Source organism: Sarcophilus harrisii, chromosome 2, assembly GCF_902635505.1.
Source record: "Sarcophilus harrisii chromosome 2, mSarHar1.11, whole genome shotgun sequence".
Taxonomy (NCBI): Eukaryota; Metazoa; Chordata; class Mammalia; order Dasyuromorphia; family Dasyuridae; genus Sarcophilus; species Sarcophilus harrisii.
The window spans coordinates 390316115-390581409 of record NC_045427.1 but is presented as its reverse complement, the minus strand read 5'-3'; the positions used below and the strand labels follow the sequence as shown (position 1 = coordinate 390581409).

The 265295-nt window shown below is 37.3% G+C and overlaps 3 protein-coding genes across 3 annotated transcripts; 1 reads left to right on the top strand and 2 right to left on the bottom strand.

The window, feature by feature from the left end:
• Nucleotides 1-24014: 24014 nt before the first annotated feature.
• On the bottom strand, nucleotides 24015-164844 carry CYFIP2 (cytoplasmic FMR1 interacting protein 2). The gene is made up of 31 exons (XM_031953599.1): nucleotides 164419-164844; nucleotides 137908-138047; nucleotides 135679-135768; nucleotides 130850-130927; nucleotides 129220-129321; nucleotides 123515-123696; nucleotides 123081-123177; nucleotides 121821-121949; nucleotides 118949-119053; nucleotides 117098-117189; nucleotides 114961-115078; nucleotides 112643-112762; nucleotides 112412-112537; nucleotides 108315-108481; nucleotides 107211-107358; nucleotides 103517-103670; nucleotides 100229-100385; nucleotides 99379-99475; nucleotides 95570-95646; nucleotides 94233-94341; nucleotides 90045-90164; nucleotides 85249-85448; nucleotides 82754-82841; nucleotides 63990-64133; nucleotides 61611-61701; nucleotides 59746-59876; nucleotides 35049-35121; nucleotides 34593-34687; nucleotides 29597-29835; nucleotides 28173-28320; nucleotides 24015-27398 (listed from the first exon to the last, which is right to left on the bottom strand). The coding sequence occupies exons 2-31, from the start codon at nucleotides 138022-138024 to the stop codon at nucleotides 27231-27233; spliced, it is 3762 nt and encodes a 1253-aa protein (XP_031809459.1). The 5' UTR covers nucleotides 138025-138047; nucleotides 164419-164844; the 3' UTR covers nucleotides 24015-27230.
• On the top strand, nucleotides 34061-81254 carry FNDC9 (fibronectin type III domain containing 9). The gene is made up of 4 exons (XM_012551999.3): nucleotides 34061-34130; nucleotides 70099-70135; nucleotides 76040-76359; nucleotides 80425-81254. Exon 4 carries the CDS (start codon nucleotides 80432-80434, stop codon nucleotides 81089-81091), a length of 660 nt encoding a protein of 219 aa, XP_012407453.1. The 5' UTR covers nucleotides 34061-34130; nucleotides 70099-70135; nucleotides 76040-76359; nucleotides 80425-80431; the 3' UTR covers nucleotides 81092-81254.
• A 14879-nt stretch (nucleotides 164845-179723) lies between the features above and the next one.
• On the bottom strand, nucleotides 179724-264160 carry ITK (IL2 inducible T cell kinase). Its single transcript, XM_003756773.4, has 17 exons — nucleotides 263901-264160; nucleotides 239847-239951; nucleotides 233894-233975; nucleotides 231908-232036; nucleotides 225914-225954; nucleotides 219659-219810; nucleotides 211817-211882; nucleotides 209189-209243; nucleotides 200336-200418; nucleotides 197799-197932; nucleotides 197328-197402; nucleotides 195022-195193; nucleotides 191141-191357; nucleotides 188910-188974; nucleotides 188701-188819; nucleotides 184007-184164; nucleotides 179724-182192 (listed from the first exon to the last, which is right to left on the bottom strand). The coding sequence occupies exons 1-17, from the start codon at nucleotides 264036-264038 to the stop codon at nucleotides 182121-182123; spliced, it is 1863 nt and encodes a 620-aa protein (XP_003756821.1). The 5' UTR covers nucleotides 264039-264160; the 3' UTR covers nucleotides 179724-182120.
• Nucleotides 264161-265295: the final 1135 nt, after the last annotated feature.

Genomic DNA, 265295 nt, shown 5'->3' with positions numbered 1-265295 from the left:
TTGTTAAATGGGAGATGGGATGCTGGTAGTGTTAGGGAAAGGACTAGGGTAGTAGGAGTAAAGATTTATTTGGATCAAGCCATTTTATTTATCTGAGCATATATCCTAAAGTAAAAAGAGGGCATTGTGTTACGGGTGTATTTGATCCTATCCAATTAGAAGCAGCACTAATTTCTGAGGGAGCACTTACTTAAATGGAGGAGAACCTCTGACCATCTTTTGAAAGGCAGAGTCAGGTACCTAAAATGAGTGGAATTCAATTCAATAAGTTCTTTTGCATGATTCCTAACAGTGATAAAATGCTTTAAAGTTTTATTAAAATTTTCATATATTTTATCTCATTTTATCCTTTCCACTTTCCTTCTCCATCTCTGTTTAACAAAGAAGGAAAAAGATTTAAGAGTTTCAGTGGCTGTCCCTGGACATTCAGCTAGTAAGTATAGAAGGCAGGTTTTAAACACAAGGTTTCATGATTCAATCTAGAAATCTCAGACCAAAGCACTCTATCCACTATGTCATACTATGTTATGATCTCTGACCCAGGTCTCTGATTTTAGATTTAAATGGCATTCATGCCCATAGTTAATATGGTGAAGTGAATAATCAGGAGAGTTGGTTTGTCCCTAATTTGTTCTGTGATCTTGTTGCTCATTACTCCTATACAGACCTCAGTTTCCTCTTTTGTAAACTGAGGGGGTTGGTCTAAATTATCTCTAAAGTCCTTTCCAGCTTGGGCATTCTAGGATTCTATGACTCTAGACACAATTCGTCCCATTGAAGTGTTGGCTCCTTTTCTCTATTTGACTACAATGCGCTTTTCTCCAGCAACAATGTCCCTGTTAGGACAGCAGAGTAGACCTTAGTATTGTCCTCCCCAATGGAGAACAACAGACTGTACTGTTGTTTGTCCAAGTTCAACTCAGATCAGCTTTGTGGCTGTCCCTTTAAAGAGTCAGACCAGTCAACGTTACAAGCACCATACCCGTATCTTTACATAAATTGATTCATTAAACACCAGCTCCATTAAGGATATTTTTGATTATGAGGAATGACCCAAACGTTTGAATCAGAATTGTAGAATTTTCCGATTGGGAGAAGAGATTCAATTCCATGCAAAGTGCTTTTCTGAAGTAGGTTGGTGTCAGAATAGACCCATACACTTCCTGATATTCATGTTTGCTTGCTTTGTATTAGAAGGTAAATGATATTAGATATAATAGAAAAAAAAAATAGGTTTGAAAGTGCTTTGCAAAAAGTAGGTACTAAAAATACCTATTATGTGCTAGGTACTGATAATATAAAGACAGAAATGCATAGTTTACATACTCTTCAGGACAAGTGGAAAGAAAAATAAGTATGTGTGTATATATTATACAAAATAATGGGGAGAGGAAGAGGATTATAGCACTTGGAGGATTAAGGAAAAGTCTTAAACAGGAACAGAGCTAAGGATTCAAAGACAGAGGTGAGGAAGAAGAGCATCCCATACAAGAATGAAAGAAATGAAATGCCTAGTCAATTTTCTTCATAATCTAGATGAGGCACTTTAGATGAAGAGGAGATTAAGTGATTTGTTCAAGATCCAATATTTGGTAAGTGATGGAACTAGAACCCGAACTCAGATTTTTAGACTCCCTACACAGTTTTCTTTTCATTACACCACAGTGACTCATTTTGATGCAGAGGGAAAAGTACTGAATTGGACATCAGAGGAGCACATTTATTTCCTGTGTGATTTGGGAAAATCCTCAAACTCTCTGGTACGGTCTAAAATGGAGCAGGGGGAGAGTAGGACTAGATGATCTCGAAGATCCTTCGCTCAGATTTATGAGTTGGTGATTCTAAAATGACAGAGAATTCTATAACTGGTGTTTACTCTGTTGGATGGGTTTAGTCACATTAGATGTAGTTAGGTTGCCCTTGTAGCATTCCAATTCATTGCTTCATTTTTTTTTGTACCTGTTTTTGTTGGAAATTGGAAAGGAGAGATTAGTAATGACATGCCTCCTTTTGGAAACATTGCCCTTTCTCTGTCTTGGTATCATGGGAATTTGACTGGTCTCTTATGGGTGTGAGATTCATACTATTTAAAAGCTCCCATTGTCTTGAGAAATAATATTTGGAATGGAACTTACAAATACATATTAAGCTATGTGAAGGAGCTTGACTTGTCATGTTCAACTACCAGAGCTGACATAAAGTCAAGTTTAGTGAGACTAATAACTGATTCACTGGTCCCTTAACCTCCCCCTCAGGGAAGCTGCCTTATCCCCAGATCATCCTCCCTCTTGGGTGCCTGGGGAAAGCAGAATAGCAATGGGACTATTTAGAGCAGTTTGGGATTTAGTCAATTCTTTCTACCCATTCCTCAAACTCTCTAAAATCTGCAGAAACTATAGTTTTCAGATGTCAAATTAGAAAACTTAGGTTGACAAAGGAAGCTATGTAAAGCACATTTCTTTCTTTTTTCTTTTTTTTTTTTTTTGAAATTGGGATCATCTCAGATGTATGGTTATTGCACATGAAAATCACTTAATAAATATTTGTTGAATAAATGAATGAATGAATCCATCTTTATGGAGAAGAGTGGGAGTGGACAAGACAATCCCCAGGGGAATTCTGCCTGGAACAAATCATACTATGTATATATTCATAAGAATATATATAAAATCCAATTATAGGAAACACTAAGGACAATCCAGAAGAGGATGGAAGTAAAAGAGAGGAGGAGTCTTTGCTTTGGTGAAAGTAATGGAATTATGGGTTATATATATGTATGTATACATATATATATATATATATATATATATAATATATTCACTTATATATATGTATGTATACATATATATATATAATATATATATTCACACACATATATATGTATATCACCTTAGGTCATCTCCTTCCCTATACCTTTGTTAGGAACCACCTCTTCATTCATTCATTTATTGAACAAGCATTTATTAAGCAGCTACTATGTGTAGATACTTATGTACCTATACTAGTTACTGGTGACACAGACACATGATCAGCCCAACTTTTCTTCCTGCTAGCTTATAATTTCTTGATTATCTCTTTTATTCCTGTTTTTCTTCTGAGTTCTTCATTGAAGCATTCTCACACTTACCATATGTCTTGCCATTACTCTCATTGTGATATTCCTTTTCAATTCTTCAAAGATTGTTGTATTCTGTGTCTTAACTGGCCTATTTCAATACTGGAGAATTGGTATTAAAAAGATAGGTCTTTGTTTTCATAGGAAAATTGAAAACTTCAAGACAGGAGCTTTTTAAAGACAATATATCACATTCTCTTCATTCTTTTCCATTCTGGGTTCAATTTGTTTTTCATCTGAAATATTTCAGACACATACACATATGGATATATATTTTTATATGTGCACATACACACACACACACACACACACACACATACTTGTATACAAGTTTTATTGGTTGTCTATCCAAATGCATGTTGTAACCGTATACTAAGCATTTTTCAGTTTACCTGTGTTGATGGTCAAGTCAAATGCCTTTGAATTATTAATCTTGTCCAGGATGTTCTACAGTGCACTGGGGTTTGAGGAAATTCCCACAATGTCATCTTTATGCTGGAGCATCTGGAAGATCTTATAATTCACAGGAAATTCTTTTTTTTACTTTGATTCTGCTCTGGCATTTCTCCAACCTAGTGTCAAGCACCTTTGGTGAGAATACATTTCCATTTTTTCATGATGTTAATGACCCAAAGGGTAGTTGAACAGGACTATTTCTGTCATTATATCTTTCAAGGAATCTTGAATGATTTTGATGTATGGATTTGAGACACTTGTAAAATAGCCTACAAGGTAGCTTTATGTTCTATCAAATAAGTTTCTTTTGTTGATAATTAACAAATAATGACTAAATGGGATTTATTTTTAACTTCTTTCAATTAACTGTGCAGGGGCAAAGATCTGGTCCACTGTTTAATATTGCTGATTGTTCCTTATTAATAATTTCATTAAATATATCTTAGATTCATGCATAAATTATTTATATAAAGATTTTATATAGATGGGAGAGTAGTATATAATTTTGAGAGTTGACAATTATTAATATTCTCTCATTCTCTTATAAAAATACCAATTAGGTCCAATATTTTTTTCATTGCTTTTAAAAATCTTCTTCTTCAGATATCTTGTATATTTTCTCTAGCCTTGGAACATAAAATTAAACATGCCAGTCTAGTACAAAACTTAATCTGTGATGGATTCATGAGTGAATTCTACTGAACATTTAATGAACAATTAATTCCAATACTATTTAAACTATTAGGAAAAATGGATGGAGTCCTACCAAATGCCTTTTAGAACATGAATATGATGCTGACACCTAAACCAGGAAGAGTGAAAACAGAAAAAGAAAACTATAGACCAATTTCCTTAATGAATATTGATACAAAAAATTTAAATGAAATACTAGCAAGAAAATGACAACAATCTATTTATCACAAGGCTCATACATTGTAAATGGATGGGATATGTACCAGGAATGTAGGGTAATTTAATAGTAGAAAAACTAACAGCATAATTGACCATATCTATAACAAAACTAATAGAAAGTATGTAATTATCTCAACTGATACATAAAAAGCTTTTGACAAAACAAAACACTCATTCCTATTAAAGCACTAGACAACAAAGGAATAAATAAAGTGTGCCTTAACATGATAAATAATATTTATTTAAAACCATCTGCAAGCTGTGTCTATAATGGGGATAAGATAGAAGCCTTTCCAATACCATTGGAATGAAGCAGTGATGCTTATTATCACTACTGTTATTCAGTATTGTGCTGAAAATGCTAGCTATAGAAGGGATTGACATATAGGGAAGAAGAATGAAAGGAGTTGGAATAGGTAATGATGACATAAAACTATCAACCTTTGTACATGATATGATGCTATATTTAAAGATTCCTACAGAATCAACTAAAAAGCTAGTTGAAATAGTTAACAACTTTAGCAGATTTGCAGGATATAAAACAAATCCACTTAAATCATTAACATTTTTATATATTGCCAATAAAGTCCAACAGTAAGAAAATGAGAGATGGAAGATTGTGGGAAGAACTGCAAGTATGAAGATAGAAGAATAAATGGAAGGGACGTGTTTAAAAACTGGAAAGATAGATTGTGAAGTGCTTTAAATGCTAAACAGAGGAATTTATATTTGATCTTAAAAATAATAGGGAGTCACTGGACTTTTTTGAGTTGGAAATAGGTCAGACCTTTGCCTGCAGAAAATCACTTTGGAAACAGAGTGGAGGATAGATTGAAATGGGAAGAGAATTAAGGAAATAAGCTTAATAAGAAGACTATTCCTCAGAGAAGGGGGATTAACTAGAAAAGTGATTATGTGAGGGGAGACAAAGAAATGTTAATGAGAGATACTGTGAAGTGAAATGACAGGACTTGATAAGAGACTGGATATGTTGTCATATTGGGAGGAGAGGCTAACATTGAGGCTGTGTCTTGTGACTAGGAAGATAATGTTGACCTCAATTGTAATAGGTAATATCAGAAAGGGGGTTGGGAGAAAGATAATGAGTTTTGTTTTGGATGTGTTGATTTAAGATGCCTATGAAACTTCCAGTTTGAAATGTCCAATAGGCAATTAATGATGATATTTAAATCATCTATTTAGAAATGATAATTGAACTCCTGGGAGCTGATGAGATCTGTAAATGAGAGGGTGTAGAGAAAAAGAGCAGCTAGGTGGCACAGTGGATAGAGGGCCAGGAATATGTCCTCAAGCATTTGCTGGATGTGGGATCATAATACCATTTGCTCTAGTTGCTTTACTTGGAGAAGGAAATGGCAAACCATTCCAATATGTTTGCTAAGAAAACCCCAAATGGGGTCAGAAAGAATTGGATACAACTAAAAAATAATTCAACAACAGAGAGAAAAGCAGACCTAGGACAAAGTTTTGGGATGGGGGCACTCAGAGGAGTGGTAATAACAAAGATGAAGATCCAAAATTGAAGAGAGTTCAGACAGCTAGAAGGAAGAGAATAAGGAGAGAACAGTGTTCTAAAACCCCAGAAAAGAAATTCAGTAGGAGAAAGGAGTAAATATCATGAAGTATTTCAGAGACATCAAGAAGGATAAAGTCTGAGAAAAGGACATTCAGTTAGATGATGAAGACCTCATTGGTAACTTTGGAGAGATCATGTCAGTTAAATGATATTTTCATCATTTGTAAAATGATAGGGTTGGACTTGATCTCCAAGGCTTCTCCAAATTCTAAATCTATGCTCCTAAAACCAGATAATCTTGAGATCCCAACTAGTCTTAATCTGGTGCTTCTGTGACTCTTTGGCTTCATCATGACTTTTTGCTATATGGTGCCCACAACTGCACCTTGGATTCCAAATTTCTGAATAACATTTCACTTTTCATGAGCCCTCACTAATGTTCACTTCACTCCCAACTGAATTCATTCTCTGGGCTCCTGTACCGCCTCACCAGAAAACTTTCCCTCATGCCTCCTCTTAGTTTTTTTTAATGTGTTGTCTTCCTCTATTAGAATGTAAGCATGGAGGGAAGGAATAGTCTGGTCTACTTGTATTTGCATGACTAGCACTTAGGACAATGTATGGAACATAATGCCTCTTTATTAAGTGTTTAACTCTCTCATATTAAATGATAGAACAGAAGCTTCCTGAGGGCAGGAATCATTTTATTCTTGTCTAGTATCCTCAGTGTAGCACAGTGCCTGACATAGTGAGGTGTTTAATAAATGCTAGTTGAGTGATTGAATCAAATGCTATTTGAAATATATTTGGAAATTCTTTCTGGTTAAAGTTGAATTGATTAATCTTTTTCTGAAATAAAGAACCACTTTCTAATTGAGAAATTTTCATGGTGCTTTGCTTAAATCATGGCCCATCCATGTTTATTTGTTTTAACTGATGAATATGAGATGAAAGCACTTAGTGACAAATGCACCAGAGCATCATCAGTTGTCCTTGGCTGAGAGAGACACAAGAGTTAGACTGCTAGAGCTTGGGGAAAAACAGGATCCTCATCCTTAAGAGTTATATCTTTCTGTTACATCCTTCTTTTTTTCCTGCTCAAATTTAGAGGATGACATGTCACATTTGATTCCAGCAATTGTGCTTTGTAAGTCCAGGTGGGTCTTTGGGGAGAATAATAGATAAAACTTGGATTTTTTCCACTTTCAAGATTTCCTTTTCACCTTCTGCCTTTAGACATGGTTTTGAGTACTGCTTCTAGTCACAAGATGGCTCCCAACCTGTTAACTTTTAACAAGTCAGTGTGAAATCAGAATATTTTGATTCCAAATTTCTAGCGACAGACAAGCCTGTGAGCTGTGTAATAGTGGCTTCCCTGCAAATGCAGATGCACAGGAAATACTGGTTTGCAAGCTTGAGAGCAGGTGAGGTGCCCCGAAGGAATCCAGAGCGTGGGTTAAGATTTCTTCATCCCACAAGTCAAGTTGAGCAGGGTATAAAAATACCTGATCCTGAGTCAGGTCCCTCTCCCCTATCTCTTCTAACCTAGCCCATTGAATAGCATTCCTGATTGATAGGGAGTCCAGAAGAGATCAGATGGGGCACAGACTGGCTGTGCACTAAGAAATCATATCAATTAAAGGCTTGGGATTGTTTAAGGTGATAAAACTGTCCCCCGGTAAGCACTAGCAGTTGTTCCCAAGTAAAGTATGTGAATGTTTATTTTGTGATGCTACAGCAGACAGTAAAGAATGGTTTTATATCTCAAAAAAATTAGGTTTTATACCTGAGAAAAATTGACTCCAAGGAAGATCTCTGATTTTTTTTTTTTCATATTATACCTTATAGAATGCAAGTTCTTTGAAGGCAGAAACTATCTTGCTTTTGTATTTTGTGTCTCTGATATGTCATTGTGTAATTAATGGGAAACCTAAAGCAGCTAAGAGCACAATGGATAGAGTGCTGGCCCTGGAGCAAGAAAGAACTGAGTTTAAATGTGACTTCAGGAACTTATATTATAAAGACAGGACTGTCTTTATTTTCATTTGTATTTTTATCCCCAGTGCTTAGCATAGGTGTACAATAAAGTGCTTAGTACAGAGTAGTGCTTCATAAATATTTGCTGATTGATTCATATCTGTAATCCATAATTCCAACCTTGATAAAGGGAAAAAAGAATAAGTGTTTACATAGTGCTTACTATATGTCAGATACTATTCTAAGCACTTTATAAACATCTCATTTAATCCTCAATATTATATGTAATTCTGGTCAAGACACTTAACCTTTGCCTCCTCAACTATAAACTAGGAATAATAATAGCACTTACCTCATAGGGCTGTGGTAAAGATCAAATGAAATAGTATTTGTAAAGGTGCTAGTACAGTGCTTGGTACATAATGGGTACTACATAAATGCTTATTTCTTCCTTGCTCTCATTATCCTACACAATTGAATCAATCTTGGTGCTCACATCTCATCAGATTTCCCTCAACCCTATGACTAGAGACTAGGACCATGGATTCCAAAACTTACATTTAAGGAGGAGCACCATTACAGTCTTCTTTCCATTTCTCCCTGGCTTTACTACCTTTTTTTTTTGAACATCTATGGAATTCTCTATCACTCTCTTAGTCATATGATACCTTCTTTGCCCACTAGTCCCAGTCCCTTCCTCCACTGCTTTTTCTATTCTTTTTGTTTGTTGCCTTCCTCCATTACATCATAAGCTCTAAGAAGGAAGGGACTGTCTTTATTTTCATTTCATTTGTATCCCCAGTGCTTAGGATAGTAATTGGTGTTAGTAGGTGTATAATAAATATTTATTGACTATTGACTCATGCTTGGCAGCGAGTAGGTACTTCATAAATGTTTGCTCCTTCTCTTTCTCCTTCTTCTACCTTTCTTTGTATCCCCAGTACATTCCTAGTATCCAGCAAGAGTTTAATAAATGTTTCTTTTTTATCCAATGGGCAGATTGTTGAGTTGGGTATCATTTACAAATTTCTCTGTATGTAATCAGACTATGTTCTTCTTAAAGCAAAACTCAGAATTATCTCCAAATTGGAACAAAAGATAAAGATGAGAAGATATGGTAGGCAATTAAAACAACTCCAATCTGACCCATTTAAGCAAGATATTGACTCTGAAAATGGGGCATTCTAGAGAAAGAGATACAATTAATTCCTGTAAAGCAATCACCACTATATGGAGGCCAAAAAAGCCAAGAAACCTCCTCAGTCAGTAATCTCTTAATCTTTTTGCAAGCAGAAAGATATAACAGTTTAGGCAACATTAACATAGCATATAAACTACATCTATAAAAACCTTACAGAAGAGAACAATGAAAGATTATGAACAAAAATCACCTTATTAAATAACTGAGAAATGGTAGGAGGGAAAATGAGTTTGCCAGAAGTTTCGCATGAGACTCAGTTATGCCTAATGATGTCAAGAACATTCAAGGATGAAATTGGAGAGACAAGAAAAGAATCATTCCAAACACATATATTAATTTTCTCTGTCAATGACATCATAGCCACCATATTTTGGTTCTGATATATCACAGTGGAAAAAAAGAACAGATAGACTTGATCAAATATGTACAAAGTAGATCCATGTAGGAGGCAATACAATTAAACACTAAAGATATCTGAAAGAGGAGTAGATATCTAACAATAAAAAAGAAATACTATGGGTAAGAGCTTATTACTATGAGAAAAAGTGACTGAAAAGAAATCATTACTATTTGAAGACATTAAAGGAGATGCACCCCACTTGGCTATGGGACCTGTAAGAGAACCATGGGCCTTTTCTCTCTGACTTGCAGCTAAAACTTTTTTTATATGTTGTTTTCCCCCTTTTAGAATGTGAGTATATAGAGGACAGTGATTCCTTTGGTTTCCTGTTGGTATCTTCAGCATTTAGGATAATGCTTTATACATAGTAAGTATTTAATAAAAGATTTTTCATTCATTCATCTTTACCCATACACTTTTTTGAGCTCTACACAATATTCATGAGAAGAATCTTCCACATATACATACATATGTATGTATTATAACATTCTTGACAAAAATATAAAAGGGAACAGGAAAAATTTCACAACCAATATTTTCCAACATACTCCACTTTTAGTCACATAGTTGACTAGATAGTGCAGAAAATAGAAATCCCATTTATGTATTGTTGACAATTTTTGAAAATTTCAGTTGATGGAGAAAAGTTCTCTTGTTAGGTGGCATTTCCAGTAGTGTTCAAATCTTTGGGATCTTTTTTGAGGTAGACAAAGAGGAGAGGTTTGACATTTCCTTCTCTAGCTCATTTTACAGATGAGCAAACTGTGACAAACAGACTTGCCCAGTATCACACAGCTAGTGAGTGTCTGAGGCTGAATTTAAAATCAGATTTCCTGACTATAGACTTGTAACTGTATTAACTATATCACAAAGTTGTCCATGACTAAGTGGTTTAACGTCAGAAACGGACATGATTTTATCATATGTCTATATATATGTGTGTGTGTGTGTAAGAATTGGGGAGATGTTAGAATTCTTACAAGGTACTAAATCAGTGGAATTGAGGAGACAATGGTTAAATCTAATTTAGCATTGATTTATTCCTACAACAAATAATGGTTTCCTAGTGATATAATGATTGGAGTATACTCAGTGTACAGCATATAAGCAAGAAGCTCTCAGGGCCAAAGAGCACTCTGGGAGATTGAGAAGCCAGGATTCAGTTGGGCAGAATGAAGGAAGACAGAGAAAAGGTGGCAGGCTCTCCTGTGGAGAACATTGAAATCAAGATCCAGAATGCCTCCAGAAAGCTAGTCGAGCTCCAAGTGAAGGAAAGAGAAAATAAAGGATCTGGACTTTAATAGCTGGCTGCATTTGAGGTGATTATTGAACTGAACTGAACCCAAGACTGCCTCCAGAAGTCCCCCAAGAAACCTGCTCCCAGAGAACAATATAATTTAGAGAAGAGAACACTACGTGTGTGTATATGTCCTTAGCACAGTACTTTGCACATAATAAGTACTTGGTAAATGCTTCATTCATTCATTATTGTTTAATTATGTGAGTAATAAAATTTTCTTCCTACATTACATTATTTACTTTTGAACAATTTAACAATTTTTATTGATATCTTTTGCTTTTATATCACTTCCCCCCCCCCAATATATCCCTCCCTTGTTCCCAGAAAGTCATTCCTTATTATAAAAAAATCTGTTATTAATATAAAATGAGGCAGGATTTTTTATTAAGATGGTAACATGAGAGGTCTCAGAGCAGTTGAGCTCTTCCATAAATGTTCCAAAAAAAATGAATCAGAATCTAATATTATAGAAAAAGAAATAGCAAAAAAAGTTCCTTTGTGCAATCTAAGACTGCATAAGAAATTGTCAGAATTACAGATAAGCAAAACTAATCCTCCCATTGTCCATATGTGAAAATGTATAGCTCTGAATTCTACACTATCAAATTCTGGAAAGTATGAGGCATCATTAATGTTCTGGAGTCAGAATTGGTCATTATATTGGTCAGAGTTCTGCAATATTTCAAAAATGTTTTCCTTTACAAGTTGTAGTCATTGTGTAAACTGTTTTACTTGTTCAGTCCACTCTATTTTATATCAGTTTATATATGCAAGTCCTCACACGTTTCTCTAAATACCTCCTTTTCATCATTCCTTAGTGCATCAGACTTGCAGTACAAAATATTCATTATATTTCTATGCCATAATTTGTTCAAATATTCTCTAACTTTGTTACTAATTCCTTGTAACAAGAAGGGAAAGTTACCTCTTCCAATTAATTTCTCTGATAAAGCTCCTTAAATATCCTAAATTCCCAGTTCCTCAGTGTATTAAATTTCAATTACCTACTCCACACCACCTTACCTTCTCACAGAAATGGTCATACCTTCATTCTTGCCATCACTACTAAGTGTTCCATTTCCATGTCCATGAACTTCAAACTTCCTTTATCTGATCAGTATCTTTTATCATTCCTTCTTCCTTTGTCTTACAGACCCTAACTCTGTTGTTCATTCTCAGATGGTCTCTAATCCCTCCATCCCCTTCCACTGGCTATATTATTTTTCCTTTCCTATCTCAACCTTTTAGTGGACCACTTCATGTCTCCACTATTTTCTGTTCTCAAGTCCTTTGTGCCTTGTCAAGCCCTGACCTTGCCTTACTCCCAACATTGCCTTCATTCTTATTCACATGCTGCTTAAAGGAGGTATAGAAAATCATGAATTGTGAAAATAATGAAAATGCTGGCTGAATCTACACAACATAATCTCAACAACAAGGGTTCTTAGCAACAAGGAGTCATTTTACATTTCTCTAACAGATATACTATCCCACTCACCACAACCACTCTTCTATAACTTTTTGCCCCTCCTCAAGCCTTCTGTGAAACTCTTCTCCTTAGCCTCTTAGTTAAAGACATTGCCAAATATGTCACCAAAAAAAAAAAAAATTTGAGTCCATTTGCCAAGTCCATTGCCAAGAGCTCCCTCTTTTTCCCTCTTCCTCATCCCATATCACTCAGATATCTGCTCATCTCATATCACTTAGATATCTGTTCCCTTATCTGCTCCTTCATTTCCACTTCATTCACATATAGGTGACCCATCACTTTTGCTTTCAACAAATTCCCCCCCCCCAAAAAAGAAGGGCCCCTCAATAGCATGCATATGCTCTAATTCTCAATTTCCCCCTATTTTCTGCTTCCTTGTTACCTATAAATTTGCCTAAGTTTCCTTCATCCTTAAAGAATCCTCACATGATCTGATCATTTATACTATCATCTCTAAACTCTTTGAGAAAGTCATCCACAAGTGGTGCCTCCATTTCTTCTCTTTTTTTACTGTCTTCTAAAACCTTTGGTAGAAAACTTAGATTAAAAGCTTGATTTGAAACCTAAAGGATCACAGGATCATCCATCTGCAGGGCTGAAAGGAACATTAAAGATCATCTTGTCCAATCTTCTCATTTTACAAATGAGGAAAATTCAGAATTTTAATAAGTGATTGTCCAAGGTTACACAAGTATTAAGTGGCAGACTCAGAATTTGAACTCTGGTCCTATTACTCTATGTTCAGTGCTCTTTCTGCTGTATGCACTGAATAAAATCAGTCAATCAATAAACAATTATTAAGGATCTGTGTGGTTCAGAAATGGTGAGGAGTCACCATTTAATAAAAAAAGCTGGAGAAATCTCTAGAAGCAAAGCAAAGTTTATTATACATTCTCACGAGAAGGGTGTCCCACCCTTTGAGCAGACAATCGTAGAGAGAAGTCAAGGGCAGGATCAACACTTTTAATCGCTAATGCAAATACCCTCTCCCACCACTGACCCTCATCCTTTTTTTTTTTTTTTTTTTTTTTTCTCCTGTCTCCTCATCCTTTTTTGGCTGAGGATCTTACATTCTAAAGGTGAGAACTACCCAAGAAATTGAATATGACCTATAAGTATATAATTGTCCATATTTGATTGAAATAGGAAGGATAACAAGAAGGTGGCTTAAGTATGCCCTTAGGAGGATAACAGGGAGGGGGCTTAAGTATGCCCTTGACTTAATGCTTAAAGTCCTTCAGGCCTACTCAAACTCTCAAGAAGATGAAGCCTTATGAAGCCTTACTCGATTTTCAAAACTGTCTTGAAAGATCTCACCTCATCTAATATATACCAAGCACTGTGATAACTCCGGGGATACAAAAAAAATAAAAAGACAGTCTCTGCTTTCAAAAATTTCAAAATCTGATGAGAGAGACAAAAAGCAAATATATACAAACAAGATACAATCAGGACAAGCTGAAAATAATTTTAAAAGGGAATATAATAGAATTAAGAAGGATTGGAAAAGGTTTCTTATGGAAGATGGGATTTTAGTTGGGACTTAAAGGAAGCCGTGGAATTCAGTGGACAGGGATAAAGAGGGAGAGCATTCCAGGCATGGGGGACAATCACAGAAAATATCTGGACCCAAAAGGTGGAGTATTTTGTTTGAAGAATGGTAACTAACTGGATCCAAGAGAAGGTAGCAGGAAGTTTAGTAGAAATTTGAAAAGGTTGGGTGAAAATGGTACAAAGAACTTTGAATACCCAAGAGAGGATTTTGGTTTTGATACCAGAAATGAGAAGGAGCTATTAGAATTTTATTGAATAGAAGAGTGTGTGTGATGTGGTTCAATGTGAGTTTTAGGAAAAACACTTTAATGACTGACTGGAAGATGGATAGTGTGGTAAGATTTGAGATAGGCAAACTCACCAATAAGCTATTGCTTATGTGACAAGAGCTTTACCAAAGTCCAAGTAATGTCAGAAAGAGTTGAGGAAGATTCTTAGGTTGTTAGCCTGAGGGACTGGGAAGATGGTGATGCCTTTTATGATAACAGGGAAGGTAGGAGGGGAGGAGGACTCCGGGGAAAGTTAAAAAGATAATAAGTTCATTTTGAGGCATATTGAATTTAAGATGTTTACTGGATATCTGGTTCAAGCTGTTTGAAAGGTAGTTGGAGATTCAAAATTAGAGGTCAGCAGAGAAGTTGGTTCAGGAAAGGTAGTTTGAGAGTCATACTTGTAGTATTTCACTGTGATGGAATACTAGTGCGAAATAGGGAATGAGAAAGGAGATGGTTTCAGAAAAACTTGAAAGATTTGTATGAACTTGTATGCATTTGTATAAAGTGAAATGAGAATGAGAACATTGTAGACAATAATAGCAATATTGTAAGAATGATCAATTGTAAAAAGCTTAGCTACTCTGTTCACTACAGTGATGCCTGATTTCAGAGCACATGCTGAAGCATATTTTTCTCACTTTTTTTTTTTTAGATAGCTAATATAGAAGTATATATTGCATGACTTGACATGTATAATAGATATCATACTTAATGATTGAGGGAGGAAATGGAGGAAGGGAGAGAATTTGGAACTCAAAATTTAAAAAAAACTTTTTAGAAGGACATTTATTACACCATTCTTTTCTTGGATGGACATTATATCATCTGCATTTACCTATTCAGAACCAGAAGAAACATATTCTGAGGTTCATATAACATAGAGAAAAATCAGGAGCATGAAATAACTCCATAAAATTCACATGGCAAATAAATGGGAATGGGATGGGACTAATGATTTGGGATACATTTCTCAGTCTATGGGTAAAATTTCTGAAGACTCTTCTCTCCTCTTCCCCCATTCCTGACTCTTATAAGATGGTTATTTCATGGAGTCATAGAAATTATAGCTAGCAATTATATAATCTAACAGGTTCATTTTCTATTCAAAGAAACTGTGCTCCATAAGAGGTTAAGTGACCTGTCTGACATCCCATCCAGACTTTCAAAGGGTGACTTTGTTTTATGTAACTTATGTTTAATGTAACTTGGAAATGTTACATTACTTTTCTAAACCACTGTATTTGAAGTGGATCAACTTATTAGGGTCATATTAGTTCATCTGACAGGCATGAGGTGGTACTTCAGAATTGTTTTATTTTGCATTTCTCTAATCAATAGTAATTTAGAACATTTTCATGTAACTATAGATGTCTTTAATTTCTTCATCTGAAAACTGCCTCTTTGTATCCTTTGGCCATTTATCAACTGGGGAATGACTTGTACTCTTATAAATTTGATTGGTTTCTCTGTATATTTTAGAAATGAGGCCTTTATTAGAAACACTGGTTGTAAAGATTGTTTCTAATCTAAGCATTGGCTTTGTGCAAACACTTTTAATGTAACCAAAGTTATCCATTTTACATTTCCTAATGTTTTCTGTCTCCTGTTTGATCATAAATTCTTCCCTTTTCCAAGGAGTTGACAGGTAAACTATTTCTTGCTATCATAATTTGCTTATGGCATTACCATTTATATCTAAATCACATACTCATTTTGACCTTATCTTGGTATACAGTATGAGATGGTAGTAAATGCCTACTTTCTTCCACACTATTTTTCCACTTTTTTGAGCAGTTTTTGTCAATTAGTGATTTCTTAGCCTATTTTTAGATATGCTTTGACTAGGCCCCTTTCCTTTGCATTTTTTTTTTTTTTCATTACTTCCCTTGATATTCTTGACATTTTGTTCTTCCAGATGAATTTTGTTATTATTTTTTCTAGCTCTATAAAATAATTTTTGGCAGTTTGATTGATATGGCACTGGACAAGTAAATTAACTTATATGGCATTGTTATTTTTATTCTATGTTATTATATTGGCTTACCCATGAGCAATTGATATGTTCCAGTTCTTTAGGTTTGCCTTTATTTGTGTGAAAAGTGTTTTGTAATTGTGTTCATACAGTTCCTGGATTTATTTTGGAAGGTTGACTCTCAAATATCTTATATTGTCTTCAGTTATTTTTAATAGAATTTCTCTTTTTATTCTTGCTGCTGAACTTTGCTAGTTATAAAGAAATGCTGTTGATTTGTGTGAGTTTATTTTATATCCTGCAATTTGCTACAGTTTTTAATTATTTCAAGTAATTTTTTAGTTGATTCACTAGGATTATTCTCTGGAGTCATGTGATTTTAGATAAGGCCTAGACTATATTTCATTGTCCAATGAAAGGAGTGGCCAAAGAAGTTGTATATCACCTTGTCTACTACATTCCGCTGACCAACTAAGGGAACAGTAGACTTATGTGACCAATCACAACATATAGAGGGTGGGATTTTGGAGGTTCTTTGTTTGAAATGTATAAAAGCTGTAAGCATTTTCAAGGCTCTGGCTCTATCCTGCTGTGAAATTTGGCTTGCAGACCAGGATGGGGTCTGCTTCTCGAGATTCTAATAAATAATTCTGGTTTCTATGAATGATCTCTGAAGTAGCCATTTTGGGTAGGTCTTTTTGTCCCAAACACTCTCTAAGTATGTTTAATAGGAATGGATGCTTTATTTTGTTAAAGGCTTGTTTTCTTCATTTATTGAGATAATTATATGATTTCTGTTGGTTTTATTATTGATATGGTTCATTATGCTGATAATTTTTTTAATACAGAACTATCCCTGCATTTCTGGTGTAAGTCCCACTTGGTTGTAGTGTAATATCTTGCTGATCAATTGCCATATTCTCTTGGCTAATATTTTATTTAAAAATTTGCATCAATATTCATTAGGGAAATTGGTCTGTAATTTTCTTTCTCTGTTTTGGCCCTTCATGATTTAGGCATCAATACCATATTTCTGTCATAAAAAGAATTTGGTAGAACTCCTTTGCCTATTTTTGAACATCTATTTTATTGATTTCCCCCCCATAAAAAAAGCTCTTAGTTTTATTTATTAGTTCAATAGTTTTCTTACTTTCAAATTTATTAATTTCTCTTTTAATTTTCAGAATTTTAAATTTGGTCTTTAATTGGGAATTTTTAATTTGTTCTTATTCTAACTTTTTTAGTTATGTCCAATTCATCAGTCTCCTCTTTCTCTATTTTATTCATGTAGGCCTTTAGAGATATAAAATTTCTTTTAAGAACTTCTTTACCTGTATCACATAAGTTTTGGTATGTTGTTTCATTATTGTCATTGTCTTGAATAAAACTGATTATTTCTATGATTTGTTGTTTGACTCACTCATTCTTTAGGATTATATTGTTTTATTTTCAATTAGTGTTTAGTCTTTCTTTTCATGGCCCTTTATTGCATGTATTTTTTAGTGCATCATGATCTGAAAAGAATAGATTTAATTATTTCTGCCTTTCTACACTTGATTGTGAGGTTTTTATGCCCTAATACAAATCTACTTTTTATGTAGATACACTGCTTTCCCCAATCACTTTTCTCCAGAGGTCTATTATATCTAACTTTTCTAAAAATTATATTCACCTGTTTACTTTTTTCTTGTTTATTTTGTGGTTAGATCATCTAATTCTGAGAGGGGGGGAGGGAGGGAAGAAGAGAGGGAAGGAAGGAGAGAGGTTTAGGTTACCTACTGATATAGTTTTGCTGTCTGTTTTTCCTGTAACTCGATTAACTTCTTTAAGAATTTGTCTGCACTATCACTTGGTGCATATATGTTTCAGTGTCTTTGGTACCTTTGAACAAGATGTAGTTGCCTTCATTATCTCTTTTAATTAAATCTAGTTTTGCTTTTGCTTTGTTTGAGATTAGGATTGCTACCCCTGATTTTTTTAAAGACTTCATCAGAAATATAATATATCCTTTTCTAGCCTCTTATGTTCCCTCTGTTATGTCTCTGTTTCAAATGTGTTTCTTATAAACAACATATTGTAGGACTGTTTTTTTTTTAATCCATTCTGCTGTTCAGTTTTATGGGAGAATTCATCCCATTCACATTCACAGTTATGATTACCAGCTATATATTTCCCTCTATCCTACTTTCTCCCTTGTTTATAATTTTTTCTCTTTTCACCCTATTCTTCTTCAATGTTTTGCTTCTGACTACCGCCTCCCTTAATATACCCTCTCTTCTATCACCCCCTCTCCCTTTTCTTTCCCCTTTATCCTTCTACTTCTCTATAGGGTAAGATAAATTTCTTTACCCAACTGAATGTATCTGCTATTCTTCTTTGAGTCAAATCTGATGAGATTAAGTTTCAAACAATGTTCATTCCCTCCTCTCCTCTTTTCCTCTTCAGTAACAGATCTATTGTTCCTCTTCATATGATCCAATTTATCTCATTTTATCTCCCCTGTCCTCTTCTCCCTGTACAATTCTTTTTCCATCCCTTAATGTCTTTTTAATATCATCTCATCAGAGTCAACTTAGAACCATCCTCTATGTATACCCTTCTAATTATCCTAATAAAGATACAGTCCTCAAGTTACAAGTATCCTCTTCTACAATTTAATCTTGAAATAACATGTTTTTTTTCCCCTTTCCTGTTTACCATTTTATGCTTCTCTTGAGTCTTTTATTTGAAGATCAAATTTTCTGTCCAAAAAAGGAGATGGGTGATGGGAGGCGTGGGGGGGTGGGGAGAGGGAAGGGGGAGAGATGAAGGGAAGGGGGGAAGAGGGGAGAGAAATCAATCTTCAGCTCTTCCTTCCTACTATTGCAGCCCAAGCTGTATTCCTCCTGGATGTGGTTCTTCGGGTTCCCCCACAATGGGCTCCTTGAGTTCTAGGTCCAGTTTCCCCATACTCTTAAATTTTGCCTTAGCTCAGAATCTAAGATTTTGGTTATATGTTCACCAACCAGAGATTTGAGGAGAAAGGAAAGAAGAGGAGGAGGAAAAAAGAGAAAGAGGTATTGGTTAGGATTCCTAGGAAAGCAAGAACTTTTGTTTTCTTTAATAACAACTATAGGAGTTCCTCATAGGATTTCTTCCATTAATCTCTTTTTACTGGGTTTCATCTGAGTTTCTGTTGAACCTTAGAATAATGATCTTTTCTGTAAAGGCCAGGGACCTGAGTAGAGCCCAATATTATGGGACTCTATGGCCAAGAGCCATCCCATCTTTGCCTCTATTCTTGATTGTGCTAATCATCACTGATGACCAAGAGAATTCCTGTAGCTGATTAGGGGAGTTCCTCCCCCATTAGCTTGATGAGACTGACATGAACCTTTCTTTCACTAACTGACCTATATTCTGGAGGATGGAGTCTGGTTAGGGGAGTTGTCTCTTTTTACAAAAGTGGCTTATTCTCTCTGGGGCTTTCTTTCAGATCTTTCAGAGAGGAAAGAAGCAGAACAGCTTGGAGTTCATGAGAAAGGATGAGAAGCTGCAATCACCTTCTCTTAGGAGTTACAAATGGTTACACAGACAGGCCTATGTCCCAGGCAGCCAGTCAATGGCAGCTTCCTGATGTCCTCTCAGCAAGGGGCCAGCGGTCATACATTGGGGACATGCCCTTCAGATAAGATGTCCCCAAGCAAGGCCCATTGTTATCTTGAATTGATTGGGAAAAACTGCTCAAATTGATTCAAGTACTCATTGTATAACTTTCACACATGTATGTGGCTTATTTCTACTCTTAAGTGTGCTGCTGTTATTCAGTAGTATCTGATTCTTCATGACCCCATTTGGGATTTTCTTGGCAAAGATGCTAGAATGATTTGCCATTTCCTGCTCCAGTTCATTTTACAGGAGAGGAACCTGAGGGAAACGGGAAGAGATGATTTGGCTAGGATTACACAGCTGGTATCTGAAGCTGGATTTGAACACTCTTTTTGACTCCAGGCTTGGCGCTCTGTCCACTGCATCATCTAGCTACTCTCCCTGCTCTTAGATAGGCAGCAACTTAAAGAGAGGGGGGACTCCATGTTTATTTGCATTCCTACTGCTTAGCAGAGTTTCTTTATTTATCTTCTGTATCAGCTGCCTGTCAGTTGTTTGTTCCAAATTTTCCAGTGCAGAGATAATTTTTTTTTTCGATAAAGAAAACAGGAACAAAATAAGGGTCGGGGTAAATAACAAGAAACTCTAATTCAAAGGAGGGATGTCAGTGCTGAGAATACTGGGCTTTGTGATAGGTGAATGGGATAGATATTCTGAGGAAGAGGGATCTTTACATTGAATCATGGTTTTGCACACTGAGTCAGGGTCCTTACTTGTACCCTGAAACTTTATTAGATGAACTGCCTAGTTGGAAATTAGATGACATTTAGATGCCAGGTTTTTTTTTTTTTTAGCACTTTCCATATGAAATCTCCTAAGGTGTGTTTTAAAAATAGACCAATTATTAATTTGTTTAGGCTGTTAGTTCCAAGATATAGTCTTAAGACTTTAGAATTGTCACATCAAATATCCAGGCTGGGCAGTGTGGGAATTTTGCTATAATAATTCTTCTCCTCATCCTCTTTCTTCACCTCCAATCTCCTTCATCACACTCCATGCAATTTGCTTTATAGTTTCTTATCTGTCTTGTAGAATTAGACTGTAAGTTCCGTGATGGCAGGGTATGTGTGTGTGTGTGTATTTTGTCTTGGTATTCCCTATACCTAATATAGTCATTGGAGAATTGAACTGATATTTGAACTTGATTACTGACGTGCTCCATTGAAGGCCAACCCTGTTAATGCCAATAACAAAGGATGGGAGGGTAATGACAAAAATGCCAGCCTCAATGGTAGCACGAAGAGTTAAAAAAATAGACTTTGATATTACTCTCTTCAGTATGAGCTGAGTCATAAAGTTTTGATAGGGAGAGTTAGTTTCCACTTGCAAAAAACATGTCTTTCTGAATGTGGTCTCTCTGTTGTCCTCTCAATTAACATCAGGGGGTTGGATGAGGCGAAGGGCAAAGATTAACATTGTCTTTTGTCCTGAGAGTCTTCAAGTGGGACCAGCTAGATCCACAGGAGTCACTGATTTAGCACTAACCATTTAGAGACATTATCAGACTGTCAATCAACAAGCAATAAAGCACCTATCATGGGCAAAACATGTGCTAGATGCTAAGAATACAAAAAAAAAAAAAAAAAGACAAAGCAAATAGTCTCTGTTCTTAAGTTGCTTATACAGGAGGTCCTAAAAGTCTAAGTATGACTAAGATTTTTGGTAACTCTTTATTTTTTGGGGGAAATTCAAGAGACAGTTTCTGCAAAAAGCCTTTCCTGTTCCTCTTAGTATTAGTGCCTTCCCTCTGAGATTATCTCCAAATTATTTTATATAGAGAGTGATGAGCTGGTAAAAGTTTAACTGACTCTTTGGAGGAAAAAAAAAGCATGAGTCACACACTTTGAAGTTTAATCTGCTTCATTAACATTTGCTTCATCATTTTAATAAATCTAGAAAATCAATAAAAACAAGCTTGGATTTGGAGGATTTGTTGATTTCTGAGTTGTAAAAACTCACAACTGAAAATTTAACAAGCAGCTCTCAGTCTGAGTGGATCCCAAGACATCTCTGTATATAGATCTTGTTTGTACAAATGCTTGTACAAATGTTTTGTTTTCTTCCCTATCCATCTTTGACTCCCTTGAAAGATGAAATTTTTTATTTTCCTTTTCTTTATATTTCCTATTAAAGGCTTCTTCTGTAGGAGAAAGATAAACTGTACTCTACTTGGTCTTAGAAAGCAGAATTAGAAACAATGGGTAGCAGTTATAAAAAAAACAAACAAACAAACTTAGATTTGGTGTCTGGGAAACCGTCCTTACAAATTAACTCTTAATAACTCCATATGGGGTTTTCTTGGTAAAGATACTAGAGTGGTTTGCCATTTCCTGCTCCAGTTCATTTTACAGATGAGGAAACTGAGGCAAACAAGTTAGGCGACTTGCCCAGGAAAACACAGAAATTGTCTGAGGCTATATTTGAACTCAGATCTTACTGAAGTAAGGCTTGGTGGCACTGTGCCACCTAGCTGCCCCTTCCTTACAATTAAGGGAAAGAAGCTTCCTTGGGCTGACTGGAGGGGGGGGGTAGAGGAGAAGGGAGATGTCCTCGATCAGAAGCTGGATGACAACCTCTTCTTCAGTATATTGTGTAGCAGACCGTTATTCAGCTATGAGACTGGACTCAATGGCCTTTAAGGGTCTAATGTTGATATTTTGTGATGCAATTGATTCATCAATGAATTTGAGTCTTTTAATCTAGAACCCTTGCAAGATGAAGCATGAGATGCTGGAGCCAGGGCGGAGGAGGAGGGGGGAAGAGGAGTGGGGGGGTAGGGTTCAAGTAATCAAGTACAACCTGCTCATGTCCAAGATGAGGAAGCCAAGATCCAAAGTAGGGGAAGTTACTAGATTTACCCAAGTCAAGATTAAGATAAAGGCTGTAACTAACAGTTAAGTAAGAATGTTTACCCCTTTACCCCCACCATTACTACCAAGACACTTCTATCTTCCTCTGCTTCCAAGTCCCATTCAGTTTGTGAATTAAGATACTAGGATTGGTCATAGACCTGTGAGAAATGGGATTTTACAATCTTAACTCTTTCTATTCCACAGGTGTTCTTGAGAGGGTAAATACCCGAGGAGATGTGCTAGGGTTGTAATTCAGGAGAGAGAGTAGAAAGTTGCATCTTGGACAAGAAAGATTGGGAAGGTGGAGGCATGACCAAAAGCATGAGCTCAAGAAACAAAAGGAAGAGCTGCTTTGGTCACATTTTGCTTAAAATTGGGTATATTATTACCTTGTAAGAGAATTGTAACCTGGAAGAATCTTGACCAATCAGGATCCTGATAGGAGGAGTAGGATTAATAAAAAGGCTTGATCTGGCCTCTATAAAGTGTGTTCCCATTCTACAGAATTGGGATATACCTATTCTTGCCAGAATGTAAAATAAAATCTTTCCTGCATTCATCAATGAGTCAATGGAGTTCTTAATAAGATGTTTTTGTTTCTTACATACCATTGCTAGCAACTGATTTCTGTGATTAAATTATTGGCCATGCTATTAAAATAACCCTAAAATGACTTGCCCAAAGTGGCATAATTAATAGGAGAACCAAGACTATATTCAAACCTTGTGACTCCTATGTACTCATTTCTATTTTGTCACAGTCCCTTTTCCAACTAGAGACCAGAAACTCCCAGTGATAGCAGGGGGTGGGTTCTTTTGAGCTCTGTGTGGATCTGTACTGTGTAGACACTGAGTATACACCAACCACAGAAAGAAAGCAGTATGTGCTAGGCAATCAGGCTGTACAGCTTCCCCTGGTCTCTGTTTATTGATTGTCTCCCCACTTGGTCAATAACAATTTTCTATGCTATTCCTTTCAATGAACCATTCTCGAGGACCTCCCATAGCTTGAAAATAACAAAGTTTGAAGAAGAGACTCTGGTGCTAGTTTTTACCAGTTCAGAAGCAGTTTTAATGAAGATGGAAACATCTATTAACTCAACACAAATACCCCCCAAAATACAAACCAAAATATCCTCTTCGGCTGCATAGCAAATATGATGTAAGAATTTAACACCATGATTTTATCACTAGCGTAAATATAACTCACGATAAATAAATGTAAATTCGTTGTACAAAAAAACCCCAAAGACTCTTAATACAAATATGGTACATTTGACAATTTCTGCAAACAGATTTTTTTTTTAAACTCTTAAAAACCAAGTTGTTTTTTTTTTTTTTTTTTTTTTTTCTGGTTCTTGGACACATCAATTAAACTGGGCCAATAATACTGGGTTGGGGTGGGTGGGGTGGGTGAACAGGGAAGGAGGTCACAGAGATATTGGACTTTTATCTTTAGTGTCCATAAAGAAGTGCTGCTAGAAAATAGAATGAAAAAAGAAAATACCACAAATTCACAAATTTCCAAAGGCTTCAGATCTGATTTTTTCTGCTGCAGGAGTTAAGAATGTTAACTTCAAGGGGGAATTTGAAGTGGAAGATTTTTAAGGTGGTGTCAATCCTTATTGTTTATCACTTAGAACAGGCCTGTGAACATTAGCCTTTCTCAGGTAAATCCATCCCTTATAAAGTAAATCAACCTCAAACCTGAGACAGGGTTACCTATTTCCCTGGAGGGGTATTAGATCAGTAAACTGAATAGCCTATTCTGAGACAACTACAGCTATGTTGAATGGGTTGAACTCTTATCAATCGATACTGGCTCTTCTCAGAGTCTAAAATCCAAATCCCAGAATTGTCTGATATTTGCAATGGATGGCTTTTGGTAATAGCCAGGTGTCTGATAGTGTTGTAAGAACTTCAATTCTTCTCATCTGGGATTACATGAGACCCTAAGTATCTTTTTTAAGTTTCCAGGACTACATCTTGATTGAAAACCATTGTTAAAGATGGTTGAGTGGCAAAGTGCCCTGAGCCAGATCCTGCCCTTCTAATCACCCCAGAAGCAGGGTTCCCGTGGAGAAGATGACTTTGCTAGAGGGCTACAATCGACCCTAGGGTTGGCATAAGATTGCAGGAGCAGCAACCTAACCTTGATTAGGAATTCTAGATTGAACGTGGCAAATCAAGTATTAAGGAGGAACTCATCAGCTCAGTAGCAGCTTGAGAAATCCTAATAGGTCAATAGCTGTTCTCAGGAAGAATCTGACTACACAGTACCTTTTGACCTAATAGACCTAGGATTGGGGTAACTTCATTAGCAACAAGTAGTGAGCATCTGGGCTGCTTTAGCATCTGAGTGCTAATGAATCCAACCCTTCCACCCTTTTGAGAAGCACTTCTGGCTGGAGATGGAAAAGGAAGGATGGTTCTCTCCATGAGAGAATTCTTGATGAGCAGCCTCTTAGATAACTCATTTCATCATAGATTTAGAAAGGACTTCAGAAGCCATCTAGTTCCACCCCCTTATTTTATAGATGAGAAAAGAGACCCACATAGGTTAAGTGACTTTCCCATGGTCACACAGGGCCAGGATTTGAATCTCCAAATCCAATGTTATTTCTATTGCACCATACTGCCTCTTATCCGCTTTTCCTGCCCACAGTTTAGGGATGCTGCCCCGTTTGTACATAGAAGGTTCACAGAGTCCAGGTGGAGAGCAGTGCCTCTCAGGAGTTCTCTAATAGGAGGCTCCTGCATCTACCTCCTGTTCTCCCCTTGCCTCACTTGGGACGCAAATGTATTCAATTAGCTTCAAGCCTCTCTTGCTCCTGCTTTTCCTAGTAACAAAATTGGCCCAACTGACTGGCTTGAAACTTCTTTCAGAGTTTCCCCTTTTAATTCCATCTCTTGTGGGGCACAGACTGCCCAAAGAGGCACTTTAAATGTTGTCAGCTGCCCATGGCCAAAGCACCCTGTGAAGAGAGAGGAAAAAAAGCCCCCACTATGAGACATTTGCCTCAATGCATTTTCTGACAATTCCATTAAAAAAGGGATTCCTATACTCTTTGTGAAAGTCATTTATTATCCTATAGGCAAGTGGAATTTTAAACAGTTTAAGTAGGGCACTGGGAGTGGAAGCCTTTGTGAGAGATTCCATGCCCCTAAACTTAAGTTAATAAGTGCTCATTTACCACTTCTCTCTCTACCCCACTTCTTCTCCCTAACAGACGCTATTTGACCATAAGTGCAATGATTCCTCCCGAGATTTTGTGAGATTATAGATTTAGAGCTGAAACAGACCCTACAGGCCATCTAGAATGACCTCCTCACTTTACAAATGAAGCAATTAAGGACCAGAGAGATTAAATAATTTACTGAAGGTCTCATAGGTAGTATCCGAAGTGGGACTTGAACTTGGGACATCTGACCATGGAGTCATTACTCTTTTAACTGTACCATGCTTTCTCCTTTGGTCAGAAGTGTCCTTTGTACCTGGACCCCAGGAAGATACACAAATGGATTACTGTTGAGCTTCTGCAGCTCAGTTTCCTATTGGTAACAAACCACGGAGAAGACCAGAAAGGCCCTTAAGCTAAAAGGCTTTTTTATTTAGGGATGTGAAGGTCACATATGATTTAGGAGTGCTGTGTCCTAGGGGTCCCTTGCTATTTTTCCTAACCCTGATACTATTCCAGGGGCTGTAGGCATGAATGAAATTATAAATTCCCTCCTGGAGGGCAGTAGTTGGGTGGGGTGGGGAAAATTACTGATTTTCTTTTAGAGTCAGAAAAAAGCAAGAGCAAGCACCATCTCCAGCAGGAAACCACCACCAAGAAACCTCATGTAATGCATGTGGGTGGGCACTGCCCAATAGCCCTTGGAGGACAGCTATTCAGTCCGTGAGTGCTCTCGGGGCTGAGGTCCCTGGAGTCCCACGAGGTTCGGAGGAGCAGGAGGAGATGGCTACCAGTGAGAGAATGGGCAAAGCAAGGACTGAGGGATAAGCTGACGAGCCGGGGCCTGACCACTTGCCCTTGGTTCTCAGCTCGGCCAGGTGCTGCTGCTCAGAGAACCATGGGTACCACAAGTTTCCACCCTCCTTGAAGCCTGTGGATAACAGCACAAGGTCATAGATGGCTATGTTTGCAGAGGTGGGCACAAAATGGAAGGCCTGAAGGAACAGCCATAACCGTGCGATGGGGAGAGCTGGAGACTGTGGGGGGATGCCAAAGGGTCAAACAATGAATTCTCAGTATCAACACAAGAGAAAATGAGGAACAAAAAGCACGCATTGCTGTTTGTGTGTGTGTGTGTGTGTGTGTGTGTGTGTGTGTGTTTTCTTTTTTTTAAGTTATGGAAGAAACCAACCACGGATGTCATGGAAGAGCATGCACAAGCCCAGCTCTTGGCGTGGGTCAAGGTGTGCTTGGGGTATCTGGTTTGGTCTGATGTCCAGCCCACAGGTTGCCAGTTTCCTGAGCCAGCCCTGACACAGTCCGGAGGCGCTTCCTCCCCTCCACCTCCCGATAGAACTCTACACTTAGCAAGTGGTGGCCAAGGACTGGTGGATGGGTGGCTGGAAACAGCGTACGTGCTCCACGGTGGTACTGTCCGTCTCTACTGACTTCATGTATTTGTTCAAGATTGCAAAGACTTCGTTGTTTAGGATCTGGTATTTGCGGATTCTGTCGGCCATCTTCTTCAGGGGCTGTTGGGAAATGGTGAGTGGGAATGGGAAGCACAAGGAAGGACAGAAAAAGAAGAGAAGTGAGAGAGAGCACCAGAGGCACAGAAACATCATTTGCCATGGGAAGTAGTCTGGTTCCTACCCCTATAACCTAGTTTTGGTAAAACTCAACCAGCTAGTCTCAGCTAAATGGTGAAACAAAATCCCAAAAGACTAGTGATGAAACATACTATCTGCCTCAGGAGAAAGAACTGATATTGTTTGAATACTAAAACATGCTATTTTCACTTTATTTTAATTGAGTCTTCTTGTAAAAAATGACTAAAATGGAAATGTTTTATATGATTGCACATGGATAACCAATATCTGATTGCTTAGTGTTTCATGGAGGGAGGGAGGAAAAAAAAAATAGAAAGAGATAGGATTTGGACTTCAAAATTTTTAAAAATTATTTTAGCATATAATTAGGGAAAAATTATATATATGTGTATGTATTTACATATATTTATACATATATGTACATATGCACACAAAAATACAAAAAAATAAAAGATTTTTTGAGGAGGGGTCTTGCTTGTATTCTTTTCTTGCCCTGTGAGAGAAACTCCAGGTTCATAGCTTCACACTAAAAACTCCTTATCCAATTATCTGTATAGTCCCTGCATTTGTTGGAACAATCTAATTACTTTTATTTTATTTTGTTTCATTTTCATTTAATTTTTTGCCTTTTCTGCTCTACTGTATTTTGTCTCTACATTCTCCCTTAGACTTCCCACTTGTCACTTTTCTACTTACCACATTTTTTATAATTTCATCCTTCCCATCCTGCCTCTGCACCTTCAGCAGATGGTAACAGAAGTCAAACAAATCAAATCTTCGCTGCTGTCCCAGGAGGACGATGACTGAGCAGCCAGCCCAGTTTAAGCCGTCTCCAAAGCACTGCCTGGGAGGCAAGAAAACAGGGGCTTGGAATGAGAGGGGAGCTTGGGAACTAGAGCCTCCTGAGTCCCTGTCCAGTATCATGGCTAGAGCCTAGTCCCAGAGATAGAAGGGTCTCAACCATTCTCCATCATCCTCTATCCTCATATTCCCAATGTATTATGTGGGTATGAATGAACTTATCTTATCCATGGGATATGTGGGTGAGATGCATGATATAACCAATTGGATTTGAGTCAGAAAGGTCCTAGTTGAAATCCCATCTCAGATACTTTCTAGTGGCAACTTACTTGATTTTTCTGTGCCTTAGTTTCCTCATCTGTAAAATGAGGGGGTTGGACTCAAAGACTCCTAAGATAATTTCCAGTTCTATATCAATGATTCTATGAGAAGGCATCAGGTTATTATTATTAACAATGTTAATAATAATTTTAATGATAGCTAATATCTACGTAGCTCTTACTATGTGGTAGATACTGTGCTAAGTATTTTACAATTATCTCTTTGGAGACTCACAACAATTTTGGGAGGGAAGTGCTTGTATTATCCCCATTTTACAGATGAGGAAACTGAGGCAAACATAGGTTACCCAAGGTCATACAGCTAGTAAGTGTCTGATGTAGTAACAGGATTCAAGTTCAACTGAGAAACCTAGAAATCCCAGAATAGCTACTTATTACCTCTCAGATCAAATCCATATTTTTGATCCTGGCTTTCAAATATGGTTCCATACAGCTGAACCCACCTTACCTATAAATGCTAGATGACTGACTGACTGACATATTTGTCACTATATAAACCTTTTACTCCAGTTGAGTCCGTCTCCTCTCTTTCCTCCTGCTTCTTCCGACTTCCATACCTTTGTTCTACCAGTTTCTATCTTCTGGAATGCCTTCCCTTCTCCTTTCCTCGTGTCCAAATCTTATTCAACCTTTGAGACTTAGTCCAAGTTCTTTCTTCCCTGAGTAGCCTATTCTAGTGACGGATTTTCCTTTCTTTCTTTCTTTCTTTCTTTCTTTTTTTTTTTGTATTTGCTATTTATATTGAATAATGATTACCTTTATGATACATGACCTTATTTCACCTACTTTGTACCACTTAGAGCTTGCTTCAGGTTCTGTATGTATATTTTTATCTTACCAATAGACTGTAAACTCCTTGATAACAAGGACTCTTATTTTCTCTTGTCTTTTATCCCTCCCCCCTCGCATAGTGATCTCTGAGAGTGAATCACTGAATACCGAGCAGGGAAACTTCTGCCCACTTTCCCAGTCACTTACTCTGCTGTAAATTCGTTGGTCCCCACTGGGATACAGTATACAAACTGCATGGCACTCCAGAGCCGGTGAAACTCCACACATTCATCCACATGCATGACACCATTGGTAGGGGGAGGACCTCGCCAGATGGGATCCTGCAGGTAGCTCCGGATGCGTGTCAAGATGACCTCAAACATGGAGAGTCCACAACACAGTCGCTCCTTAGTTAGAAGATCTCCCTCCCGGGCAATTGCAATTTGCTGGCAAGGAAAACATTTGTGAAAGCTTGTGAGTTGTTCTCTTTTTCTCTTCCCATTCTCCAGTGAGATTTTATCCCTTTTCCCCTCCCCCTAGTTCTCAAACCATCAGAATCTAGAGTTTATTCCCAATGACTGAGGGCTAGGCTGGGGTCAGAATGCCTATAACATTTCATGCTTTTATTGATGTGGATATTCCCTCAATTACTACAGATTGGGATCCTTTCATATCAGAATCCCATCAGAGTCTGCTTTCTAGTGATCTTAGGAGGTCTCTAGATGGCCACATAATCTGTCATTAATCCTCTACAACCTTTCCTCAATATATTTTGTATATATTATGTATCTATTTATATATATGTTGATTCCCCACAGAATCTAAGTTTCCTAAAGGTAGGGACTCCTTGACTAATGTCTGCATTCCAGGTTCTTGGCACATGGTGGGCACTATAAATGCTAGTTGATTGATGTCTTTCCAGTTTGGCAGGATATGCTCTGTTGCCATGGCTCTAAGAGGAGGACTTTGGTGCAAAATGGACAATCCACCTTACAAAAATTAGCACAATATTTGAGGGTAAATCCACCCTAACTATTTTGCCATTTATCTTGCTTCTGTCCTGCTATTTTCTTCCTGAAACAGTACCTCTGGATCCCCAATCCCTGGGGGAATTAATTCATTTAAGTTTAGAACCTCTGCCCTGGGCTTAGCTGTTTTCACTGGTGAGTGAGAGCAAGCTCAACTAAGCTGCCAGTTTTAGCTGGCCTCAGCCCATCAGACTATGCTCACATCCCATCCAATCATCCAATGTGGCCATCTTGCTATCATCCCTTTGCCCCTCCTGCTTTTTATCTTTTGTTCTGGATTTAGTAATCAAACAACACTACCACAGTTCCACTGATATGAAATGGGTGTTTCAACTGGGGCTGCTCTGTCACATTCTTTCTGACCTCAAACATTAGACAACCAAAAATTTAAGGACCAGATTATAAAATGCCACTTCTTGAGACTGGATGAAAGCTTTCTCAATAATATCTTATCATACTGTATCTTTATGATACTAGACATTTAAAAGTGGTATCCTTATAAAATTAAAGATTTCACACCACACCCAGAAATACTTCAAATGTAATCAGTGAACACTAATTTATAAAGTTGGGGCTATCAGAAAAGCCTGTTGCAATGGAGTCAAGGAATCGTAAGACAAATGCAAATAACAGAGAGGTCTGCAGGAGTCATGGGAAGGGAGTGTTAGATATGAAAATGTTCTTGGTATTTCTCCAGCTCTTTCTTGGGGAAAGGATGGCCTCATTCTAGATGACCAGTTCTGGTTCTTTAGACAGAAATATTCCCAGAGTTGAGATTAATTACCCCCAATTGGTGCTACTATCCCTTATACAAAAGGGATATCCCTTGGCTTTAATTCTGTACTCTCCAAGCAATCTCTTGATCTTTGTCTCTTAGACTTATTCACTAGCAAGAGAAACCTACTATCAATGATCAGCCTCCTCAGGCCAGGCAGATAGGAAAGCTACAGTATTGTCAGCCTACGCTGGTAGGAGGAGGTGCTGTATGTAGCAGATACAGGATTAGAGGCTGGGGATAAAAAGGGAAAGGGAAAAATAGTCCCTAATCTCAAATAATTTCCATTGTACTGTGAGATGGTTAAACAGAACAGCTGTGTTCACACAGCAAGCTAAAGATGAAGTGACTTCTATTCAAACACTTTTCTTAGTACACTACATAACAATGGAAACCTGACTTTCCTTGGTCTCTGAGATGCAGTCCAATTCTCAACAAAAAAGGGAGGACCTCTGGCCTATGTTAAAGTCTGGGACAGGGGTGGTGTTGTCCTTGACACATTCAGTGCCTCCTGCATATCCTGGTTCCAGTGTTTCTGGAAAAGAGCCACTCAAGAAGACAAGTTCTGGGATCCCTTAAGAGCTTTAGTATATAGCACAGTTCTAGCTATTAGACACTGTTCTAGCTATTGCCGAGTCCTCCGATGAACTCTTACTGGCTCCCAAACTGTTTTGTTAGCTTTCCTGTAGTTGTTTGGATGACTAAGTTTTGGATCATTTCTTGAGGGGAGAAGGTTTACAAAACTGCTAACTCCTTTCCAACTTGGATAAAATCTAAGGGAATTTAACTGGGTAAATATTGAGTGTTTGACCAGGGAATTCTAACAAGCCCAAGGACAATTTGTTAAACAGTACCATGAAGTGATTCATAATTTTCTAAATGCAAACAGATGCCAAGCATTAAGAACTGGAGACCAGATTCTTGTGGGAGAGTGCTAACACAGAAGACAATTTTGCACACTGCTGGCGTTAGGAATTACTCCCTAAAAGGAAATCTTCTTGGATTATCTGATCCTACTCATTGGAGAACTAGGTGGAAAATGTGTTCATTAATATGGTATCTGAACTGCTGTGTCAGTCCCTTCCTGCTCAAATAACAATAATAATAGGCACTCTGAGTGCTTTAGAGTTTGCAACATACTTTACATAAACAGGGTGTCCCTGAAGTCTTAATGTAATTTAAAGCCTTTAGCTTAATGCAATTTTAAGCTATTCAATTAATATGCTTAGACTTTGGGGCTCCAAACTATTTTTTCAACTTCATAATACATTGTTGTGATTCTGTCTTTTTTCAATTGTGTCTGACTCTACATCATCCCATTTGGCGTTTTCTTGGCAAAGATACTGGAGTAGTTTGCCATTTCCTTTTCCAACTTATTTTACAGATGAGAAAGCTGCAGGTAATGGCATTAGCCAGCAGTTAGCCAGGCTGTTTAGGGCAGCTGGATGGAAAGAAGAGAGCTTGTATATTAGCTGCATATGTGTGGCAGTGAGCAAAGGGAGTATACAGGGAGAAACAGAGTTCTGCAAGGTGATGGGCTGGATGGACTTCACAGATCCTAGCTTCTGGGAATGCCCCAGGGTTACCTTCTGCTTACATCTACCAGAGTCTAGAGCAGGGGTCCTCAAACTACACCTGTGGGTCAGATGCAACAGCTGAGGACGATTATCCCCCTCACCCAGGGCTATGAAGTTTCTTTATTTAAAGGCCCACAAAACAAAGTTTTTGTTTTTATTATAGTCTGGCCCTCCAACAGTCTGAGGGACAGTGAACTGGCCCCCTAATTAAAATTTTGAGGACCCCTGGAGAGAGTTAGTCCTTTGTCATATCAATCTCTGAATTTCTCCAGTGCCTTCATGTGCCCATGATATCTTGGGTACTTAATAAAGATTTTAAAAATTAAATTGAACTGCCTCTCCCCTGGGGGTTGGGGTGTTTATATGTGTGAAATACTGTCTAGTATTTCTGACTGTCCTGGAATAAGAATGGCTACATCTGAAGGATTGTAAACTATGTAAGGTATGGATGCCATATTCCTAAGAACAATCATAGGGCTGTCAGGGTAGAGTTCAAAGGGACTTTAAGAGTTCATCAAACCTAATCCTTTCATTTTACACATGAGGAAGCTGAGATATAGAGGTATAGAAGAATATGTAAGTAAATTGCCTAGAGTTACATAACTGATGTCTGAGGCTAAATTTGAACTCAGATCTTCTTGAATTCAAGTCTTGCTCTCTATCCTCTGGGTTACCTAGCTGCCTCAATCTCTCTGATCCATTTTCTCACTCAAAATGCATAGCTGTGACATGATAACAGGACCCTGGGGTCTTCTAGGCAGAGCTGTGTAGCCAATGGATCACTGGACTTGGTGCTGGGAATGCCTGGGTTTGTATCTTTCCTCATACAATTGCTAGCTATGTGCCACTTGGCAAGGCACTTAACTTTTCTAAGTCTCCCTTTCTTCATCCGTAAAATGGATATAATAATAACATCTACCTCACAGGATTGCTGTGAGGGTGAAATGAAGTATGTAGTGCTTTGCAAAACTTAAAATGCTATGTAAACATCAGTTACTGTTGTCATTATTATTGTTAAGAGGTTGGCAACTGAGACACATTCTTCTAAGTACATTTTGTAGAGAAGCAGTCTTTAAATATTTGTTTCTATTTTCCCCCTGAGCTAAAATTTCAGCTCCCTTTTCTTTTCCTCTTCTTTGTTGCTGGTGAGAGGTAACTCAATTAGGAAAAGCCCAAATTGAAGAGACAGAGAATTTAAAGTCCTGGTTAATTCACACACTTGTATTAACCCATCCTTAGTCATTTGGACTTGACTAGCTTCTGATCTCAGGGAGCTTTCTTTTAGAAGTGGAGGAATTCAGGGGATGCATGAACATAACCACAGACAGGCTTATGTCAATTCCTGGAGAAGACTCCAAATGGTGAGTATTTGTATTTGTTATTTTTCCTTCAAATCCAAGAAAGAATAAAAAGAGCCCAAATGTTCTTTGCAAAGGCTCTTGTATTTATACTATCCTACTAGGTTCACTATCACTAACATACTTTAGGAGCCTCTTTCTCCTCCTGCTATTGCCTGACCACCTCCCCTTCTAGGGACTTACACCTCATGGTTTCCTTTTCCCTGAATCCCATTTCCCTTGCATTTATTTCTTAATGCCCTGGCACCTTGAGTGTCTCGAATTAGGTCACACACATTTCCTGGTGTGAATTAAAATGTGCCATTATGAATGACTTGTGCCTTTATTGATCTTGATGATTTTGTGTGTGTGTGTGTGTGTGTGTGTGTGTGTGTGTGAAATCTCCTTAAATCCGAAAACTGCTGGAATGGCTGGGGATACCTCTACAGATATTGAGGGAAGTTTTCTCTCCACCTGAGCTCTTACCTGAGGAGTTCCCAGCCTCTCTATGAGAGGGACAAGATGAAGAGGGGCATACTTTGCTTCCAGTCGCTTCATCCGGACTTCTAAGCGTTCTCCTTCTGTTTAGGGGAAAAAAAGAGAGAGTAAGTAATGATCCTAGAGATAGTGTTCTGGTGTAATATCTGGAGAGACATTTATAAAGGACTTGGAAGTCAGACTTAACTCTAATTATTAATCAGTAAGTTCCACTTGTGTGTAAATGACATGAAAATGAGCTCATTTTAGTGGTCTGAAATGGTAAAATTCTCTCCGCTTTTCCCCTATTATACCCCCTCCATTCTTTGCTGGGAATCACTAACTCTTCAATAAATCTCTTAAGGAACACTGCCAAGAAAGACAAATCTCTTTGGAAATTATTTATTGGAATTGGCTAGACTAGTCCCTTAGCTCAACCGATTATATCCCTCAGAATTTTCTTACCTTTAATGTAGACCCGAGGCAAAATGTTCTGGAATGGAGCAGCATGGAGCAAATCACAGACTTCCTCCTGAGACTTGTTGGGAGGAGGGAAAAAGGAAGAGAGAGGGAGAGAGAAAGTCGATCATTTTACTCTAAGAAAACTAGCGTCCCTGGTGTTCCACATGGGTGAGCATATGCTGACAACCCCTTTGCCTGAAAATCTGCCTGCAAGACTGCTGTGAGGTTCAGCCATTGCCCTCGTTATATTTTTAATCAAGATTTTTTTCTGCAACACAAAGGCAGTTCTCTAAACCAAGACACTCATGGCACCATAACCACATGGACCTCTTTGACAGTCTGGTGAAGCCTATGGATAGACTTCAGAATAATGCTTTTAAATGAGTCCCAAAAATCTTCAGTAGCTTAAAAATGCACTAAGACTTTTAGAATGCATTTTACAATTCTAAAAATGCAAAAAAAAAAAAAAAAAAAAAAAAACAAAACAAAACAAAAAAAAATCACCCAACCTCAAAATCCAAATATTTCACACACCTCATGTCAAGAACTCTTGCTCTAATCAACCCATAAGCAAGATGCAAGGAATGAATCAAACAACCCCTATTCATAAGAAGCTTACATTCTAAGTAGTGAATTGAAGAATTAGGATCTGGCCAATAGCTTTTGGGACAATACATCTTGGCTTTGATCCAGTCAAGGAAAAGGAAATTGTCTGAGGAGTCAGATTTCTGGATGTGTTAACTAGTAGAGATATTTTATATTGTACATTCTCCTAGACCAACTATCTAAACAAGTCAGACAAGACAGGAGTATGTCAGAACATGCACTTTTATATAAAATTATAAATTATAAAATTATTATTATTATAAAATTTCAAAATATACAAAGGTAGTTTGTTTTTTTTTTCTTTCAAGATATCCTACTTTAAACTGTAGGAAAGAAGCTTTTGGGTCATCTATTGTAAATTGTGGCCAAGAGAAATGACCCCCCTGAGATCACATAGCAAGTTAGTAACAGAATTAGGGCTAGAATCCAGTTCTTCTCCCTCATGATAACACACTATTTTTATTAGATCACATTCCCTCCCCCTCCTTAGTGTTTCCAATCCCAGTGCCCTATAGAGGAACCATGCTTTCTTTTCCTGTGGCACTCCACCAAGATTTTGCCTCCTCAACTGGAACCCTGTGCTTGAGAATCTCCCTTCCTCCCCTTTCTCCCCATTTTCTTTATTAGAATTTACTTTTATTGTGGCTCAGCTCTCAACAGTTTAGCTAGTCTGTCAGCATTCATGCTAGGTAGCACAAGGGAAGGTCAAATACCAGTATTTTGTTCCACATTCATTCATTCTCAGCATAAGCTCTCCCAGATAATAAGTTGTAATGAGGGTGTTCTTCCAATGCCATTTACCAAAGAAGCCAATAGAGTCCAATATTTGTTATCTGCATGGTGTTAGGTACTAGGGATACAAAGACAAAATGAAATTTTTTATATTCTTCTTGGTTATTTAGTCTCTTTTCTCTCATGTCTGAATCTTCATGATCCTTTCTGTTTTGTTTTGGGCTTTTTGGGGGCAAAAATAGTGGAGTTGTTTGCCATTTTATTTTCCAGCTCATTTTACAGATAAGGAAACTGAGGCAAACAAGATGAACTGACTTATCCTAGTGTTTGAGGCCAGATTTAAATTCAAGATTTCCTAACTCTAGGCCACATGCTCTATTCAATGAACCATCTGGCTGTTCCTTTACATTCTACTAGAGACATGCAATCTGTTTGCAAATAAGAAAATAGATAATTTTAGTAGAAAGAAAAGATTAGCAACAGGGGTGGTATGAGGTGTCAGAAAAGTCTTCAGAGATAGAAGATAGAGCTTAAATTTGACTAAAATGGTGGGTATATGAAAGGGAATAAAAATATATCTAAAAAGGTGGGTGAAAGCCAGACTATAAAGGACTTTAAATGCTAGACTAAAGAGTTAGTATTTTATACTCAAAACAATAGGAATACACTAAAGATTTTGAGCAAGGGAGTGGTATAATCCTACCTGTTTTAGAAATATTAAGGTGGCAATTATGTGCAGAAGGAGAAGAGGCTAGAAGCAGAAAAAATAATTAGGAAGTTATTGAAAAAATTCCAGGTTAAAAATGATATGGAGCTGAACAAGAGCAGTGATAGTATGAGTGAAATAAGGGGTAGAATATGAGAGATGTTGTAAAGGCAGAAGTGACAAGTGGATCTAAGAGAGAGAATCTTGATGTCTAAAAGCAGGGGAGGGGCTTCCACAGAAAACAGAGGAGTTGGCTTATCAGGAAAAATAATTAGTTCTATTGGGAACATGTTAATTTAAATCTAAATCTAAAAATTAACATGTTTTAGATATTGAAGAGGCATCCAGGTAGAAGTATTCAGAAGGCAGATGATGATGCCCAGCCAGTTGATGCTAGTTTAGAAGTGATTAGGGGTATTATATAGATTTAAGAGTATCGTACAGAAATGATAACTGAATTTATGGTAATAGACTAGAAATAGAAAAAAAGACCTAGGGGTAGAGCCTTGGGCCATTAACTACTTGGACATTTCCAACAGTATGTATCATAAGTATTTAGACTTCAAAGGATCCAAAACAGAGTTCCTATCTTTGCTCTTCTCCCTCTCCTTTCCTAGACTTTCTATTACTTTTGAGGGTACTACTATCCTCCCTATCACTCAGATTTACAACTTTAACTTCATTTTTTTTTTGACCCCTCACTCTTACTCACCAATCTGTTGCCAAATCTTATTATATTTTACACAGTATTTACCTTATATAGTCTTATCATCTCTTTCCTGGAATGTTGCAATAGTCTTTTAATTGGTTGCCCTTTCTTAAGTATCTACATTTTCTATTTAGCTGCCAAAGTGATTTGCCTACCATGGATTTGACCATGTCAGATTCCATATTCACCATGACACTGACCACTCCACCCCCATTTCTCAATAAAGTTCTTTGGCATTTAAACCTACCTTTCCAGCCTCATTCCACATTCTTGCCCTTTATACACACTATAGTCTAGCCAAAATAGATTTAATTCCCTTCATTATGTGGCATTCTTTTTCCTATTACTACCATTTCACTGACTGTCTACCACACCTAGGATGCTCTCCCTCCTCAGTTTTATCTCTTTGAAAATAAATTACTGGAGATGAGGGATTGTTTTATTCTCTTCATATGTATGTATTCTCAATGAGTAGAATAGTGCCTCACACATAGTAGATGCTTTATAAATACTTGCTAATTGCTGACTGATTGCTAGTTTTTTTCCCCCCAAAACTCAGCTCAAATCTCATCTCCTTTAGGAGTTTTTTCCTTGTTCCTCCAAGTATCTTCCCCTTTAAGATTGCCTTCCATCTACTCTTTGTATATCTGGATACAGATAGATAGATATAGTCTCCTCCAATAAGATGTAAGTTACTTGAGGATATTGTATCCATATTAAACACTTAATAAATTCTTATTGATAGATGGATTGATTAGTTGAGAAGGTGAAAGAATAAGGTATTGAGCTAAATGATCTTTTCCAGGAGATTGTGAAAAGAAGATATATATAGGATAATTGATTAAAAAGATGGCAAAGCTGAATGAATGTGATTTTTTTTTTAAAGTACAGGAGAGACCTAGACAGAAATTCAGGAGAAATTAAAAATGAGAGAAACAAAGGGAATGATAGAAAAGACAAGCTCTTAGAAGAGCTGTGAGTCAATGGAATCAAAGGCACAAGGCAAAGGAGAAAAGTCTTCCTTTTCATAGAGAAGTGAGTACAATCAATCAATCATCAAGCATTTATTTTTCTTGGTACTGTGTATACAAAGAAATGCAAAAATCGTCTTTGCTTTAAGAAGCTTACATTCTAATAAGGCAGACAAGATACAAATAATTCTGCACATAAAGACCTATACAAATTGGGTGGTAATCTCATAGGGAAGGCATGAATAGTAGTGAAGACTGAGTAAGACCTCTTGGAAATAGGATTTGAGTTAAGACTTGATGGAACCTGAGAAGAGGTAGATATGAAGAGGAAGAGAATCCAGACATGAGAGACAACCAAGAAAAGGCAGGAATCAAAGGAATCAATGGCTAAGTCCATAAAAGTATAAGAAGACTGGAGGGGCTGGAACAACGGTTTTAGAATGTAAACAGAAGAGTTTATAGTTGATCCTGAAGGCAATTGTAGGGGTGGATAGGTAGGTTTTGACAGCTTATTTTGGCAGCTAAGTGGAGAATCACTGGAGTGGGGAGAAGAGGTTAGGATTTGGGGTATTATTAGGGGGAGAAGAGAGAGAGCTCAAGGTACAAGACTGACTTTTGTAATATTCTCTAAAATAAAATGTTCTCTGGAAGCAGGTTTCCTGGGGAGCTTCTAGAGGCAGCCTTAGTTTCAGTTCTGAGTAATCACTCCTAATGCAGCCAGGAGTTAAAGTCCAAATCCTTTATTGTCTCCTTCTTTGGACTTGGTTAGCTTTCTTAGAGGCCTATCTCTCTCTGTAGTTCCAAGAGCTCTTGCCTCTAATCCTTTGCCTCTGCCAGCTTCAGCCAACAGCCAGCACAAAGGTGGAAGTTGGAATGAGTCTGTCTCTGCCTCCAAGAGTGGGCTTGTCCTTTAGTGGGCTCCTCCTTATATATGCTCTCTTAAAGGTGTGAATCTTGTGGAACTCTAATAAGTACTAAGTACATTAGTGAACTAGAGAACTGTTAATACCATGCTAAATTAGATAGTTATTGTCCCTATCAATTCCACTGACTTAGCACCTTGTAAGAATTCTAACAGACTTTCCTCAGTAAAGTGGAAGGTGAAGTGACTTTTAGAGTGAAAAGTAAGCAATTTAGGAGATTTTTTCCCCCATAAATAAGTCAGTAAGTGAAAAGCAATTCTCTAAGAAGAGAATGCTTAATAGTCATTAAGACTATTATAATAAAGAGCTAATCACACAATCATCTAGAGATCTCAAAATTCTACACGACCAAATAAGAACTTATCTTTCCCCCCAGATTCCCCCCCCTTTTTTTAATTTCCCTGTTAGAATACCACTACATCCTTCTAGGCCTCTAGGTTCCTAACATCAGCATTCTCAACTCCCCACAATTTTGTCATTTACTCATTTCACTGGTGTCCAAATCTTTTGGAGAGGTAAGAGTTTTCTTGGCAAAGATACCGGAGTCGTTTGCCATTTCCTTCTCCAGCTCATTTTATAGATGAGAAAACTGATGCAAACAGGGTGAAGTGACTTGCCCAGAGTCACCCAACTAAGTAGATTTGAACTCCAAGATTTGAACTCAGAAAGATGAATCTTCTTGTCTCCAGGACTTTATCCACATTGCCCTAGCTGCCTCATCTATCTCTCCTCACACATGACTAATTAGTTGCCAAATCTTGTTGATTCTATCTCTACAACATCTCTTGAATCTGTAACTTCTTTTCTACTCAAACAGCCACCACTCTAGTTAAGACCCTTATCACTGTTTGCCTAAATTATTTCCCAATTGGACTCCCTGCTTCAAACTTCTCCCTTCTCCAATCCATCCAACACAAAGCTGCCAAAGTGGTTTTCTTTGACCTCAGTCTGATCAAGTCACTTCCCTGCCTGAACTAAATAAACTCCAGGCTTTTATTATTTTTTAAAAATATATCTATGATCAAACGTGAATATTTCTGCCTGAAATTTCAATCTGTTTATCATCTGACCTTAATTTCCTAGTCTTCTTATACATCAATCCTCTGTACTGCCCTACATGTGTTCATTCTGTCTCTCTTTATCTCTCTCTCTGTCTGTCTCTCATTGTTTCTCTCTCTCTTTCTCTCTCATTGTTTCTCTGTCTCTTTCTCTCTGTCATTGTTTCTCTCTGTCTCTCTCCCTGTTCTCTCTCTCTCTCTCTCTCACACACACACACACTCACTCTCTCTCTCTCTCTCTCTCTCACACACACACACACTTTTCATCCCTTTCTACCTTGTTTGTGCCTTCAAACTGACTGTCCTCCTTACCCTGAAGTTCTCCCTCTTCACACCTCTGCCTCTGGACATCTCATGTTTCTTTTAGAGACATGGTTCAAGTGCCAGCTTCTCCAAGAAGTGCCATCTCTTGCCAAGCTACTTTGTGTTCATTTTGTATATATTATGTTGAGACTTTTGTATTTCTGAGATTAGAATATAAGCTCCTTGGGAGCAAGGGCTATTTCATCTTTAGCTTTGCATTTCCAATATGTAGCACATTGCTTGGTATGAGATAAGCACTTAAGAAATGCTCATTTAATGACTGGTTGTACCCTGCAAAAATACCCCTATCATCTGCGATGGTATTTGCAATTTCACCATTAGGTATGCATTCCTTTAGGTATCTCCTCTACATCATGATAAGCTACAAATATGTCTGGATTTCGGAATCCTTATAGTCAACTAGGCAGACAGTGCTCTGGGCCTGGAATCAGAACATCTAGCTTGAAATCTGGCCTTACTTAGCTGAATAAGTCACAACCTCTGCTTTCCTTTGTTTGCTCATCTGTAAAGTGGGGACAATAGCATTTATCTCCCATTGTTGTGAGTCAGGAGGATCTGAGTTCAAATCTAACTTCACACACTTGATACTAGCTGTGTGACCCTGGGCAATCACTTAACCTCAATTGCCTCACCCATAATAATAATGATAATTTTTAAAAGCATTTAGCACCATGCCTAGCACCATTGGAAGTGCTATATAAGTGTTACTATTATGATTGTTATTAGATATTGATTAGATATTTATTTATCTGATACTTCTTTCACATGATAGCCATCTGGGTTATTTTAAAGTCCCTTCTAGTGCTAATATTCTATCTCTAGCCTTCTGTGTTCTAAAGTCCCTTTCAGCTCTGACAAGTCTTTTATCAACTCCTTCCCAGTGAGAGGTTAAGAATTACTGGGTGAGACTGGGTAAATTTAAAGTAAATGCAAATCTAAACCTCTTAAACAAGAAGATTCTGGACTTTTTTTATTCCTCTCACAAAAATACAGTGATTCTTATCATTTTTAGATCATCTTCCTTCAATTCAGAGTCCTATTCCATTGGAATTCTTTAATAGAACATAGTATCTGAGTTGGGTAGAATCTTGAGTTTCTTGTCCAACCACCTCCCAGTATCACAGAACATCAGAGCTGGAAGTATCTTTGGAGTTTGTCTCATCCAACAGCCAAAACAGGAATCTCTTCTATAGCAGAGAGCAATTAGAATAGTTCCTCTTTAAATGGTACTCACTGTATTTGAACATTTTCAGGGATAAAGAATTTATTCCCTTATGAAGAAACAGCAAATTTTCATTTTTTTACACGGGTCTAGTTGGGAGGAAGCTTTTAAGTTGAGCTGAAATTTCTCCTCCTAAAGAAGAGAGATAATATGGAATAGCGGATGGACAGCTGCCCTGGGAGGCAGGAAGAACATGATCCCAGTCCTTCTTTGGAGATACATTGGAATGACAAAGTCACTTATTATCCTAGTGCTGGTGCCCAGAAGTGTCAAATTCAAATTAAAAACAGATCACCAATCTGTACATAAAGACCACTGCAAATCACAAAAGGACTTAATTTTTAAATGTAATTTTACCTGTGTTTTATAGTATTTATATATGGTATATTTGTATATAGTATAGTATAGTATATATATACAAATATTGTGTATTTGTATAATATATATTCTATAGTATTTTTTATTTATTGCATTAAGTTTCCCAACTATATTTTAATCTGTTTCTGCCAAACTCAGGAATATTGTGGGCTAGTGTGGCCTCTAGGCTATGTTATCAATTTTATCTGATTCTTTGTGATCCTATTTGAGGCTTTCCTTGGCAAAGATACTACAATGGTTTGCTATTTCCTTCTCCAGCTCATTTTACAAATGAGAAATTGAGATAAATAGGATCAGGGTCCTGGTAAATGTCTGAGATTAGATTTGAAGTCTTGAAGATGAGTCTTTCTGATTCTAAGCTCACTACTCTATACAATGGGCCATCTTGATGCTTTTTGATGATTCTACTTAGACAACTCTGTAAAGCTGAAGGAAAAATATTGGACATGCACCAGTAGAAGGGGTTTCATCACGTAGGAGTTTCCTCTGCCACAGAAGTCACAGACCACTATCTCTATAATTCTACCACTTAATTTTAGTTCTGTTTTCTAGGTCAAGCAGAACTATCATAATATTGTAAGATCTGGAGGTCCTTTGATTCAAAATCTGGAGCTCTTTCTGCGACATTATATAAATAACATCATATGTTTGAAGACTGCTAACCATGGCTCTTAAATTTTTTTTGCTAGAAGTGATTGGACACTGGACTGGTTTCTTACTTCCTTCTGTCACATTCTATTGAAGGTGTGGAACAGATGAGAAATGTGAATTTCTTAAAAGACGTACTTTATCATCCTCCAGGAAGATCTGGGCATTGTTTGCCCATATATTTGTGATATACTGGATGAGTTTAGACACATTATATTACCTTGCAAAAAATATTTGTTTGGAGTTCATTAGTCTGGGACTTTTGTAAATGATTTAAAATTAGGGAGAAAGATAGAAGAATTATCCTTATTCTCCAGCTCTACACAAACCCAAAAGGGATTACAAACTTCCAGTTTAAGTGCCAAACTCTAATTGCTCTTCTCCCACTCTCATCTTTTTCTAGTCAACATCCTCTTAAAAAGCTGGACCCTAGAAGCTCCTAATAGATTTTCTTCTGTAGACTAATGTCTTAGCCTCAAAGGAACTAAAACACAGTATCATTTCCTTGTGAGTTCTGACTTTTCAGTCTTAGTGAGGCTATTTCTTGGTACAATTGCTGATTTTCAAAGACTTAGATGAAACACTTTGTAAAATAAGAACCTTTGGAAGGAATCGTCCCCTGCCCCCAGAGAAAGAACATTATTGTACAATAAAAATATTGTAGTGGAAAGAGTGGAGTTTGGGCACTATGTTTGAATTCCAGGCTGTATTCCAGCCTGTAAAATCTTGGGAAAGTTACTTCATCAAGAAACAATGTATATGAGGATTTGAGAGAAATATGGGAAGTTCTGTATAAACTAAGGAAGAGTGAAGAAATCAGAATCAAAAAAACAGTATACACAATGACAACAAAAATATACATGAAAACAATCCTAAGAGACAGAATTATTATTATCATGATATCTAGTTATTATAATGTTTAATTTTTGTTTTAATTGATTAAGCATATATGCCTTCTCTCAGTAGAAAATAGGCTTTTGGTGTGGCTTTTTTTCTTTTTTGATGTGTTGGTTCTATTGGGTGAGAGTGCTAAATTAGGAAATAGCAGTGACATTAAAAACCAGAAAAGATCAATAAAGCATTAAAAAGAAAAAGCAAAAACATCTCTGACCCTTAATTTTCTAACCTATAAATGGACTAGATAATTTCTCAGGTCTCCTAGCTCTAATATTCTTAAATTCTATACCTAACTTGTCCTTTGGGGTTCATTGCTTATTGCCAATCTTCTTCCCCAGTGAAGTAATGTTCATTTAGTAAGCTATTTATGATATGCACAACTGATTTTCTTTTCCTCATCCAAGATTCTAGAGAAAAACATTCAGAACAGAGTCTATTTATGATAATTCCTTGCCTTTTCCTCCTTTCCTTTCTCCTCTTAAAATGCCTTCTTCCTCTCAATCAAAATTCTATTCCTCTCTCAAGACCCAATTCAAACCCTACCCTCCTCTATGAAGCTTTTCTGAATACTTCAGCCTACAGAAATCTCTTCTTTCCCTAGATTCTACACTTCTTATTTTTCTCTTTAATTTTGGCACTGATGCAGGTGGCCAGAGGGCAGCACTGACTAGTGGACAGAAAGCTGGCCTTTGAAGATGTAGCTTCCTGGCTTTCACAGCCTACTTCTGTTGCATACTAACTGCATTATTTTGGGCAAATCACATCACTACAGTGCCCTAGGCAACTCTATAGTACTGTAAGTTTTTTTTTTTTTATTAATAGTTTTTTATTTTCAAAATATAAGCAGAGATACTTTTCAACATTTACCTGAGCAAAACCTTAACACTGTAAATTATACTGAAGGTGAGTGTCTTCATTGCTAGAAGTTGCCCTGGAAATTCCCTACATGGATGAAATGCAAGTTTGGTCCACAAAAATAAAATAAAAATAAATCATACATTATTTTTCAATTATACATGTCTTATCTTTATGAGGAGATTGTTTCTTCAGTGAATGGTCCCTGTTTTAAATACCTCTTACCTCTCAAAAGTGCCTAGAACTCCTAGCATAGGACTCAGGAAAGAGGGTGGGCTCAACAAATACTTGAATTAATATTCATGTTGAAGACTGGATTATACCACTGAACCTTAGAATCCATATCCATTGCTGAGTGTCATGAGCTCAATAAAGGGAACTGTTTCACTTGTTAATAATATTAGTAGGTCCCCTGATAGAGTGCCTGAAGTCAGGAAGATCTGACACTTATTAGCTGTATGATCCTGAGCAAGGGCACTTAGCCCTTTTTGCCTCAGTTTCCTCATCTGTAAAATGAGCTGGAGAAGGAAATGACAAACCACTCTAGTATCTTTGTCCAGAAAATTTGGGTCACAAAGAGTCAGACATGACAAACAGCTGAACAACAATCCCCAAATTGACTGTAGGATGAGTCATCAAATATCCATCAATCCAGTGTCCCCAGAAGAAGAATGATAAGCCTGAGACACTGAAAGCACATACTGAAACTTGGAGATGTTCCAAATATCTTGCAAATACATTATTTGGAGTGGGCATAGGGGAGTCTTTTCAGGATACTTCTGAGAAAAAAAAAGAGGATCTCTCTGAGAGTTGGCTACATCTTGTTAGTTCAGATGAAAGGAAAGAAATGCCCACATTTTCATCATTTTTGTTCTGCCTGGCATACTTTTTCAGTAGAGATGATTGTCTCTTTTTCACTGGGGTTTCTGTTGAATACTTAGTAGTAGATGCTAAATCCATGTATTTGTGCATATTTTTCCTGAGAAGAGGGCAGATTGGCTTAAAGTATTTTTAGCACTTATATGAAAGGATAGGCTAATTTGAGATCCCATTTATTGAAATGCTAAGCATTTGTATGACAAAACCTATGTACTATACCTAGCACAGCATGTTCAGATAAGCATTCAACTATTTTTTAGTAGATAATCTGTTTGATTGAATATTTACTATTTCTCTAATAGATGCCTCATGATCATAAAGTACTAGGTCCAAAGTCAGGAACACAAGTTAAATCCAACCCTGGGCACTCATTAACTGTGTGATTCTAGGCAAGTCACTTCAACTGTTTGCCTCAGTTTGCTCATATTTAAATGGAAAAGAAATTGTAATTGTCTTTGCCAAGAAAACCCCAAATAGGGTCATGAAGAATAGGATACAACCGAAATGACCGAGCAACAACAACAAAATGGGGATACCACCTACCCCCCAGGATTATTGGGAGAATCAAATGAGAATATTTCTAAATTACTTAGCATGATGCCTGACAAATAGCAGACCCTATATGTTAGCCAGTGCTAACTACTATTATTAATCTTTCTAAAATATTAGTTAAATCACATAATTTCCTTTAAAACTCATTGATTATTGTGTACTGGACTGAGCTTTTCAGGTTTTCTAAAATCTGGTATCCTGCCAGTTACTCAGATTCCTCTTCAATTCTTCCCTGATGACCCTCCTAGTCTAGCTACCCTAATCTCTTGAGGGGAATGTGAATATCATTTCATGATCACTTTAATTCTTTTGTTCATTTTTTCCTCTTCCTGGGAAGCCCTTCCTTCTCCCCTCTGACCATTTAAATTTTACTAGAATAAAAAACTCTCACCTCAGTATTTCTCCATAGCACTTACTATCTCTATTCCTTTTCTTTTTTTGCCACTCTTTATTTGTTGCCTTGAAATTACTATTTGTTTTGTATATAATGTTTTTATCTTGTCTTCAAACAAACCATATCACCCATCCCCAAATGTATCCTCCTGATGATACTGTATCCCTGACCACTCTTTCTACCCTGGCTGTACTTTCACTCACACTAGTAATAAGATCCACGTCGATCATATTTATCCAGATCCTGGCATCTATTGACCCTCTCCACCCTTCTCTAATTAGGATAATTTTTCTTTTTAAATTACTTTAGTGTATGTATGAGTGGAATATGTGGGATACTCGGAAGGACTAGCACCGCTGGTGTGAGGTCCTGCTGAGCCCTTGTCAGGCTGCTTATCCATCTTTGGTGTTACTTGTTACCAAACTCCTACCTGTGGCTCTAAGAAGCTGTAGCATGTGGCAGTGGCCACATGCCAGTAAAACTGGTTGAGCAGAAGACCTAAATCAGATTGTAGGCAACTTACAGTGATAGCTATCCCAAGCACACCCTGGTGAAATGGCAGATGGGAACAATTTGTTCCAGTGGCAGCTGAAGCAGATATTGTAGAATCTTAGAGTTTGGTCAGGCAGAGAAAATGCCATGATCATCCACTGAATACTGAGCCATCTCCAGTAGTCTTGACTTTTGTCCTGCCACTGGACTTGAAGATGCAGGAAATGAGAGAATGAACCCTCACTTAAATTCAATTCATGCACAAGTCAAAACATCACCCATAATATTCGTCCTCTTCAAAAATAAGACATAACCACAAAGAATAATAATTTAGTATATGACTCACAGCCTCTTGTCTTTTTCTCTACCCAAATTCCTGCTCTATATACATATTAATATTTTTTCAAATACCTTAACTTCCCAGCTCCATAATTTACTCAATTCCCATGACCCACTCCTCTACTCCACCTGTTACATAGAATAGTCATATATACCCTTGATTTTGCCATATAATGTTGCCTTATTACCTATAGATGTTCCACTTCTGTATTCATGAGTTATGGAATTCTTTTACCTGATTATGATCTTTTATCATATTCAGCTTTCTCTCTGCCTTATAATTCCTATAGTTCATCACCACTGACTTCTGACTCCCCCCCAATCTTTTGTTCTTTGCATATTTATCGTATGTTTTTTCACTATCTCAACCCTTTGGTAAATCAACTCTCATTATCTTCTACTCTCAAGTCCTTTGCTTCTTTATCCTGTACACTATTATGACCTGCCAGACTTCCTCTGTGGATTACTCCCATCATCCACTACTTTTACTCTCATTCACCTGCTGCTTACTGGAGCTGTAGAAAATCATTAAACCATGCTGATTGGGTCCTTTATAAATTTATATGACATAATCTCAATTGCACCCGACAGCAAGGTGGTCTTTTATACTTCCTTAATCAATTCAATTTCCTATTCACCACAGTTATTTCAAATCCTTTTTCTTCAAGTCTATCATTGTACTCTTCCTCCATCCCCTCAGCTAAAGACCTTGCTTAAAACTTTGCCAAAGAAGTGAGGCCATTTGCCTTAGCATAACAAAAGACTAATTATAAATAATTGAATTTCAAGAAATATTTGTTATATCAATAGAAAGAGAGATTGAAGGATAAACTTAATTGGCTTTTTGTTTGAGATTGAATCTTTTCATGTTGCTGAGGCTGGAAATGAAGTGGTCACTTATGGGTCTGCTTGCTCTATTTCTGATCTGGGTTATTTTGCCCTTCTTTGGATAGCTTGGCAGTCCCTTGGTTCCAAGGTACCAAATCTAGTACCAGATTTAATGCAATAAAGGGTACAGATATGATCTTTCCTATTCCCCCCAAACTAAACCTGAACTATAAGTGCTCTTCTGATCTTTAGGGAATTTATTTTTGTTAAAACCATCTAGTTACAAATTGGCCCCCAATATTAGCTCAAATCTAAGTTGCTGAGTAACAGATCTGGGTGGGATAAAAGTCTCTCTTAGTGGAGCAAGGACATGAAGACTCTTCTAAAAGGAAAAAGGTTTAGCAAGTCTCAAGCTGCAAATACTAGTTGAAAAACTTGAGGCACTCAATGCCAGCCTTCAGTATCAAAGACATTCCCAGCATCTGGTGGATTTCTTTACTGTTGTTATATAGGGCAGCCTATGTTTTGCCATCTAGAGTTAGCTGAGATGTGTTACAAGCCACGTATTGGGACTATGGTACTTTGAATTCAGCTGGAAATGTCCTGGAGCTAAGGGAGGGGGGTGGAGACCAATTCCATTTGTTACAAATCACTGGGATATGAAATCACCAAATTAACAGACTGGAAAATTGATAGACTGGAGAAAACATGAAATTAAATTCATGTCTTAATTAAAGTGAAAATCAGTTCTTCTTTTCTCATGTCTTGAAAGAGAAATTTAATGATAGCAAATTGATACTACCTATACAGAGATACTGAAAAGGACACTTTGTTTCAAAAGGCTAACTATTAGCAAGCCAGAAAGAAATGCACATGTGGATAGAAAAGTTCCTGACTAAATATAGGATGGTTGGGAACTCACAACAAGAGACACTAAATCATTTCTAGGATCTTAGGCCATGTAGATTCCTTCTTTATTTTTTCATTAAGACTTTTTAATTTTCAAAACACATGCATGGATAATTTTTCAACATTAACCCTTGCAAAACTCCATGTTCCAATTTTTCCTCCCTTTCCCCCCATGCCTTCCCCTAGATGGCAAGTAATCCAATATATGTTAAAAATGGTAAAATATATGTTAAATCCAATATATGCATACATATTTATACAATTATCTTGCTGAATAAGAAAAATCAAATCAAAAAGGAAAAAATGGGAAAGAAAATAAAATGCAAGCAAACAACAAAAAGAGTGAAAATGCTATGTTATGATCTAAATTCAGTCCTCTCTCTGGGTATAAATGGCTCTCTTCATCACAAGATCATTGAAACTGGTTTGAGATTCTGTCTTTCTTCATGGAAATATTTCATAAGTCCAGGAAGAAATAGGCACCTGGGTCAGCAAATCTTTTCTTTCTCAAAATGTCTCATCTGGCTATCTATTATATGATTAGGGGAAAAAGCCTTGGTCCCCAAATCAGTAAACACAGCTTCAAATCTCAGCTCTATCCCTACTAGTTGTCCTGAGCATCCTGAACAGTTACTTGTCAATGTAGATTTTAACAATTTGGTTAGGAGTAACCAAATTGTAGTTACTTGGTTGTAACAGACTTAGATTACACTCGTCCACAGTCACACAGATAGGATGGGACAGGGGCAGGACTTAACTCTAGGGGCTTTTTGATTCCAAGATCATCTCTTCTTCTACCCCCATCACGAATTCCATGCTGCCTCTCAATATGTATTATGGGTTGTTATTATTACTCCCCAGGACCTTGCTGGTCTATTTGACTAATCTCTATTAAATTATTTTGTCACTTGCTCTCTTAAGGGAAAAGACCTTCTAATTCAAATGAATGAATGGCCACAAATAAAAGACACTTTAACAGGTCAGCATCTATCCGTTCTGCCTATGGATGAGTCTGCTTCTGTGTCAAGTTCAACTTGTGTGGGGGTTCCACTCCTACTGTGGGGTCATTGGTGATGAGCCACAAAAGGGACTAACTGCCAAGCAAAGCCATCTGGGCTTGAAGCCATCTCTCTTGAAATAAATCCAGAAATAAAGGCACCCTTTCTTGTCTTTAAAAAGGAACACAAATCAGCCAACTAATCATCTTTATGGAAAGGATCTCAGAGACAGAGAAGCTAAGAAAAGAAAGATAATACCATGGCACACGAATCAGGGTGACACATGGAGACTTATAGCTTCATCTCTTAGAAGGATTTGGAAAGAAGCCTTTATATCTTTCTAATTAGGGCTCGAAAGCATGCAGGATTTTATTTGCTTTTTCATGCTCCAAAATTTATATTATCTCATAGTAAATCATATGGATGGCTGGAATTATAATGGTTGATGAATTGTGGATTGGCAGATGTCCTTACCAATTAAAGCAAAAAAAAAAAAAAAACAAAATCCAACAAACCCCAAACCTAAGTCAAGAGTATATAATTATATATATATATATATGGCATATAATATGGGTGACATAGCTCCCAAAGAGTAATGAATATCTGGACAAAGGAAACATAATATTCCTACTCTCCTATTCCTCCCCTACCTCTCCTTGTACATTTATTGCTGTTTCTACTTGGTCACCATTTTCCCCAAAAAATAACTTGAGGTTTTAAAACTGGACCTATGTGGTATCATTATGAAAAAACCAAACCAAACCAAACTAAAACACAATAACCCAAGGGAATCTCATTTATCAGCCACACACTTAAATACTTGCTAAATGAATGAAAATGGTAAGAAAATACTTTTGTAAATAAAAAGGATTGTATCAATGCTAGTATTTTCATTGATCACAATACTCATGATTCCATATGAAACTGGATATTTATTAGGGATTAAGAGAGACTAAGGGAAACTTCTCCCTGACAGCAGAATAAATTTTAAAAAGTTGATTGTAGGTTAATATTCTGGCATTAGAAAAAGCACAGTTTTCTACCAGAAGGGGAAAAAAAATCTGTCTTCTATCACCAAAGATGCCCTTAATAGACCTGAAACCTTTCTACTCTGTAACTCTAATTAAACAATCTATAATCAATAATAAGCAATCAATATAGGGAGTGCCAATGCCTTGGCTAGTTTGCCAACAAAATTTAAGCCTCACTATTTCCTCTGGAATATAATAAAACCAGATCTAAGCTTGACTGCATTTTGTCAAAGGCCAGAGTACAGAATAAGTACCATGTGGGCCTTCAGGGGGGGGGGGGGAATGCTTTTTCAGATAGAACAAAATTAAAATAAATTTGAGAATGATCTTCCTTAGTAGTGGTGGGATCTGCTCCCTTGTACAACTTGAACTCCTATATAAATGCAGAATCACAGAGTTTTAGAGTTGGAAAGGTTCATTCAACTCACAGCTAAAAGAAATCCTTAGTAGAATATCCTTGAAAAATGGTCATCAAGTTGTTCTCTTCTTGAAAACCTTCAGTGGTGGGGGAGGGAAGGACTCCACCATCTCATGATCAGTTGGAAGAAAGCAAATTGGGATTCACAGATTCTGAGTTTGAGGATATTGGTTCTGCCACTTACTGCCCCCAGTGATGGTGGTGGGCAAGTCTCATTTGGCTTTATGGAATCATGGACTTTGAGGGATGGAAGGAATGTCAGCAGTCACCTCATCAGCACTCGTACCTGAAAGGATTCCCTCCTATGACACAACTGACTAGTCGTTGTACAGCTTTTGCTTGAAGGCTTTCAAAGAAATCCAGAATCAAATATACCCCAGAGCTACTCCTGACTTAGGTTTGGGGTTTATTGGGTTTTGGTTTTTTTGCTTTAATTGGTAAGGACATCTGCCAATCCACAATTCATCAACCATTATAATTCCAGCCATCCATATGATTTACTATGAGATAATATAAATTTTGGAGCATGAAAAAGCAATTCTTGCCAGTCCTGACACAAAACCTTCCATCTCCTGACTGCATTTTCACTGGATGGCTCCCACATCTGGGGTATATTTCCTCTTTGTCTCTGCTTCCCAGCTTCCTTGACTTTTTGGGTGGTTTCTGCTAAAATCCTGCAAGAAGCCTTTCCTAGTTTCTCTCAATGCTAGCAGCTTTCTTTTAGGATTATATCCATTTTTTTTTTTTGTGTGTGTAAAATATCTAACTTGTCCATATATTTATGAGTTATCTCAGTTAGATTGTAAGCATCTTGAGGCCATGTAAAGTTTTAGCTTTTTTTTTTTTTTTTTTTTTTTTTGGTTCCCAGAACTTGAGTCCCTGGCACACAGTAGGTACTTAATAAATGCTTGCTGGCTTGACTTGATTTGAGTGCTACTTCTAGAAAGCTGTAATTTTTTTCAGGAGTTTCTCTTGACATTAAGCCTAAATTTCCTTTTTTGCAACTTTTACACATTCTTCCTGGTACTATCTTCAAGGATCAAACAGAACAACCTAATCTTTTTTCAACATTAACAATCTTTTGAATAGTTGAACTGAGTTATCATGTGCCTCTTAAGTCTTCCCTCTTCCATGCTAAACAGGTCCTTCAAAATAAAATGAGTTAGGGACTTCTGGATCATGGGATCAACAAGATAGGGAACATTTCTCTGCTTCCCCAAGGCTTCTTAAAATCCTCTAAAACTGAAACTATGCAACAAAGATAAAACAACTTCAGCTGTCTCTATGGTCAAGAACCCAAGAACCTAAAACCCAAAAGAACATTTAAAAAATTCAAGCTAAAATGATTTAGTCTATCTGATTTCTAAGGTTTCTTCTACTCTAGAGCTATGATCCTATAAAAACTGAAGCAACCCATTCACTTTTGGATAATATGCTAAAAATCATTCTCAGTTCAAGCTTTTTTTTTTTGGTGAGGCAATTGGAGTTAAGTGATTTATTTGCGCAGGGTCACACAGCTAGGAAGTGTTAAGTGTTTGAGATTGTCAACCCACCTTTAATAATCTGCCTACTTAAATTCAATTCACTTGCAAGGCAAGAAAGACATCAGCCTCCTGAGATCATTGGTCTTCTTTGAGAATGAAGGATCATAACTACCAATATGACACGGACTCAAGGCTATGTGCCAGTCTAATTCCTCTAGTTCCTTTCCAACTTTACCATGTCCTTTTTTTCTCTCAATAGTATTTTATTTTTTCCAAATAGGAGTAAAGATAGTTTTCAACATTAATTTTATAAGACTTTGTGTTCCAAATTTTCTCCCTTTTCCTCTCCCCTCTCCCCTCTCCAAGACAGCATTCTGATACAGATTAAATATGTGCAATCCTTGTAAACATATTTCCATATTTGTCATGTTGTGCAAGAAAAATTAGACCAATGGGAAAAAAAACCATGAGAAAGAAAAAGCAAACCAACAAACAAAAGGTTATAGTATCATAGTATATAACCTTTTGTTTGTTGGTTTGCTTTTTCTTTCTCATGGTTTTGGATCCACATTTAGATTCCTTAGTTCTTTGATCCACATTCAGATTCCTTAGTTCTCTCTCTGGACATGGATGACATTTTCCATCCCAAGTCTATTTTACCATGTCCTTTCTCACCCATGTCATACAAAACTGAACACAATACTCCAGATGCCATCTGACCACAGCTGAATATGAGAGACTCTCTATCACCTCATTATTCCTGGAATCTGTGCTTTGTTACAATGGCCCAGGATAGTTTCTGGCTGCTCTATCTTACTGCTAACTTATGTTGAGCTTATGCAGGTCATTTACACTCCCTCTCCATTCTGATCTTTTTCAGACAAACTGCTTACAAAGCATGCATCCTCCATTTGTATTGGTGAGGGCGGTCTTTTGAACCTAGGTAGTAATTACCTTGCATTCATTATCATTTAATTTCATCTTATTGGATTCAACTCAATGTTCTTGTCTTTTTGCATACTGGATTTGGCATCTAATGTGTTAACTTTCCTTCCTAGCCTTCTATTATCTGCACTCTATCTATGCCGTTGTCCAAGTCATTTGTAAAAATGTTAAACAGCTTAACCTCAAGCACATAGCCTTGGAGCACTCCTGCCAATTGACATTGTTAGTGTATCAGTCTTATCTTCTTGGGCCATCAATGCTATCCCTGTCTTCTTCTTTTGCTTCTGCCAATAAGATGCTTTAATAACTATTGATGCTTACAACATTGATACTTTTTAATGAGAGTATACAACATTTTGTAAAGGAAACCATCATACCAATATATCAGCATATCCATCTATGCATTATCTAAAGTAATTTTATTTCTGATTGTTGAGACAAAATAAAAGTTTTAAGAGATGAGTATATGTCAGTATTTGTCAGTTAAAAATTATATTTTCCGAAATTGTTATTGTAAATAGAATTATTCCAAGACATTTCTGGCATAGTTCCAATCTCATGGGGAAGAATAAACGGTAATAACATAGAAGCATGGAATATTAGAACTAAAAGAGACTTTAGAATACATTAATCTTACTCTGTAAATTCTGTTACAGAGAAGGAAACAAACAGTGGCCAATTGAGGTCATATAATTAGTGGGGTGAGCAGGGACTAAGTTTTTTGATTCCCAATCTAGTACATTTCCATAATGTCACTGGTATAGGGAACAACTGGATGAGGGAATGCTCTCTGGCAAAATCAGTACCCTATTTGCATTTTATAGTTCCACATTGTTGCCTGGAGCTCTGAGAATTTAAGCCCAGGATCATGCTGCCAATATATGTCAGTGGTGAGACTTAAAAACCTAAATCTTTTTGACTCTGAGGACAGCTCTCTAAATCCACCACTCTCATAATGTCTATAATACTTATTATGATTCTACATAATAAAATCGCCATTCATTATATTCCTATTCCCAAAGGTTTTAAACAGTCCCCCATGTCTAAAAGGACTTTAAAAGGTAGAAAAAAGCCCATGAAATATGAATTCCTTACCACTAGTCAGGTTTCCCTTTTAGCTATAGTGCCTATTTGTACAAGTCATAAAATGAGTTCTCTGAATTATGCAGAAGGACAGATTTCAAGGACTGATTCTGTCAGAGACAACAGTGAATTTTCCTGCTTTGAATCTGTTTGAATATGGGATCTCTCTTGCACATTTGTGTTTCTGTCTTGCATCTGATCTATTAATGTCTCTGAGATTTAAATAAATAAATCAAGAATTCTCTGTGTCTCAGTGCTGTCCTGTGAATAAAGAATACAGATACAGATATCTGAGCTGGAAACACAACTAGAAGAAATAATAAGTAAGAAAGCTACAACACTAGGAAAATCTTAGCAGAAGCAGAAATTTTAAACTAAGAACAAAGTGGATTTCTGAGAAGTAGCCAAGAAATCTCAGACCAAGAATAAAAATCTAGAATATGGTTGGGAAACCAGAGAAAAGTTTAAGAACTAAAGTTTAAAACAGGTTGAAGACAAACCAAGAACAGTGTGATCTGGTAGTGCAGATCAGTGGAGTAGAATGCAGATCAGTGATTAGAGGAGTGGAATCCTAGAATTTTGGTGTTAGAACTCATTCATCACACAGAATGATGGATGAACACATACTCTGACACCCTGGGCAAATGATCTTCCAGTCTCTTTGTAAGGATATATATTGAGACAGTAATAACTCCCTCCAATGCTGGTCTACTTTATATATCTAGGATCACCTAAAGTGAAAAGTATACACTTAGATTATCTTTACTGCTTTTAATAGTTATTGTTCTTGTTATAGTAGTTATTATTTGGCCTTAGTGGATGTTACTACTGACTAATCGGGCATGTTGGGGATGGTACTGGGAGTAGGTAAGAACCTAGAAATTTTCTACAAGCAGCTAGATGGCACAGTAGATAAAGTGCCTGAGCTGGAATCAGGAAAACTCATCTTCTTGAATTTAAATCTGGCCTCAGATATTAAATAGCTATTCACCTGGGCAAATTATTTCACTCTGCCTCAGTTTCCTCATCTGTAAAGTGAGCTGGAGAAGGAAATGGCAAACTACTCTAGTATCTTTGCCAAGAAAACCTAAAGGGTGCCATAAAGAGTTGGACACAACTGAACAACCAAACTACAATAAGAAGTTTTCTAGGGGTAGATGGTAGCAGAAGAATGTAGGTAACAAGAATACTGGATCCATACCAGTCAGCAGTGAACTGGGCCTGGGATTATGAGAAGATCCAAGATTCAAACCCCAGTTTTGCTACTTAATGGCTGGGTATCCTTGAGCCAATTGTTTCCCTTCTCTAAGCTACAGATTTATCCTCTGTAAAAGGAGAGAGTTAGATTAAATCATCTGGATGGTTCCTTTCAGCTCTAAACAGTGCGACCATAGAAAGTAGCTGTAAGCTGACCCCTTCTGGTGTTTGCTGGTATAACCAATAAGGCACTGACTCAAAACATCCCCCTGATTATGAGGGAACCAGCAAACTTTAAAATGTCAATAGTTTCTTGATTAATTTGCTTTCAAATGACTATTCCCTCTGGCACTTACTGGGTAGGGGACATTGTAGAGGTTGCTAACCAGTATCTTCTCAAAAAAACCTTTAGAAAGAGATGATTAATAAATACTTTTGACTGATTGGAACAATTAGATTAGAAGCATGAAGCTATTAAAGCTGGAAGATCCTCAGAGGTTATCTGGTCCATTTCTCATTTAATTTTCTTTTTCCTTTCTCCAAAAAAAGGTTTTTGTTAATGCCTTTAGTTTTTCCATCACAATCATTTGCAAAGAAATTCCCTGTTCTCCATGAGCCTTCCCTTGTAAACAGAGAAAAATAATTTAACAAAACCAGTATACATTCCCTGTTCTCCATGAGCCTTCCCTTGTAAACAGAGAAAAGTAATTTAACAAAACCAGTATACTGCGGCCAGCTCTAACTGGAAGACAGTTATCTTTTCAGGGTAAGGATTTGCATCTCAGAAATCAGCTAATGCCCTAAATCAGGACTTGATTTATTGTTTTGTCCATTGTCTATACTTAAGAAAGTGATGGAGAAAATGTTAATAATGTAGGTTAAATTTAAAAGTGGGTATGACTCATACATTTTTCCTCCCCCAGGGAGCTGATTGTTAAACACTGACTAGCACCACAGTGAAAGAAAAACCCACAGACATAGTGACTACATCTGAAGGCATAACCCAGCATTTTGCAAATGAGGGAACTTAGGTAAAATGGAGTAGTAGCATTAGATCAGTTCTGAAGTCATGATATTATGATCACGAGTTATTCAGTTTTCCTGATAATACTCCAGTAATTTCATTGAAACTTCCAACTTCATTTTTTCTTGGAGAAGTTCCTCCTTAGCTGCTTCAGCACTGATGATTTTCTGAGTGCATTTTCAGCAGAAAGAGAAGAAAATCGTCCCAGATAATCCTGGCCCTTGTTTTAAATTCTCTTCCCCAAACACTTAAAACTGCAGATCCATTTAAAAAATTAAGGAGGAAGAGATTTGAGCCTCTTGTCTGGTTCCATCATAATTAATTGAGTGACCTTGGGTAACTGTTAGTAAAATGAATGGGCAAGGCTTAGGCAATCATTGATTTCTTACCCTCTAATACCCTCTGATTTGTTGTGTGTGTCTCCATGTCCTTTGTGAGACATAAGATGATTAACCAGATTGAAGTGAGTCAGTCTGAGGGAAAAGATTTTCTCTTCCTGATCAATACTCATTCATTTCTACTTTGCTGAAAATTGTCCCTCTCCTGGGGGCAGTAAGTGCAAACTTGATGGATGATTTCTGAACCCAGGCTCCTAATTAAAGGTCAGTAAAAGGGGATAAAATGAGACACATAAATAGCAGCATCAGTGCATTTCCCTATTGGGGGCTTTTATCTTTCCAAGGCCTTGGACTAGCTTTCTAACTTTCTCCAGCTGCTTCTGAGGAGAGGTCACCATGGCAACGAATGGCCACTCCATGTTGCTAAAAACCTGGTACCACTAAAAGGGAACAATGAGCTGTCTCAAGTGTCCATTAAAAGAAGAGGAAGTCGGTACTACCTCCCTAGAGAGGGGTTAGAAGAGCAAAGCCATTCTCATTTCATAAAAGTTTTTTAAAAATAAAAATGAGATCAGGCAGAGCTTTTTGAGATACTTTTGTTCAAATCCCTCATTTGACAGATGAAGAAACTAAGGTTCAGAGAAGCCATGTGACTTCTCCATGATCATACAGGTTAATAGTAGTAAAGTTAGAATTGGCATCCAGTGGCAGCTAAGTGGTGCAGTGGATAGAGCACAGACTCTGGCATCAGGAGGACCTGAGTTCAAATCTGTCCTTAGGTACTAGCTGTGTGACCCCCAAGTGCCTTCCCTTTCCTTCAAAAAAAAAGAAAGAAAGAAAATAACTGGAATCCAGCTGTCCTGACTTAGAGCTCAGTGTATTATCCTTGACTCCTCACCCCTTTTCATCCATTCAGTTGCCAAGTCTTATTGATCCTATCTCCCTGACATCTTTTGCACATGTCCTCTTCATTCCCTTCACATAGCTATTCTTTTAGTAGGTGGACATCTGCAATGACTTTCTAATTGATCTCTCTCCCTCCATTCTCGTTTCTTTTCAATTTGTCCTCCTTGCAGATGCCACATTGATATTCTTAAAGCACAGGTCTGAACACATCACTCCCTTGCCATTGCTTCTTGGATTAAATGCAGCCTCCTCTGGCACACAAAGCCCTTCACAAACTGACTCTTTCCTATTAAATATTATTTTCTTTCACACACTCTGTAGAACAGCCAAACTGACCTTATTGTTATTCTTCACATTCAACATTTCACTTTCCTCTTCTAAACTACGTTCCCTACGTCTAGAAGACGTTCCCTTCTCATCTCTGATTCTTAGAATTGTTAGAGAGGGATGTGTGTGTACTTTTTTCCCATGAGAGAATGTAAGCACCTTAAGGGTAAGTACTTTTTCTTTAGCTTTTGGATTCCCAAGTACATTGCAGAGAGTATGGTACCCACTAAGTAGTACACTTAAATACTCACTGGTTTCTGCAAAGACTCCTCTACCTCCCTCATCAAGAGGATTCTGAAACACCTGAAGTTAATTCAAGAATATCACAAATTGCCTCCACACTTTCCCCTACTTTGTTTCTAATCACAAAATAGCTCAGACTAAAATGCGGGGATTAGGGTAATACATCAACATGGACTGAAACTTTGAGAGTGTGACCTTTTTAAGAAAAAGCATGGGAAATGAGCTAAAATAAGATGTAAATTGTGTGGCTGAGGTGATGTGAGGACTGTGGCCCCAGGCCTTACCAGAGCTTGTTCTATGAGGAGACAGAAGAGAATGGCATTGCCCACTTCCCTCAGACTCTGGAACACATCAGTCTTGAGTTCTGCATACTCAATGATGTCCTTCAGCTGGTGATGGAAAAACTCCAAGATCCCTAGGGAGACAGAGGAGGCAGATCATCAGAGAGCTCCCAGCTGGCTTCTTTTTTAAATATTCATTTTATCTTATTTTATTTTTCAATAGCATTTTATTTTTCCAAATACATGCAAAGACAATTTCAACATCCACCTTTGCAAAACCCTTGTGTTCCAATTTTTTCTCCCCTTCTCTGCCCTGCTCCCTCCTCAAGACAAACAATCCAATATAGATTCAACATGTCTAGCTGGCCTTTTTGGGCTGAAATCCTGGGTGAGATTTAGGGATGAGAAGAAATGAAATCTGGGTACCCCAAGATACATCCTTGCTAACTTGTTTTAGATTCTACTGGGAGAGAGGGGGTAAAAATTGCCTGGTGCATAATCTACAATTCACAAGAAGAAAACCCAGAGGGAAACTGGGTTTCCCAATGCAGGGAAATGTCTCATTCCAATCTCAAATATAATCTCCTGCCCACGTGCATTGGTCCAAGGCCTGGTCCCTGCCCCATTCCTCTTGGTCACCAGACATCAAGATGCAAGGAGACAATTATTTGTCTGCTTAGTCATGGAATGACAAAAGCTTCTATTTCCTATCTGACTTTCTGGGGTGCTATGAACACTTCAGAGGCCTTTTTCATAAGGGTAAATCATTTCAGGAGTTTGAAGGAAAAGGTCAGATGGATTGGTATATAATAATTATAAGAACAATAACTAACAGTTATATAATATGTGTCAGGTACCGTGCTAAGTGCTTTACAATTTTTCCTCAGTTCGAGGAGTTAGATGCTGCTATTATTTTCCTTTTATAGATGAGGAAATGGAGGCAAATAGATTAGTTACATGTCTGAGGTAGAATATGAACTCAATTCAAATGTCAAGTCAAGGGTTCTACCCAATAAACTACCTCATTGCCCCTATTTATTATTATTGTACAACCATCTGTATTTTTCAAAACAATTCTATATTCATTATCTTGTTTTATCTTCCCCAAGAGAAACAGATTGTCCTAGGGAAGGGAGGGACAGTTCATAAGTCAGAAAAATTTGGGTTCAAAAGCTGCTTCTGATGAGAACTGGCTGTGTGACTATGGATAAGTTATTCTCAGTGCTATTAGCAAGCCTTTCAGACTTCAAATGGCAGAGACTATGTCCACCTGAATTAGTAGGAGTTTTTTCATTTAGGGGTCTTTTATCAATGGAATCACAAGTCTAGCCCCTAGAGAGATCTCCCTCTCTAGCTTGGTACATAGATAGGGCACTTAGAATTCTTACCCTTTTCCCCAACTCTCTCCCCAATGACAGAGGAAGAAACTAAGGTTTAGAGATGTAACTTACTCAAGATCTTCTAGGTGGTTACTCAAGCAACAAACATTTATTAAGCACTCCCCTTGTACCAGCCATTCTGTTAGGTGCTGGGGTTAAGAAAGGCAAAAACAAGCATCAAGAAGTTGATATTCTAACGGGGGAGACAACATGTAAAATCTACGGGTAAATAAGAGTAAGATCACAAAAAAGTTAAGACCTGGAACTTGAACCCAAGTCTCCTGAATTCTACCTAGTTCATTGTTACCCTGATGCTGCTGTGCCAAAGGAAAGCTCACCAAAAGCAACTACTTGGACAGGGGAAGGTGAGCTTCTTGAGGGCAAGAACCCTTCTATTTTTGTCTTTGTGTTACTCCTTAGTGTGCCATTTGGCTTTCAGTAGCCATGAAGCAAATGCCCATTGAATTAAATGCCTTTCCCAAGACTAACCTGGGGAGCCATATTCATGCCGTGGCAGTCTGCATATCTTGGGCATCACCTCTATCAGGGTCTTCACATACTGGAGGATGGTTCCTTGTAGCTGGCAAAGGAAAAAAGAAAGCATGAGAAGAAAAGAAAATGTTAGGCTCAAGTTCCATTCATGCCAAGGTTCCTTCTCTGAAATAGGGACCCAGAAAGGAAAGACCCAAAGATGGGAGTCTGAACCTAGATACTGTCTCCTGAATGTCAGTACATGAAAACACAGATGGATTCCCAAGCCTCTCCACAATCTCTGTTATCCCTTTCTCCCTTTCTCCCAAATTTCAGCCAAATTGGACTGAATTCTTATACCTCAAGACTCACAGGGAAGCTGGATTAGTCATGTTCTCCTTAACCCTTTAAAGACAGAAGTAGCAACAATGGATATTCAAAGAGGTGGATTTAAAGCTCCATCCTTAAAATGTCCTAACAATTAAAGCCACCCAGAAATGCAATGGGATGCCTCCTTAGGAGCAGATTTTCCTCACTAAGTGTTTTCAGGCAAAGAATACTGGATAGGTTACAAAGTCGCTTAGATTTGGGTTGGACTAAAAGCTTTTGAGGTCTCTTCCAACACTGACTAATCTTCTGTGACCTTATGTCTTTGCTTCTGCCATTACCTATACTTGGGGTGGTCCACCTGTCCCTCAGCTTGTTGAATTACTATCTATCTTTTACAATTCAACTGACATGTCCATTGGCCCATGAAATCTTCCTTAATTCTCTTTTCCTGCTCCTCTCCCTGACCCCAGTTGGCAATGACCTTCTCCCTCATACTCCACCTAGCACTGTTTTGTAACTCTGATGTACTTATGGATAGTCTTGTTATCTTTGTTGGTATCTTGTACCCCTACTATATGATAAGTTACTTGAGGGCAAGGAATCTATCTGATCTAAACTTTGAATGTTTACTGGGACTTTTTGATGAGGGATGAGGGTACAGAAGAAGAGGTTAGGCAGGAATGAGTGGGGTTCCTTCTCTCCAAAGCACAAGCAGTTCTGAGTGAAGGAATTCACTAAACCCAGAGACTATGGTTAAAAAAAAAAAAAGGTTTATTGTTAAAGAAACACCCAGAGGAATTCTCTTGGCCAGCTTATCATTCTCAAGGAAGAAGTGATCTGCAAAGAGTCATTTTTTAAAACCCATTTTATGTATGAGTCTAAGGGAAGTCTCAAGTAAATGTGAAATCTTGCTAGGGGTTGTGACTTCTCCCAAGAAAGCTTATCTTGCTCTGAGAGGATGCAAGACCATTTGGGTTTGTAGATCAAAGGAGACAATTTTTTTGTGTTTGTAATTTTACAGGGCTCACTCGGTCATACAGGGTTCATTCTCATCATTAGCACAATGCTCTGTATGTTATATATACTTAGTGTTTATGGTATTTTGCTGTTTCACACATGGTATATGATAGAATATATGCAGTACAATGTACTGGTGTATAACCCATGAATTTATCTGATGTTTTCTGAAGCTATTTTTATTTCCTCATCCAGAAGGCATCTTGTTGATATCCTCTCCAATCATTACACAAATGTGTATAGTGATGTTAAAAGACTGTTTAACTGTTCTCAGGATCTTAAACCCAAGAATGTGGGGGTTTTACCCTTTCCCCTTCCTCAAAGAAGAAGATGAACCCTGCTTCTTCACCTTGACCACGTGTTTGTATCCTGTGATCATGCCCTCATGCTGGAAATTGCTGCTACACCCTCTCAGTCAGAATCTCATCCTGGCAATAAGCCAGATTTGTGCCGGAGCTAGTTAAATGAGAGTTGACTGTTAAATTTTCAGTGTGGGCATTTAAACTTTGAAATAGAATAAAAAATATAGTTTTAAACCAGAGCTTGATTTACTGTTTTGTTCATTGTCTACACTTAAGAATATGTTAAATAATACATGTTAAATTTTAAAATGGGTTGTGGGCACATATTCCCCCTAGAGAGATGGTTGTTAAACATTTACCAGTATATTCCTAGATTGAACTATTGATTTGGGAAGAGCCAATCAAATCTAACCAGCCTTCAATCTAATGCTTGACTTCTCCATTTTCTACCACTTGCAATCAAATCCACAGTACCCATTGTTTCTGGAAAGGATGTGTTAATGAATTGTACCACTGTTCCTCTGATATCCCAGACCCAAACGCTTCTATTAGAATATAAGCTTTTAATGGGCAAGTACTGGTCCACCACTGTATTTCTATTCCCAACAGTTAGCACAAAGTAAAAGCTTAATAAATGCTTTTTATTCATTTATTAAAAAAGACTCTCATTATTAATAAAACTTAGCTAAAAGTGAAAGTGGGTCAAGCCTTCTGAAGTCAAAACTAGTTTGTTCAGACTTGAACTTACCAAACTCTTGACAATCTTCAGCAGTTCTTCCATCACAACAGCAATGCCCTGATAACCCAGAAGCCTGCAGATTGTCTTGAAATGAGGTGGCCCCACAAAATTCCTATAGGAGCTGTAGATGTGACTGTAGGCAATATTGAGGGGCTGCAAAAACAGGAATGTTTGCAATATGAATGGAGCACTGAAAGATGGGCTGATTTTTATTCTTTCCCTGAAAATTGTGTTTTAAAATTCACCTGCTTTAATTAGACTAATCCTTATTTTTAAAAGAGGGATAATGAAATATATCCCCCACCTCTTAGAAAAGAAATATTAGATTAGAGGAGAAGGATAAGGTATTCATGTTCATACGTGGCAGAAGTGTTGCTTTGCCTTGTTTGATTGTACTTATTAGGTTATTTAATATAAGAAAGGATTCTGGGGGTGGAGGAGTAGGTAGTTAACAGTAAGTGATTAATGGGGAAAAAAGAGAAAATATTATTTAAGAAAATAAATAAGTATCTATTTCAAGTCGTGTAAACATTTTCTAGGTGGATTTTTATAAGTTAGTTAAAACATTCTTCTTCCCAGTTTGAGCTGACTTTTTATAATCTGGAAGATAAGAATACTTAGATGATGTAATAATGACTAAAAGTAATACTGAATAAAATATTTACAAGAACACAAACTCCACAAAAACCAGTAACACATCTTCCAGGTCTTCTTCAATAACCTGCTAGTATTATGAGAAGGAGCCTCTTCCTATTTCTTGGCCTCTTAAATCTGTAGTATACAAATGGCATGCTCACATCTAATTTTCTGGAGCTAATTGTTTTCCTATAGATTAAAGGAAAGTGTTTTTAGTATTAAATGCTTTTTGGGATCTATATTGAACAGAGATATTACTGATGACAATTATGATCCGAGTTATATTGTAGAAACTATTCTCTTGAGTGTAGAAACTATTCTCTTGAGTGTGGAAACTGAACGTGTATCACAACGTAACATTCTCACTCTTTGTTGTTCACTTGCATTTTGCTTTCTTACTCTCTTTTTGATGTTTGTTTGTATGTGTGTGTGTGTGTGTGTGTGTGTGTGTGTGTGTGTGTGTGTGCAGCAAGAGAATTGTATAAATATGTTTATACATTTTGGATTTGACATATATTTTAACATGTTTAACATATATTGGATTGCTTGCCATCTAGGGCAGGGCATGGGGGGAAGGAGGAGAAAATCTGAAACACAAGGCTACGCAAGGGTCAATGTTGTCATAAAAGGCTTTAAAAATTAAAAAAAGAAGAAAGAAACTATTATCTCTTATTACCAACATTTCTGCAACTAAAAATTGGCTGGAAATACTTGAAAACTTTTATAATGGACCAGAAACCACATTTTGTCCTTATTTGTTATTATTATAGTTAGGAGAGCTTGATATAATAGGAAGAATATTTCCCTGGGAGTTGGAAGATGTTCTAAACCTAGTTTTGTCATTTATTAGCTATGTAACCTTGACCTCATAGAGTTAGATTATCTGTAAAGTTCCTTCCATCTCTAACATTGTATATTCTAAAGCCTATTCCCATTTCTAACATTGTATCTAAGGTACTAGCTCTAATATTATGTTAAATCTTATCCCAGCCCTGACATTGTACATTCTAAGGTTCCAGCTCTAACATTCTATGTTCTAAAGCCTATCCCAACTCTAACATTGCTGTTCTAAAGCACATTTCAGCTCTGACAATGTCTCAGCTTTAACATTCTATATTCTAAAGTTCTTTGAGCTCTAAGATTATAATTTTATGAGTAAAACTTAAAATCACAAATGCAATTTCCTTTGTTATTCATTTCATATTAGATTCAAATATGTAAACACAAGCAAATAACTAGATGGCTATTTAAGGAAAAGAAATACTCCAAAGTCTGTATCCTTGATAGTCCCCCCCCCAACTCCTAATGCTTTATCCTCCAACACTCCCTTTCATTTACTCTGTATGTTGTATGTACTTAATTATGTACATGTTATCCTTCCCCCCTTATTCCCCAACTAAAAGGTAGACTCTTTGTGGCAGAGACTAATTCTCAGCACTTAGCAGGGCTCAAAGATTGACACAAACTAAAAACTAGTTTCATAATTTTCTTTTTTTTTTGAGATTAGATTGAGTTTATTTTTTTTAAATTAAAGTCTTATTTTATTTAAAAAAAAAAAGAGTTCTGAAATATGAGAACTTAAAAGAAATTCTCTCTAATTGAAAACTCTTGATTTCTATCCTAGTACTTAATAATGCAATCAAAATATTGGAATATCTTGCTCTAAATGACTCTTCTAAAATTGTGAGGCAAAATATCAAAGATATAACATCCCATATTTCATAAAATATACATATAAGTGCCTTTCCCCTCTTATTTTGCCTTTTCTTTCCCTTTCTTTGTAACAAAGAATTTTAGAAATATTCACACAGGTATATCATAGAATAAATAACAATTACAAAATCACATAGACCACTCTTCTCTTTTACAGGCATTTTGATATTTACACAAAACCACAACACCTGGTCAGATGATTTTGTTCAATCCTCAAATCATTTAATTCAATGAGAGAAATGATGAAAAAATTAAATTTGGAATGGCATAGACAACAGAGACAGATAATTGAAAGAATTTTTAGAAATCTTTTTTATTTGTATAAAAGGACCTATTCAACTTGAATTCCCCTAACCCCTAAGGTTTAGGGGTTTTCTTTTTTGTATGAACCTGATAGTTCATTGGTGTGAGGAATTTATCAAAGAGGAGGGCCCTCTATCAGAGCTGTCCAGGGCCTCCAATATTTTTGGATTGCACATCCGTTGCAGTAAACAATTTTTATTATACTGTCCATATATAGAGAATTACTTATTTATCATATATATATATATATATATATATATAAACTGTGGTGATAATTATATATATCATAAAATTTATTCCCAAAATTTATATTTTAAAAGGATGAAATGAAAGAGAAATAATATTTGATCCTGGGGTCAACAGTGAGCAATTAGGATTTAAGGAATAGGGGAATGATATGGTTAGATTTGTACTTGGGAAAATCTCTTTGACAGGACAGAGTGGAGAAGGAAGTAAAGATATAGGGAGAATATTACAGAAAGCTATTGCAATAATCCAGGTGACAGATCATGAGAACCTGAATCAGAGTGGTTGCCATTATATAGGTGGAGAAAAGGAGGTGAGTTGTTAAAAAATGTTTGGGAGGTATAATTGAAGGAGGAATTTGCCAGATGAAGAAGAAAGAGGAAGGAGAGAGAATGCTGGAGACATGGTGACTGGAGAGAGGTTGGTTATCTTATCAGTAATAGGGAGGTTTAGAAGACAAGTGGGTTAGGGACAAGGGGAAGGTAATTTCTTCTAGGTACCCACCCAAAATTGGGGCTCTTACTCACCAATGACAGCAGGGAGATTAGAGCCTTGAGAGATAGAAGCTAGGTATGCTAGGGGGAGGGTAGGAATTTTCCCAATGGCTTCCATATACTTGGCATTAATTCTTTGGATAGCAGTTAGATAATTGTTTTGAGGGACAAAAAGGGCGAGGTAGAGAGTGCCTAGACGAGAGGCTAAAGTAGGGGTACTTGTTTTAGAGAGTAAGTATAGACTGGCTATGGGAGGGAATATGGTATGTAACTTAGGTATGCTAGTAAATGCTTTAATAATTAGCTTTCCAATGTATATAGAGTATATTTTAAAGTTTAATCTATGCCACGAGTTTACAGAGTTGTAATTACATTCACAGTGAAAATTTAATAATTAGCTCTCCAGCTGGGAAGACTTGACTTTAGAATTCTATAGTATACAACTGATATTCTCAAGCCCTGACTGATCACATTGAGGTCAGTTTAAACCCTTTTCCTCCCATTTTAGAGACCTTAGACTAGGACATTGAGAGGTTAACAGGGAAGGAGGGAATGAGCAGTTATTAAGAACCAACTATGTGCCAGGCACTGTCTGTAGTAAATACTTTTTACAATTATTGTTTTATTTGTTTTTCACACTAAATTGATGAATGTATGATTATATTTCTCTATGGTTAGGAAAACTGAAGCAGTCATAAAGTTGAGTAACTTGCCCAGATAGGGAGTATCTGAAGCTGTATATGAACTCCTGATTCCAGACTAAGCACTCTATATTCACTGTGCCACCTAATTGTTGCAGCTAGGATGAAAGATTTGTCCATGTTTACACAGGTAGAATATATTCAAGGAAGGACTTAAATCCAAGTTTTCTTGGCTTCAAAACAAGTTATTGATTCACTATGCTACTCTGCCTCTATCAGAAATGAATAATACATTGTAATTTAATCAATAGAAAGTGTTACCTGATGTTCTGTTAGCCAGAACTCTGCTACCCAGCACTTCCACAATACAATGTTAATGGCATTTTTAACTATGTTTCAGAGTTCTTATAAGGATCCTCAAAGAAAGATTTCTGTTCTATTCAGTCTAGTTTTATTGCTGCAGGGATCTTAATCATCTTAATATGGAAAATTCCTGCATTGCATAAAATTCAGGATACTTGATCAATTGCAGTCCCCCATCCCTTCACCATTCTGGATAACAGAATATATTCATTATATGAAGAATTCATCCACTTTGAGGTAAGAGTTCAAAGTGTGTTATACGCAGTTGCAACATTTATGCCGTGAAAGTCCACTTTGGTGCTATGCAGGTGAATTCTTAATATTACTTGAATGTGATAAAATTCTCAACCAAATAGAAGGTGAATGGAGACATTATCATATGTAGCTACAAAATATTCTAAAGGCCACTTTGGCCCAGGATGGGAGTGGCCCTGTACCTATTACAGAGTCAAAAGTATGATAATTGGTCAAGTTAGTATCATGCACATACCAGGCATTTTTATGAAAATGATCAGTACTATAATTAAGTTTTCATGTTCAAATCAAATGTACATGTTAACAGTTGAAAGAAATGATTATTAATAATCAATGATTTGGGGAGATCCACAGTTCTCCCTCTTTTTCTAAATTCCTCATTTCAAGATGATAGCAGATAGGATTAACATTCATCTCAGTGTAGGTATTGCTACCCCACCTAACTTTACAAAGAATTTAATTTATGGTGAAACACCACCCATTATCTTCTGCTCCATCTTGGATGCTCCAGCTTGCTCAAGATTGGGCAATTCAGAATTAAATGACATAATCCAAGTCACATTCCTGGGGCCTCTCATTAGAATAGGTCCACTACTCATTGTAATATTTATTTTTCCTTATTACCTGTTAACCAGTCAGAGTTGATCACCAACATCAGAAACACCCAGGCTTCTAAGGGCATATAAACTGTGATCCCACTACCATGGTTGGTCTTTGGCATTTAAGAATATCACTGACCTTTTATTAACAAAATATTACCATTATTAATAAAATTATTAATTACTTAGAAATTATGCCTCTCAAACTTTGAAAATGTCACACAATGTAGTACATGTTGCAATTTTTGTATTATAATTGTATGGGTTATTTATTATTTTTTTTTTTGGTACCAGATCTTTGATTTTATCAGTAGGGGCAGTACTTCTTAAAGTGTGTTCTGGAGACTCCTGAGGTCCCTGGGACATTTTTAAAAGGGGACTCGTGAAGCAAAAACTACTTCCATAATAATATGAAGTCATTTTGGTTATATATATAATAAGTATCAATAGATGTGGGTCCTCAATAATTTTTATGAGCATTAAGGAGTCCTGAAACCAAAAAGTTTGAGAGCTACTGCAATAGAGAATTCTTAGTATGGAAATCCCCCCTAAAGCACTTAGTACCCTTCTTAGGAAACTACTGGTGGTTTGTGAGAAATTAAGTGACTTGCTAAAGGTTGTAGAGCTGACAGTATTAGAAATGGGCCTGGAATCCAAACTTTTTGATTCTTAGGCTAGCTCTCTAAATCTTGTGTCGTTTTATCTAGTGGATTGAGATCCAATGTGCCTGAAACACAGCAGCCAAAAAGACTGACTTAATTTTTTTTTGTTTTCTTTTAGGAAAAGGGATTTTTCTTCAAGTGAGTAGGGGCTTTTTTAGCTAACAGTCTCTGACAAGATCCACTAATGGTTTGGCTTTGTTCTCTAGGTCCACAGGAGGATGCTGAGATGCTGATCTGGTAATGGTGAGCATTTGAGAATACTGCCTTTCATAAAAATTCAAAGTTTATGGTCCATTACACTCTTTTCTCAGTGTCAGTTAGCTGTTTCTTCTAACCCACAGAGCAGCAAGAATGCACTCTGGTCTTCTTATAGGTCCTTCTTTAGGATAGGAGATTTGGGACAATATCACTTTTCTGAACTGTGCCCACTAAAGGGAAGTCAGAAGTTTATCATTTCTTTCTTAATCTTTTGGCCTTTTTCTCATGGCATGGACCTGAGGCCTACTCTAGAATCAGAGACAATCAGGGCTAACTGTGATCTTAGGGATAATTTAGTCTAATTTAATTATTTTACACATTTCAGGATTGAGACAAACATAGTAGTACCCAACAACTCAACTCATTTGTTTACATAGCATTTCAAGATTCACAAAACCAGTGAAGGAATGTTAGTTTCTTGAAGGTAGGGACTTATTTTTGTGCTCCTGGTACCTGCACAGCAGCACCGGCCACCCAGTAGACTTAGTAAATACTTACTGAATGAAAGAATGTACAATTTTCCACAGTACGATTCTGAAGTTGCCTTTAGGCTTAGCACAAATTCCCTTCATTTCACCATTATCCTGGGCAGGTGGGCCACCTCCAGAATCTCCTCTATTGGAGCAATCACTTTAGAGTGAAGAAAGTATGGAATATACTCCACTGTCTTGTCCCCCAAAAGTTTTGTTTCTGAGATGTCTGTTTTCTAAGATCTCCTATTGCCGATTGCAGCTCTTCTCAGCAAACATGAATAAATCATATAAAAGTGGATGACAATTCATCAGCTCCCTGACAAGTTTGAGAGAACATAGGTTTGGAACTAGAAGAGACTCTAAGAAAGTTTTCTTTTTTCTTCTAGGCAGGAGTAAGGAATGAATTCAATGTCAAATTGCTTTACCAACACAGGACAGGAGCCACTAACAAAACAAACAAACCAGGCACACACACCATGCAATTGGAAGACCCTCTTTTGGACATTTTGACAGGACTAAGCTCCTTGAGGGCAGGGACTGTATATTTTGTCTTTGTATCTTTAATGGATCCTTACACATAACAAATACTCAAGAAATGCTTGCCAAATTCAATGGAACTGAATTGTTGTTAAGTCCTTCAAGTCTCTCAGAAATAGGATTGCATGGAAGAGAGTTCCAAAGACAGCATGAGGCAAACAAAACTCCTTTCAAAAAATCACCAATATTCAACTATCACCCTTCTCCATTCCCATGGACATGCCAACACATGCAAGTATAGAAACACACCCATGCCAACAGAGACATGCACATACAACCCCTGAGGGCACCCAGTCTAACCTGCTGACTCAATAGGAGGCTGGACCTTACTGCCCCATAGGGGAATGGGTGGAGAGGCAGAAGGCTGGACATACTCTGACCATGTGAAGAAAAATAGGGATGCAATGGTGATTCTAGATCTTTGAAACCTACTACAAATATTCCTAGTGGGCATCCTACCAATTAACTACATCTAAACTGATCCTGCTAATTGACTTCACTAAAAAGAGCAGAGTCAAATTAGCAGGATTGGTTCATTAGCAGACTTGAACATCCTTTCTGAGCTGACAATTAACAGGGCTGAACACTCGTGTATCTTGAATTCAATATGTACCTAGTCATTTTAGGAAAGCTCACTTAAAACGGACTTCATTTAAAGTCAAACTGCATGAAATAAAAGCCACTTTCCTCTCTGGATTTCATTTCCCCCATCTGTTGGACTAGATGAGCCCCAGGGTGTCTTCCAGCACTAAAATGGTATGATTCTTCCATCTAAAATAACAAGCAACCCTAATTTAAGGCCACATATTAATTGGGTTTGATGCCAAATGCATTTTCTTCAGGCAAAGGAGTATCTTAAGAATGGGGGTGTGTGAAGGATGCTTAAAGAAGCACAAAACAAAACTCAATTAGTAATTGAATGTTGTGAATCAGCCTATCTGCATTTCATGGGACTGTCTATTGGCCATAAGATAATTCATATTCTCATTTTAAAGCAAGCACTAAGTTAATGAATGCTAGAATTGTTAACCATGCACCCATTGTTTGGCCCTATTGAGTCTCAGTTGTTCGTCACATGATGGAATCAAGTCTATTAGTTGAACAACCCACCTATTTGTCATCTTTCTGATCTGCTTGGTATTTCATCACATAATAGGATATCTGCCATTGCCACCCTAGGTGGATCTCCTTAGACAGGTTTTGTATAATGTATCTTTCTAAGCTGAGATTTCTACTTTGTTATGAGTTAATATTCTTACAAATCATGATGGATAGTACAAGGGAATTTCCTATTTTACCTTGATTTTTGTGGAAATCAGATAATATTGTCTATGTTTGCAAGACCCTTCCAATTGGGAGTGCCTAAGAGACATTCTAGAATCCCTTGCTGTTGTAACTTTCTATTAGTTCTAAATCTTTCCCTAGTTTCAGCACTCCAGATTCTTCTGAAATTCTATGTTCTAAGATTGCTTTTGGTTTTAACTTTTTGTTTCCTTCCAGTGTGTGTATGAGGTGGGAGTGGGAGGACAGTCTAAAAGTACTTAATTCCTTAATAAACTATTTTATAAACACTTTGCATCCCTGAAATCTGGAATCACAATTGCTATCTTTCTCAAAACTTCTAAGTATTAAGGACTTTTCCCCTGATGTTAAAGCTGTTTCAGATTTCCTCTCTTTTTTTAAAACAATTCTTTACTTTCCCCTTTCCAGTTTCTTTCCTCTTCCTAGATATTTGATTGTAACCAGTTGGTCACACTCTGACAAATAAACTAGCTCTTTGATTCAGGTGGAATACATAGATCTTAAAATTCTAAATCACTTTGAAAAGCCAAAGTCTTTGAAAGTGAATGACTGAATTAGCAATAGCCATGCTTGGGAAGAAGTACAGTAAAGAATCCAACATCAGAGCTGGAAGGAACCTCAGAACATAGAATATCATATAAAGAATGGCTCTTAAAGGCTTTTGTAATTCATTGTTTTCATATTAGAGAATGCAAAACAGAGCCACAGAGAGAAGCAGCCAAAGTTTTATATTTTTATTATTTGTCTGAATCCATTCTAAGACTCAATTTTCCAACCACCAGATGATCCAGTTCTTCTGGAACTGGTAGTTGCTATGCTGTCCTTTCGGGAATGAGATGTTTGTGAGCTCTCACAGAGTAAATAGAGAGAGGTAATGTGAAGATCTGAATCAAGACCTGCTTCTGACACATTTTTGGATAAGTCAATTTCTCTAAGACTGCAGATTGCAGAGAAAGGACTGACCTGTACTGACAGAGAGAATTTCATCACCCAGAAGTTACTCATACCATTGAAAACACAGGTTTAGTCCTTATTCCTGTGAGTAATAAATGACATTTTGGTTTTGGTGATCACAGAAGTTGTTTACTGTTTTTCTCTTGAGTCATTTTAGTTGTGTCCAGTTCTTCATGATTCGACTTGGAGTTTTTGTGACAAAGGTCCTAGAAAAGTTTGCCATTTCCAAGTTCTCCAACTTACTTTATGAACTGAGGAAGCTGAGGTAAATAGGATTGTGTGATCTTAGGGTCATGCAAATAAGAAAGTATCTGAGGCCAGATCTGAACTCAAAAATCAATATTCCTATTCCAAGCCTAGCATTCTATCCACCTAGCTGACCAGTGTCATGGTAGAGTAGTTGCTAAATTCAGTAAAAGATAGCTCTTATGGATACAGTATACTTTTGGGATGGAGTACACATCATAGTTCTGATATATCATAGGTTAGCATAAGAAATTAAATGGGAACTTTTGGGGAGTTTTGCAGAAGCTACAGATGATACAAGAAGACCAGAAGGCAACACAGAGTCTACAACCAAATACCTAACACAAATTTTACAATAAGATACCATAAATACTCTATAAAAGAAAAACTTCAGACTTCTTCTCTGGTACAAAAGAGGGTTAAAAAAATCTTGCAAGGACTTTCCAGATCCCAGTACTTTCCATCCCAATGGGCACTTTCCCATGCCCCCTACCCCAGAAATATGAAAGGGATAACTGCAGTATGAAAGCTAAGGCCAAATATATTGTACTGTATAGCCTTCTCTTAACCTTACAATTTTAAGAGGCAATGACAATTTTGGGGAAAAATTATAGTTACATGCTCTTAAAATTTGATCAGAGATGCTTTTAAGAGGAAATATTAATTTTTTTGGGAGCTATGTCTACTATGTACAATTTGTTGCATATATATAGTAGAAAAAGTCCTAAACTTGGCATCATGAAGACCTGGGTTCAAATTTTATCTATGATGCTTATTAACTGTGTCACCCTGGGCCATGCACTTAACTGCTCTGAGGCTCAGTTTACTCTTCTGTAAAATAAAATAAAACATCTAGAAATCTCATAGGGATTTGTGAGACCTAAATGAATTTATTTAGACACATACACACATGGCTTTGGAAATTTTAAGTGATGTGTCAATTGTTTTTTAAAAAATCTGGTTAATTGGAAATTGTTTGTGATATCTTTATTTTGGGGGTAGAGAGTTGGGACCAATGATTTTAATGGTGTAAGGAACTCCCAATATTGGAAATTCCATCTACAGATACTTATCACTCTTTTAATCTTTTAATCCCTGACTTTACTATGGCCAGATAGTGATTGTGGTACATTCAGATGCCATTCCATAGCTCCTTCCCTGTCATCTGGGATTGATTCTGACCCAAAGTTATGGTGACTTTCTCTGGCCATTGCTCATTATGAAAATGGAAACAAAACAAGAGAGCGTAATGCAGTAAAAGGACCATACTGAGGATTTTTCATCACTGAATGAAGAACAGGGCTGAAGGATGAATTATTTGTTTCCAGACAATTCCCTACTGCTCTAGGCTGAGCCTGTTTGGCTATTCTTGGTTTTGGCTATTCCACCTGGCAATGCAGAAAAAGTATTAGTCAAGGAATCGGAATTCATGAGTTTTAATTTCACCCTCACCTTTTACCAGTTGAGTAAATTTGGACAGGTCAACAGAAAGGTTGACACATTTAATAACAGCTCCTATGTCTATAACTGTTTCTGATTTCCAAAGCACTTTCCACACAATAGCCCTAGGGGATAGGTTGTGTAAGGAACACTATCCCCACTTTGAAGATTGGAAAACTGATTCAAATGGAATAAGTGACTTGCTCATAGTCACTATCAGTACACTAACAGACACTAACCAGTCAGAATTGAGGGCTTACCATAGTTGGGTCTTCTGACTTTGAGTATAGTGCTTTTAAAAAAACTTTACCATGAATTTGTTTCTCTCTGAATAATATAGCTATATCCCTATTTTGTTGGAGTAAATCTTTTTCCTGTATTCTCCAAACAGGGCTTTTGGTGGCTCATTTCGGACATAAAAAGCATAGGGAAGAGAGGAGTTGAAATCTCACAGCCAGAACATGCTGCTGTGGAGAAAGAGAACAAGGAATCATTGAAAAGATCCCAGAATCATTGAACTCAATGAGCAAGTAGACTAGCCCTCTCATTTTACAAGTGAGGAAATTGAGACCCTGTCTGAATGATTAAATGGCAAGATTGCATAATGAATGCATAATACCAGGGCAAAATAAGGAAATTAAGAGAGATTACAGAGATGAAGAGCCAGATGGGGAGAAAAGAAGGTGATAGATGAGAATCAAATGAACAGCAATAAAAAAGGAAAAGGCGTTAAGTGCAACTAGGATAAATGGGGATAAGAAGATAAGGTAATTTTTGCCACAAAAAAACTCAAATGAATTCTCTTAACTCTTCAATCATGGTTGAAGTGAGTAAAGAAAAATATGAACAAACAGAAGTATTAAAGAAGAGATAAAACTAAGGCAAGCATGAAATTTGATTTTTCCCATTTTTTTTTTTTAACTCTTTGTCCAAACAGAAAGAAGAAATGTCCTCCCTCCCAGGGCTGCAGGCTTTCAGGAGACAGACCACTGACTGGCTCCCTGAAAACGGATGTGCGTACAGGTCTTATTGGTTGCCATGGTGAGGGATGCTGACTCTGAAGAAATGTATAATACAAAGCTTGGAGGGGTGTAGAGGTGGCAATGGGCTTTCTCAGTCAGCAGCAAAAGAGACATCAGGGAGGACCCTAACTGTGAGGGAAAGAAGGAAAAGCATCATTAATTCTGCTTTCTGTCTGCTCTATCACCGAGAGCTGGGCTCTGGCTGAATAGTTCTCCAGGGAAGAGAACTTGTAAGGTAAGATACACAGCCTTTCTTTCTCACGCTCTGTCTGGAGAAACCCCTGCCATTACTTGGAACAGAGGAGGGAACAAGGGAATGAATCAACAAAGTCAGGGCTTTTAAGAACAAAAGCAGAGAGGAAGACAAAAAGGAAATAGGTAGAAATGCGATGGAATGGGGTGAAGGAGAATAGGAGAGTGAGGCTGAATTAAAAGAGGTATGCATTTATTCAGAGAAGTAAGGAATGAATACGTATGTATATGTATGTAAATTATATATCTATATATTATATTATTTATTAGGGAACTAGAAGATGCTTTATTAAGCAACTCAGTCTGTCAAGTGAGCCAATATACCATGGCTTTGGGCTAAAATGAAAAGAGGCACTTTTTTTTTTTTAACTAAGATGACGGAGTAACTGTTATAAAAATCTTCTTTCCCAATCCTCCATGAGCTATAAAGTAATGAACAGCACAGATTTGAGGCAGGGTTATATTGTAGAAAAATCATAGGACTCGCCGTCAGCAGTCCTGGGTTCACATCCCAAGTCTTCCACTACTGAGCTATATATTCATTTCAGACCACGTTAGTGCTATGAGCCTCAGTTTTCTCAACTTATAAAATTGTAGAGTAAATATAAATCATCTTTAAAGGTCCTTCCATTGGATATTCTATGTAAATGAATTGGGTCCTCCACTCCTAGTCAAATTAGGTTGAAGAGATAATATGCTTGTGTGGGAGGGAATAAGAGAAGGGAGAGAATGAACAAGATTCCCCAGATATTGTTCTATAATAGCCCTTCAGAGATAGTTACTGAAAGCACTTAATGAATCCCTTTAGAATCCATTTTTCAAGGAAGGGATGCTCAGCCAAATGTTAGGAATATTTCCAAGCCTGAGTGTTATGATCTCAGATGAAAAGCAATACCTGGAAAATCATTTCAGTGCCATATATTTTCCTGTAGTTCAGTTCCTTTAAGAAACGCAGGCAAGATAATAAGGAGATGGTAAAGGGGAAAAAGCAAAATAACGCCTCTTGGTAAACTCAAGATCACATTGGATTGCTTAATTTTTATTGTCTTAGAAAAAACAGTTGCATGTGTATTGGGGGGAGAATTGCATGTAAAACTGCATTTACAGAGTACGGCTGTTTCTTACTGTTACAGCAAGAACTTGGAGAGGGAATTCAGGAAGTATGGAGGGCATGTTACAGAGAAAAGTTACTAAATCTCTCTGGGGCTCAGTTTCCTCATTTATAAAATGAGAGGGTTTGGAGTAGAAGGATTACAAGATTCCTTCCCGCTTTAAGACTATAAAATCAGCAGAACAGAATTGATCATAGCTTCCCTTCAAATGTGACAGGCTAATGGCTTACAATATCTTTCTCCTTTTGTGGGAGCCTCTTTGGGGTTTTACTTGATTTGATGAAGTTTTCTGGTAGCCAGGAGCCAAAAGAAGTGTGTCTGTCCTCGCCAGTCCCAAGACCCTTTGCCAGGGTCTCCAGACAGAACACAGCAGTTCTGCCTTCAGATGGACCTCCCTGTAAAAGCCTGGCTGGCTTTTGCTGAGTGCACCACGCTGTGAGACAGGAGCTGTCTGGCACAAAGCCTTCTCCCATGTTATCAGGCATGACGCATTTTATAGTTTAATGACTAGACAAAGGGGAGCTATCACAGAGGAAAGAAGCTGAATAAATTGAATTTGAATAGGTATCTGGGAGCTCCAGTGACTAAGCCTGAAGCTTCTAGTTCGGCTGCTTCCTTCCTCCTTATACTTTTAAGAATATTTCTTTTTTAAGACCATTCAAAGATCAAGAATCTCAGCCATTACCCTCCTATTTAGCTTGGAAAACTTAATGAGATTGTCCCAATGTCCATGGGGACCATTGGATCTCATAGCACAGGCAAAGCAGATGGCAAAAAGGGAAGGATGCAAGAGAGGGGGAAGGGAAGAAAAGGAAGAGAAGAAGGAGAGAGAAAAATGAAAAAAAGCAAAAGATATATGAAGGGATGAAGGGGGATTTGGGCCTACTTACTGTTGTTGCAGGTACTACTTAGAGGGGGTGTCAATACCTAGAATTTTCTCTCTCCCATTTGTGTCAAAGACCCTAAGTCTCTTCCACACTAACATCTTCCTTAGGCAGGGCCTCCCAGAGCTCTGGGCTATTCTGCTCTTAGAGTTTGGACCAGAAGATCATTCTAAGCTAAGCTAAGCTAGTTGAGATTGTTTCAATCCTACCCCTACAACTATATATTTTTCCTTTCACTTTTTTCTTTCCCCTCCCTCAGCTGCCACATTTAATTAGCTGCTAAAGTCACATCAACCCTATCTGCAGTGATTCATATCCTAACCCCTCCTCTCTATTCTCACAAATACTATATCAACCCAGCTCCTCATTATCATTCATTTTTTTACTATTTCAATAGCCTTCTAACCAATATTACTGCTTCTGCTCTTACTCCCTAGACATCCCATGTACCCTTGCCATAGAAATCTTTCTTTTGGAACAGAACTCAAAATTTCATTTCCTTGCTTAAAATTCCTTCATGACTCCTTATCTAAGAAAAAGAAAAGCTCATTCTCATGAGCTGGTTTTTTTAGACCTTCCACAATATAATGCCATATAATATTTCCAACTTTATCTCCAGGTAAGATGCGTTTCCGTTAGACTGTGAACTACTCATTTTCTCCTTTATACACTCTAAATTTACCTGCCTTCATGCCTTTGCTTATATTATTCTCTATATTTTCAATGCATTTCTATTGAATTTTTTATTTCAAAATTCAAAAGACCTATTCTTTCATGGAGTAAAAGGGGAGTATTCCCTTTAAAAAAACAAACAAAAAAAATTGATTATAGCCATTCCAGGATTCAGGAGACATTGTCCAACTTAATAGTGTTATTATGGCCAAAAAAAATAATAATAATCATCTGGTGCTCAAACAGATGCATCTCTCCAAATACCAGCACTTAACACAGTGCTGGCATTTGATAAATATTGACTAAGTGGTTGATCGACTTAACAAAGCTCATCTTGAAAGATAGGCCCACAGTTCATCTCTGGGCACAGAATCAAACCCTTGGCCTTTTGATAGGACTTGTCAGGGTTTGTACTTCACTGGCATAGCCTTCAAGAGCCCAGGTTTATCCCTAAGCTGGGATGAAGAGAGATACTAGTGGGGACATTCCTGGAGGTGCCTTCCAGTTATGGGGCACCATCTGCTTAGACTGTTCCCCAGGTCTGGCTGGCAGTGCCTCTTCATGCTTGCTCCTGGAATCTCTGGCCTCCTTCCAAACTCAGGTCAAGTTTCATTCCCTAGCTGAAAAGCTTTTCTTGATCCATTAGCTTTCAGTGTCTTCTCTCTCTTCTTTAATTTAATGAGCAAATTATCATGTATATATTTATCTGTAAGACAGAGAGGCAGTGCAATATAATGGCTAAAGAGCTGGCTTTGAAGTCAGAATGATCTGGATTTCAGTCTCACCTTTGATTCTGGTTTTGTGACTTAGGCTGTATATCTGGTTGTGGAACTTAGAATGAGCCATGGGACTTCATAGCACTCTAAACATCCTTCTACTACTAGGAGTTGACCTACCCAGATGAGAATGCATTTCCTCAACTGAGATGAAATACAGATCTAGTCCCTATCCCAATATTTATGTTAAGACATTGTTCCTCGTCCTCAACTCTCCTCAGTGGAATATGAGCTTCTTGGGGCAGTGACCATTTTTAAGGTTTCCTGGTACCCCCATTGCTCAGCAGAGGGCTTTGTGAACAAGGTCTTCACAAATGTTCATTGGATCTGACCGTATTATTTATAGTCATTTCCCCTTTGTCTCACTAGACTGTAAATACCATGAAGGTACAAACTGTGACTTATCGATCTCCCCCAGCCTTGAAAACAGCATATAACAGGCTTTTACTAAATGTCTGAATTCTCCAGAAGTTTTCCTTAAAAATATGTACTGGCCAAGTATAGAGACCATGCTTGCTGCTCATTTCTAGATTCTTTTCCTTGGGATGGAGGCAGATTTGCCAGGGTAAGGAGAATTGATCTTTTTTTGTGCTTTGGATTTCAGAGACGTGATGAACATTGAAGTTAACAATGTTTCTTACACCAAAGCAACTATCTCCTGGTCCACACTGGAGCCCTGTCTGGAGAACAATTACCATGTCATGTACAGGCCCAACTGGAACAGCATCTTCTCAGGCTACCTGCGCCACCCTTTTCACCATGAAGAAAGAGTGCCCCGAACGCTCAGCTCCCTGGTCCTTCGCCAACTGGCTCCATCCACTCTCTACTTCCTGTGCATCACCTGCAAGAATTCCTACCCCTCCAGCAACCACTGCACTATGTTCCACACTCTGGATAAAGGCACCAGAGCTTCTCCCAGCTCTCAGCTGGATGCTGGAGTATCTCTCTGGGTGGTCACTGCCCTTCTCCTTGCTTGCTTCATGGCCATCTTAGCTTTTTTCTGTCTGCAGTTCTGGTGTCTGAGATGTCATGAGCCACGGTGGGCATACCACTCCAGCCAGCAGGAAGAAGTTGATGAGTTGGTGAGGTGGGGTGAGGATGCTCCGGGCCGAGGGCAGAGGGAGGAAGACCTGCAGGAGTTTCCCATGACAGTGCTACTGACCAAGGGTTCTACCGCCATCTCTGAGAGTACCCACAGTTCTCCCTCTGCCTGCCTCTCTCACAAGGGGACTAACGATCAAGCTGCTGTATTTCCTCATTGTGGATTATGAGTGATAGATGAGTGGTTAAAGAGATGGGCCAATGGAGTGTAGCCAGTTTCTTGACATGTGCTTAAGTAATATTGGTTGATTAGATTTTTTTTTCCCTTTGTCAAAAGAAAAATTTCCTTTTTCTTTTCTCTTATTCTAGGGGAGACAAAATTTAAGGTTTGGATTGGTGTTATATAAAAAACCCCCATAGCCTCTAGCACATTGTGGCTTCTGTCTATTCTCATTTCATCTCTAGTGCAAAACATATATTTCCCACCCTACCTATATTCTGGAAGGGCAGTGTAGAGTGGCAGAAGATAACAGAGATTCCCAAGTCCAACAATCCCCCATCTACCATTTTATATTGCAGGAAGTGAAGCTTTAGGGAGACTGTATGAATTTAAGCTGTGTGTGGGAAAAAGGACTGACCTTGGAATATGATTTCTAGCTCCTTTATGGCCATAGACAAGCCAATTAGCCCCAGTGATCCTGAGGACAGGGACGTTTGCACCAGAGAGGAAGTATGGCATCCTGGACTGAAAGCTGGCCTGGGCCTGAATTCAAGTCCCACCTTGAACCCACACTGGCAATGTACTCCCGGGCAAGTCACTTCAATGTTCCAGAAGATTATCCCTCCTTCCAAAATTAAGAGTTACAGAACAGTTGTTGATCCACATTGAGGGAAGAAATTCTTCATGAAGAGCACCCAATACAAATGAAATTGTAGATTCAGTCAAAAATAAAACAAAAGAGAAATCTGTGTACTCTCTATTTTGTAAGGGTGTTGAGAAGAAAGGACTTAATAAGCTAACTTTTAAGAATAAATATAGGTAATCAATGTTGCCCAAGATCACACAATCCCATTCCCCTGAGGAGTATTTTTAATTATTCTGAGTCCCAAGCCAGAGCTTGAGAAGGATCTTGATAATTAATAGTGGCAGATTTTTGTTTAATTGAGAGAAAAAACTTTTCTTGAATTTTGGTGGGATTTACTATAATCTTCTTAATAATTGAAATGTTCAGCTCTTTTGTTTCTCCTATTACAAAGCCCCCTGGCATGAAACTTCCTCCTTTGGTGAACTCACCTTGTGGATGATGGTCCAAAAAAGGCACAAGGGCCTTAGACTGGATCTGTGCATATAAATATAAATAGCAGGAAAGGAAAAAAGATTCATCTTCCTGCTCTGACTAGATCAGTGTGAAATGAGGGCTTGCTGGCCCTTAAGGCTGAAACCAGTGAGCAAAGATAGACATCTCTACAATCTCCCTAATACTACCAGCATCCATCCCTTCCCTCCACTCTACACCTATGTCATCACTTAGCAGAATCACAGGATTATATGAGCAGCCTATAATTAGTACATAAAGAAAAAAGTAACCAAGCTTAGAAAGATCATTATATACCCTCCTCCCATTCTCAAGCCCTTCATGATAGTCAGTATGTGACCAGGATAAAACAAAATACCATGTTTTTACATTGTCATGCACAAGTCAGATTTTCAGCCTCAATAAAGCTGATTTTAAAATGACTCCAGTATCCTTGTTTCTCTCTGATGTTCTTTTATCCCTAAGCCTTCTGACTCATTGAGCTCCCAGTTTGGAAGACACTTCCCTTCATGTAATCTGCTGATTTGAGGTCTTCTACTGACAATTTTACAAGGAATGTGTTGATAAATCACTGACCTTGGACCCATAGAGGTAGTATGGCTGAACATTGGCAGGTTTGTCCCTCTGGGGTTCCTGGGTAAAGGGGATGGCTGTTCGGACAAAGCTGACACAGGAGAAGAGAGGGATCAAGAGTTAGATGTATTCTGAAATTCCAATACAGGGATATGTGCTGTAATAAAGCCCCTTCTGAACTGAATCGAGATGATGGACTTCACCCATTATTAATTCAGGAGTTTTATCAAAGACCGTGGTGATCATGTCCTATCAATCAAAAAAGCATTTACTAACTACCTAATATGGGCAAAGCCCTGGAATGGATGTTATAGGTCACAGTGGTTCTCAAAGTCTGGTCCAGAGTATCCTCGGAATCACTGAAATCCTTTCAGAGAGTCTACAAATTCATAATTGGTTTTTATTTTTAATGTGATCAATATTTATAACTATAAACCACATAAACAAAAACTCTTTGGACAGATCCTCAATCATTTTTAACAGGACAAAGATGTTGAGAACAAAAGTTTGAGGACTGCTGTTATAGGAAGTTATAAGTTCCTTTTCCACTTTTCCTTTTTGAAAGTTACAATGGCCACGGAAAAATGAAATAGGTTTGCAGAGCTGGTCATTTGCTCTTAGCTGCATGTTTATCAAGGTCAAATAAGTTATAAAGATGATTGAGGTCCAAGAAGCTCCATGTTTGGATCCAAAAGGCAAAGTGCTTTGTTAGAATCAGCTGTGTGTTTGGTTTGCCTAGCCTAGAGAACAGAGACTTCTTGGCCCAGGGTCTCACAGCCAATAAACGTCAGAGGTGGCACCTGGCTCACTTCCTGGTGTCTAGCTATTACACAATCCTGCCTCTCTCCCCTCTTTTACATAAGAAAATGAAGACTCGGAGAGGGAGGTGACTTGTCTAGTGAAATGGCTAATAAGTGGCAGAGAATGGACTCTAAATCAAGTCTGACTCTGAGACCAGGGTCCATTCCCATATACCAAGCTGTCTCTCCATCTACCAGCCATCTCAATTAGTTTTCTGGGTCCCTAGGAGGATAGAATCCCAAGGGAGTTAAAAAGCCCATTCTGTCACGTTTTCTGTTGTACTGGGTATACTGGGGCTATTCTATTTGTTTCCTTAGCACTGTCCCCGGCCCTTAGTAAGCAGTCAACAGATGCTTTTTCATTCATTCATTTATTCATGTATATTATGCTTGACACTCAAGGCCCTGCACAGCCTGGAACTTTTCAGTCTGATCTCATATTACATCCTTCACATACTCTCTATACCTATCAGACTAAGGAACACTGTGCCCCCCACAGGCAATGTCTTCCTGCCTTTCCATCCTTTCTCATGCTGTCTTCTATAGCTGGAAGGCCCTTCTAGGCGGGACAGTAGATAGAATGCTGGGCCTTGAGTCAGGAAGGCACGAGTTCAAATGTGACCTCAGACACCTACCAGCTGTGAGAACTTGGGCAAGCCATTTTACCCATTTGTCTCACTCACCTCAATTAAAAAATGAGAATAACAACAGCTCCTGTCTCAAAGGATTGTTGTGGGGATCAAATGAGATACTAATTGTAAAGAGCTTAGCACAGCTCCTGGCACACAGTAGGTGCTTTAAGATGCTTATTCCTTATTATTGTTCTGTAAGAAATGACCAACAGGATGATTTCAGAAAGGCCTGGAGAGACTTACACGAACTGATGCTGAGTGAAATGAGGAGGACCAGGAGATCATTATAATCTTCAACAACAATACTATATGATGACCAGTTCTGATGGACCTGACCATCCTCAGCAACGAAATCAACCAAATCATTTCCAATGGAGCAGTAATGAACTGAACCAGCTACACGCAGAGAAAGAACTCTGGGTGATGACTAAAAACCATTACATTGAACTCCCAATCCCTATATTTATGCCCACCTGCATTTTTGATTTCCTTCACAAGCTAATTGTACAATATTTCAGAGTCTGATTCTTTTTGTACAGCAAAATAACAGTTTGGTCATGTATACTTATTGTGTATCTAATTTATGTTTTAATATATTTAACATCTACTGGTCATCCTGCCATCTGGGGGAGGGGGGAGGGGGTAAGAGGTGAAAAATTGGAACAAGAGGTTTGGCAATTGTTAATGCTGTAAAGTTACCCATGCATATAACCTGTAAATAAAAAGCTATTAAATTAAAAAAAAAAAAAGATGCTTATTCCTGCTCCCCTTTTCCTTCTTCCTTTGAAATCCAGTGGGAAGCCATATCCTCTGGCATTTTGTTTCCTGACCTCCTCCTCAATGTTTTGCACCTGTTAATGTACCAATCGTGTCATATTGCCCATCGTTACCTATGTTGTAGGCAGACTTTATTGTTGTTTTTTCCTAGTAGACTTTAGGCTGCTCCCATACTGCCTACATGATGCTCTGAACACAGGAGGTGCTTAGTATGTATTGTAAGCACATGCAGTACCCATCACCCCTCCCCAAACTCCACAGCCCCCCGTCCGTCACAAACCCCCCTCACCGATTCGTGGATCCGTTGTAGCAGTAGTTAGGGAGGAAGTCGAAGTTCAGCTCCCAGAACACATGGAGGGTGATGCGGCCGTAGGGCGCAGAAACGTTATGATTGGCTTCCCGGAACATGGCGTCAAAGCTGTCCAGAGTCATGTGCTTACACAGTAGCCGATGGGTTAGGCGGTTGATCTCTAAAAGCCATTCAAGCTCCTGCCCCAGAGAAAGAAGACAGAGCCAGTTGTCTGAGCCCTCACTTACCTCCAGGGTTTTGATGAGGGGACAATAAAATAATGGTATATGAAAATTCTTTGAAAACTAAAAACTGCTTAAGGCAATGCAAGGGATTAAGGGACTTGATTAGACCAAAGGGAAGGTGATAAAATAGGAACTTAAAAACACACACAGACTATCACCTTGTGGATCTGATCATGTCACCTCCTTCCTCAAACTCCAGAGGTTCCCTTCTGCCTCCTGGATCAAACAGAATGCCTTTTGTTTGGCATTTCAAGCTCTTCATTACCTGCACCTTCCTGATCTCTTACACTTTAGCCTCCTCCATCTGCAATCTGCATCTATAATCTGCAATCCAGACACACAGCATCTTGGCTGGAGTTCCCACAGAACCTCATCCTCCTCTGAGCCGTTGCATTCTTTCAGTTCTCTCTATTTCTCTGTTCCACTCTTCTTTGTCTCTCCTCATAGACTACCTTACAGTCTGTCTTTCTTTTTCTCTCCTCTCTCTCCATCTTTCTTTTCTTTCTCTTTCTCTCTTCCTCTCTGTACTCTGTCTCTTTCTGTCTCTCTCTCTCCTCCTTCTGTCTTTATTTCCTTCCTTCTCCTTCTCACCATCTTTTTTCCTTTCTTTCTTTCTCTCCTTTCCTTTCTCATTCTCTCTTCCTCTGTCTATGTTTCTGTCTATCTCTCTCTTTTCTCTCTCCTTTTATCCTTCTGTCCCTCCATCTTCCTACTGTTTCTCTCTTCTTTGTTCTCTGTCCCCCGTCTCTCTTCCCCACCATCTTTCTTTTCTTTCTTTCTTCCTCTCTGTTTTCTGTTTCTTTCTATCTCTCTCTCCTCCCCCTCTCTTTCTCTCCTCCTCCATCTCTCTCCCTTCTCTCTGTTTCAGTATCTCTCTCCTTTTCTCTTTCTCTATCCCTCTCTCTCCTGACTCTTTTTTCAAAGTCAGCCCAAACATTTCCTTCTACAATGTCTTTCCTAGTTCTTCTATAGCTACGAGAGTCTTCTCTAAGGTTATTGTCCTTCTACTTTATGTATTTGGCACATATTTAATTATGTTTATATTATCTTCCTCCATTTGAGTATAAATCCTTTGAAGGTAAGGACTATTTTTGCTTCTCTTTGTATCTTCATAGCTTACCACAGTATCTAGCATATAATAAGTGCTTAATAAATGTTTTTTGATTGATTAGTTAATAGTCCTTGACATATATTATCTCCTTTAATTCTGAGACTTACTTTATAACATAATTATGTAATAAAGTGATATGTTAGGTCTGGAGTCAAGAAGACCTAAGTTCAAATTTAGATTCAGATCCTCAGTACCTATAAGAATTTGGGCAAATCACTTAACCTCTTTTAGCTTCAGTTTTTTTAATCTGTAAAATGGGGACAATAATAGTACTTACCTCACAGGGTAGAGGAACAAATGAGATAATATTTGTAAAGCACATAACACATCCCTTCCTTGACATACACTTTATGAACAACTCTATGAAACAGGTGCTGTTCAGTCACTTCAATCATTTCTGACTCTTTGTGACCCCATTTGGGGTTTTCTTGGCAAATATATTAAAGTGGTTTGCCATTTCTTTCTCCAGCTTATTTTACAGATGAGGAAACTGAGGCAAACAGGATTAAATTATTTGCCCAGAGTCACCCAGTTAATAAGTGTCTGAAGTGAGATTTGAACTCAAGATGAGTATTCCTGACTTCAGATCCAGCAGTTTATCCACTGTACTTCTTAGCTGCTTCATGAGGTTTTGGTCCAAATTTGAGATTTTATCAAGTGGAGGGAAATAGCTCCATAGAAATTCTCTCAACCAATGAAGATCTTATTTGATCCTCCCAAGAACCCTGGGAGGTAAGTGCTACCTGGGTAAGTAGCCTCATTTGACAAATGAGGAAACTGAGATAAACAGAGGTCAAGTGACTTGCTCAGAATCATATAGCTAGAGAGTGGACTGAGAGTGGATTTGTACTTGGATTTTCCTAATTCCAGGTCCAGCCCTCTATTCACTGCACCGTCAACTTGCCTGAATGTCTGAAAGGCTACCAGGTGTATGGCCCCAGGAATTAAATAAGAAACACTGGGTAGAATTTGAAGAGTGGTACATGTAAGTTCAATATAATAGAAAATTTCCCCAACATTAGAGCATCCCAAAGAGAAAAGTGCTTTTCTCTCTTAAGAGTTCTTAAAGGAAAATCTGGATGAGCACTCATTGAATATGTTATAGAGGGAATTACTGATCAGGTACCACTGGCTTCAAGGGGTCTTTCTAACTTCAAGATTCTAGAAGGCAAAGCCAGATGGCTCTAAAGTCTCTCTCCTGAAAAAAATGCTGACTCCTAAACTTAAGGGCCTCTTATGTTCAAAGCACTGTTTCCTTTCTTAAAGAAGATCATTTCTGCCCTCATGAAGTTTACAATCAAGTTGGAAGATATGAACTATACCCACGTAACTATAATATAAAATGAAACTTGAAAAGTGCACGAGATGCACAAACCAAGAGCTCTTTAAGGCCTAAGGGGAGAAGACTCAGCACTGACTCTAACATTTTATTATTCCCAGAACTCATTAGGTATCAAGTTTCTAAAACAGAAAAGCAATGAGGCAATTACCTTTGTTAGATTGTGCTAAGCAGCAACCAAAAGCCTCTGTCTCCTAATGAACAGGAGCCAAGGCCACCCTGACCCAGCAAACCGATCATTACCTTGGGGTTACTGTACTGGGTTCTCAGAAAAAGATGCTCTCTGGGGGTTGTCTTTCTTTGCATGATCAAAACCAGCACCTCTCAAATTTACCAACAAAGAGCACATTTTATATTGTGAGGAAAAAAGAGAGACCATTCTGGACTCTAACTTGGTTAAAATGAACTCTATAGAACACAAGGTAACATTACACTTTTCTGATGTAATCTGGGACCACCAGAGTGAGCCAACTGACCACTTTCATTGTGAAAAACTGGAAAAAATTCACCAGAAAGAGAAAAACTTCCATTTTCCTCTCAGATACTATTGAAACAAAATGCTGTCCACAAAATATGAAGCTCCCACTTCACATTTACAACCCATGTCTATTTTAAATTCTGGGACATTCAAAAACACAGAATTTCAGAGCTAGAAAGGACTTTTAAAAATAGAGTGCTGAGACATTAAAGTAGAATACATTTTGGATGACCTGAGTTCATATTAGATAGCTCCCATTTTCTACCTGTGTAATCTTGGGTGAGTCAGTCACTTAATCTTCTTAGGCCTTAGTTTTCTCATATATAAAATAAGTGGGTTGGACCAAATGGCCTCTAAACTCTCTCTCAGTTCCAGATCTATGATTCTTCTTCAGAATTGGAATTAAAATACAGAATATAAAAACTGAAAGAAATCTTAGAATATAAAATATAATTTGTTGTTGCTTTGTGGTTTAATTGTTGTCATGTCTGACTCTTAGTGACTCCCTAACTCTGTTTATGGGGTTTTTCTGGCAAAGATATTGGAGTGGTTTGCCATTTACTTCTCCAGTGGATCATCTTTTTGGATCCTTTTTTTAATCAGGAAAAAAAAAGATTAATTGACAAAGTTAGGAGGTATTTGGAGGCTGTATCTGAAGTCAGGTCTGTCTGATTCCAAGCTCCATTCACTAAGCTACCAGTTGCTTAAAAATATAATTATATAGCTGAAAAAGAACTTATGAGATTCATTTAGTGCAATCTCCTCATTTTGGAGATGTGGAGACTGACATTCACAGAGGAGAGGACCTGAACAATACCCCTCAATATCTGTGTCAGAGATGAGAGTAAATATCAGGTCTTCTATCTGCCATCCTGATGCTCTTTCCTCTATGTCATCCTCAGGGAAACTTTGAGAAGAGAGAGGTCCGGGAGAATGTAGCTATGTTTGAGTTTCATCCTCCCACATCCCAGTAATCCTGTGCACGCATTTGGTTCTAAGTAAGCATCTTGGGGAATAAACAGTTATGCCTGTGAGTCAGGAGCAGAACTTTAAGAGATTCCTGAAGAACATCAAAACCTCTGCTTTTGTTTTCAATCAGAGATCATGGGATCACAGATTTAGAGCTGGAAGGGACTTTAAAGGCCACTGAGACTAACCCCATCTTTGAAAATGAGGAAACTGGGGGTAATTAGATGGTGCAATGGATAGAACACCAAACCCTGAAATCAGGAGGACTTGAGTTCAAGTATGGCCTCGGACACTTAATACTTCCTGGATGTGTGACCTTGGGTGAGTCACTTAACCCCAATTCCAAATAAATAAATAAAAATGAGGAAACTGAGGAACCAAAAAATTACATGACTTGCCCAACATCACATTGGCTGAGTCAGGATTTGAATCCAGATTTTCTCTTCTTGACTCCAAGGTCAATATTCTATTGACTATCCTTTCAATTTGGCTCTATTGAGGATGGGAAGAAATAGGAGATCCATTTCTCTTCATAAGAAAGTCACTCTATTAATACAACTAGTCACTTCCTTTCTGAATATTCTATCTCCACGATTCCAACTCAGGGACCAGTTCTGGGCCCAGACCCTCAGAGTTCCCAGTTAATTCTCTTACCACAATCGAGGTCAGGTCCTCACTCTCAAATCGGCTGATGGCTTGGTCTAAAGACTTATACATTGCAGCAGAAATACGTTGGGTAATGAGCCTGTTTAGGTCGATTGACCTACCAAGCAGCTGTGGAGAAGGAGAGAAGTTATTTAACATTCATGCAGGCAATGGAGAAAATGCTAACAGCAGGCTTGGGGAAGGATTCTGGGCACTGATTCAGGTGCCTTTTTTCCAACTTAAATCCTAAAATTAGCCCCCGTTTCTTCTCTACCTCTTTATCTTCCCTCCCACACTCCCACATCCTAACAAACCATCTCAGAGTCACTGCAGAGCAGCAGGTACTTCAAGCATGACCTACTTCTACACAGCTACTGCTGTCATATCACATATATTTTAATGCCCGTGGCATAAAGGAGGGGTTTATTTTAGGAATGCAAAATATAGCAGAGGAGAAAATTTCCCCAGTGCATAGACATGGATATTATTGCACATGCCCTATATAATAATAAATACTTCATTGGAAAAATCTTGTATGCATTGATGGCATTTCACTATATGTCATTACCACCATCATCATTAATACCATTACTTAAATTTTCTATCTTTCTTTCCCTATGGGGGAAACATGTTCTACTGACAATAATGGATCTTTTGTAGTGAGAGCTTCATTGCATTCTCTTAGGGCCACCTTGTGGATCATTATGGCTGTTTCCAGAACTGAATTCAATATATCTGCTTTGGGGAATGTGGAATCACATTCAACTTAACATGCTTAACAAGCATTTATTAAGCACTTCTCAGATCTCAAATGTCTAGGCCATAGTACAAAGACTGTTGGGCTTGGATACTTCTGATATTCATTTGTTGTATGACCCTGGGCGAGTGACTTAACCCCTTGTACCTCAAGCAACTTTTTTTTCTTTTTAAAAAAATGTTTTTCTTTAGTATTTCTCTCCTAGTTACATTCAAAACTTTTTAAAAAAAATTTGTTTTTTAAGTTTTTTGAGTTCTAGGTTCTCTCCCTTACCCCCACCCACAATTAAGAAAGCACATATGAAGTTATGCAAAGCATTTCCATAACAGTCAAGTTGTGAAAGAAAACATCCTAATGAAAATAAAAACCCTCAAGAAAAATTAAATTAAAAATAAAAAGAGAGACAGAGAGAGTAATAGAGAATGTCAAGCAATTTTTAAAGTCTTACATACTAAATCAGAAGGGTTGTAATATGTGATCCAAGTTGAGAGGGTTTCCATACCAGAAATTCTCATGTTAATGAATTCCTTAGAGGGCTCTAAATTATCTTCCCAGCCTTATTACACATTATTTTCCTTCATACAAAATTTGATACAATCAAACTGACTTTTTTCTTGTGCCTTACAACCAAACCTCCAACTTCTGTTTCCATATCTTAGCACTAGTTGTCTCTAATGCCTGGAATGTACTCCCTCCTCATCCACAACTGTTGAACTTCCTTCAAAGTCCAGCTCAAGCATTACCTGAAGCCTTTTCTTATCCCCTTAGCAGCTAGTGCATCTATCACCCATTATCATGTTTATATTCATTTATATGTGTATATACTCTTTTATAAGCTTAAAACTATTTAGGCTATCTCCTCCAGTAGAATGTAAGCTCCTTGAGGGCAGTTCTGTTTATATCCAGCATTTATCAAGGTCTAGTACACAGTAGACAATAAATGTTTGTGGATTGATTGACTAGTTTATGTGCAAGGAATTGTGTTAAGTATAGGGGATATAGAAAGATGAATACTGAAGAATGCCAAAGTTTTCTTTCAGGATCCAGTTAGTCAAAATGACAAAATGTTCATGATTATAAATACTTCTTTTTATAGCCTTTTAATTTCTCTGAGGGATCAATATTCATGGCATCAAAGTTGTGGAGCTGAAAAAGATCTTAGAGACCTAGTCCAAATTCTTCATTTTCACATGAGATACCTAATCAGGGAATAGCAAAACAATCTGCCCAACATTACATATTAAGTAAAACCAGTATTCAAACTGAGGTTTTCTCACTTCCAATGCAAGAAGTACTGGCTCCTTCTATTACTATGTCATGGTCATAATCAGTCATAGTTAGGATGTACTAGAGCCAGCTCTAGCTAGCTGCCTTCTGATCAGTTTTCAATGAGAGCATTTAAATTTCAGAAATCAGCAAATGCTACAAGTCAGAGCTTGATTTGTTTTTTTTTTTTTTGATTGTCTAGCTTTAAGAAAATATTAATAATGTAAACTAAACTTAAAAGTGTGTGCATATATTTTTTTTCCTTACAGAATCAGACTGTTAAACATTTCCTAGCACATTCTGTATTATTCTATAAACCTTGCTTGATGTCAATAAGAGTATAGTACAAAAATCAAGAAAAATCTGGTGACTGGAGACATCATCAGTGGAACCATCATCATTACCATCATCATCTTCATCTTCATAATAAGCCTTTATGTAGCACATTAATGTCCACAAAACGCTTTGTATCTATTATCTCATTTGAGTCCTACAACACCCCTGATTACAATTGTACCGCTTCCTTTTGATCTTTGGGACCTTTGCTAGTCAGTCCTTGTGGTGACATTACTTCTCTCCTTTCCTGGAAAAATCACTGGGCAAGGCTGGGCTGTGCACAGACCATGTAATTAGCACAGAGAGCTAAGAGCTCCAGGGTTATTTAGCTGACAGCTTGTCACACAGTGGGGTCCCCAAAAGTAGGATATGAAGTCTCCATATTTATCTGGAGCCTGACTTCCCCAGTCATCTTCAAATCTTTCACTGGGAAAGTTTTTGTGTTTGGGTCTCAGAACTATTTCCTGGACATTAAGAATCGAACATGATGATGGGGAATATCAATTTTTATTTTTGAATTACTTGACTATCCTACACCTCAAAGACTCCCCCCATCTTTCTAAACTTAAAGGTCTGATCACTTACAAATGGCTTACATGGGTAAGAAGAAAGACACTTAAAATTTATGTAGATGATGAATAAAATGTTAAACATTTGACTAATACATCAATAAGCATTAATTAATTACTATGGGCCAGTACTATGCAAAGAGCTGATGACACAAACACAAAAATTATATAGTTCTTTCTATCAAGATATTACAGTTTAACGAGGGAAGATGATGTTTACCTTTATGGGAATAACTACTTAGATAAACAGCAGTTGATTTTTGAGGGGACAATGCTGGTAGCTGGAAGATGTCACTTTATCTGAGCCTGAGGATTTTAAGAGATAAAGCTAAGGACAGAGCTGGGGACACATAGAAAGGACCATGGTGGGCAGCCACTTAGGGATATGTGGGGAAGGTAGAAGAAAAAAACTTAACAGTCTTTTATGTACTAGCACTTTTACAAATATTAATGCTTTCATAAATGCTATCCATTTGATCTGTACAACAACTCTGGGAAGTTGTTTTGTTGTTGTTTAATTGTGTTGATGTTTTGTTATTGAGTTGTTTTAAATTGTTTCTAGCTCTTTGGGACCTCATTTGGGTTTTCCTGGCAAAGATACTGGAACAGTTTGCCATTTCCTTCTCTAGCTTGTTTTACAGATGAGGAACTTTAAGGGGGAGGTACTATTATTATTCCCTTTTTTATAGTTAAGGAAATTAAGACAAGCAGAGGTTAAACTGACTTGCTCAGAGTTACATAGGGAATACATATCTGAAGCTGGATTTGAACTTGATTTACTGATTCCTTGACCCATGGCCTAATGACCAGGCCACCAACTGCCTCTGGTAAAAGAGGAGATTGAGAGCAGCAATAGTTACCAGAGATGGCCTCAGGGAGGAAGAAAAATCACTCAAGCTTAGTATTCATATATCAAACATATATATATATAAAGAGAGAGAGAGAAAGACAGAGACAGAGAGAGGAGAGAGAGAGAAAGAGAGAGACAGAGACAGAGACAGACAGAGAAATAGAGACAGAGAAACAGAGACAGGGAGAGACAGAGAGAGAAAGAGGGAGAGAGAGAGAGAGAGAGAGAGAGAGAGAGAGAGAGAGAGAGAGAGATACAACTTATCACACATGATTTACTATGGATGTTTTACATCCTTCAATGTGCTGATTTGTTTTCTTGGTCCAATCTAGAACAGATCACCGGGTTGCTTTGGCCCACCTACCCATCTCTAAAGGATGTTCCTTTATTCCTTGATTATTGGCTCTCTTCCACCTTACCTGGACGTGTCTCTGTTTCAGCAGAGTTTCATAGCGATTAGATGGTGGATATGGAATAATGACTCCATAATTCTTGCATTCTGCTCTAAAACGTTTATCCAATAGTACACTAGATGGAGAAAAAATAAGACAAATGAACATAACCATCCTCAGAAATCTGTTCAGAACAGAAAATCTATGTTATTAGAGTCTTCCTGAATGATTTTCAATGTTAATTTCTGCCTTAGGTGGCAGAAAGTGGGGTGAGGAGTCAAAGTGACTGCTTCCTAAGCATTTCCTTGCTTCTCTTTTCATCATATATAAACAAGCAATTTAATATAAGAGATATATTATATTCCTCAATAGGAATTTTGAAAACAAATAAAATTCGGGCAAATGTAAGCATATTTCCAAACCTGTCAAAGCAGGTGCATGCAATTGTGGCATGAAATTTTGGATGAAATCCTACTGCAGATGAAGGAAAATTTAGAAATAATTTTATTTAATACAAAATTTCCTTATCAAATTTTTATAGTACAAGATTTACAAAAAAAAAAAAAAAAAACTTGCCTATCTTATATAGTAATCTCAATACATATCAGATTCTCAAAAAAGCTCCTGTGCATGTCTGAGTGGCCCAAATCTCCTGTGATGTCATTAGGCCAGGGCTCCTCAGAGTAAAGAATACTGTGTCATAAGCAAAAATGTTATGACCTGAAATCATGTCACAGGGAATTATTTTAAAGTAAGAAAAATCATTTTATAATGCAATTGTTTTTCAAATTCAGATTTTCTCATATTAGTTTTTTCTGAAGTGGGCCATACCTATGCTTGAGGCCCTTTCTGGTAATCATCTTGAGTCTGATAAGGAGAGACAGATTGAAGTATGAGTCAGCTATTTTTATAATAGCATTGGAACTCATTAGAATGACCTTCTGAATCTTGATTTAGGTTTTAATGCTGGGATTATGGATAGCACATCTCTTTTGGAGAAGCAGGAGACTGAATTCTGGGCAATGGGAAATATCAATATTTTCCTTTGGATTATCTGGATATCCTTTACATCAGAGACTTAAAGGTCTGATTAAGGATGAAATTGCCCATTTGCAAATGATTGATATGGATAAGAACAGAGTTACTTTGAATTTATGTAGGGGATGAATAAAATGTTAATAGTTTCATCAATCAGCAAGTATTAATTACTGCGTGCCAGGTACTGTGTAAAGAGGTGGAGAAGCAAGAACAAAAATGATACAGTCCTTTTCATCAAGGATTTTATTGTTTAGCCGGGGAATGACTTGTCCCGGTGGATATTAGAGGTAATATCACTCACCACTCCATCCCAGGGATTTTCATACCTGCCAGCCATTGCTTTGTAGTAGGCAAAAATCTGATCCGCTAATTTATACACAAACTGATCGAAACAAAGATTGACCTGATGAAGAAAACAGAGAGTATTATTAGCATCTCTTAATCACTATTATTTGAATTTATGAAGTGGAAAAAGAAACAATTTATATGGTTTTCAATGTTATTTTGATCTACAGTAAGAGCTGAGGTGGCAGAAAGAAAGAGTACTGGACTCTGTGTGAGGAGGACTACATTCATATTTCACCTCTGATACATACTGATTGTGTGATCCTGGCCAAGTGAGCCTTAGTTTACTCATTTGTAAAAGGAGAATGGTAATATTTGCCTCATAGGATTGTTGTGAAGATAGCATTTTGTAAATGTTAAAGTACTATGAAAACTGATAAATTAGCATTATAATTATTTTATAGGTAGAAGCCTTTTCTCTATGGATCTCCAGCATAGACATGGCAAAGTTGTTTAATCACCAAAATCTTCACAGAAGCAGGAGTACAAAGGCTAATCTACTGTAATCTGCCATGGACTCAGGATGTAAAGACAAAAATGAAGGATTCTCTGTCTTTAAGAAGCTTGGACTGGAGGGCAAAACAAAAGGATCTTGGGTGAGGGGGCAACATCTCTCAGAAACTGAACTTCATGACCTGTAATGAATGATATGAGACTCTCAACACTAATATCCTCCATTTATTGCTGAACTGCTATGTTTCTATTTTGCATCTCACTTGGGACATGCTTTCCAAACTCTAGCATGGATGTTGGGGTAATTTTTTTTATTCCTCTGGCTTCTGAACTGTTTTTCCTTCCTGTTTATTTGTTTTTACCAGTTTTCCACATTCTTTCAAAGAATCATAAGATCTCAGAATTGGAAAGAACCTTTTTGTCACCTTGTCTAAATTGTACCTAAAAAAAACCCAATTCCCTCTCAACACTTCCTGACAAGTGATCATCCATCTTCCATTTGAAATATGCTATGTTATGAGGCATTCTACTTCACATTAGAATAGATCTGAAAATTAGGATTTTCCTTACATTTAGACAAAATTGATCTCTCTGAAACTTTACTTTCTGGGACAAAATAAAATATATCTAAATTCCCCCTCCCCCCATTACAACCCTTAGATATTTGAAGAAAATGATCATATACTACCTACATTTTTTCCCAGGTTAAATATTCCCAGTGCTTTCAACCAGTTCTCATATAGTATGTAAACCTCTATGACATATTTCTTAGGCCCTAAGGGGCCTCAAACTATGGCCCGCAGGCCAGATGCAGCAGCTGAGGATGATTATCCCCCTCGCCCAGGGCTATGAAGTTTCTTTATTTAAAGGCCCACAAAACAAAGTTTTTGTTTTTACTATAGTCCGGCCCTCCAATAATCTGAGGGACAGTGAACTGGCCCCCTATTTAAAAAGTTTGAGGACCCCTGGCTTAGGGTGTTGATGGCTTAGAATAAGTATAAATAGCAAATTCTTTTCTATTCTGTCTAGAAACTCTAAAGGTCTTCCCCCCTCAGAAAAATATCTTTGGGATAGTAAATTGGACCATTTTTTGCCTCAATTTTTTTTTATAGTTCTTAGTCACTGAATTTGACTAAGTAAAGTCTCAACAAACTAAGACCTGGGGAAAAAACATTAATTTAAAAAGACCAAGATCACCCACTGCATCCTGGGTCATCCCCATCTTGATCTTTATTCTGCCACTGGACTTCATGACTGGAGGAGGGTGCTAGGCTGATTTTGTATAGTTCTGCTTCACTCAAATCCAACTCAAGTCAAGACATTATGTTTGTGAGAAGAGGACAGACAATAGAAACAACATATGGTAGACCAGTGGTCCTCAAAGTGTATCCAAAGAATTGTTGGGATCTCTGAAACCCTTTCAGAGGGTCTACAAATTCAAAATTATTTTTTATTTCTAATATAGTAAATAGCAATAAATATAACCCATGTGAACAAAATTCTTTGAACAGATCCTCTATAGTTTTTTTTTTTTTTTAACAACATGAAGATACTGAGAACAAAGGTTTGAGAACCACTGGTTTATACTCTCCATCAGCCTTAATGACTCATTCCGTGCATGCTTCAACTTGTTAATATCTTTCTTGAAATGTGGTGACCATACAGCTATCTCCTATCTCCTGACACAATAGAAAACCGTCAGTGGTGAACTTGTCATGTTCCAGCACGAATAAAAGTTCACCTCAGAAACAGAAGTTCAACCATCTAACAAAGGCAGGACCTGTAAATGGGCCAGGGCTGAGGCTATAAAAGAGATGTGGATGAGCAAAGAGCAGGGTGTGAAGACAAATATAAAGGAAATAGGTTATATTTAACTATCCTATCCTGCATTATTCTTTCCTAAATCCTCAGATCTGCAAGACTCACTTCTCTGTTGAAACTTCTTTGATTTCTGACAGAACATTTGAATCACTACAACTACATATAAAACAGAATAAGCTGAAAAGTAGGGACATCCACCTCCCCATTTCACTTAAGATATTTTTTGTCCTATTGATTTGATTTTGTTCCTTTAGTGCTAGTTTGCTGAAGAATAAAGCATCTAAAATGAAAAATGGGAAAAATGAATCATCTGCTATGGACAAAGATCCCCAGACGAGGCACTGGAGAAACAGATGAAATAAGACATAGTCTCTGCTTTCAGGAAGTTTATAATGACCAAGATTTAGTAAATTCAGTTTGATATTGATGCCATATTCCTCAAAACCTTGTTATATATCCAGTATCTGTGGCACCCAACTTGGCTTGGTGTTCCTACTGGTTCTAGTATGCATGCCATTCCAGAGCATTGGGCTGAATTTGGGAAGAAGTTGGTATCCTTGTTCATTTTCCCCCTAAATATACAAGCTTTTGCTTTACAACACACTGCAGGAGTAGTCCCCAGTGCTTCCCCAATCATGATATTTAATTGGTCCTCCACTTTATATTGCAAAGTGTTTTTCTGCTCCATTATCTTATTTGAGCATCATGACAGTTCTTCAGGTAGGGTAGGGCAGGAGAGGGACAATCATCGCTTCTTTATAGTAGTAAAACTGAGCCACAAAAAGTGCTTCAAATGACTAAAAGTTGTTTGTGGATGGGGCAGGATCAAGACAGCAATAGCTGCTTTTGTTGCAATTGTTTGGACAGGTGATTTCACCTATATAATGAACTCCCACTATGGAAACTCCCTTCCATGGATGCTGATCAGCAATTCATATGTAACTGAGTCTTAAATAGTTGCCTGGGGCATTGAAAGGTGAAATAATTTACCCATGGTCACATAGCCAGGATATGTCAGAGATAGAACTCCATAACACATGGCTCCCTCTCCATTCCATCCTATTGCCTCCCTAACCCAAGATGACTTAGGCATAAATGTCCCTTTGTTAAACTAATCCTTCCCCAAAAAACTGTCAACCTGTTATAGATATTAAGGGAGATACTTTATCAAATTTAATTTTTCTTTTTTATTATTAAAAACTTGACAGATATGAGCAAACATTAACGTTCCCTCATACAAAGAACCAAAAAAAGGGGATTGTGTAGGAGGTGGATTTCTATTATGTATACCTTGAAATTTTAAAAAAGTAGATATTAAATTTAGCTCAATAGTTCCAACACCATCCTGCTTATCTCTGTCTTCTTCTGAACTTCCTTCCATTTTCCTTTATGTATATTCTAAAATGTTTCATGCTGGTACATCTTTGAAGGTGGCTGTCTCTATATTCAAGACTAGAGATTTTTGTTGTTAGTTATAAAGCAGGGGAGAGGCAGAAATGTGATGCTAGGGCCTTACCTCAGCTTCAATCTCATCATACAGGAACTGCTTTTTGAATTTCGTCAAGGCATAATATGCACTGTCATTGTAGAGATCCAAAGGATACAGCACATATCTAAGGGGAACAAAGGATGTTTGTTGTTAGTTCTGGAAAAAAAAAAACTCCACCATAATGCAGGATTTTTGGACTCCATGAAAAACAAAAAGGATGAGAAAAAAAAAAAAAAAGAATGAGCAGAATTTGGGAACTAATTAAGGTGTGATATATTATATATATTTAGACCCAAGGTTTGTTGTTCAGTTGTTTCAGATGTATATGATTCTTTGTGACCCCATTTGGAGTTTTCTTTATTGAGATAATAGAGCCATTTGCCATTTGCTTTTCCTGGTCATTTTATAGATGGAGAAACTGAGGCATATAAATGGGGCAGTTGGGTAATATAATACATAGAGGGCCAGGTCTGAAGTCAGGAATACCCGAGTTCAAATCTGGCCTCAGACTAGCTGTGTGACTCTGGGCAAGTAACTTAATCTGATTTGATGCAGTTTCCTAAGATAAAAATAGTAAGTTGGAGAAGAAAATGGTAAATAACTCCAGTATCTTTGCCAAGAAGACCCTAAATGGAGTTATGAAAAGTTGGACACAACTGGAGTAATTGAACAACCACTATAACAAGAGTGTAAACAGGTAGACTTTTTCAGTCTACTTACAAAACTGATTCAAATGACTTGTGTTGGGGTGAGTTTCTTTTGAGTTTCTGATTTTTCTCCAGTTTCCCCAGAGAGTTTATGGCCCTGGGAGGCCCAGTCCCTTAACAGCCACCTCCATTGCAAGCCTCCCCATTAATCCCACCCTGCCGCTTCTTACTCCATCATGGAAGGTTCTTTGGTTTCCAAGATATGATCTGTTAAAATCCAGGGCATGGACATCTCAATAGGGAACTGGATTCGACGGCCCATTGTTAATTCCAGGAAGAATTCTCGGAACCAAAGCTGGGAGAGATCACAGCACTGCTGCAGTGCTTCTGGAGGAACAAGAAAGAGAAAGTCAGAATTAGTCATCACAGGGAGGGATAATGTCAAATGTCTGCAGAAGGGGGACCATGTTTTTTGCGTGTTTCTTTGGGATTTGGTGCCTAAAAGGAGATCAAAAATTGATCTCACAGGGCTAATGCCAGGTTCAACGAATCCATTGCTACAACAGCATCAGTTAATCATCATCACCACTGATATTGCCATTTGGTTAATGTCTTTGCAGATCATGGTAGTCACCAGTTGTCCTAAAGAAGTAAAGGACAAAAATGTTGATAGAATAGTAGGAGCACTAATGGTGGGCCTTCGAGGCAGCCATAACAACAAGAGCAGGAGTTTTAGGAGTTGTCAATCAGAAGATGGTAAGGAGGTCAAAAAGAAATAACAGGAATTCCTCTAAATCACTATTAATTAGAGAAATCAAATTTAATTAATTTAAATTAAATTAACTTTTTAATTAATTAAATTAATTAAAACAAGTTACATCTTTCAGATTGGCTAAGATGACAAGCAAGGATAATGATAAATGTTGGATGGATCATGGGAAGGTTGGAACACTGATGCATTGATGGGGAAGTTGAGAACTGATCCAGTCACTGTGGAGAGCAGTTTGAAACTATGCCCAAAGGACTATAAAATCCTTTGTGTCACCTGCTGGATCTCTATCCCAATGAGATCATAAAGGAGGGAAAAGGACCCACATGTGCAAAAAATGTTTGTGGCAGCCCTTTTTGTGGTGGCAAGGAACTGGAAACTGAGTGGATGCCCATCAATTGGAGAATGGCTGAATAAACTGTGGTATATGAATGTTATGGAATATTATTGTTCTAGAAGAAATGATAAACTGATTTCAGAAAAGCCTGAAAAGACTTACATGACGTCGAGTGAAGTTAGCAGAGTCAGGAGAACATTGTGAACAGTAACAGCAAGATTATGTGATCAACTATGAAAGGCTTACTCTACATACAGACAGAGAATTATGGAGACTGAATGTAGATGGAAGCATACTATTTTCATGTTTTTTAATTTGCTTTTAGTTTCTCATGTTTTTTTCCCCTTTTGTTATGTTTTTTTTCTTTCAAAACATAAATAATATAGGGGAATGAGAAGGGAAGGATGAGCAGCAAAAAAATTGGAACTCAAAATCTTACAAAAATAAATGTTGGAAATTATCTTTGTAACTGGAAAAATAAAATATTTTTGAAATAAAAAAAGTTTATGGAAAATTGGAGAATAAGTATTATATGGCAGAATAATTTTACTCAACTCTACTTCTCATTAATCCCTAAAATGAACTCTGCTCACACCAGATGGATCCCTTTAATGCCTTCATTGCTTCCCATCCATGTTGATTGCTTAATGTCTTTCTCACCGGAAAAGTTTCTTCTCTGCTCTCTGATATAAATCCTATTCTTAGGACAGCTAAATGGCACAGTAGCTAGAATATTGGGCCTGGAATCAAGAGGACCTGAGTTCAAATCTAGCTTCAGATATTTCTTAGCTGTGTGACCCTAGGTAAGTCACTTAAGCCAGATGCCTCCTAAAAAATGTCTATTCCTGTTTTAAGAACCTGTTCAAATTGAGTGGATGCCCATAGGTTGGGGAATGGCTAAATAAGTTATGTTATATGAATGTAATGGAATATTATTATTTTACAAGAAATGACCAGCATGCTGATTTCAGAAAGGCCTGGAAAGACTTACATGAACTAATGCTGAGTAAAGTGAGTAGAACCAAGAGAACATTGTACATAGCAACAAGATTATATGATGATTAACTGTGATGGGCTTGGCTCTTTTCAACAATAAAGTGATTCAAGGCAATTCCAGCAGAGTTTTGATAGAAAGAGCCATCTGCATCCAGAGCGAGAACTATGGAGAATGAATGTGGATCAAAACACAGTATTTTCACCTTTTTTGTTGTTGTTTGTTTGCTTGTTCTTTTCTCATTTTTGTTCACCTTTTGATTGTATTTTTCTTGCACAGCATAATGAGTGTGGAAACATGTTTAGAAAAATTGCCATGTTTAACCTATATTGGATTGCTTGTTGTCTATGGGGGGAGATAGGGGGAATAGAGGGAGAAAAATTTGGAACACAGGGTTTTGTAAAAGCGAACGTTGAAAACTATCTTTGCATATGTTTGGAAAAATAAAAAGCTATTAAAAAAAAAAAACCTGCTCAAGTTCCACCTCTTCCATGAAGCCCAGCCTAATTACTCCAGCCAAAACTAATTTCCTTTCTCTTAAACCTGTAAAACACATTTTGATGTTTATACATTTGTTAGAATGTAAGTTCCTTTCAGATAAGACTTATTTCATTCTTTGTATTTGGTTCCTTCCTACCTAGCACAGTGTCTAGAACATAATAAGTGCTTAATAAAGGCTTGGCTAATTGATGACTTTGACCTACTTTCTAATCGTTTAATGAGCATTAATCTAGTGTTTCCAGCAGACTTCAAGTCAGCGGACATATATTATAGTTCTTTTGTATTCCAGTTAATTACTATTAGATCGACTCATCAACTTGTCTATAGAATCAGTCTACACTAATTTTTGAAAATAAATTTTGTACTAACTTCAGAGGGCAATGAAGCCCTGACTTAAGTTTAGAGCAATCCTGATTGTATAAATCATCCAAGATTCTTACACATGAGATCATTATCCATGTCCCTGTACCACTCTTCCTTCATCTCATCTTGTCTAATCTAGACAAAATCATTCTACAGGGAGGAAAAGGAAGATAACAAAACTATTAGAAATGCCTTGGGCTCCTCTCTTGTTGTAAGCTATTACTAATTAATGGATCTTAAATAGCTAACTTGACAGATGTGGTGATAGGAAAAAGAAAGTTATGTTATACTTATTCCCCAAGGACATGGAGGCTTATGTCTATTCCTCCCTCGAGGATTATGAGCCAAGCCAGCCATAAACATCTGCTGAAAGGAATTTTGCTAAATCAGGAAGAAAAGAAGCCAGACAGATCTGAGTTTCCCTAGCCGCCCAAATCACACCATAAATATGCTCCACAAAGAATTGAGCAATTATGGCAACAAAAGAGCTTCCAGATTAACATGGTCTTACCCCATTCCCAACTTCTGATTTGGAATTTGGAATCAAAGCTCACCACTGATGTTGAGGAGATGAGTAAAGAAGAAGGACTGCTTGTGAAACTCTTCAATGGCGAGAACAATTGGTCCATCAAGGCTACTTCTCAAGGTTTTCTTGGAGCCACTTTTGTCTGCAATGAGGGACTCCAGCATGGTCCTTACCATGTATAGCTTGATAGGACAAAAAGACACCAAAAAGTTAGAGGATGGGCACTTTTACCCTAATAATAATACCAAAAATAGTAATACTGCTGACTATGCTGACAATGGCTCTGACTATAAGATGACATCTGAATCATTAGCAAAAGATCTGACCACATTCAGTTTACTTTTAGTGTCAAGTATTTTTTTTTTTTTACCAATTTAAATTCTTTGAGGTAAATAGCCATCTATTATAGTTTAGAAGTATATTAAAAACATCCTTTTAAATTCCACTGAAAATACGAAGAAATACTATTTCTTTAGCCTAGAGCCATTTCTAGAATTTTCCCTTTGAGAAAGTATGGAACAAAAATATGGAGTAAGGGTGGCAAACAAATTTAGAACAAAAAATTATGCTTTTTTTCTATTTAAGATAATTGTTTAATTCTGAAGGGATGAGGGTAGTGATCACAGAGAAGTCCCCTTTGACCACTCTAGAAGAACATTTGAGGAGGGTGGTCAAAGAAGAAACTGAGTAGGTATTAATCCAAAAGTATATTTTGATAGATCATGACCTTTTCCTATAAATTTTATATCAAGTTATCTTTGGGTATAGAGAGATGTTCAAGGACATGGGAGGGATAATGTCAGTTTGGACATTTCTCTCTGAGCTAGAAATGCTTGTATTTAGAATAATGTCTAAAAAGTAGTTTCTGTCAGAATTCTACCTGATGTACATAGGGCAGTATATGTATTAATGTTTTTTTCTCCAACAATCTATATGAGGGTAGTAATCCTTGCCCTGTAGCCAGCTTGGTGGTTCAGTGGATAGAGTACTGGGCTTGAGTCACAAAGAAGTTCAAATGCAGCCTCAGATATTTACTAGCTGTAAACCTGGCCAACTCACTTAACTTTTGTTTGTCTTGGGAAAAAAGGCCAGTTTCTGCCAAGAAAATCCCAGTACTGGTGTAATATAGTCCATGGGGTTTTAAAGAGTGAGATGTGACAGTATTGGCGTGATATAATCCATGAGATTATGAAAAGTGAGATATGACTTAAGAACAGACACTACAATCCTTGCCCTATTTTAGGGGGCTGACTGTCACTGCCTATTGATTGCATGCTTTAAAACCAAGCCAATGTGTCCTTTTTCTTTTCTTTGTTCTGAGGTTTTAGAAACTGAACCAAAGAATATATTGACAAGGACAATTTCCTGATTAAAGGCTATTTTATTGATGCATTCAGGAATTAATGTCGTATCTTCCTAAAAGTCCCACCCAGGGACTCAGCAATCCCTAAGTCCAAGATGCCCTGCAACATGGATTTACTGGAACTCATACCAACAGTGAGGTTGCCTAAACAATTTTCAAGACTCAAGCATTTATGCTGCAGTTTTTGCTGTTGTAACTCTTGGATCTATCACAGCACAAGGAAATAACCCAATAAAAACAATTATTGCAATGCTGCTGAAATTGCTACTGCCTGTGGAAGTCATGCCAGAGACACGACAAATAGGACAAGTAAGAGAGTAACTCAAATGTCTCATCTCAACAGCAGTCTGTCCCATAGTACTGACTTTCCTAGGATACCCCTAAGCACCTGTGCTTAACAGCCCATTCCCTAACCATACCACCTAATGAGAATACCCCTGTAATAAAAGGCTTAAAGAGTCCTCATCTTCTTTGGCAGTCTGGTGAAACCTGGGTACTACTCAGAATATTTTTTTAAAAATTCATAAATGAAGGAAATGCTATTTTTTGTTAGAAGTTAGTGAAAATTAAAATTAAAATTTTTAATATTTCCTTTGAAATCTAGTCATGGATCCCTTGGGCTTCTGTTGACTCCAGGTTAAGAACCCATGCTACAAAATAAATGATTATAAAACAAAAGTGTGCAAATACTTATCTAAGAAATACTGAGATTCATGGATGTTGTTACTGAAAAAAGACAGAGGCCAGCATGGGATTGTTGTAGCAGGATGAATGCTTGTGAACCTCTCCTATTCCTTACTACTTACAACTTTCCTCAACAATAATAATAATACTGGCTAATTTATATAGTGCTTACTATGTCCCAAGTATTATACTAAATGCTTTCCAAACATTATTATCTTAGATGATCCTCACAATAACTCTGGGAGGTAGATGCTATTATTATCCCATTTTACAGATAAGGAAATCGAGGTAAACAGAATTAAAGTGACTATACAACTCACTTCTTTTACTTCCCCTCTCCATCTATATCTTGTTATTTCCCTCATCTTTTCTTCAGCATCTTTTCTTACTCTATTTTTCCTCTCCTTCTTCTTCTGATCATCTCTCAGGCCTGCCAGTAGTACTCAAATAAATTGGAGGAAGAGGAGAGCGGTCAGACAATGCAACTGCCTCTCAGTGGAGAGGTCAGAGAACGCAACTGCCTCTCAGTCTCCTTGTATCATCATCATCCTCTCACATGAAGGGATCCATTCTACAGGTCTGAGTTAGACCTCCAGCAGCCACTGGCAGGTGGCTCCTGTATCACAACACAGTTTAATGCCCTAAGGCAGTGGTTCTCAAAGTATGGTTTAGAGAATCCTGGGGATCTCTGAAACCCTTTTAGAGGGTCTACAAATTCAAAATTAGTTTTTATTTCCAATATGGAAAATGTTTATAAATATAATTCAGATAAACAAAAACGCTTTGAAGAGATCCTCAATAATTTTTAATAGGATAAAGATACTGAAAACAAAAGTTTGAGAACCACTGCCCTAATGCATTCAGAGTTGAGAAGATCATTGACTCTGGTATGAACCATAAGTATTTGGAGATGGTTATGGTATAGAGGATTGATTATTGGGTTTAGAGTCAGAAGACCAGCATTTGATATTTGCTTCTGCCATTTCCTGGCTATGTTTTGGGCAAATCACATCATTTCTCAGAAACTCTGTAAAATCAGAGGGATGTCTCCGATGATCTCTGGGCTCCCTTCTACTCTACAGTCCCATTATACTAACTGAAATATTCCCTTCTTACATAAGAAGACACCAGGAAAAAAATGTGTCTTGATGTTTTCTAAAAGGGTTCTAAAAGAATTCAATCTTTCTTAAATTATCACAAGTTTTTTGGGATATGTCTCTCAAAGCTACTATTATAATTAATACTATTATGTCTGAACAGAGAGAAATGATAATATACAGATATGTTACTAGTAAATATCTGCTATTTGTTGATAGTATTCACTTTATACCTGTCTGGTATTTTATACTTTTCAGAGTTTTTAATGTATATTACTTCATTTGTACCACACAAGAAACCTGTAAGGAAGGTGAGGAATCATCATTGTCTGTGTCACAGATAAGGAGACAGAAGTATGGAAAAGTGAGGTTGCTTACTCAAAAATCACACAAAGAATTGGTGTCATATCTGAAACTAAAACTCTAGTCTCCTGAAGCACAATCCAGTGCTCTTTCCACTATACCACACAAGATGGAATGATGAGAGAGTATTTATTTTTATTTTTTGTTCTCTTGTTGGTTTGGGCCTACAATCTCCAAGCCAAACTATCTGATGGGCTGTACTTGGTGCTTCTTACCTGAGTGCTAGAGGGTCCAACAGCTCGACGTGGAACCTTGATGTCAAAGCCACCCTTAGGATCCTTTTCCCCTCTCAAGCAAGGGTCATTGGGTGGTTCTCGACCTCCCTCCCAGTCACAGATTGTTTTCCGAATAGCCTGTAGGACACTGGAACAGGAAGGGACATGAAATTAGACCTGGTTTTCCAAGAGAGAAAATTAATCTAAACTCACATGATGGGAAATTAATCTAAAACTCATGTAAAGGGAAATAACTTGGGTGGAAGACCACATAGTCATAGAAATAAAGCTAGAGAACAGGAAAATATTGTACACAGCAACAGCAAGATTGTGCGATGACCAAGTATTATAGACTTGGTTCTTCTCAAGAGTTCAGCGATCCAAAGCAATCCCAATAAACTTTGGATGGAAAATGCAATCCACATCCCGAAAGAGAACTATGGAGATGAAATAAAAATCAACACATGCTATGTTCACTTTTTTTTCCTCATGGTTTTTCCTTTTTGCTCTAATTTTTTTTTTCTTCCAACATGATTCATAGAGAAATATGTAAAAAATGAATATACACATATAACAAAAAGATGTAACTGGGGGAAAATGGAAAAAAAGAAATGAAAAATCTAGAAGGGATTTTAGAAGCCATCTAGTTCAGCCCCTTCATTTTACAAATGAGGAAACTGAGGTAACAAAGGTAGATAGCATTCAGGGCAGAATCCACGCCTATGTCTTCTGATTCCAGGACTCTTTACTCTATAATATAGAGACTGGACTAATTAAGGTGCCTACAGATTAGGTATTTTTTTCATTTTGGATGGAAGAGAAATCTCCCTTTTTAGGTCTTTTTGGCTAAATTCCTTCATCTGTTACCTGGACTACCCTAATGAAGATGGCCCAGCCCCCATACATGGAAATACATCTGGTTTGTCTAAGCATTGGACAATTCCAACAACATGGAAATTTAGTAAGGAATCAAAATGGTATGCTAATGAAGACTATTCTGCCCAGAATTTTCTTTCTGGGTTGTGGTTAAACCTTGGACCAGTAGGAATCTCATGAGAAAGAGAGCACCCAGATCTTTGTTTCAGCGTTGATACCATCACTAACCTGATGAGGACATTCTTCTTTTTCCTCACAGCTTGCCTCAGAGGCTCTCTCAGGGTCACCTGAGCAAAGTCTTGCAGGGCGGCATAGATGGTATTCCTGATGGCTTGGTTGAAAACACTCTCCATCCTGCCCATGAGCACCTGTAGACCTTTGATCATAGCTATCACCTGGGTCAAGAACAAATTTTATAATCAACCATATCGGTAGCACATTCACTTGTCTTTGATTAGAATCATCAGAGCGAGAGGGACGTTCAATCCTCTCATTTTACACATTAAGAATTAAAGTTTTGGGAAGTTGAGCGAGTTGTCCTACAGATAGTAAAATGGCAGACTTAGTATTCAAACCATATTCTTTCACTCCCACTCTATGATGTCATGTTGCTTTTTAATTTATTTTATTTTTAGTCACTTATAATTTCATTTGTGTGATAAAATCCTAGTGAGGAAACTCCCTCTATCAATATAAAAATCAGAAACTGTCCTGCAACTTAGCTTTGGAGACTTGCCTAGAACTTAGGAGATAATGTGACTTGACCACAGTCACACAACTATATCTATCTATCTATCTATATCTATTTAGATATAGATAGATATATATATGTAGGTCTTGAATCCAATTTTTACTGGCTTTTAAAGGCTGGCCCTTTATCCAATCCACCACACTGCCTTACTGGGGTACTCTGAAGTGGCGAAAAAGTGAGCACTGTCCTTCCCTAATTCTGAACATAGGGTCAAAACAGCACAGCAGTCCTGGATTGATTCTCAGATTGCCCTCATTCTTTGTGTTTCCCATGGAAGTCCCCAAATCCTTCTGAAACAGGACAAAAGTCATTTTCAAAGCTAACAGTCTTTGTTCCCCCTGGGGCTGTGTCGTATTCCTTTTGACTATGACAGTTTCCTCCTCATGTTCATTTTTCCAAAGTATTTTCTAACCATGAGGTTAGTAGGACAGGGATTACAATTCCATTTTTACTTATTAATTTTTTTTAAGGAAACGGAAGGGAGTGAGAGAAAGAAGGCCAAGGGCACAGCCAAGGTCATACAATGAGTTGGTAAAGCTGGGATGAGAATGCTATAGTTCTGATTCCCAACTCTTAAGAGTTTTGTCTGCTAAATAACAAAAATAATTCCCACTTACACAGTAATTTAATGTTTACAAAGCTCCTTCCTTAAAATGATCTGTGAAGTGTCCCTTCTTGTAATAGGGAAGTAGGGATCAATGGAGGAAGAATAAGGTAAATGCAATCAGACAAGGTCTCTCTGTCCATTGATCTTCCTTAAATGTTTTTCTTTGTTCTACAAAGGATTTGGTGATAGAGCAGGGGGAAGATGTTAAAGAGAAATGGCTGTAAAGCAAGATAATATTCCCTTCCTCAGAAGAAAGGTGAGAGAGACCACCAGATCAGAATAGTGTATACATTTAGTAGACAAAAACTTGTCGATTGGTGAATTCTGATGGAATGAGAAGAAAGCAGTGATTCTACAACCATCTCCTCCATCTCTGCTCACCACTTCCCAGGGCCTCCTCTAGGAATGTAAAGGAAGGTAACATTTAGGAGCTACCTGTGGACTCAATTTGATTTGCATCAACTCAATGGTTGGTTCTCTTACTGAACTAAGAGCTACTGCTTATTTTAGGGAGGGAATATCTTTTTTCATCTCTCTCTCTCTCTCTCTCTCTGTCTCTCTCTCTGTCTCTCTCTCTCTCTATCTGTGTCTCTCTGTGTCTTTGTCTCTGTCTCTCTCTGACTCTATTTATGTGTGTGTATCTCTTTCTCAAATAACTACTGCCCTGTCTGTAAAAAAAAAAAAAAAGGCAGAGACTACTGCCCTGTCTCTGTTTCTTCCCAATCCTTTCTCTTTTCCTGAACTCTACCCACAATAAATAAAAGCTTCCCTTTTAAAACATACTAAATAATGTGGAAATATGTTTAACATGGTTGTCCGTGTATAACCCCTATCGTATTGCTTGGGAAGGGAGAAGAGAGAAAAATGCAAAATCTTACAAAAATGAAGTCTGAGAACTATCATTCCATGTAATTGGAAAAAATAAGATGCTATTAAGTGAAAAAATACAGTAAAACAAAATTAATCACCAAACACAATGGCCATGTCTGAAAGGGCATGTCTCATTCCACACCCACAGACCACTATCTCTTGGTCAATCTGACTGCTTTTCCTAACACTGAAGACTTGCAGGAGCTTATCTAGGTCTTTCACATTTTTTCTTTCCTTGTCTCTAGTGAGTGTGCACTGTCTCCTCTGCTGACATCAATAACTTCAAACAATTTGCCCCAATCTGTTTCTCTACAGTAATCCAGACTTTCTGTGTCCAGCTGTCCATCTCAGCAGAAATGCCATTGGAGAAAGAACACTGTTCAGTCATTTCTGACTCTTCAAGACACCTTTAGTATTTTCTTGGCAAGGATAGTGCAGTGATTTGCCATTCCCTTCTGCAGTTCATTTACCATTTCCTTCTCCAGTTCATTTTACAGCCAAAAAAACTGAAGTAAACAGGGTTTAGTGACTTGCCCAGGGTCATACAGCCAGCAGTATCTGAGGCTGGATTTGAAATGAGGGAAACGAGGTCTTCCTGATTCCAGTTTCAACCACCTAGCCGCCCCTTGATTTACAGATGGGGAAACTGAGTCTTACAGAGGCCAAGTGATAAGTCCAAGTAGTAGAAGTGGAGCTAGAATTTAAGACCAGGTCTTCTGCTTTGAAATTCAGCATTCTTTCCACTGTACCAACTTCTAAGGTATGAAGTTTCACCCGCACTGAAGAAAACATGGATCTTGGAGATAACCAAATAAATTGAGCCATAATGGTACTGAGATGTCAGAATATTCACCCAAACTCAATGAGAAATGAACTGATGATCAGTTTTAGGTTCTGGTGGCAAATACCACAATCCCTGGTGATTGGTGCTTCCCAGGAGCCAACGTTAGAAAAGGCAGAGAGGTGATACAGAAAATCTGAATTCTAACCCTGCCTTTCATATGATTCCAGGCAAGTCACTCAATTTGTCTGCCTCAGTTTCCTCATCTATAAAGTAGAGGTGATAATTGCATTTTTTCTCTTGAGATAGATAAATAGGAGCAATAATTGCAAAGCATTTTGTAAATGTGAAAGTGCTGTATAAATGCTAGCTAGCTAGGAGAGTGAGAAGCAGTCAGAGCTGGGCTAATGGCAAGGAGAAAGATATTTCCCTTCTCTTTATCCTATCCCAGGGATAACCTTTTCAATCAAGTGGACTTAGGAACCAGCATGAACCACAGTCTCTTGTTTTAGGTGGAACATTCCTTCAGGATTCTTTCCTTTTAAGGTTATGCCTAGAAATGCTCTTAGGCAGGCTGGCTAGAAAATGAAAGCTTCCAGAGGGCAAGGTACACTTGGGAGAATGACTATATATATCATAATTATTTTTTTAAATCTTTCCTCTGTTTGTTACTCGCAGACTGAAATGTTATCTTAAGCCTTCATGGCTTTGTTTAGGTTTTGATATCCATGAAATTAATTGCATATCTCTTTGGGAGAGTTGATTTCTCAAGTTACAAATTTGGACTTGAAATTAGGAAAGACTCCCTAAATAACAATGAGAAATTCTCCAAAAGTACAAAAGTCTGACCCAAGAGACCTTATAATGCAAGCTGAGAACTACCTGTCAAGAAAATTATAGGGGGAATACTTATGTATGGGTTGCATAATTGAGCTCTGAGGTAAACTCCAGCTCTGAGATTGGATGATGTCATAATGTAATGGTTCTCAGTCATTTATCCCTCAGGGTTTATGAGCTTCAGATCCTTGCCTAGGAACAATTTTGTTCCCAGAAAAAAACTATAAAGAGACAGAAGGAATGGTAGGATTTAAAAAGGGGGGGGGGGCGCAAAAGAGAGGAAGGAAAAGATAGCAATAAATATTTGTAGATTACCATGATGTGTAAATGGGAGACAATACTGAAAAGGCCTATTAGGGCCATTCAGTGAAGGCAATAAAGTGCCAGTAACATAGAAATTGGGCATAAGGCCTTAGCCTAAATGGACCATTCTAAATTCCTGCAACCATGAGCAGCAAGGAGTAGAAAAAAGGAAATACCTCAACAAAGGCAAACTTTTCTTCACTAGTGTAGTTGTAACGAGTGGCTCTCTCATACTCTTCTGCTGTTCCAGGACAGTCCTTGTTGCAGAATTTATCAGTAGGATGAACCAACTTCCAGGAGTACTGCGGAGGGAAGACTAGAGATGTACCCAGGAATGTTTTTAAAGGCAGGAGGGGAAGGAGATGCAGAGATTCTTTTTGTCTGGGATTGGAGTTGAGGTCACTTACCACTTCCATGACATGGGCACTCCACTTGGAGAGCAGCTGGAGACCCCGCAAAGCCAGATCGAAGAGTTCCCTGTACTCTTCATCTGATTTCTGGCTGTCTAATCCAGAACCAGTCACCACCTGGAGAATATCACCCAACAAGGCGGTCAGACCAATTTGCAAATTCATTTCTCTTCCCTCCCAGCCCCCTGGCTCTGCTCCTGCCTCTATCTCTGGTCTTCTTTCCCAAGGAAACAGACCTTTTCATTCATTTCTACTTGCCTCAGGGATAATTAGGGAGAGTAATGGGAGGCAGGATTTCTTTGGTGTAAAAACTTCCTATACCAAAGTATCTTCTCTGCAATTTATAATCTTAGAGAGCAATGAGAGGTTAAGTGACTTGTCAAGATCACATGGCTAGTGTATGTGAAAGCTAGAATTTGAACTCATGTTCCCGATTCTGAAATCAGTTCCCTAACTCTCTCGGCTTGGACAATACAGCTGTTGAATGTTACTAACCATTATAGAATCATAGAAAGCTAGAATAATAGACCCAGAATTCAAAGGGATCTTATAGGACATCTAGCTCAGACATTTCTTCCTCCATATACACAGATTTTCACTTTCTTACCTTATCTTGTCATTACTTCATCTGTACTGCCCTTCTCCCTTCTCCAGCCTATCAAAATCTTATCCGTTCTTCAAGAGTCAAATCAACCTCCATACCTCCGTCAAACCTTCTATAATCACTCAGCCCAGAGATCTTTTCTCTGACCATCATCATCATCACTACTAGTTATCTCCCCTTATCTGACATTTATCATATGCTGCCTTACGTTGTTTAGTTTTTTAATATGCCTTATCTCTCAGGCAAAATTATATATAAGTTCTTTTGGGGCAGAAATGATGTCTTTTCTTTTTTATCTGCCCCATCTCCTCAAACTATGTACAAAAAGTATCAAACACATAGTAGAAGCTCAATTACTATTTGATTAATTGTTGCCTGAAAACGAGACTAAGCCAAAATATGGCATCAAAGTGCCAAGATGATCTCAATATTCTCAGTGTTAACTGTTAATAACTGTTTCTGTAGCCTTGTCGGTGGCTGGTTAGAACACAGTACAATATAACCATTAAGTTTGAGCTTGTGTGATTTGTTGCTTCATGGACATGATGGGGTAGCATCTTATCATATTTGGGTGCTACATTTAGAGTCAATAACACCTGAGTTTAAATTCTGGTTCAGACACCTAATTGTACCTCAATTTTCTCATTTGTAAAATGTAAAAAACTCAATGACCTCTAGGATTACTTCTAGCTCTAAATCTATAATTTTATAATCCAAGACCTATATGTTCTATGTCTAAGGCAGCCACCTTGAAAATGCAAGTCTTATGTCTCATTGTTCTTTGCAGAGAGAAAGGGGAGAGGGATGACTAAGAAGACAGTTATAGGTATAGGATATTGCACCTGCTGTCAGACTTCAATTATATATGGCTTAATTTTGCTTACTGAGACTTTTTTCTTTTTCTTTTTCTTCTGTTACAAGAGATGGCTTATCTGAGCAATGAAATATTCAGAAGATGCTACAGAAACAAAAGCTATCAATAATTTTTAAATGCAAGTCATTGGCTACAATATGATGAAAATATAAATGAATGAAAAACAACTCCAAATCTGTGACCTATTGACAGCATATGTTTTTAATCTCAGCCTATGTGGCCCAAAATAGATTCTAAAAGTCTTGCTAAAACTCTCTTATCTTGGCCAACTATTAAAAACTTGGGAAAAGCTAGTAACATCTTTTTCTTCATTGCAAAGAATAGGAGGGAATCAAAGAGTGTTCTGAGATCAGCTTCAATTGGCTCCTGAGAGTTGATTGTTAAATTTTCATTGTAAGCTTTTATACCTCAGAAATATGCAGATAAGCAGGGCTTGATTTATCATTTTGTTGGCTGTTTGGACTTAAGAAGGTGATGAAGAAAACATTATAATTCAGATTAAATTTAAGAATGTATCATAGTATTTTTTTTTCTTGGAAAGTCACTTGTTAAACCTTTACTGGCATTTCTCTGAGATTAATCCTCGGGCTCTGACCTCCTCATTTAGTCATGTTTACAAACTCACAGAACTTTTTATCTCATTCTCTTTTCTCTCTCATTCTCTCCTTTTTTTCTCTTTTTATTTTTGCCACTTTTTGTCTCTTTTTCCTTTTTCTGTCTCTTTGTTTCCCTCTTTCTTTTTCCTTCTCTTTCCCTCTTAGGGGGCAAGGAACCTCTGTTTCTTGCCCCTTTTTTGCCTTCCACACTCAATCCCAGTAGACCTGGAACAAGGCTCACCTCACTGTTGCTATAGCGAGCAAGCTCGGAGATGAAGCGGATGTGGTCATCCCGGATCTGGACCATCTGCTCACAGATGTTGTACTGGGGGCTGATGCTGCTCTGTGTGCATGTCCACCTGGACAGAAAAGCATGAGGTCTGAGTAGGTACCCAGTATCACATTCATGGGTGGGGCAGAATCCTTCTGTTCAGAAGCCGCTCCTTTCGTATCCATCAGTCTGTCACTATGGCCCTCTTGGGACTTAGGAACAAGCAAGGATCCCATCTTCTCTGGGGCATGTAGACTGCTAGGGAACTAGTTTCTACATACAGTGGACCATCTTGTACTGACCACCACTTCAGGCAGTCCCTCTCCATTGTGTACTTACCTGGCAGGTAGGAGGGGTGAGAGAATGGCCAACCCTCTCCTCAGACACTCTCCAGGATTATAAATAACTCAGCTTTTGGTGGTTGTAGAAAGGCAGCGCAAGCTATGCAATGTGCCAGTGCCATTGTCCTACCATCCTGGGGATGCATTTTTATTTGGGATGGGGGCCGTAAGCCTATCACTTAATAGAATCACTGTGATGAAGGAATACCATCTGGTGCTACTGACCTTCTCACACCGAATGACTCTCTTTTTGCCCAGAAAACTCCAGAATTGGAACTAGAACTCCTATTTCTCTTTATGAATAGGAGAGAAGATGAGGAGTCATCCTGAATCATAAGCTTAGGGCTAGAAAAGAGTTTAGAGATCACTTGGCTTGGTCTCTTTGTTTGGTATAATGTGTCAGTGTGTGAGTAGGGAAAACAACCTTCAATCAGCAGGCAGAAGATCTGGATTTGAATCAAACTTCTGCTAGCATTAAGGTTAGTCATTTTAAAAAAATTGGAAAAATATTCAGTGTTCTTGGATAGATCGAGCAAATATAATAAAGATGACAAAAAAAAAGTTTAGTCATTTAACCTCTTTGGGTTTCAATTTTCTTCATCTCTGAAGTGAGGGTATTTAAGGAGATGATTTCTAACATCTCTTTCAGCCCTAAATCTGCAATCCTGTTAAACATAAGCCCAGAAAAAAGGACTTTGTTCATTCTTTGTGATATTTTTCCTAGAGTGGGGACTAGAACCCAGGTTTCCTACTGCTGGTCCACTTCTCACCAATTCAGCACCTGCCTTCACTCTTAACTTCTCAACTCTGAGAATTCATGTACATTTGGGGAAAATGAGTTTGAACTTCTCAAATTGGTGCCCATCTCAAAAAACCTCTGCACACAATGTGGGAACACAGTGGGCAGTACTGGCCAGCAAGAGACAAAGGTCATCCTCCTCATCCTCATCCTCATTACTTTCAGTTGCTTATAAAGTGATGTAAGGCTTGCTTTGCATGCATTATCTTGTTTCAGATACTTCATCTCCTGGTTTGCTTTGACTGGTATAGGCCACATTCTTTGTGTGCCCAGCATTTATCACCATGTCTGGCATGTAGTAACACGTTTGCTGATTGACTGATCCTTCTTGCAGGTAAGGTCTAAGGCAGGCTGAATTCAAGGATGTTGGACAGATTTCCTGGGATGCTTAATCTTAGAGAAGTACTGCTGATAACTGTGCCCCATGGTGCAAAATGGAGTGATTTTGTGAGATGGGCTAAGATGAGACAGTCAGACCCATTTCATGTGCTAGGGTTCTCACTCATCTATGGTGGAGGTAGCTCACTTGTGGTACCCACACAGTTTCCACAGAAACATTCCAGATGTAACATCCTACATTCCTTTCTAAGCTTGGAGTGGAGAGGGACCTTCTTTGCTTTCTGGAGCATCCAAAGATATGAGCATTGGCACAACTGAACATCACACAGAAAGAGTGCTGTGATTATGCTCTGAGCATGTTTGTACCCTGAGAACAAAGAGTGGGTAAAAAAGTGTTCAGAGCACCCCACCACACACACCTGCACACTCACTCCTTCCCACTCACAGACCATGAGCCCGGGAGGCTCCACCTCCAAGGCCAGGTGCCAGGTGCTGGGTGCTATGGCTCGCATCCAGACCCCCAAACACTCCCCAAGCCAGGGAGGGAGGAGGGGTTGAAGCTGCTCCCTCAGCCTCCCTGCCAGGTGGAACCACACAGGAGCCAAGAGACATTACGGCACGCACTCACTTGGATTTGTTCTCCTCATAGTGAGCACTGGTCTTAATGTATCTGGCCAGTTCTATCTGCATATCGCCGAATAAAGGGACCACCTGCAGCTGCTGTAAAGGAAACAAAACACAATATAATAAATAAAAGACTGAAAGGGGAAGAAATCACAGGGCTTTTCTGGGACAGCAAAGAAGAAGAAAAGTGAGCCTGAAAACAGGAATGGCTCACTCTTGTGGAGATGACTCCATGTTCCCTTCTATTGGTAAACTTCTTGAAAGCAGGAACTATTTGATTTTTGCTTTTATTTCTAGGTATACTATAGTGTCTTACATATTAAGTACACATAGTAGGAGGCACTTAATATTTGTTGAATTAAATTACTGGTTGAAAATAGACTTCTTAAACCTTTTCTACTCATGACCTCTTTGTGCCGAAGAAATTTTTAAGTGATCCCTAGTATGTAAAAATATAAAATAGGTATTTAAATCAGACATATATTGATGATAAATCATAATTTCTCAACTCCCACATTCAGTCATACAATCTCATATGAACTCACAGCCCACATTTTAAGAAGCTTTAATTTAGATATATATGGAAGGGAGCCCAGAACTGATGGTCTAAGAATGCTTCTCTTTGGTATTATAATCCCTGTTTTACATTTAAGTAACTGAAGCCCAGGCAGATTAAGTGACCTGTCCAAAGTTACAAAGCTAGTCAATAAGCAGCCTAGTTTTAGAAATCTAAGTCTACCTACTAAGTCAAAGCTATTTACTTGGTATCTCTCTCAAATCAGCAGAAAGACTTAGGAGGATTTCCATTATCCTCAAGAACAGGTTGCTACTATTTTATTTCACTAATAGAAAAACTAGAAACTGGAAAGAATGCAATTGGGATGAAATTATAAAACTATAGAATCTTTTTTCATGAAAACATTAAAGGAATTTTAACTAAAAAAAAAAAGATATCAGGATTCAACATTTATATTAATAAAGTGTTAGAAAAGATGCCTGGAGGGCATTCTCTTTCCTTAGGGATCCTTAAAAAGGAGAGTCTAGATTGGCCATGAGATAGTTCTGCCTGGAGATATGGGACTAGATAAAATCATCTAATCCAGGAAGGTCTTTTCAGCATTTTCTAATCCCATGATCCTAATTTCATGTGAAATCTCAGTTTGGTTCTTTCCTTTCCAAAAGTTCTAAACTTATAACCAAAAAGTCTGAGTTCAAGTCCCAGATCTCTCAATATAACCTTCGGCCAACCATCTCATCTCTGAGTCTACTTCCTCACTTATAAATGGGGGTAACAATTGCTGTACTACATATCTCTCAGAATTGTTGAGTCCAAGAGAAAAAAATGTGTAAAATATTTTATAAATTGTTAAGTATAATAAAAATGTAATTTGTCAGTGCCTATAATTTTTTTGTATGAAGTAGGTGTTTGATTGTAGCAGTAGCTGAATGATTGTAGGAATGGCAACCTTGTTTAAGCAGAAAATGAGACTAGGAGATACCTCCATCAATGACTTTTTCTAGATGACAGAGAGGGGACATGGTGATTCAAAAACAGAAGATTAACTATTGCTTTCCTCATCAGACAGAATCATGGACTATGACTTGAAAGCTTCTACATTTTATCTTCTAATATCCCAAAGTCCAGAGCCAAGTTCCATCTCATTTTGTCCCTGTATAGATGGTGTTCTCATTTATCTCTTGACTCTCTTGGACACTTCTTTTTGGGGATAAGTAGCACTTTAGATACTCATAAGCAAACTCCCTTGGTTCTCCAATTAAGGTACTCCCTGCAGCAGAGAGCCTACATTTCAGTTTCCCCATAATCATCTGATTTGCCCCAACAGCAGACACTGACCTTAAAAAACTTGTCTATTTTGCTGAGGTTAATTCTTTTCTTGGCATCCAATTTATAAATGTTACTAACGTTTCCATCCATCAAGTAGAGACCGAAGCCCATGACCTAGAAGAAAGTGGGGAAAGCCTGAGTAATTAAGTGCAAGGCATCCCATGATCAGATAGATCCCTGTGAAAGTTATTTTCTCAAAAGAAATCATTTTGAAAAGTATTCATTTCAGTTTCAAATAAAGAAAGGAAGCAAAAAATTGAGTTCTATTTTCACTTTTAAAAAAAGGCTTTAACGTCTCCCTAAAGAAACCCTGAAAGTATAAGATATTATTTGAGGATCAGTTGAAAGAACTGGATATTTTAGCATGGAGAAGAAACCTAGGAGAGGTTCCAATATTCTAAAAATCTTGGTGCAAAATTGGTACCCAAGATTTTTCAGACACTCTCCATTTGATGGTCTGTAGTTAGGAAGTAAAATTATTCTCATCTTAGACATAAGAACTAGAATTAATGAATGATTGGAAGTGCAATGAAGATAGATTTCTACTCAATATAATGTAAAACTTTCTAACAGGGCTAATCAACCATGGAATGGGTAGCCTCACACAATAGTAAGTCTCTTTTTATGAGTCTTCAAGTGAAAAGTGGATGACTATTTGCTGCAGAAGTTGCAGAGTGCTTAGAAAGGGGGTGAAGTAGATGAGGATGTCTTAAACTTTTCCCACTTGTCACTCCTTTTGGTCTGAGAAACTTTTATGTAACCCCAGGTATATTTAAAAGACATACAAATCAAACATTTGCTGATATCAAATCATAATTTCATTATCCCCCCTCCAAAATTCAGTTATGCAACCCTATGTTGGGCTGTAACTCACAGTGTAAGAGACTTTGAACTAGATTACCTCTTTAGTTTGTGGGATCACAGATTGAAAGATAAAAGGGGGACTTTCTCTTTGAACTCTGATATGCTTCATGATATTCCAGTGGGCCACTCTCAACACTGTTAGATTTCAAAGAATAACCTCACAGAACATCCTAGGCTAGAAATAATTTTTCTAATGATCTCTTGGATACTGGATTGGTTTTTTCCCCATACCATACCATAAGGTTTTTTATAAGACTGATTCTCTATAGGGAATAAGCTTTATGAAATAAAGGGAGGGGAAATGGATAAAAAGAAACACACAATCATACACATACACACAAAGGCAAAACTTTCCTTTCATAAGTAAGAATACACACGTTCCCACTGAAAAATCTAAGGAAAGAGTCTGTCTCAATATATCCTTAAATGGTGGGCATCTTTCTGTTTAATTTATTGGTAAGGTATCTCCATCTGGTGGTGGCAGAGTATAATACACTGACATGGAGACATTAATTGCTGTACTTTAAATAATAATAATAATAATAAAAAACAATGGTTGACATTTATGTCTTGCTATATTCTAGGCACTATGTTCACTCTGACTTTGCAGATGAGGAAACTGAGGCAAACAGATTAAGTGATTTCTCAAGGTCACAAAGCTTTTTAGCATCTGAGGCCACATTTGAAGCCAGGTTTCCTGATTCCAGACCCGGTACTCGGTCCACTGTTCAATGTCCAACTTACCATTTCATATGATTAATTTAAAGGGGGAAGATGACAAATTTGACTTTAAAAGAAGGATTAAAGGCAAGGGGAGAAATATTATTGAAAGAGAGAGATGGGTATGGAAATGAGCAATAATTTGAAAGCAAAGTGTATGATACTTGAGCATATGAGTTAAGAATTCTGTCTAGCTATGTCCTAGAAATACTCTAAAGTAGCATAATCCTGGGGCCCCAAGTATGAAATCTCACTGTCCTGGCAAACCTCTGCTAGTGCTGTTCAAATAGATTTGGGAATGTGACTCATAAAGCCAAACTCAGTTATGGAAAATTTGATAGAGAAAACTGAGATAGAAGAAATGAGCAGTTATTTCCCAAAAGAAATCACAAAGGAGATGAGAAAGTGGGACATCATGGGAGAATGTGGTGTGACTAGGATTCCTGAAGAGAGAGTCATTGGGAAGGAGGACAGAAACAACTGGCATAGGAGTTTAAAAAAACATGAAATTTCAGGTGAAATTTAATTTTAATAAAGAAAAAATGAGTCCAAATAAGATGAGAGGATTTATTTGGTTTGGGGGTAGGTAATGAGGCTTGGTCAGAACTGTTGGTTTTATTGGTAGGATACGCCTTGTGATTCTATCTACCAATTCCAGTTGGAACTTTCTTGGCAACTTTATCCTAAAGAGGCTCTCTGGGTATTGGGAGGTTAAAGGATATGCCTGAAGTCACACAACCAGGATGTATTAGAAGTAGGACATGACCCGGATCTTCCTGACCCAGGCATCTACTCATTATTCTATGCTGCCTTGAGAAAAAAGGAATAAGGGAGTCTGAAAATGAGAGTAAGATGCAAGACATACGAGGTTGTCAGAGAAACATGGGAAGATTTATAAAGCAAAAAAGAAAAAGTAGAACCAGGAGAACAATATACATAATGACTATAATTATTGAAATGAAAATAAGACTAAAAGACAAGAGAATCTGGATTGCTGTAGTTAATCTGAGTCCCAGAGAGATAATTTCAAAGACAGCACAATTTAGATTATGTGCAAGGATTAATCTTGGTTTCAAAGAATTGATAATGAAATACAATTTCCTTCTCTCAGAGGAAAGATGCACTACAAGTACTTATTCTGTTAAGTTATAGTCTCTGTATATCTGTGGGGATGGCAGGTTATTGGAAAGTGACAATGGTATAAAAAGCATTTAATAAAGCATTAAAAAAAACAAAATGAAGGAAAGACTAGGAAGGGGGAAAAGATAAAATGATAAATGAACAATAAACCTTTTACCTTAAGGAGCATATGTTTCTCACTGGGAGTTAGGTACATCTTATTCTCGTAATAATCCACACAGATGTTGACAATGTCAGCCAGTAGTTCCTCATAACCTGGGATCACCTCCAATTGCTGATGGAGACACTGAAGAAAACACCCACCATGTTAGATACACACATAAAACCTTTGGTATTTTCCATCCAAGATTTCCTGTCTCCCTGTGCAGGTTCATTTGCCTGTGGAATGAACCTTTGTAGTGTGATGTTGGAAAGAACTCAATGGGGTGAGAGAGCTAAGAATCCAGAGAGTTATGGGCAGCCCTGCTCCACTATGATGATAATATGGGTACTGACCATCAGGAAATCTATCAGCTCATTGAGGTTTCTAGCACCATCCTTTTAAATGTTCAAAATGACAAATGAAACCTATAAGGAATCTTTATAAACTGGCTTTTCTAGGAGTATCCAATGACAGAATCTGAATTAAGATAATGAAATAACTAATTCTTTGGGGAAAAAAATTATTTCTCTTCCCAACTTTAAGCAATATTGTCCAGCCAAGTGAAGGCAAGACAGAGAATGAACATCTAGTCCTGGAAAGGGATTTGAACATGACAGCTTTCCACAGAGGAATAGCTATTCTCAGACTTGTATAGGAAGTCAACTCTTCTGTCTCACAGCACATCATTAAAGTCAGCTTGGGGTTGAGTGACAGCTTAAAGTGGCTGTGTTCTAGAAGGCCTGAGTTTGAATCTTGCCTCAGGCATGAACTAGCTATATTAGCTGCTTCTGTTTTCTCATCTACAAAATGGGGATAATAATAATACCTACTTCACAGGATTGTTTTGAGAATTAAATGAGATAATGAATGTAAAGCATTTTATAGAAATGTTACATAGAGATTTTTATATAAAATATATAGAAATATTATATACAAGGCCTAAATTAGCTGTCATGTATCTCAAGCTAGACTGCTTAGAAAAGGATACTAAAAGCTGACTTTTGGTGGAAAAGGAAGGCTAAAATCATAGTGGGATGGGTTTTCCCATTGCATCTTTGGTTTCCATAGCAGCTGAAAGCTATTGTAGAAAATTAGACTTGGAAGAGATAGTCTCTGTGACAGAAGGACTGACTAGTCTGATCAATGACTGCAAAACATCCCATTCATTGCATGCCTTCCCTTGTCCACTCAGAGTTAGTATTCCTGAGAACACTAACACAGAGAGAGGGAAAAAAGGAGAAAGAAGAGAGGAGTGAGGGAGCCTGTGATTATCACCTGGGTGATCCTGTTATGGTTTGCCAAAAACATGGAGAGGTTCTGAGACTCCTGGATAGACTGGGGATCTGCCATCTTCCTCAGGAACTGGGCTGCTCTGAAATACAGAAAACCCCCTCAGAAAATTCCTTGGAAAAAGCTGGAACTGTGGATCTGAGCTAGTCCTGAAGCCTTTCATCTTTTGTGTCTGGTTGAAATGAAAGGTTTTGGGTTTCCTCAAGCAGAAGAAACACATTTCAGGTTCTATTTTTATGTTGAAATGATCCCTTCAAGGACCCAGCTGTGCCATCACCTGCCCCATCTCCCCCAAACCTCAGGTTGTGGCTAAAGTCATGTTCTGTAAGCCTCTGGGCCCTTGTCCCCAGTGCCACCCAAAGCTCAGGCCCTTGGAAGAAGCCTTGGAGAATAAGGCTTTGGGAAGGGGCTCTCCTGACCTCTTATAGGCAGAGTGGTCATTCTTGACACTGCACTTCATGTTCTTCAGCTCATCAAGGACGGCAAACATGTTGATGAACTTGCCCAGGGTGAGGAGGTATGCCTCAGAGACAAAGTCCTTCCTCCGCTCCGTGTGACACAGTCTCTTCACCTCGCTGCAGAACCGCTCAATGGCCTTACGCTGGAAAGCAATGAAGAAGGGCTAGAGTGAACTGAAGACCAAAGGTGATACTGGAAGACCCGTCGTCCTCAACTAGTTTTTTTTTAAAGGACTTCCCAAGCCCAAACCTGATTTCTAATATAGGGTGGAATCTATGAGTCCTTGTGTTATTTTAGTCAAAAGACTAATTCATTTATCAAAGACACCACTGTTTTCCATTCCTCTCCAACACTAATACACTAGTGCAATCAGATTAATCCCTTCCCTATTTCCTATATACTCCAAATCCATTCTTTTTCCACAGGTAAATATTGTTCATGGGGAGAAAAGTGTTGTAGAAGGTAGATTTTTGGATAGGCTCATAGCTGTAGAGCTGAAAGGGACCTTAGAGGCCATCTAGCCCATCCATTATTTTACAGATGAGGAAACTGAAGCACAGAAAGCTTATGGGACTTGACCAAGATCATTAAACTATTAAAGGTCTGAGGCAGGATTTGAATCTGATTCTTCTTGATTTCAAGACATTTACTGAATCCTGTCTCAGATACTTGGGTTTGGGAGTAAGGAATAAATATCTCATACAGTTTCCTAATATGTCAGATGAAAATAATAAATAACTCTACACTCTTGTTGTGAGAATCAAATGAGATTATGTACATAAAGTGCTTTGCAAGCTTAAAGTGCAAATGAATGTGAATTGTTTATCTTTATTTTCGTTTGGACATGAAATTTCATTAATAAAATTAATATAATTAAAGTCCCAATAATAAAAAAATCCAATAATAATAAGTTCCTGGTGAGAAAACTCCCTTTACCAATATAGATCATCATTTACTTTGCAACTTATTTTTATTCATTTTACTTCCCTTCCTTAGAATGTTCATTCTTTCTCTCTCTTTATGCCCCGTCTATCCTTCAAAACCCAGATTAGATCCGTCCCCTTTCTTGGCAAGTCCAGGACATGATTCTGCCCTCTCTGAGCCCCTAATGTACTGATGTCACAGAAATGGAATTGGAAGATGCTTTAGACATCAGAAACCGAGGTCCAGAGAAGTTAAGTGAATTGCCCAAAGTCAATAATTAGATATTAAGTAGCAGAGCCAGAATGCAAACTGCGATCACCTGACTCCAAACCCATCACTCTTTCCGTTGCGTGTTTGTTACACATTTGTCAGTTTCACTTCCTCTAATTTCCAAAGGGCAGAGACCACGTTCTGTGGCTTCTCTTGTATTTTACTTGTATGACTCTTCCGATTGTTAAGGCGCTCAATAGACTCAGTAACTGACTAAACCAAGATCTTTCCTTCAGTGTAATGGAAAAAGTAGAGATATAAGATACTTATGTAGTGGCTTGAAGTTTGCAGCGGGCTTTGCTTATATTTTCTCATTTGAGCCTCACAGACGTGTTGGTCAGAAATGCTGTGAGTCTTTCCTTCCCAGATGGGTTACTTTTTTTTTTTTTTTTTGACTCAGTGAAAAAGGTCATTCTTTTTTTTTTTTTAATCACTGAATGGATGGTTGCTTCAGTCAAACTGAAGTGAGAACTGTTAAAGAAAGACCTTGGCTTAAAAAGTCAAAGTCTTCCATTGCATCTGGGATCCTCTCCAGGCTGCCTGATCTATATCTGGCCATTGAATACAGATGGTTTTGAAAAAAAAAAAAAAGAGGCTGGTAACTTTGCACAGACCTTTCTCACTTCAATCCAGTTCCCTTGCATGATATGCTGTTACCTCCCTGATGTCATGGTCATCTTTGAGAATGCAGAATGAACAACAACCTCTAAACCTCAAAGCAAACCTAATGCACTAAGTATTAATATTATCAATTTGTCATTTTACAGATGAGAAAATTGAGGCTTAACACAGTTAAGTAACTTGTCCATAATCATAAAGTTAATGTGTTAGAGGAGAGATTTGAAACTGGGTTTTCCTGATGACAAGTTCAACACATTATTATGCCTTCCTGCATCTTTAAGGTATGTGAAATGATACACACCTTGGTCTGACTGCTCTGAATTGAAAAGTAGGCTTTGAAGTGTTTAGAGTAAGAAAGCAGTCTGTAAAATATCTTGTTTTATTACATATATAAAAATAAAATTATATATTATATGTGTATGTTACATATGCCACAACACAATAAAACAAAACACATGCATGTCTACAGATATATACGCACATGTCTATAATATGTCTGTGTATTATAGATATGTATATGTAAAATGATACACACGTGTGATCACATATGTATCATGTATGTGTGATATATCTCTATATGTCCATATATAATAAAATTATATATAAATGTATATATAGATACATGAATTATTGATATATATATATAATGTATTTCAATATAGCTAATATGGAAATATAATTTATAAGGAGACCATACTTTGTAAGGGTACTTTATATATGGACTTTTTGTTTTGCTTTTTTATTTAAATTCACTTTCTCCTATGAAGACTTTGTAATCTTTTCTCTTTGATGAGAGGATAATGTAATGATGAGATAATGTATCTGGAACTCAGGCGACATGAGTTCCCCTCCACAGACTAACCAAGAGATTCAGGACAGGTCACTTCCCTTTTCTGTGTGCCTCAGTTTTCCTATCAGTAAAGTCAAGTCATTAGAGTACTTTATAATCTTTATAATCTATTCTAGGTTTAATCTGTGAAGAAATGTGACCTCAGACAAGATAATCTATCTGGGATTCCATGGATTTATCTGTAAAGTGAGGATGATACTACATACTTCACAGGTATCCAGATAGCACAATGGATAGATTATAAGGCTTGGAATCAGGAAAATGAGTTCAAATAACACCTTGGTCACTCTCTAATTGTATGACCCCAGGAAAGTCACTCCCCTCTAATGCCTCAGTTTCCTCATTTGTAGAATGGGAATAATAATAGCTCCTAACAGAGTTCTTGTGAAGATCGAAAGTTAAGATAAATACCTTGTAAATAAAAGCTATTATTATTAGTTCAATCTAATGATTTTCAGTTTTGTGATGGATCATTTTTTCTATGACATTATACAATTCACTTCCTCTTTCCCAACCTGCGTTTCATCATCTCTCAAAAGGGAAATTGAACTAGGTATCCTCTACTATCTCTTTTAGATCTCAAGGTTTTTAAAATATAAAATTATATATTTTAATAGCTGTCAACAAAGAGCTATAGTCATAGCAATCAGATTAATATGACCACTGCATCTGACAAGAGTCTGCTGATTAGTTTTCCTTATTAAGTAACTTACCATACCAGTGACTCCCTGTAAGAAGCAGCCTTCCCTAAAAGGAAGTCACACTAACTATGTGACTGGCCAATTCACTTAACCCTATCTGTGTCAGTTTCCCCATTTGTAAAATGAGTTGGAGAAGGAAATGGCAAGCCAATCTTACCAATTATCGCTGCCAAGAAAACCAAATGGGATCACAAAGAGGACAGGACTGAAATGACTGATAAACAAATTCCCTGTTTAGTTCACTATTTAATAAGGTTAAGTGAATTGGCCAGAGTCACATAGTTAGTATATGTCTGAAGCTGAATTTGAACACATGATGATGACTCTTCCTGACTACAGATCTAGCATTCTATCTACTACGTCACCTATTTGCCCCCAAAACTATTTAACACACTGTCAATTTGGCACACAGTAAATATTTAATAAGTGCTGTATTCATTCAGAGACAACTGGTGGCACTGTAGGCAGTGCTGGCACAAAGTCAGGAAGCCCTGAGTTCAAATCCATTCTCAAACATTAGCTATATTATCTTAGGCAAATCACTTAACATCTTTTTGCCTCAGTTTCCTCAACTGTGAAATGGGAGATTTAGGGTAATAATAGCATCTATTTTAAAAGTTTGTTGTGAAGATCAAATTAGATAATATTTTTTAAACATTTTTTTTAAAGAATATGGCCTGGTGCATAGTAGGTACTATATAAATGCTTATTCCTTTCCCTCATTCATTCATTTAGTCAATCCATTCAGCCAAGCAAACTCAAAAAATAGAAGCAAAATATTACCATAACCACCTATGCTTTAATAAGACAGAACCAAATAAATGAACAATCCCCCACTTTTGCCCCTGTAGTACCACCCTTCCCTACCCCCAGTACTTTTGTGTTGCTTTCCAGACCAGCTTGAAGTTTTTACAGCCTCACTCTTTTCTCCCTTCTTTCCTTCCTCTTTTCCTCTTCCTTTTTCACACAGTTTCAGTCAGGGTATAAAGTCTGGTTTTGCTGCTTTCTCTCTGACAAGCTATGTATTCTTTTAGAAAGGAACTGACTTTGTAGGTCTCTGATTCTCTGGAGTCAGGTGTCAAATTCACTTTTCCTTCCTCTTTTGTAAAAGGGGAGGTTGAGACTTCCCCAAGATAGTGGTCATTGAGGAATAATAATAAAGAGATTATAAAAGCACAGTTGCCATTCTCAGTCTTTTTGCAGCCAAGGAACCCTGGTCTGTGTGGGGCTAGATGTCAGAGTATCGTTAAGTATTGTTAAGGTTTGCAACATACATGTACATATATGTAAATATATATAATATTTACATTGTAATACAATATATTTATTTAATATTATATATAACATTATACATGCATATATAGATTATATATTTATATATATCCAGATTGTCTTTATTTTTGTGTGCGTGTGTGTGTGTGTGTGTGTGTATGTATGAATGGTTGGTTGTTGTCCTTAGTTCTTGAGGAAGACCAAAATAACATCACTATGTTAGACTCTAGTTAGTATGTCTGACTATGGCTGATCTGGCCAATTCAAGCTTGGAAGGCTCTGCCACAGGTTGAACACAAATAGTCCCTATGAACATCTGAAGTGAACTCTCTAACTCTGGACATCTCACATTTTTTCTGAGGTAATTCAGTTCTGCTTTGCTTATAGAACACAGCACTTTCTCTGATAAGAGCACATCATCCTGGACAGTCCTATGCTAGCGTCTCCCATGTAATACAATCAATTTTAAAGTTCTTAAGAGAGCTCTTGAGAGTGTCCTTATATTGCATTTTTCTGACCACCTCATGAGTGTGTGTACATATACATACATACATATATATATACATACACATATACATACATAGAGAGTTTAATATATAGTCTTACAAATGAATAAAGTGAATTGCCTATGATCACACAGACAGTAAGTGGTACAGACAAGATCTGCATGCATATCTCCTGATTCCAAATTCAATTCTTTTTCCACTGCCAGAGAACTTTCCTCATAACAACCCTATGTAGTAGGTCACAAAAACATTTTACAGATGAGGAAATTGACTCTCAGAGAGTCAAGTAACTTTCTATGAAGTATTTAAGGTGAGATAAAACCCCAGCTCTCCTGACTCTAAGGCAGTCCAGCACTCTACCCATGATAGCACACTGCCTACATGCCTGAAGGATGGGCACTTCCAAGGCAGTTAGGGTATGTGAGGTAACTGGAACTTACACACACTTATCTTTGGGATAAAATGAGAGGCTCTTCAGAGATACCTTCTCACCTTGTTCCGTCTCTAGTCTGCATTTTTACCTGAAAGTACATGAACTTCATCAGTTTGGTGACCTCTGGCTCCAGTACTTCCACTGTCTTCTCATAGATCTCCACACGATTTGGCTGCTCATTACATTTTACCTGTAGGGGGATAAGAGACCATGGACTGATGGGGATTTTGATAATAACAGAGGGGTAGAGGACACTGGCTTGCCTGGAGACTGGATGGAGCCTGAAGAAGATTGATGGAGACACGCAAATAGCTACATCCAGGAATCTCACCCACCTTACTTTCCTTCTCTATCTGTCCTGACTGATCTGTGTACATTTTGTCCCACCCCCACCAGAAGGCCTTTCTCTTCTTTCACCACCATTCCCAATGCCATTCCCTTACCCCTCCCCCCCCCCCCCCCCCCCCGCCCAGAAATAGATGAGAAGGGAGCAGATTTTTCAAATGTAGAATGCTCCATCCATTCTTCTGGGGATGGAGCACTGAGGGCAACATCCAGGAGTATGCTGGTAAATATTTTAACAACCAGTTCTCAGAAGGTGGAAGGATGTATACACAGCACACTTTTTAGTTTGAGTCTCATTATTAACATTTTCTTCATCGCTTACTCAAATCTAGACAATCAATAAAACAATAAATCAATCCCTGATTTCTAGTTTCCAAGATGTAAACGTAGACAATGAGAATTTAACAATTAGGTTTTGAGAGCTGGTTCATGCTGGCTCGAGCACATCCATGGATCTCCACTGACCCACCCAAAGTTTATAGGATTTAGAACTAAAAGGAACTAGAGCAGTCAAATTTAACCCCACAATTTCCCCAGTAAGGAAACTGAGACCCTGATAGAAGTGAACTGACTTGATGATATGAGCCATAAACTGTAAAGTTTTCATAAGAACTAGAATGTTGTGATTCCAGCTAGTGCTCCTTTTTTTCTATCACACTGCTCACAAGTAACCCAGAGAAAAACCTATTTCACATGTAGAACTGGGCAGACTAGGAAGGAACTTCTTAAGGAACAAAAAAAATCCATTTAATTTTCATTCTCTTTGCGAACCATAGGCATTTACCTGATATATCAAAACAACATGGCAGCATGGCTAAAGAGTTAGGGCATGCTGGGCTCATCCTTCTGTCACACACTGGTAGTGTGGCTGTGGGCAAATCATTTAACCTTTAACGCCCCCACTCAACTTGCTAAGGGTAGAGGTTATGGAACAACAGCCAATTTTTCCTGACAGGAGTTTCCTCAAGGAGATGGCCTACACTAATGAAATCTGGAACAAAAATTTAATAAAATCAAGTCACTTAGATTACAGTCTCCTCTAGGGATACACACAGTGGAAAGAACACTGAATCTGAAATAAAAAAAATCTGTTTAAATCCTGGCATGAGTAATCTTGATCAAATCACTTCATCTCCTTGAGATGTGTTTTCTCATCTGTAAAATAAGGGGGTTGAACTAGCTAATTACTAAGACTCCTTTCCACCCCATAAATCCAGTGACCTTCTTTGTAAAGCTCTCTGAATTCCTCTCCTGTCTGAGAAAAAGAGTCTGTCCTTATATATGACTATTTCTTGGTGTAATGCATTAATCAACAGCATCCACTGAAAGGCAAGGAGAGGGAGAAGAGGATCACATTCTAAGAAGCTTCTTACCTGGGGGATGGCCCGGGAGCAACTTCTCCAGGTGTAAAGCATGACTGCATATTCATGCCCTTCCTCCAACATTTCATTCTGAAACAGAGATAAACTTCTATGATTCTGGGATTTTAGGGGAGAAATAGTTTGTGCTCCCCTAGACTCTAAAAGAAGCCACCAAACCCCTGTTCAGAACCCCAGTAGCTCCCAGAGTGAGTCTAATTTCCAGACAAATGGTCTAATTGAAATTCAGCATAAATAAGAAGACTACAATGAGCAAATCATCTCTTCTCCTGGCCACCTCTACATCATGGCTTCCTAGCCTAGCTTCCTAGCATGTATCACATTCGGCCATCCATCTAGCTATTCATCCACCCACCTACCTAGCATCTATTTCTTTCTTTTTCTCTCTCTCCCCTACTTATCCATTCTTCTATATATCTATCTACCTACTTATTATCCACCTATTTATCCTCCATCTATACTGCCAAACCACACTTGTATCAGAAAAAGTAAAATTACACAGATTATTTGTTGATCTGTAATAATTTTAAAAAGAGATGTGGAATGCTATACTGTACAAAGAACTGGCCTAAGACTCTAAGACTCTGTGTAATCTTGGCAAAGTCATTTAGCTTTTTAGTGTGTTAGACAACTGTCTAAAATTATTAAGTTGCAGAATACTTCCTGGAAGTTGGAAGTAAACTATGCTAGTGGAATCATAGATCTAGTGAATAATAATAAAATCCAAATCACAAAATGCACTTACTTCATCACACATAAGTTACCAATTCTCTTTATCCCAATTTACCTATTGCCTACTATCTCTGGTTCTGACTTTCTGGACTTCAACCCTATGTCTCAGTTGCAATCTCATGCTGGAACTCCCTTGGTACCTGGGGACTCCTTACCCTGGAGTTTCCCTCTTCCATGTGGGTCTGTTTTCTCCAGTAATGAGTTCCTCTCAGAGCTTCTATACTGGGGAGCAGTCCAGGGGACACAACTTTTATCCCCCTCCTGTCTCTGCTTCTGACTTCCAAACTTCAGTATAATGTCTCAAATATAGTCTCACCCTGGAAACTCCCTTAACATCTGAGGCCTCCTCATCCTGAACATCCATCTACTTCTATCTCTTCCCATCTCAAACATCCTTCTGCCAAACTGGCCCTCACCTTCCACTGGTGAGTTCCTCTTGTAGGGAGAGGGGAAGCTCCATTTTGAAAGGGGCCAACGCCAGCAAACCTTCATCTCTTTCCCAGCTAAAGTCAGACTTCGATGTCATGCCCCTGTATAGGAGTATCTTTATCTCCTATCTCCCCTTTATATTTTCTTTTTGCCCATTATCCCATTACAATGTATGATCCTTGAAAGCAAGAACTGTCTTCATTTTGCTTGTATTTGTATTCTCATTACTTAATATAGCACCTAGAATAATTGCCTAATAAATGCTTGTTGCTACCGACTACCAACATAGGCACATATAGCAAGCTAATTGTTGGGAATTGGTAAAAGTTAGGTTTTCTAAACTGCTCTACCTTTTAGAGAAAATGTTGTCTAGAAATAAATATTCAATTCCCAAGCTGAATGCTTAAAAAAGGAAGGAAGGAAGGAAGGAAAAAGGAAAGAGAGAAATAAAGAAAAAAGAGAAAAAGAAAGAAAGAGAGAAAGAGAGAAAGAAAGAGAGAAGAAAGAAAGAAAGAAAGAAAGAAAGAAAGAAAGAAAGAAAGAAAGAAAGAAAGAAAAGAAAGAAAGAAAAGAAAGAAAGAAAGAAAGAGGAAGGGAGGGAGGGATGAGGGAAGGAAAGGGAAAAAGAAGCGAAAAAAGGAAAAAAGAAAGAAAAAATGAAAGGAGGAAGGAAAGGGAGAAAAAAAACCACAAGACTTTGCATTAAGACCACAAAAGAGCAGCTGGTACAATGTGAACCAGAACATAGACAGTTCTGTCATCTGCCCCAGAGTTCACATCAAAAAAGGGAACCTATAATGAGATAGATGCTTTTTTCCACCCAATACCACTTAACCCTTGCCCCCATTCCTTCACTCTCCTAACAGAGTGGGTGTTGACCATGTCTAGGCTGAGGTTGTTGGGAGGAGGCTCTGGAGTGTCCATGTGTATAAAGGAAGAGGAGGAGGCGCTTTTACAGAGCTAGAGATGCCTGTGCTAATTGTTTTGCTTCATTGTACATGTACATTGTACACGAGAGGACATTCATTTTCTTCTGAGTGGCAGCATATTCTGATTTCTGACACTGAACAATTCCAAGGACTCTCCAGGTCCTTAGATTATTTAGACCATAGTCTGGGCCTTTGGCTATTATCCACAAAGCACTTTGTCATGGGCTATATTGTACCCATCTGCAGTTGCATTAGTCTTGTGTCCCTTATATATATATATGTGTGTGTGCAGACAACTCTATGGATGCAGGCTAAAGAACTAAAAGGAATTTTAGAAGTCACCTAACCCAACTCCCTCATCTTACATATCAATTAACTGAAGTAGAAAAATTAAGTGACTGCCTAAGGTCACACAGAAGCAGAGCTACTGGGATTTAAATATAGGTCTTTTGTCTTATACTTCACTGACATCCCCACAAGAGACAACATGGTGTAGCCAGCAGAGTCTTAGAATCAGAAATAATCAGGATTCAGATCCTGCCTTTGACATATACTATCTTTGTGACCATGGGCAAGTCAACTTCTTAAGTCCTCAAGTAAACAAATAGCAGACCAATTGCTCATCTGCATCAAAGAAGGAAGTATTCACACTGGGGACTTTTCTACACTCATGAAATCACAAATCTGGATCAAAAAATACTCTCCCTCCCCACCAAGGCTGGGCTTAATTTATATATTTACTGAATTTAGTCTCAAAGTCCTAGAGACTTGCACTAAAATATGTGGCATGGTAGAATGGATTTGGAGTTGGAGAATCTGGGTTGAAATACTGGCTCTGCCACTTCCTACCCAAGTGACTTTTTACAAGCTATTTTATTTCCCAAGTCTCAGTTTCTTTTTCTGTAAATTGATGGAATGGACCAAGATAATTTCTAAGGTCCCTTCCAGCTTTAAATCTACGATCTAGCAATCTTTCTGAGTGCTTTATTGTAGTTGTCTAATCTAGATAATTACAAAAATGATTTTTAAATTTTTATCAAAACGGGGTGGGGGTAGTCTGCTAGAGTGGAAAAAAACCTGGATTGTGGCTGATGAGATCCAGGTTATACTCCTTATTCCTTTAGTAAATGGCTGTATGTCAGTAGCATGACATCTTACTTTTTGGTGTTCATTTGTTTTTTAGTCATGTCTGATGCTTCATGATCCATTTGGGGTTTTCTTGGCAGAGATACTGGAGCGGTTTGCCATTTCCTTCTCCAGCTTACTTTACAGATGAGGAAACTGAGGCAGCAGAGTTAAGTGCTTTTCCCAGTGCATATGGCTAATGTTATATGAGGCCAGATTTGAACAAGGAAGATGTCTTCCTAACTCCAGACCTTAATCCATTGTGCCACTTAATTGTTCATTTTTATGTTTTTTTATCTATAAAGTGAGGGGGTTATGCCAAAGGGATCCCAAGCTCCTTTCAAGAGCTGAAATTCGAGAATTCTTTGAAATATGTTCAATATTCTTAGAGTATAGGTGACATTATTAATATTCCAGAATTAGCTATAGAAAAGATTTTTAGTTCTAGCTTTGAAGGACCACCCTCATGAAAGAATGAATGTTCAACTGATTGACATTTATACTTCATGCAATCCCTTCTTCCTTTCTCCTCTCCCTTACACTGGCTGCTATACCTATTTCCCCATCTCCAAAGGACAAGAAAAATTACATACAAAACCTAGCTTTCATCAATCTATTTTACTGACTCCAAGCAGTCATGATGAAAGTTTTGATAAAATTAAAGTCCATCTCTCTGTAAGCTATTTCATTTGCTCATGGTGCCCTTACTCTATAACAATAAGTAAATAAGAAATCGGTGATGCCGAAGCTTAATATAAATTCATGGCTCTGTAGAAAAATCAAATAATTTTCTTACTTCCTGGGTAGGGATAGGAGTAAGGAAAGGGAAAGGGAATTAATATTTACTAAGTGCCCACTATATAGTAGGCACTATGCTAAGCACTTTAATAATATTATCTCATTGATCACTACAACCCAATGAGGTGAATACTTTCATTATCCCATTTTACAATACATAAAATTGAGGAAGACAGAGGTTAAATGACTTGTTCTAGGTATAACATAGGTAGTAAGAAGAATGATTAAATAATCATTCTCATGATTAATTAATAATTTATGGTTAATTAATTGTCTCCTATTAATAACCAATTACTAATTGAGATTAAGGTCTTCCTATTCTACTTCTGCATTCAGAAATAAATCCCTGTAAGTCATAGAGACAGTGTTTGAAGGACACTGCTGATAGAAGAGATTGCTCAAATCTTCAGATTACATACGTACATACAATTTACAAAAAGAATCTAATCTAGGTTAATTTCAGCTCATTGTGTTTTACTCAAACAGGCTTAGATAGAGATATCAGCGGTTCTTAAAGTGTGGTCCAGAGAATTTTAGGAGTCTCTGAAACCCTTTCAGAAGTTCTAAAAATTCAACTTTAGTTTTTATTTCTATGGTAGATAAAACCCACATAAATAAAAAACACTCTTTGGACAGTCCTCAATAATTTCTAACAGTATAAAGGAATACTGAAAACAAAAGTTTGAAAACCATTGGTCTAAACTGCCCAAGATGAATGGTCTGGACAGAGGTGAATATGAGTGTCATAAGCAAAATCTGGATTTACAGATTACAAAATCTGCATGTATATGTGTACCCACAGAGACTCACCATGCTGGAGTGCACCGTGGCCTGTTCAATGTACCTCGCGATGCCCGTCACAAAGGCATTCCGGTCCTCGAAGTTTGTATCAAAGTTGGCCTGTGGGAACCCAAAGATTAGAAGTCATTGCCTGATCAGGGAAGAACAGTTCTAAGGCACTGGATGTCTTCTGCTGAGTGGGGTTTGGCGATCAGGTATGTCACTGCTTCTACAAATCAAAGAGTTTGCAGTATCCAGCTGAAATAGAACAGGTCATTGTGACATAATCTTTATAAATCAGGTTTAAGGGAACTGCTGGGATACTGGGCTCCAAGCAAAATCTTCCAGCACTTGGGAGTGATGTCATTCTCCCCAACCAGAAAAGTATCCTATCAAAACCAACCCAAGTGCAAAATAAATAAATAAATAAATATAAATTGTGCTTTCCAAGGAGAGAATTTTTGCCCTGACCTCATTTCTACCACCAAGGGATAGTCAATCAACCAGCTAATCATTTAATCATCTACTCTGTGCCAGGAATTGTGCTGAGTGCAAGAGGTACAAAGACAAAACTGAAAAAGTTTGCCCTCTATAAGCTTGTATTCTTTTGGGTCAGACTAGGTGTGCTATTCAAATCTATATCATAACAATCATAATAGTTAGCATTTGTGCAGCACTTTGATGCTTACAAAGAACTTCACATTTTTTCACGTTATCCTCACAACAGATAGTAGGTGCTGTTCCCATTTTACAGATGAGGAAACTGAGGTTGAGAGGGTGATGATGATTTATTTGAGTTTTTACAGTTTATAAGTATCTGAGGTAGGATTAGCACTCTTCTCTACTGAGCTACCTAATTTACAATAAGTATTATGTCAATAGGAGGTTGATTTCATACCCACTCTAACTGAATAGAACCTTAGGCAAAAATAATCCTTTAAAGTCCTCCTTCCAATAAACCTTTAATGTGTCATAGATCCCCTTAGTAATCTGATGAAGTTTATGGAGCCTTTCTAATAATAACTTTTTAAAATGCATAAATATTCATATATTAGCATTAAAAAGGAAAACTATTACATAGAAATAGTTATCAACATATTTTTTAAAAATTCATGGCATGGAGGTTATTTGAGGTGACCCTGTATTTTGAATATATTCTATGTGTACTTATGTGTGTACATGGTGTCTCCTTTTTTGAGAGTGGTAACTATTTGTTTTTGTATGTCTAGCCCATAACACAGCACCTGACACAGAGTAAGTCCTTACTAAATGCTTACTGAATGATCAATACTGAAGTATTGAAATATTAGAAGTAAGCATATTTCACTGACAATCCACAGTCAGTGAAATTATTTATCAGCCCACCATGAAGTACATAGGGAGACAAATGAATAAACCAATCTGGTGGAAAGTGTAACTTGCCCAGAGTGACTGGGCCACCGGCTATTTGCAAGGCTAACTGCATCTGCAAGACACTCCTCCAGTTGCATTTGCTTCCTTGGGTAAGCCAATCAATATTTATTATAAACATTCTCTTTGCACTTAGGTTAAAACAAACAGTCATGACCCAGGCTCCCCAAGCCATTATCTGCTTTAGGGAGCCAAGAGCTTTTCACATACATGAAGGAAATGTAATTACCCAGTTGGGCTCCAGGGGTTTTTAAATTGCAATATTTAATTCATGAGGTCAATACAGCTAAAGCTGAGATTGGATCAGCAGCTGGAGCAGTTAGTAGTTATTTGGGGTCAGAGCAGAACAGGAGAGGGGAGAAGACCCTTATATACACACTTCAGTTTATTCCTCCCAAAAGAGCCCAGTCTAAGGGTAAGAGAAATGGACAGCTGCCTAGGGCACCATAAGCAGGTATTATAGCAAGGTACACTTTCTAATACAACTTTTTATAAATGCACATATCTTTCAAGACAGGGAAGTCTACTCTCCACAGTCCACAGGGATTTATTTTGTACTAAGGCAAGTTGCATTACATTAGTGGATGTTTAGAGCCTATGATAATAATCTGCAGAGGAAGAACAATTTCTAAACTTTGACTAGATAGAATAAGATTTGCCATGACCTTACTCTCAACAGACACTTTCCTAAGGTGCACCTGGGATTGCACCTCTTAACGTCACTTTTCACTTCTCTGATGTCACCCTGGATCTCCACTTTCTCCTTCAATCTCCCATCTGCCTGTGAATCGATCTTGTCAGGAGATGTCTGAGCTTTGATGTTCTGGCACTGGTTCTGAAAGCACTTACTTGGTACATGATGGATGATGGTGGAGGTTCGATGCATGGCTGCTGGTCAGGGAGAGGCAGCTCCTCCAACAGGTCCACGTTGGACAGGGCATCTTCTAGGGTGACGTGTGTCGTCATGGTTGTGGCGTCTCAGTTCTGTTCTGGTTCCAAAGTGAGGGAAGAGGACAGAATGTTTGGAAACCTCAGATATTGCCAGAAATCCCTCCCCATCTCCACCCCAGCCAATACACTATAGCCAAGGTGAGGAAGGGGAAATTGCCTTGCAATCAATTCTTGTAATTAGTGATTCCTCATCAGGAACTCCTGGGGGGATGGTTCCTGCTAAGTGACCAAGAAAAGTGACTTTATAGCATATGTTGAATGGGAACCAGGAACCTACCCAGATACTTCCTTTCTGAATATATATCCTAGGTCAGAAGTTTTTAGCTTTTATTGTATTATGGATCCCCTTAGTAATCTGATGAAGTTTATGGAGCCTTTCTAAGAATAATATTTCAAATGTATAAATAGCTATATATTGGATTAAAAAGGAAAACATTTACATAGAAATCATTATCAAAATATTTTTTTTTAATTTGTGGATCCCAGGTTAAGAACCTCTGTCCCAGAGTGTAGAACTTGTGAGTTTGAGGATCCTCTATTAAAATCAGGGGATCCTCTGACTTAGCAGAGACCTTAGAAATGATCTCTTTCAATCTCCCTAATTTTACTATAGTAATATTCCCATTTTCCCAGTGTTTTTGTTACAACAGTTCTGAAAGGTACTTCACCCATTTTATAGATGAAGAAGTTAAGACTCAGCAATTAACTGTCACATTGAGATTTGAACTCTAGTCTTCTAGCTACAAATATACTATTTTTTTTAGGTCCATTATGTAAATAAACAGACACAGAGAGGTAAACTCATTCCTCTAAGGCAGGGGTCCTCAAACTTTTTAAATAGGGGGCCAGTTAACTGTCCCTCAGACTGTTGGAGGGCCGGACTATAGTAAAAACAAAAACTTTGTTTTGTGGGGCTTTAAATAAAGAAATTTCATAACCCTGTGTGAGGGGGATAAACGTCCTCAACTGCCGCGTCTGGCCCGCAGCTGTAGTTTGAGGACCCCTACTCTAAGGCATACACCCTCTATTTCACCTGGGAGAAAGTTGAGAACCAAAATAGTTAAGTGGGTTATTCATGGACACACAGCTAGGAAGGACTGGAGTTAGATCCTGACTCTAGACCTTCTGACATTATGTGCTGCTAGCTATCTTTCAAATATGACACACTGCCCAAGCTTCTACAGATATTAGGATTAGTCTAAAAGAAATTAAATACTGAAAAGCTGAGAAGATTTGTATGAACTGATTCAGAGTGAAGTGAGCAGAACCAGGATGATAGTTTATACAGTTACATTTAAAAGAAAACTATGTAAACTTAAGACATTGGATCAACATAAGGATCAATAATGATTCCAGATAGAGAGGTGATGAACTCAGGACATAGAATGTGACATATTTGGGGGACATTTTCAATGTAGGTGTTTTGATTGACTGTATATTTTTTATGAGTTTTGCTTTTCTTCCTTTAAAAATAAATTCTATATATATTTTAAAATAAAAGAATTAAAGTTCTGATAAATAAACTATTTTTTAAAAGAGGGGAAAAATTGTTTCTGGACGTAGGTGTTTAGAGAGGCACATCAATCAAAGGAGGCCAAACAGGAAATTTTGTGTCCTGGATAAGATCTTGTTGGCAAAGTACAGAGCTCAGATGATCTGAAATGAAGTGGAAAGGAATTTTTCAGAAAAAGAGTTTCATTCCTGAATATCAATGTATTTGATGCTGGAGAAAGGAAATGAAGTGAATGATTTTAAATACTGATTAAATCAGAAGGTACAATTAAATGACCACAATATGGAATAGGGGAACCATGATCCTCACTTTGCTTCATGAGCTGGGAGAAAACTTAAGAGACTATTTAGTTCAGGAGTTCTTAAGTTTTTTGCTGCACTAAATATCTTTGGTAGTCTGTTTTAAGATGCATAAATTGAAAAACATAGACTTATAAAGGAAACCAATTATATTGAAATATGTGTATCAAAATTTGTTTTAAAGTTCACATACCCAAGGATAAGAACCTTCTCTCTATCCCCAACCCCAGAAAATAATCTATGTAAAATTACAAAGGAAACCAATTATATTGAAAAATGCTTATTAAGTTTTTTTTTTCCAAGTTTATATATCTCAGGTTAAGAATGCCTAGTCAAGTTCACCCCTCTTATTTTACAGATGAGTAAACTGGGGACATATGAGATTGTAACTTGTACAAGAGTATGCACCTAGTAAATACCAGAACTGGGACTGAAACCTGGATTCTTTTTCTTCTTTTTTTGATTTACACACCACTGTGTCAAAGGCTGGTGAAAAACCCAATCATGCATTCAATGTTGGCCTCATTCTCTTTCCTTTTATAATCATATTTTAATCTCTCTTTTCATGCTTGGATTGGTTCTAATAAGTAGTGGAAAGAAAAAATAAAGAAAGAACAAAAGAAAGGGAGAGAAAAGGAAGAGGAAAGAAAAGGGAGAAAGAAGTAGAAAGAAGAGAGAAAGAAGTAGAAAAGAACAACGAAGGAATAAGGGAAAAAGAGAAAAAGAAAAGACAAAAATAGGAAAGAAAAGAAAAGCTCCCCCCCCCAAATCCCAATCTCCCACATAAGAGCAGAATCCAGGGGCTGAAACCAAGCCAAAGCAGATGTAGAGTACACTGACATTCTGACAGAACTGAACTCTTATTTGGGGGGGACTGGACAATAGTCTCTGCACCTGAAGATGAAAACAATTTTCCTAAACTCCTGTGAAGATGACTATTTCACCCTTAAGTGCTCTTGTGAGTACACCTTCCTGTTATGAACTGTGGTAACAGTTAAAAGCCACAGCCTCACAAGGGCATACCATGTTCAAAGGCAACTTCTCCTTCCTTGTTCTCTCGGTACCATCCACTGGGCAACATCCAGGGAGGTGGGAGGCAGGGTGATAAAGGCAAGGGGTCACTGGCCTGGCAGTCAACAGACCAGGGCAAAGCAAAGATCCTGGTTGGGCTAATTATTTCCCTTCTTCATCATCTTTAAACAAAGTTGATAAGGTCCCATCCAGTTCAGAATTTCTCTGATTTTTTTAGATATTTAGTTTTGGGTGTTGTTTTTAGATATTTAGATATTTAGTTTCTTCTCCTGAATGTCCCTAAACTTTTCATTAAAAAAAAAAAAAAAAAAAAAACCAGAATGACCCTTGAGGAGAAAGGAATAGAAAGAACAATAACTGAATTTAGAATCAAAAGGCCTGATTTTGATCCTAGGTCAACTTGACTTTAAGCCTGCTTAACTAACTGTATGAAATGATGTGGAGCCAGTCTCTTACTTCACTGGCCATGAAACTTTTAATCTGTAAAACAGGGAGCGGGGTGGGGGTGTTTGTGGTTGAACTATGTAGGATCTTGTGTGTTGAAAGTCAATAAATAAATAAATGAGTGAATGAATGAATAAATTTACAAAACAGATAAATCAAGAGTATTGTGTGCATGTGTATTGTTGTTCAGTCTTGTGCAATTCTTTGTGACCCATCTGGGGTTTTCTTGATAAAGATAATGGAGTGCTTTGCCATTTCCTCCTCTCATTTTATAAATGAAGAAACTAAAGTAAACAGAATTAAGTGACTTGCTCAGAGTCACACTACTAGCAAATATCTGGGGTCATATTTGAACTCAGGAAGATGAATCTTCCTGACTGCAGGCCCAGTGCACTATGGCCCACCTAGTTGCCCCAATATATGTAAACATACACATTTAAAGGATTCTTAGGCCCTCTGCAAAAGCTGCAATCATTTCTGAAATTATATCCATCTGTGAACCACCTGGAGGAGACCAGAGAAATTTAGCTTATATGTCAGAAATCCCTGCAATCTGTATTATCATCCAGAAAAGAAAAAAAAAACTTAAAAGTCCCATTAAATTCATAGATGTTTTATTAAGCACCTCTCTGCTCAAAGTACTGCAGAAATAAAAAGATCAAAAATAACAGTTACTGATCTCAAAGAACTTCCATTCTATCAGAGATGGACCTACACTGGATGCCCATAAGATTAGGTAGGTTGTCACACAGTAATGGAGAGACCCCAAGTTCTGTGAAAAAAATTGAGGAGGGAGAAGTTTCAGCTGTAGAGATCAAGGGAAAACTTCATTGGAAGTGATGGCAATTTAGTTGAGCCTTCAAAAAGGAAAAAGAAATTAGGTGAGCAGAAATGAGAAAGGAGTAAGTGTAGGGCTGAGGAATAACTAGCAAGAGTGAGAGTGCTCCAAAACAGAAGGCAATGGAACAAAATGGGGAATGGGTCATAGTCTCATTGCCTGTGACGGATAGTGTGTAAAGGTAAGTAGTTTTTTTTTTAAAAATGCTATGAAATTAGGCTGGCCCCTTGGATGCCAGGTCACACAGTTTGTACAGCATATATACTGTTTCAATTGCCCAAAATTGACTTTACATAGCGATCTTTGGCTATTGACCAAAGAAAAGTTTGCCTATATGGTCTTGCTTGGGTTTCCAAGCTATTATAGAAACTTCCTACTGGAGATGATTCGTGTTCTTTACCATTTGCACATGAAATAAGCCCAAATTACAATCTCTCCATGTGTGGGAGGGCACAGATTTGTCTTAATAGGCAAGTCAGACGCTGTGGACTGGTACAGCTCAGGAACCCAAGTATCCTTGGATACATAGATGACAAGGCTGGTGATACATTTTCAGCTCCAGTGCTAACGACTGCCACTGGCCATGGCAGGAGAAAGGACCATGGAGCAGTCAACAAGGGCACTGTGGGAACTTGGCCATGGGACCAAAGAAATTCTGGCCTCAGGAGTCCCAGCCTTGCTAACATGTTAGTCCATGGCTTTGTATTAGAATCACCTATTTGTGTACTGGAAGGAAAAAAGAGAAAAGTTTTGTTTATAGGATAGGAAGCTAGGGTACTCAAGGCCTCTGCTATGAATAATCTTAAAATTTTAATCTCTGAAGCTCAAAGAGAAATTACAAATAATTGTAAGAGTAAGAGGCAGCACAAATTAGTGGATAGAAGGCCAGTACCAGAATAACCCAAAATAAAATTCTGCTTTAGGAGAAAACACACACACACACACACACACACACACACACACACACACATCTTCTGTGTGACCTTGGACAGGTCATTTAACCTCTTAGTGTCCCAGGTTTTCTTAAAGAATTACAAACCATCAGGCAATCTTCATCAGTGGAATGAACTTCCATACCGGGAATGCCATACATAGACAGATACAATAGCAGATCCCTGCCTTGATACTTTCTTCCATCTCCCCCAAATAAATAATAGTGTACAGTTATGCTATATAAACCTGGTGACTTTCCAAAGAAATTACACTCTTATTAATCATATGCACAACAGCCCCATTTCCATCTGACATAAGTAAAGAGAATTGTCTAGGATTGCAGTGTTGTAAGAAACAGAATTAGAAAAAGAATTGATCTTTGTAAAGTCCAAGCTAGCTCCCTGGAGGCTTCAGGATCAGCCAGAGTCAGGATAAACAAAAGTCCTTGGTCTTTAGGGGGAAAAGGGAAGGAGATGGACAAAACTGCCAGGAGTGTTGCCAAGGATCCCTCCTTGATTCTAGAGTGCAGAATCTCCACACTTTTCTCCTCCTTGTCCTGCAGCCAAGTGAAGTTCTCTCACCTCTCTCATGCCACCCCCTTAATCCTTCCTATGATTATCTATATTCACCAAACATAGAGCCAGCACAGAACAGTGAGAAGGGCCATTTTCCCAAACATATGCTGACAGATTCATTGTCCAATAGGTAATTAGCTTTAAGTGCTCCGTTGTCTGATTCAAGCCCACCTTTTAAGAGTTTCGGCCCTTTACAGATCTTTAACATTTTTTAAAAAATTATAAACCTGAAAAACATGGAAATTTCAATAATCAAGGGACAGAAAAAGATGTTTATGTGTAAAACTGTACATATATTATGTACAGACTTTTAAATATATATTATATTTAATAGTATAGTATAAACACTGCCTTTCTTTTGTGCATCTTTTGTTTTTTTATGTTTCATTATATTCCTTCTTCTTTTAAAAATCTCTTCAACTCCTCCTATTCCCCCCAAACTCTTCTTGCCCCAAAATAAAAGCTCTCCCTTGTAACAAGTAAACATGGTCAAACAAAACAAATGCCTACTGTGGTCAGGTCTAAAAATGCATGTCTCATTCTGTACCTATGGTCCATCCCCTCTTTAACTATAGGTGGAAACATGCTTCTTTCAGAATCACTCTTCTGAAGTCTTGACCTATTACTTTATTGATCTAATTCTTGTCTTTCAAAGTTGTCTTTCTTTATATTATAGTCATTAAATAAATTGTTGTTCTATCTCAGCTCACTTCCTTTTGCAATCAATTCATACACATTTTTTCAGCTTTCTCTGAATCCATGCCTTTTCCCTTTCCTTATTGTACAATAATATTCTATTATATTCACCTTCCATAGAACCTAGATTTTCTGGTAATCACTTCTGCTTTCTTTTGCCTGGATGGTACCTGTTTTTGTATTCTTTTAAACCTGCCAAAATGATTTTATTCAATTCATTGATTTGTTAGCTAGAAACAACTTCTAGGCACAATCTTTCTGAAGTGCAGCTGTGATCATGTATTGCTTAATATGTACTAGCCACTTTGCTAAGTGCTTTTATAATTATTATCTCATTTGATCCATACAACAACTCTGGAAAATAGGTGCTATTATAAGCCACATTTTACAAGAAACTGAGGCAAACAGGGATTAAGTTATATGCCTAGTGTCAAATAATTATTAGGTGTCTGAGGCTTGAATTTAGGCCTCTAAAACTTCAGAGCATAAGTGGTGCAGTGGATAGAGTGCTGGGCCTGAAATCAGAAAGACTCATCTTTCTGAGTTCAATTCCAGCCTCAGACACTTGATAGCTGTGTAACTCAGAGCAAGTCACTTTACTCCTATTTGCCTCAATTTCTCTTATGTAAAAATGGAGATATTCTGGAGAAGGAAACATCAGCAACTTTGCAGAATGGACATTGTCATTGCTGTTATGTAGAGACAGATGTGACTGAACAACAATTTTTTGAGTCTGGGGCCAGTGATCTATTCACTATCCCACCTAGGTGCCAGTCAAGACCTAGATGGAATATACGTTCCTATGTGAAATTTATTTTGATTGTAACTAAATATGAAGTTTCTCTCTTTTGAACACCCATTTTTGTTCATATCTCTTTAATAACATTTTGTTCTCTTATTATCTTGTGCTAGCTATTTAGGTATTTGTCTTTCCTGTGATGTGATATTATTTTTGTTTCTTTTTTTTTTATAAAACTTATTATTTTCAAAACATATGCATAATAGTTTTTTTACATTCACCGTTACAAAACCTTGTGTTCCAAATTTATTTTTCTCCCTCCCTTTCCCCCTCCCAGCACGTAATCCAATATATGTTGAATGTGTGCAATTCTTCTATACATATTTCTACAAGTATCATGTTGCACAAGAAAAATCAGATCAAAAAGGAAAAAAGTGAGAAAGAAAACAAAATGAAAGCAAACAACAATAATAAAAAATATGACAAGATTATGTTGTGATCCACACTCAGTTCCCACAGTCCTCTCTTTAGGTGCAGATAACTCTCTTCATCACAAGACCACTGGAACTAGCTTGAATCACTTTGCTGTTGACAAGAGCTACATCCAACAGAATTGATCATAATATAATCTTGCTGTCGTTGTATAGCCAGTAGTTCTCGAACTTTTGTTTTCAGTATCTTTATCCTTTTAAAAATTATTGAGGATCTCTCCAAAGCATTTTTATCTGGATTACATTTATAGACATTTACCATATTGGAAATAAAAACTATTTTTGAATTTGTAGACCCTCTAAAAGGGTTTCAGAGATCCCCAGGATTCTCTAGACCATACTTTGAGAACCACTGCTGTATACAATGTTCTCTTGGTTCTACTCACTTCACTCTCGCCAGACTCTCTGAAATCATTCTGCTGATCATTTCTCATATGACAATAATATTCCATAAAATTCATAACTTATTCAGCCATTCTCCAACTGATGGATATACACTCAGTCTCCAGTTTCTTGCCTGTGATGTAGTATTAAATGAAATGCATAGAAGTACCAACATTTTGTTACTCCTTTATAAAGTGCAAAGAAATCCTTCTTTCAAACTTGATAGAATTGAAAACCAGGCTAGACATTGATGGTTAAAGAATTAGACATGCCCTAATGGCTCTTTAAAAAGCAAGAAACATTTCCTTGGATTCAGTTGTCAGGAGACAGCTGTGACAAAGATGAACTCTATCAGTTGAGAAATGAGCCACCTATAGAAGAAGAACTCAGTTCTTGAAATAGAATAACATCACCCACTGGAAGGAAGGAGATGCTTTTTCCTCGCTCTGCCCCATCAGCCCTGGCATTTTCCAATGGAACTACTTGCCCAGAAGACCTTATCTAGTAGGGAGAAAGCCTGGGGAGACCATCATAATGACATGGCAAGCAAAGATGATGTATACAGAGGAGAAGATGAGGACATCACAAAAAAGGATATCAGGATCTGTAGCATCAGAGCTGTCTTGGTCACATGTGTTCCATAAGTATATGTCTCCTTAATAATTTATTCCATAGATGTCCCCATTCATCCTAGTAATGTTGTGTATATCTGTGAGAGAGCAGGTGCCATGTTTATGGGTAGAATGGTTTGAAATAATAATGGCTAGCATATATACATATTTATATATGTGTATACACACATATTTGTATATATGTATATGCATATACATTTATATCACCTTCAAAGAACTATACACATGTACATGTATACGTGTGTTTTATATTCCCAATCACCCTTCAACATAAGAGGTATAATAATTTATATTTGACAAATGAGGAAAATGAGGCTGAAAGAGTTTAATAGCCTTGTCCACGGTCACACACCTAGGAAATGACTGAGCTTGGATTTGAACTCAGATCTTTCTGACTCTCAGGCTAGTGCTTTTACCTAGTGGTTTCTATTGTTCTTATAATGGCACCTCCATAAATATCTTTGCTTTGTGCTAATTATGTCCTCTGTCTCACTATTAAATGTAAAAATATTAGTGGCAGCTTGCAAATTACAGTTTTAGGAATGTAGATCCACAGACCTTGGGGATGATCATTTCCCAGGGAGCCAACAGTGGAGAACATGTAATAGGGAGATAGCCCCAGAGATGCTATAGATAGAAAAACTGTTAAAGGTGGAAAGGGCTGTTGGGCTTCTCTACTCTAATTATCTCTTTTTATAGGTGAAGAAAATGAGGTCCAGAGAAGGAAAATTACTCACCTCAGATATTGGCACAGGTGGGATAAGAAACCAGGAGTCCTTATTTTGTGAAATAATTACATACTATTCTTGATGGAATGTCTAATCCCACTGTGCTCATTCGTTACAAAATTATCTGAATTCCAAGTATGCAGTTACATAGCATATAGAGTATCCAATCTATATATAAATGATGTAGTGATAAGGTGCACGATGCAAAGAACATTGGCCTTGGAGTCAAAAGAACCAAGCTTAAGACCTTCTCTCTATTCAATCACCACCTGAATTCAGGTCCTCATCACCTCTTGTCCAGGCTGTTAGTTTTCCTGCATCCCATCTCATGGCTCTCTAATATATCCTCCATATAGTTGACAAATTGATATGTGAGAAGTACAGGGGTGGCCATATTACTCCCCAATTCAAAAAGCTCCAGAAACTTCTTTTTTCTCTAAAAGAGAAAGCAAACTTGTTTCTTTGACTTTTATAGGACCTTACACAGTCCTCCTTCACTTAAACCCAATTCACTTGCATGTCATGGTATCACCTCCCTGATGTGATGATCCTCTTCGAGAACAAAGAACAAACAACAACAATAACAGCAAGAATAACAATAAGACTACCATCTGGCTCTAGCCTTCCTTTATAGGCTTTTTTCTCATGACTCCTTCATTCAGTCTGGGCAAACTAGCTCCTTCGCTATTCACCTCTCCCCCCAAACAATCCATTTCCTCACCCCTTTGACTTCAAAGGCTTTCTGCCATGACTGGTATGCCCTCCTCCTCACCACTATCACATCCCATAATCTTCCAATAAACCAACTTGATCCTTACCTGATATTCTCTAAAATCTAAGTGCCATTTCCCTGGAAATTACTTTGTATCCACATTGTGCATATTTTGTATTTAACTGTCATTTTACATAATCGGCACCTTTCCCCAACAATTGAACATTAAGTTCCTTGAGGGCAGAAACTGTTTCATTTTTTTTTTAATTGCACTTGGTCTAAACACAGGAAATTGTGTCCAACTCTTTGTCACTACTTCTTGAGGTTTTCTTGGCAAAAATACTGAGGTTTGCCATTTCCTTCTTCTACTCATTTCATAGATGATGAAAATGAGATAACTGACTTGCCCAGGATCACACATCTAGGAAATGTCTAGGGTCATACTTGTGCTTAGGTCCTCCTTACTCCAAGTCCCAGTGTTGTATCACTTTACTAACTACCTGGTCTCAAAGACTCCCCAGCTTTGTAATTCTAGCCCATATACTTTGTCTTTGCCTTAGTTTCCTTACTTAAAAATAGGGATAATAATAGCTTTGTTGTGATAGTGTAGTTACTGACACATAGATGCTTGTTCCCTTCCCTTTGTATCTCCAGCATCTGGCACAAAATAGGTATTTGGTGGATGGTTTGATAGATGTCTAAATAAAATTCCAGCTCTTGATATTCACTAGCTGTGTAACTTGAGCCAAGTTGTATAAGGCCCATGACTCAGTTTCCTCATCTGTAAAATAGAGATATATTTACATATTGTTCTACCTTCCTTATAGGTTTGTAGTGAAGAAAACACCTTGTAAACCATTAAACACTTTAGAAAAGCAATTAGGAAGATGATAAATCTCTTCAATTTCTAATTCTTCCCAAAAATAAAGTACAACTCTACCAGCAAACTCTGAGTTCACTTTCCAGCTAGATACAGCCTCAGATATCCTCTGCTTCAAAGACTTAGGACAGTAAGAAACTGAGTTTTCATTGAACAAGTGCCACAATCAATGACAGCAAGGCACACCCACATTGCACCTCTGGGCAACTTCCTGCCTCATGAGGAACCAAAGGGAGGTACCAGAGGAAGGGGCCCAAATGCTTCTTCTCTATAACAGTTTTTTTTTTAAATTTTTACCACAGATGTCTATGGGGCTTCCCCAATCTAGCCAGAAAAAGTCCTGTGATGAGAAGTCTCTAGGCTAGAAGAGAGAAAAGTGCTCTGAGTTAATCAATTATAGAATATTCAGGGTGAAGGAATTCTTTAACATAAAATATAGCATGTCAGGATTGGAAGGGACTGGCCTTATATTAAAATTAGAAATGAACCTAGAACCTAACAGCTAAAAGAGCTAATACTTAAGAGTTAGAAATTACCTTAGAACAGAAGTTCTCAAAGTTTGGTTTTGGGGACCTAAAGGTCTTCAGTGGGATCAAAATTATTTTCATAATGATGCTAAGATGTTTAAATTTCTAATATAACAAATATTGATAGATATAACTCAAAAAATTTTCTTTGGAGTATCTTCAATAATTTTTAAGAACTTAGAATTTCTGAGAAGTTTGAAAGCCATTAGCTTAGAATAAGGAACATATATTGTTGGAGCTAAAGAAAACTCAGAACACAGAATTTTAGAATTCTAAAGAGTCTTAGGGCATGTCAGAGCTAGAAGTGACCTTAGAACATAGCTCATTAGAATAAACATAGGCTTTAAGTGCTAGAAAATACTTTACAATGTAGAATGTCCAAGTTGAAAAGGACTTTAGAATGCAATATGTCTGAGGTGGAAAGGATCTGAAAAGTAATCTACTCCAAACCACTCATTTTTTTAGATGTGGCCCAGGATGGCAAAATAATTTAGTCAAGTTCACATAGCTAATAGCAGAACCAAGTTTCTTCCTTAGCCAGACAGCATAGAAACGTTTGCCATGAAAATCCAATGTGAATCAATCTAGCAGGACAGAATGGACTGAGAAGCAGGCTATCTGATTTATAAATAATTCCTGGTTGTTTTTTATGAACTCTGGGGCTTGAGATAATTCATTGTTTAACTTAGGTAATCCAATTCTCACTTAGAATGAACGTGAACTTTTCTTATCAAAGGATGATGGAAGCAGTCTAGCCCAATCACTTTTATTTCAACATCAAGTTCTAAAACCACATCTCTCATTTCAATCTAAGTATTGTCTACCAAGAAGCGCTCAAGGAAGGGGTGTCACATAGTGAGGGTCAGCCTTAGAGTCAGGGAGACGTAGGCCCAGTTCCTGTCTCTGACACTCACTATCAGAAACTTAGTGCCCAGAAAACAACTCATGAAGACTAAATTACAGAAGAGTTGCTGAGTTGTCCTGGGGGAGGGTGTTTCTGCAGAGGGAATGTGGAAGAAATCACAAGATACAGATTTAAGACAAAACATTAAACATGAAGAACTCATGCTTGTGATTTCATTGGCATAGGAAACTCTCAGTAGAGATCAGTGTCTTCTCTGCAGTTTAGTCTTAGTTGCATAGACTTAGCAAGAAGTTACACAGAGAGGATAAGAACACTGACAACTAAAATGTGTCAAGCAAGATCTGAACTTACCTTCCTGCCCCAAGGCCAGATCTTTATCCTTTAAGCCATGGACTAGGACCAAACCTTAAATCCAAATCACTCTGGCTCCCATTGTTTGACCAATAATATATCCTAGCCTAGAACTATTTGGTACCTGTTAGGGCCCAGGTTGGCTCAGAGTGAATGTAAATAACAATTGTTTGTGTTTGGGCCAGAAACCCTCATGTTCTTCTCCTCCTTGATTTTTTTTCTTAAAGTCATTCTCTGCCTCATTTTTATGCTTAAAAAAGCCAGATGTAGGACTTGAATCCAGGTGTCCTGATCAGATTTGGTGCTCTTTCTGCTATGCCCTTCAACTGTAGTTAAATTCTTTTACACGAATCCAATTAATAAATCAGTCAACCCCCCCAAAAAAAAAGCCAAGATCAAGGTCCCCCACTCCAAAGGGGACAAGCAAACTGGGCACAAGCCTACATTTTTCTCTTAAATAAAAAGAATCTTTTGTACTGACCTGCCTTTAGCTTCTTTTAGCAATGTGACCTGATAGGGGAAGGGGATATGGGAGTAGATAGGCTGTTGTGCAAAGAGTCCCTCTCAAAATTTTGAAACTCCCTCTCAGCACAAACATCAAGGTTTCTGACCAAAAACAGATCTTCTCCACTGCCAAATATTACCTGATCTCCTCAATTCTCTTTTGCCTGAAAGGGGCTGAAGGTAGGGCTCTGACTGCTTAGCTGATCATTGTTGTTCTTTTTCTCCTACCCAGCAGATCAGAATACCACACCCATCCTCTCCACCCTTCTTCCCTCAGACCTCTCTTCCACCACCTGGTCAGAGAAGAGCACTGAATGTGCTGCTATCTCAGTCTCAAAGAAGACTAGCCTAGATCAGCCTTCGTAGTAGGATGGACGATTAAGAAGTGCTGCAAGTAGCTCCCAGTCTGTTAACTAACTTGCTTAGCTGCTTCCTGTGTTGCTGTCAGGATAGAGGGACCTTGTTTTTGATAACAGATTTGGGCAAGTGTGTGTGTGACCGTTATATATTCATATATGTGAAAAGAGACACAAAGAGAGAGACATAAAGACAGAGAAAGAGACAAAAAGCAAGATAGAAAGAGGAGAGAGAGAGAAAGAGAGAGAGAGAGAGAGACAGAGAGAGAGAGAGAGAGAGAGAGAGAGAGAGAGAGAGAGAGAGAGAGAGAGAGAGAGACAGAGACAGAGACAGAGAGGAGGAAGGGGAAGAGAGAGAGAGAAGGAGGAAGGGAGGGTGGGGAGTCACATAGTGAGGGTTAGCCTTAGAGTCAGGGAGATGTAGGCCCAGTTCCTGTCTCTGACACTCACTATCAGAAACTCTTAGTGCCCAGAAAACAACTCATGAAGACTAAATTACAGAGGAGTTGCTGAGTTGTCCTGGGGGGAGGGACTCAGGGGGGGAGGGGAGAGAGAGAGAGAGAGAGAGAGATAGAGAGAGAGAGAGAGAGAAAGAGAGAGAGAGAGAGAGAGAGAGAGAGAGAGAGAGAGAGAGAGAGAGAGTATCACAGTATTAGAATTACTTGCTGGTGATCCCCTCAGATCCTGCATTCACATTTGCTACTATCACCTTAGTAGTCCACCACAAAAACAAAAACAAAAGAGGTTGTTCACCTAGAACATCTCTCAGATTCTTCTCTAAATTTTCTGCTGCTGTGATTCTAAATGCTTGTTGGGTCCACCACTAACCAAAATACAGGTTTATTGGTTTTAAAAAGGGTATCTTATAAAAATTGCTGGGAAAATTGGAAACTAATATGGCAGAAACTAGGCATTGATCCATACTTAACGCCATACACCAAGATAAGGTCAAAATGGGTTTAATAAATTAGAGGAACATAGGATAGTTTACCTCTCAGACCTGTGGAAGGGGAAGGTCTTTATGACCAAAGCAGAACTAGAGATCATTACTGATCACAAAATAGAAAATTTCGATTATACCAAACTGAAAAGTTTTTGTACAAACAAAACTAATGCAGACAAGATTAGAAGGGAAGCAATAAACTGGGAAAATATTTTTACAGTCAAAGGTTCTGATAAAGGCCTCATTTCCAAAATATATAGAGAATTAACTCTAATTTATAAAAAATCAAGCCAATCTCCAATTGAAAAATGGTCAAAGGATATGAACAGACAATTCTTAGATGAAGAAATTGAAACTATTTCTAGTCATATGAAAAGATGCTCCAAGTCATTATTAATCAGAGAAATGCAAATTAAGACAACTCTAAGATACCACTACACACCTGTCAGATTGGCTAAGATGACAGGAAAAAATAATGATGATTGTTGGAGGGGATGCGGGAAAAATGGGACATTGATGCATTGTTGGTGGAGTTGTGAACGAATCCAACCATTTTGGAGAGTAGTTTGGAACCATGCTCAAAAAGTTATCAAACTGTGATCCAGTGATCCTTTGATCCAGCAGTGTTACTACTGGGATTATATCCCAAAGAGATTATAAAGAAGGGAAAGGGACCTGTATGTGCACGAACGTTTGTGGCAGCCCTTTTTGTAGTGGCTAGAAACTGGAAACTGAATGGATGTCCATCAGTTGGAAAATGGCTGAATAAATTGTGGTATATGAAAATTATGGAATATTACTGTTCTGTAAGAAATGACCAACAGGATGATTTCAGAAAGGCCTGGAGAGACTTACACGAACTGATGCTGAGTGAAATGAGCAGGACCAGGAGATCATTATATACTTCAACAACAATACTAGATGATGACCAGTTCTGATGGACCTGACCATCCTCAGCAACGAGATCAACCAAATCATTTCTAATGGAGCAGTAATGAACTGAACTAGCTATGCCCAGAAAAAGAACTCTGGGAGATGACTAAAAACCATTACATTAAATTCCCAATCCCTATATTTATGCACACATGCATTTTTGATCTCCTTCACAAGCTAATTGTACAATAATTCAGAGCCTGATTCTTTTTGTACAGCAAAATAATGTTTTGGTCATGTATACTTATTGTGTATCTAAGTTATATTTTAATATATTTAACATCTACTGGTCATCCTGCCATCTAGGGGAGGGGGGGGGGGGGGGGTAAGAGGTGAAAAATTGGAACAAGAGATTTGGCAATTGTTAATGCTGTAAAGTTACCCATGTATATATCCTGTAAATAAAAGGCTATTAAATAAAAAATAAATAAATAAATAAAAAGGGTATCTTAAGGAGCAATTAGAGTTGTCAATTTGCCTCAATCTTGATAAGAATCTGAACATCTAGCTCTTTTTTGTGGTCAGATATTAAAATTTATAACCTACTCTGATCATTCTAAGGTTTCTGCTCCTTATATTTGAAGCTCCCTATCTCAAGTATCTCCTCACTCAAGTTCATCCTCCACACAGTTGCCAAATTGATATTCCTAAAATACAGATCTAACCATATCACTCTCAATTGAAAAAAATCTTCAATGATTTCCTATTAAATATATAATAAAGTTTCTTAACACAGGAGGTCCACAGATATCCCAAAGAATCTTTGCATAGATTTCAAAAGATCTTCAAGATGAGTTTCACAATTCAGTTATGTACCTGTCTTTTTCTTCTGCAGGTCCAATGCCCTTGAAAACTTTAGTAATCTGCTTAGGACTTTAAATACCCTGTAAGATTGGTCTTAAGGACACAGTTTCTTTCGTAGCATATTAGAAAATTGTCTACTCAATACTTATTTCTTAAACTTACTATAAGTGCCAGTAATCTTTAAGAGGCAGATCAAAAGTTCCAGATTTTAAAAATCATTATTTATTTTTAGCATTCTTTATGTTAAATTTTGAGTTCTGAATTCTCTGCCTGCCCCTCCCTCACTCATTGAAAAGATAAGAAATGTGATAATAATTATACATGTGAAATCATGCAAGATTTATTTCCCTATTAGTGAAGTTGCCAAAAAATAAAGTGGAAAAATGTTTCATTCTGCACTCAGAACATAAGCTCTCTCTTTGGAGATAGCATTTTTCATTGAGAATATCTTGGATCATTGTATTGATCAGAATAGCTAAATCTTTCACATTGATCATCCTTATATTATTGCTGTTACTGTGCACAATGTTCTGCTGGTTCTGCTTCACTTCACTTTGTGTTCATTTATATAAATCTTCCCAGTTTTTTTTCTGAAATCATCCTACTCACCATTTCTTATAGTACAGTAGTACTCCATCACAGTTACATACCACAACTTGTTCAGTCATTTACCAATTGAAATGCTTCCCCTCAATTTCCAATTCTTTGTCATCACAAAAAGTTGCTATTGATATTTTTGTACATACACTTTTAAAAAATCTTTGAGATAAAGTCCTAGTAGTGTATTGCTAGGTCAAAGGATATGCACCATTTTATGGCCCTTTGGGCATAGTTCCAATTTGTTTTCCAGAATGGTTGGACAAGTTTATAACTCTACCAACAGTGCATTAGTGTCCCAATATTCCCACATCCTCACCATCATTGATCATTTTCCTTTTCTGTTATTAGACTATAAGTTCCTGAAGGTAGAGTCTATTCCTTTTTGCCTTTGTATGATATTCTCATATTTGTATGATACAAATGATATCATTTGTGTGATATTCTTGCATAATGCAAGTCCCTTGTTCAAAATAGTTACTTAAATGTTTGCTGGATAAAAGTGATTTCTAGGGAGGATGATATATGAAAGGCATCAGACAGCAATTAAGGATGTTTGCAATTCTAACCACTAATTTAAGAGGAGGAAGGGGAGCAAGAAAAGAGTCAACCCAAACTTTCATAGTTTAGAGTGGTCTTCCTAGGCTCCCCAAAAGTGGAAGTGGCAGCGCTGGGATGCTGACACATGTGCTGGTAAATGACTGGTCTGTGCACACAGCCTGGTTGTACGTGCTATGAGAGATAAAAAAAGGAATAGAAATGTGGTCTCTCTTTGAGGCACTGAAATTCTAGTGCTAAGACAATAGGATTTAAATTCAGTTTGAAAGAACATTTGTGGGATGTTTCCCTCAAAGACAGATACAGAGCTTACTTGAATGAAAAGACTGTCTTATTTATCTTTACATTCCCCACAATGCATTGCACTTGGTAAATGCTTGTTGGAAGGAATGCATGCATGCATGAATGAATGAATGATTGCAGGGGGTAATGAATTTAAACTGTGTGAAGTCCAGAGAGTAGCTATTAAATTTGTCTTTCTTTGCCTTTCTCCAAGTTCCCTATAGGTTGAAAGAATCAAATTTGTTAAGGAGACAAGAGCCTTTTCAGGAACAAGAAGATGTTACATTGCCCACAGTATGTTATTTGAACCCCAACCCTGGATTTTGTTGCAAGTCAGTTATTGTTTCACTCACACCTATCTTTAAATGCTAGACTCATGAAAGTCACCTAGTGGACAACAGTAATAATCAGAGGGTGATTGATTATAAGAACACCCCCCTCCCCCACTGGACTCCCTTTCCCTAAATCGGTTGGTTTTCTCTCAGGTGTTTCTACAAAGTCATGTTTACTTTCCATTTCCCTTGAACCCCAGCTTAATCGGTGTCAGCTTTTCCGAGCATTGCATAACAAGCCTCCAAACCACCCCCACTTGCAACCAATCCCCAGGCAAAGGTAGATGCTCAAATCACCCCTAGCAATGATCCGCATCCAATCCTTGCTCTTAGCAGTTTCTGGCACCTGGAAACCAGTAATTGGATACCATTCCACACAGGTCCATTACAGAACTCTAAGTAATGGCTGAGGATGGGGAGTCAACCTCTCAACTCTTCACATTTGGATAGGCGTCCCACAGCCACATACTGAAATGTTGAAATATCTTTCTATACCCAAGACTTTTCCAAAAGCCATTTTAGAATTTCTGAGTCACAAAGTCCCTTTCAGTCCCTCAGTCGCTCAGTGGTACAAGCCACAATCCTCCTTTTTAGATCAATGTACAGTATGCAATTAATAAATAGTCTCTTGAGGAATGGAAGGGCATCTGTCCAAATGGTTCTAACATTCAGGAATATTGTCAGCATCATTTCTATTTCGGTAGCATTTTTCTCCTAAGACTCCTTGCTTTACAGACATTATCTCATCCTCACAATTTCATAGAACAGGCAGGTAGCAAGTAAAACGAATTCCATTTTGGAAAGAACAGGTCACATAGCATGTTAATTATATAACTAGTAATGGGAAAATCCTGGGACCCCATATTACTACTCTGTTCATTAGTCCTACACAAACAAAAGCCAAGGTTACTTTTTTTGCCTAGCACTTTTGTAAGTAGCAAAATGTTCTCTGAATCTCTCTTGTTGATTGCATAACATTGAGCATACAGGGGGGAAAATTCCTTCCTGACCTTCTGTTCTATGCTTTGAAATGTGAGAATTGCCTCAGCCTTTGCTTACATGGCTTTCTACAGCTCTGGAATGTTTTCCTCCCCTCTTCTCTCTCTATTTAAATTTCAATCCCTCTTCCAAGATCTAGTTAAAGTCTTACCTCTTCCATAAAAGTCTTTCCTGACCCATGTTCCCTTTGCCATTTCTTCTCATCCAAACCTCAGAGAAAACTAACTTCCTTATTTATTGAAGTTAGCTTCTCCAGGAACCCCCACAATGCTCCTATACAGCCCAAGACAGAGATGAGCTCAGAAAAGATTCTGTGATTCAGACATTTTAGGTCACTAAAGGAAGCCTCAGCAGAGATGGAAAACTGTGGCCAATACTACAAGAACCCCTTTGCTCCACAGCTGTCACTGGAAAATGGAAAATAAAAGAAGCAGCAAAACTATCATTGGGAGGAAGAAGTCCATAGTAAATCAAACTGTAAGCATCCCTCTAGCACCTATATCTATAACCAAGTGAAGTTGGAATAAAATGAAAATGAAGAATAGTCTTGAAGGAAAAAGTAGACATGTTTATCCCAATAGATATATATTATAGATTGGGGAAGGGAAGAGGAAGTAGTGTTGGGGAACAATACTATCAAAGAAAACAACAGCGAGATTTAAAACCTGGCTCTCTAAATGACCTGAGAAAAGTCACCTCACCTTATCTCACCTCACTTCTATAGTCTTAATTTTTCCTTATTTACAAAAAGAAGAGATAGACTGGATGATCTAAATATGTTATGTCCTTATAATTGACGATATTTGAGATTCTTTCTAACCTTAAATCCCATGATCCAGCTTTGAGTATTAGTGCTAATAAATAGTGAGGGTTTGGATGAATGGGTCAGTGGATGATGGATGGGTGGATAGTTAGATGGGTGATTGGATGTACTACATGAAAGATCATAGCACCATTCCACATAGGAACTAAAAGGGATTTTATAGGTCATCTATTCCATTCCTTCCCTTTACAGTTTGGGAAACTGAGGTCCAGAGAGAAAAGCGAATGGTCAAAGTCCCACAGGAAGTCGATATAGTCAATCCTAGAACCTCTATCTCCTGATTCTTCCCACACCCCAGGTCACAGGATTTCCTATTTTACCATTTAAAACCATCTGGGAAGAAAAAAATAGTCACAATTTTTTGGTAACATCTCCCTTATTGGACTGATTAAAGGCAAAGGCTCTGCAATTCATAGTATAGTCCTCTAAAGAAAGTTCTGCTACTAACAATGAGAGGGACTCATAACAGATTACATTTATATGGAACCCTATGGTTTATGATGTTTCTTATTCATAAGAATTTTTCAACCATGGGCCTAAATCATCTCTAGCTACGTCCAGTGGGAATGATCCTTAATGTCAGGAGAAATTTGAAGTCAGACATTTAACTGGTTGTGTGACAACTGAGTGATTCAATTAAATTCTGTGCCTCAATTTCTTCATCTGAAAAATGAAGATAATAATAGCACTTCCTATAGTTATCATGAGGATCAAATGAGAATACTGAAAATGAAAAGTTGTGCTGGATGAGTTTTGCAAACCATCAAGCACCATATAAATGCTGATAGTTGTTATTCCAGTCCTAAACGTTATTTATGGTCGGATGAGTTAGGTGACATAAGTATTATTGTTCCTATTTGACAGAGAAGAAAAAATTGAGGTTTTGAGAGGCCAACTGAACCCAAATTTCTTGATTCCAAATCTAACATTTTCCCTACAACACAATTTAGATGAAACATAGAATCATAGAACCCCAATAAAGAATTCTAGAACTGAACAAGAATTCCCCTTATAATCTCCTCAAACTGTTATCTAGCCTCTATTTGAAGACCTTTGATGAGGGGAAAACCCCATCTCCCGAGATTGCCTATAACACTTCAGGACAGCTCTGATTGTTAATCAAGTTTTATCTTTAGATCAAATCTAAATCTGCCTTTTTTTCAACTTCTCCTTAAAGTTCCTAGTACCACCCTCTGGCCAAACAGAACAAGTAATAACCCTTCAAAGTATTGAATACAAAATCACAGTAGATTGAGTGTGGGATCTGGAATAAAAAAGAACTGAGTTCAAATGTAGCTTCATACACTTGCTAGCTGTATAATCCTAGCCAAGTCACTTAATTTCTGTTTGCCTCAGTCTCCTCAGATATGAAAAAGGGGGTAATAATTGGGGTTATCTCCCAGAATTTTTGTGGGAATCATATGATTAGATGATATTTATGCAGTGCTTTGTATTGCTTTGTTATGGGAATTTATTTCCTTGTATAATTTGGGATTCAGAGACATTCCTCCTGCAAATTTTGGTTAAAAGTCTTTTTAAAAAAAAATAACCTCTCTTGAACAAGAGCTATACTACAGGGGGACTCAAACATTTTAATTAGGGGGCCAGTTCACTGTCCCTCAGACTGTTGGAGGGCCAAACTATAGTAAAAACACAAATATTTTGTGGGCCTTTAAATAAAGAAACTTCATAGCCCTGGGTGAGAGGGATAAACGTCCTCAGATGCTGCATCTGGCTGTGGGTCGTAGTTTGAGGACCCCTGCATAGGATATAAAAATTTACTTACGGGCCTTAACTATTCCTTGTTGAGAAGGCAGAAGAAAAATTTCGTGTCCCTGATTTCTTGGTAACAAATTCTCTTCCCCCTCAATCAGTCTATTTGTGAATCATCTAAATGTAATTAAGTCTGTAATCTGACTTAGTTTACTTAGAGAGTTTGTCCAACAAAGTCTGTTTCCTTCAGGAATGTATGAGATTTAAGACTTTGTTCAACTTTTAAGACATTGAAGGGAGTATAAAATTACAGATCTACCTTCTATTTAACTTTTATGGCTATATGAGGAATATACAGGAATACAAAATGTAAAAGAATTATTTCTGTCATTCTGATATAATTTTGCCTATGAGAAAGAAACCTTATTAGAATCCTAATAATTGTCCCAGTTTTCTCTGAAGTCTGAACCTAGGCTTGGGCATAATAATAAAACCTAGGTTTTTACCCCCACAATTTCTGCATTATGGTAAATATATATTTGGCAGCAATTACCTACCATTTTAACTCAGAGGGGAGATATTTCTCCCATAACAGCTTAAATCATTATATAACTGCTAGTTATTATTAAAGCCTTTTTTCTCCAGGCTAAATAAACAACTTTAATTCCTAAGTGATGTTCAATCACCTCTGGTTTACCAGAGAATCTCTAATCTTCATCTCCTCTGGATAGCCTCCATTTTATCAATATCTCCCAAATGTTCTTTCTAGAATTGAATCTGATCCTACAGATATCATCTGACCCAGTAGTTTGTGTGGCCACCTCCTATCCTAGCCACCATGCCTCTCTTAATATATCAATGGGGTGGCCCGATTCCTGGTGTTATTACATAAAAATGAAAGGTTAAATCACACTAAAAACAGAGATATCTTCATGGTATCACCATTATGACTAAAATCACCAGTTTTAAGGCCACCTAGTGGAGTCCTCTGCAGCCAACAGTGGTCCCCGGAACACTCTTTGAGATTGTGCCAAATCTTCAAAGCTGGAGGTTGATAAATGTCAATTTGTGCCCTGTGCTAATTTTAGAAGAGCTGTTCCCAATGTTAATGAGCAGCCTGCTTTATTTCTTACCTAATTTTGCTTGCTGGTCAGTGTTAGGAACACAGGAAAAATGTTCTATGGGAAATGGAGCCTCCCAATGAATGAGCACAGTGGGGATATGAATTATTAAGAAGACACACTGTGTTCTGTATCTTCTCCCCCTTTTCCTTCACCTCCCCCCTTCCAATCTTTTATTTTTTCCTGTTCTTTTTCTTTCTTTGAGACAGTCTCTGGTCTTAAATGACTCCTCCACCCTAAAACCTCAGCTTTATTTGATTTGTATTCAATCCTGACAATCAAGCAAACTTAACCTATGACATAGAACAAGTTTTTGCCCTTCTGCTTTCCAGCATGTATCATTCAGGAAGGCTTGGGTGCCTGGGGAGGCAGTCAGAACTGGCCAGGAAATATAATGAAAGAGCTTAGAGAAGGGGAGAGCTAATACTGCCAGGCAGGAGTCTCAGCAATGAGCTGGCCAATGGCACCCAGCTTTATAAGTAGTAACACTGCCCTGTGTCCTTCTGCCTGAAAGCTAGGTCCTGTGCAGGACAGCAACAAGTAAAAATATCAAATTTTTGTGGGGAAGAGATCAAATACAGTTCATAACCTCACATAATTAGGTGCTGGGCACTTAGTGAAGTCTTTCCAAGGATGAAAATAAGTCTTGGCGCTCTCTCTCTCTCTCTCTCTCCCTTTCTCTTTCTCTCTCTCTCTCTCTCTCTCTCTCTCTCTCTCTCTCTCTCTCTCTCTCTCTCTCTCTCTCTCTCTCTCTCTCTCTCTCTCTCTCTCTCTCCCCCCTCCTCACCACACAGATTCCCTCATAGACTAGTCTTCTAATGTTTCACCCTCACATCCACTTCTATACCGCAAACCAATCTATTACTTATTATTATTATTACTTTACTATTGGAGCATCATTTCTTTGGTTTAAAAATCTATCACATAATCATAAAATTTAGAGCCAGATGGCGACTTAAATCACTTTAGTCTATCCCCACTCTCCCCCCCCCTAGTTTTCCTGAGACCTAGGTCATATGTTTCAGGCCATACAGCTTATAAATGACAGAGACAAATACCTGTGGAAGAAATAATGGGCAGTTTTTTGTACATATCTGTCAAGCACACACATGCATTCAAGTGAAAGACGTTAGCAAAGACTTTTCTAAATAGAATTCAGAGGTCAGAAAGGCAACTGAGCACGAGGTCAGTAAATGCTGGCAGGTGGTGGAGGTGATTAGGAGTAAAGAAAACAAACTGCCAACCACACACCATTTGGCCCAAGGATTACTCGCTCTCTGGTACTTCCTATAAGTGATATTTCTAATTCTTTCTAGCCTCCCAAACTTTGATTGTCTTTGAATAACTTCCCAAGAACAAGTTCAGATCCACAGAGCTGAAGAGGCACACAGTTAGGAGGTGGTTAAGGGAAAGTGACACCAGTGTGCCCCAGACTGGGTTCCTCACTTGGGTGGAGGCTGCTATTTGCCATAGAAAGTCACATAGCAGGGATTAAATAGTACCAGTAGATATGGTGTTAGAAAGTAGGTTAGAGGAAAAAGGCCTTTTTACTCCCTGGTTCTCAGTGCCACAATATAGGCCAAACCACTTTTGAGGGAAAGCTGATAATTTTTCAGCATTCTCCAGGTATTTGTGAGGACACTGACCCTACTTGAGGAAAATGAGTCTCCATAAAGTGAGCTGACTGGCCACAAGCATGGTCTACACTTGTGCTCTGTTCATCGTTTCATTCACTTGATTCTGGCAGCCCACTCAATCTCTAGTCACCTAGATACATACATATAAACTTCTCCCTGAAAATTCAAGATATTTCTGCATAATATCCTCCTACATAGTGACTCTGCATAATTCAACATCATACATATGTACATGCCCACACATATGTATGTATATATGTATATATATATATATGGCCATAGATATATGTGCTCATTCAGAGATCCAAAAGAAAAGAAAAAAAGTGGTTTTAAGAGCATTGATAGATAAGGGCATGATATCCTATGTCAACAGAGAAAGGAAAAGAAAGGAGGAAAAGAAAGAAGGAAGGAAGGAAGGAAGGAAGGAAGGAAGGAAGGAAGGAAGGAAGGAAGGAAGGAAGGAAGGAAGGAAGGAAGGAAGGAAGGAAGGAAGGAAGTTTTTCAAGCCCCTATTCCAGTTTGCAACCACCTTTACTCACAGAGATTGTTGTTTATTCTTCACTCTCAAAGAGGACCATGATATCTGGGAGGTGATGCCATGACATGCAAGTGAATTGGACTTAAGTGAGGGAGGGCTGTGCAAGGTCACCTGCCTCACTTTCCCCTCCAGAGCCATCTGGATCCAGTGGCCAGGTATAGATCAGGATGACTGGAAATGGCCCTGGATGCAGTGGGAGACGTTGTTTTTTTTAAGCTAAGGTTTTCAACAGGTCTCAGTTTGACTGAAACCTCATTGACAATGACTATAGTGGATATTTGGAAGGAATCAAACCTCAGCAAAAATAGCTGTTAAACACAGTATTACATGATACCTGTTTTCTAGGCGTACTAAACAATATACTTCCTGAGAATACTCAAGGGGGAAATTCTTTGACCATAGGAGCAAAACTGAAGACATCATAGGAGTGGGGAATTGAGTTGGGTTTTAAAGCATGGCTAAAAATTCAGAAAAAGAGAGACATTCCAAACAGGGGAAACAGCGTGAGAACCAAGGTGCTTCAGATTCACAGAGAGCTCATTTTGTCTCTGGAATTTGTCCTCTTTGGCTGGAGCACAGAATTCTCTCAGGGGAGAAATGTGAGATTAGAAAAGAAAGAGAGGATGGTTCGAGGTTGGGGAAGGCTTGAATGTTAGGTAGAAGATCTTGACCTTATCCCCAGGTAGTAAGAGCCTAATTTCCTAGATTTATTTTCCTACCCACCCCTTAAGGCCATTGATAGGAGGAGCCAATGAACGCCTGACACCTTATGGTGACAGCAGTCTTCCTGTCTGAAGTCCCCGAGCTGTGACATTCTGGGGTTCTTTAGCTCTCTCCTGAATCCTCCCTGTGTCCTGCTCCTCCCAGAATCCCAGCTCAAGCTCCCACGTTCTCCTCAAACCCAGCAATCCATCATAAATCTAAGGGCCACCCATGGAAAGGGCAGAGGGAGGGGGACGGGGTGAGGGGGAAGGGCGGGTGCTGCATGGGGGGCGGCCCTGGTCAGGAGCAGCAGCGGTGGCGGCGGCTGCGATGGCAGCAGAGGCGGCGGCTCCTGCTCTGCAGTAAACAAGGCGCGGGGATGCTGCCGTGCCGCCGCTGCAGGTGTCTCTAGGCATTGTGGGAGAGCCGCTTCCTCTCTCCCCTCCGTTCCTCCGGCCCCAGGGCCCGCACCTGCTACAGCCAGACCCCGTTATGCCCCTGCCCCGCTCCTCCGGGAGCCGGTGGGGACCGGCAGAGCCCCGGACGCCTCCCTCCACACCCCCCGCCCGCTCTCAGAAGAGGGGCCGCGGGCGCCCCGGCCCTCCTGGGCTCGCCTGGGGCCCAGATGTGGCCACCCGGCTGAAAGGGAGGGAGGGGCTGGACCGGCTCTGGGGACGCCGAGGAGAGGGAGGGAGAATCGCGGGGCCAGGACCCGCAGGGCCCGATAGCCAGTCACCGCGCCCCGCGACCGCCGTGCCCTGAGGATGATGGAAAAGGGATAGGGGCTGCTGGGATGATCTAGCCTCCCTCCGACTCCAGCTGCCGATCCCCATTCCCATCTCCATCCCCATCCTTATTGATCCTTGCCCTGTTTTCGTTCTGAAGCCTCGCATCCCCCCCGGGCTGCGCAGCCCCGGGCGTCGCTTACCTGGTGTCTGCGGCGGCGAGGTGGCCGCAGGGTCTGCGGCGGGTCCCGGGGAGGGGCCCGCCGGTGCTGCGGGGGCCGGGGCCGGGGCCGGGGCCGGGGCCGGGGCTCAGGATGCTCTGGCTCCAGCTCCGCTCCGCCGGCTGCTCCGGGCCCCGCCTTCGCCCCCGCCCCCCTTCGCCCCCCCCTTCTCCTCCTCCTGCCTCAGCCGCCGCTGCCTCCAAATGGGTCACACAAAGAGCAGGAAATGGCCCCAGCAACCGTGTTCTTCCCCAAGTGGCCGCGATCCCCTCACCTGGACCCGGGCGGAAGGGCGGAAGGGCTCTAAATCGTTCTCCCACCATCAGGCCAGCGCTCTGCCCGCTTCCCCAGGCCGGGGCCTGGGCCCTGACAGAGCAGGAGGCGGGGACTGGAATGGGAATTGTGCACTGAAGTCTCTCTCCGAGAGGGGACCGCGCAGCGTTGGAGCAAAGGGAGGGGAAGCGGGAGGAGAACAGCATCTGACTAGGTTCAAGTCTACATACCTCAAGGACCCTTTTCTTCTGAATCCAGGCCCAAGTGCTCCATATTTTGAGCACAACTGCACCTATTAAACATATCATATCCCTTTTAAGAGACTGGCAACTTAAGAGGTCGTTGTGTACTCCATCCTCCCTTCATGCAGGTTTATGAGCACAGGTCTCTTACTTTAATAGCTCTGATTCTGGCATTCAAGGCCTTCCACACTCTAATCCAACTCCAATCTACCTTTCGAGCCTGATACCAGAGTATGTTCACTCTGTTCCAATATTCTACATTGCCTCTTTATTGACTAATTGCCTCTTTATTATGAGTGATATCCATCCTTCCTATTTTTCCCTATCTTTTCCCATCTAACATCACCCACTTCCCAAGTCACCCCAATGTCTAAAATGAACATAGTGTGGTAGAAAGAGCACTGCCTTTGGAGTGAGAGGACCTGGGTTCAAATCCTACTTCAGATGTTCGCTATTTGACCGTCCCTTAATCTTCCTGGACCACAATTTCCTCATCTGTGGAGTTAGTAGACCACTTTTGAGTTTCCTTAGGGCTTTAGACTTATGATCCTTCTATATTTCCCTATGATGAAGTTCCTTCCTTCCAGGCTTAAATCATCTACCTTACCATAAAGCCTTCCTTGGTTATCAAACCATTTCTGGTTGAATTCATTCAACCATTTAAGCATAAACCACTTTCTAATCCATATCTTGTCACCTTGTTCTTAAGAGAAGCATGGCAGACTGTCAAATACGTTGTTAAAATGTTGTTATACTGTGTATTTCCACTGCCTAGCATAGGACCTTGCCTTGCATAGAGATGCTTAATAAAAGTTTTTTGAATTGGAGGAATTAATGGTAGTACTTTGTTTGAAGCTCATAGTTCCTTCTTCATTCTGCAAAATGGGACTGTCCCATTCAACCCTGGGACATAAACCATAGGATTATAGACTTACAGCTGAAAGGGAGCTTAGAGGTCATTTAACTACCCAACTGCTTGGTTTTACAGTTAGAAGTTGTATGACTTGCACTGACACAGACTACACAGATAGTAAAGGCAGGATGAGAATAGAGTTCAATTGAATCCTAATCCAGTCCTCTATCCATTACACCATGCTGTCATACTTTAACTGTTCTGATTCCTAAAAAGTCTCCCTTGGTAAAGAAAAGAAGAAGATGCTATAGAAAGTGTTCAGGAGACAGGAGCTCCATCCAGCCTTTATCTCACACTAACCCCCCTCCTTGGTCTCTTTGGCCTTTGGTCTTCTCTAAAAGGAAAAGTTTAGATTAGGTTATTTTTAAGGTTCCCTTCAGCTCTATTGTCCTGAGAGTATGAATCCTTCAGTAACCTCAAAGATATCATGAGACAAGGTATTTTCTTTCCTAAATATTTCATTTTAAAATACAATAAATTTTGTTTTCTTTGGTTTTCAAATCATCTACATTTTCAATGTCACTCTTATTATCTATCAGAGAACCATCCCCTTTAACAAAAAATAATTCTTCAAGAAAGGGAAATTTTTACCCAACATATTAAAAAAAAAACCTTGACAATGTATTCAGTTCTAAAAGTACATACCCTTGTCTATATAAAGACGGGGTGTGTGTGTGTGTATTTAAATATTTCTTGAAAAATCTAAGAAGGTTCCATAAATAGCCCAAAGTATAACACACTATTTTTTATATGGTACATTTGTTCTCAGTCTATAGCCAAATTTAGTTTACCTTGCCAATGGGAACTGTACATTATTAAAGAAAATTTAAGTTAAGGGACTGACTATGTGTGTCTATGACAATTCTACAGCCAATTGTAGACTTTTCACTTTGCCCATCATTCTTTCATGACCCAGGGTCGTCTAACGCCACCTACTGGCCAGGTTCTCTGTTGGCCCCCATTGAGGTCTGAAGGAGCCTTTAAGGCTTTGCAGGAAATAGGGGTGAGTGTGGGAGGATTTTTATTTATAGGGGAATGTGTGAATTTATGTGTACATTCAAAACCAAGGGTCAGTGGTTCTTAGAATTTCTCTGATTCTATTTTGGGATGTCCTTAATTTCTCATTACCAAGGTTTTATTATTGCTGATTGATTGAGGAGTAGCCTTCAAACTTTTTGATCAACCCAGCATTTTATCAAGTAAACATACTATTTGTTGACTTTTGTAACAACAGAAATGCAAATTCTCCCAGGGCTCAAGTAGTTACTATAAATAGTACAGTTTCCCAGAGGTAATAGGGTCATAGATTTTTTGCAAGAAGGAATTTTAGAAAACATTTAGACCAATCCCCTCATTTTTTTCATTAAAAGTAAATGTTTTATTGATGCTCCTTTTATTTTTGGAAACATTAACCCCATTACCCAATACAGTAAGTAATTCTAATAAAGTATACAACATTCCTCACCTCACCTCCAAGTGTTGTTCTCCTTTGCTTTGTTGTAATCATTGTGTTTATTATTCTTTGGTTCTACTTAATTCACTCTAGCTCTTCAAGTACATCCTAGTACTTTATATTTTTATGTCATAGGGAGCTTTGATGGGCGTACTCTTTGCTTCCAATTCTGCTACCACAAAGACTGTTGCCATGCTTATTTTGATATGTGTTGGACTTTTGTTCCTATCTTTGATCCTTTATTTTATGAATAAAGAACATAAAATGCAGAGAGATCTTTAGATCAGAAGTCTGAAACCAGAAAGGGATCAAGAATTATCTACTTAGAGTTGGAAGGTACCTGAGAAACCATTTAGTTCAGTCTTTCACTTTACAGAGAAAGCAACTCAGGCTCATGGAACTTGGATAACTTGCCTGGGGTCACATAGCACAATGTACATGGCAGCAGAGCTGGAATTCAAACCTAGATCATTTTGCATTGGGTGAATTTCTAGCCTTAAAAGTTACTTAAAGAGTGAGCAGCTCACACGGACACCAGCTTTTGAAATGATCCTTCTGATTAAAGGAAGGTCCTTTGTGGATCACAGATACTACAGGGACCATTGCCTTAGAGTGGCTTAACAAACAAAATGTATCTCTTTAAAAGACAAAAGGGGTTAAGAATCCCAGTGTCATAGGTCCTGTTTGAGAATGAAGGACAAACAACAAACAAAAACAACAAAAAAGTAGATTGATGAACAACTGAAGTAGTAGATAAGCAATTAATGAAAACAGGTGACAAAAGAATCCATGGGAAATGTTTTCCTCCCCCGCATCCCTCAACACTTCTCACCAGAAAGTGTTATAGAGGAAAAAATGGACGATCTGGAGAGATGGGTTCAGTATCACTTTTGCCACTTGCCAATCATGTGACCAAAGTAAGTGCTTTAATTTCCTGACCCGCATTTATAAAAAGGAAGAGTTGGATTAGATGACCTGAAAATAGGGAAAAGGATCTAAAAGTGAAAAAAATTTGTAGTAACCCTTTTTTGTGATGGCAAAATATTGGAAGTTGAGAGGATGCCCATCAGTTGGAGAATGTGGTTATTCAAGCTGTGGTATATGAATCCAATGGTATACTATCGTGCAATAAGAAATGATGAACAGACAGATTTCAGAAAATTTTGGAAGGACTTGTATGAACTGATGCAGAGTGAAATGAATGGAATCAGGAAAACAGTGTACACAAAATCAGCAACATTGTTTGATGGATCAACTATGATTGACCCACTCTACTCAGAACACAATGATCCAAAACAGGTACAAAAGACTCACAAAGGAAAAAACTATCAATAACTAGTTAAAGAACTGATGGACTAGGAATGCAGATAGAAGCATATTTTTTTTAACTTTAATCTTTCTCATGTTTTTTTTTTTCTTCTTCTTTTGACCTGTTTCTTTTTTCACAACTGTGACTAATACAGAAATATATTTTGCATGATAGCACATATATAAACTAGATGAAACTGCCTACCATCTTTGGAATAGGGAAAGGAAAAAAGAGCGGGAGGGGAGAAATAATTTGAAACTTAAAATCTTGTAAAAATGAATGCCAAAAATTTTCTTGAAACATAACTGGGGAAAATATAAAATACTAGTTTAAAAAAAAAGTTGACACAATTTAATATCTGGGACGGTGATCATTTAGTCTTATAAAATAATTTCTACCTCTATAATTCTGAATTATGGAAATTGAAGTTGGGCAATTTAGCTATTTTTCATGTTTTGTAAAAACCAATACGTGATGGTATCTATGTAAGGTCATCAATATAAGTGAAGATCACATTTTACAACTGAAAGGGACCTTAAAGACTGTCTAGTCCAAGACCCTACTTTTAAAATTTAGGAATCTCAAACACAAAAAGCTTAATAGATTTGCTTATGATCACACAAGAAGTGAACAGCAAAAGTACTGGGTCCTTTGAATTTAGAGACAGATCTTTTTCCAATGGATTATGTTGAACCACAATTCCAGATGGGGCTTTCAGAAAGATAAATCTTAATATTAGTAATCTTTTCAATGACTTTGATGTGTGCTGGATTGAATTTAGGACTAGAAGTGAAAATACCTGCTCTTTAGTCTTGAGTTGCCACCAATTAGTTATGTAATGCTGGCAAGTCCTTTAAAACTTCTGAAGCTTAATTTTCTAACTGTAAAAGGAGAATAGGATTCTTTCCCCTTTCTTCTCACAGATTCCCTGGCTTCCGTCAAAGCACTAGCTCAGATATTATCTGTTAGGGGGAAATACTTCCATACTCTCCTCAAGTGTTAGTGCTCTCTTTCTCTTCCTCCTGAAATTTCTTTGTATATATCTTATAGTTTGTTATCCATGTACATGTTCTATACCTCCTCCCCTCATAAAATGTAATCTACTTGAAGGCAGGAATTATTTTATCCCTGTTTTTTGTGTTCTCATGATCTAGTACAGCGCCTGAGATATCACAGGAGCTTTATAAATGCTTGCTGAATTGAATAATATCTACCTTTCCTGCCTTACAGGATTGGTAAGGAATAAGCATTGAAAAAATATGTGTAGTACTGTTCCAATATAAAAGATTATTAATTTTGTAGAGGAAGACATTTATGCAAGCTCTGCCCCCGAATTCAGGGCTATCCACAAGGTCATTTTTTGATACAGTAATATTTATAGTCTGGCTAGACCCAGAAAGGACTTACAGAAGTCCTGGCCCTCAAAGAATTTCTATTATCATCACACACCTAGAATGTGCAATCCTTTAGGTTGGATGATGTATTGCTGTTTCTAGGATTCCAATTTTAAACTCTATTTCAGAAAGATTTTTTAAAAATGCCATGTGAGAAAGATGTGGAGGTGGTTGTGGAGGATGGCTTTGAATAAGAAATCAAGGATTTTTATTTTTTGGCCTTTCCTTTTCCTCTCTCTTTTTCCAACCTTCAAACTTACTTTTTCCAAATAACAACATTGGGATTTTCAGAGGCTGTTTCTAAAATTATTCAAAAATGATAACCCTAAAAACCTGAATTTATTATTGTTGTTACAGTATGTGTAGTATAATGGAAACCCAGACTAAAGGCTTGCGTTTGAATCCTGTTTGTTCAGTGACCTAGCTATGTAATTATAGATAAATCTCCCTTCATTTATTTAAGCCCAAATAACCTCATCTGTAAAACAGTAATGAGACACAGCATAGGATATAGCAAAGAGAGCTGTCTTCATCATCAGGACAATCTGAACTCAAGGTCTTGCCTCAGATACATACTCTTGTTGTGTGACCCTGAATAAGTCATTTAACTTTCCAAAGTCCCAGAGAATTAAGTTGTAAAAAAAAAAAAAATTCTAATCTGTTTTTGTAGAGGTAATTTCCTAATTGGAACTCCCTAAACAGAAATTACAAATTTGGATTCTCTCCCTCCCTTTCCTCGTCCCCCAAAATGGAAATAATTATAATTATAGCGTTATTATGCTATACTCCCTGAAAGTATGCATATTGTAAACCTCAAAATACTGTGTAAATGTAACTGTTCTTTGTCTGAAGTCTGGTCCAGTTTTCCTGATCACATATCCCAAGTGGAGTGAGATTTGACTTCTGATTGGCTGAGAAGCCCCTCAGGATAATACTGCAAACGTTTCAGGGAAAGAGTTTGAGACAGGTGATTGAGAAAAGCAAGTAAGAAATTTTGAATGGTAGATCGGAGATTCTCTGATCACCCCTGCCCAGCCACAGATATGTGGAAAAGTTAGCATCTAGCATGTCCCTTGATTATCAGTATCTGCAACTGCTAAGACTTCTGAGAGGAGACTTCCCTTGGTGAGATCATTCTCTTTCCTGCAAAGCTAAGATCTTAACTTACTCCCAAAGAGCTCATCTACTCTCATGTAGACTTTTGTCTGCTCTAATTTGTGTATCTCCCCAACATCTGTTTGCTATTTATTTTGACAAAGAGGCTTTACCTGCTTTTTGTGATAGACTTTTATATAACTAATGTTTGATAGGAATGAGCTAAATTATCAGTGGTAAGCTAGATGGTACCTTCCCCTTGAGAATGATTTTTATTTTCCAGGAATCATACATTCTTCTGTTGAAATATTGATTCAGTGTCTTGATAATAGATTTAAAAAAAAACCTAGCTGCATATGCATGAGATCTTAATTACAAATGGTTCCTTGACTGTTGCAATCTATTTTTGAGGTTTTGAAGATATAATTAAGATAATCTTAGGGAATGGGTCTGTGATTTCATTTGTGTGGAGAAGTTCCAGGTGAGGAAACTCCCTCTACCTTATTAGTTTGTAGTTATTTTCTCAAGAGAAAATAAAGATTGTGTGGTCCTAGAGAGTTGCCTGGGGGCACTAAGGGTTTAGTGACTTGCCCATGGTAAGAGAGAGAGTCAGTGTATGTTAGAGATGGGACTTAATCTAGGTTTTACTACCTTCCAGGCTATCTATCTACAGTGGTATGTCTCCTAAAATGTCTTCTAAAGAACACTATGGTATCATGGAATGAGGGCTGTGGACCTTTTTTTTTTTTTTTTTTTTAGTTTTAGTTTTTTGGTTTTAGCACCAGATTTGCCACTAATCCATACTTTATTGTGCCTTTTTGTGCCTCAGTTTCTTTAATTATTAAGACTTCTTTATTATTAAGTTTCTTTAATTATTAAGATGAAGAAGTCAGATCAGGGATTCTTAAGCTAGGATCCAGGAGATCTATGAACTTGGATGGGGGGGAATTTATTTATAGCACTAATCTCTTACTGAAATTTAGTATTTGCTTCCACTCAACTGTCAAACTGATCTTTCGAAAGCTTAGGTCTGAACATGTCACTCTGCTATTAAAACAAGACAGACAAACAAAAAACAAACAATTTGTAGGGTTCCCTATTGCCTTCAGACTAAAACATCAATTTTTCTGTTTCTGTTTCTGTTTCTGTTTCTTTTTTTTTTTTTAAGCCTTGTCTGACTTGGACCCTTCCTACATTTATGTCTTTCTCACCCCTTCAAAAACTCTGTGATCATTTGGCACTGATCTCAGGTGTTACTGAAACAACTCTTCCTCTCTTCCTCCCTCCCTTCCACCTTTCTTTCTTCCCTCTCTTTCTTCCTCCCTCCCTCTTTCTTCGCCTTCCTTTCTTTTCCCCTCCTTCCCTACCTTCCTTCTTTTCTCCTTTCTTCCTCCCTCTTTTTCTACCTCCCTCCCTTCTTTCATTTCTCCCTTCTTTCTTTCCTCCTTTCTAGTCTCAGCTAAAATTCCATCTTCTGAAAGAAGTAATTGAGCTTCATATTTAACTAACACATTTTCTATGAAATCTTTTCAGTTCCTCTCCCAGTTGTTAGGGATCTCTCCCCCTTAGGTTTCCTTGTTTTATATTTATTTGTATGTACTATTTGTATATCCCCATCCCTCCTCTTCCACTCCCATAAAAAGTAAGCCTCTTGAAGACAGAGATTGTTTCATATTTGTTTTGGTATCTCCAATGCTTAGATGAACTTAACAAATATTTGTTTAATTAAATTAGGATTCCCCTTTGCCTGTAAATTCATAGACATATGATCTGCTGCCAGTGATTCTTTTCCCATTCAAATGGTATGAGAGCTATTCAGCTCTCTGCTGAATACAATTCTGCTGAATTGTAACTGGTAATTTTGGTGCCCAGGGCAAGCAGTAAAATAGCATGCTTTCATAGTTTTGTAATTCCCAAAGTGAAAATACAATAAAAATCAAGACTGATTAAATTGAGCAAGAGATGAGACTTTAGAATTCCAATTCAGGGAGAAACCCTGGGACACTGACTTCTATGGAGAGAGAAACTAGGACATTGGTTCCCCTACTTCTATGATGAAACAAAGCTCCAAGATAATGCTCCAGGGCAAAGACAAATAGGTCCTGGCAGATTGCCTGGCATTGGGAGGAAGAACCTGGGACACCATGAAGTTACTGTTGGGTAGATGGGAGAAAGGAACAGAGAATATTCTGGGTAGAAGGTCTCCTGGACTTTAGCAGTTTAGGGGAAACAACCTGGCAGTTTCCTAATTTTATTAATTGTTCTTGCTAAATAGGTGCTAATGTTAGTTACTTCAATATTGATAAACAGAGCAAGGCTGTCTAAATGTAAGAATAACTTTGAAAATTGAACAATTTTTGTAAGTTTGTGTGTCCTGTAAATTCTGGTGCATTAAAATCTCCACTGCCTTGTCCTAGTTATAGATCTACTGAATACAATTTATATTTAGTTTGATTAAAAGGCAGAGATTCTAGAATGGGATTAGAATCCAAGCTTTATTGACTCAATGTCCAATCTTCTGTTCACTACACCATACAGAATGATTAGGGGCCAGACCATAGCTGCCTTCAATGTCTAAGTAATTAGACTTAAACTAATTTTTAGTTTAATAAAATAAACTAAGTAAATAAAAACCTGGAGAAAATGAAGGCAAGAATGGAACGTATATTTTATATATGTTAATCAGCAGGAGATATTTTTCTGAGATATAGATTGGAACAGATGGTCACAGAAATTCTCCCAACTCTGAAATTCTCTGCATTCCTATATTTGAATGTGGTTATGGACTGTGTTACCTTGGCTATATAAATTAACCTCTGTGACCTGCCTTCTCACTTTCAGCCACCTCCATCGCCACTAAAAAGAAATGTTTGATTATTTTACACAGTGAAAAAGGCTTAATTAACTTTTAGCCTTTATTGGAGATATAAATTGTTCACCATTAGTGTTGAAGTTGTTCACTTGTTTTTCACTTTTTGTGACCCCATTTGGGATTTTCTTGGCAAAAATACTGGAGTGGTTTGCCATTTCCTTCTCCAGTTCATTTGACAGACGAGGAAACTGAGGCAAACAGGGGTAAGTGACTTGCCTAGAATCATGTCAGTTTGAGTTTAGGTCCTCTAGGCCTGGTACTCTATCTACTACATCACCTAACTACCCATTAGGGCTGAAATCAACATATTTTGTATCCATTAAAAACCTTAAATCTTGAAGGTTTTTTGTCAAGAATATAAGGAAGTTGTGTATGAGTGACAACCCTGGTCCCCATTGCCAGAAGCCCAGGTATGATACATTTCATTTCTCCAAGCAGTCTGAAGAGAGTTGGGGGAGGATGACTGATTTCTGCCATTGTTATCCCCACCAACTATGTTCCCTCAGTTTTAGGAGTCCCATGCAACCCAGTTCTATTTAAGTACATTACATAATAGATTTTAGAAACAAATACTTATTTCAAAGGCATAGCAAGAACAAACCAAATATTTCCTGACTCTAAACAAAGATGGGAGCAAAATCCATCTTTATACCACTTCAGTCTCCGAGGAGAGGAAAGGAATCAAATTCACAATTTCTATATAGAATTTGTCTCACCAAGTCCTAAGTCCAAAGTCCCCCTAGGCTTGGGTCCCAACATCCTAACTTTTTAGGTCTTTCCTGCTGAGTAGGCAACAACATCTATCCTAGAATTCTGGCTCTAATGTCATCATTAGATTCCGTCTCTGGATCCTACAGTAAAGCCCCAAATCTAATTCTTAGGGCCAGCAGAACTAAAAAGGAGAAGGATGGTTCAGTACATAGCCACCATTTTTGGGGGGAACAAGACTTTCAACCCCATGTACATTGAGAGAGGAAGAGAGACAGAGAGTCTGGTAGTTTTATAGACTCTACCTTTTTCAGCTACCCACAGTCAATGAAAAGAAATCTCTCTCTACCTTGTGGTAAGGTAACATGTGATGTCCTCAACCAGAAGCATCAGATCTTTGCCATCCCCGACATGGTGCCCTGTCTTGGGTTATTTTGCACAGCAAAACCTCATTACAGGTGCATTAGGGGCTCCCCATTGCTGCTTATACTAGCATTTTACAAATGATAGAATAATTAAACAATAGATCTTAGAGTATATTTAGAACAGCCTTTGATAATGTAACAGAGTAAAGTGATTTGCTCAGGGTCACACAGCTACTAAGTGTCTGAGGCACTGCAGTGCAGTCTAGCTGCCTCAGAGTATGTTCCCTGTTCACCTCCATTTTAAAGTTTAAAAGGCAGCTTGGTAAATAGAAAAAGTTCAGGATTTTGGAACTTTCAGACTCAAATTCTGTGGTTCTGACCAGACTGCTTCCTGCTCATGTTTTTTTTTTTTACTGATTTTTTTTTTCTTGATAGGATTATAGTTGTTACTCATCGCCCTGTGCTATATTAACCTAGAAAGCCCTATAAAGAAGCCCTTGGGCTTCAAAGTTCATTGAGGACATGTATAAATGGATTTATTGTGCCTTCTTCCTCTGTGGTATGTGTGTTTCAATATCAGGAGACTCAGCCAGTTTGCCTGTGGCCCTCTAGCAGAGAGCCACTGCAGGCTAACACCAAATGTCAGTCTTTGCTTTTGGTACAAAGGTATGGTGTCTTGATCTTGGGAGGTTGTCCCAAGGCCAACGTACTCTGCCTTTTGTAGTCCACAGCTGGCCTTATGGTGTTCAGCATTTGGAACCACATTTTGAGACAGCCCCTGATTTTGCTGTAACATCCAGTGAATGAGAATGAGAGAGATAATCAGCTGAAGGATGGAAAAAAGCCTTAAGCAATCCTTCCAAACTTCTTTGTGTCTCAGACCCAATCAAGCCTATGGACTCTTTCTCAGAATAATGTTTTTAATTTCATAAAATAAAACATGTAGAATTGCAAAGAAAACCAATTATATTAAAATATAGCTATCTTTCTTTTTTAAGTTTCCATCAGGTTAAGAAGGCCTGATTTAAGGGGACATGACAGCTGTGCTCCAGTCTTTGATGAACTAGCATATGGAACAGGGATTATTACCCTTGCTCTGTTTAGCTCCAAAGAATAAAACTAAGAACTTTGAGGAGAGATTGCAAAGAGGCATATTGAGGTTTGATTGCAGGAAATACTGAAATCCAAGCTGTACAAAAGCGAAATAAGCAACCTCAGGAAGCTCAGGTTCCCCCTCAATAGCTGTCTTCAAGCAGTGTTTGACCACAGCCTATTTTTGCCTGTCGTTGTAATCCTGGTGTTTAGCACTGTTCCTGGAACATAGTGAGTACTTAATGAATGTTTGTTGATTGATTGATTCACTTATTGAGAATGTTGTGGAAGGAATTCTTGTTCAGTTTTAGGTTGGACTAGATGACCTTGAAGTCCTTCTGTGGGGATTAAAATTATCCCATCTACAATAAGAGAGTTTGGGGCAGAGCTCTGAGCCAATGGCACTTTATTAAAGGGTCCATGGTCTCCCCTCTAATGAAATGGACTTCAGATCTTCTTCATGATCTGAGATGCTTCCTCCTTCCAGCGCCCTATTTTTATAAGGCTAGATATCCTCTCATTCTGGAACAGCTATATAAAATACAGAATAATAATAATAAAAAAAAAGCTCAGTGGCTCAGTGGGTAGAGTATGGAGCCTAGAGTCCAGAAGTCTGAAGTGTTACTACAACTTCAATCATTTAACTTCTGTCTACCTCAGTTTCCTTATTTGTAAAATGGGGATAATAATAGTACTTTTTTTCCAGGGTTGTTGTGAGAATAAAATGAGATCAAATTTGCAAAGAGCTTTGCAAACTTTAAAGCATTATATTAAAGCCACTTAAGATTATTATTATTATTGTTGTTGTTTTGCTCCACACCAAGATTTCTCCCATATCATTCATCAATAATCCATATGAGAAATATATGACCAGGTAAATTGTAGGTACACTATCATACTAGATTTCAGGCATTTCCACAGAATTACTTTGCTAGAAATTCTCTTCCTTCTCACTCTTCTTGGTTTCTTTGATACTCCTAGATATAATCATACTTTCTGCAGGAAGGCTTTCCTCTCATCCCACTTAATTCTTGTCCCCTCCCTCTGTTAATTATCTCCAGTTTGCTTGCTGTCCCTCCCATCATTGATCTCCTCCTAGAGAGCAGATACTTTTTTTTAATTTTGTTTTGTTTTGTTTTGACCTTTCTTTGTATCTATTGCCAGAAGTTAGCACAGTGCCTGGCACATAGTAAGTGCTTAATAAGTGTTTATTGACTGGATTACTAGAGAAGCAGTGTGGTCTAGTAGCAACTATAGGATTTGAAGAAAGTAGGGAGTAAGTTAAAATTCTGCCTCTAAATGTTTTTAGTTGTGTAATAAAATCATTTAACATCTTTGAGACTCAGTTTCTTCATCTGTAAATAATATCTGAAGTTTCTACCTCACAAGGTTGTTATGAAGATCAAATGAGATAAAGTATCTGCATGTATACCAGCTATTATTATTATTACAGCATGTGTGGAAAGCAGATGCTTTCTCACCCACAGCTAATAGTCTTCTGGTTAATTAAGTGTCTCCAATGGAGTAGTAACTTATTAGTGGCTCAAGTTGTTTCTTTCATTGTGAGTCTCTGAAGTCCTTCCCCACTCATCTTCTATGCAGCTGAATTGCAAAGCTTTATCAAAAACCTTTTCCTTTCCCTCTCTGGCACAGTCTGCAAACTATGGCCCAAAGGTCAAATCCAGGCCAATAAGCTAAGAATATTTTTTACATTTTAAAATATAATGAAACTTTTTTTTAAAAAAAGGAAAAATCATTCATAGCTTACTGCTTCACTACTTACCTTGGCTCTTTAGACTCGATATTGTTCTAGATCATTAAGTACTCAGAAGTTAATATTACAACAATAATTGGCAGTCATTTGCTAAGCACCTACTATGTGTCAGTCATTATGAATAATTCTGGGGATACAAAAACACAAGTAAAAAAGAGTCCCTGAATTTAAGGAGTTTACCTGTCTGGAGAAAATAATAGATACATATACAGATATATTTAAACCTATACAAAATTATTGTGGTTGTTGTTCATCCTTCATTTTTGAAGATCACTTACAATACAGGGCAATATCTTGACTAGTACATGAATTGGATTTAAGAGAGGCGGAGTCTCACAAAGTTGTTGAGCTTCACTATCTCTTCCAGAATCATCAAAGTCCAGAGGCAAGACAAAAAATCTTAACCAGGATGCAATGGATGACCTTGACAGGTTTAATGTCTGACTAAGCTTTAGGTTAAACCTTCAAGGTCATTGGAATAAATCTTTTTCTTTGGACATTCTGCCCCTGGTGAAGCCTTCACATGCTCCTAACTCATGCAGGGGTTTCAGGTCTATTGCTTGACCTTGACTTGGTTTAGCTCAGGTGATTTGGGGATGGCACCAATAACTTGGGAAGGAGGATAATGAGCATCAGAAAAGAGTTTAGTCTTGAATAAAACTTTTCTGACAAGGTGAATCCCAATGTTGAAATGAACTCCAGAAGTCACTTCATCCAACCTTTACTCAAATCAAGAAGCCTATGATTTCCCCATAAGAAGACACTCAGCTTTTTACTTACGATCTTCAAGTGATGGAGAACTTGCTATTGCCTGATGAAATCCATTTCACTTTTAATTGCTAAGAATTTTTTCATTATGTTGAAAATATAATGTACTTTGGAAATTAATGTCATTTAATGGGCACACATTATCTTCTAAAGTTAAGATGACCAGTTTAATCTCTTTAATATGTTCTTTGAAAACTTTTGAAGATTAATTTCCCTTAAGTTTTTCCTTCTTCAGGCTAAAATATCACCAATTACTACATGACTTTAGGTTCTCTTAGCTTTCATGAGCATCCTCCTCTGTATAGGCTCAAGGTTGTCATTTGTACCTCCCAAAATGGTGAGCCTGGTTCAAGAACCAGGGGTGATCCAATCAAGGAAGAGGACAGCAGAATTATTATAATCCTTCTTTCTGGATACTATCCTTCTATTAATATGGCCTAAAAGTTCTTTAATCTATTGAGATTTGGTTGGTTGCTATAAACATACTACTATCTGCTATTGGGCTAGTATACCCACAAAAATTACCAAATCTTCTTTACAGTTTTTCTAGATACTTCTTTTCTATTCCATGTTTTTACAATTGATTTTTTGAACCCAAGTATTGTACTTTATCCTTGGTCTTATTAAATTTTACTAACTTCAGTCCCTTCTTTCAATCTTCAAGACCCCTACTTTATCTTGTTCTGGCATCCAACATACTACCTATCCCTCTAAGTTTTATAGATTTCAGTTTGATTGGTTTGGGGATCTATGCCTTCATCTTCATCTCTATTAAAAATATTAAGTAGGACAGGGATAAGGACAAAAATCTCAGAAACTCCACTGAAGACCTCCCTCTTTATTGGTTTCAATTTTATTTACTAATCTTTGGGTCCAGTTAATTAGTCAATTTTGTCCCTATGTAGAAGTGTAGGTTTTTACTCATCTCATTAAGCTAGATCCAGGTGAGAGTTTTTTATAGGCATGAAAGTTTTGGCTAATATGTTATATTTGATATTTGAACTGAAATCTTACTATACACGATAGAGTGGGAAGAATTGCATTTATTGAACATGATTGATTTTATGCTTTGTGCAATAAGAAAAATTATAACATTTATTGTATATTACTTCATTCCCATTGCTAGATACAGCTGTCAACTCATAAATACTATAATTCATTAAAATATAAATATATACTCTCAAAGGAATATTGCAGATAAATGCAAAATAAAACTAGAACTGAAAACTGATCCAAATGTGAGTTTCTATTATTAAGACACCATTTTCAGAGAAAAAAAACAACAGAAAAAAATTGGATTTGAAGCCCTGGATAGCTGAAAAATGAAATATATCCATAGGTCCTGTCAAATTCACAATAAAATTGCTTGAAAAAGAAAACAAGCAAACAACATAACATAGAGGATATTACAGAAAACAAAAAGACCACTGGAATCAATCAGTCCAGATGCTTCTATTCTAGGCTGAAAGTTTCAGAGGTCTCAAGTATTTCCAAAGAAAAGTCTGACTTTTAGCCCCACCATTAAAACAAAACAAATGTATATATAGGATTTTGGTTGGGTAAGTGAAATCATCTGCTCCCCTTAAAGGTATTAAAACATTTGAATCTCAGATTAGCAAATTCTTACATAGTCTACAAAGAATATATTATGACATATTCAGTAATTTCTCAAATAACTACCTGAATAAGATAGAAAACTGACCTATTTTGTATTAGGCTACAAGGTGTTAAAAAAAAAAAAAAAAAAAAAAAGACTGCAGAAGCTTTTCTTCAAAGTCTGCTAAAAATAAACCAACCACTACCAATAAAAATCCAACAACATGAAAACCTGGTATTTTATATTTTCTTCTTCCATACAGAATTAGAAATAGCAATGTCACCACTTATACAGTAAATGAATTCATATAATAATGTTGTTTGACATGCAATTTTAGGGCCACTAATGTATCAAACTCTATTATTTTCCAAATGATCAGTGTTTAATCATTTCTAAAAAGCTGAACAACATAAGGATTGTTGACAGATAGTTTTTGTAGTCCTCTTATCCACTAGATGCTTAATAAATGTATGTTTAGGCAGCTACAAGACTGGACCTGGAATTAGTTCAAATATAACCTCATGTACTTACTAGCTATAAGATCCTGGATAGATCATCTAACTTCTCTTTACCTCAGTTTCCTCAGCTGAAAAATAAAAGCACCAAGGTTGTGGTGGGAACCAAATGAGATAATATTTGTAAGGCACCTAGCACAGTACTGGTCTGGCACATATCAGGTGCCTAATGAATGATTGCTTCTTGCCTTGTTCACACACTGAACTAAATTGTAATGGATCACAGTAAGAAGTAAAAGATACAGAGCAGAAGAATGGGAATTACATTCTAGTTTACAGAGACAGGGTCACTGCCGTGGTAATCAACCTGGGAATGACTTCAGGAGATCAAAAAGCCCCAGATTTGTTTTCTCTTTTTGCTCTTGCCTCCCACCTAGCTAACTGACTGGGGGATTTCTCATCCATCTGACAGTTGCCACCCAGCTATGTTAGAGAGAATGCTCTGACTCCTTGTTCCTTCTCGATGCTTGTGAATCTTGGAACTTAACCCTAACTGTAAACCTTCCATTTTGTCTTCCCCCATCCCTCCAGAAACACAAGCCTCACATAGTGACTTGGATGCCCCTGAGAGCTCCATTAAAGGTGCTGGTGACCCATTTTTAAATGCACAGTTTTTAATCCTGCTCACTAAGAGATGGGGGCTCCATCCATCTCCTCTGAGCAGACAGGTGCCAGGTCGCTAGCTGCAACTGCAGCCAGCTGCTGCTGGGCGAGTCATCTCAGCCTCCTCTGCACATGGGCAGGAAGCTGTGGTTCTCGGTGGTGGGCAATTACCTGGCACAGCTGATGCGGCTCCCTGTTACCTTGTGGGGGTGGGTAAGGGAGTGCATGCTTGTTCTGCTGCAAAGCATGTGGGCCTGAAAGGCTTTGAAAATTCTGGGGTGTGCAGTTATTGAGTCTAATGAAAGGCTCATTTAGGCCATGGGGTTAGAACACAGCTTCCCTCCTTCCCCATTTCATAGTCAAGGTGTTCAAGAAATACCCCACAAAAAGCTTCCGGACTGAGTCTTGTCCTCTGTGCATGAGGTTAGTTGAGTAGTGAGCTTCAGGACAGTTGTGACCTCTGCCACCTTTTCTGTATTCCAATCTGCCTCCCCCTATTCTCTAGGCAACTCTCAAATTACCGCTTTCGTAGCCGCTCTCCCTCCTGGCTCAGGCAGGTCTCAGGGCCTTTAGAAAGGGTTGGGATGGAGGCTGTCCTTAATGCTCTGTGAAGGGAGGAACTCCCTGTCCCCACTCAGACGGCTGCTGCCCAGGGGGCCGTAGAGACCCCTGGGTTAGAGCTTGTATTTGGCAGTTCCCAGAGACTCTGGCTTAAAGTGCAGATTCAGCGATTTCAGCCAGCTGACACAGCAGGCTAGCAAAAGATGGTCTGTCTTCTGGTTTCTAGAGAGAGCGAGGAAAGCACAGTGTGAATCTTCCCAGGAAACAAATTCAACAGCCCTAAAGCAGTGTTTCCCATCCTGTAACAGTCCAAATCATGATTTGCCAACACACTCTCATCCATTACAAATAAACAGGAGATGCGTGTGTTTGTGTGTATGTGTGTGTGTGTGTGTGTGTGTGTGTGTGTACAGACATTGAACAAAAAACCCTCAACCATAATTTAACTTTTTTGAATCTTTAATTAATTGAAGTATCTTTCTCACTGTTCCCTCTGCTTTTTCCATGTTCCAGCATCATCTGCTGCACTGCTTAGTTTCCATTACACAGAACAAGATGCTCTTCCTACAATAAGTTCATCACTTCTAATCTTGTTACCATGGTCCTACCTCAAGCCTTGGATACCCCCTCCCTCAAGTCTCCTCTCCTCTCCTCTGATAGGAGGGCAGAAGAGTAGAGTAACAATTTCCTGCAAATATCTTCCTTTATAGAGGGCAAAAATTAGACTTATACTTCACTCTACATCACTGCTCTTCCTGGTTTAAAATCCATGGAATAAGATGTTTCTGGTGACCTCATCCATTTCCCTTTTCCTTCTTGCCTCCTTATGTGTAATGTCTTTCTCCATTAGGTTATAAGCTCAGGGAGTGCAAGGACTGTCTTTTTCTTACTTGTATTGCTAGTGCTTTGTGTGATACCTAACACATAGTAGGTACTACGTAAATGTTCATTGAATTGAACTGAATTGAATTAAAGGAAAGAAACTGGTACTAGCCATTTACTTTTAAAAACAACAATTTCTTGGGATTAGTCAATAACTATTTAGCTGAATAAATTAGAAATTCTGTGTTTGCATCTTTGGTGTCTACAGTAATCCTCAGTATTCAAAGTGATAATGAACAGGTTCTGAAAGATTTTCAAATGGGAAAAATATTCAAATATGGAACATCTATTCTACATTACTATGGCAGGAAAGTTAACTCAGACCTTTTAGAAAGATTTACAAAAGCAAGAGCTAAAGCAAAAAAGGAAATTCAAATTAATCAGAAAATTCGATTAACAACATTCTATGCATTCAGAGTAATGGAATAATAAAGACAGACAGAGAGAGACACACAAGAGAGAGAAAGCTAGAGAGAGACAGAGTGACAGAGAGGGAGAGAGAAAGAGAGAGGGGGGAACAGAGATAGAGACAGAGACACAGAGACAGAGAAAGAGAGTGAGAGAGAAATCACAAGTCTCTCCCTTTCAAACTATCTTGTATTTCACTACTTTGTATTTGATTTATATATGTCCTTGTTGTCTCCTCTTTTGGAATATGAATTCTGTGAGATTAAGGATTATTTCACTCTGTGTGTGTATGGCTATCATTAGCACCTAACACAGAGTTTAGCACATAAGAAACACTTAATAAATATTTGAAGCACACATACACTTGCGGTAGATAATTCAGATTTTCAAGAACTTGTAATTTTATCATTATAGGTCCTTCTCCCTTGTGACAAATCAGAGCTACTTAATGCCCAGGGTCTCTACAAGTTTATGAGACCAAAAGAATTCATGCTCCTAAAGCCAACCTAGTAAAGGGGCCTTCTGAATTTATCTCAGTGGGTGTACCAATGACAGATGTCCAGTCAATTGATTGATCATCTACTGTTCCTTTCCTGTGCTTTTAACTACTGTCCCACAACAGTTTCCTGCTCAAATTTGCTATTACCCAATCATCTCTTTATCTCATTTCTTCAATTGATGACACTTTTTCTGGGAAAGAAATACAAAATGACAAGGACTTGATAATGGAGGACTCTCATACTAACCTCTTTCCAACAATCATTCATAATCTGGTAGATGAGAGGGGAACATAGCCTTGGTTTATACAACCGGTATCCAGTGCTGATGTCCTCCACCACCTTGGTGTTGCTACTGTTTTCATAAGGGATTTTGCCCTCACTGAAGACTTCCCACATGAGGACTCCTATAAAAAGGAATGAAAATATTGCGATTAACAATAAAAACTAAGCAGCTGCTTGTAATCCTTATTACTGGAAAGGCTGGTGAAGAGCCTGAGACTGAAGGTTGAGGGTGTCAATGAGGCTAAAACTGATCAATTGATTGCACTAATTATAACATCATCATGGTGAGATCCCAGGAGCACCAGACTGCCTAAGAAGGGGTGCACTGATTCAAGTCAGAAATGAATCAAGACAAAGTTTCCAGAGCAATCAATATTGCAATGGATTAGGTCCAGGAGTAGCCACTGCATTTACATCCTTCAAAACATGGGTAGACTCTATCCCCAGAACAAAAAAAAATTAATATCCATCCAAAAAGACATAAAAATCACATAATCTAGACGTCTGGCAGCTTGGACTAATCAATTCTGACTTTTAACAAAGACCCAAGACTTAATATTTCTCAGGACATTCTTGCTCATGTCTAACCACAGTAGCTCTTACTAGGATTTTAGCCCATTTTTTTTTCAATTTACATAAACAAACAATGTTTGGAGGTGAGAAAAACCATCTTTATCCTTTCATGGAAGAGGTGGAGGCCTATAGAGTATGAAATGTTACAGGTTATAGCTAGCTGATGTGTTGATTGGTTTGGTTAAACTACCTTGAAAATATTTGTTACTAGGAGAGACTCAATGAAGAGGGTTCAGAAAGGAGCAGTGTATTCAGAAATAAATGTACAGGTAAAAAACATCAACAAAATTTTTTGAAATGTAGCATATTTGATGATGTTTCATCGATTTGAAGAAAAATATTTTGAATCAGCCCAATTTCAGCCCCGACTCTTGTGTGCCCCCAAGCCTCTTAACCTTTCTTCCTTTAGGATAGTTAATACTGTGAGTGCTCATTTGTATAGTACTTAATAGTTCAGATCACATTAGCTTTATTAAGGAGATATTATAAAGATAATTTTTTTGTATTTCACATATTTTACAGATAATAGAAACTGAGGTTCAGAGGAGGAAAGGGACTATATGGCAAATAAGTCAGAAATGATATTCAAAGTTAGTTTTTCTGGACCTGAGTAAATCCAGTACTTTTTTTAAACTGCCTCATACTGTCTTTTAGGCCTAACCAGAATGTTATGATTGAAAGAATGCTGAATTTAGACTCACATAGACTGAGTTCAAATCCCAGCTCTGCCACTTAGTTCCTCGGTAGCATTAGAGAAGTCATTTCTCTTCTCTAGTCCTTTGTTTCTTCATTTGCAAAATGGGGGGAATTGAACTTGGTCATCTTATAAGGTCTCTTACAGCTCCAAATTGATAAAGCCATGGTCTCTGATCATTTTCTTGTTGTTCATTCTATTATTTGATCTTTTCTTCAAGTGCTTTGCAAATTGCAAATGTTTGGGCTTAGATATGGCCCTGCTCCTCTAACATGATCTGGATTGGGTGAAACTATCCTAATGCTGTCTTTCTGACATAACAGAAGAATAAATATCATGCACATGGATGGCATTATCACTGACATACTCGTTGATAACCTACTGTTGGAGATCAAAAGAAAAAAGATCTTAATCCTGCATTCCAGACTATTACATGAAGTTTGGAATGCAGAAGATTTACATATATATATATGCAGATATATATGATATGTATGTACACAATATAAATGTGTATATATATTTACATACATGCACACATATATAGTAATACAAGGTGACAAGCTAAAGACAATTAATGAGGAAAGAGTGCTAAATTTGTAATCAAATTTTGTAAAAGTCAGAGAATCTATCCTAAAATCCTAATTCTGTCACTATACATATGACAGTCTCTGGTTCTCAGCTCATCTGTAGATTGGTTGGACTAGATGAACTTTAAAGGTCATTTCCAGTTCTAAATCTATGATTTTAAATAGCACACAAATGGTATAGACCAGGGGTTGGCAAACTAGAGCTCAAGGGTGAATTCTGGCTCCTTGGTCTATTTTTAACATAAACAACATTTTTTTACAGACACTAGACGGCAAAGTGAACACTTAGCACCAAAAGTGAGATACATGGCTTGAGCCATGCTCAAGGCTAAAACTTAGATACAAAGAGAGGGGAGTGAAGGAAAGATGCACTTTGAGCAAAGGAAATATTAAGAGCAAAGACCTAGAAATGGGAAGCATTCAGTGACCTATCAATTGAAAGGTACAACTACAGTGCAAGTGCTATATAAAGTATGAAAAGGAGAAAATTATGAAGGAAGATCGGTGGACTTTGACTTCAAGGCTAAGGGGGCATTTCTCAGGCAGTGGGGGGCTGCTAAAAGTTTTTGATCTGAGTAGTGACATGCCCAGTAGTGCTTTAAGATTAAGATGGCAATGGAATATAGGATGGATTTAAGAGGGGAAGAGTCTGGAGTCAGAAACCATTCATTTGGGAGAAACCAAGAACTCTTGTGATTACCTTCTCTTCATCTGCGGCAAGGGAATTGAATAGACAAGCAGGTAGCAGAACCTATTACCACCCTGTGTCTCGATGCCATGCAAGCTGGGCTGCTGTATGATAAAACAATGACTATAACAGGTCACTGGAGCACCTGCTTCCCTAAGGGACCACCCAAAACAGTGCTAATAAAACAGAGGACCCTCCCCCAAATAGTCCCTAAAATCATCATCTGAAGCACAGCCAGCCAGCTTTTCACTCCAATATGAGAAGAGAAGGGTTTCTAATACACTGACCTTTCTCCTACAGAATACCAGTGACTCTGCCCATACCATATAAATGAGCACTTAATATTTTATCACTCTCTGTGCTATATATCATCTCCTGAAATAAAATTATACTTTCGTTCTTTTAGGAAGAGTCCTCTCCTGAATTCCAATCCGATGTGTCCCTTATGACCTGACTGTGAGGCAGAGGGTGATAATCCTTCCAAACTACAAAGGCTTTGATTGTGGACTAGGTGTCAGACTGTATATTTGTCATCTGACAATCAGTGTAGCTAAATTTAAGAAAGTTCATTAACAACAAATATAACAATTCTATAGTTTGCTCTACCCATATTAATCCATTTGATCCTTACACCAGCCCTACAAATTAATTATTCCTCACTGTGGTGTTTATCCTTCATTTTCGAAGAAGCTGAATCATATCAAAGGGGGATGACTTCCTTGTGGACTGGATTTAAGTCAGGCAGAGTTGTATCAAGTCATCAGTCTTACTAACTCTCACAGAGTCATCCACATCTAGAAGCAGGACTAAAGTCAAGATGACTGATGATGGTCTAGGATGTAGTGGATGATGTTGACATCTTCAATGTCTGATGAAGCTCTAAGCACTCCATGGTGTCTGCTTTAGCTGCTTTTGTGGCCATTGAAACAACTTGTTCTCATCTGCTCATTCCACTGGGGAAAGGCATCCCCCTAACTTACTGATAGTTTTGAGGTCTGGTGGTTAGCTCATCCTGTTTTAGCCCATCTGCTAAGATAGTTCTACTGGGTTGTGGCTGCTGTGCCATAGTTCCTGGGAGCCAAGGTGAGAGCTGGATGTTAAGTGAACATCAAAGATAGATAAGTCCACTTTACAGATGAAGAAATTGAAATCACTGTGGAAATATATGAGGCATATATGTAGTAAACACAGTCCCTCTCTTGACTTCAAGGAACTATGATTTCATCTTTATAGGTATTTCTGCCCACTGAGATCACAGACACTAGAAATAACAGAGATTTGCCCAATGTTACACACGTGGCAAATGTCTGAAGTCATATTTGAACCCAGTTCTTTCTGACCCAAAGTTTGTCCCTCTACACATTTGAATCACCTAGAACCAGGTCAGCCCCCAAAGAAGAACAGGCTGTCTTGAGAGGTGTTGGATTCCCTTTCCCTGCAGATCCTCAAAGAAAGACTGGTCAACTTCTCTTTAGGGGATTTAGGTCTGGGCTCAAAGTTATCTCAGATCATTTTATAGGTGAGAATGCTGGGGCCTGGAAATGTAAAGCAACTTGCTTAAGTTCAAACAATTAATAAGCATATGGGGTAAGATTCGAACTTTCTCAGTTCTTAAGTCTTTTGCTCTAGCCATGCTAGCCTTGCTGCTATCACAAATACAATGCAAGAGATTATTGTTCAGGCAGATATTGGGTTTTATCTAGACCACTGGGATTTCTTCAACTCTAAGGATTTAGATGAATTTTTTCAACTAGTCATCTCTAAGAGACTGTCTTCCATTTTCCTCATATCCCCCACAGTAGGTACTCAGTGTTCAGCACATAGTTAATGTTCAGTCAATAAACAGTAATATATTAGTGTGTTAAGTTGTCAAGAAAACTTCCCTGAAGAGGGCTCATCTAAAAATACCTCTTTATCTATTATTCACAAGCATTTAAAGGAAAAACAAATAACAAACCCAGACTATTAAAGTTGTAGGGGACCTTAAAGATAACTCCCATCAGCTTGCTGGGGTGTTTTGTTTTGTTTTTCACAGATGAAGAAACTGAGGTCCACAGAGGCACAACTTGCCCCTCTTGACCTGGTAGGTCAGTGGGGAAGCTGGACAGAAACTTACCGAATGACCACACATCAGATTTGCTGCTATAACGACTGAAAGAGAAAACCTCTGGAGATGCCCACTTCACAGGGAACTTGGTGCCTGTCGAGCTTGTATACTGGTCGTCGAGAACAAACCTGGAAAAGAAGGGCAGGGAATAAGAGTCTTTTAAAGGGAGGGGGACCCCGCTGAGGCAAGGCCGGTGCCCATCCAGCCTGGCTGCTCACCTTGTCATGCCAAAGTCTGACACTTTGATGACCTGGTTTTCTCCCACCAAACAGTTCCTGGCGGCCTGAAGTTGAGGCAGAAGAAAAGGGAAACAGTTGGCAAGTAATCAGTAATTAAAGTCTCTTATAATCATAGTATTTTGCCTGTGTTATTTGTTGTACAAGGACATCAAGGGAGCTTTACAAACATTAATTAAGCGTCACAACTCCCCCGCTGGAAGTTACTTAGAAGGTGTCTGGCTATCAGGGTACATGGGTTTGCTCCAGTAGCTTATGCCTGGGATCCCCATTATGAGAAATCTCATTACCAGTGATGAGCTCTGACTGATGCAGTCTGGTGTGAAAAGAAATTATAGCGTTAAGGACCAGATAAATCATCTCTCCTACCTTAGATCTTTTGGAGCAATTAATACTGCTCCTTTTTTATACTGACTGTCTTCAAATTTGTATTGTAATTAATAGTAATAATAATAGTCAACATTTATAGCACTTATTATAGGCTAAGAGCTTTACAAATATTTCTTTCATTTGTTCCTCCCAACAACCCTGGAAGGGAGGTGCTATTATTCTTCCCATTTTACAGTTGAATAAACTGAGGCCAATAACAGTTCAATAACTTGACCAGGGTCTCCCACCCAGGAAGTTTTTGAGTTAGATTTGACCCCAAGTCTCCCTAATTCTAGATCAGGTGCCTCCTCTTCTGTGTATTTTTCATCTTTCCCAACTAGTTTTAAATGATCAGAGACCAGGGTCCACAGCACATTTATCTTTACATTTTTAACTCCTGCCACAATCAGCAGAAATGAGGAGAGTACATTGTCCAGAGTAGCTGCTCAATAAATGTTTTATTTATTTGTTTGTTTGGTGGGGGTGGGGAGCAGTGTAGAAACTGCAATTTGGAGTCTTGGAGAGTAGTTGGGGAGGGTGGGATGAGGACATATTCAAGGTCACAGAGATGCTCTATACCAGAGCAGGTCTTGTACCCAGATTTTTCTGCTCTCAAAGTTGGGCTTTCTTCTTCTTTGTGAGAATTACCTCTCAACTGTCCAATAATTGTTGTTGTTTGCCTTCCTTCTTGAAGAGGACCACACGTTAGGGAGGTGATGCTATGATATGCAAGGGAGTTGGATTTGACTGACCGAGGGCTACACAAGGTCACCTGCTTCACTTTCCCCTCCAGAGCCATCTGGGGCCAGTGGCCAGACATAGATCAGGACAAATGGAGATGGCCCAAATTTCTCTCGGTCAAAGGAGACAATGAGATACAAAGTCAGAGAGCTCTGGGTTCAAGTTCTGACTGCCCTGCCACTCATCAGGTGAGTGAGCTTTGCTCTCTTATCAGTGAGCACAGACTCTTAATGCTGAAAGGGATCATTGTGCCTAAGGGCAGCTAGGTACATGGATAGATCACCATTCCAGCTATCAGGCTCCATGGGTTTGCTCCAGTAGCTTATGTCTGAGATCCCCATTATGAGGAATCTGCAGCCATCTCATTATTAGTGATGAGTCAGGAGGGCTTGAGTTCAAATCCAGTCTCAGAAACTTTACACATACTATCTGTATGACCCAGGCAAGTCACTTAATCCCAAATGGCTTTCCAAAAAAAATCATATCTTGCTAAGTGGCGCAGAGGATAGAACCTAAGTTCAAATCTGACCTCAGACACTTACTAGTTGTGTGACTCTGGGCAAGTCACTTAACCCCAATTGCCTGCCAAAAATGTTATTTAAAATTATAATATATAATTCAATCCCCTCATTTTTAGAAAAGTTAGAAAAGAGAAAGGAATTTCCTCATTATCCAGAAGAAGACGACTTGTACTCTAGACTCAGATATCCTGTTATCTCTTATTTATAATAGATAACTGGGCAGTGGAGATGGTGATTAGAGAATCAGAAAGACCCAAGTTCAAATCCTACCTCAAATATTTCTTAGCCATGTGACCCTGATAAGTCACTTGTCCTCTGTGTCTCAGTTTCCCCATCTGCAAAATGGGGATAATAAGTGTAGCTATCTCCTAAAACTGTTGTGAGGATCAAAGAAGAGGATGTTCTAAAGCATTCTTACTAGCCATCAAACACTATATAAATGCCATTTACTTGAAGAGGTACCTAACTGTGGGACCACTTGGATCCTTATTGCAGTAATATGTGGCACTTTGACCAAGGCTGAATGCCAGAGGCATTGATTTCCATCCTTGGCTTGACGGATTGGCTTCAGTAGTAACCTACCAGGTCTCTGTGAATGACACAAGCTTCCTCCAAGTAAGCCATCCCCTCACACACATCCTGGCACATGCCTAGGAGACTCTCAGCAGAAAAGAGCCCCCGCTGGTTCCGAAGATAATCAGACAGGCAGCCATGCTCCATGAACTCAAACACCAGGCAAATAGGGGCCTGCTCCAGACAGACTCCATAGAGTTGCACCAGTTTAGGATGAGAGAGTTTCCTGGGGGAAGAAGAAAAGGGTAGAAGTTGGAATCAATTAACCAAGTAAATATATAACATAACATCCTGGGGATAAGTTTGAGACAATGTAAAGCAACATGTTTTCTTGCTTGTACCACTCCGTACTTTCAATTTTGTTAATCTCTCCTTTGACTTTCAGAATTTCTGGTTTTGTATTTGAATCAGAGATTTAAATTTATTTTTCTGTTTTTTTTTTTTTTTTAGTTTGACACCCAATTTTCTGATTTGATCTTTCTCTTTTATTGGTGTGTTTATATGTATGTACATGTGTGTATACATATATGTGGGTTTGTATGTATAATTAGTTGTTGACTTTCGTTCTTGAAGAGGACCAAAATGACATCACTATATTAGAGTCAAGTTACAGTGGACTAGCTGATCAGGCCAATAGGAGCTCAGAATGTTCTGTCACAGGTCAGACACAAATAATCCTATGAATATTTTAAGTGGATTCTTTAATTTTGCACATATTGTGTTTCTTCTGAACTAATTCAATTCTTTTTTGCTCATAGAGGACAGCACCTTCTCTGATGAGACAGTCCTGTTCCAATGTCTCTCATGTTATGCAATCAGTTCTAAAGTTTTTAAAAGAAACTTTGAGAGTGTCCTTGTATCACATTTTCTAACTACCTAGTGAACACTTATGTGAGTTCTCCATAAAATAGTGTGTGTATGTATATGTATATGTATATACATATTTTTCCTCCTAAGTATTGCTTTGGCTGCATTCAACAAAAATTGACAAATTATCTTATTGTTGTCTTTATATTTAATGAAATTATTGTTTGTTTCTATGATCTATTCATATTTTAGGATTAGATTATTTAGTTTCCAATTAATTTTAATCTATATGTCCAAGAGCCTTTATTGAATGTAATTTTAATTACATTATGTAAATTTTGTTGTATTATTCTGAAAAGGATACAATAAATATTTCTGCTTTCCTGCATTTTTTGTGAGATTAATACATGGACATTTTTTATGAAGGTGCTATATACATCTTAACAAGATATATTTCTTTCTATTCCTATTTAATTTTTTCCCTGGAGGTCTATCATATTTAACTTTTCTAAAATTCTATTCATCTCTTTAACTTCTTCCTTATTTACTTTATGGTTATATTTGTCTAGTTCTGAGAGGGGAAAGTTGAGGTCCCCCATTAGTATAGTTTTACTATTTCCTCCTGTAACTCATTTAACTTTTTCTTTAAAAATATGGACGCTATGCCATTTGGTACCTCTATATTTAGTATTGATATCACTTCATTATCTATGGTACCTTTAGTGTTATCTCTTTTAATTAGGCCTATTTTTGCTTTTGCTTTGTCTGAGATTATGATTATTACCCCTGCCTTTTTACTTCAGCTGAAGCATAATAGATTTTGCTCCAAACCCTATTTTAATTCTTTCTCTATGTGTTGTCAAGTCTGTTTCTTATAAATAACACATAGTTGGATTCTGTTTTCTAATCCATTCTACTATCCATTTCTATTTTATGAGTGATTTCATCCCATTCACATTCACAGTTATTCACACTATGCATTTCCCTCCATCCTATTTTCTTCTATTTATTTTCTGCTCTGTGTGTGTTTCTCTCTCTGAATCTGTCTTGATCTGATTCATAGTATAAGTATCTCTTCATGTGTAAATTCCTTCCCCTGTGCAGATGAGTAAATAATCTGTAACTTAATATCTTGGAAAGCTTGAAGTATTGAGAGTTTAAGTGAACATACTCAGGACCACACAGTTCAAGACATAAAGTCAAATAGCTTCAGAACCAAGACTTAAATTCTGGTCTACCTGACTCCAGTATCTGAGGGTTGCAATAACTGGGCCTGGAGTTAGGTAGGAGGAAAACTCATTTTCCTGAATCCAAATCTGAGCTCAGATAATTAGAAAGTGTGTCTGATCCTGGGCAAGTCATTTAACCTTGTTTGCTTCAGTTTCCTCATCTATAAAATGAGATGGAGAAGGAAATGGTCAACCACTCTAGCATCTTTCCCAAGAAAATTCCAAATGGGATAAAAAATGTTTAAACATGACTGAAAAGGGACTGAACAACAACTTCTTGACTCCAAATATGGTCTTCTATCCCTGTACCAGGTGGTTCATCAAGATGAATTCATAAAAATCTAGGATCTAGAATAAGGGCATCTACCCCATAGGGTAAATGGAAAATAGTTGATAATTCTAACTGGACTTGCCTATTGAACACATTGGATGTCACATTTTAGGAATTGCACTGAAAATCTGCACATTGTACAGAGCAGGGTTACCAGCAGAGTACTGGAGATCATGTCATATGAACACTTGCCCAGTAGGATTAGAGTAAGAGGATAAATATCTCCAAATATTTGAAGCGCTGTCATATGGGTTTGAGTATTGCCTCTCTTCTGCTTAAACTACCCCCAATGGTGGGACTCTGATGCTGTCTGCTTATATGGCTGATCAAGTCCAAGTCCTTCTTCCTCACCCCTTTTTTTCTTCCCCCAGGAAATTCCTCATTTGACATCTCAAATTGATTCACTTTTAGGTTACATTTTTGGAATGGGTGTCATCTGCCTGGTTTTTGAGTTGCTAGCGGGGCAATGGGAAAAGATACAAGGAATCAGATTTAGTCTCAACATAAGGGAAAACTTTCCAAAAATTATTGTTTTCAAAAGTGAATAGGAGGCAGTGAGTTTCCCATCACTGCAGAATGTTCAAACAGAAGATAGCCAGTATGCTTCTGGATTTTGCAACTTAGCACTTGGGTGGCATTGGGTAAATCAAATTTTGGGGCCTCAGTTTCCTCATCTGTAAAATGAGGAGGTTGGACAAGGTGATCTCTATGGTTCCTTCTGGCTCCATACACTGTGTTCAATATTTGAAATAAAACTTCCATAAAACTTTCTGAAACTGTCTACTTGCTATGTTGTCTTAGAAAAGGGATTTATGCACTAGACATGGCTTATACTAAATTACCTCTAAGATCCCTCTTAACTTTGAGGTTTTATGAATCCTTTTAGGAGGTGACATATAACTCCCCTGACAAGAAGCTGGAAAGCTCTGCTGTACATGTGTATGTTAAGTATTGAATATCCAGTATATCTTTCCAAGGTCAATCTCACGCTCTGAAAAACTTGAGGCTTTGTTTATATGGCAGCACTGCATCTAACTGGAAAGATGCTTAAACTAATTTTCTCCCCACCCACAATGGAATTAGGACACCAGGAAGACCTGGGCCAAGGCTAGCTTTTGATACATACTACATGTATGACTCTGGGCAGACTCCTTTCTTGGTGCCTTTAATTAACCTTCCAAGGCTGTAAGTTAAAGAAGAGATTTTCACTGGAGAATGACTAGGAAGTTTTCCTTACCAACAGAATCACAGAGCTAGATTAAAAAGGCAAAAAAAAAAAATTTAACAACCAAACTGAATATCTTGAACACTGTATCTAACAGAATCTTTTTTTTCTTTAAACTTAGGCTCAAATCTTCTAACCTGGTGTCAATGATCAGACTATGTGTCCCTTTCATGCTCACCTAGAAACTATATGAGTCTTTCTAATCACTAAAGAGGCATCTGAAGAATGGCTCCACTGAAGGACAGACCCCAGAGCAGGTCACTCCAAGGTGTCGTTCATTCTTCTGTTGTTCACTTACATCATGACTTCAGCCTCCTCTATGAAATCCTCTTCTGACATGGCTCCTTCCTGAATGGTCTTGATGGCAACCTTGTGCTTCCTTAGCCAGTAGCCGAGATGCACCAGACCAAACTGCCCACTGCCAATTTCCTGCACAAAAGTGAGTTCTGAGGGATGGATCACCCACTTGCCTACAGGAGGGAGAAAGAAGGAAGGTTTCAACTCAGTTTTGAAATTTCTCTTTTTTACTTCTCATCTGTCAAGAGACAGCAGCAATACATTTTGGGGGGTAGTTGCTTTTGCTAATTCAAGATATGGGAAAAGGCTTTAATCCTTTTCTCCCCTTAATATGAAAACTTAGAGAATTATGGGTAGGTTCATAGAAGGAAGCAATGATCAAGACACCAAAAAAAAAAAAAAAGTAACTGAAAGTGTTCCAATAAAATCCCAACAATATGGTATAGTATCTATAGTTTGGGTACTGAAATAGCATTTTTTATAATAATGCAACAATTATTTTCTGTTAATTCATTGACACATTCATTTAAAAAACATTTAATGATTATCTGATATATTTTCAGCACTTTTCTAGATACCAAAAATATATAAGGCACAATACTTATCCTCAAGGATCTCACAGTACAATTGGAAAAATAACAGGCAATATGATAGAGGGAAGAGAATATTGAGTTTGGAGTTAGATGGAAGACAGGTTTTAGGGAGCAGACAGAGATTAATAAAGGAGAACCTTGAAGGCAGCTAGGATCTGTATAGACAAGATGGAAGAGAGAGAACATTGTACAAATAATCTTCAGAATCATACGTACAAATGTTCAGGGAATGGGAAACTAGAGAGTTGATATTGGCAAGTTGAGGGATCTAAGATGATTCTCAAAATAAGTTTTAATTTTTTAAAATGCCAGCATATCTTTATATTGTGTATATATATTTATAATAAATTTATTACACATTACAATATATATCATTCTGTTATAAATATATATTTATATTATTATGAAGTAAAAATGGTTTGGCACTTTTGATACAGATTATCTTTATTACAATAAGGATTCACATGGAGTTTTCTCATAGAGACTACCATTTGTACCATACTTGCAAAGCCACAGGATTGAGATTTAGAAAACCCTTGGATAGAAGTCCAACTTTCTTAGTTTTTAAATGAGGTATCCGAGGTCTAGAGAATTAAAATGACTTTCTCCAAGTTAATAATGATAGCAATTTTATAATCCTTTAAGGTTTTCAAAGCACTTTATAAATATTATTTATAAAATTTTACAAATATTATTTCAAATATTACTTCATTTTATCCTCATGACAACCCTAGGAGGTAGGTGCTATTATTCTCTCCATCTTAAAGTTAAGGAAACTGAGGCAGATGTAAATGACATGACTTGCCCAGGATCTCATTCCTCTCCAGACTGTACTTTAGTCTTTCTTTATCATGCTCCTAACCTGAGTATTTTCATTGTCTCATTTTCTTTTTCTGTGCTCTTCCTTCATTAGAAGACAACCTCCTTGAGGGCTGGAATTGTCTCTCTATGTGTATTTATATCCCCAACACTTATCACATGGTATGCACTTAATAAATATTTGTTGAATAGCTAATAAAGAAATGTTATGCATGACTACACATGTATAGACTATATCACATTGCTTGTCTTCTCAGGGAAGGGGAAAGGAAAGGAGGAAGAGAAAAAATTTGGAATTCAAATTTTTAAAAAGAATGTTAATTTAATATTTTATTTTCCCCCAATTATATGTAAAAACAAATTTTAATATTTGCTTTTTAAAATTTTGAGGTCTAAATTCTTTTCCTCCCTGACCTTCCCACTAATTGAGAAGGAAAACAATTTCATATAGGTTATATACATGTACAGACATGCACAGAATATTTAAAGAATTTTAAAAATTGTTTTTACATGTAAGTGGAAAAAATAATAAAAGTACTTATGGACTATCTGTAAGCATTGGATAAAGGTTGACTAACTTTAGGCATTGATTAGATGTGAACAGATACATTATTAATTCAAATCAATAAAGAACACAGACCTATGCTAATTATATAATATGTTCAATTACACATACATTTATAATTCACCCAGATGCCTTACACATGCCTATATGCCCGTGCAAATTCCATGCACACTCCAAATGCATTCCAATCTTCTTCTGAATCTTAAAGTTAAAATCCAATTTTAATTACAGGGAATTCTAGAATTAGCATTATCTACATCCAGGATATAAGGTTGATGTTTTAATTATTGACCTAGCAATGGAAATGGGATCTCAACACAAACTACTTACCATATCTCAAGCCAGCTGTGATAGGGGCCTTTTTTCTCCAGGAACAAACAGGGTACCTTAAACGTGTAACAAGACCTGCATACATCAAGAAAAGAGAGAGCCTGAAGGTAATCATTCTGTCACAAGGATGGGTCAGATTAAAACTATTCAGGGAGTCTTCTTTGACATGGAAACTCCTTTTTACTTTGAAAAAAGCAATTAGAAAGATAATGTAAATGTCCATATGGGTTCTGGTTGGGAGCTGCTGATGTTTAGTGACAAGTCACATCTACATCAAGGTCAAAGCTTTTAAAATCAGAACAGGTCCCAGTAATACCACATAGTAGGCTCAAGGATCTGACAGCTTTCTTGGCTTCAGATTAGCTGTCTTGTGACCAAGTAACCAAACCCAGAAGAACCTTTTTTCTTTCCCATTTTGCTGAGATTCCCCAGGCAAACCATCTCTTTCTGAGCCTCCCCTTTAAGACTCACCTCCTCCATTGTGCTGGTGATAGTTGATCAGGTTGGGGATGGAATCAAATACAAATTTTTCTGCCACGTAATATCTTTTGGGATGGTCATTGGTCTCTTTGATGTGATAGTGCTTGATACATGGATTGTTCTCACTAAGAAAACAAAACAAAACAAAATCACCCCCCCAAAAAAAACTCCATGGTGTTTCTAAGAACAATAAACACATCTGTTAAGTACTGGTTTACCCAAAGTCCTAATTCTCTTCTCACTGAACTGCTGCAAAGTACAAATTAATCCTTAGCTTCAGGTAGTAGAAAACAAGGGGTGACCCCAGCATCATGAAGGTGTTCATTCTTACCTACCTCTACTCTGAAACATAGAGGCAGTATTATATAGAGAAATAATTAGAGGACCAACCTCAAAATCAGAAATGAAATTAGCATTTATTAAGCACCTCTATGCCAGGCACTATACTAAATGCTTTACAAATATTAATTTATCCTATCTTCACAATGATCTAGGAAAGTAGGGATTATTATTATCCCCCTTTTATAGTTGAGAAAACAAGTTGAAAGAGACAGGTTAAATGACTTGCCCAGAGTCACACAGCTAAGAAGTGCCTGGGGTAGGGTCTTAAATTAGGTCTTCCTAATTCCAGGCCCAGAACTATACATTATGCCACCTGGATGCTTCTAAAAAAAAGATCTAGTTTAATGCCCTTTCTCTGACATATATTATATAACACCAGACATAATTTCTCCAGCAACTGTCTGAGACTTGTTGTTTGTTCTTTGTTTTTGAAGAAGACTAAGACATCAGGGAGGTGATGCCATGACATGCAAGTGAAGTGAATTTAAGAGAAGGAGGGCTGTGCAAAGTCGTCTGCCTAACTTTTCCTTCCAGAATCATCTGAGTCCAGTGGCAAGATGTAAACCAGGAGGTTCAGAGCACTAGTCGATGTGCACTGATTCAGGTAATTCCCTCAACAAGAGTTCATTAATAAAATCACGGGTCAGGACCCAAACCCATAGCTCCATGACACAAGTTGGTCTCCTGCACCCATTTAGGCCAGGCTCCTCATCCTTCCCTGCATGTGCCATTTTTATTTTCTCTCTGTGATGATACAGTTTCTCTTGCCTGGAAAACCCTCCTTCTTCCACTCTATTTCTGCTTCCTACCCAGTCACACCTCCTTAAGAAGATTCTTCTGACTTATTTAGCTCACATAAAATTCTCTCTTTTTAAGCTTCAGCCTCTCCCTCTGTAAAATGAGGGGACTGGAGGAAAAGATTGCTAAAGTCAATTTTAGTTCAACCTTCCATTGTCCTGTGGTTCCTCTGAAGTCTTCTTATACTATTAGTCAGTCCAGATAATTTAACATGTACTCTCTAATTCTCTGTGTTGATTGTCTTTGTAATTAGTCTGAAAAGTCCTCAACATCAGGGAACATATTTTGTATTTCTGTAGTTCAAATCTGGCATCAGACACTTACTAGCTATGTGACTCTAAGCAAGTCATTTAAACTTCTGTTCTGCATCATTTTCTCATCAGTAAAAATGGTAATAATAATAACCCCTACCTCTCGGGTAGGGAGATGTGAAGATGATATTTGTAAAGTGCTTAAAGAACAGTGCCAACCTTTCATAGATACTGAACAAATGCTTATTCCCTGAACTTCCACTGCATCTCCCATAAAGGCTAGCACAGACTTCTTCACGTTACCCAAATTCCCTTGGTTTCTATTTCCAGAAGGCAATCAATCTGCTTAGAATCATCTTGGAAGAGAAACATCAGTAAGGTTTAACACATTTTTTTGAACTACACTGATGAAGAGTTTTAAAGAGAATGAAAAAGTAGAGTGGTAAGGACTTTTAATTTTTGTATCCTTTATTTCAAGATTCTACTTAAGTTTGACTTTAGTTTCATCCCTCAGTTAGTTAGAATCCTTACTTGAAGCAACAGTGGCCCAGGTAATGATTCTTTTCACTTATTGGTAGGGAAGATCAGTGACTACATTAAAGGAGACACAGGAAACTATAAACTCCAGGCCAGAGATTATATTTGTTATTAATTTTGTTTTCTCTCTCCCTTTCACCCCTCTCATAATCATTACAAATTTCAGATTTGCCTTTAGCTGAGGTGTGGATCTGAAACAACCTGGTAAACTTATCAGAACAGAATTATTCTACTACTAGAGTTTTTCCCTTAGACCACTGACACAGGCTAGGAGGGGTAGGAGGAATTGCACAATGAGGTGGGTGTGGAAAGAGGGTTCTCTTATTCCCTACATTCTTCCCTCTTGTAGTATGATCTTACCTTTTGGAGAACCCAGTCCATCAGCATGACTGAAGATTTCCTCCCCTCTCCCTGCCACCTATTCCCAGGGGGTTAAGGTCAGAATATTAACTTTGCTGCAGAGGTATGGGCTGTGTTCTCTGGGAAATGGATCAATCCCTTTCCCACCATATCTGGACCAGAGGCATATTTTCCTCCCCATCAAAAACTGATTCAGCCACTAATGGCAAGAATGGCTAACTGAATCTCTGCATACTGTACCTTAAGATTGCTTTCGTGAAAACTGAAAGAGTGTATGTTTTTGGCGTCCTAGAGTCTCTCACCATGAAGGCTCCTTCTTTGCCCTGTAAGAATTGCAGAAGAAATGGAGGTTTTCCATCCATCACTAGAAACCAATCAATTTTATGTACAGCCATGCCTTCAAGTACTCTAGAGAAACCATAATTCTCATAGGTACTAGAACAAAGCTTGAAGCAGGTAACTGTGGCTCCACAATGGCATTATATAGAGACAGAATAATAATGGCTCTTACTAATGCAGGGTTTTAAAGTCCATAAAGCTTTTTATATACTTTACCTTATTTAATCCACACCACAACCCTGTGAAGTGGGTAATGCAAGATAGGAAAAACTTTAGAGATCTTCTAATACAGTCCTTTACTCCTTGCCTTCCTTCTGCCCCTTCCCATCATCCTTTGCTTCTCAGAGGCCATTTGGGTTAAGTGGAAAAAAGGGTGCCCTTCCTTTTGGCTCCCCACTTTCTCCTTGCCCAATGCCCAGTGCCCAGTCAGACGTCACTTGGATGAAACAAGACTTATCAATTCTATTCCTTTAGTAAGATAGAGAAGCAACAGGCCTTATCATCTACCCTTTTTCTACCTGAACATTGTCATATGATTTACTATTGTAACTTAGAAAGCCCTGGGCTTTGCCATCTACCTTTCTAGTATTCCTTTAGGACTTCCAGACCTTGGTGTATTATCTCCCGGAATCCAAGTGTGAGCCTCTTGAACGCAGAAACTATTTTACTTTTTCTATCTGTGTTTGAATTCACAGCACTTGGCACATAGTAAACATTTAATAAATCCTTATTCATTTCTTTTTTTAATCATCTGGGTAAACTGAAGCTATGAAAAGTTAAGTGACTTACTCGGCATCATAATTGCCATCTATATAGCATAAAATTACAATGTATTTTCCAAACTTCGTCTCATTTGAGCCTCACGTAAACCCTGTGAAGTAGGTTTTGCTGCATTTCTCCCTTGATTATCTGGAGAAAGAACCTGAGGTTGAGGGATTAAGCAATTTGCCCAAGCCTTTTAAAGTCCAATTATAATTCATACTATCTTCCATGAGCAAGCTATGAGGAAGACAAAGAGCTAGAATTTGTATCCTGGCTTTCTGGCTCTGAATGTTTTTTTTATATTGTATCACAATGTGACATGTCAGGAAATGTATTGTCTTTCAGTTTTGTGTTACTGCAATCTGACACAGAACGCTGCACATTGGACGGGGTTCGTGACATTAGTTGGAATATTTTTGCCCTTATGAGTACCAGAAAAGTAATTCACTCAGTATTGTCCCTCAGGGTCACAAACTTCTGAAATTCTACAATTTGATATTCATTTCTTAAGATATCTGGTTCCAGACAAATGCACATATATCTAGAAGGGGTATCATATCTTAAGTGATATCATCTATTTAAAGTTCTGAGTATATGGGTGTATTTCAGATGCTTTCTCTGGAGCATATTTTTCTGGTGGAGGAAGTAGAAGGAGTATAAAGAATCTAAGGGCAAGATTGGAAGAGGAGTGAGAACAGAGTTCCAGCAAAGGATAGTTTGCCTATACCCTATCTTTCTTAGTGGAAATGATAATGATAATAACAATACAATTATTATAGCATTATATTATTACATATAATCTATAACCACATATCATATAAGCATATATTATATAATATGATATACAATTAAATATTATATAGTACATTATATTTAATACAATTATGTATTATATATTTTATAAGCATTATTATAGTACCTTAAGGTTTTCAAAGGATTTTACAAATATTAATTCTCTTTATCCTCACTCTGGGAGGTAAGTGCTACTATGATCCCCATTTTAGAGGTGAAGAAACGGAGGTAGACAGGTTCAAGGATCTTGTTCAAGGTCACACATCTATTAAATGTCTGAGAAACTTTGAGTCTTCTTGATTTCACATCCAGTCTTTCTAGCTACTCCACCACCTAGTTGTCTGAACAACTAGAGAAAATGTATATAGGCTAATATAATACTTTTTAATATTTCTAAATGGAATGTTCTAATTATTAAGAGGCAGCATGGTGTAGAGGTTAACTTGAAGCTGTTCTTAACTTGGAGTCAGTGAACTTTTTAAAAGTATTTTTTAAAATTTAAAAAATATTTTAAAAACAACTATTTCAACATGCATAATTGCTTTACTTTGCTACTCAATTTGTTTTATTGCGTGCATTTAAAGACATTATTCTGAGAAGTTTCAAAAGGCCAATGATACAACAGAAGTTAAGAATAAAGAGTACTGACCTTGAACTCTAGGTGACCTGAAATAAGTCCAGACTAGCCTACTTATTAATTGCATAACCTCAGAAAAATTACTTCCTCTCTCTGAGACTTAGTTTTTCTTTTTCTTCTCTGTTATATATGGGAACACTTTCTATCTCACAGAACCTTGAAAGGAAAGTACTATAGAAATATGAGGAACCACTGTTATCCTGCAATGTTCAACAATTTATCAGATTCTGGCACAGATGGTGAATTTATCCAATCTGCAGGTATCACAAAATCAGGAAAGGTAAACTATCTCTAATGGAATGAAACCTACAATAAGAGATCAGAAAGACCAGAAGAGGTTAGACCTATGGGGTAAATCTAAAGGAATGAGATTTAATGGTAAAAATGTAGGGTTCTGCATTTGGATTTAAGATCTTCTCAAATATAAGATGGAGAAGGTATGACCAAACAATGATTTGTATGAAAAAAAAATCTAGAAGCCTTAGTGAACTGCAAATTCAAAATGTAGGTGTGATTTAGCAGTCAAAAAATTAGGTAGTATCTTAAGCTGCATTAAGAGAAGCAGTTTCCAGAATAGGCGAGATAAGAGGGGGATGGACTGTGCCCCAGCAGGCCATACCTAAAGTTCTTTTCTGAATGCCACATTTTTGTAAAATGTAACAAGCTGAAGCCTTTCAAAAGGAAGCAGACTGGCATGGTGAGGGCATATAAGAACTAACTGAAGGAAATGAGGATGTTTGGAATAGAGGAAAGAAAAGGGAAAGATATTGTGGTTATTAAAGGTTTTTAGCCCTTTTTTTCTGCCTGGCTTTCTTTGTCACCATTTGGAAACCTTTGGACCAAATAACTTTTTTAAATATACAAAGTAAAATGCATAGAATTATAAAGGGAAAGGATGTTATTTAAATGCAATCATTAAAATAAGAGAAAAAAAAAAGACCAAGTGCTCAGATCTCCCATTAAGAGCATTTACTCTGCAGGGAAAGAGTAGGAGCAAGAAGTAGTCATAGTAGAAATGTAGATTTCAGCCCCACGTGGAGAAAAACTTCCTAGCAATTTGGGTTCCCCTAAATACAATGGGCTACTTTCATGAAAATGGGCTCTCCATTATATAGAATTTTCAAGTAAAGCCAGGATGAATTTTTGTTGGGAAGTTAAGTAGAAGAAATTCTTATACAGTTCTGTGTTCAGTTAGTTGCATGGCTGCTGAGAAACTCTGGGAATCTGGGTGGTGCTATGCAAATCATATGGATGTATTCAAAGAGTTTCAATTTTTCATCTACTAGCACAGCACTAGTTTTGTTTTGTTCTTAAGAAAATTTCATAATGCTCTAGAGGAGGATATCATACCTTAAAACCTATCACTTGTATAAACTTCAGTGTAAGTAAAGTAGCCAGCCATGTGATACAGTGGATAAGAGCAGCTGAGCCCTCAAGCCAGGAAGAACTGAGTCCAAATCCAGACTATAACATTTATTAGTCATATGGGAAAGTCATTTAATCTCAGTTTCCTCAACTATAAAGTAGGGATAAAAATAGCATCTACTTTACAAGGTAAATATGAGGAATGAATGAGATAATATTTGTAAAAGTGCCTGGCACATAATAAGCACTTAATAAATGTTTGTTCCCACTTCCCCAAATGTCTTCATCAGACTCTTTCTTTGAAGTAGGCTTTGATATTAGAGAAAAAGAGAAGAGTTAAGGACTGGATTCTAGGCTAGGGAGAAAGAGAGAGAAAGATCTATCAACAGACAAAATTGACTTTAACTTCTCATCTGTGAAGTTTGTGAACCATCAGTTTGTTAGGCTGGAATATTATGTGCTTTATACTCGAACAGAGAAAGACAGAAATTGCTTTTACAATGCCATGAAGACTGTTTTTTTAAGAAGCCGTTGCTTCTCTGAAGACATGATCTTGGTCAATAGGTGATCGGTTTTGCCAATATAGAAAAGGCTGGTCATTTCTTGGTAAGCAGCTGAAGGTTTAAATCACATTGGCTTGGACTTCTGAGACTAGTGCTTTATAACTGTTAAGTCTGCTGTTTTGTGTCTTCCTGGTTGCTGCTCTGAGCAACCTTCAGTCTTAAAGACAGGAAATGTTGGTCAGAAGATAAAATTAATAGGTAGAGCCCCAATTCTGGGGAAGATGAGTGAGCCAAACTTTGACAAACCTGTACACTTCCTTCAAGGAATTTAGAAGAAGTCTAAAACACTCAGATTTCATAGCCTCAAAAAAAGTCAGTCAGGACTGCCACTCAGTTACCTATTGCGGGGAAGGGAAGCTAGGAAGTGCCATTTTTCATGGAGTGCTGAGCCTAGAGTCAGGAAGACTCATCTTCATGAGTTCAAATGTGGCCTCAGACACTTATTAGCTGTGTGACCCTGAGCAAGTCACTTAACCCTGTGTACCTCAGTTTCTTCACCTGTAAAATGAGCTGAAGAAGGAAATGGCAAAACATTCCAGTATCTTTGACAAGAAAACTCCAGTGGGGTCATAAAGAATCAAACATGACTAAACAACTGAACAAGTTACTTTAATTAGCCCTAACTCTTACTCAACAAAGGAATCCCTGCTACAGTGTCTCCCACTAGTGATCATTCAGCCTATGTTTAAAATATTCTAAAGATGAAGAACACCTTTTACTTGTCAGTCTCAGTGGACAACCCCAATTGACAGGAAGTTCTTTTATTTGTCAAATGAAAACTTTCCAACTGCCTCCACCCCTCTTTCCCAGCTTTTACTCACTGGTTATTGTTCTTTCTGGAATCACTTTTTTTCTTTTTAATTATAACTTTTTATTTTCAAAATACATGTAAAGATAGTTTTCAACATTCACCTTTGCAAAACCTTGTGTTCCAAATTTTTGTCCTCCCTTTCACTCCCTCCCTCCCTTAGATGGTAAATATAATCTTTTTTATTTTAATTTTTATTTATTTTTTGTGAGTATAATCTAATATTGGTTTTAACATGTGTAATGGAATCAGTCTCTACCAATTTCCCTCCATTGTTACTTCAGGTAACACCGACTTTTCTATGTTAGTTTAGGATAACAGTTTGAATCCCATTTCTGCTATTTACTAACAGTGTAACCCTGAATTAAGACTCTTAACCTTTTTGGGTCTCAATTTCCTATTTCTAAAGTGAGGAGTGGGCTTAGATTAGATGCCTTCCAAGTTTGTTTCCATCCCTATGGTTCTGTGATCCATGTCAAACTATGTAAAACCTTACCTTTCAAAGTTAATCATTTCTTTCACTGTTTTTCCTTAGTTTAGGAAAAAAACAGCTGTTTTGGGGGCTTGTTTATATATATTAAATGCTCACTGTTCTTTGGATTTGAAGGTGACTTTATTATCATTGAGAGTAGGTATGATTTACTGATCTACATGCTTTTCCTTTTCCCTAATCTTGCATTAAAACCTGTGTTCTGTGTATGTATTCCTTTCATTCTTCTACAGAGATCATTATGACTACTTCTAATTGACTTAGAACTTACTATTAGTCACTCAATCAGCAAGCACTTACTAGGCTCTTCCCAAATGAACACCACTGGGCCTGTCTATACTAAATCCTCTGGAAAGTTAAAAAAAAAAAAAAAAAGCAACACCCTTGTCTTGGTCCTATTGTATAGTCTCTTTGAGAAGATATTAAGTAATAATTAATTAAACAAAAGTATTAAATATACACAGATAGTAAACAAGCCAAGAGTAATCATAAAGAAGCATTTGGTTTTTTTTGAGATAGAATACACTGGTTTAGTTTTTACTGTTACAGAATTGTTGCTAATTCCAAAAGGGATCAAATTGAAGTTTACCTTTGCATTCTTTATGGACATATGAAAAAAGGATTGGCTAAAGAAATAATCAATAGTATTAATAATTATTGTAAAAATGATTTATATTTATATAGCACTTCCATGTTTGTAAAGTGTTTTACATGCATAGTATCATTCAAGTCTCCCAGCTACTTCACAGGTAGTTATTCTCATTTTATAGATGAGCAAACAGAGGCTCACCTCAGGTCTAGGGAGGTAATTTGGTACAGAGGAAATAACACTGGTGTTGGAGGATCTTCATTCAAATATCATCCCTGCTACTTGCTACCTGAGTTACCTTGCGCAGTGAGAACTGTTGTTTTGTCAAGATGAAATCAGCCTCTCTCTGTAACTTCTCATTACTCTGCCCTTTGGGACTATCTAGGCAAAACAAACATAACCCCTTGTTTCACATGATAGCCTTTAAATATTATAGAAGACATGATGGAGCAATCTTCTTGTCTCTAGGCTAAACACACTCAGTCCCTTCAGCTAATCCTAATAGGTCAGATTTGTTATTAATTTTGTCTTCCTCCTAATTAGTTCTAATTAGTAAGGTTTCACTACGGCATAAATTGTGTATAAATTCTGAGCACATGGGACCTAAATAGGGATTAGGTCTGCTTTCACATAATCAGAAGCCCAGTGTTAAATTCTGGTCTTCTTTTTAAAAATCTCTCAAAACTATTCCAGCCCATCTCGATTCTTTCTTTCTCTAAATTTTTATAATTAAAAGTATAAATAGCTAAAAGAATCTTATAATCTATCCCTGGGGTTTTTTTACTTTTAGGATCCCTTTACATTCTTAAAAACTATAAATATCCAAAAGAGCTTTTGTTTAGGTAAGTTATATCTACTGTCACATATTAGAAATGTAAACATCTTAGTATTGTTGTGGAAAATACTTTTGACTTCACATGCCAGTGAAAGGATTTTAGGGATACTCAAGGGTCAGTGGGTCACATTTTGAAAATCACTGTTCTATATTATATAATCATATAGCTTTAGAACATTAAAAGAATCTTAGGGATTTTTCCTTCCCTACCATTCTTCCCTTTTTCTCCCCTTTCCTCCCTCCTTTTCCCTTCTCCTCTTCTTTCCTTTTCCTTATCTTACTTTTCCTTTTTGGGCTCGAGTCCTAATCTACTTTCATTGTGGTCTGAGGGCAGTGTGATGTGGGTAGAACAACATTACAACCTCCTGCCTTATCCTTAGTTGACACATACTTGTACAATTCTAATCCATGTTTCTGCTCATCATTCTTCTTCTTTTAATAGTACTTTAATTTTCCAACTATGTGCAAAGATAGTTTTCAGCATTCACCTTGCAAAATTTTGTGTTCCAGATTTTTCTCCCTCTTTCCCTCCTCCCCCCTCCTCTAGACAGTAAACAATCCAAGATAAGTTAAACAGGTGCAATTATTCTAACTATAATTCCATATCTGTCATACCGTACAAAAAAAAATTAGATCAAAAAGGAAAACAAAAACATGAGAAAGAAAAAAAAACAATCAAGCAAACAAAACGATAGCAACAACAAAGGTGAAAATATTAAGCTTTGATTCAGTGAATAGTTCATGTTCTCTCTGGATGTGGGTGGCTCTTTCCATCACAAGTCTATTGTAATTGCCTTCAATCACCTCATTTGTTAAAAAGTTTGTTCATCATTCTTGAAAATTCCCTTTTTCTAATGAAGAATTGTGGGATGATGGAGCTGGAAATTATCTTAGAGGTCATGATAGCTAGCATTTATATAGCACTTTAAAATTTGTCAAATGCTTTACAAATATCTCATTTTATCCTCATAGTATCCCTGGCATGTAGATGCTGTTATTATCTCCATTTTATGCCTGAGGAAACTAAGTAAATGTAAGTTAAGTGACTTGCCCAGGATCACAGAGTGTCTAGGGCAGGATTGAACTCAGGTTTTCCTAATGACTCCAGGCTTTATTTTCTGTGTCCTAAGCTGTTTCTTCTCCTCTCTCTTTGTTTTACAGATGAAGAAACTGAGTTCCACAGAGATGAAGTATGTTCAATGTCACGTAGTAAGCAGAAGAATCAGAATATGAACCCCATCCCTCTGATTACAAATCCATCATTCTTTCAACTACATTTACTGTCTAGGAATAGAATTAATATCTCCTGACTTCTGGCATCTCATAAATTCTCATTCCAGTGATCATATCAAATTCTCTCCCAATAGCCTGAAGCCAATCAACATTTCTTCACCAGGCTCTCAGCCAGGATTTGAGAAATAACTACTTAGATGTGGCCATGGCTACGATGGTAATCAGAAAAAAAGACTCAGCAAATTTATTTGCAGCTCACCCTGGTCCATCTGCAATTAGTAGGGCTGTAATGATTGGACACTAATCCATACCAGTGCAACACAGGAGACCAGCCTCATTAATTTTCATAGGATCATAAAGCTAAAGTTGAAAGGAACCTCAGAGACCATCTGGGCCACCCCTCTCTTTTTACAATGAGAAAACTGACAAGCCAGATTTATCCAAAGCCAGATAACTAGTAAACAACAAGAGGGAGACTTTAACATTACATGGACAATATTCTCTTTTTACCATAGCACATAAGCACAGACCATAGTTGCCTTGAATGGAAATTATTGAAGTAATCCAGGGAATCAATCAATTTGTGTTTCTTATATCAGTCACAAAGTAGAAGGAAACCAATCTCTCTCTCTCTCTCTCTCTCTCTCTCTCAAGTCAAATGCCAAGGTCATTGTGCTTACCTCATCTAAAAGGAGTTTTTCTGCTTTGTCCCGACTGATGCTTTTGTTGTACCACCTGAAAATAGTTTTAAAAAGTCCTTGTCATCTGAATTATGGAAAATTTAACTACATAATTATTAAAAAAAAAAAAGAATCAGGACCAAAAATAATGTTTTTATCCTTCTTTCATCATTTTACCCAAATGTAATAGATAAAATATATAATACCTTCACATATAATATAATATTTAATTTTTCTTATATTACTTTTCATTTAAAAACACAGTGGGTGGTTATATGTGGGATGATTTCTGGGGCAGCTCAAAACATTAATGCCAATTAAATGACTATAAAATAGCCTTTTAAAATAGCAATAATCATATTTTTTACAGACTCAGGCAGGATTTACCATAGACTCAAATACTGATAAAAAATATTTGTGTTGTTATGTTTTTAAGAGCAACAACCAAAAGGAAAAACAGATGAATTTGGGTTGGAAATAGGGTGGAATTCTAAAATTCTGAAAACACAGGTGGGAGAGGCTAACAGGAATAGTGGATAGAGATCTAGACTTAGAGTCAGGAAGTCTGAGACACAATTTCCATTTTGAACACATACTGGCTCTGAGATTTGATATAGTGAAGAACAGGAGTTGATTTGCTTTGGTAGAAAAAGCTTATATTCACCTGAGTTCCCTACACTGATGAAATTATATGTATGGACCAAAAAATGAAGAGAGTGCACACACACACACACACATCTGATTCAATAACCGTAAAAATGTTTTTTTTTTTTGAGTAAGATATAGTAGCAAGGAAGGAGGAAATGAGAGGATTGTCATTTAACATGGAACATTTCATGGTCAATAGGAGCATTAATATAAGCAGAAATTCTATTTACAAAGAACTTATACATTAAAGTTTGCATGAGACTACAGCTGTCAGTCAGGTAAAAAGATCACTACTTAGTCTAAACAACAACAAAAATCCCTAAATTTGTCAAGTCATTGTGACGATCTGAATGTAGCCTTCAAAAAAGCATAATGGAACTGGTAGATTCAGTGGCATCTTACTGCTCACCAAGTCCCTAAGGCCATCATGATGTTTACTCCTATGTTTATTATGTAGAAACAGACCCTATCAACATAAAGTCAAACATGAGGATGAAAAGACATTGATGTTTCTATGCCTTGAACTATTGTACAGACGAAATACTTCAATGATTGATGCAACTTCTCACTTTTCATTGATATTGTTTGATCATGGAAAATAAAGACCTACAGGATTTAGAGTTGGAACAACTCCCTTGACCTCATCAAATCTCTTGGAAGTATTTGGTGGCAAATAGAATATTATTATTTTACTCAAATAGGCCAAATGTTTTTCCCCATGTACTCCACATATCCTTGCAGCTGATGGCCTTCCCAGTCATGTTAGTAAACTATATTGTCTCTGTCTCTGTCTCTCTGTCTCTCTCTGTCTCTCTCTGTCTCTGTCTCTCTCTGTTTCTGTCTCTCTGTCTCTGTCTCTCTCTCTCTGTCTCTCTTTCTCTCTGTCTCTCTGTCTCTCTCTCTGTCTCTGTCTCTGTCTCTGTCTCTGTCTCTCTCTCTCACACACACACACACACACACACACACACACACACAGACACCCCACTGCCAATCAGTATAATAATGGGTCCAAGGGTAAGAGCCTCTTCAGGAAATGATACCTATATTTTTTCATTACTGTGTTTCTTTGCTCATACTATCAGAATTTCAACAATAAATAACATCCATATCTGGGTTGTCAAGAACAACAATGATTTAATAGCAGTTTTCATTAGTCGTATTCTACTGACATCTCTAGCTCTTTCAGAAGACAAGTACTTTGTACCCTGCAACTCTATATTGTGAAACATTTATTTGGGGAGGGAGGCTGGGGGAGGTGGTCATTGTTTCCCCTGAATTAATATCCACATATAGTGTTCTAAAGAGTGGTTAGGAAAGAATACTTTTGCTGTTTCTTTCGTAATCTAGACACACTAGATAGAAATTATTTTTTCACTTTGAAAACATTGCATGGGAACTTCCTGAAATCTGAGCTGTGTCAAGGATATGTTTTTATGGAACTTTTTTCCTGTAATTTTCTTCTTGTCTTTTCAAGGGTAACCAGTAATTCTGGCCCATCCAACATGTCCCTTTCCCTTCCCACAATGCATAACAGAATACATTCATTTAAGCAGGACCATCCCTTGGATGTGAGGAATCAGGGTGATGAGACTTGGAAGGACCCATATTTCTACAGATATTGAATTGAGAATGATTTGAGACATTGGTAGAGTAGAAATAATTTGTACAGTCAGTACATGGTCTTCCTTTTAGACCTCATATCTTGTTCTGCCCAATTCCCCCATATACACTAGAGCAAAATGTTGGTCCTGCCTTCCACACAAACCTCTCAGACTCCTCTATTGTGATTGCTTTTCTCCTTCAAAGATGTCTGTTCATTTTAAGCTAATTTCATTTAAATATACACTTGAGGATTAGGTAGAAGACTCTTGTAGGTATAACCTTGCCTCTTTCTCCCTTCCTCCTCCCAACAAGCACTTAGGAAGGTAGCCAGTACAAATCAGATTACAAAGTCATAAGAATCAAATAATATCATCTTACTCATATGTTTCCAGGTTATTTGGAGATTTCTCTACCAGGTAACTGCTTGGCACGTAACCTTCATGCCTGTTAAAACATGAGTCATGGTTAGAAAATTACCAAAATTCCTGTTCCTAATTAATTTTAAAATCCCAGAGCTGGAAAATACACTAGAGATGATCTACAGTCAAGGAAGCTAATACCTAGAAAGCAGGATTGATTTGCCTAAGGCCACATTGCCTGTCTGGGGTATTGTTACTTAATATTGGGATATTGGAAGGGCAGAGAAGGTGTGACATATACAGATTAATCTTTTCCAAAAGGTAGACAGGAACTTGTAGGAGGGACCCATTTATGAGTCTTCCTCTTTGAAATTTTCTCTGTCTCTGAGCTTGAATTACCCTTGCTTATAACAGATCAGACAACAGGTATGGTCTCCTCTATAAGAAGGGCTGTGATTTGGGGAAATTTAGAAAAGCCCTTTTGTCCCTAAATATTCTCTCATTTTCTGACTGATGCCTAAAGTTCCACGCTTATAGCACCATCACAGATTCACATCATAGATCGGGAGAGACCTCAGAAATCATTAAAATTTAGCCCATACCTGAACAGTACTGAACCAAGAGAAATTTTAAAATTCATGGACTCTATGAAGGAAAAATGAGTTTTATGCACACACAGACAGACAGACAAATAGACAGATAGATAGATTTATAGATATAGATAGATGTGGGCCATGTACATATTAATATTGAATATGAGAGGTCTTTGCATCATGATCAGAAATAGCAACGATAATAGGATCAAACTGAAGTTAAAGGAAAGTAGATTGCCACTGCTAAAACCTAAACAAGAATAAATTAGAATTTGACATTTTATTTCAAGAACTTTCTTCCTGCTCACTATGAAATTTCCTCTATTGGAAAAGAAAATTTAATTAGTTTCCTTTTTCCTTGTGGAAATTTTTTGTGATAATTATTTTTCCACATCAGTGCCAAAAGTTTGCATTCAGGAAATCAAATTAAAATATTAAAAAAAAAGTGACTTTCCAACCACAGTTCACAGAAAATATCAGTCAATAATTGCGAGCCCGAATTCAAAGCTCTCTCTAATCTTGACAGTGAGAAATTAATAAAGCTTATCCTGAATCAGAAAAACTCTGCTGGGTAGAGGTAGAATTAGCTGACTGTGTGAATTAAATGGAGAACAATCACTTGAAGAATCTAACAGAAATATCCTGGCTCTACAAAGTCTTCCATGGAGAAGGAAACCAGCTAGGGGGAAGGGAAAAGCATTTATTAAACAAACTAAGTCAAGCATTGTGCTATGCATTTTACAAATTTTTTCTCATTTGCTCCTCTCAATAACCTTGGGATGTAAGGGGTATTATTATTTCCATTTTAGAAAAGAGAATAGAGGTTAACTTTATTAGGGTCACACAGCTAGTAAATTTCTGAGGCTGAATTTGAATTCAAGTCTTCCTGACCAGGCTCAACTTTCTATTCCCTTCCAAATATAGTTATCATTTGTAACCTTTTTTATTGAATAATAAAGTCAGAGGGAATATTCTAGTCTAACCCTTCATTTTGCAATAAGGACACTGAAATAAAAAGAGGGGAAGCCATTGGTTTCACAGCTAGTGACAGAATACAGCTTGCCTGACCTCTGGGCCAAGGTTTTCTCTTATAATATACTTTTCTTCTTATACTAAATATCCAATTATTTAGCAACATGGATGACTGAATTTGCCTTTTTATAATGATGTGTGATATGTCATAGTCAGTCAGTAAAAAAGCATTTATTAAGTGCTTTGCACAAGGCACTGCACAATCACTGCCCTTAAGAAACTCACATTTTAATTGGGAAAACATGTAAATGTGTGTGTATATATGTGTGTGTGTATGTGTTGTAGGAGTGTGCAAAATCTCCGAGGGGAGAGTACTATAAGCTGAGGGAACAGGCTTTAAACATAATACTTTCTGCCCCATTTATTCAAATTGTTGAAGGAAAGATGTGGTGTTTTTTTTTTGTTTTGTTTTGTTTTGTTTTGTTTTTTGCCTAAATAACCTAAATAATAGCCTCTATTTCTATGTATATGGGTAGGCTCAACCTTTCTCTCAGTCTTTCTCCTTTAAGTTATGGCCATTTATTCCATTAGCCTCAGGTTGTTGGAATTTAGACCCAAAGAAACTGTTACTAACCCAGAATTCCTTGGTCAGTTAACTACAAAACAAAACTTTAATTTTGGGTCTTTGTGGTCTGTTGCTTAGTCACCAAGTCACATAATCTCTCACACCTAGGTTTTGATCTCAGCACTGTCTTTATCTCCTGTAAGATTGGGTTGAATACTTGGTGTAAGGAACAGACCCATGACTCACTACTCCCTGGAAATAGTATTTTAAAATATTATAGGAAATTAAGAAATGATGTGCCTAAGGTCACATAGATTACTACCTGAGATTAGAACCCAGTTTTTTAATTCCAAATCTGATCCTTTTTTCTACTGGAAGTTTCATTTCCCTATCTCGATTACCCTCCCCCAAAAGGAAAACACATCTTGAATTCTTTTTTTTTTTTAGTCTACATATTTTGAATGTATGTGGCAGAAAATGTCACATCTCTATATAGAAGGCTTTTGGGAGATCAGATAGTTTCATCTTCCTGTTGAGACTTGACTCTTCAGGAGTTAGCTTTGTTTCTTTTCATTTTGTTCAAAAACTGAGAATAACCTTATTGGAAGGAAACAAGCATTTATTAAGTACCTATTATAAAATACACATGATACTAAGTGAATTACAAATATTATTTCATTTGATCCTCACCACAACCTTGCAAAATAGCTGCTATTTTAACCCTCATTTTGCAACTGAGGAAAATGAGGTAGGCAGAGGTTAAGTAATTTGTGTAGGGTTCATATAGTTGGTAAATAAGGTTAGATTTGAACTATAAAAGTACAAAATGCAGCTTTTGGTTTTAAAAATCCTTTGGTCTAGTTAGAGAGACAAATGCACACATAATTACATTGTAGAAGTTTACATTCTACCAAAGGTGATAATATATACATAAGGGAATGTTTATTTATTAAGTGCCTACAATGTGTCAGACATCATGCTATAATCTTTTACAATCATTATTTCATTTGATCCTGACAATATTGGAAGGTTGGTCCTATCATCCCTATTTTACAATTGAGGTAGACAGAGGTTAAGTGACTTTTGCAGGGTCACACCTAGTAAGTGCTTGAGGTCACATCTGAACTTAAGTCCTTTTGACTCTAGACCCAGCACTCTATCCACTGCATCATGAAGCTGCCTCTTTTAGAATGTGTAGAGCCAGAGTAAGTTTGTTTAGGTCATGGGAAGGCTGAATTTCCAAAGACTTTGGCACAGCTATTCCTATCCTTAAAGCATTTTACAAGAAAGAAGGAATTAAAAATTTCAGTAAATATCTAGGTAGGGAAGTGTGAGTGCAGAATGTTACATAACCTGCCAAACATGGAGCTGTGTTGGTTTTGCTTAACCATTTTTCTTTCTTACAAGAGGAAGGGGGTGGAAGTGATTTATGTAATGACAAAAGACATTAATTTTTTTAAAGAATAGGTTGTACAAAAAGGGTAAGGGAAGAAGAAAAAAGGAAAAGAAAGGGAGAAGAAAAAAGAGAAAGGGAAAGCAAACGGGGAGGGAAGGAAGGGGGGTAAAGAAAAGAAAGGAGAGGAAAAGGGGGAAAAAAGGGAAAGAGAATAAAAGAAAGCCCTGGACCTAAACCAGAACATTTGGGTTTGAATTCTGTCTCTGATACTTAAAACTCTGTGACCATGAGTAGGCTGATTAATCTCATTTGATTATTTACTTTTACTACCAACTCATCAGGCTTGTTGTGAAGAAAGTATCTGGCTGACCTTACAACTCAGGTTCTTTAAATATTGAATCAGTCAATAAACATTTATTGTGTGCCCATAATGTGACAGGCACTGTGCTAAGTGCTGGGTATATAAAGAAAGGCAAAGGACATTCCCTGTCCTCAAGAAGGGGAAACAACAGGCAAACAAAAATGTATAAACAATCTGTAAATAAGATAAACAGAAAATAATTAATAGAGAAAAGGCTCTAGAATTAAGAGGGCTGGGAAAGACTTCCTATAGAAGATAGGGTTTTAGTTGGAACTTAAATGAATCAGGGAAGTCAGGAATCAGAGATGAGGAGGGAGAACATTCCAAGAATAAATGGACAGCCAGAGAAAATGCTAAAAGGGGAGAGATGGATTGGACTGCTAGTGGAGTCCTATGCTAGCAAGAGGCCCATGTCATTGGATTAAGCAGGAAGGGAAGGAAAAAGGGAAAGGAATAAATATTTTTTATGCAAATAGTGCCTTCCAGACACTGTGCAGTGTTTTACAAATATTATCTCATTTGATCTTCACTGACTGAGACATAACTACAAATATCTGCAAAATCATTTGGTTGGGCCCTGCCAAGGCAACTGCAGGTGATGATGAGCTGAAAACTATGAATAACAACCTTCCATTGCTTGATTCTTTTTTTTTTTTTTTTTTGGCTGAGGCAGTTGGAGTTAAGTGACTTGCCCAGGGTCATACAGCTAGGACGTGTTAAGTGTCTGAGATCAAATTTGAACTCAGGTCCTCCTGACTTCAGGGCTGGTGCTCTATCCGCTGAGCCACCTAACTGCCCCCCCCCCCGCTTGATTTTTAAAGTTGATAATTTTGTGTGGTCTACAAATGATGTTATAAATATCTAAATTGCCCTTAGCAGAAAAAAAGGTTCCATCCCTGGCTTAAATGATCAATGCCATCAATCATTATGTAGGAGAAAAGACTCATGGTTCATGATTTGGATTGAAAATATAATATATGAATTTTTTATAATTTGCATCGGCAGGCAGCTAGGTAAACAGTGGATAGAGCACTAGCCATGGGCTCAGGAGGACTTGAATTCAAATACAGCCTCAGATACTTGCTACATACTAGCTATATGACCTTGGGCAAGTCACAAATGCAGAATTTGCATCAAGATCAGAGTTGGCAACAATAATAAGATCAATGAAATAAAAAGGCAAGTTGATTGCCATTCCTAAAACTTAGAAATAAATAAGAATTTACCATTTTGTACAAATTGCCATTTTTTTGGCATCAAATTTCCTTTACTGGTAAAACTCTCTGACAGAACTAAAGAATACTGGTAATGCCTCAAATATTTCAGCCAAATGTCCAAAAATAGCTAAACCAGCTGGTATCAGGCTGGCTTCATTAACAATTTAAGCACACAGCAGTTGTTCATAAAAACTAACAACTGGTGGACTCTTAAATAGTTAATGAACACAGTCTGGCAATGATTATTATTCCCATTAGACAGATGAGGAAGCTGAGGCTCCAAAACTTTAAGTGATTTGTTTGTGGCAACATAGCTAGTGTGAGTCTTGACCTCAGGTCTTTTGGCACCAGCCCCCCTGTTCTTGCCAGTATCTCAAATTGCTTCCATAGACCAGGTACAGAACATCTCCCTAAATAGAGTTTGAAGAAAGGTTAATGAAGCAAGGAATGAACACTTAATGAAGAGTCAGGAGATCTGGTTTTGAGTTCTTCTGTACTAATAATATGCATCTGTACCTAGCTCTGGCCCCAGCTTCTTAATCTAAAAAATAAGACAAATTTTCAAATGCATATATATTATTTGGCTTTGGTATAAGTCGCTCAACTAGGGGCTAAAATCTGAATTAGACACATCTTCAAATTTATACCATTTTCAAATTTCAGTCATTTGTCTATATTTGAGAGAAGGATTTATGTGAGATTTTCCAGTATTTAATGCCAAAATTTTAATAACTGCGGGACAACCAGTGTGCCTTCTTCTTATGTTTGCAAGGACAAAAGGAACCTCGCCTTTCTACCCGCACTCTCTTTAGTATCCTCTGTGGCAAACTCTGGTTACATAGAGTAGGCAGATATATGGATGGCTCATGATTGGAATCACTGGAAAAGATTAAGGTGAGAGAAGGAAATGGCCAGTCTCAGGAATCCTGCTCTCTCCTCATATTGGATACTGTTAGAACCAATAGACTTGCAGGTATATAGAAACCTCCCAGGATCTCCATATGGCAACCAACAACGTAAGAACACTAATATTGAGGTCACTATGGAAGAAAACTGCAGGTTACACATTTCTCTGTACATATATAGGCTGATCCTCAGAGGGCCACCATTTATTTGGCCTGTTTTCTAAGCCTTCCCAGTTTGTATGCCCAAAGGGTTATCAAATTGTGCATATCATTTGAACCAGCAGATACTGGGTCTGTATCCCAAAGATCACAAAAATGGGAAAAGAACCCACATATGCAAAAATGTATGTAGCAACTTTGTTTTTGTAGTAGCAAGGAACTGAAAACTAAGTAGATGTTCATCAGTTGTAGAATGACTGAATAAATTACGGTATATGAATGTAATGGAATTTATTATTCTATAATAAATAATGGACAGACTGATTTCAGAAAAGCCTGGAAAGATATACATGAATTGATGCTGAGTGAAACAAGCAGAACTGAGAGAACATTGTACACAATAATAACAGCATTATATGTGATGGATAACTGTGACGGAGTCGGCTTTTCTCAACAATGCAGTAATTCAAAGCAGTTCCAATAGATTTGGGATGGAAAATGCCATTTCCATCCAGAGAGAAAACTATGGAAGCTGAATATGAATCCAAGCATAATATTTTCATTTTTTGTTTGTTTTTCTTTTTCTGGATTTTTTCCCCTTTTGGCCTGATTTTTCTTTTACCACATGACAAATGTGACAAATATGAAAATATGTTTAAAAGAATTGTACATATTTAACCTATATCAGATTATTTGCTGTCTTGGGGAGAGGGTGATAGGAGAAGAAAGGAGAAAAAGTTGGAACACAAAGTCTTACAAAAATGAATGTTGAAAGCTATCTTTACATGTACTTAGAAAATAAAATACTATTGAAAATCTAAAAAAAAAAAAAAAAAAAAAAAAAAAAAAAAAAAAAAAAAAACTTTCCCAGGTTGGCAAGACCTCTCAGAATTTCTGCTTAACCGGCATAGTTTTCAAGAACTGTCATCTCCATGCCACAAAGTCTCAGAAGAGAATATTAACAGAAGTACATCTTTGGTGGCTACATTAAGAAGAGGACAAAAAATTACACAGCATAGCATTCCTTTTTCTTTCTGCCAAAACAAATGACCCTCTGTGTGGTATATCTTCAACCATGCCCAAATATTGATGTAACCAGATTCAATAAGACTGTTATGAGTTTCAAAGTCCCTAAACTATGGGTGTCAATGGAAAAACTCAGGAAACTTTCAGCCTAGTCAGGGGCCAACTCAGTGCTTACAGAGGGCCTTTCCTACTTCTAAGAAAGAAACAAACCTCTTCTCTTCTTTCAGAGCTATAATTAGCAATATTTGTTCTAAATAGAAGTAAAAGTAGAGGAAGCTCTTCTCTGATTGGGTTTAGGCAGGATAGAATATTGAAGGGTTTTTAGGTTGCTAAAGGGCTGCTGGCTGCTGCGTAGGCAGGTTTGGGCTGGGATGAAACATATCCTGGTATAACCAAGGCAATATATAAAGTTTCATGGCTACTGATGCAGAGGATGAAATTTTGTCAGTGCCCTTTAAATTATCTGGATAAAGTCTCCATGGTCTATCCTATTTATGAGTCTGTTTTCCTTCTTTTTCTGTCCTTTCCCCTATCCCCTGTACTTTCCACTGCTCCTCTTCTTTCTTAATCCAAAATAGTCATCAAAGTCAGTATGATTAGAGGAAGCATTCCAACTTCCCCTTCTACTACTTTGAGTCTTGGGAATCAGATTAAAAAGATACTTTACCCGTTCTTATCTTGCACTCTCCACCAATGGATTTCTGAATTGTCAAGGAGGTAATACTCTTCATTACTTTGTAAGGTGAGTTCTTGGGGATCATTTGTGTTGTAGTCATACAAGGCAATGACTAGGGCTTCTTCAGGTTCTCTTAATGACCGCTGGTAGGAGGGAAGAATAAAATAAAGATAGAATTAAGAGGTTCAGATTTTGAATGTGGTTATCCAGTCCCTGAACTGAAATTTAGATTCATCTTCTAACAACATGACAGTAACAAACTTTGTACAATGCATTTGGACATCAGCTAAGACCATTTGCAAATTCTTTGTTTGGTTTAACATTATAGTCAGAACCAAGGGGCATTTTAAAGATAATTGGCTTTTTACTTTCTTCTTGAAGAAGTGGGACACTGGCTGCAATACCAGTATGGAGTTTCCTCTGAGATCATAGAACCTCAGTATTCATCATGCCTAACACCTAAGATGGAAACAAACCATACTTAGGTTTTGTGGGTCCTCATTTAATACCCATGGTTTCTTTCTAGGGTCTGTAGTGGGATCAAGAGGGGATTTCCAGAATTCTCTATCTTGATCAAAGAAAAAAAAAAAGCGAGATGCATGTTCGTAACAGATTTTATTTTTCTGGCTTTTTCATTGGGTGAGGAAGAGAGAGAGGCAAAGAATTTAGAGCGGAAAATACAATAAAATTAAATTTTAAAAAGAGTTGAGAAGATTAGAATCTACTAAAAAATTTAGGATTTAAAAGAAAAGATAAAGAATTTAGGAAGAGATCATTCCAGGTACAAGAATGGAAAAAAAAATGGAGAGAGGAGCTAAGACAAAAACCCTTTCTTTCTCTATGCCTTTCCTCAAGGTTCCCCCTCTCCCACTGTAAAATTAACCCCATCCCCCTGTCCATCAGTTGAAATCTTTACAATCTTTATGGTTAATTCAGTAACCATCTCCTCCATGAAGCCATCCTCACAGACTAAGATGTCCACTTCAAATTCCTTTCAGCATTTTGTTAGAACTTTTTTTCTTTCCCCCTTTATCTTAAGTTTTTTTTTTTTTTTTTTTTTTTTTTTTTGGTAGGGAGGTATAAACATGCCTTCTCCCCAGCATCAAATTGAAATACCCTTGAGAGCAAAAGATCTATCCCTTATACAGAACCTGGCATTGAATAGGTAATTAGGTATTTGTGAATCAAAATGAATTAAATTTTAAAGCCTTTTCTTCTTTAAAACTCTTGACTACAATACTTTTAGTTACTAGAAGTGAAAACATGAAGCTGAAAATGACTAACAATGAAAACCTAAAGGAGGCATCTGATATTTTCTTAAGCATCAGATTAGGGAAGAACTTGGAACCTGTGTTCCTTTTCACAGTGAATCTGAATGCAAAGAATCCAGGAAGAAGAGTGGGTGGGAACTGGAGGTCAATAAAAAGGGTTTTGAGCAAGAAGTGAAAGTGGGAAATGAGGAGCTAGTTCAAGAATAGAAGAAATCCTGATGACATGAAGAGAACTGATAGTAGCAGGAAGCTCAGAGATTACCATACACTTAAGAGCCAAATAAGTGGTGCTTGCCACCCTTCTCATTGTAGTTTGTGCTAACAGTGAAGCCCAGGCAGTTTATATGCTGATAGCTGAGTCTATATTGGATTATAAACCAAGTCACATTCATTCTCTCTGAAGCATCATGCTCTTTACAAAGGCTTATATTCAATTTTTGATCTCTCAGTGGATTGTTGATTCTCTTTGTTATTATCCATTGTCTTTGCTGGTTTTTTTTCTTTAGTGAGGTTATTTTAAAAGAAAAGAAAAAGAGAAAGGGCACAAGAGCAGAGTAAAAAGACCTGGGTTTCTAACCATGTGATCTTGTGCAAATTACTATTCTTTGGACCTTCAGTTCTTCAATTGTAAAATGAGGGAGTTAGTCAAAATGGTCTCAAAAGTCCTTTGAGGATCTCTAACATTCCATCTAAAATGCCAGTCTATCTTAAGGTTTCTTCTAACCCTAATGTTCTATGCTCCAAAGTCCTTTCCAGCTATCCTTCTTGCCCTATCATTGAATTTTATCACATTACTTCCAGCTCTCTCTCACAGACTATATTGTAAGGTTGCAGCCAGTTCTGACATTGTTCGTATATTCTAAAGCCTCATTTTACAACTGAAGAAAAAATAAGTAAACTATGAAACTGTTCATACAGCAATGTTACTGTTAATTCTATATCTCAAAGAAATCAGAGAAAGAAGGAAAAGACCCATGTATGTAGAAACATTTAGAGTGCTGTTTACAGTGGCTGAAGATAGAAAATTGAGGGAGAAAATGGCTGAACAAATTGTAGTACTTGAATGTAATGAAATACTAATATCCTGCAAGAAATGGTGAAGGAGATGGTTTCAGAGAAACCTGGGAAGGCTTGTAAAAATGTTCTCAGATCCCCTTCCAGATGTGACATTCTCTGCTCTATATTCTGAGACATCATGATCCAGTAGAAGGAGTGCATGGGTGTCGAAGTCTAAGAATCTAAGTTTAAATCTCAACTCTGTCAATTACCAACAGTGTGAATTTGGGTGAGTTAATCTATTTATACCTCAGTTCCCTGTAAAATGAGTTGGATTAGATGATCTTCAAAGATTTTTCTGCTCCAAGTCAATGATTCTATGATCCTAAGGATCCTTCAGGTACAAACACTTCATAGTCTTTGACCTATATCCCTTCTTTTCTGAAAATTTTGTTAAACTAAATTTTATCTTTTTCAATTATTGAGCTTTTATTTTTCCTTCTCCCTTCTACCTATAACCCAGTGAGAAAGAAGAAAGAAAAACAAAACCTTGGTAACAAATAAACAAAGTCAAGTAAAACAAATTCCTGCATTGGCCAGGGCATTCCTATTTTAAGATTCTTCTCAAAATAAACATATTGTTCTAAGATCCTCCCACTTATAATATTCTAGGTTCTAAGGTCCTTTTCAGTTCTACCCTTTCTTCTGGTTGCTTCTCCTTCTTGTAGACTGTTTTTTATTCAAGGCCCTGCTCTGGAATAAATTTCGTAGAAGGAGACAGGTTAGGGTCAAAGAAAGGAAGACAAAACTCAAAATCAATTAGCTGCGTTTGTTATCACAGGGTAGAATGAAAGAAATTTAGGGGAGAAAGGTTTAAACGACCTACAAAAATGAGGTAAAGGGATTTGAGAGGATCTTCCTTTTCCCCTCCCTATTACTGTTGTTTTGTATTAGAGAATATTGGGAACTAGCTGAATGCACTGCAACATTTATTTGCATGAAGCTAAATTGCTTACAAATTGAAAGGCAAAATCATGTTCATAGTTATATTGTATTCCAACACCGTGTTTCCTAATCACATTTTGCAGACCTTATTCTTCAATACTGCAATTTCTCCCACCTGACAAGGTTTATTTAACTCAAAAGGAATGTGTGTGTGTGTGTGTGTGTGTGTGTGTGTGTGTGTGTGTGTGTGTTTAAGAGCATATCACAAATGCTAGCCCCAGTGGCTAGCCAGAGGTAGGACAGAGAAGAGAAAGATGTGGAAAGAGTCACAAATTCTATGGCTCAAAGTTGAAGGGATGATGAAAATTATTAAGAAAGGGGAAGGGTAAGGAGTAGAGGAAAGGAAAAAGAAGGGAAGGGAAAGATAAGGAAAGGGAGAGGAAGAAAGAAAAGAAGGGAAAGGAAGGTTGGAGACAGAAAAAGGGGAAAGAGAAAAAAGAAAGGGAGAAAAGAAGGGAAAGGAATTTAAAGGGAAGGAAGGAAAGGGAAAGTGAGAGAAAGGGAAAAGAAGAGAGAAAGAGTTTGAAGGGAATAGGGGGTAGAAAGAATTGTCAGAAGTGGATGACACTTTAGAAATCATCTAACCCTCTCTTTTAGCTATGATGCCAAACTCCAGGAGTCAGACTGTGAGAAGCTGCATCAGTTCTGTTCTAAAAAGACTTTTTAATAGAAATGTCTGAAAATATAACAAGCAAAGACAAGTTAGTAAGATTTTTAAAAAACAGAGGGAAACTGAGTCCCAGAATGCGAACTGTCTTGCCAAAGTAGTAAATGAAAGATCAAGGATTCAAACACAGGTATTCTGACTAAATCCATTGCCTTATTTCACTGTACCAAACTAAGGGGGAGGGAGCAGGGTGAATTTCTGCAATGCGTTGCCAAGAAGGTTGTGAAACTTTATATGTGACATTTAGAGAAAAGAGTAGAAAGATTTTTTTCCAGAATAACTGGTATAATTCTTGCCAAGAAGATGGGCTTATTCTCTCAGTGTGGTGATTCAGGGTTTGTTCACCTGGGGACATGCCAATTTTATAATGTCACTTTTCTGCTTGGAGAAAAATGGGCAGAAAGCTCCTCTGCCTCAGGAAGCATAAGGAGGCAGAATCAGTTTGACTGAAACAATAGAGAAAGAATTCTCCATGTGGTATTAGAGAAGTTATCTGGAATTATAAATATTTTCACTGCCCTCAGTAAGGAAAAGTCTACAAGGCCACATCAAGAAAATTAGCTTTGTTATGTGCTTATGTCATCTTATATATCAAAGTATCAAAAATTACATCAAAAATCATTTAAGAAACTTATCACATGCCAAGCACTGTGCTAAATTCTGAGGATATGAAGAAAGACAAAAATAAGTTCTAAAGAAGCTCATTATCTAATGTGGCAGACATGTAAATAACTAGGCACAAATAAAATATATGCATAGTGGGTGGAAGGTAATTTCAGTGGGGAAAGCAGGGACGGCTGGGAGATGGGGGAAGAGACCTGGAAAAAGGCTTTAGAAAATGAGATTTGAGCTGATTCTTAGAGATAGACAGAGAAAATAAACAGCACAAGTGAGGAATGAAAGCATTATAGGTGTGGGAATGGCAGATAGCTAGTCCAAAGGCACACACAAGAGGAGTATTGGATTTAAGAAACAGCAAGTACCTGGGGTTCAAGAAGGGGAGTAAAATATTACAAAGACTATAAAGGTAGAAGAGATCAGGTTGTAAAGAACTTTTAAATACCGTTCAGAAGACTTTGTATTTGATTCTGGAGGTAATAGGGAGCTACTAGAGTTTATTGAATAGGTGCATGGCCTAGTCAGACCTGCACTTTAAGAAAATTACTTTGGCAGTTGAGTGGACTATAGATTAGAATTAAATGGCTATTTCAATAATCCAAGCAAGAGGGAGTGAGGGTCTAAACTGGAGTTGTTGCTGTTTGAGTGAAGAGAAGGGTACGAATATGTGATACTGTGAGAGTACAAATGACAAGATTTGAAAACAAGTTGGGTATTGTGAGAGTGAAGTGTTGAGGATTTCTCTGAAGTTTAATCTTGGGTGATTGAGAGAATAGAGGTACTTTCAACTGAAATAAGATAGTTGGGCAGAGGGGAAGACTTGGGAGAAAGATAGTGAATTATTTTGGGGACATACTCAGTTTGAGATATCCATAAGATATCACCTTTCAGAGTTAAATGATAAGGGACTGGTTACTTTTGATTTTTTGCTTTTTCATTGTTGCCCATTTGTATCTGTGTAAGTTTTCTCTTTCCAACTCATCTGTAAGGTCCTTAAGAACTCAGACCATGTATTTTACCTGTAGATTGGACTCTCTCCCCAATCAAGTGACTGGCAAGGGTCAACAAGAAGACCTGATATTAAGGGATGAACTTGGAAAACAGAGTGGAAGAGAGATGTTATATCAGAATTAGTAGCAACAAATGAAGATTTGACAAGTTATATGAATGTAAAGGAATATTATTTGCTCAGAGGGTACACTGTGATCAATAAATGCTTATTGAACATAGCACTGTACAGTGAGGTCAATTTTACTTTAATTTGATGATCATAACAACTCGTGCTTAAAAAGCCATGTGTAATGACAATTCTTTAAATATTTTTTATCCTTTTGTGTGATCCTTACTGTGAAGTAATCACCATTTTATACATTTATACATAAGGAAATTAAGACAGAGCCTGAGTCACAGAGCAAATTCAGTGGTGGAGGTAGGCCTAAAGATTAAGTCTTCTCATTTTAAACCACTTAATCCAATGTTCTTTTTATTACACTGTGCTAGATCACCAAATGAATTAATATGAACATAAGAAATCCACTTAAGTGATCTGAATTGAATTGAAATAGATTGCAGTTTTTAGCCAGTTTCCAAGAAAAAAGGAGTAGAGAGAGAAAACATTGAGGGGAAGCATGCATCCAGACTCTTGTGGTGGGTGTCACACCATTGCAAGAACCCTAAGACTTTACTCACTCGGTTGTCTTCAGGAGTGGGAGGAAGAGGCTTCTTTGAAGCTGAAATGAAAAACCAGAAAAACAAAATAAACATAAAAGCAAACTGGGCAAACCCCAGAGACAAACACCTAAGGGATGTGGAGGCTTTTCATAAAAAAAAGGATAGCATAGAAAACAAAAGGATAATAGTGAGAAGAAGAATAAAACAGTGCCTAAATCTTTCTGTTAAAGAATTCTCAATTTGGGGGCCTGTCAATGTTTTCAGCAATCTGAAAGCTCTCCTCTGCTCATATGTATGCTCACTCACTATGCTCTTCCTTTTCCTGCTGAGTCCCATTTTGCCTGGCTAAGAGATGCTAGCCATTGCCTGAAGTTAGCACTCTAGCTTCTGTACCCCTAGATTTCATGGGAAACCTAAAGCAAAAGAAACAGGGGAGATGAATGATTTACTCCAATTCATTTAAGACTGAAGCATGTGGATATGTGCTAATTCACAAGACAGAATAGGTAATTTGTTCTTTATATTATATAATAAAGAAGAATTATGGTCTAAAAGTGGGAATTAGTGACTCAGGGAACTAGTGAATCACTGATTTCCTGACACTGCTGTTGGCTCCTTGTCACCTCCTGCACATCATTTCTGAACAGACTTGAGCTGGGGGTGGATTTTTTTTTCTTTTTTGGAGGACCAGATCTATATGCTATGGCTTTTAAGCACCCACTCATTAGCTTTCCATTTTTTCTTCCCCTTTATTCATCACTATCACTTCTCCTAATTTCTCTTCTTGTAGAAGCTGTTGGTTTCTAATGACACTCAGGCTTATTTTAAGGAAAAGTGACTGGGAAAGGTAACCTGAGACCATGCCATGCCATTGGTTGAAGGAATTGGACATGTTTAACATGGGGAAGACAAGACTGAAGGAGAACAGTGCCTTAGCACAGACACTTATAGATGTTGCTCAATAATATTGATTTGCTTTGCATTGCTTAGGGTCAGGAAGCTCCGAGGCTAAATCCTATTTCAGACCTCATTATGGACCCCTAAGCAAGCTATTTAAGCATCTGAACCTCAATTTCCTTAAGTATAAAATGGAGAGCAGAGGATAATTGATCTAGAGGAAGTAGGGATCTAAAGGAATATTTATTCCAATCCTCTCATTTTATAAATGAGGAAACTGAGACCTAAGAAACTTTAAAATGTCTTATCTAATATCGTACAGCTTGTAAATGTCAGAGGGAGAATTTGACTCCAGAGCCAGGGCCCTTTCCACTCCCTTACTAATGACAGAACATTAACTGATAAGGTTTTTAGGAGAATCAGCTTTGTAGACCTTGTTCCCTTGTTCAGTGTTTTTTTTTTGTTTTTTTTTTGTTTTGTTTTGTTTTGTTTTGTTTTTTCCAGTCATGTCTGATTGCTCATGATCTTATTTGGGGTTTTCTTGGCAGAAATACTGGAGTGATTTGCCATTTCCTTCTCCAGATCATTTTACAGATGAAGAAACTATGAGCCAGATAAGTATCTGAGTCCAAATTTGAACACAGATCTTCCTCTTGACCAGACCATGCTGGCTTCTTTGTTGTATTGCCTTCAATTACCAACACTCATCTTTTCTAACTATGAAACAGAATTGGTACCATGGTCAGCCATTAGTTTTACACAAGTACAATCCTTCCCCAAGGGTAGTCTGGGAATAATTGAATGGGGAGTATCTTTCTTTCCCCATGCCAGAATCATAGAGAATGTTTACTGTCTCAACTGGGGGATTCTCCCATTAATGAACAAGATATCTACCTCTCTCACTGTATGATCCTCATCAGAGGGACACTCAGATGGGGATGGTTTAATTGTTAATCAGTAAGTATTTATTGAGTTCTTATACTCAAAAGAATACTCAAATCACATTGATTTGGAAGTCCCTTCCATCTCTATATTCAAAACTTTGCAATTTGGTCTTATCCTATCCTTCTAGTTAAAGCGCTCTCTCCAAGGTCACTAATCATCTATTAATTACTAACCCGAAGGCATTTTCTCCATCCTCTTTTTACTTGACCTCTCAATCTATTGACACCATTGTCTAACCCTCAGTAACCAGGTATACTTGGTTTCCATAATAAGGTTCTCACCTAGTATGATTACTCCATTTTCCTTACTTATTAATCATTCTTCTTCCTGTCTCCTTAGTGTGGATGTCCCCTTTTTCTATATTTTTCTTTTTTTTTTTTTTTTTTACTATACTATCTCCCTCTTGGAGATCTTAACCTTTCATGGTTTCAATCATTATCTCTTTATATATAAATGATAAATCTATATATACAATCTTTATCTTTTTACTGCATTTCTGATTGCTGAATCCTGCTAGCATCTCAAATTCATCATGTCCAAAAGATTATTTATTATGTTTTCCTCTAAGCCTGCCCGTCCTTTAAATTTCTCTGTTTCTATTAAGGGTGTTGATATCTTCCCAGTCATTCAAGTTCAGAAACTCTGAGTCATTTTTAACTCTTTCCTTTTCAATATGCCATCCTAACACTATGTCCAATCCCAATTAACTGCCAAATTTTGTTGATTCAATCTTTAATATCTGCTCCCTTCTTTCTACAGATAAAGCCTTTATCTTGGTTTGGCCCCTCATCACCAATCATCTAGACAATTATAATACCACTATAATAAAAGCCTCTTAATTAAGCTCTTTCCAGTTTCTCCCCATCTTCTTCTCATGTCTGCCAACCACACAATTGTCAAAATTATTTCATAAGACTCAGGTCTAACTATAGAAGTTTCCTGCTCAAAAATCTTCAGTAGTTTCTATTGCCTTTATGATAAAACACAAACTCAGCTCAGCAATTCAAGTTTTCCATATTTTGGCTTCAGCCTTTTTGTTTTTTTACATTTAATGTTACCTCTCTCCTTCGCTCTCTTCCTCCTTCCTTCTCTCTCTCTCTTCTCCTCTTCGCCCTCCCTACCTCTCGCTCTTGCTTTCGCTCTCGTTCTTGCTCTTGCACTCACTCTTGCTCTCTCTCTCACTCTCCCTCTCTCTTTCCCTCTTCCCCCACCACAGACATACATAGACACAAAGACACACAGAGTATATTACAATGAAGCTGGTCATCTCTTCTCCCTCATCTTCCAAAAGGTCAACTCCTCTTCCCCTATGATTTTTATCTCCCCTAGGAATTCCTAGCTCACTTGCTAGGAATTCCTAGATACTTTCGTTATGTTCCTAGTTGTTGGGGCTCTCTTCCCCTTTGAATTACCTTAGATTAAGTTTTATCTGTGTATATCTAGAACCCCTCTCCTCCTCACCCCAGAAAACCAGTAGCTACTTGAGAACAAGAAATATCTTTTCTTTGTCTTTATATTTCCAGACCCAAGCCTGTTGCCTAGAACAGTATTCCAGAATCATCATAGAATTTGAGAGTTGAAAGGGATTTCAGCAGCCAGCTAGTCTAACTCATGTATGAAAATATATCCAACTTGTTCAGCCTCTGCATGAAGACCTCTAAGAAGGCAGCCCATTCCACTCTTGGATAATTAGAAAGTTTTTATTGACATGGTATCTTAATTGGCAACTTTGCAACCTTGCTTCTGGTTGGCCCCTTTTGAGACTAAACAGAATAAATCTAACCCTTCTATACCAAAAAAAAAAAAAAAAATACTAAAAGACAGTTACCATTTTCTTTCCTCCTTTCCCCACACAATGTAGTCTTCTCCAGTCTAAATACTCCCAGTTCCTTCAACTGATCCTCATATGAAATTCAAAGCCTCTCACTATCCTACTAGCCCTTCTCTGGACATCGTCCTTATGCTTTGTTTCATACACAGTTCATACACAGTCTTTGATGAGAGCAGAATACCTCCAGTACAATTTTCAGCTCTCTGATTCTGAAAGCAATATTCTTCTTCATGGAAACTGCCCCACTTAAAAGATTGATTGAATTGATAATCATTGTCTCAAAGATAGAATAATAGATTTCAGGCTGGCAGAGACAGAATTTGATGTCTTTATTTCATAGATGAAGAAACTGAAGCCCAAAGATGAGTAAATTACGAAGGCTTACAGGGTAAGTGGCAAATTTGGGATTTGAACCTAGGACAGTCTTTCAAGTCCAAACCTAATTCCCTTGAATGTAATTGTGTTAAAGCTGAAAGGGTAGGAGTTCTTAATCTTCTTGGGTCATGGATAATTTGGCTAGTCCAACTAAGACATTCCATTTCAAAATAGTGATGAATTGGGGCAGCTAGATGGTTCAGTAGATGGAGAACTGGCCTTAGAGTTAGGAGGGCTCAAGTTCAAATCTGACTTCTAACACTTATTAGCTGTGTGACCCTATACGAGTCACTTAACCTCAATTTCCTTTCAAGAAAAGGAAAATAATTGTACTCCTTGAAAAATTCATAATTGAAAGAAATACTAAGGTTAGAAAATAAATACATACTTTTTTTCTAAGTTCACAAACCCCCAAAATCTATGAACCCCCTTGGAGTTTCCTAAACTCCAGATTAATAACCTATGATCTAAAATAATTTCTTTATTTTAGAGAAGAGTCAATCAAAGTTCAGGGTTGAAGTAGATTGCCTAAGGTCATGCAACTAGGTAGCAGAACTTCCCATAGGCAGAGGTGACATTTTATCTCCACCTAAGAAAGAATACTTTCTTGTATTAACTTCCTTTTTATGTTGTGGTTTATTGCTAAAAGATCCTGTTACCCAGATCAGCCCAATAGAGATAAAGTAGACTGCTCTTAGATAAGTAGATGAGCTCCAGTTGTTGCTCATCCTTAGTTTTCAAAAAGGAAAAATGATATCAGTGTCTTAATTTGGATTGAAGTAAGTCAGTTGCACATTCTCATTCTCTCTTCTACAATCATTGAAGTCCAGTGGCAGGACATAAATCAAGATAACTGTCTATGGCCTAAAATGAAATGGAAGACTTAACATCTTTAGTATCTGAGTAAGCTTCGCTTAAGCTACCTTCATAGCCATTGGAACAAATTGTTCTCATCCTCCCATTCTGCTGGGGGAAAGTTTTCAGATGCTTTAGGTAGACATCTCCTTAATGCACTGACAGGTTTGAGACCTTGAGCACCAAATACTAATATTGAAGTTAGCAATATTTTGAAATTAGGATCACATTGGTGAATTCTATTATTCTGGTCTTCCAGAGGAGAGAATGTGGAATTGAGTTCAGTGCTCATTCTTGCAAGTGTAAGACAGGAGCTGATACTGAGGCAGTGCAGATTCTCAAAATTGTGTGTGATTGTGGTAACTCATAGTGGTAAGGAACGGGGTATGTGCTCAGCAATCATCCTATACTTTGCCAACCCATATACTCATATTATAACATAACAACTATGAAAAAAGCTCAGGTGATTAAAGAGAAAGAAGAAGGAGGAAGGAATCAATCAATAAGCATTTATTGAATGCTAATAAGTACTGAGTAATATGCCAGACACTGAGTTAATTGCTGGGGATATGAAAAAGTAAAAATAGCTGCTGCCTTCAAGAAGCTCCCATTCTAATAGGGAAGTCAACACATACATAAAAAGACATGGAAAGAAAGTATAGACAATGTGGGTATGAGGATATTTGCACATTTTCTCTTTAAAATACCATATTACATTTATTCATATCGATGGTTTTCCTCTCTTCCTAGTCCTTAAGACTTAAACAAAATTTATCACTTGAGAAAATATAAATTGCCTATGGGGACACTCAAAGATGATGGATGAATGTATAAAATTACCTGGTACTGAGGGCAGCTAGATGGCACAGTGGATAGAACACCAGCCCTGAAGTCAAGAGGACCTGAGTTCAAACAGATCTGAGATCAGATCTCAGACACTTAACACTTCCTAGCTGTGTGACCTTGGGCAAGTCACTTAACCCCAATTGTCTCAGTCAAAAAAAAAAAAAAAGAAAGAAAGAAAGAAAGAAATTACCTGGTACTACTGAAAAGGCAGAAAAGAAAATTTACCCTCCCTATGTGGTTCCAAACGGGGAACACATTCTTACCATTCTTGGTTGGATCATACTCAGCACAGCCAGATGCAAGCTTTTCAGTCTGGGCACAGCATCTCCACCTCCCATCCATCCAGAAATTGGGATGGTACTTAGGCACTAAACTGTTGTTATTCTTGGTTTCTGAAAGAGTTTGATAAATATTTAGGTAAAGGCAGATGAGCTTTTTTGAAGACAAATGGAATTAGTTGGGTTCCTAATTTTAGCAGTAACAATCTCTGGTTTATTGCAAAATATATTGAACTTGGAATCAAAAGACCTATTCCAGTCCCAGCTAAGACATTTACTATTTTTCACCAAATCTCTCTCATCAATTTCTTTACCTGTAAAATGTAAATAATAATACTTATACTGCCTACCTTACTGAATTGTTGGAAGACAAGAACATTGAATCAGAAGACCTGGATCCAAATCTTGGCTTTGTTATTTACTCACTTTGTCATCTTGGGAAGTTTTTGTAACCTCTATGGGCCTCAAATTCCTTACTTGCAAAGTCAAATAAAACAGTGAATATTACGCAGAATGACCAAAAATAATTCTCTTGAGCAATGTGCAATAGAAAGGATGCTGGATTTGATGTCAGAGGACCGAGTTTAAGACCACTTACCATACGTGTGATCTCAGATAAGTGATTTAACTTCTCTGGGTCTCTGTTTCCTCTGTAGAATGAAGGAGGTGGATAAGATGGCCTCAAAGTTCCTTTCCTGTTCTCAGTCTGTGATCCTATGATCCCTATATTGATGGTACTGGTAGTACCATCAGTACATCTGGAGTGTGTCATAGTGGAAAGATCACAGTAGGAGACCTGGCATCTATTCTTGGTTCCTGGACTACCTTTGGGTAAGATTGGGGAAACTACTTCAACTCTTTGGAATTCATTCTCCTCATCCAAGAAATGAGGAGACAGACAACATCCAAAGTCCTTACCATCTGTAATATTTTGAGAATTTAATTCAGATTGGCAGCTTCTAACAGGCAGGAATAGGTACTTTTAAATTTTTCTGGTTTTGATTCTGTTCAAAATATATTCAGAACAGAGCTTAATAAAAAGATCTGTAGGTGGTCTGAGGGTATCCAATTCTAAATGGTAAACTGTAGATCTTTCACAGTAAATAGAAGTCAATGACAATAAGATAAAAGTAACCGTAAAAGAGATTTTTTTCTTACAATCAAAACCAAAGAATACTGCTTAGGTGCTGCCTCTAAATTATATGCTCCTCTCTAGCAAAACTTGTCAGTGTAATAAATTGTGGTTGAGCAGAATAATCTTAGGGAAGAAAGCACTTTTTAAATTGTAAGGACTTATTTAAATTAAAACAAACTATTTAGTGGTTTATTGGCAAATAAGTAATACAGGGATAGAATATTGGACCCAGGAAGTCTGAGTTCAAATCCTATCTGTGTGACTGGGCAAGTAATTTAACCCTATTTGCCTCAGTTTTGTCATCTGTAAAAATGAGCTAAAGAAGAAAATGGCTAACACTAGTATCTTTGCCAAGAAAACCCCAAGTCAGGTCACAAAGAATTGGACATATCTGAAATGACTAAGAACAAAATTAGTTTGTTAGGGAGGCTGTAGGATCTAGTGGTTAGAAAGCTAGAGTTGATGTCATGAACACTTGGGCGTGAGTTACTGGGACACTAGATATATGACTGTAGGCTAATCTCTAAGATTATTCTATGATGTTATAGATTTGCTTCATTTTGTGTTGGTAAAGGATGGTTTTGTTACTGAAAAAAGGTTAGAGCTTTAATGCATTTTTTGTCACTGCTATTTATTTTAACCATAGGCAAAAACAGTAACTTTTGAGGCAGTTAGATAGTGAAGTGGATAAAGCACTAGCTTTGGAGTTAGGAGGATGTGAGTTCAAATGTAACCTCAGACATTTACTAGCTGTGTAAACTTGTACTAGCTGTGTGAACTTGAGTAAGTCACTTAACCCCAAATAACTTTCAAAACAAATGTTAAAAAATGATTACCTTCCTTAAGGGCCAACACCCATCTCTGTCGGCTCTCTCGATCAGGAGCAAATACATATAGGAGATAATTATCATGTACCACCTGGAGTGGGAAACATGTAACAGAATTAGTAAATACAACACAAACCCTTTGGCTGACAAGATTTTTTTTTTTTTTTGCTTTATAGAATTTTGCCTTATTCCTTAGATCAATGGCTTCAACTTTTTCATCTAAGGATCCACTTCCCCTCTTAAATAATATTGAAGCCCTCAATAAACTTTTGTTTAGGTGGGTTGTATCTATGTAGATTTCCTGTATTGGAAATTAAAACTTAGTATTATTATGAAAATAGTCTTGACCTTGTAGGCTCCCTGAAAAGGACTCAGGACCTCAGAGATCCACTCAGTTCTCACTATGAGAATTGTTGCTGTATTTGTTTGACACCATATAGATAAAACATTTGGATACTGAGACATAGTTGTGTAGGGTCTAGTTTGCTGGAGTTGGAGTCAGGCAAAACTTGCCTTCAGATCTATCTCTAATACTGACTAGCAGGGAAAGTCATCTTTAATCTTTATTTTCTTATTTATAAAACTGAAGTAATCACTACAGCAGTAGTACTTATTTCACAGGGTCATTATGAGGCTCAAATGAGATAATGTATGTAAAAGTGCTTAACAAATTCTAAAATACTATACAAATCACCAATTACTCTTAAAATGACAGTTGGTCCAAATGATTAATGTAATGAAGATGTTTTGGTGGTTAGTTACTTTAGTCTAAGAGTAAACATTAGGTGGGCAGCTAACTATCCAGTGAATAGGGCACTGGGTTTAGAACCAGGAAGACTCATCTGAATTCAAATCTGGTGCCAGACACTTCCTGGCTGTGTGACCTTCGGCAAGTCACTTAACCCTGTTTGCCTCAATTTCCTCATCTATAAAAATGAACTGGAGAAGGAAAAGGCAAACCCCTTGTATTTTTGCCAAGAAAATCCCAAAATAGGGTCATAAGGAGTCAGACATGACTAAATAACAAATATTAGGCAGTTAGATTATTGTTTAGAATTGTTCAGTTCTGCACACATATATTGTATCTAGGCTATACAGTGACATATTCAACATGTATAGGACTGCTTGCCATCCTGGGGAGAAGGTGAAGGGAGGGAGGGGAAAAGTCAGAACAGAAGTGAGTGCAAGGAATAATGTTGTAAAAAAAATTACCCAGGCATGAGTTCGGTCAATAAAAAGTTACAATTAAAAAAAAAAAAAAGACCTCTTGCCTTCAGCAAAATAACTTTGACTTACATCAGATAACATTATGACACTGTCAGAAGACAAATTTCTTCTTACTAAAAAAGCACATTTATTTCTCGGGCTGCAATTGTGTGATAATTTTTGCTTGGTCTTTCTGGCATATGTGATATAAAGATATTAAATGGAAAATATGCAATCAGCTTTTCAAACACTAGGCACTGAAGTAATTTCTTTCATTTCAAATCTTTCATTTTCTTTCACAAAAGTCATAACACAAGGGCCTTTTTCCATAGGAGAGAGATTCTTTCCCCATAGTTTCAGTTTAGTAAACACCTCCAATATGAGAATAATTATCTACCTTTCCAATTCCATCAGAGTCATATCAAATCAATCAATCAATGAACATTTATTAAGTAGTAATATATGCCAGGCAATATGTTAAGTATTGGAGATCCTCAAATCAGATGACTTTCATAAAGATTTTGTATACATTAGGGGGTAAAGCACATAGGTCGGTAGTTGTTCATGTTTTTTCAGCTGTCTTTTTTTGTATTAATAAGGCTTGGGTTTTTTTCTTTCTTTCTACTGTGTCTTTCATATCTTCCCCATGTGAAATTCTTTGCTTATCAATCTCTCAAATCTCTTATAACTGTATTTCATAATTGTATCCTCACAATTGTATCTATTCTACTGTAACATAAATCATATTTCACAATTGTATTACAATATTATATATAATGTGTATACATGTGTCATGTACAGTATTTATAATTAGCTGCTTTCCTAGTCTTTTTTCTCTTTATTGCCACTTCTACCTTCCCTATGAACACATTTGAGACTGAGATATTAGAATCCAAATCTAGGGATTTCACTCTCCTTAGTAGGGGGAAAATTTGTTCTGTTAAGCATTTTCTTCTATTTCTTATTCTTTCAGTTTTGTTTTTAATTATCCTTAGCATGATTTTGCTTGATTGGATCTTTTGCCAGGCTTTTAAAAAACTCATCTTATTTCCTACTCAGGAAAAATAACAGTTGATGAAATAATCCTGCTCATAATCAACTACTATCCTTCTTCATGTGATTTTACAAATGAATTTGTATTGTAAGCCATTATTGCCTTTAGCTAACCACTCTGCTTGAAAAGTAAGTCAAATGTTGCTGACTATGGACCTTTTTAGGCTCTTTTTGTCTCTTTGTTATGGCAATAGATTTAAAGCAGTTAAACTTCTGTATAAAAACCGTTTCAATTTTGTTTCTGATGTAAAATTATGTCAGTGTCATGTCTGATGTCCATTTCCCATAGTTAATTCAGATCCAGGATTTCATGAACCCAAGAAAATCTCGTTGAGAAATTCCTTCAACCAATATAGGACAGCATTATCTCTGTAAAGGATAGTTTTAGAGAGTTGTATGGGATGCTGAGAAGATTTCACTTTTGCAGAGTCAAATTGCCAACATTTGTCGTTGAGAGTTGAACCCCAGATCTTCCTGAAGGTAAGGTCAGTCAGCTCTCTCTCCACTGTGCCACATTGCTTCTTTTCATCGCAAATTGCTTGTTTAAGTTGTTTGAGACTGAATTTTTCAGTACTCCCTATCATTTTCTCATTATTATTTTTTCCTTCTTTGGAAAAATATGGGTTTTTTTCCCTTACACATCAGTGGTCTAACCATATATAGACAGTTTATTCTGATATAATTCCCACATTAGTTTTTTTTTTTAATCTTTTCTTCTATGTTAAAATAAAACCTATTTCATTTTTGTGATGATATTTGTTGCTTGCTATAGTCCAGGACTTGCCATTTCTGTTCTATAAGTTTTTTACCTCTCTCCTTCCTTTTTCTTGAACCACGCTTTTTTATCAAATTATCATATTTATTGCTTTTCTATTTGCCCATGATACTGTTGTAGGAACTGAATCATATTAATCTTGACATTCTGAAAACAAAAGATGGAAATTGCAACTAAATGGAAGGATAGTTCACAAGTACATTTTGGAGAAGCAAAGAAAGGATTTGACAAAGTCAGTTTTGTCCCATTGCTTTCTTAATTCAACAACAAAACAATAAATCAAGATTTGATTTATAGTATTTGCCAATTTCTAAGGTGCAAATGTTCACAATGAAAATTTAACAACTGATTCTCATGCATTGGTTTGATCTGACTCCATTGCATCCCTGGTTCAAAAGCACCAAGAAACTTTATTTGCAGTATATGGTCATCTTATATTGCAATACTAATTATAAGAATTTGCAAGAAGACTACTATCAAACTAATTGAAACTTATGCATCCATCATAGTCACCGAGGATGAAGAAGTGTAGGAATTTTGCCAAAAACTTGATGAAATCTTCAAAATAGATCAATATATATATAAATATAAATAATATATAAATATATAATATGCTATATATTATATGTTATATATTATGCACATATTAATATAATATATAAGTATAAATAAATAAGTATATATAAAATATATCAATATATTGAATGATTTCTATGCAAAGGTAAGGATGATGAAAAATATAAGACCTGTAGTTACAAAGATAAAAATGAAACAATCCCTGCCCTCCCTGAGCTTACATTTTATTTAGGGAGGCATCGTTGTTCAGTTGTTTCTGACTCTTCATGACCTTATTTGAGGTTTTCTTAGCTAAGATATTGGAGTAATTGGCCATTTCTCTAGTTTATTTTATACATGAAGAAGTCGAGACAAGCAGGATTAATCCCAGAGCTACACAGCTAGGAAATGCTGAGGTCCTTTTTGAATCTAGGAAGAGTGTACTGCTAGGTATAGCACCTAGCTGACCTGGGAGGCAACATGTACACAAATAAGTACATGGATAAGTACACGAGGGAAGTACAAAGGGGTGGGGGGTTGGTAGTAGGTAAAGGCATCAGGAGAGGCCTCATGTAAGGACCAGATACTTGAGGTGAGCTCTGAAGGAAACTAAGAATTAATCAAAAACTAATAAAAAAAAGTTACAATGAAATAACCTTCCTCTTCTATACAGAGGTGCCAGACTAGACCTAGAGAACCAGATGTGCATTCTCAGACAAAATCAGAAGGGAAAACTTCTACTGGGGACAGGGAAAGAAGTAAAGATGCATGGGAGAATATAGGCAAAAGAAGCATCAATAAAACTTTTTAAAAAAGAATGGAAGAAAAAAGAGGAACACAGGCAGACTCAAGTAGAACGATTCGGTTAGTCTTATTAAACTTAATGTGTATGTTTCTTTTTTAAAATAAAGAATAAAATAATATAGAATAATAGAAGCTCACAGTTTTTTTTAAAATAATCTTTCCTTTCTAGTTTCTTATATAATCTTTTTAATGGCAGAATGTAGGCTCTTTGAGGTCGGGGTCTGTTTTTATTTTTCCTTTGTATACTCAGCCTTTAGTATGGGACCTTAATCAATCAACAATGTTTGTTGATTGATTGACTGTCCTCTGTATCTTTTTTAGTATGTTTGCAAATGATTGTTAAGTTCACAATGGAAAAATTAATTAAAAACAAATAAACTAGGAGTCTAAACTATCGATGTAAAAGGATACATTATAAGTATGGAGAGCTCAGTTGGAGTGGAAGACAACTTATGCAAAGGCCCTAGGTAGTAGGTGGAGTGTTATGTGTGAGAAACAGAGAAGGGAAGTTTGGACTGAAGTATATGGAGAAGAAATTAGTATATTTTAAGGCTGTAAAGATAGGTTGAAGTCATGCATTGAAAAGCTTTAAATGCCCCCCAAAGTTTTCTATTGAATTTTAGAAGTAATAGGGAGTGCTGCATTTAGTAAAACGAGGAAGTATCATAATCAGCTCAGGCCAAAGTACTATCCCTTTGAAGCATGTAAGCAAAGTTTGGAGAAGAAAGGTCTCTGAGGCAGGGAGAGACTATGATGAGATAACATGGGAGTTCTGGATACAATGCAGATACATGCTGTTTATGAAATCTAGTTTTTCCTCCTCCTCAGTAATACCCAAGTAATTATTAATCTGGGACTCTGCTCCTGGTTTATGTGTGGTCGTAGGAAAGTCACTTTTCCTGTGTGGGCATCAAAGTTTTTTGACTTTGATAACATACCTGCTGTGCAAATCCATCTCAAAATCACTGGTGAAAGACCACCTGACTTGCCACTATTGAACTTGGGGCCCCATCAAAGGAGGTATACTTTTCTACAGAATGGTAAGGAAATTCCTAGGAGTGATGAGCTCAAAGTGTAGGTACAGCACCTTCAACCACATTTTGCTGATGGCCTCAGAAATTGAAACTGACACCTCCACTTACAATCTATCAGTAAAAAAGAGAACAGGGATATCTTAGGGGCCCTCTCTAAATGGCAAACCAGTATACTAGTGTCTAAAGTAGATAGAGGACCAGACTTGGAGTCAGGAAGACTCATTTTCCTATGTCCAATTTTGGCCTCAACCACGTATTAGCTGTGTGACCCTCGGTAAGTCACTTAACCCTATTTGCCTCAGTTTCCTCATCTGTAAAAATAAGCTAGAGAAGGAAAAGGCAAATCACTCCAGTATTTTTGACAAGAAACATCCAAATGGGGTCATGAAGAGTCAGACATGACTTAAAATGGAATGAACAACAAAAAAGACTGAAGTCATAAACTCCCTGCCTCCCGCCTCCATTCTCTTTACTAAGTCCAGTCACTGTGGCACTAGGAATGATGGCTTGCCATTGCATGGTTTAGTTGACTTACTTGGAAGGGGTATTTATAGTGGCAAGGGATGCTGATGTCGCTCTTCACAATCTCCACGCATTTGATTCTTGAAAGTTCAATGGAACCCTTCAAAGTTCTCTTTTTCTATGGAGAGAAAATCGCAACTCTTAAGTAAGCAAAATTTAAAAGTTCTGTCTAGAATTCTTCCAAATGATAGAAGCAGCAATATAAATAAATTAATAAGATAATAATATAGTTGCTGTATTATTAGTTATTAATATTAATTATATTATGCTTTATTATAATTATTAATTGATCATCAATGTTAATTATTATCATAATTAAAATAATATCATATACATAATAATATGAACAAATAAATAAATAAAATCTGAATTTGGAGTCAAGGGATCTAGGTTCAAATCCTAGTTCTTTTATTTGCCATCTTATTTATCAGAAGCAACTAGATGGTGTAGTATATAAAAGCATCATATCTGAAATTAGGAAGACCTGAGTTTCAATCTGGCTTCAGATACTTACTAGCTATATGATTCTAGGCAAAACTGTCTTCTTTCTTCATCTATAAAATGAAAAGGTTGTCTTTGAATTCTTCTAAAACCCCTTCCAATTTTATGTTTATGAGCCTATGATTAAAAATTCTCCACTGAGGGCAGCAAGGTAGAGCATAGACCTTGGAGTCAGGAGAACCTGAGTTCAAAGCCAGCCTCAGACACTTAAAACTTGCTAGCTGTGTGAATTTGGGCAAGTCACTTAATCCCAACTGCCTTGCCAAAAAATACAAAAATACATAAGTAAATTAATGAATGAATGAAAATTCCCCATTAACTTCTTCCCATTCCTTCCCTAATCCTTAGTTCTCCCTCACAACCCCTGCTAAAATGAACTGGTCTATCTCCATCCTTCAGGGAGAAAGATTGCCTGCCCTCTATAACAAATGCAGATGCTGCTGCTTACTCACCATCAATTGCACATGCTCTGAGTTATATTCCCATTAATGCAGATATAATCATAGTTATTAAGTTGGAAGTGTCTTAAAAGTCATTTAATCCAACCCCTTCATTTTACAGATGAAGAAACTAGCCCATAGAGAAATGTCTTGTACAAGATAATAAATAGGAGAGCCAGAATTTTAACTCAAGTCCTGTGACTCCAAGTTCAGCATTTTTTCCACTGAAAAATACACAATATTTTACAAAATTTCCCAGATGACTTAGGACATACATTTGAAAAGCAAACAGTTTGAGCTTTAGTTTAGGTAAGGTTCATGGTCATAAACGCAGCAGAGCTAAATGGTTTACTGTCTCATTAGTTCAATAATCTAAATGACCCAAAGCCCTTCTCATCACTTTCTATAACTATCAGGTACCTTTTACTTTCTTTTGACTAGTTATGGTAACATCGTGGTATTACAATTAGACCTGTTTTTACTATATATCACAGATGTATATAACTATACATCTTTCCTTTTGTTATATTCCCAACAAAATGTGCCTATCCCAGGGTCTTCCTATGCTAGCCTAAAAAAGTAATCTATGGTAAAATGTTTATGACTTCCTTAGGACACAAGAAGTCTGTTGTAAAAACATACTTACTCCATGGATTTGGCTTTATCTTTTATGGGGGCAGAAATTTCAAATCACCCAAGAATAAACCACTTTACAGTATCATAATTGCCTCCTAGCTTCTTAAATTGTGGGTCATGACACCATATGGGATCTTGTAACTCAATGTAGAAGTCATGAAATTATGATTTATTATTAGTAAACGTTTGATTTGTATTCTTATTTTATATACCTATATACCCATGATCATGGAAATTTTTACATGCATAAAAATTATCAGGCACAAAGGGATCATGAGTGGAAAAAGTTTAAGAAGCTCTGGTTACTCTTATCTAAAAAAAAAATAAAATAAAATTGCATATGTTTGTAGGAAAAAACCAAATATCCTGCCTATATTCTTTTCCTTAAGAAATTACTTATGAGAACATATACATAAAAAAAGAAGTTATTTAGTATTGGTCACAGTGAGATAGGTTGTTCAGGAAGATAGTGAATTCTATCTCATTAGAAGTCTTCAGAAATAGAGGGAAACATATCATTTTTCACTTTCTTCCCTTTTTTTGGTTTGAATTTTCTTCCACAAAATGACTAAATGGAAATGCTTTCTATGGTTGCACATGTATATCTTATATCAGATTGTTTACTATCTTAGGGAAGAGAGAGAAAAAAAAAAGGGAGTGATAGAAGTTGGAACTCAAAACTTGAAAAAATAGAAAATATTTAAAAATCATTTTTACATATAATTTGAGGAAAAATATCTTTTTTTTAAAAAAATAAGTTTTTAGGCAGAGACTGGAAAGTTATTTGTTGAGGACACTGTAATGGAAGTTCTAGTTTAGATACAAATTGAATCAGATGAAATTTGAAATAGCGTTCAAGCCTAAAATTTTATGATTGTAGGACTGCAGTTTCATAAAATGAAAGTAAACTAAGGAACAAAAAGTAGCACCTCTGTCACTAATTTATTTTGTGAATTTGGACTAGTAACATTATATCTCTGTAAAATGATATATGCTAGATAGATAAGATGATAGATCTTACATGAAGGTTTAGTAACAGCTGCTTATAGGAACCTCTATGAGCATACTATCTCGTCAGACTTTTGAGTCTGCCACAGCTGGGATTAAACACTGTAGCTCTCCCTATAATCATAGTTCTTTAACATGGTTCATTTGAATAGATTTCAAAATAGACTAAATACAAAAAAATTGTTTTCCTGCATCGATCAGCAATTATCCAGAACCATGGTATGGACTTTTGAATTATACAGGTTATGAGGCTACCAGTTTTATATTTCTATTGCCCATTCGATGATATATATGATGTAATAGAGATAAAGTGAGAGCAACCTTGATAACTCTGCTGATGTTTCTATATTTGGGGACAAGTTAAAAGATATTTTTACTTTGCAAATTGAAAAGTTAATGTGGATGCTTCCTTATTTCTTCTGATTGATGACTGATTGCTTTCTCCTTGTCATCTTTTATTATATTTCTTTATTTTATTCTTATTTTGGGGGGAAGAAGGGAGAAGAGGAAGGAAAAGGGAATAACAATTTGGGCAATTTCATGAGAACTTCCAATGAGGAAGCTGTCTTTATTAATGTGAATTGGCAGCACCTGTTTGCAAATTATTCTTAGATTTGCTGAGGAAATTGATGAGTTAGGAGATTTGCCCAGAATTATCTTGATTGTGTGTGATAGGAGTTAGATTTGAACCTAGGTCTCTCTTACCCAACTCTAGCCACTATATCACACTGCTTCTGTCTTCTTTTTTTTTCTTTCTTTTTTTTCTTTTTCTTTCTTTCTTTCTTTTTTGTTTAATCAGGGTTAAATGACTTGCCCATATTCACTCAGCTAGTAAATGTCAAGTGTCTAAAGCTGGATTTTAACTCAGGTCCTCCTGACAGGGCTGGTGCTCTATTCACTGTGTCACCTAGTTTTTTGGACAACGGGAGTGTGGTGGCCTTGACATGTCCCTTCTTGTACAATGTCTCATCATCATTGGAATATTGTTAGGAGTATTGATGTGATTCCTATGAAGAGAAGGAGTGTGAAGTGGAAGTGAAATCATATAATTGTCCTTGTCTTCCCTATCTGTTAATATTCTTCATTGAACTCTTTATCATTTAAATTGTCAGTGCCATAATCTAATTTCATCACATGGGAAGCATATGATTCTTTGAGTCAGTGACTTATGAGAGAACATGAGAATCAGTCAGTGATATATGAGGATCAGGAGATATTTTTTCTTGAAGAAAAGTTGACTTGGGTAGAGGACTGAGATGGGGGGGAACACAATACTTGCCTCAAGTATTTGAAGGGCTATCTTGAGAAATTTGTTCTCTTTGGTTCTAGAGAATCAAAAATAATGAGTGGAATAATAAAGAGACTAATTTATACTTAATCTCAAGAAAACTTGCTGTAGATGGGTTCTCCAAAAGTAGAATAGGAAGCCTTAGAAGCCGTGGGGTCTCCATCCTTGGAGATCTTCCAATTTTGCCCAAGTGTTGAATATAGTACAGTGGAGATTTCTTTCATGAACATATTGTATTAGATGGACAATCAAGTTCCCTCCAACTCCCAATTTCTGTGCTTCTATGATACTATGAGCTCTGGATTATTTGTTGTTATTCATTCTTCATGTCTAAAAGATAATGGTGATATCAAGCGATGTACTTCTAGGAGCTGTATAAATAAGGCTTGATATATGGACAATGAAGTTAAATAAATGATAGTTTGAAGATTTGGATTAAAAAGTCTATAATGGGAAACTCTAAAATTTCCGATGAAGCCTCCTCAAGTTCAAATACAAAAGATCTATCTTTGAGCACAAAACCTTGCCCAGGGGAGTTTTCATATTCTTTTATTCTTAAGTAGGAAGTGAAACCAAGATCGTGGTTGTCTCTAAGACTCAAATCAGCCTGTCTTATAAAGCTTGCCTTCCTGATGAACCCATTGCTCATATGTTTGAATAGACTTAATACAACAGTCTTTTTTCATTATCATCTGACTTTTCATGTTTGCCTTTAGAAGCCATTCTATTCTCTCTTTGTCCTCAGTCACAGTTTTCCCCATGACCTCTCCTGATGCAACATGAGTCCTGATGCCTTAGAAATATCTAGCCAGCTGTGCTTGAGTGAACCACGGGTCAGGAGGTTAAATACAATCCTGTGTCTGGGAAATGTCTATTGCCCTGTAATCTCTCCCAAACAACCGTGCTATTTCTGAAAATGCCAGGGTAAAATAGCTCAAGAAAAACAGTAAAAGATTATACCCATAAACCAGAGAGAGCCCAAGCCAAACATACCCTTGGTTTTCTGTTTGTTATTCTGTCTGCCTAACTCAGGATTATATTGTCTTTTGGTCTCATCTCTTTCATCAGCTGAGCATAGAGCTAGAAGATATGTAGCAATCTCAGGGCTTTATGTAGGATACTTGGCATATATACATCACAATACAAAAGAACAAGTTATTTATGACCATACATATGCAAAAAGTGCACACTCCACAAAAATGTCTTTCATAGTCATCCTTTGAAAAGGATGATTTTATGATCGTTTGGCCCAGCTTTAAGATCAGAAAGCCTTGGCTTTAAATAGTGCCTCTAACATGTACTAGTTGTGATATTTAGACTTAACTTCTTCATATTCCAAGAATTTCTCTAAGACTATTAAAATACACTGTGATGGATGGAGCCTGTACTTTACCTTCTGACAGAAATGTGATAGAATCAAGGCAAAGAAGGAGATTTAAATTTTTGGGTAATGGCCAGTGTGAGAATTTGTTTTACTTGACTATATATGTTTGTTACAAGGGTTTTCTTGTTTCATTTTCTTTTTTAAGATTAGAAAGAGAAAATAGATTTTTTTAAATTAAAAAATTAAATTTGAAAACAGATTTAAAGACTATGAGATAAAGCTGAGTAGTCATGCATTAGTGAAGGGAGTTTCCATATCGAGTTCCCTTGTCAATGAAATCAGATTCTTTCTTACAGTCCATTCAATTCTACAGCCCTGACTTATTACTATTATTTTTAAATAGGGGGCCAGTTCACTGTCCCTCAGACTGTTGGAGGGCCAGACTATAGTAAAAACAAAAACTTTGTTTTGTGGGGCTTTAAATAAAGAAACTTCATCGCCCTGGGCCAGGGGGGATATTCGTCCTCAGCTGCCACATCTGGCCCGCGGGCCATAGTTTGAGGACCCCTGCGACTCATTACTATAGTCTTGTCATTAGTCTATCGTCAGGTAATTTTAAAATTGTATTGCCATTATCTCAGAGAGAATAATGATGGCACACACACACCTACACATCTATACACACATACCTACATACATATATATGGCATCTGTGTGTAGATGGCTTTTCTGTATGTATACTTTATAAAATACTTTATATACATCATCTCATTTGATCCTTACAACAAACCTAGAGAAAGAGAGGAAAACAAATATTATTATCCCCACTGAACACATGAAGGAACTCAAATCAGAAAGGTTACATAATTTGCCCAAGGTCACATAGGTAGTCAGTTGTAGAATCAGCAATAAAACTCAGAACTTTTGATTTCAAGTCTCCAGCTCTTTCCATTATAACAATGCTCTTCTCTCAACTATCCCAAACCCTATTCTTGAGACTTCTGGGATAACTCCATGAAGACAGTTATCTATTTCACCTATACATGCATAATGCAGGATTTAAGGGGATTTGATTTTGGTGGTGATAGTTTGTTTTAAAAAAAAAAAAAGATCACTTGTTATAATGGATAGAGTGTTGGATTAACAGTCAAGAAATCTGAAAACTGCTTCTGTACCTGCTGCTAACTAACCAAGTGGCCTTGGGGAAGAAAGTTTCTGCCTTCTCTGGTCCTTAATTTTCTTCTATGTAAATCTTCTTCTATGTAAAAATCAGGTAGTTGGACTAGAAAATTTCTAAGGTCCCATCCAGATTTTGAGGTTCTTTAGATTCTATGAGTTACTAAACAACAACAACCACAACTCTTCAGGGATCTCCCTGAAGAGTCTAACACTGCCCATGTGAAAAATACCCAGGATGAATCATGAGTTCATTCACTTCCTGAGATCTTGATTTTATATGCTTTACAAAGAACAGTCTATTTACCCCCTGAGTCTTCCCCTTCCCTTTCCTAGGATACAAAGTCAGTACTGACTCAAAGTAAGAAGTACTAGTAATAGAAACATAAGTGCAGCTTCCATCCAGCTATAGTTGGGTTTTTCCTGAGAGTTCTCATCTACATGTTAAACTAACGAGATTCTCATTTGATAGAGTTGAATGTTTGAGTGGATAGTTAGAACAGAGTATGCTCTAATCAATCTTTTGTCCTTTTTTCTTTTCTAAGATATCATAATCACATAATTTTTCTCTTTTTCTGGTAGAATGATGTGTCAAAAGACTGATTATGGTTTGGAGACCATCCAGATCATCTTATAATGGGCCATTAAAAAAACCCCAACAAAGATTGTGCCCTGGTTACCACCAAAAGAAAAGATAATATTAAGCAGAGACATATCACATTGTGAATTTGATAGCAGAATATGGCAACAGAACTGTCAATGTATGAAAATTTCCTATCAAACATGTAAAGGATCTGGCCTGCTACTGTGTCAACCATGTGACTCATTAGTAGTAAAGAATATTTAGTGAATCTGACTCCAATACTTCTGCATGTACACATAGAGCTATTAGTTCAGAGATTGTGGTGTCCTCCTCAGAGTCTTTCAATTAGTCACATTCCCTTGGAATATTACCTGTATCTTATATGGGTATAGTTCCCTATGTGATAAGAGATTCTCTAAAAGGAACCTATTAGGTGCAGAAAATAATAATCATGAGTTTAATGTGACAGACAGTTCATCAGAATAAAGTAGGATTGAGATTTTTACCCAGATACATGGAGTCAAATGGAGGCTTCCACCTAGATTATCTGGCATAGTTATCTCTTTGCTTCCGCTCCAGTCTGCAAATGCTCTTTCAAACCACTAATTATTTCAGTGTTAGGTAATTTGAAAGGCAAGTTTAAAATGCTTTTGTGTGGCTATCTTTCAACACATTGTGGTTTCTGTCACTGTTCCAGGGTAACGTTTAGCATTAGCCTCAAATTCAGATCTATACAAGAATCCATTCTTTATACATACTAGGTTGATAAATAATTATTGATTAATTTGCTTGAATATTAGCAAGAGTTATGAAAAATGAAAAATAAGTTCCATAAAAGAGAAATTTTTTTTATCTTTGCATCCCAGGTTCTAGTATATTTCTTTTTCTTACTATATGGACTTAATAAATGAATTGAATTAAATGGGGGAGAGGGACAACTGAGATAAGATGTACCTCAGGGAAAAAAAGTTATAAACCCTCTTTATTCATTCATTTAAAAAAAATGCACTGTGTCTACTATTTGATATACAAAGATAGAAAAACATCCTTGCCCTCAAGGAGTTTACAATCCATGAAAGTAAGCAACAGATACACATAGAAGTAAATAAAAACTATATGTGCAATGTAAATACATAGTAAGTGGGAGGGAGACACCAGTGGATGGAAAAATTAGGAAGTTTATGTAAGAGTAGGGTATGTGAACTGGGTTCTCAAGGAAACTAGGGATTCTCAGAGGCAAAGAGGGAGTGCATTTTGAACATTGGTAAATGTTAGCATATTACATGAGAACATTTGCACAGAGAATTTTATTTATATTTTTAAGGCAACATTTGTTGAATGTGCAATAACAAAGGATATTATTCATTAAGCAAAAGAATCAAAAACTAAGCTAGTTAGATGGATAGAGCACCAACCCTGGAGTCAGAAAGTCCTAAATTCAAATGTGACCTCAGGCACTTGATGCTTACTAGGTTTGAGATCCCAGGCAAACCATTTATTCTGTTTTACCTCCCTCAAAACAAATCAATCAATAAAAAATAACCTTTACTTTAAAATAAATTCTGCAAATGACTCCTCTTAGTCAACTTTTATCCCATTGATATAAAATAACATTTTCACCCTTATCTTCTTGGATTTAAAAAAATAAAATAAAAAGGAAGAGAAGCATCTTTGTAATGATACTCTATTCCTTTTCCTGCATACTTTGCCATGAAGAACAGAGTGAAGGTTAAGGATTGGTGACCAAAGGTATATCTTTAAAGTTTTATCTTTGTTGCCACCCTTAGCGATACTAACTAGAACCCTGGAAGACAAAACAGCCTGAAGAGTTAAAGCAGAAAATAGGGCTAGCTGATTTTTCCCTAAGCAACGGGAATGATAAGAGCAGGACTTCAGCGTTCTGGGATGGACATCCAGTCACCTATCTTCCTCCCCCACAGGAACTGGCAAAGCAGGCAAAGAAACATTAGAGCCTGGAAAGACATAAAAGGGCCTTTGACTATGGTTCAGTCAGGTCAGTAAACATTCCTATTTGCTCCTTCACCAAAGGCTGTTGGAATCAGTGAAGAGAAGTTAGTGGGAAATGGAAGAGGGAAGCAAGAGTAGCAAAGGTGGCAGATGCAGCAACAGGGAAACTAGGAAAATCTCCCTCAACTTTGGTGGGGTCTGAATCCCAGCCAGCCCCATTGTGATGATAGAGGGCTACTCATACATTGTAATATGCCTGGGCATACCCAGCATGCATTAGATACATGCTTATAATTTTTGTCATGCTTTCAAGAAACTTCTACTGATTTAGAGAAATACTACTATGGAACAGAATGAGCTATAATGAATTGTTCATCTCTAGAGGTTTTCTGGTGAAAGCTGGACAACCATCTCTTGGGGTTATTGTAGTGTTTTTCTCTTTAGGGTGTAGTTTGGACCAGAAGAAGAGGTAGCATGGAGGATAGAGTGCTTTGCCTGGAGTTGGGAAGACTAATCTTTCTGAGCTCAAATCTGGCTGCAGACACTCTGAATGAACCTGGATAAGTCACTTAATCCTGTTGTCCTCAGTTTTCTCATCTATAAAATGAGCTGGAGAAGGAAATGGCAAACCACAGTGTTTCTTTCCAAAAAATCCCAAATGGGGTGATGAAGAGTTGGACATGATTGAAACAACTGAACAACAGACTAGAATCCATTTGAGAGTGATGGTTGATTTTATAAGCTTCCTTATTTCTATATGATGACATAATATCTCTTTCTCTCTCTCTCTCTCTCTCTCTCTCTCTCTATATATATATATATATATATATAATTTTTGCTTGTTTTGTTTGCTGAGGCAATTGGGGTGAAGTGACTTGCCCAGGGTCACACAGCCAGGAAATGTTAAGAGTCTGAGACCAGATTTGAACTCAGGTCCTCCTGACTTCAGGGTCAGTGCTCTATCCCCTGCACCATCTAGCTGACTCCAGACATCTATATGTTTTAGAGTTTTTACCCTCCCTCAAGATAAAAGGAAATCTCCTGTCACTAAGGATAATCAGGTACACAGTTCTACAATGGTCAACTTTCTATTTTCCTAATGATCATTAAGATTTGTTAGGCAAACTCTGCTTTGTGATGGGGATTTCATCATTTTAGAGAAGAGTTAACAAGCCCAATTTGAAGCAGATTTGTCATTTCATTCAAATGTACCATTCTTTAATCAACCAATTAATAGGCAAACATTTGTTAAGTACTTATTTTCTGTGTGCCAGGCATAGGGCTAGATTTGCTAGGCAATGATGATATAAAGATAAAAATAACTTCTGCCTTCAAAGTTACATTCTAGTAGGGCAAAACCAAGTTGTGAAGGGTTTTAAATGCTGAATAGAGGGGGATGATTTCTAAACTGGCGATCACAGAGATTTCTGATTTAGAAAAAGTTCAATAAATTTTAACATATTTAATATATATTGGATTACTTGCCATCTAGGGGAGAGGGTGGGGTAAAAGAGGGGAAAATTTGGAACACAAAGTTACAAGGGTCAATATTGAAAAATTATTGCATATCTTTTGAAAACAAAAAGCTTTAATAAAAAAATAAAATGAGAAGAAGTTGGACTAGAAAAAAAAAGAAAAAGTTTATTTACTGCAGCAAACAAACTATTATGATTCAAGGGAAGGAATAATTGTAGAACTGAGACATGATTTTTTTTTTGTTTAAGCTCGTGATTAGTACACAAGCTTACATCTTAGTTTCTTCTTCACTTTATTATGAAAAGGACATTTGACATCATTAACTCTGACCTATTCATTTTATAGATGAAGAAAATCCAGAGAAGATAAAATGAAGCAGCCTGAAGTGTGAGAATGAATACCTGGGCTCAGATCCATCCACCATTTGCCATTCATGATCTGGCAGACCTTGAGAAAATAATTTCATTTCTCTTTGCTTCCAACTCTTTATCTGAAAAATGGGCATATTAACATCTACCTGTACTATATTGGATTTGTGACCCTAAATGAAGAATCCCTTAACCTGACAATGCCATAGATAACTAACTTTCTAAAACTGTAAATTTCGGATTAGATGCTGTTATGCATTGGTGGAAGATTTTCCTCACTGGGAGTTCTCTATATAAACGAAATCAGAAGTCTAGATCCAAATAAAACAAAACAAACAAAAATTATCTCCTCCCCCCACCTTATAGAGTAGTTGTAAAAAATGGAAAGAGGCATACCATATGTATGCTTTGGGAGATAGACTTTTTTACTGACCAAAATATAACAATCAAGCATTGCTGCTGTAATTTAAACAACCATTCTCCCTACTACAAATGATTATTGTTGTTTTGTCCAGAAACACTGAGGGTTTGATTCATTATATATTTATTTGTGACTAGGTTTTTTTTTAAAGGTCATTCTTTGTCTCATTTTTTCTTACCTAGTCTTAACTGCTGAATGGGTGGTTGCTTCAGTCAAACTGAGACATGTTAAAGATCTTAGCTTAAAAAGACCAAGCTCTCCCTCTGCATTCAGGGCCATCTTCAGTCATCCTGATCTATATCTGGTCACTGGACCCAGATAACTCTGGAGGGGAAAGTGAGGAAGGTGACCTTGCACAGCCCTCCCTAACTCAAATCCAATTTATTTGAATGATATGACATCACTCTCCTGGTGTCATGGTCATCTTCAAGAATGAAGGACAAACAATTACAACAGCTTGGTAAGACAGAATGACCTATGTGAATGTATTGTTATAAGTTAAGTGGAATAAATAGGATTTAATCTACTTCTCAGCTTCCAGCTTTTCCTCATACTAAACTTCCTCCCATAAAATGGAAGCAATAAGAGTTTGCTCTCAGAACCATTACAGAAACAAAACAGCTATTTATTGTGAAAGCATGCAATATAAAATGTCATAGTTAAAATCTCAATCTAAAGTTGTCTGGGGATTGGGTTATCCAGCATGGAACCAGTTTGAGGCAGCTTTGTTAGAAAAATCTAAATATATTTTTGTTAATTCTTCATCTTCTTGCCTGGCCCATTTTTCCTGTTGGCACAAAATTTCCCCCTCCCTTCAGGGGCCCAGTTCCCTCCTTTTCTCGTTTCTAGACAAAGCTTTTTTAGCTTTGTCATTTTTGGGTCTTCTTTATGTTTGTTATGTATTTAATTCCCTCATGATCCTTCTAGGTAGTTACCTGTTAGTTTGATGGTGCTAGCTAATAATAATGGCTTATATATTCAACCAGATAATATTTGTTTTTTCAAGCAATGGGGGAATTTTAGGCAACCTAATAGCATCAGTGGGGGGAGTATTTTGGAACAAGGTTTTTGTTTTTGCAACACATTGTTTAAATCATATCACAAATATATCTGTTTCCCTTAATGGTATGTATGTGTGTCAACACATATGTAGGATTGTTTGTATGTATATAAATGTATGTGCATGGATTAATATAATACAAAGTTGGAGTGATAATGGTTTAAAAAAATCACAGTGATTTAGGAAAATTTTAGGCTAAAAAGACGATTAATAGATGAGGAATAAACCTTGAAGGAAGTTTAGGATATTAAGAGGAAGAGATATAGAAAGAGGGCATCTGAAGTATGGCAGGTGGCTCACCTAGATCCTGAGAGAAAAATGGCACATGAGTTTTAGTGATGAGCTCAGTTTGACTAATATGTAGACTTCAGGAAGGAGAATAGCTAATAAGACTAAAAATGTAAGTTAAAACCAGATCATGTAGGGCTCTAAATACTAAGCTAAAAATTTTGTACTTTATCCTTAGGCAATAGGGAACCATTAATGGTTTTTGAGCAGGAGAGTAACATGATAAGAATATTGCCTTATTAAGGAGAACTCAGATGTCTCTTCAAGGATTAAATTTGATGAAAAGTCTTTCAGAATGCCAGCACTATAATAGTATTCTTCAATACTTAAAGTTTCCCATTAGAAACATAATCTTCCCTAAAAATGTAATAACTTGAAGATCAAAATGGGATATTTTGTGGTTCATTGTTCTTTAGAATGAACATATAGTTTAACTTAATACTGCCAATCATCTTCATTGCCTAATTAATGCTCAAGCTTGATGCCTCTCATGAATGTCACTTTAATGCTTTCTTATTGAAAGCATTATTAGAAAGAGGGTGACCAAGAGAAAATTTGAATGTTAAGCAATTAAACACATCAGGGACCTTTTGCATAAATTATTCAGGCTCCATGAAAATTATATAGTAACATAAAGCCCTTGGGCCAGATTATTAACCTATAGAGTACAGCCTACTTTTACTGAATTTCAAAGTACTAGAGGGAAATTTGATCTAAGGGGGAATTTTATATGCATGGGAAACTACTTAAGCGTTTCTGCTCTCACCTTTTTAGTGGCTCTAGAGTGTCATGAAGTCAAACAGGAATATTGGGCTTTAATGAAAATAATTCTGCGACAGGTCCAATAACTAATGGATGAATAGTGTAATTGATTATGAGTAGGTTCCAGGCGGTACAGGGAGAGAATGTTAGCAGTTAGTTTATGAGGTCTTTGGAAAGGCTTAAGAAGTTGTTTGATTTCTGTGTGTTTATTTTGATGGGCTTGACATGAGCATATTTCATTTTATATTGATCTCACAGCACAAGAAAATGGACCTTTTTGTTTTCTAGTTTTCAAAAGCTCCTGAGTCTTGTGCTTTTATGTGTGAGTGTGTATGTGTATATCATTTTCTCCCTTCAGACCTGTTTTAAGTGCAGAAATTGAAATGATAATAGGCACTAGTCCCTGAGCAAAAGTGTTGTTGATCAGAAGAGTAGAATTTTCACCAGAATCTATTGTTAGTGTATTTGTATTGGCATTCAGAATGAGATTGCTTGAAGTCATTAAGACTTTCTACAGCAGACATAGTCAAGTGAAGTAGATCATTAACTATTAGTTAAATATTTATATTTATTATATGACTAGTGTAAATATCCAAGCGAAAATTTGGGTCAGATAAAATTTCTTTTTCTATAATATCCCTATAGAAGTATGGGTAGCTGGAATTATCCATAAATGTCCTTGTTTCCATTTTCTTTTGCCTCTAGTCTTTTCCCAGTCTGATCTCTCTTCATCACCATTGAACAGGCAATACATCTTTGGTCATTTTTTTTCTCTACTCAAATACCTTTAAATGGCTCCCTATTGCTTATTGAAAAACAATATGAATTCCTGATCCTGCCCTGTTTGGCTCAGTTCTTCATCTGTAAAAAAAATGAGCTGGAGAAAGAATAGCAAACCACTCTAGTATCTTTGCCAGAATAAAATCCAAGTGGGGTCATGAAGAGTCGGATATGACTGAAAAGACTGAACCACAACAAAGACAACTACACTCTCCATAATTCTTTTTCAGTTTTCTTTAGGCTCCATGCCTTTACTCAAAATATTCCCCATGCCTGGAATTAATTTCTCACTTATTTCTATTCATTGATGTCAAAGTCTTCCTTCAAAGCCAAAGTCAGATGCAACTTGTCTCTCGATCTCTTCAATTGTAAACAAAATAGTTACACTACAGATAATCTCTAAAAGTTCTTTTTAGGTCTAAATGTGATCCCAAATCTTATTTATTGATTTAAGTGTCTCATATACAAAGGTGACAATCTTTACAATTTACTATCCAAGTTTTATACGTGGTATAATGGGGAAAAAAAACACTAGAGTTGGAATAAATCTTGATCGGTTATTTTCTGATTAAGTGATCTCAAACATGTTACTTCCCATTTCTAGACCTTAGTTTTGATAAAATAAAGGGACTGACCTAGATGTTTAGATGACCATTTCTCTGTTCTTTATACTTGCCACTCCATTATCTCCCATATCCATGTTTTTATGATGATTTTCTATTATATTAAATGCATTTTATCCTTACTTGAACCTCCCAGTATCTTTCTCTTCTTTGAAGATGCAGCAGAAGCATTACCTCTTGCATGAAGCCTTTCCTGATTCCCTAACCACTAACTCCCTCCCTCTCTAATGATCTTGTATTTAATTAATTACTTCTTATTCATTTTAAAATTTATTCTGTAAGCATTTATTTAGGTACTTGTCTCTTCGTTAGGATGCAAGTTCCTTGTAGATAGAAATTATTTTATTCTTTGTACTTGTATTCCCAACTTTAGCACAGTGCCTGGTGTGTAGTAAGTACTGAATAAGTATCTGTTGGTTGATTTAATGATTAATCCTATGATGTGGAAACTGCTATAAATGCTTTCCCATCTAAATGGAATGAGAAAGTGTGGGATAAAGAGTGTGAGCTTAACTAGGGGCCCAAACTTCACTTCTTGCCTTCCTCTTTTTTCTGAGTCTTTGTAAATTTGATTTTAATAGTGAAATACTTTCTATACTTATTTGAATGCTGTCCTTCAAAGACCCAGCTCAAACTCCACCCTTGGTTTCTTTGGCCATTGCAGTCCATAAAGGGCTCTCTCTCTAATCTCTTATAGCACTGACTATACCATCTACTTGGCACTTTGCATATGCTTTCCATCTCCTAATATTTAACTTTTCAAATGGATACATTGTAGTATAATATGAAGAACCTTGGGTTTGGAGTTAGGAAACCTGGACTTGAAATCTGGCACTTTCACTTCCTAATTATATGAACATAATTAATGTATTTTATCATTTTGGATCACAGCTTCCTCATTTGTGGAATTGGAAGAATAATACCCATACCATGTACTTCATATAGCTGTTATGAAGGATGCTTTGTTAAGCCTTTAAAAATTTTATAATTTCAAGCCATTATTCTCCCCCCACCAAGTCTTACTTGTGTTCCCCCAGATAGCCTAGCACAATGCCTTGCACATAACAAATGCTTAATTGTATCTGTTCATTGATTGACTGATCTTTCTCACATTTATCCCATTTTAAGAGTAGTGATTACCAACCAGGATTTTACAACTCCTTAAAATGTCTCCACTTACCTTAAAGAATAGTATAAAATCCTTTAGAAGATTTTACTTTTAAGAATTAATTCATATAAACCCTTGGTAAATTTGATTAGAAAAAGGAAAGAGGAAAATCAAATTGTTAGTCTTAAAAATGAAAAGGGAGAACTTGCCACTGATGAAATAGGAAATTAGAGCAATAATTAGGAGTTACTTTGCCTAACTTTATGCCAATAAATTTGATAACTTAAATGAAATGGATGAATGCCTTCAAAAATATTGCCCAGATTAACAGAGGAAGAAGTAAATTGGTTAAATAGTCCCAGTTTAGAAAAAGAAATAGAATAAGCTATTAATCAACTACCTAAGAAAAAATCCTCAGGATCAAATGGATTTATATGTGAATTCTACCAAATATTTAAAGAACAATTAACTCCAATACTATATAAACTATTTGAAAAAATAGGGATTGAAGGAGTCCTACAAAATTCCTTTTATGACACAGACATGGTACTGATATTTAAATCAGGTAGGATGAAAACAGAGAAATAAAATTATAGACCATAAAATTATAGACCAATCTCCCTAATGAATATTGATGTAAAAATCTTAAATAAAATATTAGCAAAAAGATTATAGAAAATCATCCCCAGGATAATACACTATGACCAAATAGGATTTATGCCAGGAATGCAGGGCTGGTTCAACATTAGGAAAACTATTAACATAATTGACTATATCAATAACCAAATTAACAAAAACCATATGATCATCTCAATAGATGCAGAAAAAGTATCTGATAAAATTCAACACCCATTCCTATTAAAAAAAAACACTAGAGAATATAGGAATAAATGGACTTTTCTTAAAAACAGTAGGTAGCATCTATTTAAAACCATTAGTAAGCATCATATGTAATAGTGATAAACTGGAACCATTCCCAGTAAATTCAGGAGTGAAACAAGGTTGCCCATTATCACCATTATTATTCAATGTTTGTATTAGAAATTCTAGCTTCGGCAATAAGATTAAAGGAAGAATTAATTCGTGTAACTCTTTTTGAAGGGAAGATAATGTAAATACAAAAAACCTGAACAACCAAACAGTGTGATAACTTAGAGAAGTTGGCCACCATGCTTTTGATATATGGGAACAATTGGGAACCATGAGCCAGATATTTCGTTCATGGACTTTTCTTTGTCACTATAAGAATCATATAGTGGAATACACTTGGAACACTGTAAGCTGGCCTTTCCTGGTAGTAAAAAGCACTACAAATCCCTTTTCAGAAAACTAGTCAAGATCTGAAAAATATCATTCACATAGTTTGAATGAAGATAAATCTCCCTTGTAATACAACCAGGTGAACTAGTTTAAATTTAGGGAGCAACCAAATATTAACAGAAATTATTTCCTATGTGGTCTTGGGCAAATCACTTATCCTCAATCTTCAGTTTCTTCATTTCTAAAAATGAGAGAATGGGACTTGAAATCTGAAGTCCCTTGTAACTCTAGGTCTATGGTTCTATGCTTAGCTGAAAAAAAAAGCAATAACTGGAAACAATGTATTATCTCTCTAGTAGAGGAAGAATGATAGGGAAAGAGAACTGAACTATGCATATGACATGTTTTAGTCCCAGTTCTATCAACCCATTTGACAAATGATTTCAGTAAAGTCAATTACTTTTCTGGGTCTTAGTCTCTTCATCTGAAAAAAGAGGGTTGGACTAAATGATCTCTAAAGTCCTTTCTGGCACCATAATTTAAATTAATAATACTTTTTGATGTACAACAATACTGGCTTTCTCTAATTTCATAACTAGTCCACAACACAGACTAGCAGTAAACTTGTGTGGTTGTTAAGATCATATTTCAAGTGAACACCTGGCAGGCATTTGAGATCATTGTTATCCTGTTACATATCATTTAATACCAAGGTTTTTAATGGAACAAAAAAGAAAAGAAAGTCTCTTAGAGGAAGAAAAATGAAGATTAATGGCTTCTTAAATGAGATCACTTGCTACAAAGAGAATTGGAGCTGTTAAGAACATCCTATTCTTAAATACAAGAGAAGCAAAATATCAGATTTTTGTAGTTAAATTTAGGTTAAGGCCAATGTCTATTAATCTCTCATTTTTTAAGAACAAAATTTAATCATTCAATTAACAAACATTTTCTAAGCACATACTACATGTCAGGTTGTATACTGGGGATATAAAGTTCATCTGCTCAAAAGGAACTTATTCATGCTCTTTTTAATATATCCCTGTCACTTCTCTAAAACTGCTCCAGTAATACAACCTTCTTTCAAAATAAATAGGTACAGCCCAAGCAAAAAATCAGAGTTTTGTCTCTTTTGAAAATTTATGCTTTATTTTGTACCTATAGGTCAATCAAAAAAGTACTTATTAAGCATTTACTAATTGCCAGACATTGTGCTAAACTCTAAGGATAAAAAACAAAAAAGCAAAAATAGTACTACCCTTAAGGAGTTTATATTCTTAGGGGGAAACAGCATGTACAAATCAGAAAATATATATTAAAAAAGAGTAGATGAAAAGTAATTCAGCAGCTAGATCACTGTGTCTCAAATCAACTCTTGCTTTTTTCCCCCCTCTAAATGCAAGCTAGGAAAGGAGAATAGTTCCTGATAGAGAATGGATACTTGTTCAAATGAGAGAACTTGTCATAAACTGGGAAGAGTACACCCTATACACTGCACAAAATGTCAAATCAACATCCTCTAAAGAATATTACAGAAAACCCTAATTCTTCAGTTCTTTGATTTCCAGTTAAAAATATCATCCAAATGCAAGAGCTAGCACAATGGGTAATAATTTCACCAATGAGAATGTTGATAATAATGTGAGGTAAGTACTGGACTGAGCATCAAGAGGCAGGGATTCCAGCTCTGGCTGTGTGACTGGCTTTTTAAATGGCCTCTGGGCATGCCATTGGCTTTCTATGCACCTCAGTTTTCTCATCTACAAAAGATAATGTTAGATTAGATATTCTCTTAATCTTTGTCTTTCCATTTCCCCATTTGTAAAGTGAGAATAATAATAGCATCTACTTCTAAGATTGTTGTGAGAATCAAATGAGAAACTATAAAGCTCTCAGTATAATGCCTGGTACATAATAAGCACTATATAAATGTTAGTTCTCTTTCTCCTCTTCCTCTCCTCCTCCTCCTCCTTCTTCTCCCCTCCTCCTCTCTCTCTTCTTCCTCTTCCTCCTCCTCTTCCTTACTACTACTATTACTACTACCACCACTATCACTGCTACTATTACACATAAGTTTTTCATTGTTTTTAGAGATAGGCAATGGAGAAATCCCTGCATACACAATAATTGAAATATCATTAACTCACATTTTTTAACCTTTAACTTTTTTAAATCCTCAATTTAGCAAATTTGAAATGAAATGACTGTTTATATATATATATATTAATAAAAAAGGATTATACATAAAATTAAAAATCTTTATGTACTAGGTCATGCTTCTCAGGGGCTTTAGCTTCAAAATAAAATATATGTTTCACAACCTTCTTGTGAAAGATAGGTGGGAAGAGCACTGGTTTTGGAACTGGAAAACCAGGGTTTGGGTCTTGGCTCTGCCATTTACAAACTAGATAATTTTGGGTAGGTCATTTTGTAATTCATCATTCATAAAATCAAACTGGATTAGATAATAAATTTGTTTTCTTATGAGGTGAGAGAATCAATCAATGAATATATATGAAGTGCCTACTATGAGCTGGGAGCCAGAGATAGAAAGACAAATAGTTTAAATTCTTAAAGATAATAAATCTAATGCGGGAAAAGACTTCAGATGCCAGCTAACTCAACTCCGTCATTTTAAAGATGAGGAAGCAGAGGCCCAGGAGTTTAAGTGACATACCTAAAGTCATACAGATGGGAAGCATCAGAAATGATATTGTAATCCAGGAAAGAGTCAGTGCTTTTTCCAAGCAGACTGTAATAGCAGAGATTAATAAACTATAGAGTGCCTGAACAGGAGATGATGTTAGAGACCTTAAAACTCTTATTTGAGCAGAAATCCCTACTTACAGCTTTTTATTCTTTGAACCAGGATAGACAATGACAGAGCCTGACCTAGAATCTGCATCTTGGACAATATAATGAAAAAGTTCCCTTGAATAGCGTCAGGAGTTTTGGGTTGTCATTCTAACTCTTTAATTAGTGTAGATCCTAGGCCAGGCTCTGTCACTATCTTATGTTGCTTTGCATGATTTATTTTAGGTTTATTTGCCTCAGTTTCTTCACCTGCTAAATCAATGGATTGGACTGGATAATTTGTAAGAATCCTTCTACTTCTAAAGTTCTATGAATCTCAGAATAATATTATTATCCTTGAATTGACAATAATCAAAATTGGGGCATTTTTATATTTCCATTTAAACGTTCATGCTGCTTGGTGCTGGTGTTTAAACTTCTATTTGTGTGAGGGGACACAATTTGCCACCTGACAATTCTCCTGCAAAAGAAAAAACATTAAAGGAGAAAACACATTTTTAAGGCTAGTTTTGATCTGCCAAGCAGTCTTCAAGAAAATTTAGGATTGTATATTTGTAAACTCCAGAAATTTTTTTTTGGTGGATCAAGCCTCCCTTACTGTACCCCTTTCCTCCCTTTCTGGAGTCCCCTTTTTTTTCCAAGTGCTTGACATTTTCTTGTGATCTTTCTGCTCCCTTTACCAGAACTAAAGTCATTTATCCCTTACAGGGATCTTGTTCTAGGATTTTAGGTAGAACCAAAGAATATTAGATTTGTCAAGGAATCCTAGATATCATCTAGACAAACTTCTTTATTTTACAGAGAAGGAAAATGAAAGTTATAAAGAAGAAATGATTTGCCTAAAATAACTTAGCTAGCTAATACTAGTTTTGGGACTATAACTCAGTCTTATACAACCCTTGCTATATCCATCATTTAAATTCCCTATTTGATATATTATTTGATATAAACATCTCTATAAATTACAATGGGGCAGCTAGATGACTTAGTGGATGGAGCACCAGACCTACAGTTAGGAAGCACTGCCTTCAAATTTAGCTTCAGACACTTACTACTTTGTGTGATCCTGGGCAAATCAATTAACCCTGTTTGTGTATTTCCTCATCTATGAGCTATATATGAGCTAGAGAAGGAACTGACACCTCATTCCAATATATTTGCCAAGAAAACCCCAAGAAGGGGTCATGAAGAGTTGGACACAATTGGAAAATGATTGAACAACAAAATAAATTATAATAGTCATTTAATTAAGTTTTTAAACTATGTGGAGGGTTGTGACCTGTTGGTTTTCCATATGGACTGCTCATCTAAAAGGACACAAGGATCAGCAAGTGAATATTTCTCCCAGCTCTAACATGTCATGTTCAGAGTCCCTCCATGGTCTGACATTACATGTTCTAAGGTTTTGGCATGAACAGTTTGCTCAAAGAACCCTCTTATTTTGATATGCAATGATCTATTTTTGAAGATTTCTTCCAGCTCTGACATTCAATGACTTAAGAACTCTTAGAGCTGAGAAATGTTATGATTCTATGAAAGTGGTTATTTAACTTTGGAAATTACACACACACACACACACACACACACACACACAGAATGCTATATTTAAGCCATATTAATAGAAAGAACTAAGATCAACTTTTCTAGTGACTCCTGGTGTGACTGTGATCATGAAGAGTCATTTAATTTCTTGGCTTTCATTTTCTTTCACTTGAAAATTAAGATGTTCATATCATTTCCCACTGTGATGTGCTAAGTGTTTTAACTTCAGAAGCAGAGAATACTGTCTCATATTCTACCTCTTCTACTTACTTACTTATTTAAGGTAGTAACCTTAGTGACTCTCCGGGGATCAGTTTCTTCCACTGTAAAATGAAGAAACTTGACCAGATGACTTCTAAGGCCCCTTCTAACTCTTAAATCTATGATTATGTTACTTCAATAGAATTTAGGTGATCACACTTAATGAAATCTTGAGAAGAAAGGTGCTATGCTCCTAATGATGATATTGTATTAATGTCAAGTGGTTCATAATGAACAGATTGTGTGGGAGATAGTAGCTTTAGCATTTATAACTGAGAAAGTAATAATAAAAATCATAAGCCACTTATTAATACCACTACTATCTCAAACAAGTTTCTTTGTATTTTACTACATATTTTTAAAGAAAAAAGCAAGTTACCTTTGTTTATATACATGTATTATAAGTACAAGAAAACAATAAACTCTTGGAATAATGACAATATGTTCTTGGAACTCAGCAAGGAGTCTTTAGTCAGAACATTTACTTCCCAGGATTGACAAATTGTCCTTCTGTATTACAGAACTTTTTATATTATTACGTTTTGCCTTTAGAAAATGTTTTCAATGGAATTAAACCAATAGGATGGGTTATTATTTGGAAATTATAACCTCAAGGCACTTTTTATGACTAATTAATACAATAATGTCTAACTTCATTGCCCAAAATGGTACATGAAACAAACAAGAAGTAATGAATGGGAATGTTTAAGAGCCAAGAACTACTGTTAAAATTAAAACAAGGACTTAAACAAAAGGTACCATTTACAATAAATTAAAAAATAGTCATATTTTGTTATTTCTTAGCTCAATGGAATACATTATTTGTATTTGATCTCTAATTTTTTTTTATCAGGGACTCTTTTGAGAGTCCTTGAAGCCTATAGATTCCTTTTCAGGATAATGTTTTTAAATACATAAAATATAATACATAGGGTTTCAAAGGAAATTATTATATTGAAACAGATTTATCAAAATACTATAAAAGCAAACCAAAAGAAATTAATATTTCATCATCTAGACTGATAACCTATGATCTTCTATAATAGTACTTCTTAAATTTTTTCCACTCACAACCCCTTTCACCCAAGAAATTTTAGTGTGACTCCAGGTATATAGGTAATCAAACATTTACTGGTAATAAATCATAATTTCATGACCTTCACATTCAATTATAAAACCAGATGGAATTGTGGCCCATAGTTTAAAAAACTTTGTTCTATATTATCTATCACAATGCTTTAGTCCCACTATTTATCTTCAGTTATTACAGATTTCTTTCTCTCTTTTTTAAAGACACATGAACACCACAAACATACATCCATGCAATACATATTTACATATATGTACACACATGTACACACATATACACACACTCATGGAAAAATAGGTCACATAATTTTAACATTAAATATATGTGGTGACTAACAACCAGTAAGTCACAGATGCTTTCTTGTGCAAGGTTCAGATCCTAAATAAAATTTTTGACACTTATCTTTCAAGCACATGGAGAAGCATCAAGCGTGTTATAGCAAAACAGGGACTGGATTGGAAGGGAGGAAATCTAACCATTCCAGAGTGGCCTCTAATTAGCTGCATGACCTTTCACAAGCAATTAACATTCCTAGGCCTTTATTTTCTCATCTGTATAAAAAAAGGCTTAGATAAGATGGTGTCTAAATGTCATTTCCAACTTCATAATTTTATAACATATCTCCTTTGGTAAAAATGAAACTAAAATTGGTATCTATCCACATTATTGAGACACTATGAATATAGAATTATAGATGACAACCCTTTGAAAAATTAAAAAGTACTGTATAAGGAACAATTCCCCATTGCATCTATAAGCTGAAAAGCTCTTAAAGACAAATGCCCTGCTAGAAAATCAATGACTGAGATAGTAAAGCTTGAACTAGACCCCAGGCATCCTGATGCTCCAGTGCTCTCCCCTACAGTAAATTAATGTTGATGATGATGATGATGATGATGATATAATGTCATTGTGTTCTGCCTTCTTGATAAGTGGAAACAATCTGATGGCTGAAACTTTTCACTGGAACTAGAAAGACAGTTGGAAATCACATTGAGAACGAATCTCTAGGTAACTGATATTCTAGAATAGAAAATAGCTGTCTTATGCCTCTTCACTTTTTCCTGTACATTATCAAGATCTCCCACTGTTTTTTTGTTTTGCCAACCTACAAGCAAAGTTTAGGGCATCTGAATTTAATAATAACTGATACATTCCTAAGGATTCTGGCAAAAACAAAAATAGATAATTTACAAAAACTTAAATGTCCTTTATATCTTCAGAGTATTAATCCATCTTCTCTAGGATACATTCTAGCATATTGGGGGGAAAAAATTAGCAGTCACATACCCCATGGCGGTCTTCAAAATATGCCAAGTTGGCTTTAGTTAAAACAAAGAAGCGCACTTTGAAGTTGGAGGGGGAAGTCCTTCTCTTTTGTTGGGATTTTTTGATCAGTTGTTCTTCCAGAAGGATACAGTTATTCATGGTCCAGCCCTGAGAAAGTCAAACACCTTGACATAACCCCTCTGCACAGCTGGAGGAAGCCAGTTTAGGAAAAAGACTGTGAAGGGAAGACGGTTAATTCTAAAATACTATTGAACGGCAGCCTAGGTGCCTCCAGTTTTATCTTTCTATCTACATTCAGTCAGCATCGCTTGGCTTCCTTTCTGATGTCAAAAGCCATAACCACATCCTTTCAAAATTCAACAAATGAGGCACCATGGACTGAAAAAAAATTCTTTACTGTATGTTTTGGAAAATTATTTTTGAAGGGGACAGTGATCAAAGTGAATTTAAGGATTAGTTCTTTAATTTAAAAAAATTGCTGTCCATTTTTCATAGATTAGCTAGTTTATGAGCTATTTAATCAATTAATATATTCCAAAAGTAGTTCACTGCTGATCTACACACTGGTGACAATACAATTGAACTGGCAAAAGAGGGACATACATCTTGCTGCTCACATGTCACATGTAGTAACTCATGATGCCTTTCAATCTGCTTTCAGCAAACCCAACAGTATTGGAGAACTGGAGAAAGTGTACTGTAGAGAGGTATGATTAAAGGAAGGCAAAATTGTTAGTCTCTGATATAGAGATAAAATTATTTAAAAGTTGTTTATTTTGTCTTAAATCATGAAGCCACAGTTTAATTTCATACTATTTTATTCGATATCCCTATTTATTATACTTGATAAATATTTCTGCTTGACAAAACCTTGATGTAATGATCTTGTCATCAATTCAGATTGTGTGCCTAAAACTAAATTCATTCCTATGTACCTGAACCCAGACCCATCCCCTATTCCTAATGCTAGTTTCCTTTGAATAAGAAGAGTGAGGAAGAAGGAAACATTAGCCAATTGATAAGGTAAAAAAATCATAGAATCACAGTGGCCATCCTAGCTCAGGACCTCGTCACCTCTCATCTGGACTTTTGCATTGGCTCTCTGCCTTAAGTCTCTCCCCACTCCAGGTCAGCCTTCCTTGAAAAACCAGGTGATTATTTTAAAGCAGTGCACTGAGGGCTAATGACTCACTGTTATCTTCAGGTTCAAATATAAAAAAAAAATTTAAGGCTCTTCATAATCTAGTCTCTTCTTACCTTTCCATTTTACTCCTCTCTCCAGACTCTGCAATAAACATGTTTATACTAGTCTATTTGATACTCTATTTCTACCTCCTTGTCTCTATACTTACTATTAGCTGGAATGCCCTACTCCCCTCTCCCAACTTAACCTCT

Bases quoted from the DNA above. Each gene is read 5' to 3' on its own strand.
- FNDC9 (XM_012551999.3), top strand. From the start codon at position 80,432: ATGAACATTGAAGTTAACAATGTTTCTTACACCAAAGCAACTATCTCC.
- CYFIP2 (XM_031953599.1), bottom strand. From the start codon at position 138,024: ATGACGACACACGTCACCCTAGAAGATGCCCTGTCCAACGTGGACCTG. The intron at 135,769-137,907 runs GTAAGTGCTTTC...GGGTTCCCACAG, and splicing joins CATCATCCATCATGTACCAA to GCCAACTTTGATACAAACTT. The intron at 123,697-129,219 runs GTAAAAATGCAG...ATTGCTTTCCAG, and splicing joins TGAAGTTCATGTACTTTCAG to CGTAAGGCCATTGAGCGGTT.
- ITK (XM_003756773.4), bottom strand. From the start codon at position 264,038: ATGAATAACTGTATCCTTCTGGAAGAACAACTGATCAAAAAATCCCAA. The intron at 232,037-233,893 runs GTAATCATTTTT...AAACTCTTTCAG, and splicing joins GGTGTTGGCCCTTAAGGAAG to AAACCAAGAATAACAACAGT. The intron at 191,358-195,021 runs GTAAGTGAACAA...TTCTTCCCCCAG, and splicing joins GAGGAGGCTGAAGTCATGAT to GAAACTCTCTCATCCTAAAC.